Genomic DNA, 231,596 nt, shown 5'->3' on the forward strand with positions numbered 1-231,596 from the left:
CACAGATGTCTATCTTTAAAGCTGTTTATGACACAAGTGGCACCTCTCATTAATATTCAGCACTTTATCTATTTAAAAATAAACTTCAATCCTTGTTAAAAAGGTTATGATGGATAACTGTAATTCATCTAAATGTGTTACTGAAATTACTGTAAACAAGAACTAAGGTTCATAAACAACAGTGTCTGTTTGTCAATGTTTTTAGTTTTATTATGAAAATATGAATTAACAGAGTAAAATACTGCTTTTAAGCAACCTTAAATGTGTGTGTATGTGTGAATGAACCACACTAAATATTTTTAGACAAATCTTATCCTTGGTTTTCAACAACTGTACATACAAGTGTCTTTAAGCAAACTGTCATACTTGATGTCTTATTCTCACTTTACACTTGCTGTAAATCACAGGCATAACACTAATTTTGATGTACAATGCTTTCATTTCAGATAGATTTGACATGCCATTTTTACACAAATCTGCTTGAAATCTGTAACTAATACATTAAGACTAATGTATTAAAAACATTTATTGTCTAATATGGTTTTTAAAATAAATATTAAATCTCTTGGTTACCAATACTTTGCCACTTTCAACAATGAAACTAACTAAAAATAGATTTTGATGGAAAAATTAAATCACAAAATGTATTGAAAAGAAAACCTCCATAAAATTTTTTATCAAGGTTTCCTGTATGAATAGGAAATCAACAACAATTTAGCAGATGTGGCCTTTTAAAGAATAAGACTAACATAGCATGGTTTCTTATGACTAAACTTTTCTCGTTGTGGCTGTAACAATGGGTAACTACCTACTGTAAAGCATTTTCAATGAAAGGAGATAACTTCTCAATGGAAAAAACTATATATTTGATTCAAAGGCTGTACTAGGCTTACTCAGAATGCTAGGAGAAGAACAATAATAGCTTTGCCGTTTTAAAATTATATAGCATAAAACAATATTGTTCTTATAGTTACACAAACTAAAACATTAACAAAATCTAGCAAATCAAATGTAAACACTTTTTAACATGACTTAAGATATAAAAACAAGTTAACTGCGTGTTACCAAATGAGGTTGTAGAGCTAAAACATAAGGCACTTAAAGATCAATTGAGAAACCACATGAATAACAAATATTCATAGTCATACACCAAGTTATTCAACTGAAATGGTTATATGCCTAATTACTTCTGCAACTTATGAAAGAATAATGTGAGATTCACATGCCCCACTGAAGAACAAATTGATGATAAATAATGATCTTGAAGTTAAAACAGTTGAATCGATAGTTACTTATATTTTTCAATTGAAAGATTGTGACTTGAATATGAAAATAACAAAGTACAACTTCTTCTGGGTCACATTTCTTATTAACATTAGAGTGCAGTGGTTAATTTGAATACACACATTGGCTACACCAATCACTGTCATGTAAAATAATTAATTAATCAAAATTATAATTAAAATCATTAAATATGCAAAACTAACCAACTAAACAAAAGCGGTGTTTTAATTACTACTGTTTTTTTATTATTCCAACTCTACAGTGACCAAAATATTTCTATTATAATTTTTCATTATTCTACCTTATTAAATTTGTTCATTTTAATCAATTAGTGTCACGATTAACGAACATATTCAGTTTAAATTAGAGTGTTTTATTATTACCGTTTCTAACTAATCAAATTATCAAAATAATTAGAATACTGTTATTGTGGTTTTTGTTGTTAAACAAAAAAATTCCCCATTGGGATCTCTGTGTTATGCCTACGCCTCGTGTATCTAAAAATGTTGAGAGTTGTTTTATTTCAGCCACCTCACACAAATAAGCGATTAATTGATAGGCCTAACATTCGATTAGCATATTCCACTAACTGTCCAGCTCACACGGAACATCTTTAACAATTATATAATACTATTTATATGTATTCTATTACTAACATGCATCGCTTTTGGTTATGACAGACTTAATTTACTCTCACTCTCACGCTTAACGTTTAACTTTATAATCAATGAATAGTTCTTACTTAACTGTATTTTACTTATATGTGTAACTTTATAATCAATGCACAGTTCCTATTTAAATCGATTTCACTTACATATACGCATCCTGTTATTTTTATCCCAAATTTTCACTAAGGAACGTATGGAATTATTTCGTTAAACCAGTTTTACTTACGGATGTCTGTCCTGCATGTGCCATTTGGTGTTATTTTTTTCCCATGCGGTCTTCCAATAGTCCAAAGAGTCTTGAGAAGCCATAATTATGTGAATTTTTTTTTTTTTTTTAATTTTATACTTACTCGGACGAGAGGGAAGACAGCTGATAAACAGCAGATATCATTAACTCTTGCGCTTTGAGCATTACTTTTACAATACGATCACTCCCCTCGGTGGGCTGAGCAGATAGCCCTTTGTGGCTTTGTTATAAGAAAAACAAACAAACAAACAATACGATCACAGCCTCAATGTGTCAAACAACTTTTTTTTTTTTTTCAGTAACAGAACACAAACTGTGGATAGTTGAACCCAGTTAGCATGCTAACCATCTGGCATTTTTTTGAAAAGTAAACATAAGTTGATAGCTCAAAATTTAAGTTTTTGCCCCATATTTCATTGTTAATATAATATTTATACGTTCATTTTGGTTTAGTTTTTGTTTCTTTTCTTCAAGATTGTATTCTATCCTTACATGACTGAAACTTACAATCTGGTACTTAGCCGTTGACCATCATTACCACATCGTTACGTATGTGGACTTATAATGCTGGAAAACAGGTTTCAATAGCCGTGGTGAGTAGAGCACAGAAAACCCATTGTGTAACTTTATGCGCAACTTCAAACAAACAAATGTAGCAGGTAATAAATGAAAAATTTATGCCTGCATATCACACATACATTGCTTTTGTGGGTGAAATATCCCGCTCACGCTTCTAATTATTCAAAATAAGAATAACATGATAAGTTAAAACTGACAAAGTTGTAAAAATGAATTTATTTACACAAAGTAGCATTTCCTCTGGATGAAAGCTAACTCGAATCATATAACAAATAAATTAAAAGTTGAACATTCAGAAAAAATATATACGTAGTAGAGACAGATGACTGGTATGAGTATTGAAACTTTTATTTAAAACAAAACAAGTATTAATGTTTCAATCTCTTTGGGTTATCATCAAGTTAATCATGACTTTTTAAAAGGTAACTCTCATTGGCCATATGCCGTGGGGACGTTGGAGTTCACAGAAATGATAGAATACAATGATAGGGTAGGTTGTGGACTGCTTTGTTTGTTTGTTTTGAATTTCGCGCAAAGCTACTCGAGGGCTATCTGCGCTAGCCGTCCTTACTTTAGCAGTGTAAGACCAGAGGGAAGGCAGTTAGTCATCACCACCCACCGCCAACTCTTGGGCTACTCTTTTACCCACGAATAGTGGGATTTACCGTCACATTATAACGCTCCCACGGCTGAAAGAGCAAACATGTTTGGTGCGACCGGGATTTGAACCCGCGACCCTCGGATTACGAGTCGCACGCCTTAACACGCTTGGCCATGCCGGGCCGATTGTGGACTACAGTTTCGTCCATTCAAAGCACCTCAGTACAGCTCGGGTCAACAAATTAAAAAATACAATTAGATCTCTTAAAACGGTGGAGAGTGTATAGTATTTATGGGGTTTAAGTCCTTTTTAATTCACCATTAAATTAAATTGTTAATTCAAGGTGTGCTAATCAAGGAATTCATTGGGCTCTACGTCACAGATTCTCTTCAATTTTACCTTCAGTGAAAAAGAAGAGAAATCGTTATTGCATATACTTTATATACAATGATTACATAGTTTGTCACCCCATAAAGGCACAGCGATATGTCTGCGAGTTACACTGCTGCAAACTGAATTTTTATACTTGTGGTGGGCATAGCGCGGATAGCCTATTGTGGAGCTTTGTACTTAAATAATAATGAATAAATTAAATAGTTGGTTCGCTGTATAACAGAGAATAATAAATAAGGCGCAATATCATAACACCATTCACATACCTGAAACAGCTTTGGTTACTCTATAGAGAATTAAAAAGTACACAAAGCCCTATAAACAGTTTATGTAATTCACAATAAAAACAATGTGTTCTTATAAATCAGTGGTTTTTTAACCTTGTTAGAGGTACTGAATCCCGAAAGTTCCGTACTTGCTTTCACTGAACCCTTTGTAATTGGAAAAATAAAATATGATTTTTTTCAAATTCAAAACATTAGTAGATATTTTATTAGTGCACAAAATAAACCATGCATCAGTTGCACACAATATCACCGTGTTCAAAGAACAAAACCAACAAAACATGAATTTCACACAAAAACAAAAAACATAACTCAATGAATATTTACTGCAAATCAATGTGACTTTTGCTGTTGCCTTTCAGAGACAAGTTCAGAAATGCGCGGCTTCACCTTGGCAAGTGCCACTCTCATATCATTTTCGGAACAAAGTTTGTTCCTTTTCTTCGTTTTTATGTCTACCATCCTCGAAAAGGATTGCTCGCAAAGATACGTTGTAACAAACGGTATGAGTATCTCAAAGGTTTTCTTAGCAATAAGAGGGTACGCTACGATTTGGTGACACCAAAACGTTGAGAGCGTTGTTGTTCTGAAAAGTTGCTGTTGAACCTGGCTCTGCTGAAGTTCAATGATTTCGTCGAGGTATTCATCATTGAGATCTGCTGTTGCAACACTAAACGTGAACGGCTGTCTCACCCATGCTGGATATGACTCTGATGGGGAAGTATCCGTCGAGAGACTTTGGAAGCTCATCTAAGTGCATGGCAATTGCTTGCTTCAGTTTCCCGGGTTCAGAAATGTCTCCGATTTCAGACACATCTTCGATCTTACTTACACAGTCGTCCAGCAGGGGAAAGTTTGCGAAAGTTATTCAGGTTTTCTTCCGCTTTGATGATGTTGACTCCACCGCCCTGCATCTGTTGATTGAGATGGTTGAGAGCATTAAAGATATCGGCCATGTACGTCAAAATGAAAATGAACTCAGATTTTTCGAAGCAATCTGCATGACAACCACCGAACGTTAGAATGGTACAAAAGTACCTCGAATTCAGAGCCCATTTCATTACACAGCTCTTTGAAGATTGTTAAATATTCATATTTAACAAAAATCTAAAAATAAATTGTAAAGGTAATTATAATGATATATTTATATACATTTTTCTTTTATAAAAGAAATAAAGTGGATGTTATTCAAACGTCTGAAAACACATACATAAATCAACCATTTAATATGATAAACCTCTACCCCTGTTAATTTCTCAGAAAACCACCCATTGGCACAGTGAACTTACAACGCTAGAAACTGGATTTCAACTCCCGTGATGGACAGTTTTTGTGTGTTTTTTTTAATTCGCGCAAAGCTACGCAAGGGCTATCTGCGCTAGCAGTCCCTAATTTAGCAGTGTAAGACTAGAGGGAAGGCAGCTAGTCATCATCACTCACCGCCAACTCTTGGGCTACTCTTTTACCCACGAATAGTGAGATTGACCGTCACATTATAACGCCCCAAGGCTGAAAGGGCGAGCATGTTTGGTGTGACGGGAATTCAAACCCGCGACCCTCAGGTTATAAATCGAGTGTCTTAACCACCGGGCCATGCCAGGCTATAAAAAAGAAAGAATAGCAGCGGTGGTGGACAGAGCACAAATAGCTCATTATAGTTTTGTGCTTAACTTGAAACACAAACCAACTTCTCAGAGAAAATTAAGAAAACGTGACTTTTTCTCGCCATCCAATATTAATATTTTTCTTCTGTATTATCAATGTTATATTTGTAATACAGAAGGAAAAGACAGAGGCAAATCTATGAAAACGTGTGATATTTAATTGTAGCACGGAATATTAAATAGTCCAATATCTATAACATAAATATTTCACACCTGTTACAACAATACATCACACTCTATCAGAAATCATTTATTTTCTCTGCTACAACCTCTAAAAGTTTCAAAATGTATTGTTCAATTAAAACATATCATTTATAACCATTTCAACAACTTTTAAAATCAATTTAAAACACTAATAACTAATGTATTAAATGCCAGAAGTTATTGTAAAAGAAACCTGCGATTGTAGTAAATAGTCGAAAGCATTGAACATTTTACCACCGACAGGTCAATAGAGTTTTGTATGTTTTATGAAACCAGTTATTCAGTTTCATTCAATTTCATGCATATTACTTTCTAGTAAAAGAGAACTTGACATATACTATTTATATATTAGAAAACTGTTTAATCTAAAGGTTAGCGGTGAGATAATGTTTTATCACTTCCACAGAGTTCTTCATACCTTAAGTATAAGTATTAAAAATAAAGACATCTGTGTGTGTGTTTTCCTTATAGCAAAGGCACATCGGACTATCTGCTGAGCCCACTGAGGGGAGCCGAACCCCTGATTTTAGCGTTATAAATCCGTAGACTTACCGCTGTACTAGCGGGGGCAAAAGGAGACTTTCCTAAGAAATAATATTACATTACAGGTTTTTTATCCGGAAATAAGACAAAATGTTTACTATTCAACAAGAGAAATATTAGAGGATAGGCTACAACAAAATTGTGTAGCTATTTGTTAAAACCAATAAGTTTAGCACGATATGATCATACAATTTGTGTAAGTACAATTTGTGCTGTGTGTTGTATGTCCGGTCAATGTAAAAACTTTGCATGGTGTGAATTGGAACGGAGGCTTATCAGGTTCATGCGGGGTTACATACAAATTTTCAATAGTGCGTTTCGCGGAATTTGTGGGCGTTTTTTAACACTACTTTGAGCCCTTTTGGTATCAAGGCTCATTGAATCTATGGAGAGATACAACTAAATTTTGTATAGAGGTTCGTTGGATCCATGAGAAGAGGCATACAAATTTTCCGTTTTTGTAGTTTGTTTGAAGTTTTTGCGTTGTGTTTTTTTACAGTGACATATAAGGGTAGAAACGTTTTACGTCCTAAGTTTGTTTTTGTTTGTTTTTTGGAATTTCGCGCAAAGCTACTCGAGAGCTATCTGTGCTAGCCGTCCCTAATTTAGCAGTATAAGACTAGAGGGAACGCAGCTAATCATCAACACCCACCGTCAACTCTTGGGCTACTCTTTTACCAACGAATAGTGGGATTGACCTAACATTATAACGCCCCCAAGGCTGAAAAGTTTTAGATCAAGAGAAAAACAGCAATTGCATTAGCAAATGTATTATATTACACTCGCATTAAACAACAAACAATGTAAGTTTAATATAACTGTACTAGAATTTTATACAATGGATTACAGGTGTAAGTGTTAAGCCTTAGACGAATACAGAATAATAAAGCATTAAAAATATTTAACAACTCCTAGACTGCCGTCTAGTTGTAGAATTCAAAACGAATGACAGAATTTCGAGTTTACACGCATGGGTAAGTAATGCATACAGAAAACAAAGAGATCGGGTAAAAAAATATTTATGCAATGCAGGAAAAAGACATAGACAAGGACCGTTGTGTGAATTATACCGATGTTGCATATGGAGTGATACATACAGTGTGTGTGTTTTCTTATAGGAAAGCCACATTGGGCTATCTGCTGTGTCTACCAGGAGGGAATCGAACCCCTGATTTTAGCGTTGTAGAAGACAACACGTACAGCCAAACACATTTATTGATGATTTTTGAGGCATGTCTAAGCACATTAACTTAGTACATCTTGATTATGTGAAGGTACACATCTGAATGCATGCAGCAATTGCTCGTGAATTACAAACATTTTTGCAGTTAAACTCAGCTGACGATGCATAAGTGCATAACTAAAAACGTGATGCTGATTAATTGTTGATGGTGTGCAAGTGCGCAGTTAAATGTGTGCAATTAAATAGTTGTAGACGTGTAGCATGCTTATTAATAATTGTTGGGGTGTAAAGGGACATTTGGGTAAGAGCAACAAAATTATTGTTCATATCGTATAATATACAGTTGAATATAAGTAGTTAAACAGTGTTAAAAATATGTTTATACTTATCTCCTTAGGCATTGCCAGGTGGTTAAGGCACTCGACTCGTACTGTCAGGGTCGCTAGTTCGAAACCCGGTCACACCCAACATGCTCCCCCTTTTAGCCCTGGAGGCGTTATAATATGACGGTCAATCCCACTATTCGTTGGTAAAAGAGTAGCCAAAGAGTTGACAGTGGGTGGTGATGACTAGCTGCCTTCCTTCTAGTCTTACACTGCTAAATTAGGGACAGTTAGCGCAGAGTTAGCTTATATACCTTTGCGCGAAATTCAAATCAAGCATATTTTTTAGCGCAGATAGTCTAGTTGCTTTGCTCTTTAAAGCACCAAACCAACCAACCATATCTTCTTACATCCGATTACTCACTTGTTGACTTGTTGATGTACAGCTGATGTCTTTCTAATACATAGTTGATTGTTATCAACAATTTTCAGAGAAAGTACAAACTGGAAAATTCTCTAAAATATCTTGTAATAACATATGCATTTATACATGTTTTTATTATAAATGTAATAAGTATAAGCTGTCTGCAATATACATTTTCTCTATATATCCGTGTATACATCAGCGAGTGTGTGTTTGTGTGTGTTTTAAGTATAGCAAAGCCACAAAGGGCTATCTGCTCAGCCCACCGAGGGGAATCGAACCCCTGATTTTAGCGTTGTAAATCCGAAGACATACCGTTGTACTAGCGGGGGGCTACATCAGCGAATAACAAATTATTATCGTCAGTGCATGTACTGCACGAAATTTTTTATTGCGTACTTTTATTCATAAGTTACTTAATAATTTTTGTTTGTTTGTTTGTTTTTGAATTTCGCACAAAGCTACTCGAGAGCTATCTGTGCTAGCCGTCCCTAATTTAGCAGTGTAAGACTAGAGGGAAGGCAGTTAGTCATCACCATCCACCGCCAACTCTTGGGCTACTCTTTTACCAACGAATAGTGGGATTGACCATAACATTATAACGGCCCCACGGCTGGGAGGGCGAGCATGTTTGGCGCGACGCGGATGCGAACCCGCGACCCTCAGATTACGAATCGCACGCCTTAACGCACTTGATCATGCCGGGCCTACTTAACAATAAGTTAAGGAATTGATTATATTTTTAAATTTCTGTAGCGCATACTGATGTAAAGAGGAAATATTAATATTAGGAATAAACGTTTTTTTTTGTTGTTTTTTTGGAATTTCGCACAAAGCTACTCGAGGGCTATCTGTGCTGGCCGTCCCTAATTTAGCAGTGTAAGACTAGAGGGAAGGCAGTTAGTCATCACCACCCACCGCCAACTCTTGGGCTACTCTTTTACCAACGAATAGTGGGATTGACCGTCACATTATACGCCCTCACGGCTGGGAGGGCGAGCATGTTTGGCGCGACTCGGGCGCGAACCCGCGACCCTCAGATTACGAAGCGCACGCCTTAAAGCGCTAGGCCATGCCAGGCCATACGAAACTTCCTCCCGTGAGTTTTAGTTTGTAGTTTGGTGAACGATCCTGAAGAAGTTGTAAAGCAAAACGTTGAGTGTCTATTTAAATAAAAATATTTTAGTGTTATAAGGTCGTTTATTTCTAATATAAGAATGAATTACATTATCAAAAACTCACAACTGTTATTATTAAGAGAGATATAAAAACTTTCGAATATTTTACTTTTTTTATCTTCACAGTTTACATAGACTGGAAATAAAAGTAATAATAATGTCCAAATGTCTCTATAAAATAGAGTGACCAACTTCGTATAAACATTCTAAAAATCACACGCAGAAATAAAATGAGAGTTTGTTTGTTTGTTTTTTTTGGGATTTCGCACAAAGCTACTCGAGGGCTATCTGTGCTAGCCGTCCCTAATTTAGCAGTGTAAGACTAGAGGGAAGGCAGCTAGTCATCACCACCCACCGCCAACTCTTGGGCTACTCTTTTACCAACGAATAGTGGGATTGACCGTCACATTATAACGCCCCCTTGACTGGGAGGGCGAGCATGTTTGGCGAGAACCCGCGACCCTCAGATTACAAAGCGCACGCCTTAACGCGCTAGGCCATGCCGGGCCATAAAATGAGAGAGGAGCTAAAATATTACTTGTAGATTTCATAAAAACTGAATAGATCAAATATAAAACGGAAATTTGTCAGTGAATAAACTTGAATTTGGTAAAACGGAAATAATCAAACAACTATATCCGATATACTACTACATATAAACACTATATAAAAATCATAAATCCTATTTATCACTTGTTTCTTTATTTTTCACAAATATAAATGCGTTTTAAAATGATTCATACTGTTAACATTGTAAGAATATAGTAGTGTACCCTTTACATACTATACTTTTAAAATTTAATTAAACTTTAAATTTTAAAGGAGCTGAACTGTGTGTTGTAAGGTACAAAATAAGTTAAATTGTGTTTTCCTGAATTCAAAATGTTAATCTTAAACTAAACTGAAGGGTAAAATTTCTCTCTTATATTGTTCGGAACATGGCTCGTGCCTTGCTAAAAAGCATTTCGGACATTACGCGGTTGCTCTATTATTTTTACTAAGTAAACTCACAATGTGTATAAGTTTTAGAACCCATCCTCCTTTGGACAAGTATTGTAAATTAACTATATAAACTTCTACATAGATTATCATGTCCTAGAAGATGGTTCAAAAAATAAGTTATAAGAACAACAATCGTAATTATTTTAAAATGTTTTGTCTTATTTTAATTCCTATTTAATAAAAGCATTCTGAATAATATTTAAAACTTTATCATTTTATGAGACTTAATTAAATTTTAATTCAAATAAATAAAATAAAAAGAATTATTTCCGTATAAATACATTAACATAACAGAAATATTTTACATACTAAATATTTGAAGTATTTCATTACCTTTTTAGGGATACATTTTTCAAATGCCTTCATTCTATTACAATATCTGTGTTATCCAAAATCTCTTAAACATTTCAAAGAAAAATAAATGTGATATACTCTTTAAAGCTACTGAAAAAGGAAAAAACAATAAGAAATAAATAAAAATTTAGTAAAACGAAGTAGCATATGTATTTTCCTGTTTATCTTAGTGCATTCCGGTAATTTTGATCGTTAATAAGAAAGTCTGTAACTCTTAGCCGGACTTCTATCGTTCTTTTCATCTGTGCGGTGTAAATCTGATAGCGAGATTATCTATTTTAATATTACTAGGTTAATTTAAAACTGAGAGACTACGCTCTTTTTACATTATAATATACCGAAATTCTTATAAGATTGATAGAAAAATGAGGAAGTACTTGTTTTAATAATAAATTGATTTTTATCGTTTCGTCATAAATAATTACTTTTGACTTCTCAGAATCTACACTCAATAACATACATTTCATTAGAAAGGTACAATATATTTATGGTATATTTACATATGATTAATTTCTAAAATATAGTATCAAGTTTTAAAGCTTAACAAAAACGTCCTAGCACAGCAAAATAACCTGAAAAATATAGACATTCACTCAAGTGATATAAAACACTGTATTCCTTGAGTACTGTCTTGTTTCATAAAGCTCAGGAAATATAATACACAAATGGCCATCTACTTGATTTAATCTTTCGTAATGTTTATACAGTTATACCGCAATAAGTATACAATGTTCATTCAATATATGTATTGATATTCCTGGTAAAAAATTTAGATATACAGTAAAATTAAACTGAATATCAAATACCGTTCAACTTATGTTCGCCATGAAGGACGTATGTTTTGTATCTCACCAGGTCAACAGAAATGCTGAATGGGATTGGAAGATTTTAGTAAGAACGTTTCCTTCTATTATAACTGCTTTAAATTAAAATAAATAAAGTTAACACAAACTTATATCATATATGGAAGATTATTGAGATCCACGTATCAATTATAACAGTTATGCATGAAGCACACAATATTGAGCATTATATTTGGAGGGGTGATACACGGAATAGCCGCATGCGCAGAGAACCGTTAAGCAAGGAAATTCTGTTTACTACGAAAACTCCTAATTTGATGGCGGATACTTTGATAAAAAGGTATGACTATCATCGCATTTCTCTCGTTTTTTAACAAATATATCAACTACTAAGACTAAAAAACACTTTTATTGGAGTTAACTATCTTTGTTCAAGCGAGTTTGATAGTAATTTTATAATTTTATACCTATAATAAACTTAGAAACAACATTTTATTTACTCATCGCTCGACAAATAGTCAGTGTTATTGGTATTATACGGTAACTATGTATATGTACAAGCAACCGTGTGGCGAGTTTTAGTCGTGAAATGTTGAATTGAAATTATGAGTGAAAATATAAAATTTGAAATATATATTTTAAATATTTTAAAAGTGTTTATGGATGGTTAGAGTAAAACCACAAAAAGTTATACAACTGTTGTTTTTACGGTGATTTTCGGCATGTGACAACTATCACAGATTTAGAGGTATTCCAGAGGATAAGTAATATGTTATTTTGAAAAAAAACAACAACATACATACATATATATATATATATATATATATATATATATATAGGCTGCGTACATACATCTAGACTTTTGTCTGTAGTTACTTGCTTAACTTTGTTGTTGCTTCATCTGTAATTTTAAATTAAAATTTAGTTGTACTTACAGCTCTTTCGTTCTATTTTTCTCTTTTCTGTCGAATCGTAAAGCAGGGTGAACTTTTTTCGACATTAAAATATTATTTTTTGAAGAGAGATAAGCTTTGGTAAAGTTTCACGATTCACTTATATTTTTATTTGAGCAATGATATTGTATATTAATATGCGTTTTGATATTACTGTGTTATATGTTGAACGCAAAATTAAGATAAAGTCTTTTATGCTAAAATGTGTTGAACATTACAACATGTTTGCCACAGTAAGAAAACTACAATTAAGAGTTCTTCGGCGTTGTAATCACGTCATGAAGAAAGCGGTTATCGTAACAAAAAATAACAAGTTGCAGTTTATTAGTTTTTTGTTTAGTTTAAAAAATATAATGTAAATAGTGTTTCTTGACGAAAATCATATGCCTTCGCATGTGTGTCAAACAAATTAGAATATTTTATCATAGCTTAAAAGGAAAAGATAAGTATTACAATCACTACCAGGCCTAAAACTAACAGAAACTAAAAGTTAATTACGGTTTTCGTATGAGTTTAACATAATTCTTTTTTAACAAAAGAGCGTAATTAGCAGTTAGATTTGTGTAATTTGCTTTGTTTTTAAATTAAATTACAGATGTGAACAAATTTTTATGCTTGATAACATAAAATACTCATTACTTTTTTTAGAAGACTGATATATGAAGTAATATATGATATTGAAAATAGTGTCATTTTTCAAAGGCAAATGACTAATAAAAACTTTTATAAGAGATATATTAATTTCTTAAAATTTATTTGTTAGAATTATTTTAATAATTTTTTTTGTTATGAGAAATTTAATGCTGCAAATATAGGAATATTAGATACTTCAGTTACTGTTTTATTAGTCATTTGCCTTAATGATTATCAGAAGTTTTTTGTTAGAGGATGTGCATAATCTCTCTGGAAAAAGTCAGCCCCATACTTCCTCACAAGTGAAAGTTAATTTTCCAGGTATATGATTTTATTCAATTCTTATGAGTTTCTGTTTCAGTTGTCAACTTTGAAGATGGTAGTTATAAATTTATCTGTATAAAATATACATGTATATTGATAAAATTCAGAGTGTATTTAATTTGTGATTTTGTGTAAACATGGTAACAAATTGTTTATTTTTTTTGTGAATGCATGTATAGCATAAGGTCCTATGAGGGTTAATGAAGGAGAAAATACCTACTTTATAAAGTTATAGAAACAATTTTTAAATCAACACTAAGAGAATTCTACATTCATGCATTTACATCAAAAATCTATACAGAAATTGTAACTCATGGCCCTAGTAATACATGCTATTAGTATTTTTAAATTATCATATTTTTAATCTATATTGTATTTTGGATTAATTATGATTTTAATTATTTATTTTCTTTACTTGGATTATACTTTACTTGAAATAAATTCTCTTTTCTTCATATGGCATGCTTTTCTCAAACAACCAGTTGTAGCTTTTCTTTAGTTGACATTATCTTTTATTTCTCCTTAATGATGTATGTGAATGGACAAATTTTACATTAAAAATAATTGCAAGATTAACTGTATTATTTATGTTTTTGCATACTTTGAAAATACTGAGTATTCACATATATGGGCATAAAAGAAAGAGAATTTTCATACACCTTTAAAAATCTTATTATAATAAACTAGAGTTTTGAAGCATTTTTCATGAAATGTAATTACATGTCAACATACAGCTTGATTTCATATTTGGTATTGAGTGCTGAAATTTCATGATAATTGCACTAAGCATCTCTGAAAATCTGATTGCTGTGAGTTGTACATTTACATACATTTAAATTTAATGCTATTTAACATATTCATTTAAGTGAGTAAATAATAAATTGTGTTGTACTCCTGGTATATAGATTTCCAATTATGTAATATTTTTGTGATAGGAATTTAACACAAAACTTCATTTATTTTTTTGTCCAATGTGTCAGTCACACAAGTCTTTCATATGTAAGTTTATAGCTAACTTTCTCATAGTTGCATAATATTTATTTCAATTCAAGTATGGATGTATCAAATATCAAATGGTTTAAACTGGTGTACAAGGCTATACTCGAAGAATTTATAAATATTTTTTTATTTATTATACAATTTGTGTATATTTTTAGCAAATATGTAAATTTTTTAAAATTTGATACTTATTTGATACGAGATTATCATATATTTCTTGATCAGTAAATGGTTAATTTTAGTTATTTGTAATTTGTAACTTTTCTAATTCTGTGAGTGTTTATATATATATATGAAGAGAGATATGTGTTTTAATTTGAAAAGTTTGTAAATAGCTATGTATTTCATTTTTGCAAATAGTTACTTGGGTAAATAAAAATTTGGTTACACACTTCATTAGTACCTGTATTTTACAAATAGTAAACAGATATACTAATATACTACAAATTATTGTGATGAAGTTGGTCTAAAACAGCTTCTTTCCATTTAAACAGAAAAACTGAGTCCGTTTATTTTAGGGGAGAGGTTAAAAGAATCAACTAAGGCTATAATGTACTTCACGTAATTTAATAAAAAATGTGTAAATTATCAACAAAATTGTTACATAACAAGTGCTTATCTACATTTTTTTTAGTAAACCTTACTTTCATCAGAAAATACATGTAACATTCATATAGAAAAATAAACATAAATAACATGAATCAGTTGAATTTATTGTTTCATTCAAGAATTGCTTCACTTTTTTTAAAGCTTTTAGAATTATTTTTGTTGATATATTTAAAGTATGAAAGACAACTTTCTTTCAGATTTTCACAAGCAAGGTTTTCTTCCTTGTTTTGTTACTGATTTCTGAACATAAAACAATGACGAAAAGATGTTTGAAAATAAAATTCAAGCTACAAAATAATACATCAAAATTGGGCATTTAAGCATTTGTAAAATTTGTGTGCAATAATAAATGATAATCACTCATTTCAGTTAAATCAACAGTCTAAAAAGAATTTCTTTAAGTTAGCAGAAATATTTCCAATACTTGTAAATTATAATGTACTTTGTTCAAGGGTAAATATTGAAGAATGTTTTTAGTATAGAAATGTGAATACCTACCTGGATTTTATATTGACCAATGAATGTGCAATGCAGTCTTGTTTTTATGAAAATGTAATCTCAAACTATTAAAACTTTACTTGAAATTGTCATTTGAAACTTAGTTTGGTGGAATACAGTTTTTAATAGCATCAAGAATATTATAACAGTAAGATTCACATTCATTAAGAAAGTAAAACTGACACATTAAAAAGTTGCTGTTTTAAAATATCAATTAATACCCACTTGATTTATTTTGAAATCTTTTCTTGAAGACTTAATCATATTTTGACAAGTAATAGAAGTTACAGTGAATGTACTGTTACTGTCTGTATTTCATGATTGTAAGTTTTAAGGTTTTTTGAAAACTTCTATATAAAAATGGAAATTGGTTAATGTGTTTCAAAGTCATATACTTTGTGTAATTTACCAGCCCCCAAATGTTTCCTGTGTTTATTGTAGTTGAGCATGTACAGTCTTCTCGTTGTACGTTTTTAATGATGTTACCAAAATGTAAACGAATTTTTCATAAATTTTATTATATGACAGTTGAACACAATGTAAACAATTTCATGGAACTGTCACAAAACGAAGCTCGGATCGGCCATATAAATGTAGCGTAGTAACAAAAGCGCATAATAAATATTGGTTGTATTATGCTGAAACAACCTGAAAGTTGTTTTTCCAGAATTGGTGCACGTGCGGCTCTATGTACAAGTGCAAACGGGTAAGTTTGAGAATTTATTTATTAAATAATATAAATACAAGTACTTCTGGATAGAAAAAACGACTTTGTAGTGTACTCTAGTATAATAATTAAATATATTTTACTTTATTTTTAAAGGTAGTAAATTTTGCTAATACCAAAGAATCGCTGAGGGCAAAGTTCAAACATATCAGTTATAATCAGCAGAATGGCTGCCCGAACAGCGATTTATCTCAATCAACTGTTTTCATAAAACTTTGAAATTCACATATGGAATTTAATTCTGCTTTAAACCAGTTACAGTTATTCATAAGTAACAGATTAATAACCAACGCATTACAAATGATTTCTATACAATCGTGTAGCTTTTCAAGGAAAAAAAAAAAGCTTCAGCTGTTGTGATGTTCGTACGCACAAAAATAATTGTAGCACGTTTATGATCAGAATTTGCAACTTTGTTTTAGGTGTGTCTGTGTTTTTCATTTAATACTTGACAAATGTAATTACGAGTTTTGTACATGTTATTTCGATAAACAATTATGAATAAAATAAAGGTTTGTTTTGCGAGTTTTATAGTCATACATATTTAGTGATTTCATTGGCACCTATAGGTGAGGCACTAAGTGGGAGGAGTTTCCACCAATGGCGGGAAAGAATATCGGTACTCTCTAGTCGTAAGCCGAAGGATTTTTTTTTTTTAATATTTGTTTCATTGTATACAATTTAAGAATAAAGATTTTGTTTTCTAAATAATTAGAGATATAGAACAGTTAGTCAGAAATTATTATTTTCTTGTTCGATCCGCCATTGTTTTTTTTTTAAACATTTCCAAATTTTACCTTTAGTTTAACGTTATAAGCAAATTCAGAACTATATATTTGTAAATTTTATTCTCAAAAAGCTAGTATACATTACTAAAATAGTTATTAGGTGTTAGAAGTTTAGCCACATAATTTCCATGATTTTCTAATGAAACATCCAAGTTTGATATATAAATTCATGATATTAATCTCCACGCTACGCTGTTTCGAATATCCATTTGTTATGTGTGCTTTCTTTATAGTTTTTGCATTATTTCAACTTTTGAATTACAGGAAAGTTAGTTATTTTTCCTAGTTTTTATTAAACTATATGAAAGGAATAATGAAATACTTGACAGTGGAGTAAATAACAAAAGTGGTGCTTGAAATTCAATCATATTTGTCTGCAATGCAGACAGTTGGTGGGTATAGAGATAATAGATGGCGCTGTAGTAGATAAAGTTACAAGATTTTTTTTATGTTTACTGGATAGAATTATTGAAACGTTTTTATCACCTTTTATAATGAATAAATATCATAAAAAATGCTTCCTAAAATCTGTCATTATTAAAAGCTTTTCATACATTGTTCTATTAATATACTTTAGCATGGCTACTTTAATTTCACAAGGATGATCGCGCATTTTTTCAGGGTTCTGTAAAAAATTAAAATGTTAAAATGTAGATAAAAGATTTTTAATTATGCAGATGTGTTTCGCACATTCAAGCAATATATTCTTTATATATTATCATGGTGACATCAGTATTTCTTTATTAAGTTTCTATTTTGTATAGTAGAACTTTTGTAGTTCTGTATAAACATGGAATTGAACTTTAATACCAGATAACATTAGTTCTGTATGACCTCTGATGCCATTGTGTAATTTTATTTAATGCAAGCTAAAAAGTATATATTTTATTTAATCAAATCTATATTACATTATAACTATAAGTCTACACTACAGTATATGTTATTTAAATTACACTGTTGTGTGGAGTTTGAAAATATGCCTTCATTAGTAACTTTAATAAAATTAGCTTCTCTTGGAAGCAAATTTTCTTTTTAAACTATTGGTAAAGTAATACAATAACTTGTTCTAGAGTGTTACTATTTAATGTTGTGCCGAAACAGTTTGAGTTTGTCCTGTTACTGAAGTGGGATAAGCATTGTCAGTGACATGCATAAGTAAGGGGAGGGAGGATCAAACCCATGCCTTTCTTAACTTATGCTGCAAAAGTGCCATTTCTTTTTTCTGTCATGCACGGTGTTCACAACCACAAAAACATATGCCTGATTCGACACCTTGCTTGTTGTGAACTAGTAGGGGTGTGTGTGTGTGAGATTTCAGCTGTAAAATAAATGAAACACAAAATTTGGTAGAACTTTACAGTAAAAAAAAAAATATCTGTAATATTCTTTTAAGTGTTAATAAACAAAAAGTACTGTGTAGTTTTATATTTTAAAGTGATTATGAGATCAATTAAATATAAATAAAAGAGGATTTATTTGCTTTGTATAGATTTTTACTGTTTGTACACCTGAGGCGGTTTTATTTTTATGAATGCAGTGGATGTGTTTTCTTTTTTTTTAGTGTTTTACTTAAAAAAGATTGAGTGTTAATGATTAAGTTGCTGTAACATTTGATCAGTAAGGTTAAGAATAAAGGTTTTATTGAGCTAATTTCATTAGGAAAGTTTAAAATTTGTAGTACACTGGAAAGTTATTAATTGTTAAAGGCAGAAATTAAATGCAATCTGTTACTCTAGAAAACATAACTGGTTTTATTTAAGCTGGTGTTTGCCATTACTGCTTCATCAATAATTGATATTGATTGTCTCACAACAGCAAACATTTTTACTCACTGCCATAGGATTTTAGATAGAAATGCAAAGAATCCCTGTTAACTTCAGTAATAAGTCTCAGTTAACTAATTACACTGTTTGTATTTAATGTAATGAAACATGTTTCTTTAAATTGTATAACCTTGTTTGTTTGCATCTAGTTTCAGTTTGCTTATATATTCTCAGGTGAAGTCCACTTTATGTGCAGACTTGAAATATTTTGAACTATTTTGTGCAAGCCTAAATTAGTTGGTGTCTTTATTTTCTCCAGTAAAGCTGTTATGGCAAAACAATGACAAATAAAAGCAATAATATTTTGTGCAGTAATAGGTTATGTTTTATTTTTACCTTCATTAGATGAAATCATTTGATATTTATGTGGTTTATCAGTGAGTTTTAACTTACAAAGTGTTGTTGGTTTATCTGATGTTTGACATACAGCAGCTAAATAGTTTTCATGATTAAAAATTATAAACTGTATGTTAAATAACTTTATGATTAATCCTGAGAAGCTTTTAGAAAAATATTGTAGTTTTTTACTTTTCTTTGCACAAGTTTAATTGGGGTATTAAAAGAATATCATTTTTATGAAAACTGCGAAAAGAGAATACAGACACAACAAATATTCCAGTGTAAACACTATTGTGAACCAAAGGAACATGGTCAAAGATAAAAAATAAGGTTCTTGGTGATTTTATTATTTATTTTATTATTATTTTATTAATAAGAAGAAAAAATAATTCGTATATTTTATTCAGATTGAAGTGAAAATTGTTAAAATCAAAAACTTTGGAGGTTGTTTGAGTGATGGACTACTTTTCTGTTAAACGTATAATTTACATGATGATTTATTTAACCAAACTTGTGTGTATTAAAAAGTAAGGGGGTGTCTATGATAAGCAGAATCTTCTGTTGATTTGGATGTTTTTGTATTTTGCATGAGTAATATTTTTGAATCTTTAGAATACTTACAAAATATTAAGTCCAAAAAATAATGTTGTCTGAAAAGTTTGTTTCTGTAAGTATATTATTTTATAGCGTAGTATAAAGAAATATTTTTCAGTAACACTTATTGTGTCTTCATTAGTTTTATGATTTACCAGAAATAGTAACATATATACTTGCAATGAATTATTCTACATTTTAGTTTAAGGAATCTTAAAATAATTTTCTTTCTCACTGGATTGCATTATTTTAAATATAATAGTTATTTGTATTCAGAATAGAAAGATATAGTCTACATGTCAAATTAATGTATTTCTTAATGGCATTTTTATGTTTTATTTTTTAAAAATATATTTATTGAGTTGCCACAACTCTTGTCTGTGTAGAAATGTCATAATTTTAATTTAAATATGTATTACTTGATGCAGCTGTTGTGACTCCCTACATTCTGCGTAGAAATCATGTTTTCATGCTATATTATGTATAAATGGAGTATCACCTGTGTTACATGTCAATGCTACTATACATGAAATATAAGAATAATGTACATGTGCTAATGTAGTAGTGTGCCACTGCATGGTGCTACAGGTAAAATTATGTATTTCTTCACAACAAACCTCCAACCATCCACAGATACAATGTCACCAGAATAGACATATGGCTGAATGTATGTATGATTGTTCAATGATATAGAAACAAAGAACACAACACTTTAAGAAAGAGAGTTTTCAGAGGTTTTTGTTGGAATATGAAAACTTGCATAGCAATGGTTCTGAAACCACACATCAAGCCATTTGGAGTAATGGAGATTTTAAAAAGAAAGGTCTTTTTTATTCTAAAGGCCATTATATAAAATTAATGTATTTTCTGGTGTTATTAACAAGATAGTAAACAAGGATTTGAAATTGAAAAAGGGTCACAAGTTTCTAGCCACACTTAAAAAATCAATGGTTGTTTTCAGGAGGAAGTTGCTCAAAGAAAGTGAAATCATAGTAATCCCATACAGCCACATCCAATATATATATATAATAACTTTTCTGGTGCAACTTCAGTGGCATTTTAAGACTTTGGTCTATGTAAATGTGGCATTGGAAGTTGATGATCACGTACTAAGGAAGATCTCTGAAAGTTGGCCAAAAACTGTGGTTTAAAATTGGCTTTCTGTCCTTTACAGAAGTTTATTTATTGCAATGGAAATCATGGCATTAGTAAATGTATAGAATTAAGTATATATTATTATAAATTATAAAAGGAAGTATTTTCAAGGACATTAGATAACTTGGAACTATATATATATATATATATTTTTTTTTTTAAAGTGTGAGGAACCTTGAATACACAAAATTTAAGTTTCTAAATTACATCAACTGTGAAAAAAAATAATAGGTATGTTACTTCCTAGATATAAAATATACATTGATAGGCTACAAAACTTTCTGTAAAATTATCACATTTCCTTGTTTCAAAGTTCTATAGTTATAGATCCAACTGATAAAGCCAGTTTCACATGAAAATATTAACATGTTAAGGGTAGTTTGTTTTTTACATGTTTAGTTTGCTTAATTTTATAATATAAGCTTCCTTTTGAACACCTACCAGTTAAGTGATTCAACTGATAAAACTGTGTTTGACAGTTTTCCCTTGTTTCTTTTGAAGCACAGTAGACAATGTCCTTACCTAAAAGCAGTTCAACAGTACCAATATCCCAAGCTACTACAGTGAAGAAACCAGTTGTTCTTAACTCTGCTATATCACTAGTTCCAACGACGCCTTCAGGTTTAACTCGTTCAAGTCACACATCAACACAAGCCTCGAACAGTACTGTTATCAATTTAACTTTCACCAATGGTGAGTAGTTTAGAGAAACATTTCCTTGGATATTTTAAGCAGATTTTTCTCTATCAATAACATTATTGTGCAAGTACAAGCAAGGAAAAATAACTAGCTAGTCACAGAAAGTTTCACAGGCTGACTAAGACATTGACTGGAAATAAAAATTAACCCTCGCTCATTTTTTTGTCAATAACAGTATTTGCAACAGATTTTATTGAGAAGCTGGAAAGATGTGAACATACATAAATACAAAACAAAGAACAATTAACCATGTATTTCTACATGCATATGAATTCCTAAATCTTGTTTTTTGTTGGTTTTTTTTTTTTTAGCTAAGCAAGGCCTACTTATATTTTAGTTTCTTAAATATAAACACAGAATTTTGGGCTAACTGTCAATATGTCCTTTGTTCTTAATCACATAGTTCACAAACAAAACTTGGAAACATTTCTGAACTCTAATGAAGCTTTTTCAAATTATCTTTCTGATATCAATATTGTGAATTTGTTTTAAAAGCTCTTTAGCTGCTCAGTTCTGTTAAATTATTTGTTAAAAATAATGTGAAGTCAAGTCCAAATAACAATAACAAATGTTTGCAGCAGTTGAAGGTCCTAGTTCATAAGTGATGTTTTCACTTTCTACGGGTATTACTTGTTAATGGTGTTACTGCTAATATACATATAAATTTACTTCTATAATTTCACAGCTAATTAATCAAATAATTTAACACATATCATATCTAACACTGATCTGAATACTTCATTAGTTTTAAAATCACAATATTAAACGAAAACAGACTCAATGCTTCATTGAATCTCGCATTCACAATACATACTTGTTTCAAGATACTTTTCAAAGTTTCTTGAACAGTGACATTCACACATATTTTGTGTATTTTACAACTTTCAAGGTGATACTTCCACTCTACACACAGAATAGTTTGTAATCTCTCCATACTCTTGTGACTGACTGAAACTAATGTTTGAGCCTCCTGTTCTTTATATTATCTTTCTTTGAAGACATACTTCCTTCTCACGTATGTTGCTGTTGTTCAAATATATATTCTATGAATGTTTTATGCACTTTCTTTCATTATACTTATTTATACCTCTATCCAAACCTAAATTTTCTACCTAAGATTTCAACTGCTAGGGAAAATGATTGTTCTTTCTCTATTACCTCCCTCCTACTGTCTCTCACCTCTGCGATTGTTTGAACCTATGTTGTTTTCTTTGTCCAGATCCAGCTATTTCATGTTATCTTAGTTTTATGAAAATTAATCATTATAGTATTTCATAAAAGTATTCTGGAACTAAATTTAAGTATTGAACTAGTGGTGCTACCCTAGTTTTTTGGATCTATCCCAAACATATTTTGATAAAGTTTTCTCTCAAATGAGGAGAATCTTGATTTAAGATAAGTCTGCACACTAAGAATGACTGTAATTCTTAGTTTGTCTATAGTTTAATGGTTCATTGACCGTAGTTAGCATTGATGACAGTGAATTCCCTGCTTGTTGTTTTCTGCTGCCTTGCCTTAAGCAAAGTGATCTTAAGGTAGCAGAAACCCAGTTTCCTTTCCAATTCAAGTTTGAACTTTTTGAAAAGATTTTCACATTGCACACCTGAAGTTTCTTCCTTGTTCATGTAAAGTATCCCTTGCTTTTTCTACCATAGACATTATCTGATAGTGTGAAATATTTTCTTTTTCAAACTGCATAGACAAAATAGAACATGCATTCAGCACATCTTTGTAAAAGCAACATTTTGACAGAAAAGTGAAGTCTTTCATATTTTAAGAATCTGTGAAATTTAGCTAATGCTACTCTTCTTGCAACTGACAAGAAAATTCTCTATTGCTAGATTAAGAATTGCTAAGTACTCAGTACATGATTTATCCATGTCTTATGTGTGCAACAAATCATGTACTATGCACTTTGGGAAAATTAAAATGCTTCACACCAAATGCACTGGCAGTTGTTTCCCAGTGTCTTTTGAACATTCCAGATTGTTTGAATAAGTAATATATAGTTGTCATTGAAGTCTTTCACATCACCACATAATTTAGATACACTATAATTCAGTGGCAATTCAACTCTCTAGGAAATGCACTGAATGCCTAGAAGCCAAAGGCAATTGTCATTTTTTCAGTTTGATTACCAGTTCAGGTAAATTTCAGTATTAACAGTCTCCATCAGCTATAGCTGAAACTAGCACTTAAGTGAATTTCTCCATTGGAATTGAAACCTTTCTATCACCTTTGAATACAATATCAATTCTCCTATTTAGATTACTTGTGTTTGCAACTCCAAAACTATTTATGTTCTGTAAAGTAGTACAAAAATAAACTGGTATGTCTTGCTTGACTGTTTTAATGAAAATCAGTTGTACCCCATTTTATTTTTGCATTTTAACCACAGTTATGAATGCCAACAGAAGCTATCCATCCATAGAAAGCAAGTAATTTATTTTAAGAAGCTTTCTTAATGTCTTCTTAGCTTATGCATGCAGAGCTATATTTATATTATCTTAAAAAGGAATGCTAGAAGTAGTAAAACCATCACCAGAAATACCACTGATGCCAAGAAGAGTCTTTTAGTCATCTTCAAACAAATATTTAGCCTTAAAAGTACAAATGTATGAACATATACATTTTACATAACATATATTGTAATAAAAACATCAGTTTGAATTAATAAAATAAATTAACAGTATAATCTATGTAAGAGATAATCCTAGTGACTAATAGCACAAAAATAACATAGCCCTAACACTTTATAAAAAATAAAAGCATTGAATAGATAATACCATACATAAAGTATAAATGTTTCATTATACTTAAAGTGATATGTAAATTCCACAAAATCAGTTTTCTAATTGCTTTAGTATATACTCACTTTACAATAAGTTAATAAATAACCAAATCTAAAGTTCATAAGTAACTTGAAAATTAGTTTGAGTACTTGTCATCAAGTTAGTGTTTGTCCAGTAACTTATAAATGTATACAAAGTTGATGACAACTTTAATGGGAAAAAAACCAACTTATCAATCACTGAATGTGTCTAACACACCAACAACTGTTTTCAAAACAACATTTTTTCTTTGCTTTGTATAGATGCTTGCAATTTACATACAAACATAGATCAATACAGTCAACATTTGTATTTAGTTTTGAATCAAATATGATAGTTTACTGATTGTAAAATGTATATGGTTGATGATATAGGCTGTATGAGTAATGACGAAAAATGAAGAGATGTTGCTATAAATGTGAGTAATGAGTACTAAAATAAGACATGTACATACCTAAAGCAATTATGTGTTTTTATGTGTTGAAATGGTGAGTGACTGTATTTTGGTATGAATTTAGCACTGTATATATATATTTGTTACACTCTTAATGAGTGTACTTTCACTTCTTTTTTAATCTTCTCGTTGTTTATAATGTTTATAATTGAAAGTGAAGCTAGAACTGAACTATAATGATTTTCAATCAGTATAACAGTCTTGAAGCCTTTTTTCCTGCAGAAAATCAAAGTAGTTTGTCAAATGCAGTATATAATACATAAAATTTGTTAAAGGTCTTCCTGCTGTGCTGAATCATTAATAAATTATGTAATTTAAATTTGAACACATTGGCCTGATGTTTCAGTTACAGATAATGGGTATCTATATAATACAACAATATAGTTTGAAAATATCCTATTAATGTGCATATAACATTACTAGTCTAGGTTAAGCCTCACTAAAAGCAAGATTTAAGAATTTAATCTTATTGAAAGAGCACTTATTTCATTTGAGCTTACTCTTTTCTGGTATCTTAAGTTTTTTGCATTGTGGTCATGTTTTTTTTAAGTATTTCTTGTTTCTTACACATGAGCCATTCAGTGTTCTGTATAATAATAGAAATTTGAAAGTATTTGAAACACCAGTATCTGGTAAATACTAATTTTTACACAGTCTTAAGAAATAAATCCAACTCAATTTTCAAATATACATTAGCATCAGACTTAATACTGTACATAACAAGTGACATTTTGAACTAATTTTTTTTCTTATAGACATACATTTCTTTGTTGTTATTAGAATATGACTCATGAAGTGAAGCACTTTTATATATATTATTTTTAATAAGAAACCACCTGATATATTACTCAATATGTATTAAAAATTTAATAGGGAAAATGTCATAGGACATAATTTAATTATTGTATATGTTAAAAGATCATAATATATTATGTATTTTATTGAATTACCAGTAGATGCACAAAATAAAGATTTATTTCAGTCATTATATAGAATAGGTAACAGGGATGAGGTCTGAGTAGTGTTGTTTTTTTGAACTATAATTTTAAGAAAATTGATTATTCAGAGTTATATATTTCTTTATAAAGAATATCACTTTCTCCATGTTTCTACATTTTCTTATATTTAGTAACTCGTGACTTTAGAAGTGAAACACCAGGGAATCCTCTTCAGAAACCAATTATTGTAACTGTTTCAGGTATTCCAGGAACACCTGGAACCAAATCTCAGGCGAGTGCTGTTGTGTAACTATTTAAGATCAGAATTTCTAACTAGAGCTGCTCATGTGAATTTCTTGGATCAAAACTTCTAGCTAGTGTTTGTATAATTGTATATGTAACATTACCATTGACTGCATTTATTATTTTATTTATAACAAGCTTAACAGTTTTTGCATATTAAAATTAGTAGGGTTGTATGCAATCGCATTGTTTGTTCCATTAATAATATGAAATAATATAAAAAAAGAATACAGATCTCAAACAGTGTTCCTTATTTGGAGGTTATGAAATAGGAAGAGGATTTTTTTCACCTTTGTTGTGGTATAGTTATTTTATGATGTCTATACACACAGATATATTCTCTGAGGTAAGCCATCAAAAAAGGTAACACTGTATCAAGGTCTTGCTTAAAGTATACTTTTATTTTTGTTGATTTTTACTAATGTAACCTGTTTTAATTATCTTACATAAAATTATTTTATTTTGAAAAGAAACTGGACTTCAGTGCAAAACTAATAAATATTTTGTTTTCTCTAGTCTGCTACAACGGTAGTCAGTGACTGCGGTTCTAGTGTACAAGAGAAACCATCAACCAAAACATTTAGTTTCATCCCAAGCAATTTGAGTGCTGCCTCTACTGGTCCTACAGTCACGATGGCTGGAGCCACCATCTCAATACCTGTACATATCACCAAAACCTCACTCCCTTCATCTAGTAGCATTCCACCTCTTACTCCAACTTCAGGAAATATCAGTTGGCTAGCAGCTGGACCTTCATTTCCCCAGCCTCCTCTAGCTGTTGTTAACTCCCTTCGTCCTTCTATTAGCTCACCACAGCTTTTAGTTCCATCTGCTTCCCCAAACCGAATGATAGGCTCAGTAACATTGTCCAATGCTGCCACAATTACACCTTGCTCTATATCATCTGTGTCATGCTTCTCATCTCAGCATCCAATGGGAACAATCTCAAAAATCATTGGAACAACAGCATCTTCATGTTCAGTGCCAGTCAGTAATGTAAATCTTCCAGGCAAAATTACACATGGTCATGCTGAAATTACAGCTAGCTCTAAACTAAACTCTGAGATCCCAGTTACTACAGTTCCTATGATAGGGGATAGGAAAAGGCTAACTGAAATATTTCCTTCTTGTATAAAACCTACAGAACCTCTGTTGACAACCATATCATCAACAAATACATCAAATTTACCAGTGTTGGCTCCAAAGAACCTTGCATCAGGTTTAACAGTGCTAACTCCACCAACTCTTGGTCTGCCATGTGCATCTGTAGCCCTTCCCCTTTTACCCTCTGGAGTCTCTTCCGTACCTCTTCTTGCTTCTTGCTCTTTAGCTTCTGGTCCTCCAGGGACAGGTGGACTCATCAAAGTTGTACAGAGTATCCAACCTCCTATTTCACTAGCATGTGTTTCTGGTGTTGAGACTTCTGTTCCTCCTCTTCTCACATTATCTCCCCGTCCACTTGAGTCTTCTGTTCAGTCCTCCAGTTCAGCAGCCCTACCTCTATTGGTGTCTGCTTCATCAGTAGCATCATCTTTGACTTTGAACTCTGCCCCAAATTTAACTGTGGGAGCATCATCAGGATTTTCATCACCAGTTCTAACTCCTTTGGTACATACAAGTGTTCAAAATAATTCAAGTAATGGCTCTAAGACAGATCCTAATAATCCTGACTTTGATCCTATTGAAGCAATGGATTGGAAAGATGGAATAGCAACTCTTCCAGGCAGTAATATCAAGGTATAAAACAGCATCATATTAAGAAGTCTAGATTAATTATTCTAAATAAATAATCACAACATAACAAAAAAAATTAATTATAAATTAATCCCATGACATTATAATGAATGCAAACACAACTAAAATTATATTAATATAATTTGACCAACAGAAAACATTTTTTTCATAAAAAGAAATCAAGTGAAAATAATTCATAGACAATATTGTGAAAGTAAATGGTAATTATATACTATGAAAAACAGCCAATAATGATTTTTTGTTTATGACATTGGGCCATAATTTAAATAATATTGAATTCACCTGGTTAGATATTGTTATGCATAGATACTTTTTTGTATTATATTTTCAAAGTTTTAGGGATAAGGAATTAGTTTTACTGACAGAATGAAACTGAAAAGGAAACACAACCTTTTATTTGATTGTAATTTTTAATATTAGAAAGAGATACACCATCAAAATATTTTTTTCCTCTGGCAGTTTAAACTTAATGAATTTGGGATCCTTGAGATGGTGACAGAAAATGATAATACAGGAAGTGACACACAAGTTAATTTGGAGGGTACTGAAGGTGAAAACTTCAAAATTAGCAGTGCAGCTGAAATTTGGGAAAAAGATAAAGAGAAAAATGGTATTTCTTTTATGGATAATAAAGAAAAAGAATCAACTCAATGCTTGTCACCTGTTAATCACAAAGAAAATTCTGAACAATCTTCTTGTGATGTGAAAAGTGAAAAAGGTAGAAAATAGCTATGTTTTCTTATTTTAATTTCTTATTATTGGTTAGGAAATGCATGTTTTTCACACATTGAAATATTATACAAAATATATTAGAGATAATGTACATTTAATGATGTCTTTAAACTTTGAAACACTCAAATATTATGGCATTTTATATGGGAGAATTCATATTTATTCTAAATCAACATGTTTAACCCTCTCACTATGAACATCTTTTTCTGCACAGTGTGACAAAGTTTTAGTGAGTTACATTGAAAATTTAACTACTCGATTATCATGGTGTATAAATAAGCTTGGCAACAAAAAGTAGCTAATAATCCAGACTTTAATATTTATTATTTAAGTTTTTAATTTTATAGGACAAGATGGGAAAAATTCCTGAGTTTTCCTGCTATAAAAATTGTGATATTTATTTACTAGGTATCCTCTTTTCTCTAATTTATTTACCAACCTTAGGAGAAATTAAAAATTTGACAGAAACTACTCATCATAATATCTTCATTGCTCAGGCAAAGCATAGGTTTTATAGTCTTTAATCTTATTTGGTGACAGAGTAATAAAATAGAAAATGAGAATCCTGTTACCATTCCTACCTATCATAATCTCTCTTTCATAAATTGTCAGCTAAGTACTATATTATTTATAACCTATATAAAGCCAAAAATCACATTTTTTAAATGACATATTATATTACATTGTTTTCTGTACAAAGAATTGTCTGTTTCTCTTCCATTTCAAACCTTATTCCTACAGGGAACACATCAACAAACTTAGTTGAATTTTTAATGGCTTTTTTCACATACCTTAAAGGGCAGAAAGTTTTTGATAGTTATAGGAGATTGTCTGTTTCTTCTTTTATTTGAAGCCTTATTTAACTGAATAAAAAATAGTTAGTACAGTATTAACATTAGTATAAAAAGTAGGGTTAAGTTTCATTGACATATGACAGCAAAAGCAAAGAGAACCCATATAAGTACTATATTTCTTGTTTTTCATGAGTATTCTCTATTTATTATTGTAAAAGTAACTCAGATGTGAAGCTTAGAAACTTTTTGTGTTAGATAAGTTTAAATTAGGTAAAATAAAGAATAAAGATGTTACATATTTTCATAACAAATGCTTGTGAGCAACTCACAAGTAGCCCATGCATTATATAATTTGATAGGGTTATGTGAACAACACTTTTGCCAATTGAGTTACAACTCCTGTGGTGGGAATACTCAATTTTGTTATTAGTTAGGTATGGTTCAAAGAACAATAAAACAATAAAATTCAAGTATAAAAAGAGATATAGTAGTACAAGTTTAAAGCTATTTAGGATAAACAAATGTAGTTTCATATTGCAATTTGAAGTCATTCTAGATAGAAAAAAAATAGTAATTTAGGTTTATTTCAATTTTTTTTCTAAGGTTTGTGAAATTGACTGACCTATTTAGGGTTGGGAAATAAAGAAGGTTAAATATAAAGTTTTATTGAAGGAAAACATTTTACATTTATTAAGAAGGTTTTATGGATTATACAAATACAATTTGAGTTATTTTAGATTAAATAAAATATTTTTCATTTTTGTATGAAAATCACTTTGCACACAGAGCAGTTAACACTTTGACTCCACATATTTGTGGAGAAATTTTTAGTGTAAATACTTCCTTAAAAATACAATTTTTTGATTTATAAATGATTCCTAAAGCTTACTGAAAGTTTGCAATATTTCATGAATATACATGAAACATGTTAGAATTTATAAAAGTCATTTAGGGATCAGTTTTTAGATTGAATTGACTGAGCCCCTTATGAGAGAGTTAATCATAATAATTTCTTATGGATTAATTTGTTTATGTTTCATAGTTTTTGTAGTAGAATTATGATAAACAAAATAAAACATTTTGTAACCAGTAATATGCTATAAAAATATTTCTTACCTAATTGTTGAGGGAATAATATTTTATTAATAATTTGATCTTAATTGTGGTTTGTTCAGGAATGCTAACTTATTCTTATGGCATTCAATTCAGAATAAATCTTACATACTTCTTTTTTATAACTTGCAACTTAAAATCTTCAATTTTTTTAATTAAACTGTTTCTTTTGTTATTCTCTGTATTCATTACATATCAATTAATGTTTTATTACAGATTCTCATTCTGTGAACATTGGTGAAACTACAAATACTGAGGGACATTCTGAAGATATATTTCAATGCGAAAACTGTGGCTGTTATGGATTACAAAATGAATTCTATAAAAATGGAAAGTTTTGCAGTCAAGAATGTGCTACAGTTTGGCAGTAAGTTCTTCTAATGATTAAAAAACCAGTTGCACATGAAATTCTAGTTCATTCTGTTTGTTACTATGTGTTTTTTTCCTACTCCACAAAAAATGCACTTTTTCTATTATTTTTTACATTTGGTAGAATACCTTAATATTGTACAAAACAACTGTAGCACAGTTTTGGACAGAGAACTTATATAAATACGCATTATAAATTAACTAATACCAAAAGCAAGGGTGAAATTCTCAAAACAAAAACAAAGAGAGAGAGAGATATTCAACTAGGTGAAGTAGACCTGTTTTTGAAAAAGAAAAAAAAACAACTGATGTGTAAATATAAAAAAAACAATGAGGTAGCTCAAATTGGTCTCTGTACCAATACCACTTTTAAAAAAAATTCTGGTACTCGGTACTGGCAGAAGTTTACCCTTGATCAAAATGGAGCTATGATAGTAATAGGTCAAAGGACTATTTCCAACAGTTAAGCAACGTCTCAGTCAATATCTTTTACATTATTGAGTTACATTTGTACACCCTATTTATTGAGTGAGTATCTTCAAAGATAAAATCATCCCAGTTTCTCATGGATTAATATCTGTAGGACTAATGCCTTATTGAAAAGAAACTGCTCTATATATATGTGAAATTTTTGCTTGTGTAACTTGGTGGAAGCTGAATAATGAAACTGAAAGCATAATATTTGTGTTCAAGATCTCCTTCAGTAATTATTATTGAAAATTCATTTTTTGGGACAAATAAAATTCTAGAAATTTACCTTATTAATCCTTTCACTATGGGAAGGTCAAAGTGTGCATGCTGTGACTTTTTAGAGAGCTACATTTAAAATATAATTAAACTATTTTGTTATTATATTACACAAATAAACTTCACACAATGATGTAGGTAATAAATCAACTTTTAATATTATTTAAGTTTTAAGTTCTTACTTTTATAAGAAAATATTTTAAAAATTCTCAATCTCACCTTAGTTTGAAAATTGTGGAATTTGCTCTTTAGGTATCCAAAATTCTTCAATTTATTTACCATCTCTTTAAGAAATAATGAATTTAATGTAAATTATTCATTATAATATTGTTATTTCTTAGGCAAAGCATAATTATAGCTTTCAATCTTATTTGGATGCACAGTCATAAAATAGAAAATCAGAGCCCTCCTACCATGCCAACCTGTCACATCTTTTTCATGAATTATCGATATGTTTAATACTGTATTATTTATAAGCAGTGGAAAGCTGAGGTTTTACATTATGAAACAACATATTATGTTGTTTTCTGAATAGATAATTGTCTATTTAACTTTTAGTTCAAACTTTTTTCCCAATAGAAACATATCAACAAGCATAGATGAATTTTTAACCACTGTTATTGCATAGTTAGAAAGCCAGAAAAATTGTAACAGTAATTGGATATTGTCTGCTTTTTACATGTTGTTATTCTGTGTTATTTGATGCATTATCTAATAAAATAAGTTTAGTGCAGTAGTACCATTATTATAAAAAAATATGGTTAAGTTTCATCGATAATCGATAACAAAAAGGAAAACATCCACATAAGTATTATATTTCTTTTTTTAACGTGTATTCTTTATTTATTATTATAAAAGTAACTAAAAGTAAATAAAAGAAAATTAGAAAAAATATATTAAATAAGGTTAGATTCTGTAACGTAAATAAAAAGAATAATAAAATTTTAGGAAGTATGCTTCTTAAAGTATGTGCCTTACATAATTTTATAAGGTAAAATGAGTTACATATTTGACAAGTGACTTGCAACTTCTATGTTGGGATTAGTAGTTAAATATGGTTCAAAAGGCAATAAAATAGTAAAATTTAAATATAAACAGATGTCAACTGTTACAAGATTTATATATATATATATATATAAACAGTTGGTTTGTGTTGAGAAAATTTTTTTATGTAGAGGAGCAAGCAACGTTTCGACCTTCTTTGGTCATCGTCAGGTTCACAAAGAAAGAAAGAGGTAATTGACTGATAGCTCACCATATGTTTGAAGGGGGTTGTGTAACTGAGTGTAGGAATGCAGAGGGGGTGCTTAGATGTTTGATTATATTTATTAATATAGGTATAAAGGTGTTCCTTCGTATTGGTCTATTTTGGGCTTAAGTTGTTGTATAAGTAAGGCTTCTTTAATTTTGCTTTTGTTTATGTTTGTTTCTTTATTTAGTATTTGGATGTTTTCTATGGTTATGTTGTGTTTATTTGATTTGCAGTGTTTGAAAACATGTGAAGGTGACTTTTTGTGTTCTTTGAATCTGGTTTCCATTTTTCTACTTGTTTCTATACATTCCTACACTTAGTTACACAATCCCCTCAAACATGTGGTCAGCTACCTCTTTCTTTCTTTGTGAACCTGACGATGACCGAAGAAGGTTGAAATGTTGTTTGCTCCTCTATATAAAAAATTTTCTCAATCTAAACTAGCCGTTTTTACATATATGTATTTTTCTTTACAAGTGGGTTTTCTCATCATCACTGATTATTGTTACAAGAATTAAGTTATTTAGAATAAACAAAAGTAGTTTCATGTTAAAGTTTGAAATAACTTTGGACAGAAATAAAAGAGTAATTAGATTTATTACATATGTTTTTATGATGGTTATGAGGTTACTCAAATTTGCTAATCTTATGTAGAGCTAAAACAAAGCAAATTGTGGATGAAATCAGTTTTGCTGAAAAACGTTTGAAATTTGTTTTGGAGGTTTTAGATATTTTGCAAATAACATTTTACAATTTTTAGATGAATAGAAGCATTTTTAATTATAACATGAAAATCACTTTGCTGTTGAAGCAATTAACACTTTGATTTCATATATTCATAGAGAATTTTTTAGAAGAAATATGTCATTAAAAATTTCATTTTTTTTGTGTACTTACTGAAAGCTTGTGAACTTTTGTGGAGATACACTAAAGGTATTAGAAGTTACAGTATTAAAACTATAAAGGTCAGTTTGGGTTCTTGAATGTGATTTATTTGACTGAGCCCAAGCAAAAGAGTTAATAGCACACAACATCATTTAAAGAAGCTTCAAGTATTTTATAAAATAAAAGTAGAAAAAGCAAGAAAAACCTTTTAATGCATAGTTTCACCCATATTGATACAGAAAACTTGATTTAAACTGATGTGATCTATAAAAAGTTTGAATGTTATTGTCATCAGTTACAGAGGATCAATAAAGAAGTAAAATACGGATTTGTATACATTTAGTGTATAGTACAGAAATAAAATAATAAAATACAACAGTAGTGTCTTTTGTTGTTTTAATTGCATAGTAAGAAACCTAGTAGTATTTCTAGTTTAGTGGTATATTTGTGTTTTAATGATGCAATACTGCATTCAGGATGATGTTTATCACAATAGTCTGATATATTCAAATTTCTCATCAGATTTTGAAATAATGTGTGTAATTTCAAAATTTTAATGAGTGTGATGATTTATTTTGAGCTATTGTTATGTTTTTCTATTTTAGTTTGTATGTGGATATTTATTTCACAGATCATAGTTTTTTACAAACATAGTTAGACAACTCTTAGATATTTTCAGGAAAACAAAAATTCGAAAACAAAAAATGTCCATTTTTCATCGGAAGAATAGGAAACGATTTATTCAACCATCAAATAATCCTCCTGGTTGTGAGGAAGATGAGGTATGTGTTGTTGATATCTCTTTCAGTGAATATTGAAATGAAAACTTTCTCCTTCGTAGTTTATTTATATATGGTGAACAAGTGCTGCTTCCATTAATGAACTCCATTTTGTGTGTGTGTGTGTGTATCTTACTTTTGTATTTGATCTGTTTCAACCAAGACCCTAACTTATTTAATTTAATTTTAATTTGATATTGGAAGCTATATTAGCCATAAGTATACTTCAGGCCAGAATATGTCATTATCCATAAAAGCATTTTCATGTTTACCTGTTGATGAAATGCAATAACTTCATCAGTAGTTAATACACATGTTTATTATATGTTTTTTATTATACACAAATAATAAAAAGCTTGTTTTTTTTTTCTTTCTGTTAATCATTTTCTTTTATTTAGGAGCTGTAGTTTGAAAGCATTATTTGTGGTTTCAAGCTATTGCTTGCTAACAGTGGTTTGATCTTATATAATCTGTTGCTTAACAGTAATGTTCTGACTAACATAAAAATGTTTTGAGACAACATTGGACCTATTGGACCATCTCAACTGTCCTATCCTCTAAACTAAACTAAAGCTATTTAAAAAAAGAAGTTTAAAGCCAGACCTTGTCATTAATTTACTTATCAAACTTTCTCTTAAACTCACTTTAATTTACTGCTTTCATAACATTCATAGGCAACCCATTCCAAAAGTTAATGACTGTGTTAGAAAATGAAACTGCCTTAGTTGAAGATGACCACAACCCTGTCAGAATTTATATTTGTGTCCCTTAGTTCTACTATTATTACTGTTAAATGTGAAAAAAAATGTTGCATCAACACTGTCAATTCCTATTACAACATTTAACACCTCATATTCCCTCTAACTTTTCTTTTTTTAGAAGAAAACAATCTGAGAGATTTCAACCTCTCTTTGTATGACAACTCTTTTATCCCAGGCGCCATTCTAGTAACCCCTCTTTGAACCCATTCTGATACTTCAGTGTCCTTCCTAAGGTAAGGAGCCCAAGACTGAATACAGTACACCAAATGTGGCCAAACAAGTGACTTATACAATGAAATTACAATATATTAATTATCTATGGTATACATATAATTCAAATTGTGATAATCCATAGGCATTACCTTACATTTATTATAATTAAAACCCTCTGCCATTTATTTGATCAACACATTAACCGATCTAAATCCTTTTGTAAATTAGCAGTATCCTCTTCATAGCTAGCAACACCCAAGACCTTAATATCATCAGAAAATTTAAGTAATTTATTGACCATTCTCTTATCTTTGTTATTGATGTAGATCAAAGAGAGCACAAGTCCGAAGACTGAGCCCTGAGATATTCCACTTGTAACATTAATCCAGTTTGAGTGAATTTCATTTGTAACAACCCTCTGCTTTCTTCCATCTAGCCACTCTTCTATCCAGTTTGCTAACTTATCTCCCACACCTACAGAGATAAATTTTTTATCTGTCATTTATGAAGCATGTAGTCAAATGCTTTCTGAAAATCTGCATACACCAAATCTACACCATTACTATCATATCCAGAAGCAGTGACCTTTTCAAAAAATGTCAAAATGATTTGTAAGGCAAGATTTTCCCTCAGTGAAACTATGTTGACTATCCAGTAATATTCCAAACATTGTTAAATGGCTTTTGCAAACCATCTTTTCCCAAACTTTCCAAACTTAATGGGCCTATAATTACTTGAACAATTTTTACCACTTCCCTTGAAAAGAGGAGTGACATTAACTAACTTCCAATTCTTTGGTACCAGCCCATTATTTAAGGACTTACAAGTAAAAGTAGCAAGTGGCTGACATAAGCCTTGGGGAAATATTATCTGTTCCAGGAGCCTTATCATTCATTAAACTTGCAAGTTTTTTGTTAACAAGCTCGGAATTAATGCATTCATCTTGTTTGATCTTTTTTCCACCTGTCAACACTTCAAGATCTGGGATATTACTTTAATCTTCATTAGTAAAAACAGAAGAAAAAGCAATAATCATCAGGTATCATCCCTCAAAGGTCCTATCCCCATCCCAACATTTTGCTTACCTACCTTTATTCCTATGTTAGTGTCACAATTTTTTAACCCCTTCTGTATGTTTGCTGAGTTACATTCAAAATTTAATTAAAATACTTTAATATGAATGTATTTTAATGAAATTACTATTATCATGTACATTATAACTTAAAGTTTTATATTATCTAAGTTTTATTCCTTTATTTTAAAAGGAAAGATTTAAAACAGCAATTGAAACTGCAGATTTTGCTGTCATGTGATTCACTTATGGTTACAAGTCTAAACTTAATAAGCTATTATATATGATACTGTGAGCATAGAATAAAGGCTGTTGGCATACAAGATGAATTTAAAGTTCCACCCATCTTTCCTTAGCATTTGAAAAAATTACAAAAATTTCTCAATAGGGTTTTATATTCTAATATTTCTAAGCTTAAGGTCAGCCATTCTTGCTTCCATTCTCATATATTGCTGGGTGACATGCTTACTACCAAAAAAAAAGTTTTTTTGACTATTCAGTTATAGCTTAAAGAAATCTCTACAAGTGAATAGATTTGTAGCATGAGATAGAAGATATTTGTCCATTGTTCTTTTGAAGTGTACCAGTATTTGACAAGTATTATATGTATTAGCTTGCTAAACAGTTAGATTACATTTAGCTTTTACATGTATATTTTAATTAGTTGTGTATTTTTTGTGTTTATAAATGTATATTTGAAAATTTTATAGTTGTATACATTTAACTCAGTGTAGTTTGACCTGTAGAAATGTCTGTGCAAGATGGTGTGATTCACTTGTGTGTTAGTGAAAGAATTTATGGATGAACTTCACCCTGTAATAACTATTACAAACTCAGGGTCATGTTGGCAGGAACAGGTTTGCATACCTGAATCAAGAATAAAAAACAAAGAATTGGAAAGAAAAATTAAAAATCAACATAAATTGTAAAAATAAAGACATGAAATTATGTATATGAGAAAAAAAAAGATTACAGACAATCTATAATTATTTAAAAAATGTGTACATATTTCCATTTCTTAAATTTAATCATTTCATTGCACTGTGCATTGATGATAATATCTTGAGTTAATAATATAATTGAAAAAAAATGGAATATAAAATATATTACTTTAAGAATCATTTGATATTTAGTTACGAGGTTCAAGAGATTGTGCAAATGAAATTTGAAAATTATAAGATAATAAATAGTTTTTATACTTGAAATTAAAATCACATTGCCTGTGAACTATTCTAACTCTGAGTGCATGCAACTACATTAAATAATTATTGATTTCTTACAAATAGTACAAAAATCAAAATTAAATATCTTATTTTTCTAAAACTACATAATCTTAAGATTGTGAGTACAAGACAAATTTTAAACTATTTCATCAACTGGTTTCACTTTTATAAAGAACTTTCATGAGAGTTGCATAACTATAATGTAAGTATGTCATAGTCACATGGTTAATGTATTTTAAAAATTCCTTACTATTATTTCTTATATTTCAACCACTCTTTTCTCTTATATCCTTTCTGATATCCTAGTTTTTTTGCTTCACTGACATTTAGTCTCCTTTAATCTTCTAAAATCTTCTATCATACTACTGAATTTAAATTTCTTAAATTTATGATAATTTACTTTAATTTTACCTGTTTTATTTTTTATGTGCGAAATGTTCAAGGTAAAAAATATTCCACATCTAACCACTGTTTCCAAATAACTCAATTGCCCAATTCACAAACTGATAATTTTTGTTGCATCCTTTAAAATTTGCTTTTTGAAGTTTATACCTAAAATATCATTATTCTTTGTCTCCATATACAGCAAAACATTGAATTTAATAGAGCAGTGATGTTCCCCAACTTTCTCCTTCTGCCATTTCTATATTTGAAGTTAACAGTAAATCTAAATAGCGTTGTTTCTGGTAGGTTCCTTGACTAACTGGTGAAGAAAACCATCTTTAACAGTTTTAATAACCTTTCTCCCTCACAGTTTGACTCCAGCATGTCCCAATCTATAAGCCTGAAATTAAAATTGACCATAATTATGACTTCATTCACAGCTGAAATCTTAATCTCATTGTAAAGTTTTTCACTAATTTCATCAGAATCATCTGGTTGTCTGTAACAAATTCCCTTTTACTTTTATATCCAGTAATAGAAACTCAAGTGGATTAGATCTCCTTGATATTTGATATCATAAACTCCAACAAGATGTAACTCACATTTTACATACAAAGCCACTCATTCACTCTCTTTAGTATTCTGTCCTATTAAATAACCTTTAAATCTGTATTTCAAATACTTTGCTGTAATAAAAGTCATCTATCTTTAACCACATATTGCTTATTCTTATTACACCAAAATCTTTCATTGCTACCATTGCTCTAAAGTCATCTATAATATTTTTTATGACTTTTAAAGGTTCAGACATGAATTTTTTTTCCTGATTTTATGGAATTCCTTTAATTTTAGTTTGTTTAGAAAGATATTCTCAAGTCAAGAAGCCATTCTAACAATTTTGTGATTCAGTTTATGTCAGACATACAAATTTTGCTTATAAAAACATTATTTTGTTCTTGTTGCTGGAAGTGTATTTGTACCATAAATAGGTTTAGCTCACATGATAAATGTTAGTATAGTTGGAACCAAGATTTGGAATCTTCATTCTTCACGCATTTTTATGTGCTTATGATGATTGACTTATAAGCGCTTTGCAAATTTTTGGAAACTGGTTTCTGCAAATGAGCCAACTGAAACAAACATCTCAACTGGGAATGCATTCTGTCAACTATTCAGCTATACTACATGGGTAAACGTATGTGAACACCTGACCATCACACCCATATATGCTTTTTCAACATTTCATTCCAAAACTGTGTTGTTCCCCCTTTGCTGCCTCCACTCTTCTGGGAAGGCTTTTTGCTAGATTTTGGAACATGGGTGTGGGGATTCACTCCTATTCAGCCACAAGAGCATTAGTGAGGTTGGACGCTTATGTCGGGCGACAAGGCTTGGCTCACAGTCAGAATTACAATTCATCCCAAAGGTGTTTGATGCAGTTGAGGTCAGAGCTCTTTGCAGGCCAGTCAAGTTCTTCCACACCAATCTCAGCAAACCATGTCTTTATGGACCTCGCTTTGTACACAGAGGCATTGTCTTGCTGAAACAAAAAGGGCCTTCTCCAAACTGTTGCTACAAAGTTGGAAGCACACAATTCTCAAGAATATTGTATGCTGTGGCATTAAGATTTCCCTACACTGGAACTAAAGAACCTAGCCCAAACCATGAGAAACAGCCACAGGCCATTATTCCTCCTCCACAAAACTTTACAGTTGGCACTATGCATTCAAGCAGGTAGCATTCTCCTGGTATCCTGAATTTGGTATCCCAAATTCATCCATCAGACTGCCAGATAATGAAGCATGATTCATCACTCCAGAGAACACATTTCCACTGCTCCAGAGTCCAATGGCAGTGAGCTTTACACCACTCCAGCTGGCACTTGGCATTGTATATGGCTATCTTAGGCTTGTGTGCCCCAGATTATTATTTCTCCTCCACAAAACTTTACAGTTGGTACTATGCATTAGAACACATTTCCACTGCTCCAGAGTCCAATGGCAGTATGCTTTACACTACTCCACCCAATGCTTGGCATTGCGCATGGCAATCTTAGGCTTGTGTGTGGCTGCTCAGCCATGGAAACCAATTTTATGAAGCTCCCAACAATTGGTTCTTGTGCTGACTTTGCTTCCAATGGTAGTTTGGATCTTAGCAGTGTGTGTTGCAACTGTGGACAGACAATTTTTACGAGCTTCAGCACTTGGTGGTCCTGTCCTGTGAGCTTGTGTGTTCTACTGCTTCATGGCTGAGCTGTTGTTGCTCCTAGACATTTCCCCTTCACAATAACAGCACTTACAGTTGACTGGGGCAGCTCTAGCAAGGCAGACATTTGACAAACTTACTTGTTGGAAAGGTGGCATTCTATGACAGTGCCACGTTGATAGTCACTGAGCTCTTCAATATACCCATTCTACTGCCATTGTTTGTTGCATGGCTGTATACTTGCTTTTATGCACCTGTTAGCAATGGATGTTAGCAATCCACTAATTAGAAGAAGTGTCACATACTTTTGGCCATGTAGTGTATTCAGTGGATGTGTTCTTAACACTGATTGACAGAATGCCAAGAATGTTTGCCATGTGATGGGTTTCTCAAACTAACATTACTGTTGTTTTTCTGAACATGTAAGCTGGACCACTGGTTCCAAAAGTTAACTGTTAAAAGTTTTATTGCAAGTACTGAATGGCAATAAGGTTCTGAAGAGGAAAGATGTATGGTTCAAGAAATAGATTTGTTAAAACAAATGTAATTGAACCTGGATTGAGAAAAGTTGTTATTGTTATAGACGAAATAGTGCCTAAAACCCAATGAAAGGGCAGTTTCATTGAGGGCATTCCGGTTGACATTATCAGAAAGGTACATATCAAAAGTAAAAGATTACAATGTATGAAAATAAAAGTTTCCATATTGGTACTAAATCCAGATTTACTGCATGCTTAGGTGCAATACTACATAATGTATTACTAGTATTATTTAGTATTTTATTAAGATAGCCCCCAATATCAATGACATTTCTTAATAGGTATCCCTAAGTAGTGTCTCTTGTACTTGTATTAAGTCTTAAATTTGGAGGGGAGATTTTAAATATGTTTCACATTTTTGTATTAGTTTTGCAAGATTCATGTGAATTTCAGATAAACCAGCCTGGGAAAGACCTTTATATATGGTGCAAAGTTAAGGTTCTAAACTATGGTGGAAGAGGATGCATGTCTTTAGAGGATCTTGCAAGAAGGAAGAAGCATGTGCAAAACCACATTACACTCACAAATATTCCCACAGTACAACAACAGTTTGAAAGAAAAACATTATGTATGGGTTGGCCCTAACCTTCAAGGTTACAGCAAAAGAATTTGGATGTACTAGTCATTTTCCTTCTCCAGTGTGTATAATATGGAAGCTATAATTTTGAGTTTTATAACCAAATATTCCCCTCCATTTTCTAAAGCACTTGTTATGATAAGTATGGCAAGAGAGTTGTTCAAGGACTCACATTCACTAAACATACTCTTCCTGTCATGCACAGAAGCATTTACAAGATGAGATTAGGTGTAAGCAAGACTTTTGAGGACAAATATTAGATAGTTTAAGAACCCCATTATTTTCTTTGATTGTTGACAAGTACAAATCACACAAAAATTGTTGGCTGTATTAGTCACTTACTATTATAAAGAGCATCAGATTCAGCATTTAAGTTCATCTGATTTTACAGTTGTTACTACAGACAGTCTTTTTTTTTGTTTAAAGATACTATGTTTAAGGCAGAGCACATTCTGTGAAATAATTTAGTTCATGTGTTGATTGGTAACTGTGAAGATCGAAATGTGGTTTCTAGAATCAAACTAAAGAAAAGAAAGACAGATAGTTGATTCATATTGATGGGGATTCATGTCGTCACATCGACAATGTTGCGATTAAATATTTTAACCTTTTCAGGACTGTTTTTGGAGCCTGTTCACACAAATTTATAGCAATCACTTGAATGTCCATTGTTGAAATTGATATTCTTGATAAGATGTAAACTTGCATGCTTGTAATTTTCTGTTATGCTTTCTGTTGTACTTTTGGTTATACCAGGGATCTTGTACCGTTTGGATCATTTCACAATCCAAAACTACCTATGTTATTAACCAGTCTCATGATGCAGTTCAGACAAGATAAATTTCCTACGTGTGCTAACCTGTACAGACTTGTGCATCATTTTTCCACTTGGTCATGTCTTGCACGAGAGATGGAAATAAAGAAGTTAAGCATGCTATATTAAAATTATTTTGAACTTCAACACATTGTTACAGTTTGTCACTGAGTCCTGTTATGATCAGTCTGTGACTGTGAAACTTGACAATAGAAAATAACCCAGTAATGTAGTTTTTATTGCAGAGAATCTGTGTTGTCCAAAGCACTTCACTCCTGCTTGATTGATTTTGACAGTCCCCTTAAGGTACAAGGACAGTAGTTTCGTGGTACCTTTTTTGAACAATTAGATCACATGGAAGCCCACAGATACTGTATCTAGCAACATTTCTGGTTTATGTTGTTATGCAATAATATGAATATCTCTTTTATTCTCCATCTGCTTTGTTTGTGCTGTGGTTGAACAGGAGGTATGATGGGAAACATTATCTTGATAAACTATTACCCCATTGTCTACATTTTAAGGTAAAGATTCTTCTTGGTTATTTTGTATACTGTTGCCTGGAGTATGTGTACAGCTTTTGCCTCTAACCTTTGTGGATTCTTACCTGTACAAGGTACAGCATTTTGCTAACCACAAATGGATTATGACTTGTTACAGTTCTTATTCTGGGTAGTCATGATGTCCCAAGTTAATCCATATTCCTTTGTTTTCCACTGCTCTTAAGCATAAGAGATATTCCTGGCTTAAAAATTCTAAATCAGTCTCATCTTGGTGATCTTAGCACATGTATATGTGCATATGTAATTCTTGTTTGGGAAAGGACCATTACATACTCTTTCCATAAGTGATCAGATTTTGGTGGCATCACACTAGATACAAAACACCAAACAATGTCAAAATGTAGTTTTAATTTTATACTTACTGTTGTTATCTCATAACTTTTAATTATACATTCAAAATCTTCTTAACCTAACATGCTCATATTTCTGTACAACACAGAAGCTTAGTTGAATGAGTTTTTGAATTACCATACAGTTAGCCGATGAGTAGTTTTATGCAAATTTCAATAAACAAACTTGTGTGACTGCTGTAGTATGTATAACATTTGTCTGAGGTAATGATTCAAGAAATTGTATGGTTATCTATTTTCCTTTTCTGAGACTCGCTGAATGTAATACATCTGTGTGAAATTCTCTGAAACATTTATGAATAAATCTGAATAACAAGATATCTTTGTTCTAATTATGAAGGAGTAAAATCTTGTTGCTATCAACTTTTGTAACTTGAATGCTTCTCCATTTTTACATCTCAGGTTTTTCCTAGGCCTGAAGTTTTAAAATTGTCTAGATATTCTGATATAATATCTTACCTTCTCTCATGTAATAGCTTTTCTCATTCATTGCTGTCCTCTATATGCAAAATATTTTTCACATGCCATTAGCCTTGAAAATCTTGTCTATCCAACGATAAATTTGGTTCACTGTTTCTTCACATGTAAATTATCATGCATCAGCCTTTCACCAGTAGGAGTACAACACACCCTTTTGACGTACATTACCCCTTCTATTCAATTCCATATAACCATCATTTCTTATTAAGTTGTCTTCACATTCAGGTGTTCTACATTTTTGTGTGAATTTCCCAGGTGTGCTACCTTTTCTCTGTATCCCCAGTATCATGACCTGTCCTATCCTTTCCTTGTTTCTTGCTGTAACCTCATCCAATTTCCTTGTTTCTCCTTCTTCTCCAGATAATCTGGGTCTATGCTTATCATTTTCTGTTATAATTGAGGACATAGACTAGCATATCTCATCCCCACAGGCATCAGATAGTTATGAAATATTTACTTCTTTCCTGTGGATGTCATCTGTCTGAGGTATTTATAATCAAAGTTGCATGTGCTATTTTCCATTTCATGTATGTTCTTCTTTATCTGGATCAATCATACCTCATGTAGCCCATGAGGGAAATTCTTCGTTTCTGCCAAGTTCTCACCTCTATTTCTTGTAAGATATGGGTAGACTTTTTGACAGATGTTAAAATAGATCCACCACTTTGCAATTCACCCCTCCATTTTGGAAGCCTAACCTTACCACTGACTGAATGTTGATTCAGAGCAAGTGGTTTTGGATTAGCACAATACCAACCAACATAAGACCTCATGTATGTTGAGTTTCAGTCCCTTATTCTGCCACAGTCATGAGGTTTTGCTTCATGCATTCTTCTTCTATGTAATGGGTCCAAGAAGGTGCTGCACAGACCCATCTTAGTTTGTTTTGGACTATGGTTGCTTGGTAAATTGGCTGGTCATCCATGCACTTCAGCTTCTGTGAGATCCAGTCCAGAGGATGATGTATGTGGAATGCATGTATTCTTTCATGGTGTTCCTCTTCTGTGATGCTCAGACCCAGAGACAGATAATGTACAGTCTTATTGGTTGTGGATTTAAAGTGAACTGCCTCACTGATATGCCCCTTCTTACCATCATTCAATTGTAGAGTTCCAAGATGGCTGGTGTTGGTTGTGGATTTGTGCATGTTTCCTATTTAGTTAAATGTTACAGAATTTTCTCTTCCTGGTCTACCCAACTTGAGGTGAAGACAGTGTAGATCCTCCTCTTACCACTGGTTGGAAGTTGTATGGCCAACATTGTCTGGTTTTGGATTGAAGTTGGCCTATCAAGTAGAATATGTTGCACTCTAACCGTTGTACACCAAGGAACATGTCCATTTTCTCTCATTTATTGGATGTGCTTCTGACAAATTATGCCTGTTTATGTGACACTTACAACCATACTGGATGAAGAGTATACCTGGTGCAGTCTCCCACTTGTGTGCCTCTCCCATTGGGGGTTTGCACTGCTTGGGTGTGAATATATTTATATCCCTTGCACTGGTCCCCTCCATCTTTTCAAGATGGGATTCTAGCTGTTACACGAGAGAAAGTAAGATATTGTATCATAAATTATTATTTTCCTACACTAAAATATATTTCTGATGTTTATTTACCTCCTCTGACACTTTCCACTCTTACTCCACACTACTAGTGTTTACATTCTGCCTAATCTCTGAAGTATTCTTAGGTAGAATCAAATAGAGAGAGTAATATGCATCAGGAGAGTGTGTTGCATTCTTATTCTTGGAGGGTTGTTGCATGATAATTTACATATGAAGATGCAGTGAACCATTTTAATCATAGTGTAGTTAGAGTTTCAAGGGTAATGGCATGTGAAAAAAATTTGCATATAGAGGTCAGCACTGAACAAGAAAGGCAATTGTGTAAGCAGAGGTAAATATATTTTCAGTGAAGGAAAATAATAACTTTTGTATCTGCTAATGGCTGCTATGGGTATTAACACTTTTATTGACAAGGAGAGAACAACGTTTTAACCTTTGTAGGTCATCTTCAGGTTAACCCTGAATGTTACAGAATTTTCTTTTCCTGATCTACCCAACTTGAGGTGAAGACAGTGTGGACCCTCCTCCTCTCACTACACTGTCTTCACCTCAAGTTGGGTAGATCAGAAAGAGAAAATTCTGTAATATTCATGGTTAACCTGAAGATGGCCAACGAAGGTCAAAACGTTCTTTCCTTATCAATAAATGTGTTAATGCCAACACCAGTGGGTTTCTCGTCATTAAGTAATAACTTTTGTAGTTCTTTTTTCCATAATTGTTCCCTTAAACATTACAGAAGATGCTTTGACACTTTACGCATGTGACAAACAGAGGAAAATTTTAATGTACTTGCTAAATAAATAAAAGAACAAAAACTGAAAATTGGGATAAACTCCAATTCTCATTACAGTAAAGAAATTCAGTTAAACTTGTAGTTAGTTAACATAACAGAAGTCAAATTAAAATTGTGCATAAACTCGCAATATGATCAGAATTATGTAAAATATATGTGCATCTAAACTTACAATTAAAGCAACTGATTTAGGTATTTCAGTTTAAACTAATTTAGAGTACAAAACAAAAGTAAAACTCATAATAATGTAAAATTCAGGATCCTCATAATTTCAGAATGAAGTCAAAACAAGATGCTGGTCAGTTAAATGCAATCAACAAATAAAAATTGTAATGCAATAATAGCTTGTAAACATGACATAATTCAACTAACCCTAACAATACAATCAAATAGAAAGAACTCAAAGTGAGATATAACCAAAACATAGAATGTAGCATATACAGAAGGGAAGAAGAACAAACCAAATTACAAAAACTTATTAGGTAATAAAATGTAGTAAACTCATTACGTTTAAACTTGTTATAATAAGTCTAGTAACAAAATAATATAAAATAACACATAATGATAGTTAGTCAAAGGTTCTCATGTTTAGAAGTCAGTAGAGTTTTAAATAAGTTGAAAGCAAAGATAGTGTGAACACTCAATTTTTATATCTATTCCTGTAATTTTCAGCTATGTAGATCATCATGATGCAGTACATATATTCCCTTTCTTTACTTTCTTAGGTCTAAAGTTTTCTTGGCCAGTGCTTATGGTGTCTATGTGGGTAGCTGGAGCTCTATTTTCATGGCCAGAGCAATGAATTTAGAATCTTGGATAGCATTTATATTAGTAGGTTTGCAGCAAGGAAACCTTCTGTTTGCATTAACTTTGTGTCTTGAAGGTTTACATCCTATCCTGTAGTAACAGACATACCAACAATTCCTTGTAGATGAGATTAGGTAGCAAGTAGTATTTCTTGTTTGCCAGAGAAGGTTTCAGTTCAGAAATAAAATACAATAAGCAAAAATCATAGCTTACTGTATGTAGTTATATGAGTATTGTGTGTTATATCAAATATGTACAAGTAAACAATGTGCATGTTCAACAACCATAACTATATACAAACAAATGGCCTAAGCATGGGCAATCCAGTATCACCAGTTCTAGCCAATATTTTTATGACACAGGTTAAAAACAAGCAATTAACACAGCATTACATCCACCACTATATTGGTACAGATATGTAGACAACCCCATTGCGGAATTCACATCTACAGAACACATACTTAATTTTTTCAACCACATTGACTCTATTCATCCCAACATTAACTTCACATGTGAACAGGAAGAAAGCAATTAAATATTATTTCTTAACCTCAAAATAACAAGAACCGACACAAAATTTAAAACAGAAATCCACCAAAAAATCACCCATACTGGACTATACATTTCTTGGGACTCAGCACATGAAAGGAAACAAAAACTCAACATACTAAGAAACCAAATAAACACAGCCAAAAACTATGCTCACCAGATAAAATTAACAATGAATTAGAGAAAATAAAATAATACTTCATCAACATCAATAAGTTTCCTCCACAAACAGTAGAAAACATTGTATGCACACATCTAGACAAAAAGCAAAATCAACTAATAAAAGTAAATATACCCCACTATTTAAAAAAATCATGAAGCCATGTACGGCTGCATACCATATATTCCCGACATCAGTAGAAAAATAATCAGCATTTGGCAAAAACTAGCAACAAAATGTAACATTCCAGTTTATACCAAATTTATTCAAACACCAGGCACAAAACTAAGGTCTATACTATGTAAAAACTACACTGACAAATACCACACCAACATTATTTATAAAATACAATGTGATAACTGCCACGACTTCTATGTTGAAGAAACAAGTAGAAAAATGGAAACCAGATTCAAAGAATGCAAAAAGTCAGCTTTACACATTTTCAAACACTGCAAATCAAACACAACATAACCATAGAAAACACCAAAATACTAAATAAAGAAACAAACATAAATGTAAAATTAAAGAAGCCTTACTTATACCACAACTCCTGCCCAAAATAAGCCAATACAAAGGAACACCTATATACCTGTATTAATAAATATAATCAAACATCTAAGCACACCCTCTACATTCCTGCACTCAATTACACAACCACCTTCAAACATGTGGTTAGCTACCAGTCAGTAACCCTTTCTTTCTTTGTGAACCTGACGATGACAGAAGAAGGTCAAAACGTTGTTTGCTCTTCTATTAGTGCTTTCTCTACCCATACCAACCATTTTTATATATATAATGTGAATTTTTGAGTTTTTATTTAAGCTATAACAATGTAATTACTATTGTGTATAACATTTTTAACATGCATATGAATGTTTTATTTAATTGAAAAGGAGTATATGGAAAATAAAAAAGTTTTCAATCATACATAATATAGTAGTTATGGGAATATCATTAGTAAATTATAAAAATTAGTACTGTTGAAGTTTGGACTTTAATTTTGTTATGTGTTCTAAACCATTGAAGGTCAAGATACATTCTCCATTGCAACCTCTCTTTCATATAGTTTATTATTAATGCTGCTGCAAACGCTTTGATCACTGCTATTGCCCAAGATCATTACATTTAGTAAACAAACACACTTGCACTGATAGATGGAATAATTTCATTGTGTTTCTGTGTAAGTTATCCAGTTGGAGTTGTTGAGGTAGGTTGTATTAGGTTTGTTTTTTTCTTCAACCAAAATACAGTCATATCTTTTGGATTTCTAAAGCTAATCAATCATTTGAGTTTCATTGATGCATGATCTACTCAGTTGGTGATCTCTGTACTATACAAATATTAACAATAACATCTGACATATCTACAACTGTAAGCAGTTCCGATTGTATAATATAGTATCAGCATTTTGAAGCTATTAGCTTACATTTCACATGTGATTCTATACTACTGTTTGTTTTCTACTTTTACTATAACTGATATCAGTTCCAATATATCAATTAAAGTATACTGTATGGAATGAAATGGCTGCTAACCTTCATCTGTCTACATATAATGCATGTCAAAATCACTCAGTGCAGAGAGTGATGCAGTTATCTTTGAGAAAGTTACCAAAAATTATTATTAGCATGATTCATAAACCTAGAAACTGTGGATTTTAGTTTCAGACTGGGGCCAGTTCCTGATATCTGTAATTTTTTTAATGCCAGTGAATTTTCTGTTCCTGCCTACTATATCACAAACAGTTTTTATTTCTGTACAATATACTAACACAATTTTTTTTTGTTTCAGTTTTAGTCTACATTTTGAATATACTCAAACACTATTTTCAGGTTCCCAGTAGCAATTAGAGAAATGCAACCATAAACCACGGAGATGAAAATTTTGTTATAGTCTTTTTCACCATAAGTGGCAGGTACCTTAAACAAATTGAATGACATGGTGTTGAGTTAATAGTGTTTCCTTTGTGCCATAGGTAGTCTTAGATCTATTTTCATTATCTAATTTAAAGTCTTAGTAGCAGAAAACCATGTCTAGTTTATTGAAGTAATAAACACATTTCTGCATGTCCAGAGAATCATCTATCTGTGGTAAGAAAAGGCATTAATGTGTATTTCCTACCTGCCTCAACTCCTCATAGAATCTTAGCATTCCTTCCTTTTTCTTAATAACTTTAATAAATGAATATAGCCAAGAACTTTCTAAAGGTTATATTGTCCTGTACCTGCTTAATTTTAGAACTAGCTTCATCATTTTTACTACAAGACAGCCTCTGTGGCAGTAATTTCATTAGACATGCATCACTTAAGTATTTTTATGTTGTTATGGTACTGAAGTAATACCAAGATAGTCATCTGGTCCCACTAAACTGTATCAATAATTCATTGATTTCTTGCTGCTCTGAGTTTACACTGTCAGCACAACCCTGAACAGTAATGCTATGTTTTAGAAGCCATGAATTTTCAGATACACCATCATTACAGTGACTCCAATGATGTGGCTGTTCTGAGTGATGTTTTTATTTGTTACAAGGCCAATAATCATTCCAGCTACTGCATTTCTGGTTGTCCTGAATTACAGATAAGCATTGTCAAGTGCCAGTAGATTTATGAACAGAAAACTGTTTTCTGCACCAGTTATTTCATCTCAGCATACAGCAACAATGTATTATATTGCACTTTTAGTGTACCTTGTAATGTAACTTGCATATTCAGAGGTACCCAACTTCTTTATCATTTAACATGCATGCAATTCACTGTTCTTTAGTCTTGTTTGGTCTCTATGTTAGATAGCCATACTGTAGAGCTGCAGTTTACTTTAGCACAAGGGAAATTAGCTAACAACTTATGTGATTGATTCATTCAACTGCTTACTCCAAAATCAGAGGCATCTACCATTGTTCAGCTAGTAATAGTGAATTAAGCTGCTTAACATTCTTTTGAAATACTGATACTGTTACCTCTCTACCATATCTGAAGCAGGATCTCTGGAAACAAGTTTTTGTGGTTCAGTGTTCTACACTTTTAGAGAGCTTCAGTAATCTTTCTCATGTCACACTTTAAACAAGATAACCTCCTCATCAGAGTAACTGGTCAAACTTTTGTTTTACGCCTCCTTTAATATATAGCCAGGTATACAAGCAGACAATTTTTTCCTTCATTATGGATTGTCGCTTTGTGGTAATGTTTGTGTTTTTATGGTGTTAGTTTGAAGTATTTTTTCTGTATAGATGCCATTGCTTTGCAGTAATTTTATAAATATATTTTTTTATTTTTCTATAGACCTCTTCAGATAAGGAGCATTTGCTCAACAGTAATGTGTATTGCTTAAGAACAGTTTCTTTATGGTGATGTTCTGTTTAGAAGCTGTTTCTTGATGATAATGTCCTGTTTAGGAGTTGCTCTGTTCTGCAGATGTTATTTGATAATGTTTTTCTTATCTGTAAAAGCTTTTGATTAACAATGATATTCTAACAAGGAATATTTGTTTAAAGATAACTTTAAAATATACCAAAATTTAAGAGTTTTGTTATTAGTAACTAAATTTTTTTTAAATACTAATTTCAAGAGATATTTGACTTTCAGTAATTGAGAGCCTACCAGTTTCAAAAATTAGTCTTCAATGAGAAATACAGTTACAAGAAATAGTATTGAGAAATACAGTTACAAGAAATAGTATACAGTATATTTTGACTCTTATGAAGTAGAAGACAAATTGTATTAGTTTTGAGAAGTTTATGAATTTCAGTAATTAGAATAATTTCAATGCCTAGAATTTTCTATTTGTGAATAGTTAAAACAATCAGCATTGCAAAAGTGCTACTGTTCTTGACCAAAATCGTACCACTGTTCTGGAATAATTGTATTGGCTACAGTTGTTTATTAATGTTTTAGGACTGTCTTTTATTAGTTAAAAAAGCATAAGAAAGGATGAGTGCATTATATTAAAAATAGTTTTGGATATCCAAATCAACAAATCTCATGACAAGCAGAGCTAATATGAAGTCATGTTGAAAGTGAGATGAAATGTATTAGACTGTATGTTGACAGTGTTTGTTATTAATAAAATATGTGCTGCTACTGAAAATTGATTACTTTTAGGAATGGTATAGAACAGTTTTTATCACACAAAATATATATACACTCAGGTCATAAAAATGTTTTCAGATAAGGTATTTGGAATTTCTAAGACAAGAATGTATCATGTACTGAATGACATTAGAAAATGAATATGAATCAACTTGCCAAAACCATCTAAAAAGATACCTCCAATAAGTTATATCCCAGCTGTGATAAATAAAGTGCAGCATTTTTTAACAGGCAGGTGAGAATCCACAAGCATGAAAGTTGGTGGGAAAACACCATAAAGACACCTCAGTCAACAGTTGTAATCAAGAAAACTCTCAATGTGAAAAATCTACACAAGTTTCTTTTACAATGTATAGCCATTTAACTATAGCATTGCTTAAGCAGCTGAAAAATGAAATCTATATTTTTGCTTTTCCATGTGAACACATACTTGATGAGTAGCCACATACAACCTCTGAATTTCTATGTGATCAGAGTGTTGAAATAGGCTCTGGTAAACTATTGTTTACTATTGTACATTAGGTATATTATAAAAAGCATAAGTTGAACAGTGGTGACTTTTTGACAAGATAGACTTACATTGGAGCTTCTTGCTAATGGAAACTGTGTTATAGATCTATTAACAAAATGATTCTCAATATTTATACTGCCATGGAACTTTTATTCGCAGTGGAACCCTGTCGTACACACACACACACATGTACGTGTGTGTGTATATTATATGAGAAACATATTACATATATTATTATTGAAGATGGAATTGAAACACAACATTAGATTAAGTTTGAAGTTCATAATTTTATAAAAAAGTATTTACAAACAACCTCTGTGTACCCTAATCTGAGAATTGTGGTATCTTGTTCTCTAGTCATCACTTTTTCTTTAATTTATTTACCTCCCTTCCTAGAACTAAAATATTTGATACAAAATAGTCTCAATTATATCATTTAGCTTACTTGATAGAAAATGCAATAAAAATTCAGATTCCTCCTGTTACGTTCTCTCTTTTATAATTTCCTAATAGGTTTCGTTGATGTCCAGCCTTATTATATTTGTAATCAATAGGTAGCCTAAATTCCAACAAATTGATTTCCTGTTTTTTTATCATTTAATAAGTCAGAAAAATTTGTAATAATTACAGATCAGTCTCAGTTTTTTAATATAACTACCATTACTGATTTTTGTTTCTTGTGGAATCCCTGGAACCAGTCCATGGAGTTATTTTAATATGATGAACTCAGCCTATGTTATCAAGTTGAAGTGGCTACTTATTATTAACATGAAGAATCAGTTACTGTTATGGACTAGAAAAGTATAGGGTGTTCGGAAAGTCACTGTGCAGTTTTGTCTGTTAATAAATATATAAGAGCACAGTGACTTTCCGAACACTCTGTGTATTACTATTTTATTTTTGCTGTTTCTCAGTTGGCAGCTCAGTAGCTAAAATAGTATTCTAATGTTTAAGAATAACCGGTTATCCCTAATTATATAACTATGTTAGTCTAGTAGAGCTGTTGTACAACAGTGGCTACAGTAATATTTCACTGTTTTGGAACTCTTGTTTATCATGGACTGAAAATGTAGGTGTGTAACTTTCAAGTACTTACCACCAGTTAACACCAAAGTTAGCTTTAGCACATCATTATTCAAAAAACAACCCAAAAAACACTGAAATTGTATCCAAAAGTTTGTATCACTAGATTCTTGGGTATTTATCAAATTTTCAATGTGTTTTACTTTAGCCAGAAGCTAAAGAATTAAAGTTATCTACTTCTGATAAAGAAGATTCCAATTCAAGGTCACTTTCTCCTGGAAGAATTGCAAAAAAAATTAAGCCTTTCAGTTGGTCTGCATACTTGGATCAAGAAAAGTCTAAAGCTGTTCCAGCAAAAGTGTTTCGAGATGTAAGGAATTATTTATTCTTATTGTCATAAAAGATGGTATACTGTAAGTTAATAAGCATTATTAGCAAATTGAAAGCATGCTGACATTAGTAATTAATGTTTAATTGTTTTGAAGTTTTTCTTGAGCATTAGCAATAAGTTTAAGCTGATTAGTTTAAAAGTTTAAGGATTATGAAAGTTTTCCCTTAAAATTACACATGAATATTTTATAGTAATTCTTAAAAATAATACCAGATGTGTTCATTGATGAAAGGGTTTTATAAAAAAATCATTAAATGTTTAAAGATATTTGAAAATTACAAATTATATGTTTTGTTGTTCTGTTATGGTAAAGAGAGTGACAAAACTAACTGATTTTATTTTTAAACATACATACAGTTTTTCAAATTATTTAACTCTAGTTCATGATTGATTTCTGGCTCCATTTTGTTTGTCAGAACTCAAAATATCTGCCTTTTATCATTACTATGGTGTTTTATGTAACCTTCCCATGAACAGATAGGAAACATGTACTTGTGTAAAATGTTCTTTAGTGTTCTTTCTCATGAGACAGAAATTGTTTCCCAAATTGTAATTTTTGAAACTTCCATATGTTTTTACATGATTTAAAATATTTTATAAATTTTGTATTGCATCCATCCAATATACTATACGTGTGGCTAGATCAAAATGCACATGTAACAACCTTATTATAGGATTAAATTTAAAATTTACTTTAAAAACTTTATTATTATTACATGTCAATAATAATGTATAATTCAAACTTTGGTATTAACTATGTTTTTATTTTTTAATTTCAAAGGGAAATATTTAAATAAATTCTCATTCTTCACTATTCTGTGTCACATCGTTTGTCTTGCTCACTGAATTATCCCATTTATTTTCATTCTCTCTTTTATAAGTTTCAGATTGTCCAACCAATTAGAAATAAACACTACAGTTAGTGATAGGCCAGTATATAAAATATGAATCATTTTACCTTCATGGTTTGCTGAGATATCAATAAATTTGTCAAAGTCACAAGAGACTCCTCCTGTGTTAGGATAGTTGGTTAAACCAGATTATGTGTATTGATAGAAAAGATTATTACTAACAGAAAGAACATTTTCATTTGTACAGAATTCTTGCATTCCTTTGTTTATTTTTGGCATTCAAAGTTAGTAGTTTACAACAAAATCTCATTGAGTTTTGACTAAAATCATAGCTTAGACTAGTAATGAAATTTTTTAAACCATTTTATGGCTTAGTTAGAAAAACATTAGCTTTGGAATATTCTATTCTAATGACTTAAATTTTGTTCTAAAATGCATTTATGAAATATACAGGAATTATGTTTTGAACAACTATCACAGAAATAGGTTAATAAAGCATGGCATCTAAGAGCAAAAGACATAGATAACTAAAGTAAAAGTAAACCTGTCTTGCCTCAACCACTTCACATTGCTGTTCAAATTCACTATGGATTCTTCTCAAGCCTTGAGATGAGAATTTTCTCCAGGGTTGTTGATGACATAAATAGATGTCTGCAACGCTTACCTACAAATAGTGATATCTCCCCAGTTGTTGTCCTTATTTTAGTTTCTTTATTTAGAGATGGCTTAACTGCTTCAGGTCCTGCTCTTTAGACTTGCCTCAGCACTTTATGTACTTTGTTGAATTGTCCATGTTTTTGCATGTAATCTGCATGCTCATGGACTGTAATTTTATTATTACATTAATGTCTGGCTTTTTTTGTCTCATTTCAAACAGGAATTGCTTATTTTTACTTGGCAGCGACTTCTGCTGAAGTTTGGGTAATCTGACTTGTCAGTTTGAGAATTTCTTCCTCAGTCCCACTCAATATCCATTTAGGTGTCTGTTGTGACAAGACCATCAGTCAAGCGCACCCTTCTCCTTCACAACTTAGTTCAGTGGTACTTTTGGTTCACCACACCCTCTTGGCTCCTGTCACCTACTGCTCACGAGGTTCTATCACTTTTGGAGATGTGGTCTTTTATGGCATCTCTGGTCCTGTCATGCCCATGTGAGATTCCTTTCATTGGGCACTTGTGTGGTGGAATCTTGATTGGGATACTTTTTCTGCTCCAATTCTCTTCTTCATTCCCTCCAAGATGATCTGCATTGGTAGCTGGACAAAGCCAGTACTCTGGTATATATATCTTTTCATTTTTCATGTACAGATCTATATCTTTTTCCTAAATGTATCCCCTCAACGATGGGGAGTGTGGGGCACTCACTAGGTAAGTTCAAGCCAGTGATATTTGACAATAATGTTTTGTGTATCATTGTTTGAGAATTTCTGTCAGTTCATTGGGCATTAAATTACTTCATTCTTCTTGTCTGACATTGTCTAGGGATACTTCCTTCAGACAGTTCTATCATGGTGATACATATCATTCACCAAGGAGGCACCTTGATTTATGGTTTGGTAGTTGGATTTCTTATACTAAGGCCATGTGCATCACACTTGCCTTATTGCATGTCATGTGCTGGATGATTTCAGTCTCGTTATGGATTGTTTCTTGCACCCAAATCATACATATCCCATGGAGTGGGTATTAAATCCCCTTGTTTTTATGGATCTTTGTCATTGGTGGAGTTCTCCACAGAGATGCCACTGCTAAAGACATCAACACCAAGTTGCTTCTATTTTGATTGCCTGTACCCTATCCACTGGCTCTGGCAGTCAATGCCTTCAGCTTCAATTGGTCACTCAAGTATCTTTATGTGTACCCATCCATCCAATTACTTCATCAAGAGATTTCACTTGTCAATTCCACCTGATTCCTCCCTTTCGGTCAACTAAGCCTTGATTTCCAAAGTTACAACAATGGCTCCTTCCTTTCTTTTTAATTTACTTTGGTCACATAACCTGGAACCCAACCTTTGAGTTTTCCTTTTTCATACCTTGTCTTCATATGGTTCATGGTGAGAAGATTTGGTTTCACAGTTTCTTGTTAGCTTGTGCCATCCATTCATCTTCTATGGAGGTGTACATGTGCCAGTGGAATGTATTCCACAGTTGGTCTACTACCAGATGATTTCTTGTTGACAAGCCTAATATGGTTTGTGTGATGGAAATTTTTCACCTGACTTTTTGACCTTGTGTCTTTAGTCTTTACCTTTTCTGGATATCAGATGCCCTTTATTTCAATACCTTTTGTTTCCAATCCTTTAAATGTTTTACTTACCTTATGCTTACCCTTCTTGTGCATTCCTTCCAGATACATTTCCATACCTGGTGTGTCCTACCCTTTGGGATGGGGATATTCATATGGTCCAACATTCCCTCGATTTACCTCTGTTTGAACCACTTTCTCATGTTCCATGTTTCATCTTTCCTGTAAAACATATTTCATTCTCTTAGCCTATGGATGTCATAAGTCATATTTGTTTGCTATTGACATTTCATATGCATTTTAACTCTTTTCCCCTCAGTGAAATCTACAGATAGCCTGATGTGGCTTTGCTATAAGAAAACACATACTTTATCTCTCTACCTGTCTTCCTTTATCTGGATTATTCTTTTCTCCTGGAGATCTTAGCAGCTTGGAATGGCTGTTCCTTCTTTCTCCTGTATCCTGTGTTTACCTTTACTGGATGTTTATAGACTTCTGTGTCTGATTGGGGCTCTTTGTTCTTATATAATCAGTATTGCTCACTTTGGGAGTACATGTTAACAGCTATTATTTACATGGAAATCCACTTCTCATCATGATCTTTCATTTTCTACCCTTACCATTTGGGTCTGCCTTGTGATTCAGTTGGCCTATTCTTCCCTCCCTTCATCCTCCTGGTCTTTGTTCTAGTTGTCCTCTTACAGATCCAACACCTTGCTTTTTTCCTTGCTTTTGTCTTCATTGTCCAATGGATGAGACTCTGAAATTTGGTATGTAGACCATTCCCAATATGTTCACCTCCTACTATCTAGACCATATCATGGTTTCTTCTTTGGTCATGCTTCATTACTTTGGTGTGCTTCTTACTGTAGAGTTTTTATTCATACTTTTTTCAGGGTCATAGGGTCATTTATTTACTTTGTATCACATGGGTCCTGCTCTGTGGGGAGTGGTGCCTGATCAAATATTCCTTAACTCTAACACCATTGTACAGCCATAATGACTCATGATTTATCTTTCATTGCTTCACAATGCTCAACATTGAGATAGGGTGTTTTGCATTATTGCTTGTAGGTGAAGAACCTCATTATGTATGCTTTATAAATTAGCTTGTTCTGGATCATACCACCTTTGGACTTCATGGGTAAAGCAGAAAGGGATATCTTCCCTACCTTAATTGAATAAATCAGTGTGGTCTGTTTTTCAGAATAGGGTTTCATAATCACCCATTGCATTGTCTCTTGTGATGACATTTGTCCAGATTCTGCAATGCATTCTCATGACCCCTTTCTTCTAGTGGATTATGGGATCCATACTATTTAACAGTTTCTAGCCACTGGAATGGCCAACCTTGGAGCTACCATCCTCAATGGGTTTTACACAAAGATGGTTATAACCATTCAGTGCAGAGTAAGACAGTGATGTTCAGCAGGGGAAAATAATTTCCAATAATCAATACAGTGGAGTGAGATATCAGTATGCAGTTCAACTCTTCAGTTGGGAGCCCTTATCCTGCCTTTGAGTTGATGCTGTACTTCCATGAACAGGTTTTAGATTTAGTTTGAACCAATCAATATAGGTTGTGATACAGGTTTCTGGTTGTCTATTTTTCATCCTCAATTTCTGTTGTCAGTGTTGTGGGTCACAGTCGTGATGTGTGGAATTGCTCTGGTTCTGTCCTTGGCTGTTACTTGTTCTTTCTTTTTCCAGAGATGTTATTACCATTTGGATAGTCCTAGCCTATTTCAGAGTTGGGGGAGTTGGTTGCATGAGACAGACATCCTTTTCATACCAGAATCAGTAGGTCATAGGTAATCCTTGTGTCTTACCTCTGTATTGGAGTGATTCTCAATTCTCCTATTCTTGGTTTGATGTGAGGACAGTATGATTCTCATCCTACCCTCATATGGATGCCAGTACTTGGTGAGAAGGGTTTTGATTTAGCTGATATACCAAGTACAGTTCCATTGCATCCTAGCCATTCTACATTCAGAAGTCCTTCATTTTTTACTTTTTTTTTATTGTGGGATTGAGTTACAATATCTTCTGGTTAGGAATACATTCCTACCTCATTCTCTCCCACTCAGATGTTCTCCTCTCATTTTACATACTGATATCTTACACATTTTACACATGGGTGAAGAGTATACCTTAGAATTTTCCTATATTGAAAATGTATTTCTGATAGGTACTTCTCTCCTTTCACACTTCCAATCCTTCCTACCCACATATTTCAGGTGCTTCTGTTTTCTGTCAAACTTCGAAGTGATAGCATGGTAGAGGAATTGCATGGGTCACATGAGCATGCTATGCTTCTGCTGGTGGATAGGTGATTCCATAATGACTTACATGAAGGACTTATTGAAATCACTTGATTCCACTAGGGGGTGCAAAAGGCTTGTGGCATACATAAAGTAAAAAAGTTTGTATATAGAGAGCATCACTGAATTAGAATAGTTAATCTTGTGAGTGGAAGGAAGTTTCAATTGGAAGTAAATTTTCACTATAAGAGAATTAAAATTTTTATATTCGTAGATACAGTAACATGAATGCATGTGGACCACATCATTACCATTTCTGTATTGTTAGCTAGGCACAGCTGAAAGGGTCAATATAAAAAAAACTAATAAATATATGTATAAGTGTATAATTATGATAATTAAGCTATTTATACTAAACATTTGTGTTCATGTTATAATTTGTAATCCTTCTATAACGAGAAAAGCATAATTTATATTTATTACCAAACATTTTATAGTGGTTTTGAGGTTGGTCAAATTGATAAACTCTGTGTAGAGATAAAATAGAGAAAATAACAGATAAAATATAGTTTTATTGAAAACAAACAATTGGAATGTATTTAGGAGGTTGTATAGATAACACTAACAATATTTGAGATTTCTGAGATAAAGAATAATTTTTAATCATAATGTGAAAATCACTTTGCACTTGGACTAGTAATGAAACAAATTCAAAATATTCACAAACAGATGTTAAGTAAAACTTCTTCATTAAAAATTCTGATTTTTTGTTTACAAAAGATATGTAATGCTTACTAAAAGTTTACCAAATATTGTGAAGGTGCACAAACTGTAGAATTCATATAATCGTATGTGTACAATTATTTATTTTTAGGCACTTTTCCACCCTATATGAAACTTATTTGGGATTGTACAATTATTAAATTCTGGCCAACAAGGCAAGGAAATCTGTCGGTATTGCTTAATTGAGAGAAATCTTGGTCACCTCACTTTCCTAGCAAATCCGCAAGCATCACTCACATTAGTAACCTCAAGTCAAGCAAATGCAGGCTAGGCCATATAGCTATAACATTCTGTGACCTGTCAAAAGCCATGTTGTAAAGCAGCATAATATAGGCTTTAGCCTATTCAAAACTCAAATTTCCATTGAATGTAAGGGAAATTTGCAGGATACCAGTTCATAATTAGCCAGTTTACTTAGATGATTGATAAAATTAACATCACATCTCATTTAATTTGTTATCAGTAAAGATTCAACTTAAGAATGTGTATGTACGTTTTTACTCCCTTGCTTTTCAATAGCTAACTGCCTAGATCACGTGACATGAAGTATGAAGTGGAAAAAAAACTTCTCATTCCAATCTGTAATATTATTTGTAACTATATAGTACTGCATTAAAAGTTTTAGTATGAATTCTCAATGTGCAGATGTGTAAATGAACATGTATTATATACAGAACCCATTGTGAAACTATTAAATGAAAAAAAAACAGAAATGGTAAAAATAAATTAAATTTTACAAGATCAGCTCATGCTACATGCATTGTGTATTTATTACTTGATTGTTTGTTTACACTTCAGTTGTAATTAATTACTCTTCACCTAATGAGGTAGAGTCTGAAATATACTGCAAAACAATAAAATGTTAGGAGTTGAGGCTGTTAGGACAAATATTGATTTTATTTCTTTTTTAACTTTACATTTCACTTTGGTCGTTAAGAAATGAAATTCTTATATCTTTTATATGATCTTTTTGTGAAGGAAATTTATATTGTATCATTCCATCAAATGAAATAACAAATAAAAACATAAACTAATTTTTAAAGTTAACTTTATTTGCTGTTAAAAGAACTCTCAGTTTTTAGATTTTCAAGCCTTTCTTGGCATTAAAGTTGAAATATGTAATTTTTCATCTTCTAAATTTAAACAATTGCAGATGCTTGTTTTTGTGGTCCAATATTTATTCATGTTGCTTTGTCCAGAATAATTAGATTAGATTTAGACATATAATTCATGAACTTGTTATAATGTAAATGGTTTTTATTGTCAGGTAAGTCATGTTGCTGGATAAAGAAAATCAAAAGCAATTTATGTTCAAGTAATAATCTCCTACAGAAATATGTTGGGAGTGAAACCTAGAAACATTTGTATTTAAATTTAGTTGAAAGTGTATTGGAAAAACTTGTATATATATTATTAAATCATAAGAGTGGAAAACCACATTGGTGAGCATAGGTTATTCATGATGTTAATCCTACTTTAATATACTTTCATGCTTACAGTTTATTGATATGGAAATCTCCCTATTGGTTCATTACGGGTTAAGTAATGAAGTGGTAGAAAAATAGGGCATAGTAATGTGTTTAAGTTTTTTTGTTTTTTTTTAATAGTTTCAAAGTTTTCCTCTCACAAAAAATGGTTTTAAAGTTGGGATGAAGTTGGAAGGAATAGATCCTCGTCACCCTTCAATGTTCTGTGTTCTTACCATTGCTGAGATATGTGGTTTTCGGCTGAGATTGCATTTTGATGGTTACTCTGACTGCTATGACTTCTGGGTGAATGCTGATTCACCAGATATATTCCCAGTTGGATGGTGTGAGAAAACAGGTCACAGGTTGCACCCTCCAAAAGGTAAAAAAAAAGATTATTCAAATTACTATCTAAATCCTCTTAAAAGTAAGAAAATAAGGTAATTAATATATAATTAATTTTATACAACAGGATATTGTTTAATTCTTCTGCATATAAAGTACGTACAGAAAATGTCAACCTTCCTGCATCTAAGATAATACAACACTTAACTTTCTTACATGTAAAAGTATAGAAGGCTGTTGGTTAAACCTCCAGTATCTTATGTGTTGATTTTCTTGTTTGCAAAGTTAACACAATAAATTACTGATTAATTCCTCTGCTTGTACAATAAATAAAGCAGGCTTGTAAGTTAAAAATAAATTTTGAAATTCAATCTGTAGTTCAGTTTACAACTCATCATTGAATTATTTATACCACTTTGGGAGTGTCCCATTTTTCATCGGTGACCCTGACTAAGGGCAAATAAAAAGAACAAGACTTCATGTTTTTGTGAAGTGTATATTATATGTGTGGTATTCCCAGATACCTGTTTGACCAGTATAACTCAATGGCAAGTTGTAACTTAAATAACAGATTGGACTTCATAGACATTTTTGGCATTTTAAGCAGTTGTTGGTTGAATAACTGCAAAAATAAATTAGTAGCATCAGTGCTGCAAATGTTTGGAATTTTGTGTGAGTATCAGATCAGAATGGTAAATGAAAGAAATTCCAACTTTCCATACTTTTGCATATTAAGCAACAGAATAAGCTATTAATTAACCCTTCTATAAGTAAAGTTAATACAGTAGGCTACTGATAAACCCTTCTGTATACACATTTAATACAGCAGGCTGTTGATTAACCCTTTTACTAGAGATGGGGGATTCCACCTAACCCATATCCCTCAAAGTAACCATAAAGCAATTTTTAAAATGTACATGTTTACACAAAATCTTGCAAATTATTAGTAAACAGTACAAAGGCATTTGTATACAAAATATCAGAATTTTTAAATTTAATTTTAAGATTTTTTCATTCTTTATTTGCTTGTGTATTTTTCTTTTTGGATGTTGACAATCAAACATGTAAATAAGTTTTGATTTTAAAGTTAAAAATACTTTATGCATCAACAAATCATTGGATTTCACATGTAAGATCTCTGTAACTTCCTAATAACCTCCAGACAATTTTTTTAAAGAAACTCTATTATGTCTTTTATTTTCACTATTGTATCTTTGTATGGGTTTGGTCAATTTGACTGATCTCATAACCACCATAAAAAGTTATGAAGTGGATATAAATTATGCATTTTCCAAGGCATTCTTACCTTTTGCTGACACTATTGCTATTTCTTGATGTTGGTTTTGTTTGTCTAAGCATTGGTCTTGCATGCTTCAGTCTTTCATACTGCACTTAAATGCCCTTGGCAGTACCTAATTTGCAATCTCTCTACCCACATCAGTGCATCCTATATCCTGGCACTGTATATGAGTATCTTACTCAGATAATGTAATCATTCTTTCTCACAAAGCACTGGTCACACTTTTCTCTGATGAAGTGCTGCACCTAGTTCCATTATGGATTGTGATATTTGAGTCCCCTTGTGGATTTCTTTGTAATAATAAAGATGTAATAGATGCTGGTATGAATTCCTGTATTACTGTTGTCAGCATGTTGGTGGATCCAATCTCCCCTATTCCTTCTTTGTTATCTAGCATCTGTTTACAATTTGGGGAGGGGGTCAATTTCAGTTGAAGCTGTCTGTGTTTTGATCTTCTGAGAGATGGAGACATACATTTTGCCTGAGGATGTTTTTTCCTGAGGCTTCTGACATTGCCTTTCTTTGATTTTGATTATTCTGGAAATAATTGGATTCTGTTTTTCTAATGCCTTTCTTTACTAAGTTGGCTTCTTCTGAGTCCAGTTTAGATCAAAAACTCCTTTTCTTTAATTAACCACTTAAGTTTGGGAAATGTTGTGGCTTTCCTCTGGGCATTTGGAATCTATTCCTCCCTTGTTGGTGGAAAGGTCAGGGGGACTACAAACAGTTCTTCGTGGATGTGTGTGGTTCCACTATGGTACATGTAATCACTTTCAACCAGTCACATTTCCTTGACCATCAATCTTGTTCCATGACGTCCTCCCCCCAAATTATTGGCAGCCTATCAGTAGTCCCCACATAGATTTACAGATGAATGGATTCTTCTACTAACTTCTGTCTTGGTCAGATTGAATACTTCTGTTTCTTCTATAGAGATACCTTTATGGAGTGAGTTTGTCTACCTGTTGTAGACTCTGCATGCTATATGTGGCTCCTTTTTTTGTCACTTGATGGTCATGGGTGTCTCAGAGGTGTTTGTACATTGAATTGATTTCAGTTGTTTGCTTTTCATTACTGTAGACCTCTAGATCGTTTTGGGCTTTGGAAACTGACTATATTCAAACCTTAGTTTCAGAGCTGCTCCATTTGAACTGATTTATGTCAATAGTAATGTTAGTTAAGAGTGAGTTACTACTACTGATGTACACCTGGAATTCCTTCTTTGAAGATTTACGAGTACTTCAGGTTCTAGTATTGAAGTTGGTTTTTCATTCAAGTCTCCACCACCATTATCCTCCCAACCTGTGGGGTTTCATTTCACAGCTGTCAGAGTTACTTGTCACTGATGGTTGTGACAGTTGATCCCATTCTTCTAGGATGTTGTTCCTGTTTCACTGCTATACCTGGGATGCAGGAAAATTGATAGACCATTGTTGTTGTTTTTTCTTATCTCAACCAACTCTGTGGTTCTCCCATCTCCTCAGTGGGGTCTTTTCTCACCCTCTGTTGGCATTCTTCACCAGGTTTCTGAATGTCCAAGTTTGAAATTGCTAAGGTATTTCTCAATATTCTCATAGTGAATTCATTTTGCCTTCAGCTTTGTTTCATGTGCAAGGATCAGGTTCTATAGTTCTTGTCTTTGGTCTAGTATCAGCACCACATGTTTTCTGCTGGGCTGTAGAAGTTTTCACCATGTCTTCACCTTCCATCCAACTTCAGGATATAGGAATGGACAGTCAAACTCTTACTTACAGGAGTGGTTGTATATCTCTGCATTTATGGGCATCTCTCAAATCTGTGTTTTGGATGAGGACATGTGCTATCCTTTCAGTAGTCCCAGGGCAGCTAATGAATCTGGAACTTCAATCCACTGGATCTTCAGGTTTCTTTCATCAAAAACAACATCTTAGTTTTTGAGTGAAGGTTGGTTTGGGTCAACTTTACCATTCAAGTGTATCTATATATGTAGGTGTGTGTAGAAATGTCTACCGATCCTCTGTCCCAAGTTTTATGTCTTCATATTTACTTTCCTTCAGGGGTCACAATCAGGTAATTCAGGATATATCAATGAAGGACATATCTTTATTTTGCATCAATAATTTGATCCTGCTATCCAAGAGGAAATAGTGCAGGATCTAGATCTCTTCCATGGAAATATTCTTATAAGACATTTCATCAATTTCACAGTGGATTTTTCAATTTACTGAATGGAGAGATGCATTCTTGGGGATGTTGCTTTTAAAATGTGGTTCTTTCTCTGGGCCCAGCATGGCCAAGCGTGTTAAGGTGTTCAACTAGTAATCCGAGGGTCACGTGTTTGAATCCCGGTTGCACCAAACATGTTCGCCCTTTCAGCCATGGGGGCGTTATAATGTGTGGTCAATCCCACTATTTGTTGGTAAAAGAGTAGCCCAAGAGTTGGTGGTGATTGGTGATGACTAGCTGCCTTCCCTCTAGTCTTACACTGCTAAATTAGGGATGGCTAGCGCAGATAGCCCTGGAGTAGCTTTGCATGAAATGTAAAAAACAAAAAACAAACAATTCTTTCTCTGTGGGGCTTATTTCAATCAAATCAGCCTCCTGGCTTGCCATTTTTCTGGGGTGATGAATTTCTTAGCAAATTGTCAATCTCAGTCCTAATTTTCTCCTGACTATATAGATTGTCTGTAGTGAGGTTTTCCAATGAATTTATTCTTAGTTCAGGTCTTCAGTGACTGCTTTTTTTTCTCATTGATACTCTTAACTACAAGTTTTGGAGTCTCTGGTACCTCATCCTTAGACTTGGATGGGATTGCACATCTGTGCCTTTTTCCCAATTCATCTGTTACTCAGAGTTCTGGCAATGTTTCTGCCCTCTATTTGTGAGCTGTTGTTAGCCCTAGATTGGTTAGCCTAATCATGATTTTTTCTTCTACAATATCATCAAGTGAGTCCACTTCTGCATCTTCCTTTTAAGCTAATCTTATTGAAGCATACCCAATCCCAAATCTTACATCAAGACTTTTCTGAGCTCATAGAAATTAACATCTAAAATTGTCTGAGGGGTGGGCACCTCACTAGGTGTTTCTACCCACTTTACCTAATGTATCCACCATATTTAGTTTTCACCTGGTTTTCACTCTGCTCTAGCTTTGTGTCCTGTTATTTATGCAAACAACTTTTTCATTTACTCTTAATTATTCTAAACATCTGAAAGTTTTGGACTCTTCAAACAACATTTTGAATTACTTAACCAGAATATTAAAGTGGTGTTATATGCCTTGTCTATCAGTCTTAACTTCCATTCACCAGTCTCACATAAGAAATAAAAAAGTAGCAGTTGATATAGAAATAGAAATTAGGATAGCGAGATGTGGGTGCTCAAGCCCACAATGTCCCACATCTATATCACCCTTCACTGCCTGCAGACAGTTGTGGGAAGGTGACTGCTCTCCAAAGTAAAGAAGAAAAATTAATTGAAATAAAAATAAGAAAATAAGGTACTACCATCTGGAGGTAATTTGAAAACGTACCTCTTGAAGTTAGCATTCCAGCCCTCAATTTGGTAGAAAGGCACTAATTGATAAGACAGAAGATGAATTATACTAGTATGAAGTGTCCCATCCAGCTATCTAAACAAATTGGTATAGCTCCCAATCACCACTCATTTAATAAGTCTACTGTGACCAACATACTCTAAATAAGTCTTTATATCCAGCAAGATGTACATCCACATAAAGTAGTACCAAGTTGTTAAATGACCTTATTCATAACTAAAAATAGTTATTAGAAATTTTAAGTAAAATTTCTCTCATTTTTATTTACTTAAATTTATTTAATACATTCTTATATTTGTTACAGAATAGTTTAATAATTTTATTTAAAATTTCTTTATTAAATCCATTAACTATTAATTTTTGAATCAGTATTTCAGTATTACTGATTAAATATTCTAATTTATTTTATTTTATGTATTTTATTTCTTATATGAGACTGGCAAATGGCAGTTAAGACTGACAGACAATGTATCCCCACTGCAATGTGGGTCCAACTTCTGCAGTCACCTTCAAATCCAAGGGTATATTTTATAATCCAACATTATAGTTTGACCCTGGGATCTTTTTAATTAGTGCAGCTTTTTTTTGTTTATTTTTGTTTCAGCTTGTTTTTTAAGGTATAACAAACTAATATCTGTTTTTAAATATAAGCAAGTTTCATTCAATGGTATACTGTCATTCTTGGACTTCATGAGTTAAGCAGAAGAGGATTTCTGTCCATTGGAAATAGGGAATCATGATTACTGCTTGCACTGTCTCCAATGTGACATTTTTCTGGAGTCCCCATTTTATTTACTTTTCCCCTTTTTTCTTCCAGTGGAGCACAGGGAATCCTTACCACTTTTTGATTTCTTGTTGCTGGAATTGTGGACTATGGAGGCTTCATTCTGAGTGAGTTTTGAAATTTATTTTATGGTTCATACTCATGATTATCCACTCAATGAGAAGAGGATGAAGCTGGTTTCCTACCTTCCTTTTTCTCCTCAGTGCTTTTTCCCAGGTAGAGAGCAATAGAAAGAAAAGTAAAATAGTAGATTGGAGCAAGTCCAGCCTATTGCAGGATCCTACTTGTAATACTGGGTGTTTGGAATCGTATCACTCTTTTCCTACAATTGTAAACAGTAGAGGGCCCCTCTTATCATTAATTCTAGTTGCCAGAGGTTCTTTACCTGTTCCTGTGGTTGAGTTTGAAGGATTTCATCTGCCTTCATAATATCAGCCTACAGGACATATGTACAGTGTTCCTACAGTTGAATGTATATTTTGTATTCTCCTCATAATTCTGGGTGCAAGGTGTCTTCCCTGTATTTACGGTTGGGTGAGTTCTGGTTTCTGCTCATAATATTAGTTACAGATTCTATCCTTTTCTTACTTACAGTTGAGTTGAGGCAACTTCACAACCCTGTAATAACATGTTTAGTTTATTATACTTCTAGCTCCTACAGTGTTTCTCTGGTTTTGACTAAAAGCTAACTTTCTTTTCACATTTCCAGCTGCTTGACATATATCACATGGTTTACTAATGGTAGGGGTTGCTAAGTCTGTATAGCATGGTCCACATGCCCTCTCCACTATATTTATGCTACATTATGTTACAGTATATCTTTTTTTCATCCACAACCTTCTAATTTTGAGAACAAGTTAGGGAATCTTGTCTGTCCAATTGAGGTTCTGTACATAAATAGTTAATTTTGTTTATATTTTACTATGTATTGCATCTCTTGTAATGAATAGCATTTGTGCATATCTTTCTAATGCTGAGGACAAGTTATGAAACCTCATCTGTACGGTTAAGGTTGCATATTTAGCTGCATATCCCAGGTTCTTTTCTTACTTCAAGGGTGAAGAGCATACCTTTTCTTTTAGTAGTGCAATTATCCCACTTGTGTGTCTTGGTGAATACCTGTAATCCTGTTATGTGTAAGAGGCAATACTGCATGTTAACATTTTTTTTATGCTGAAAATGTGTTTCTGATAGGTACTTGCATCCATTCACATACTTCTCATCTTCCTCCTCATGGCTGGAATTCTTATAAAACTTGCCTATTCTTGAAAGCAAGCATTGAGCAGAAGTAACGGAAGTAATAATAATCTATATGTACCAATATAGATTACACAATACTATCAGTGAAGTGTAATCACATGATATGTACATGTTACAAAATGGTGAGAAATTTAAGGGATATAAAGAATGATGTGCTAGTTACAAAAAAAATGTTTTAGCAATGCTTAGGGGTCAAAAAAGTATCGAGATGGCTATGTAAGAAAGGGAAGTACCTCTCAGAAATACGTTTTCAGTGTAAGAAAATTTTACATTTTTAGACCCAAGTACAGCTTAGTCTGATAGATTATAATGGAGTGCTATAATATTGATATAGTAATTTATGATTTTTTGTTATTTCCATGTGGGTAATTTAACAAGACTCAACAAATTATGACAAGCATCAAACAAATATAAAATTTGTAAATTTCTTTGTTACACATTTAACCCATCTCTACACTGTATAAGCTAATCTCTAGTTATCTGATGTTTTCTCACTAAAGAAAATTTTTGAAGCTTTCAAACAAATAAATTAACATAAAAAATACTTTCAAAATTTGCAAACAAATGGAGCTGAAAGGACAAGTTACAGAATCTGTAGAAAAAAAAAATCATTTAAATCTGTTTATTCTTTTATATGACTACCTAATTCTAGCTGTATCCAATCTATTTAAGCTTTCATTATAGCTGCTATCAAAGTTGTTTTTCATTAATGAATAATCAAACTGCTTGATGCAGCAACATAAAAAGATTTAAATCAAGGATCACACAAAAACTTGGTGGAAAGTTTTAAAAATAAAGAAATGGATAATGCATAATCAAAGGGTAAAAGAATCATAGCAAAAATAGTTTTTTTTTGGAATGAGCAGAAAATATATAAAAATAAAAATTGACAAATTGTTTTGTTTGAGGCAAAACTCTATGCAGCTGTGCAAAATGAAAGTATGCACTTTCTTCTTCATGAATTACTCTAAATAAATGTAAGAAAATGAAAAAATATTAATTTCAAAATATCTTACTTAAAGTTAAACTTGTTGAAATATATTAGAAATAACTCATAAAGTTGATATTGACCCTTAACAGTGGGAATGTTATAGTAGCAGCTCACCACAGATGTAAAATATTAGGGAAAAATTTTTCTTAAACATAACCTTTAGCATTTTTATTGTGAATTTTGAACAAAATATATAAGAAAAAAGAAAAGCATAATAAAGACTTATTTATTACAAGTTCAAATGTTTCTTAGGTTATGAAAATCATGAAAACACTCTCCAGTGTGTAGTACTATTCTACATTCTTTACACCAGGTAGTTGTCATCCTTTGTTTCTTTTCTTGTTGTAAGCATTCATTCACAACATTGTCTTTGTTCACTTTTTCTAACTTCTGAGGATGGAATGCTTTCTAAAAAGTGCTGAGAAAATGCTTCTTTTCCAACAAGTCTATTGGAAACAGTAAGAATTCCTGGGACAGGTCTTGTCATTCTTCCATACCTTTTCAATAATTGGTAAATTACATTGTATCTAAACTGCATCAGTGGTGGCTCCTTGACAGTTTTTGCTAGATGCATATTATAAGAATTCAAAATTGAAATATCAATTAGGTGAAAAAAGAGCTTCTTGTACCACTTTATGCATTTACAAAGGCAATCAATTTGTCCAATTTGTATGTCACTTTTGTCAACTAGCCTTATGTTCATAATATAATCTAAAACCACATCGTGCTTGGTTATTGGTTGTTTAGTCTTATAATCATCCTTTCCACTGTATTTCATCTCACCTTTATGTACTGTACTAGGCAAAGTAACAGGACATTTGTTTTATTACTGAAGTGCTAAAATATTCCCTTGCTTCTTGGTCTCATTATCTTCCTTCTTCGGAGGTGCAAATTTAGACATGTTTTTCTAATTAGTTCTAACTGTTCCACAAAAACCAGTCTTATTTTCAAAGAGAAAGTTGCATATTTCCAGACTTGTATAATAATTATCAGTATATAATATATAACCTTTTCCAAGATAGTTTATCATCAATTGCTTGACAACTTATTCTGAAAACCCTAAACAGGGATATTTGGGGACATCTACATCACTTGCAGAATAGATAATCATATCTATTACAATTCTGTCTTACAATCTTGTAATACAAAGATTTTTATTCCAAATATATGATGCTTGCTTGAAAACAATGCTACCCTTAAAAATAATCAATGATTCATCAATAACTACTTATTGAAATGTAGAAAAAGATTCCTTAGTTTTTTCTTCACCATTGTAATCACTATTCGAACTTTCCATAATTGATCATTTATATTCATTTCTTTATTATTTGCAAAGTACAAATATCTAAGAATCTCCCTGAATCAATCTTGAGTAATGTTCTTTGGTAAAATTTAAGTTCCTATAAGGGGATCATTCTTCCAATAATCAGACAACACACACTTTATTTACATGTGACATAAGCATCATCAGATCAAAAAAAGTATACATCATTTTCTTAAAAGTTGAATCTTCCCATTTCTTACTTTGTAAAGTAAAGGGAGTGCTACTGTCGCTTTCTTTGGATTTCAAGGATTTACAAAACTCATAATATCATAATTTTTATTGTCTTCAAATTTGTTTGGTACAGAGCCATCAAATACAAAATCAGACTCCTCTTGGCACACCCACATGTCACATACTCTCATTCAGGATTTGTTATATTAGGTTGAGGAATAATTTGTGAGCGTTTTTAAATAATTTCATTCAAGCATTACATGCAAGACTATACAATACTTCAATGCATGAACACATTACACCCAAAACATTTATTATGATACTTTATTTCATGTAATACCTAGGTATATAGTATGCATTGTTTTAAACGAAATTGCAAGAAATTAAATGCGAAAAGCAGATGGTGTCGAAAATGCTCGATTTTGTTCACTTGACATTCTATTTAATGAGCTGAAAATGAAAGCAAAAATTAAAGACATATGAAAATCAAACACACCATCTATTAGAGCAAAAAATTATCTACCAAATGACATGAAATATTTTGCGAAAGCGTTTCATTTATGAATATATTTTTTTAACTTGAAAAAACGCTCACGAATTATTCCTCAACCCAATACTTCCCTCTTACTCCTGATGCTATATTATGAAGAGAAGGTTTGTCCACTTTGATGTTGCTTACCTTTTCACCACAGTTCTGGTCACTTGAAGCACATTACTGTATGGCTACATATTGGGATCCATTCATAAGTGTGTAAAAATATATATACCTTGCAGTCCATTTCCCCTAACCACCAATGTGAGATATAAAGATCATGGACTTATAATTCCAACCCCAAACAATGACAGATCATGCAAAATTCCACCTACAGTGCATGAAATAAATTCTGGATGAAGAGCATACTTGTTCTGGATATAATGTAATTCCCCACGTTAGAATGCCAATCTTCTGTTGGCACACTCATGATCTATGCAGACACTTTCACACCAGCCCTTCCACCTTCTCAATGTGAGAGGAAGCAAGTATGTTTTGGGAAGTTAACATTTCCTTAAATTAAAAATTTATTTTCAATAATACCTATATCCTTTTACACTTTTCCATCTTTCCTCTTCTCTAAGAGCTGGTTTTAGAGATTGCAGATTAGTCAGTCTCAAAAAAAGTGATAACATTATCTGAGTGTGGTGCTTATTTACAGTACCAGGATAAAATGTGCATTGATGTAGGTGGAAAGTATCATGAGACAAATATTACACTTTAAATCAAGTGGAGCATAAAACTCTGGAGCAAGTGAGAGAAAATCAGACCAATGCTTCGATGGACAAAGGAAAAACCCTGCAGGCAACTAATAGCTGTAATGTGAGAGGAAATAAGCATTATTTGAAATACATTTCCGGTTAGAGAAAATAAAAATGTTAACTTCTGATTAGTTGATTATTTGTGTGCAAGTCAGTTTACTCACAGTTTTAATTAACTTATTGTTGGAATTATTGGAAACACTATTTAAATTATTTGATTATTTTTGTGATAATAATCAATTTATTGTAATTTTGATTGGTTTACGACCCACTAAATGATGTAATAATCTTTCACAATTAATCAAATTACAGTTAAATCATTTAATGTCATGAAAATAATTTTTGGTTATTCCAGTTATTCAGTAATCAAACTATTGTCATTATGATTTGTCTCTGTTATTTCTGATTAATTCATGTCTGTGCAGTCAGATTGATTTGTGTCATTACTCATGTAAGTAATAAACAAATCAAAATTAGTGATTCAAATTACTACTGTTTCCAATTATTTTAACTGAGTATTCAGAATATCATCTTTATGCTGTTTTATAATTAAACACAGTTGCACAGTAGAGTGTATGTGTTTTGCTTGTCATAAGTATTGAAACCTGGTTTTTATTTTTAGGTTATTTTTATGTCATTTTCTAAGGATAATCTCTGTTTTGTTTGTTTATTTTTAGAAACTCACTCATATTAGATCTAAAGTGTTTTATCAATTTTGTTGCAACCTTGTATTAATCTTTTTTATGTAACTGGGATTAGCTATAAATAACTAGTTTCACTTATTTGAAACTTCAGTGCATAATTGTAGAATGAAATACGAAAACCTACAGTTTTACAGCAATATAAATGATAGTACTTTATATAATTAAAGATATTAAATACTTGCTGACTGTGCTCTGGATGGAAGTTACCTAAATTTATGATTAGCAAAAGGTTATTTTAGGATGTGAAATGTTGCATCTCATATATGTTATAAAACCAATGCACAGAAAAACTGTAAAACACAAAATGTGAAACTGCAAGTTTGCATGTATTTCCACATGGACCCAACAAATCTTCATGCCAAATTTGTTGAAGACCCATCAACAGAAAGCAAAGTAGTGGTAAAAAACACCCATAAAAATGCAAAACTAAAAATTTGTATCTTCCTATGGACCCAATGAATGTCCATACCAAATATGGTGAAGATCCATCCACATAGGTGAAGTAGTGGTAATAAACACAAAATTTCCCATATAAAGTGGCAAAACACAAAGCTCAGTATCAGTTTTGATAAATATCCATCCACATCTTGTGAAGTAGTTGCATAGATGTACAACAGATGGTACTATTATATTTATTATAAATGTATGTATTTAGTCCTAATGAGTTGTAATTTAAAAAAAAATCCTTGTTAGCTAGCTTTTATTTTATTTTACTTTTCAAGTTGTGTACATTTATTGAAATACTTGCATATATAATATTATGATACCAAACACTAGAAGTAAAATTAAGAACCACAACTCATAAAGTGCAGTAAAGTTTACATATTGTTTGTTTTTATACTTACTACATCCAGGATGGAACCTGAAAGACTTTGTTTGGAACCAGTATCTGAGACTCAGTAAAGCTCAAGCTGCCCCAAAAAATTTATTTTCTTGTAAAAACTCTCAGGTATGATTTCACTGTGATAGCATTGTTGATGTTTTCATAACTTGCAATGTTTTCAGATATTTAGTGATCAAGAAAATGTTTAGTTGCCTTGTGTGTTTATTTTACTTTTTGTTGTTGTTAAATTTATAACATATTGTGAAACACAGGTGAATAATAATAGGCTTATTCATTAACATTGTTATAAAAAATAATTTCAACTCTGTATTTGTAAGTTCTGAAATAAACATTTAATATAAATATCTGATATATATATGACAATAAAACTGCTTTTGGGGCAGGCTATGGCCTAGTAGTTAATATGCTCAACTGAGGATCCAAGGATCCATAAGTTGTACTCCACTGCCACAAAAAAAAAATGTCTGCTCTCTCAAGCCATGGGTGTAATATAACTATTTGATTAGAATAGTCAAAGAATTGACAGTAGGTACTGTTAATCCTTTCATAACAGGCAGGAATGACACATTTTAGAGAGCTATTTTCAAAATTATTATTTTCAATATTACTAAATATATTTGCTATTACTTATGTCAAAAATGAATATTTCAAATTTTAATATTATTTGTTTCAAATTCTTAATTTAAAAAGAAAATTGAAGAAAAAAGTAGTAAATATTATTTTATGCATATTACATAACACTTCCTGCTTATTTATTTTTTAAATTGTTTAATTTGTAATTACTTATGCCTACCACACAATGTGTGCAGTATTTAATAAATTAGAAACTCAAATTGGTGATTTCAGCGAATTATAGTTAAAAATAAGGTCCTCCTGCCTCTTTGATTTGCTAAGATATATGTATAATTAGTCAATCCTAGTAGTTTGGCTCCCTCTACTACTACATTCTTTCAAAACCTTTTTTCTGGTCCCACCTACTTTTATTTTTTTAAGAATTAATGACCATTAGAAAGAGCAATTGCTTGTTTACATAAATCTTATAGCTGTATGTAAACAGCTTGAAGAATAAAACTGTAATTTTACCAAAACTGTTGAAGTGTGATGGTTGTTGTTGCTCTGAAGTGAAATGGGAATTTTTAAAACTCGCGTAAAGTTTGTTTAGACACCCAAGTAACATATTAGTGTTTTGTGTGCACTAATATAGTAAGTTGATATTTTTTTATTATTTTATAACAAAACTAATAGTACTACACCTGCCACTTGCTATAATAAATGAGTCTTTTGGCAAGTCTTAGCACATTCACTGCTTGAGCACAAAGTCTCATAATCACCACAAGTATTCAAAATCCTTGTTTTTGAAGTATATTTTCTTTATTCATGTAGGCTTTAAAAAAATAACTAAAATTTAAGCATTTATTTATAAATACACGTTATGTGTGGTAGCTGAAATTCCCCATATTTAGCAAAATATCAGTATTATAGTTAGAGGTTTGTACTTTGACTTTGTAGGTCCAAAAAGTTAGTCCTGCTGAATTTGTATAACTCTTATAATCGTCTAAATTGAAGTAAGATAAAAGGAAATGATGAAACTCTAGCAGCTAGAAAACTTTTCAAAAATTTTAGAAAGATAAAATACTCTACAAATATCTGCAGAATAAAGTTGTTCATAAGTAATATACATCTGTAAAATGAGTAATGCACATACAAATTGCATGAATTAATATCAAGTTATACATATTCTAATGTAAAATGAATACAAATGTTGATGCATAATAAAAGGAACAACCAGAATGAAAGGATAAAAAACAACAACATACCTAATGTTATACACAAGCAAAACTGAACTATATCAGTGAATGTAAGTTTGCATAGGTATTTTACTATAAACATTTTAGACATTGTAAACTGATTTTAATGCATGAAAAGGAGCATCACTACTGTATGAATAGGAAAAGAAAACTTTACAAAATATTTCAGTAAAAATTTAATATACAAAGTAACCACTGATGAACTTTGAAATACAAACATTAAAATATTTAAAGAAAAAATATAAACAAAGGAAGAGAGCAGATATAGATAAAGAATTAACTTCTTTGAAGAGTAACACCAGTGTTGTACTTTTTTAAATGTTTAATACATAGAAATTCAATACATCTGTTTGTTACTTTAATTTCTGGGTGGGGTGGACTGCATATCCTCCTGTGACTTCTATCAACAGTTGTTGGGAAATGCTTGCCAGGAGTGAGTCTCAGAGGTGATGAGTTCTGCACAGTTCTTGAAAGTGACATACCAGAAGGATTTAGGACTTGGTCTGCTTTGAAGTTGAGGCTTAAAGATAGGTCTATCCTTAAAACATTTATCACAGTTAGGGTCAGCTCTAGGAAAAGCATTAGTATTGTTATTGAAATGTAAGTGTGAATAGCAAAAAACCTGTTTCTAAAGAAGATATTAACAATCTAAGGATTATAGGAAGCAAAATAGGTAGACCAATAGTCAGAAAGAGAAGGATAAGGCTTTAGTTCCATTGTTAAAGTTAAACCAATTATGCTAAAATCTCAGAGTATGTAACATCACTCTATTTGAACTTTTTTTGTTGTTATTGGTCCACCTTCTAGCTGGTGTCTGTGATTTGCAAACTGGTTACTTCACAGTTATACTTAAAGTTGCTACAGTGAATAAAAGTTGAAATATATCAATAATTATATTCAAAGAGGTGACCTGTCTGAACACAGGTACAGAGGTATGTTTATTTTCTCCTCCTTGGTTAGCTGCTGCCAGGTTCAGGTATCATTAGTCCTAGTACACACAGCATCTCTACTCTTTCCCCTACTCTTCCTAGCCCTGCCTTTTTTTTATGTGGTGGTGGTAGTGTAGCTGGCCTGGGTGGTTCCTTTACATCAACATCTAATGAAAACCATCTAGCTACTTCTTCATCTGTCCATAGAACAGAATCAAGAGTCTGTTCTGTCTGAGGTTATCAAGTTTTATAGACTTATTCTATTAAAGGCATAACAGTTGATTTATCAGCTTCCTCATCTGATAATTCCCCTGACAAACTGCTGCTTTCATCTGAAGAGAAAGTTGCACAGCGTAAAAACTGCTTCTCTTTTTTATTGAGAATATTTTTTCTCAATTCATATAACTTTGCTTTCAGTTCTCTTTTAGCTCCCATTTGTGAAAAAAAAAAATGTATATATTAGATTTGACATCATGTATTCTCTGTTGTATAACATTATTATGTGTTACATGATGTGTAATAGTTCTTTACATGTGTATATTATGCTAAAATATAGAAACAGCTAAAATGCATTTTAATCAACAACTATATACTAAAACTATTGAACAAAGGTTCCAGATGTATTATAAATACTAATTACTTATTTCCAGGAAAAAAAGTCAGTAGCAAGAAATATGCTTCAAGTAGAATGTGTTTGCTTGATAATAATTCATCTACATTTTTCAACAAAGTGTAAAGAAACAACCAAAGCCACAGTGTTTGTCTGAATTTGAATTCTAGCAAACAATAACTGGATTTGAAACCTGAATGTTTATTGGTTATTGAATAAGTTTGCTGAAAAGGAAGTACGATTTCACAAGCATGTGTACTAATAAGACTTTTGTACACCTCTACAGTATACCACTAAACTTCTCTAACATTCCAGAAAGATTACCAGTATTCCAAGAATTGCTATGTTTATTGTATGGGCACTGAACCATGTAATAAACATTTTGACAGATTCTTGTTGCTGCAATGAATACTTGATATAAGATACTAAATTTAAGATACATGCATAAGCCAATAAATTCAACATTCTATTGTTGGCATAAAAGTTTTTTGTATACTGTGTAAGTGCAGTGTGATTATTAATGTTAAATATCATGGAAAACACTGTAAGATATATAATACAATACATCAAACATCCTGTTCTCAGAATGGGATTCAAGTCAACTGTCCCTTCACATGTGCATTGTTGCCTTTGATGGTATCATATTACATTGTGACATAAAAACTCCACTGACACAAGCTGTGGTTTGTTGCTTTATTTTCTACTTCAGTCATAGACAGTAAAATACAGATGGAAAATAAATGTTGAATGCTTAGCAGTTGAAACTCTCAAGAGAAGCATTTTGATATCTTATGAATAATAATCAAGAAAACAGGGAAAAGCTTTTAATTTTGCTTTTGATTTTACAACTTTTCATTATACTTTGACAATTTGTCTACTGATTGAAGAATAAAATATATTGTTAGGATAGAGGTAATAGCAGATAAAATGTAAAGTTTTATTATAATAAAATCTTTCATGTTTAGGATGTTTTAATGTAGATGTTGAATATATTTATTAATGTAGATATAAAGGTGTTCCTACACTCAGTTACACAACCACCTTCAAACATGTGGTCAACTATTGGTCACTAAACCTTTCTTTCTTTGTAAGCTTGACCATGACAGAAGAAGGTTTAAACGATGTTCACTCCTCTACATAGTGCTTTCTCTACCCATACCAGCCATTTTTACATATATAATTTTCTATACAAGTGGGTTTTCTCGTCATTATTAAAAAAAATATTTAATGGCATAATGTTTACTATAAGTCTGCCAAATGTGAAAGTACACATACTGCTTCAAAAGTTATAGTATTAAAGCTATATACAAGTAATAATGATCACATGGTTGGTCTCTGGGACTGAGCTCATGATAAAAGAGTTAATTAATTAACTACCTGTCTTCTCTTTAGTTTCTCAGCTCATAATTGGAGTTGGCTAGTACAGAGTGCCCTTGTGTAGCTATGCATAAAGCTATGAAATTAGCCAAACTAAATTGTATTGCTTTTGATAATAATTGTGCACATTAAAATGAAATATGACATGACAGAAAAGAAAATTTATTCAACAACACATTGTTTAGCTTTTAAAAATAAAGAATTCAACTTATGCCTTCATTTTTTCTGTCTATTAAAAATGAGTACATTACATAGTTTAATTCTAAAATATACAAATTAAACAAAAGCCAAAAGATACATTTTAAACAAAAATTGTAGTAATTTTCTCTCTTTTTCAAGTCACTCCAAGAAACAAGTTGGTATGTCAGTTGCTTTATGTTTCTTATTTCAGTTCTTTCTTTGTTTGTTTGTTTGTTTTTTTATACAAGAATGCATGAACTATGCTGTCTCTAAAAGCACATAGGAATTGGTTTTATTACCATCAGTCTGTAATAGATGCCATGCTATATTCACCATTTTTCAATGGCTTACATCTGAACACGAATTTGTCAACTTGATCTCATAATATTTTATATATATATATTAAAATTATAGTCATTTATACCTACTTATGAAATAATTGTTACTACTGGATTTAGATTTTGGTGAGATGTTATTACACATTTTTATGAAAAGCTCTTTTCTGTTTCACAGCAAGTCACTCCTCACGGGTTTCGTGTGGGAATGAAACTGGAAGCTGTCGACAAGAAAAACACAACTCTTGTGTGTGTGGCAACTGTGACTGATGTGCTAGATACCCGGTTTCTGGTCCATTTTGATGGTTGGGATGATATTTATGATTACTGGGCTGACCCAACTTCACCATATATTCATCCAATCAACTGGTGTAGAGATACAGGGCATGTCTTAACACCTCCAAATAGTATGTGTGTTTGTTTTTCAAAATGTGCATATTTTCTCACTGCTGAATATTACCTGGGCTCTAATACCTGGGCCTTCTGTGTTAATAGTGGTTTTTGGAAATGTACAGTTTCTGTCTTGTGTTTCAGAGTTGGTTTCTGAGATATTGAAGATATAAAGTTAACGTCTACCCAAAATGCTTTTTGTTATGGTGTAAAAATTTGTTTAGCACAATTATTCTTTAGTTTCATTGTATTTATTCAATTTAATTCTTGAATAAAATGTTGTTATTATAGACTGCAGTGATCCTGAAAATTTTACTTGGGAGCAGTACTTGACAGAAACAAAATCACAAGCTGTGCCTGCTCGAGCTTTCAAGCAACGACAATCTCATAGTTTTAAAGTCAACTGGAAGCTAGAGGTAGTTGATGGAAGAAATCCTATGTTAGTTAGGGTATCAACAATCGTTGAGACTTCAGCTCATGCTGTTAAGATACATTTTGATGGATGGTCTGATGCCTATGACTACTGGATGGATGATGATTCTCCTGACCTCCACCCTGCTGGGTGGTGTTTTCGAACTGGTCATCCCTTACAACCCCCTATAGGTTTGTATTTTTCCCAATGAAAAATTAAAGGTTATGTTAACTTTCTATTGTGATTACATTTTTTTTCTTGTTTCAATTATTTTAATACCATGAACTGATTTATTGACTGATTTTTTAACATAATACCAAAGTAAAGATTAACCCTATGGGCATGGGAGGGTCTAAGTGCACATCATGACAATCTTTACAGGGGTCTGCAGTAAATTTAATGGTTTATAATGCTAAAATCCATGTTTAGCTTCCCATGGTGAGCATAGCATAGATAGCCTATTGTTTAGCATTGTGTTTAACAAAAAAAAAACTACTTTTTACAGAGTTATATTCAAAATTTCATTGTACTACTTTATTATTCAACACATTATAGATGCTTACAAGAGAGAATATAGAATGTCAACCCCTTTATGCTTTCATAAGATATTACCATATATGTTCAACTAACATTGACATTTTCCTCCCATATCCTCTGTCTTTTAGAAAGTTTTTATAATTCTCTCTGACAATTGTTATAATACATGTTTGCAACCAATAGAAAAAGCAAATTCTAAACTACATTAAACAGCTTTCAGTTATTTGCGTGGTAAAAGTCGACAGTTTGCTGTGAGGACTAAAGACATTGTTCTAAGTAGTAATGGAATTTTTTAAATATGTATATATAATGTAGTAAGAAAGCCAGATAAATTACTTATTTCTGGACATTCTATTCTAGTGTATGTTATGTTTGTGTGCTGAAATTGATATTTGCAAGTTACATGAATCATATTTGGACAGCCAACAGTGTGAACAAAAATAGGGTTACTAAATAATGCATCCAAGTGCAAAAAGCTTTGTGGCTAAAGTAAATGCTAAATTACTTAGTTTTTATGTATATTTTTATTTTTATGTATGTTTTAAAAATGTAACTAAAATGTAAAAATTGGAAACTTATTACATTAGATAGTAAAATATAAGTTAAAAGAAAGAAAGAAAAACTTCATTCTGAAAAATAGATGTGGTCTACTTTATTTAACAGTTTACATTAATCTGCCCTATCTCTTGATGGGTGACTTATTGCTTTATGTTAGTTGGACTTGGTTCAAAGAGCAATAAAATTTAGTTATATGGTTATAAGATTTGTCAAATTGACTTAGCCCACCTCCATAGGATTAAAAAATAAGAAGAATATGCAAGGGAAGTATGAACAATGTGCTTACACATTTGAGAAGGTGGATGACATTTCCAATCATGTGCATATTTTTTCATAAGGTTACAAAATTCCAAGTGTCTGATGTTAAGTGATTTTGCATACTCTCATGAAAGAGGGCTTTTTTACTCAACTTGCTTTCATTGGTAGAAAAACTTTGTTATCTTATTGTTGTGTTATGTCTAGCTTCTTGAATCAGTGAAGATGTTAGTTGGTTACTTCAATAACAGCCACAGTTAATGGCTGGTGTTTGGATTTTAATCTCTTGGACTCTTTTTTTTTTTAAACTCTTCAGTTTCTTTCTTTCTTCCTTTTTCTTTTCTCTTAGAATTTCTGTTATTTTTCCACCCTGTTGCTTGTTCTGCACTGGCAGAAGAGATGGATTTCATTCACTGGATATAATCTATTTGTTCTTTTAGTCATATTTTCAGATATACTGCCTCTTCTTCTTGTTTGTCTTCATAGTTGTACAGTTTTGTAAATCATTTCTTTAGTTTTAAATTTATCTGTTGTTTTTTACATGAGTTATGAAATCTTTGGCTAAATAGTAATTGAACTTACACTTGAAAGGTTCCTTCAACTTTTCTGAACAGTGTTGCTGATTCAGAATATTTGTACATGACATTACATTTTTAGAGACTTTGTTTTGCCTGTTTTCAGGATATCCATTAGTCTTTAATGTTATCTTGGCGTGTCATATTTCTAATGCATTTCACTGTAAACTTTAGGTGTTTGTTGAGAAGAAAACCAGTTATGCTTTTTTTATAGCTTTAGGATAGTTTTTGATGTTAAGATATCCATCTATATATTTGTTGGCTAGTTGTAAGATGATTTTCTTGGCATTCTGGAAAGGAAAGGTTTTGTTTCTTTAAAGAGTATGAAATTAATTTTATGTTGGAATTTCAGAATTTAGGTGTTGTGAAAAGTATTCTACAGTAGAAAAAATATGGTGTTTATACAAAGATTTATAAGAAAGTGTTTGTGTAGATAATGTAGTACAGGAACTTCTGTGTTTAATTTTCTTTTACATCTTCAAAATTATATGGAGATGTGGAAGATCTCTTCATATGGAATGTTGGAGCACATGTGTTACATTTCAAAATTGGCAAGTATATCACTGGTTTCTACATGTATACTCTTTATTAAGTTACAAAACGTTTGTGTTTTATCTAATCTTCTCCTTTTGGTTTCAAGAGGGGATATGATTGAAGCTAATAACTTGATAGTGTGGAGACCTTATTTCTGTATATCACTGGCTATATGTAGGTTATAGTAATACCTCAAGTTTATAGATTTTTGGAAAAGTGTAGATTTGGGGAGAGTGAGGTGTTATTCTCTAATCTTCTTTGTTTACTTTAGTTTGTTGGTTTTATCTATTAAAATATTGTATTTAGATTTTTTTTCTGTATTTTTAAGTGTAAATGAGGTTTTTAAATTTGTTTTAGTAATATAATTTGTCTAGTACTACAGCTGCATTGCATTTGTAAGCTGGTAAATGATGATCTTTACCAGAGTAGTAGCTGAATATTCAAAATCTTTGGGGCACTGACTCCAAACCCTCTATAAATTTGAAGACTTTAGGGGTGGGGTGGCAGCACAGTGATTTACAGAAAGAAAACACATCTCTGTTGGAACATAGAAGTTTTATGTATATGCATGTCTGTAGAATCTTCAGAACACACACACTTTTAACCTTTGGACTCTACTCACTAAGGGTAGGAAACTTACCCCTTTCTTTATCTTACATAAAACAAATTTTATTTTAATTTGGTGGTTGAAATATCCACACAAACGTTAGTACATAAAATAATGGAGATAACTTTGACTTGCTTGTATATACCACACCACATAATGAAGCTGGGACTTTGTAAATCTAGTATTGTCATGTTTCTCTACCAGAGTATTACAGATGTACTGTTGTATAAAGGTTTGTGTCTGTTTAACTAATTTTTTTAATGTGCTAAATAAATATAAAATACAATAAATTTCCACTTAGCTTTAAAAGTGAGGAGATGTAACAAAATAAAGTTTAAGAAATATTCTTTTCACCAAGGAGTAACAGTGTATGAGCAGTTGTGATGTTTTCTGTAAAATATCTCATTTCTAGTAGGTAGCACAATTTGGCAAAGCCTGTCACGTAATTAAGTTTGAATTTTATTTAATTTTATTAAATAACATTTTTGTTTTGAGGGAAGTCTCCGTTTAACAACTATGTTTTTTAGTGCACATTGTGTGTATGTTTGTGATTTTGCCATGGCATTTGATTTTTTTTCTCTCACTTTTTCAATTGTCTAACATTCTTCTGTTTTTATGTTAAGTTCATTATTTGTGATTATTATGAATAGGGAAGAGCTTGGTAAACTCTGACAAAAAAGGTCAGGCACAACTATGTATAGTTTCTTGACAGTATCTTTAATAGGGGCTATGGAGTATAAGACTGGAATAGTATGAGAGATTACAGGAAATTTCAAACTTTTTTAAAACAAAGTATTTTTATTGAATTTTGTTCTCTTGAGCTGATATGTTATAGGTTTGGATTGGTGTTTCTCTGTTAAGGAGAACATTTGTACTTAACATGTTTACATCGGTTAGGAATTATATACCTGGGATAGAGTAGTTGTCGTATGAGGAGAGGTTAAGATTATTAAATTTTTCTCTTTTATAAAAAGAAGGGTTAGAAAAGGATTTGATAATGTTGATGAATCAGTATTTTTAATACCTAACAATAAGGATTATAGAACTAGGTGACAGAAGCAAAGTAGAAGCTGTATTCAGCTAAGACAATTTTATGTTTCAAATAGGGTGGTTGGCTTGTGGAATGGGTTTTCTTTGGATGTTGTGAAGGCAGTAGATTTGAGTGAGTTTAAAAGAAGGCTTGATAGATGATAAGGGCTGGCTTTGATATTTTTTATTTAATAGTTTTAGTTTTGCTAAGATGGTGGAAGTGTCAAGATTGGGTCAACAGATCCTTTGTTTTCCCTAAATATTATGTTACATTTTGGTTTTTCTGCTGGTTATTAGAATCTGTAGACTGCTTATTTTAGTTTTTTGATGCTAATTGAGTGATGTTTGTTTTTGTTTTATACTTGGGTGCTCCAGTTTCTTGTGTTTGATTATTAATTATGTAAACTTTCCCATCAATGGCATAGCCAGTGTCAGTTTTAACAGATATGCTTTTACATCATGGTCAAATCAATTTTCAGATCAGTGTTTATTGTTTTAGTATAAGCAGGATCAAGTTGTTACTATTTGTGATAGTATATATGTTAAGACTTGATTAAACTTTTCTTTTTCAGTTAGTGAAAACTTGAGTGCACCCGGTCAGGGAGGATGCCCTACTCCAGGGTGTAGCGGTACTGGACACGTCAAAGGTCCCAAGTATACCACTCATCACAGGTAAGTATTAAAATATATGTATATGTATGTATGTTTTTTGAACAAATAACATTTTCAAGACCAACCCAGAAAATTGCTTCATTCCTGCATTAGCTGTATCTTACCTAGGTTCCTGTTTTTGTTTAGGTGTGGGATATTTTCAAAAGCTGTAATATGTACAAAGGTGTTAGAAAATATTTTTATCTGTCTCATCATAATAAATGATTAGTTTAATAAGTGTTGACTAAATTGAATATCTAGCTCAAAGCATTCAGTGCTATGAAGTTTATTTGCAGACGACTAAAAATGGACGTAATTCATATCGGAAATTATTTAAATTTGTTCTCATTAATATCTAGAAAATATATCCTTAAAAACAATACTTTTTAGATTTTTATTGACTAACATTTCTTACAAAACATAAAATTTTATTCATTCTGTTTTTTTCTTGTATAAATTGACTAAAATAATAAAACATCTGAATGAGATCATATTGTACTGTTTGTCAGGCTGTCACTTTTTCTTGCAGATTATTACATATCTTATATTATAAATTTTTGTTTTCCTCTAACAACTGTTTTAATCTTTATCTGTTTCAGTTTATTACTAGTTATTTTATTCTTTTAGAGATGTTTCTGAGACAGTTCTTACATCAGTTAGGTATATCAGTAAGAGATTATGGTATATTTTGTAACAACTGAGCCTGTATTTCTCAATTAATTTATATCAAATTAATCTAGAACCTGTAATAACTTAATGTTAAAATGATGTTTAACAAGTTATATATAAGCAAATATGAAGATGTAATTCTATTTTTAAAAAATATTTTTTTTCCTTATTTCATAATTTGAAAAATTCCATACAGATGTTATATCAAATTAGAGTTGCAAAAAATAATCAGTAACTCAGCTCATTTGATGATAATAAAAATCATACATATATTTAAATGACCGTTTTATCTAAATTTTTGTTTTATAATAACACTTAAAGTGATAAGTATACTTTTCATTGTAGATGGGTCGGCATGTCTAACTTTAGGATGTTTGATTATTTGCTAAGATGACACACCATGTTTGATACTGCTACTGTGTTTATTTTATATTGTTATCTTTATTTTGTGCTAGTGCCTTTGGCTGTCCATACTCTCAGTTAAATATGAATAAGTTTGACTCAGCCTTACCAGATCGTCTTGGAAGTCGGCTAAATGATGGTGTTATGGAAGTTGCAGTGCCATTGAAATACAGTAATTCAGGTGCTACCGAGGGTCTCAGGTTAGCAATGAAACTTATTAACTATCTGTATTTAGAGTATAACAGTAAATGATTTTAATTAAAAATTACATTAGCAGTTTATAGTCTAAACTATAAGCATATTTTACATATCCAATAATAGATGTGTTAAACCTAATTAGAAGCAACCAACCAATTGATTAAAGTCCTTTAAACTAGAATGTTTTTTTTTTTTGCAAACTGCAATAACAAAAAGTGTGTCAGCAATAGATTGTTTTTAGTTTATTTTAGTTTATTTAGAGTTTACTACTGTTTTGTAGTTTTAATTATTCTAAAGCAAGTATGGTACTACATGAATAAAAAAAATTCTGATATGATATCTTACTCTCCCTCTCATAAAAAACACTTTCTTAACTTATACTGCCCACTGTAAGTGCAAATTTTCACTCACCACTAGCCTTGATATCTCTATATTTATTTCCTTTGGTGTGGATTCCTGTAAGTGGTGAGGGGACCTCCCAGGGAAGGTTCTGCTCTTTCAGTTTACCTCCTCTGGGATCTAAACATCCACCCACATGTTTGCCGTGCATGGTGACCCGTGAAGGGGAGGAGAGGATCCTGGTGGTTGAGGGGTCCAATCCTAACACACCACTTTGTCCTTGAATTCCTGTAGACGGGCAGCCTTTGGGTGGCCCCCCTTGGGTCAATTGGCTGGTTCACTTGGGCTAGAGTCAACCAAGTACCAGTGTTGAAGTACCAGTCGACCCAGGGCAGGATCTATGGAGGTCGATAGACCTCCTCCAAATAAGGACAGTAAGGAAAAAAGATGTGATCATAAACAGAAGGGTTCTCCAGCCACTTTGCCTACTCGTCATTAAAAATGGCCACCTTGATACAATGAAACTGTTGAGGTTTACATTCTAATCTGGATGATATCAAAACACTGATTGCTTCCTACCATCCTGTATGTCTTTCCTTACAAGAAACATTTCTAAAACCTGCTGATACAGTCACCATTTGGCAGTTTTCTCTGTACAGAAATGGCAGGCTGTGTGATAGACGAGTACATGAAGGGGATAGCACTATTGGTTGATCAGCATGTGCCCTCCCTGTATTTGTCACTCAACACACCCTTGTAGGCCATAGCCATCCATGTTTCCTTGGGTCCTACCATCACTGTTTGTTCTCTCTACCTGTCCCTTGGAGAGACATATGACCAGTCAGACCTTGATGCTCTCGTTGAACAGTTGCCGTCTCCCTTTCTAATCCTGAGGGACTTTAATGGACATCATCCCCTCTGAGGAAGTGCTGTTATTGATAGGAGGGATTGCTCTGTAGAGCATATGCTCTCTGATCACAATCTTTCTCTTTTCAATACTGGTTCTTCCACTTATTTTTATGCACCTAGTCAATCCTTTACCGCTATTGATCTCTTGGTTTGCTCCCCTTCATTATTTTCCCATTTCTCATGGAGGGTTGACAATAATCCACTAAGCAGTGATAATTTTCCTATACTTTTGAGACTGGCCGTGGTCGATGCCACCCTACCCGTGTGCCCCGGTGGAAGCTGAATCAGGCAGACTTGTCCGCTTTCACTGCTCTCGCAGAACTTGATCCTCCCATCATGAATCAGCCATCAATAGACAACTGTGTGGCAGCAGTAACTGACTGTATTATACTAGCAGCTGCTCAGTGCATTCCTAAAATCTCGACACGTTTTCCACGATATCCTCATCTGTGGTGGAATCCTGCTTATCACTTGGCATGGAAGGCTCAAAAACGGGCCTGGGATACATTCCGTAGATATCTCACACTTTCGAACCGCATCGCTTTTCAACGGGCCCGTGCACATGCTAGGTGGGTAAGACGTCAAAGCCAGAAGGAATCTTGGATTAAGTTCATAACTAGCATATCTTCCACCACCAGTTCCAAGGTCATATGGGACAGGATTCGAAAGGTCAGTGGGCACTACAATTCTGTCCCCCTCTCTATCTTACTCTCTGATGGCCAAGAGGTAGCTGATGTCCCGAGCATCGCCGATACTCTAGGTGAAAGCTTTTGCCGGGTATCTAGCACTTCTGCTTGTTCCTCCACCTTCTTGGCCATCAAGACTTGGGCAGAGCGTTCATCTTTTTTCTTTTCGAACTGACTGTCTCTTTGACTATACTTGTTCCTTTACACTGGTGGAACTGAAAATGGCTCTTCATCGGTCTGGCAGTACATCTGTTGGACCTGATGATGTACACTATGACATGCTGTGCTATCTCTCTCCTGCTTCTCTTGTTATTCTCCTAATTGTTTTTAACCAGATCTGGCAGGACAATGTTTTTCCTGGTGCCTGGCACCAGGCTATTATCTTACCTTTCTCTAAACCTGGGAATGATCCCAAGATTCCTTCAAACTACCGTCCAATTGCTTTGACGAGCTGTCTCTGTAAAACCTTAGAGAGGATGGTTAATGCTCATCTTGTTTGGTTCCTTGAATCAAACAATCTCCTCTTGCCCACCCAGTGTGGGTTTTGACGACAGCACTCCACCATGGACTACCTAATTCGACTTGAAACATCAATCATAGAAGCCTTTCTCAAATGCCAACATCTTGTTTCAATATTCTTTGACATTGAGAAGGCTTATGACACAACATGGAGGTATGGCATTTTGTGAGACATCCATATTTATGGGTTACGTGGCCATTTACCTATGTTTATCAAAAATTTTTAACAGACAGGAAATTCCAAGTTCATGTGGGTTCGGGCACTTTCTCATTCTTTTTTACAGGAGTTTCTTTTGTTTTGAGTGTCACACTTTTCAGTATAAAGATAAATGTCATCACAGAACAACTCCCTCTCACTGTTGCAAACGGGCTCTATGTCGACAACTCTCACATCTCGTGTTAGTCGTCGAACATGAGATATATTGAGCGGCAACTACAAACTGCCCTCAATCGTGTACTGAAGTGGACTATGGCAAACAGCTTTAATTTTTCTCTCTCTAAAACCATTTGCATGCACTTTTGCTGCCAATGGGGTATCAACCCTGATCCTGAACTTCGTATCGGTGAAGTTTCGCTGCCAGCGGTCCCTGAGACCAAGTTCTTGGGGCTTATCTTTGACTGTAAGCTGACCTTTATACCACACTTAAAGCAGCTACGGGTCAAATGCACAAGAGCACTGAACATCCTTCGTGTCCTCTCTACCGCCAGTTGGGGAGCAGATTGATGGTTCTGTGTTAAAGATATATCGTGCTCTTATTCATTCAAAACTTGACTATGGATCAATGGTCTATGGCTCTGCCAGACCCTCGGCCTTAAAGATGCTGGACCCCATTCATCATCAAGGAATTCGACTCTGTACTGGGGCTTTCCGCACCTCCCCTGTTCAGAGCTAATACATGAAATCTCACGTACCTTCTCTGCACCTTTGTTGTTTGTAACTGTCTATACTGTATTCTTCGAAACTTCATTTCTTACCAAAGCATCCTACTTGGGGATGTGTTTTTCTTCCTCAGTGGGCCTTACTTTCTCAAAACAGACGATCTGCCATTGCTCCTTTTGGCCTTCGCATCCAGGCGCAATTGGATGAATTGGGTCTGTCCTTGGATAACATTGCAGAATCCACTGGTCAACCCATCCCCCCATGGCTTATTACAGCCCCCAAATGTGACCTTTTTTAAGTCATCTGAAAAAGGCAGATTCTTCCAATTGAAAGTACTGTCTTTTATTTACTGAACATCTTTCGAACAATCATTCCATTCCAATTTATACGGATGTTTCCAAATCAGGTAATTCTGTGGGCTCTACCATGGTTTGTTGCAGTTCGGTGGTTGCGCGCAGAATCCCCTCTACAGCTTCTGTGTTCACTGCTGAACTGTACGCCATATCTCTTGCCCTGAATCATATTGAAGCTGAGCAGTACTCTGACTGCACTATTTATACTGACTTGCTTAGTTCTCTACTGGCCTTGGAATCACTTCACGTTGGCTCACACCCTGTTCTCTCTAATATTCAAAACTGACTGGCCCATTTCTCATTAACATCTACTTCTATCCAGTTTTTCTGGATACCAGGCCACGTTGGTATTTGTGGGAATGCGCTTGTAGACACTGCAGCTAAATCTATCTGCTCTGGCACTATCACCACTGTGCCTATTCCGTACATGGACTATGGCCCTGTATTCAAGGCTCGGGGTCCGTGCCAGCTGGCAGTCTACTTGGAGTGAGCAATGTGACAACAAGCGTTTTCAAATAAAACCCTATATTGATCTTTGGCCGTCTAGCTTCTATAAGGTTTGGAAGGAGGAAGTTGTTCTAACTAGACTACGCATTGGTCAGAGTTTTTTAACTCATTGTTTTCTTTTATCTGGAACTGATGCACCAGCGTGTAGTTTGTGTAACATTTGTGTAATCACTATAAGCGACATTTTACTTTCTTGCCATTGTTACGACTCTCAACGACGGCACTATTTTAAACATTTTCTCTCCCAGGGTTTGTCTGTGGCATTGGACAGTGTTATTGGTGATGGTGACATTGTCGACCTTGATAAAGTTTTTAGTTTTTTAATGGCCATTAATCTTTTTAACCTCATTTAAGTGTTTGATATTTATTCATTACACCTTTTTAATTGTGGTTCCCTTTCCAGAATCTCAATCTCTTTAGTTCAATTTGACATTGGAAAATGACCAGAACATTAAATAACTCGACACCAGGACTGGAAAGGCCAACTTCAGGTGACTAATGCTGCTTTTTTGAACTACCCGTTAGTCTTCCTGGCGAGTTGTTATTACAATTTTGCTACATGTCTTTTAACACTTTTATTACTTTACCTTTTGGTACTGGCCATAATGACACATAACCCAGAACCAGGACTGGAAAGACCAACTTCAGGTGACTGACGGTGGTTCTTGTACTTACCTGTTAGTCTTCCTGGCGGGTTGTGATCATTACCATTCTGCTACAGGAAGTTCTTTACAACTTTGTAGACTGGATGTCAACATTGGTTTTACGCCATTTTATGTTTTAATTGCTGTTTTGTTTATACCTTTGTTTCCTTTTACAAATTTTACTACATTTACTTTACTTTTACCTTTTTACAGAACATTTGGCTAATTTTTATTTCGATTTTGCTATATGTCTTTTAACACTTTTCTTATTTTACCTTTTGATAATGGCTGTTATGACAACATAACCTGGAACCAGGACTGGAAAAGCCAACTTCAGGTGACTGATGGTGGTTCTTGTACTTACCTGTTAGTATTCCTGGCAGGTTATGATCATTACCATTTTGCTGGAGAAAGTCCTTTACAACTTCTCTTACTCTGCTTTCTCTCTTAACATTGTTGACCAGGTGTCAACATTGGTTTTATGCTTTTTCTGTTTTTCAATGATGTTTTGTTTTACCTTCATTTCCTTTTATACATTTTACTACATTTAATTTATTTTTACATTTTTACTGGACGTTTGGCACAGATAGCCTAGCTGCTTTGTGTGATAAAACACTAAATCAATCAATCAATCTCCATATTTATATGCAAATGACTATGTAGTAATCCTCCACCAATAGGATCATGACACTAACCCTCTCTAGCACCCTCTCTGATCTTGGAGCTTCTAACTGCTTCTTGGTTGGTAGTCCTACTGATCAGATGTGTTTTTGCTTGCTGTTAATTCACTGATAGACAAATTTTTATTTTCTCGATTTTTCTACTGTATTTTTTTTTTTTTTTTGAGTTTCAAGCTATTTTATTCACCTTCTCTCCTTTTTCAATTTAATGAGTTATGCATTCAGAATGGAATTATTGACTAATTCCTACATGTTGGAACTGCAATTCTTGGCTCATGACGTGATGGCTTTGGTCCATCAGAAGTTGATCAATTTCATACAACAAACATAACATATTGATGATTGTCCTATCACAGTTTTTAATGGTTGGAAAGTTTTGGATTTAGACAGTCATTTTTCCCTTCCCGAATATGCCTATTAATTGTATGTCAGTTTGGGTGGCTTGTCCACATCTTTTCCTCCTTTGATGAATTTTATTATTGAGGTATGTTGTGTTCAGTCTTTATTTCCCATATTTTATGTTCCACCCCTTCTGTACTGTCTTTGGGTCATTATGTTGGTGTTTCCTCCTTCCCTGGATATTGGGGTTCATGTGAGTCATTTTGAGGAGCACTTCCATTTAAGGGTCAGTATGTCTCAACCCCCACATGAGGTGATGATCATGCTTTTAATTCTCATTGTTTCAACTTTCCTTATTTTGACTTAAAGCATTGGTGTTTTTTCTCTCTTCATGGGTGTTCTACTCCAATAATTTTCTTATTTTCCTGTATTTGGCTTACTCTGGCCACTCTTCATGGGTCAGGGCTGGTTGGCACCAAATTCATTTAATTGGTGTTTGGTTTTTGATAGTCTGTCCATTGGTTCTTAAAGTTTCAGCTAGTCTGGTCTTTTAATTTTATTCATCTCACCCATTGTTTCACAATCCCCTTTTCCCTTCTTTATAGACCAACTTTAATTGGTGGTTGGATTTAAACAGTACTACCATGGGTGCTCCTCTTCTTTCTTCTCATCCTAAGTGTCACCTTTTATAGTTCAATCAACAGACCTCTGTTTTCTCACCCTGGATCTTTTGTGTTAGGCCCATTGCTATTCCATCACTTTGTTGGTGTTTAATAATTTGGGTGCTCTGAATCTAATTGCAAATCTGTTATCCTGACAAGATTCTTCATGTGGTTCAGAGTTTGAGATCTGTTTTTTGAGTTTTGTGTGCTTAGTGGGGTGTCACAGATTTGGACATTTTTGCCACTTCTTAATACACCACTTACCTGACTTACACCTGGCAGTATGAGTTGAGAAGGCTTTTGTGTGTGGAGGTGAGTATGAATCAGAAATGTATTTTCAGTTTAGGAAAATATTAACATTAATTTTATACCATTTGCCATATATTTGACATGAAGTTTGTTGATTTACACTATATTTATTGTTCTAATGATAATTACTGTTTTGAGTAGAAGTATATTTGGATGATTGATTTCATGCTTTTTTATTTTTTCTTGAAGGCAAAATTAATTATTTGGAACTTAATTATTTTTAATAATTGGCTTGAAATTATTTATTACAGAAAAAAGTTATAGATCAACAGTTAAAGTTACCATATTGTAGTCATTCACCAGTTCCACCTAATCAACATTTGAATTCTGCTTGATTTTTCTTATGTGTGTAGAAGGTGCCCAACTCCTGGATGTGATGGTTCTGGTCACCTGAATTCAAAATATTCAGTTCATCACAGAGTGGCTGGATGCCCTCTTGCAGAAAGAAATGCAGTCAAAGATTTAGAAGTTGATCTAAACACATCAATGCAACGTTCTATCATAAAACGAGGAGGAAGAGGTCGTAAAAAGTAAGTCTTTTAACAGTTTTTTTGGGTTTTTTTCAGCAGTTATGGATTAGTGTTACCTTTCCAACTCAGTGTTAAAGTATATCTGTTTTTATATTTATGTTCAACAAAATTAATAATTCATAAACTTCAACATACCAAAAACCATACACAAAATTCAAACATAAAGCTAAATAAACATGGACCTTTTTGAACCTAAGTTTAATTTTTTTTTGTACATTTACAATTTATAATGGAATAAAAACTTGTATGTCATGTCATTATGCACTACGTCAGTAACCATCCACCAAAATGTCAGAATTCACATTATTACAGAAGTAGTAATGTTATGAATTAGCTATCTTTGTAAAAAAGAATTCCAATAAAATATCTTATGAATTGCTAAAACTAATATAAATAAATATTATTTGTTTTGCAATATCCTGTTTGTAAAAGTTACGTCTATTAGATATTCCTATCAGATTTTATGTACACCTGTCTCAGTCAGACCCTATCTAATGTCAGTCGCACTGGGTCAAAATTAAAAATAAAACTTCTCAAAATAACTACTTCAATAAAGTAAACAAACAAGCAGGGAATCAAATTAAATTAATTCATCACCTCTTACCAAGCATACAAAAAATGTATATTTAAGAAACCATTCTGATATAAAAATTGGCATTCAATATAAGAAAGAAAATAATCAAGCTTTAGAGACTTGAGAATTACAAAAATAAAGGTACAGTTATTTGAATTTTACAGTTATAACTGACAAACATTTTTAATTTAAGTGTAAAGAGACTTCAGGACTGGGACTTGAACCCAAGACCTAAGATTTTTCTGCAGCAAATCATACTTGATTAGGCTATATTTCTCAAATTTGGTTTCTCAGGAGGTCAGATGGAAATTGTGGACAGTGATAGAACTAATGGGTGGACCAGTGCATGGAGACTGTGTCACCCTCCTATTAGTAGAGGGTATAAACATAATGATATTTCGTCATATGCTAGTGCAGATAACCTGTAGGGATGTAAGTTGACTTTAGGTTTGTGGCAGCATAGGAATTTAATTAGCAAACTGCACTACTTAGTGATGCAGATATGAAAGAGCTGTGAAAATAATTGTGAATTTGTAAACTATTTACATAACTAATATTCAGACAAAACACCAACTATGATCATTAACTATAGTCTCATTCTACTAGACCCTCTTTTGTGTATGTCTCGTTTAATGAGACTACGTAAATAATACATGTGTATGAATTGGATTGTTAATGTGAAATGCTGCAGGAAACATTCATTTTAAAAATTAAGATGTTTTTTGTGACATTTTAAACAAAATTGTAATTATGATTAACAGGAAATTATCAGCAGGAAAGCAAATGTCCTGTGATAATAAATTTAACACGACCAGTTGGGCTACCTCGGCATATATTCAGCACTACCAGACTCAACTTGAACTAGACTGGATCAGTCATACATGCATTAACGTCAAACCACACAATGCATAGTAAAAAGTACAGATTTCAAATTTACTGTCTTAAAATAAGTGCATTTTGTCTCGCCAACCTTGGTGGCCTTCTGTGCTGCTTTAAAACTGTAACTTCTGCATATACCTAATAAAGGGTGTTTAAGCACTGCTCTCCCTGCAAGTAAATATTCTTAATGAAAATAGCACCTGTGTCAATCTTGGAGACATGAAGAAATAAAACAGTTACTGTTATAATCTTGCAGCTGACAGGTTACAGTTGAATTGCTGCAGCAGCAAAGTGCTTGAATATTCTGATATCACCTTTAGTGTCACCTGATTTGTTAGCAGCTACAAGTGTCATCAACTTTTCTGTTGACCCCCAGTCACACATAAGTAACTGTGCTCTAGTTGAAAGAGAAAGTCAGAACATTTGACTCTTTTAAACTCTGCATCTTTTTTCATACAGCATGAGAAAATAACTTATTTTTTCTGTCTTGAATTATTCCTAACTTTTCTAACTTACAAAATAGTGAAATACGAATACTGCTTTCAAACTTTGTGTTTCTCATCACTGTATATTTTAACCGTCAAAGTTTGCTTTTCATCAAAACTTTCACCATACAGAAAATGCAGCTATGGAAACAACATTGTTGCCTTTATCCTTGGAAAAGAAATAAAAAGATTTTGTTTTGTAAGAGATTTAAGCACAGTCAAGAACAGCTGCAATGTTACACATTTTCATTGCCATAGTTAAAGAAATCAAACTTTTCACCATGATTTATCACTATCTTTGGTATTTGCATCTAAAACTACTAACACAAAATACATTTAAATAACTAAAACTAAATACACTAGAAATTTTGAAAGAATAAAAACAGCAAATAGGTACTGTCATTCTTTACTTCTCTCTTTCCAGTGGACAATCATAGTTAGTTTATGATACAATTACAGTAGTCAAGGATAGTATTTCATATTTTCTCTTATGGTTTTTTGTCTTCATTGCATGTACATGATAATTTTTTACATACAACTTATTCCTTTTGAATCCACATACTTGATGTTTTATACACACATATGACCATTTTACCATATGTATGACTATTTCATTCTTACTTCAGAGTACAATGTTAGGTGTTTCACATGTAAAATCATAACATAAGTTCTCCTTTAGTATACACACATGTAGATGCTGAAGGTATATTCATTAACATTTATGGAGACAGAATTCATTCATTTACACCTCAGTGAAAGTAGTGTTGTAAGCATCCTTATTATTGTCAGCAACTTACCAGCTGTTATTTAACATTCTTTAATTCATTAATTGTCACCATAAAACAAAAGTAAAGCAAACAAATCTCTTTCAGCTTTAACTCTTTCATTACAAGATAAGTGGATTACACTAATCTTGTAACCACCAAGTAATCATGAGATTATCCATTCTATAAATTTTAGTTTGGTATATGTACCTTCATGAAATCTGGCAAGCTTTCAGTAAACATTACAAGTGTTTTGTACACAAAAAATTAGGTTTTTAATTAAGTAATCAGAGTGTTGATTAGTTCAATTTCAAAGTTATTTTTATGTTAAATTTAAAATTACTTTTATCCAACTGAAAATTTCAAATTTCATTTAGTTAACTTTTGAAACCTCCTAAATAAGTATCAGTTTTTCAATAAAACACAGTATTTCACCTGTTATTTGCTATACCTTCTCTATATGGGCTCAGTCAATTTTAACAGTCTTGTAACTACCATAAAAAGTATGAAATAAATCTAAATCACTCTCTTGTTATTGTAAAATGTGTGCATGTTATAATTTACAAGTATACACAACTTACTTTTAGAGCCTAAGTTAATAGATTTTTAAATTTATTCTTTTATTTACAGCTGTGCTTTGATTTTCTTAAACTATGGCAATAATTATTTATTACACTGGGCAGTTTTGTATGAACTAAATACACAATTACAAGCATGTTCATTGTTGAAATACACAACTGTGCTTGAGCTTGACATATGTTATCATTGATCACGAGTGTTTTGTTTAAATCACTTAAAACTACTTATGATGAGTGTCTAATTTTATAACAATAAATGAAAAAATATAGTAAATAAGAAATTTAGTAGTAATATCTGAAATCTTATCTTCAAGATTGTTCACGCACATAATAACTTTAAAATATAACCCTAATTCAATGTAATGATTATTTAGTCTCAGAATTTTTTAAAAATTAAATCATCCAGTTCAGAACATGAAATATTTCCATGCACTTAAAATAGAATGCCCTAAAAATTGTATAATTTGTCTGGCTTTCCAACTAATATACTTGGTCAAGCGCAGTTCCAAATGGAGTGTTTAAAATAAAATGACACCAAAATGTTCAAATCTGGTTAGTCAAAGGCCTGTATATCTCATAGCTGTCAGTTAAGTGAAATCCTTGCCTTCTGTTGGTTACAAATAATACAATAGCAGATATCAGAGAGAATTTATGACATGTTTTGAAAGCAGGCATGGCAATTGACCAATATATTATATACAAGTAAAAATGGCTGGTATGGATTGAGAAAAATATTTATGTAGAGGAGCGAACAATGTTTTAATCTTCTTCGGTCATTGTCAGGTTCACAAAGAAAGAAAAAGGTGACTGACCGATAGCTGACCACATGTTTGAAGGCGGTTGTGTAATTGAATGTAGGAATGTATAGATCGTGCTTAGATGTTTGATTATATTTATTAATATAGGTATAAAGGTGTTCCTTTGTATTGGTTTATTTTGAGCTTAAGTTGTTGTATAAGTAAGGCTTCTTTAATTTTGCTTTTGTTTATGTTTGTTTCTTTATTTAGTATTTGGGTTTTTTTATGGTTATGTTGTGTTTATTTGATTTGCAGTGTTTGAAAACATGTGAAGGTGACTTTTTGTGTTCTTTGAATCTGGAGAAACAAGTAGAAAAATGGAAACCAGATTCAAAGAACACAAAAAGTCACCTTCACACGTTTTCAAGAAACAAGTAGAAAAATGGAAAACAGATTTGAAGAACACAAAAAGTTACCTGTTTACACTATTACTACATATTTGTAAGAATGTGACCAGTAAAACTCTCCATAAGTTAGCTGTAGGGTGAGTTACTCTCTGATACCAGAAATATGTGTACTATGTAAATTTCAGGTAATTTTGGCTCTCACAGTTCTATGGGCTACTACCTGCTTCACAAATCAGGCACCTCAATTACAAGAAATGTAGTAATAATTTAGCACTTCCCTGTGTACCTCTAGTTAATCAAATAATTTCTAGAGCTTGTGCACTTTTAGACTAGCTGTTAGTGAGAAAGTCTACCCGCATTTCTACACTGTCCGTCTCGCACAGAGAAATTATATTCCTACAACACTGTGGTACAACCTACCACTTCTCTAAAATTCATTTACCATCTTAATGATGCATGACCTACTTATGCAGTAAATTCACAGTAATACAAATATGTAGTAGCAAAACTGGTTAATGAATACTACTACTACAAGTCATTTGTTCTTTGTTGCATTCAGGGAGCATGAGTGTACAACTTGTATCCAATATAATATGCTCTAATTCTGTTATCACTGGCATCCATATCCATGGTGAATGAAATATCTCTTTGGATAAGCTGACACAGTAGCATTAACTAAGACACATTTTAGAAACTGAAATGACTATGCAAAGTCTTCAGTCCATCTAAAAGTGGAGTTTGACATAAGTAATGGCTGATAAGGTCTCAGGCTTCTTTCTTTGTTTGCTTATAGATATGGGCCAAGTGGTGGTGGTTGCTCCCATAAGGTTATGTAGCTAGAAATACTTTGAGCAGTACAACAGTCTCTTGGGCAAGCTGCTTGACCAACAAATACTTAGGAGAAAACAACTTGTCATTGAAAAAAAAAAAGCTTTAGTCACATGTATAACATCTCTTCACACTTATGTGATGTTTTATAGACTCATCTTCTTGGGGCACATCCCAGTTGGTCTTTTAAAAAACACTATTGGCCACACCTTTGAGCTCAATTGGTTTGACCAGTGTTACCTGATGGAACAGGCTGTTTTTAAGCCATCTCAATTAGTAGTTAGAATGTATGTTGCATTGAAGGAAAGCACTTATGATTCAACAAAGGAATTCTTCCACTGCATCAAGATTTCTCTTCCCTCTGCTAATGTTCTTTCCATAGTCTGGAAGTATCTGTTGGATATTATCTTCTAAAGGGCACAAGAGAGAAAACATAACATGGAGGAATTCAAGACAGAAATCAACCACTATTTCCAAAATAACTAAAAACAAAATTTGTTTAATTGAAGTTATCTGTCATAATTCAAAGTTACATGCAACAATCACTCAGTATCTTCAAAACAAAATTCATGGATCTAATATGCAGGCTTAACAGTTTGTTACAGGCAAAATGAAATAGACAAGACACCACGTTCAAAACAAAATTCTCTGTTATACTGTAAACAGGTTGACAAATTGCAGCTGATTGTTATCGCAGTAGGATTGTTGATCTGCAAATAAGAATAAATATAAATAACTAACAGGTGGTTTACCTGTACAAAAATAACTGTGGATAGCACTGTTTAGCTGAGAATGGAATAAAGCAACACAATCAGTTAGCATAAAAGACTTAACAAAAATAATGACTAGACTTTGCCAGCAAGTCTTGGCACCTCATACCCAAAACAAACAGTCTTTCTCAAAACTAGATAAAAACCCTAAAACTATAAATATTCTCTATATAACTGACTGATCAAGAAAAGAACACTGGAATGTAGAAATATTTCTGTTTTATGCAACAGTCACAAAGTATCATACAGACACAAGTTACAGAAAGTAACACCTCAGGCTGAATTTTATGTGACCTCAACCAAATGTATATTTTAATCAAATCATAACTTCAAAAACAGTTAAAACATTTTGTAGGTAAGAAAGTCTGTAGTATACTGTAGAGTAAGATATTTAGTTTATGTTGTACCACTACTTAAGTAAACAAAAATAAAGTATTAAATGAAATACATTAATTAATAATAGATACTTTAAAATGGATTTAAAATATAAAATTTAACTTTCATATTAGCAATAAGATTTTTTAAAGCAGAAACTATGGATTATATACAGTAAAACCTGTCTAAGACAGAATTGCACAGGATTGAGTAAAATTTCCTCCTTAGACAGTAAACATGTATTTTCTCAATTATGTATAATTTTTGAGCAGAATGTTATACTTGCTTGACTCAAGGGAAGTAAGACATTTGTGAATAGAGTTATTATACTGTTTATTCTATATTTATTAGTATAAGTACAGAAATCTTTACCACATTTATTTGAAGAAAGTATCCAGTTTCAACTGTTTCATTTTTTTAATGGGCTTTCTCATGTGATTAAAAGAGAATGCCAATTCTACGGCCTTTTCATGAAGTTCCTTTTCTCCCTTCATTTTTGCATACAGTTTGATAGAGTTAATATAACTTAACACTTGCAATGAAGTAGGAATTTCTATTTCCTCACTATCTTTTCCATTTTGTTCATCTTCTGAATCTCTTGTACCATCCTGTGATTCTATTATAGATTTTAAATCAGTTTCTGTTAAATTATTCTTGTCATCAGCATCAATCTTCTCAATCAGAGTTTGGGTTTCACTAGAATCGTCATAACAAACAACTTCTCCACAATCTCCGCCATTATCAAGAATAAATCCACAGTTTCAAAAGCACTTTATTATGCATTCATCTTTTATGCATTTCATTGAATGACTTAAAAATACAATTGCATTTTAACACATCAATTTTCATGGTCATTTCAGATGCTCTCCTACTGTCTTCCATGTTTGCAGTAATATGCTGAAGCATCAGTTTTCTGTATTTCAATTTTATGCTGTGTACAATTCCATTATCTAGTGGCTGTAGAACTGATGTTGTACATAAAGGTAGAAAGACTAAACGAACATTTGAAAGATGAACTTTCGGGTGACAAGTTGCATTATCTAGGAAAAATAGAATATTCCTATTTTCTTGTTCCATTCTTTTGTTTAACTTGTTCAAAACTTCCTTCAATATAGCACTTGTCATCCATGCTTTATAATTCACTTTCCATTCCACAGGAAGTTGATTCTTCCTTAAATTTTTGAAACAGTGCAGATTTTTACTTTTACCTATTACCCATGGTTTCTCTTGTTTTCCATCAGCAAATGCAACCAAAAGTACAGTCAGTTGTTTTTTCGAATAGCGACCTCTGGAATAATGACAGCAAAAAAAAGAACATAATATATTTAACCAATACTTTCTGTAACAAAATGTCCGAGAATTTATTAATATTTAAACAAATTATTAATTAAGCAAGAATTTATTAATATTTGAAGAAATTATTAATTAAATAAGAAATTAATATTTAATCAAAAACATTTTTTCTGCCTTACTCAGGTTCTAATCCTACTTGTTAATAGATGAGGTAGGTGAAAAATAGTTTCCTGTTCATGTTACGTGTACTGCCATATAGAGGGTCTTTTATAAGAGAAATCTTAAGATAATACTGCAAAATTTTTTATATTTCTGGCTTGTCCAGATTTCTGCCCTGTGCAGTTTCCAGCTTAGACATGTTTTACTGTACAGAGTTTGATGTAAGTTTCATTTGACTATTTCTATTTTGAAAAGAAAAAAGTCAAGGAATATAAGTGGCACTCCCTTCAGCCCAAGAAAGGTTAAGTTTCTGATTGAAAACAAATTTTTTTGGACATACATAGTTAAAACAAAACTAAAGTTTTCTGTTTTTTTTCCAGGCACAATTTTAAACCTAAAGATATGGACAGAAAACCAGAAGTACATCAAGGTAACTTTCTTTTCCCTTTTTTATAATAGCAAGAGTAAACATAGATTTGAAAATATAGATATAAGTAGGAAACATTGTATGATGCTTGGTCTAGACATTTACATGTAACATATATATTTTCTGAATAACAATACAACATATATGTATTCAAAACAAAGATAAATACTTTTGTTGTGAAATTGTATAGAGGTTGAGTGCATTATAATAAAATTATTTTGGAGCCTTACCACATTGTTACAGTCCATATATACATGTCCATTTTCAATCTATGTGCATTTTGACAATAGTTCTGTAGAAAACTTTCCAAAAGCATGTACTTCCTTCCTGCAGACTTTCTATAAGTCATTTAATGTGCAAGGACAAAGGTTTTGCAATGCCTGATTCAATAACCCAATCACACAGAAATGCATGGGCAACTTGACTTGTGTGTCTTCATGTGGAATAACCTCTATGCCTATTTCATTCTTCAGCTGCTTGAAGCATGCAACATTGATTGGATATGTCCTGAAAGCAGCTTATTTATATATGGCATATATCTTTTTCCAGATGGAGATCTTTCTTTGTTATGTTGTGTACTGGTGTCCAAAGTTGATCCATATTAATTTGTTTTTCAATGCTATTAAGTACAAGGGATATCCCTGTTTGTAAAATTCTAAATCTCTTATCTAAACATACCTTTACGATTTAATGTATGAATATTTTGTGTTAGATAGGGCTGTTAAATAACTTCTTAAAAACAGTCAGTATTTGGTAGCATCACACAACCTGTAAAAAACTAAAAAAATGTCAGAAAGTAGTGCTAAAGCATTCTCTTCCACTACTTTATATCGACTGTGTTTGTCACAAGACTTGCTGATATACAATGCCTATTTCAACAGTCCAAGCACACAGACATTCATAGGCAACCTGACTAGTACATCCTCAAGTAGTATATCACAAATGAATACCTAGTTCATTCTCAAGCTGCTTTTGAAGAGATATGTTGCCTGGAACATATGGAGTTCTTTTGGTACTGACCTCTATGTTTGTAGATTCTTACCATGACTGGTAAGTGCTTAGAATTCAATGGAGAAATTTGTTCCAATGAATCAAGATTTCTCTATTCTCATTTTCTTGTTTTAAGTCTCTTTTGGGATGGTATTGGTGCTTAAAGTTGACCCAGGTTCATTTATTTCCCAATGACATTAAGTACAAGGGATGTCCCCATTTTGGAAATTATAAATCCCTCATATGAACACATTTATATTATCTGAGAGTAGGAATATTTTGCATCCAAAAGGATTGCAACATACCTTTCCTAAAAGCAGTAAATTTTTAATGGCATTACACTACTCAAAAACCCCAAATAATCTCAAATTGTAATTCTTATACATACCATTCCACTACAACTTTATGTTGTCTGTGGTTGCAATGTGACCTGCTGATTTACATATTCAAAATATTTTCAATATAAAGTGTTCAGCCCTCTGAATTTGTTATTACTTGCAGTTAGTTTTCTGTTACTAGTGAATTCTGATTTATTACTTAATGCAGTATTCATTGTTCTTGTGTGTGAGGGAAAAAAAAGGAAAAAAGGAACATCATTTTTTTTTATGCTCCTTATGATTTTTATGATTGTTTCAGGATGTCACCATTATACAAGTAAGTATCAGGTGTTGATGAGAAGACAATGTTATAAAGATACGTAGGCTTTTGAAACATCATTAGGTTTGCACCCACATATTCAATGTCTAAACATGTCATACCTTAATGATAATTAGTGTGTGTGTGTGTTTGTAGACACCTAAGAACTACATTAAGTAATGATTTTTTTTAACACTAGATTTGACTTGGCCCTATTGTTATATCTTCCTACAGAGTATTAGCAAATTTCCTGTTAAGTAACTACACCATCAGTTTTTGTTGCAATCTGTGATTAATGCAAAAATAAAAGGAATATTTTACACTGCACAAGAAGTGACGTATCAATGTCAAACCATTCCGATCCATAAGACTTTGTTAATTAGTCTGTGTTTGATGCCACACCTGTTTTAACTCTCAGTATGAGGGTTTGTTACTGAATGTAAGATGTATGTTTTCATGTTAGGAAAACAAACTGCTTTTCAAAAGGTCATCATTAAAAATACAAATAATCTGTGATTAACATTAAAACATGATATCTACAGGAGATGAAGAATCAAAGTCCAGCCATTCCTCTCTTCAAGACTTTGTTCACCAGTCTGTGTTTGATGCTCCACCTGTTCCAGTTCCTTCACATGAGATGCCTTTGCAATGGGAGCATCATTCTCAGCTCTTACCAAACATTCAAAACATTTCTCGAGATACAGTAGCAAATTGGTCAATAAGCGAAGTTGGTGACTTTGTCAAATCTCTACCTGGCTGTGAGGAACAAGCCAAAGTTTTCAGAGAGGAGGTTAGAGATACCATTTTTTTTATTAATTAATTAATATTGTTATAATCCTTTATAGAGAATTTTGAAGGAAAAACTGTTATAAATAGATAAATCAAAAAATAGATAAAACTTTAGTTTTCATTATAGCTGTTTATATATATATATATACAGTACTGTGCAAAAGTTTTGAGCAACCCCTAAATAGTGTTTTTATAGTCATGTGTTTAATGGAATAAAATATAGTATTGAATAAAATGTTAAATTTGAAAGTATAGGCAGTAATAAAAAAGAGTTGCTGGAATATAAAAATCCTAGTTTGTATATTAGTGAAATATTTAGGAGTTTACATCTGTCTGTCCAAAATTGTTATACACTACAAAACCAATAATTTCAACAGATGAACAACTTAATACTTTTTAACCATTTAATCCAAGTTAACAAACATAAAAGAGACTGGTTCAAAAGCAGACAGAAAAAGCTGTGGTTGGATCATAACCTGTGAACAACATAAGTGGTACCTGAAATAACTTCCTTACAGAACAGAAAAAGTTAGATCGGAATTAACATTAGAACTAGTTATCAAAAACTGATAAATATAACAAAGCAGTAAGTAAAGAGAAGAGCTGGAGAAGAATATGTGTGTTTAAAGCTAAAGTGAAGCATTGAGATAAATCTATTTTGGTATGGGACTGCATCTCAGCATGTGGTGTGGGAGATCAGGTGAGGACTGATGAGGAAAAATGGATGCTACAAGATGTAAGCAGATACTAATACAATTTGCTTTACCTTCTGGAAGATAACTGGTAGAACATGAGTTCAGATTTCAGTATAATAATGATTCTAAATGTATGGCCAATGCAGTGAAACTGTACTTGCAATGCAAGAAAAAAAATGGAGTGCTCAGTGTTATGGGATGTATCTACAAAGTTAAGATCTCATCATTAATTAACTAATATCAGATCATTTGTACAGTGAAAGTAATAAAAATCAACCAACGTCTTAAAAATGTGTATATAAAGTTCTACCAGCCCAAATCCTTGAGAGAATGTTAACAGTAAACTAGGGGATAGTTATTAAATATAGAATCAATTCATACTATTATGAAGCGACAAAGAGCAGTTTCTACGTAAATGGAATATAATCATGGTTCTTGTTTTCTTCCTCGAATATATGAAATAATAAACATATGTAATTTTTTAAAGATTTGTTTTAAATTTTTAGTAAGATGTGTAGGCAATAATACTATAGTTTTCAAAAGTTTTACTGAACATACCAATTAGAGCATATGTTTAATAGCAAACTGATGATAATATTTTGTGTGCATCAATTTAGTAAATAATACAGATATCTAAGAAGAAACATAATTACTAATATTCCAATTTTAAAATCATAGGCTATAAGTATCCTGAACAATGTTCCATAATCAGTAGAAAAGTTTATGAAGAACCTACTGTTTAGTATTAACCAGATAAATAATGTAAGGATTTATTATCATATGTAGTAATTAACTTTAAGCTCATAAAATATGAGTTTAGTAATTAAAATATCTTTATTTAACAGCAAATTGATGGAGAAGCATTTCTTCTCATGAACCAAGTAGATATTGTGAAGATCTTATGTATGAAGCTTGGACCAGCCATCAAGATTTACAACACTATCCTAATGTTAAGAAATTCTACAGAGAGCTGAAATTCATGTTTTTTTTATGTTAAATTTAATCAGAGGTCTTTATACACTGTGATTTCTTACTACTATTATCTCTAGTTATTGTCACTCTCAAATCATGGAACTGAACTTCAACAGTTAAAAAAAATGTTATAACTATCATAAGACCAGGGTATAATGACTCACAGCTTTTGCAAATAAAAGGTTAGATTATCATAACTTGCCATTTAAAAAAAAAGAAAAAAAAGTTCTTGGTATTGTACCTAGTTAACAAAGATTCTTAGACAAATTAAGGTCTTATCATCCTTATCTGTTAAAAGTAATGGAAACTCTAAGTTTATGGTAATATATCTGATTAAACAGAGTTTATATGAAGAATACTTCTAATATGAGATGAATGATAACCTGCTATAAGAAGCTGTAATTTCATGGTACTTACTAACTGTACGTTGTTAATAGTTTCATAGACAGTTGTAATATCAGAGTATCATGAATTGTCAGAAGTCAGGGTAGCTATAATTTCATGGTACTTTACCTTGTTAACCAATTTTCTTGAATAACTGTAATATCAGAGTGTGATAGCCAACCAGTAATTTCAGCATTAAGTAATATTGCAAATTGCCTTTCACTTGGATATTTAAAGTAGATTTAGTAAAGAAAGGAAATTACTACTAACTAAACTAACAGAAAACATTTAGTGTACATAAATCTGTTGCACATATAACTTCTTGAACTATAGTTATTTGTTGCTGTTTTTTTTATCATCCCTTAACCCTCCAGTGCTTTGTATCCTTGTCAGTTAAAGCATCAGAGGTAAACAGGCAGTTACAGCAACATAATCTATAAACATTAAAGCTTTTTTTACTTTATATGTGATTGTAACTCTACCTATTTAACTGTATTATTACAGAGTCACTTGTCTTAAAGAAGTATAAAGTCATATTGATTTCTGTACAAGGATTTTATAGACAGCTTGTTACGTATTTGCAGTAACTGATCAAAAACTGGAAAGTAGGAGACCAGTTACATAATAATTGTATAATCAAAAATTGTCAGCCTTGATAATGTACTTGTAATGACGTATGTATGTTAAACTTTCATTACAAAATTAGATGGACATAAAAAGATTTTTGTTCTGACTTTCATTGCACTATTTCTATGTTATCTCTTCTTAAAGACTGGTGGACTGTAATGTTAATGAGCATGTAATTTGAATTTCCTCATTCTGACTATTTTGGAAGTATATTGAAAGCTGACTGTTTGACAGATAGCTGATCTACTGTATGTGAAATTTCAGCTCTATATAAAGGTTAAAAACCATTATGAAATAATTAAATATTGTGATTCACTGATATTCTGTGAATTGGAAAAAAATTGTACAATATGAAAGTGTTAACATATATGTAAGATATTATGGTAGTTATAGGAATTATGGTTTTATAGGTGCACACAAAAACATATTTAATTATGTGATTTAATAATGTAAAGGAAAACCTTTAGTCCAAAATAAATAGAATAAGGTAGGATCAAATCAGTATTTTGTTTAAAACATGAGTCTTAATTTTATAAACTAAAACTTTCTTAAATTTTGGTATTCATATGGGCAGAAAAAATTCATTTCTAGCTTGTAGCTCCTGAAAATGACTTGTAAGTGGAACTGGTTGTTATTTGTACACAATTTGTATTTTGTGTAAACCCTTTACTACAACTTAGGTTGACAGAGAAAGTTTACTTGCTAATTTTCAGACGTTAACCTTGAGAAAAACTTAAAGTAAGAAAATTAGTGAAAGCGTATGGCTTATTGTTTTTAAGTAGGCAAGATGGCCTTCTCTGACATACTTTATTCTGGGAAACATTTTGAGCTATGAAATATTGTAATATAGAGAAGAAGATGCTGTGTGTGTGTGTTCTGTGTCTCTGAAAGCTTGTATTGTTTTCTGAATGTTAGCATTTGTTAGAAGAAACTAGTAATGCGTTGTGTAATTGTTTAATTATTTTAGTTTTCTGGATTGCTTTGAAATAAGTAAAAGAACAACATATGACAAGTGCTAGTTTGTTGATGTGAAAAGATACTTATCTATATAATTGTTCACGATGATTTTGTACTAGGTATATGTAACACTAGATTGTGAGTACTTTATAAGTACATAAAACATGTTTGTGAATGTACTATGCCATAATATGTTTTGACATTATAATTCACAAACTCCTTTACTGTCTTTGTTTTTCTTGTTCCTACTTATCCATTTACTTTCTTATAATTTGTCTTTGTCATACTCTTTGCTCAAGTTTTTTCAGTCATTCCAAAAACTTGAAATAAATGACTATTCCATCAAAACGTTCTATTTTTATTGAATAAAAAGACTCATTAAATATTGATCAAATATTTAAATGGATTGTAATTATATTACAAGATTATCAGTGCTTTTGTTCCACCCTCACTAATATCATATGTAATATTCCTATATATTACTGGTTACTTTAGAAATCAGCTTAGTTATTTGCTTAAAATTTTGATTTACACAAGTACACATTACATTGTTTATGATTACTTCTCACAATGTGCTGAATAGGTAAATGATTATGGAATACCCTTTGTTAAAAGAGATTTAAAGCTAGAAGAATGGTTATTCCATCTGGTTAGTGCTAAGCTTTGACAACTAATGAACAAACATCAACTACAGGTAATGTTCAAAAAAGAACTTTCACAGTTATTGAAACCAGTTGAGGGAACGTATTAAGGAAGCAACAACCATATAAAGAACAATATTAGGTAATGTTTCTTTTCTCTGTTTCTTCCCTCATTAATTTTTAACAACCTCATTAGATGCTAAATATGTACCCTTCTTCATGGAAAGTAATAATTGATTTATTTAACTAATTAAGCATTTATGTCTTTACATTCAAAACTAAATGTATATAAAATAGAAGTAAACAAGTTGGGACTTTTTTTTAATCACTTTTCTTGGAACAAAATGTTAAAATAGTCTACACTGTTGAACAGTTTTCATTTGTTGTTCCGCAAATTGCAGTAACTAAGCCCACCAACTTTGGATGATGATTGCTAACACACACATTTTTACTATAAAATACATTTTATATCAAATTTCATATTTAGTTTTATGTTTGGCTTTACTAAGTATCTATAGTATATCATTGCAAGTAAGAACTATTAAGAATATTGAGATAAGTGCTGTTAGGTTTTTTTGTTGTTTTTTTGTATATGTGCACTTGATTAATAAACACATATAAACAGGTTATGGGCCCAGGAATGCTCTAATAGTGCTTAAACAGATGAAACTGTTTTAAAATTGTTAGTACAAGTAATCCAGGAGATACTGAGGATTACTGTAGAACAGTTTTGGATGACAATTTTTTGTTGGCACAGGATTTACATGGATACTTTATCACAAGTGCTGGGTGATTTGTTTCCTTTCTCTGGAAGCCATTGTGAAATACCAAGATAAACTGGAAGTAAAATATTGATTGACACTCTATTTTCTCAACTCATATAAAGGGATAAATAGATCTAAATCAAAGAAAGGAATATTAGAGTTGTGGTTGAAATAGTTTGACAATGGAAGATAAAATATCAATTGATAAGTTGGGAGAAAATAATTGGGCCACATGAAAATTTCAAATGGAACATTTATTGAGAGGAAAAGGCCTATGGGGCCATGTGACTGAAACAGAGGTATTGGCAGAGACAGCCAATGATCAAACAAGGGCAGATTTCAACAGGAAAAGGGAAAGAACATTTTCAACAATTGTTCTGAATATTCAAGGTGCACAACTCCTAAGGAAGCATGGAATGTACTGCGTGCTCACTTTGATTGGAACACATTAACCAATAAAGTATTCCTGAAAAAGAAGTATTTTCGATGTGAGATGAAAGAAAGCATGATGGTCCAGGAACATTTGAAACAAATGAAGGAATTAATGGATCAGCTTGCTGCGGTTGGGGCAGAAATAGCAGAAGAAGATCATATTGTTACCTTACTTGGTAGTCTGCCAGCTAGCTATGATACAATTGTAACAGTCTTGGAAACCAAAATTGATGATATCTCATTAGAATTTATGCAACAGGCACTGATTAATGAAGAACAAAAGAAGAAAAAGACCATATCAAATGAAACATCATCAACTGCATTAGCCACTCGCAGCAACTTCAAACCACATGGAACACAAAAAAACAAAGAAAAGGGGTAACAGCTACAAGTGTTGCAGAGAAGGACATATAAAATGCAATTGTCCAACACTGAAGGAAATATCCACATAGCTAAGAATGTGGATATTAATGTGGTGGAAGATTATACTGATGAAAACAATGGTGTTGCCTTTGTAACAAACCAGGATAAAGGAATAGGAAATGGGGAATGGTTGGTGGATTCTGGTACATCTAGGCATATGACACACCAGAGGAACATATTATCAAATTATCGCAAGTTTAACACACCTCAGCAAGTTAGAATTGGTGATGGAAGAACTGTTGAAGCTCTTGGAGTTGGAAACTGTAAACTAGAAATGACATTTAAAGTCAGTAATTCAAAGTATGTCACATTGCAGAGTCTCCTTTATATACCAAAATTAGCTGGTAATCTATTTTCAGTAGGAGGTGCTACTAAAAAAGGAAATACTGTGCAGTTTGGAGTTAATCGCTGTTACATCCGAGGTAAATCAGGACATCTCCATGGCATGGGTACAAGAAAGAATGATGGTCTATACCAACTGGACTATAAGACCAATGTTATTGAGAATGCCTCAGTAGCCTCAAACAGCAGCATGAATGGTTTGGATATATGGCATCAACAACTTGGGCATATCAGTGTTTCACAGTTACAGAAGCTTGTCAGGAGTGGAAATGTAACTGGAATCAAATTCCAGAAGTCTGATGAAGCCAGTTTCTGTGAGGGATGCACTTAAGGTAAAATGCACAGGAAGCCATTTAAGTCAGTGGGAGAAATCAGATCAAAGGGAAGACTGCAACTGGTACACAGTGATGTCTGTGGTCCTATGCAAACTCCATCTATTGGAGGTAGCTAGTACTTTGTTACATTTATTGATGATTACTCAAGATGCTGCAGAATGTATTTCTTGAAACAGAAGTCTGAGAAATTCAAGGAATTTGAGAAGTTGTACTTGAATCTGGAGAGTGTATAAAAACCCTGCACACAGATAATTGCGGAGAATATACGTCAAATGAGTTCCAGCAATATTTGAAGTCAAGAGGCATTCATCATGAGATGTCAGTAGCATACTGTTCAGAACAAAATGGTGTTGCTGAGAGAAGGAACAGAACTCTTGTGGAATCAGCAAGAAGTATGCTGTCACATGCTAAGTTACCAAGAATGTACTGGGAAGAAGCTGTAGCTTCTGCAGCGAATGTGGGTAACAGAGTATCCACTTTGGCAATAAAAGATGGTATGGGAAGAAACCAGATGTAGAACACATGAAAGTGTTCAGATGTCTTGCATATGCACATGTACCAGATGCGTCAAGACAGAAAGTAGACATGAAGTCTATGAAGGTACGTTTCATTGGATATGATAACTGCACCAAGGGATATCGACTGTATGATGAAAATCCAGGAAGATTTTCATACGGCGAGATGTTATCTTTAATGAGACAGAATTTGGTCAAGAGCCTGTGACAAATGAGCATATCTCATCAAGTGAACGGATAGTGAACCAAGAAACAGAAGATAAAGCTGAACGACCAGCAAGAAACAGGAAATCCCATCCTCTATGGATATGATGAGTATGCCGATATTGCAGCGGCAAATGAATCAGTTTGTCACACTGCAAACTTATGCAGTATGTTAGAGCCAAGCACATTAAGTGAAGCAATGCCAAGCGACAATGCAAAGGAGTGGAAGTCAGTCACAGATCTGAAATTTGAATTTTTACAAGAAAATGACACCTGGGATCTGGTGGAATTACCAGTTGGAAGAAAACCTATAGGTTGTAAGTGGGTATTCAAAGTTAAGTATGGAAATACTGGAAATGTAGAGAAGTTTATGTTTGGCGGTCAAAGGTTACTCGCAGAATTATGGTCTGGATTACGAGGAAACCTTCTCCCCAGTGGTGCACTATGCATCAATGTGCTCCTTGATTGCATTTGCTGTGCAGAACAACTTGAAAATTTTTTCAGATGGATGTCATAACTGCATTTTTGAATGGACATCTGGAAGAAGAGATATACATGGAACAACCAGAAGGCTACGCTGTTCCAGGGAAGGAAAACCTTGTGTGTAAACTGAAAAAAATCACTGTGTGGATTAAAACAGTCACCACACTGTTGGAACAAATTTCATGTACAGATGATGGAACTGGAATTTGTTCAGAGTTCAGCAGATCCACGTGTTTACATACGGAAGGGTGAAAATCTAGCAATAGTTGGAGTATATGTGGATGATATTATTTTGGTTGCTGATAGTGATGATGAAATAATTACTATAAAGAAAGCACTGAAGGAAAAATTCTGCATGAAAGACCTTGGAAAGCTCCATTACATTCTTGGACTCAGTGTTGTTCAGGATGAAAATAATGGCTGTGTACGGTTAAACCAAAGACAGTATATCCAAACTATGCTGGTGAAATTTGGAATGACTGAGTGTAAGGCAGTTGCAACTCCATCAGATGTAAACGTGAAACTGCAAAAAGATGATGGTGTTAGCACTCAGGTTGACATCAGTTTGTACCAGTCGTTGGTAGGCAGCCTTCTGTATGCTGCAATGGGAACAAGACCAGATATTGTATATGCAGTGGGAGCAATATCGAAATATCATGCTCAGTCCAACACAGCACATTTGACAGCAGCAAAGAGAATCCTACGTAACTTGAAAGGAACAGCTGATCTTAGTCTTAAGTTTGAAAAGGTACCAGGAGACGTCATTAGTGGTTACTCAGATGCAGATTTTGTTGGAGACCTGGATGATAGGAAGTCCACATCAGGAAATATCTTCATTCAAGCAGGAGCAGCTGTAAGTTGGATTAGCAAAAAGCAATCTACGATGGCCCTGTTCACCTTGAGTCTTTTAGCACAGAAAACAGTATGGTTAAGAAGACTGTTTGTTTTGGAATTTCGCATAAAGCTACTCGAGGGCTATCTGTGCTAGCCGTCCCTAATTTAGCAGTGTAAGACTAGAGGGAAGGGCTACTCTTGTACCAACGAATAGTTGGATTGACCGTCACATTATAACGCCCCCACGGCTGGGAGGGCGAGCATGTTTGGCGCGACCGGGATGCGAACCCGCGACCCTCAGCTTACGAGTCGCACGCCTTAACACGCTTGGTTCGTTAAGAAGACTACTGCAAGAAATAGGTTCTGAAGTTGATGACCCTGTTCGTATCATGGAAGATAACCAAGGAACAATCGCCATGGCACAGAATCCAGTGGGTCATGCAAGAATAAAACACATTGATATTCGTTACCACTTCATTCGCCAATGTGTGCAGAACGGATCAGTAAAACTGAAATATTGTCCCACAAACAGTATTACTGCTAACATTCTTACAAAGTCACTTGCTAGAAATGCATTTGAAAGGTTCAGAGATAATGTTGGACTGGCACCAATGGATAAATGAACCAGATAAAGTGACAATTATAATAATAGATTGAAGGTAATTGTAAAACATTTAGAATAACTGTAAGATTATTGACAGTAATTGTAAGTTTATGTAAAACTTAAAATTAAGTGGGAGTGTTAAGAATATTGAGATAAGTGCTGTGACCTGTAGTTAGGTTTTTTTTGTACATGTGTACTCTATTAATACATACATATCAACAAGAACAATCCTCAGAGGCCCCCTGCTAGTACAGCGGTATGTCTAAGGATTTACAACGCTAAAATCAGGGGTTTGATTCCCCTCGATGGGCTCAGCAGATAGCCTGATGTGGCTTTGCTATAAGAAAACACACGCATACATACAACCCTTAGAGGTTTATCTAAACAGGTATTCTGCTTTTAAAGATAAAATATATGAGCTGTGTTCTAACAATGAATTTAATTAACATAATTTTCTTTTTTGAAAGAAAGAAAATCTGAGGTTCAGAACTTTATCAATCATAAAGTAAAAATCATCTAAGGTTCTAAACAAGACTGCCAAAATACAAACAAGAAAAAGGTTCATAGCTCAAATTATGATCACTTAAATCATGGCGTTAACAAAATTACACTTCAAAACCTAATCAGTGAAATTAAAATAATAATATTCAAGATACAAAAACTAATTAAAAATGCTAGCAGAAATAAAAACCAAACCTAGATAATCATAACCAGAAATAATGCAAGTTTTGAAACCTGATTACTAACATAATAAAAAAATGTTAAAAATTGATATAATAGATAACAACTGACCAAGACTTGATACTTGTAACGATAAGAAGCCTGGCATGGCCTAGCGCGTTAAGGCGTGCGCTTCGTAATCTGAGGGTCGCGGGTTCGCGCCCGAGTCGCGCCAAAATATGCTCGCTCTCCCAGCCGTGGGGGCGTGATAATGTGACGGTCAATCCCACTATTCGTTGGTAAAAGAGTAGTCCAAGAGTTGGTGGTGGGTGGTGATGACTAGCTGCCTTCCCTCTAGTCTTACACTGCTAAATTAGGGACGGCTAGCACAGATAGCCCTCGAGTTGCTTTGTGCGAAATTCCAAAAAAAAAATAAAAAAAAATATAACGATAAAGGGTGTGAAAGCTAGGAACCAAAATAGAGGTTTTGTGAGGACTAAAAGAACTGCATAAAAATAATTGAAATAATATATTTTTCTTAAATTCCCACCTAAAAATTAGAAATTGCCAAATCTGCACAAAAATAAAGGCAAGTGCTACAATGAACATATAACTTATAAAACATATGGAAGAAACTGCGTAGTATAAGGAGATATAAACTAGGTTTTGAAACCAATATCATTTAGCACTTAATTTCACATACATCCCATATGTTGTTTTTACTTAAATTTAAAAATATACAGTAATTTTAAAAATGTATGGGCTTCACTATACTTTTTTGGAGCTACTAAACATAGTTATAGTAATGTGCGTTCTCTTATTAGACTTATCACCGGAGCAAAGAAAGTTTCTGAATATAATTCCCAACATGGTTTTACTGAATGCCTTATTATTCTTGGTAGTTTAAAGATGCAAGTTCTACTAACACTAACGGATGCATGATTTGTTTCCGTTTATAAATTACTTAAAACTATAAATTCTGATTAGTTTTAAAGAAACAAAAGAGAAAAATTGTGAGCTACTATTAAAAACTATGAGAAAAAGCACTACTTAGAAGTTACAATTTCGTTTTGCTTCATAACTATTTTCTAATGCGTTATTTCAAACCCATCAACTTGTGTAAATAAATTTTTTATACTTGCTTCTGAGAGGAAAAAACGTGTTCAGATTTATGGTAGGTAGTGTATTTATTTAATGATATTTTGTCATTGTAGTTTTGATCTCATTTCGTGCAGAACCAATATTTTGAAATTACTGAAAATTAATAAAGCATACATTTATTTTAAAATATATTTTAATAATTAATATTGAAATTTCAAGTAGTTTATGCTTAATATATTGTATTTGTACTTAATTTACAGTGTGTTATTCTGTATTGATACATACACTGCTGGCCAAAATCTTAAAGCCAATGAACATAAAGAAAAATATGCATTTTGCGTTGTTAGATTCAACCATTTATTTGAGTAGAACTTCGAAAGATGAAAATAAGAAAAGGGAAAATAAAAATAAAAATCTTTTTTAGCATTTAATAGGGAAAATGTGAACACTGTGAAATTAGCCTAAATACTATCTGGTCAAAAGTTTAAAACCATACCAAAAAGAAGTCCTAAACAGGGTAGGAAATGCCCAACAAGAGGTCTCAGTAGTGAGTTGCACGGCTGTCATTGTCAATAACTTCAAACATTCTCTTTGACATTGTCGATATAAGCGATTGCAGAAGCTGGCTGGAATGTTATTCCGAGTGGTGAAGATGGCTTTATGAAGATCATGCACTGTTTGGAGTTGACGTCCATTTCTATAGACTTCCCTTGCCATCCACCCTCAAACATTTTCAATGGGGCTCAGTTCGGGCGAACACGCTGGATGGTCCAAAAGAATCACGTTATTCGCCATGAAAAAGTCCTTTGTGCTTTTGCATTGTGGATTGCAGCATTGTCCTGCTGAAAGATCCAGTCATTTCCACACAAGCATGGGCTTTCAGTCAATAAGGATGCTCTTTCCAACATGCCAATGTAGCCAGTTGCTGTTTGACGCCCCTGTATAACCTGAAGCTCTATTGTTCCATGGAAGGAAAAAGCACCTCATATCATGATGGAACCTCCTCCACTGTGTCGTGTAAAAAATGTCTCCGGTGGGATATCCTTATCGTGCCAGTAACGTTGGAAGCCATCTCGACCACCAGGTTAACTTTTTCTTATCAGAAAACAAAAACTTCGTCCACTTTTCTACGTCCCGTGTTTGGTGCTTCTCAACAAAGTTTAACCGAGTTGTTTCGTGATGTGAAAGGAGTCGTGGCCTTTGAAGACGTTTACGGTTTTAAAAGCCTTTTTCTCGTAGATGCCGTCTTATTGTTCTTGAGCTGCATTCTGCATGGGTTATTTCCTTCAGCTCAATGATTTTGGTGTCGTCGTTTGCCGTGGCCGTTACGGGTGTTTGTGTTGTTTCTTACCATGTGCTGTATCGTGTGTCGGCTTTGTCCGTGAATCTTGGTCGTGTCGTGTGTTGTGGGGTTTCCATGCTGTATAGCAGTCTTGTCGTGTGTGTGTACGTACCGTGTAGGTCAGTATGACTACGGTCATCCGGCCGTACTCTGTTCGGCCGCGATCTATTCGCTTTGTGGTGCCTGCGGCCACGCTACCCTCGGTGGTCATAGACGCCGTGAACGCCGCTGTCGGGGGTAGCCACACTGATTGTCTGCAGCATTTTGGTAACGGGCGTTATGTGGCGACTCTAGCGTCGGCCGCTCACGCCCGTCGCCTACTGGACAAGGGGCCTTTCCCTTGGTCGACCAGCGTGTGCCTGTGGAGCCGGCTTTTCAGACCATTAAGTGGGTGACTCTCCAGTCGGTTCCCTTCGAGTTGTTCCATGACGTTGTCAAGGGCGGATTGTCAGCGTATGAGACTGTGCAAAAACTTGAACATGAGGCGCACCAGACGTGCTCGACTGTGTGCACCGGGAACCGACGTGTGTGTTTGAACATGAAGACGCCGGCTGCAATTCACCGGGTTGGGGTGTCTCGTTTCATGAGTCTGACCATCGGGCACTTCTTACCACATTCCGAGATTTTGTCCCCGTTTGTCAGGGTCCTGGTGTGTGGAGGCTCAACGTCTCCCTCCTTGCCTAGGATGAGGTTGGAGACGATTTGCTTGCCCTTGTTCGAGAGCTCTGTTCTGTCGAGTCTATCACCGAGTCTTGGTGGGTGGGTCTCAAGGAAGCCTGTGCCTACTTGCTGTAGCAAGCTGGCATGTGGCTTTTGCGGGCCCGCCGCCTGGCCTTGCAGGGCAAGCAGGACACCTTGGCTGCCTTGCCCCGTGGAGGACCAATGGATCGCTGGGTCCTCTCGAACATTGAGACACTCCAAATCTCTAGTCTGATCGAATTGCTCGATCCCAGAACTGGCACCAGGGTTCCACTGTGCAAGGCACGGGAGATGGCTGAGATCAGACACATCTCGAGTCTGGTGTTGGAGAATGGTCATTCGTCATCTGACATATCCAACATTCTGGATGCGTGCCTCGGCTATTACCGCCGTTTCGTTTTGGCTTCACCCGTGGACGAAGGGTTGTGGGATGACATTTCTCGGTTTTTGCCCTCCATCGACCCTTCCTTTCACGACCAGCTGATGAAACCAATCAGCTTGGGTGAGTGTTGGTCAGCCATTCGGTCCATGCTGCTTGGAAAGTGTCCTCGGCCGGATGGACTGCCAGTGGAATTTTACAGCCACGTGTAGCATGTTGTTGGAACCTCTTTCATCGGACTTTTAACGACTGTCTGGCTACGGTGTCTGAACCACCAGGAACGCTGGATGGGCTAATTACACTTATTTGTAAGGATCCCAGTCACTCTGAAGACCATTTTACTCGTGGTGTCCAATTTCTCCCCTGAACGTGGATGCAAAGATTGTTTCTAAGGTCCTGTGTGCCTGTTTGGGTGCAGTTATGCTTTCCTTGGTTCACTGCACTCAGACGCGCGGCGTGCAGGGCAGAAGTATCCAGCAAACTCTGGTGCTTCTCAGGGACCTGTTCCACTACATCACAGATCGGAATATCCCTGCTGTCTTTATGTCCCTCGATCAGAGCAAAGCTTTTGATCGAGTTCACCATAGATTTCTGTGGTTCGTTCTGGGGAGGTGTGGCCTTCCTCCAGTTTTTGTCTGGTATGTGCAAGCCTTGTACCCCACTGCTTCGAGCAGGATCTTGGTTTACAGTTACCTGACGTCTTCCTTTCCCATGTTACAGGGGGTCCATCAGGGCTGTATGTTGTCCCCAATGCTTTACGTATTGGTTATCAAGTGCCTGCTCTTTCATCTGTACCACTCGGTCTCGTTGCGTGGCCTCCAGATGCCAGGGGGTTCGTGCGTGACTTGAGAACTTCACATCATTAGGTTAAGCACTGGCCATCGTCCATCGATACTCTCGGGCCAGTACTGCCCAGCTGAATATTTCCAAGTCTCGTGCGCGGGGATTTGGCAAATGGGCCTCGTCTGCCGACTCCCCAATTAGTCTGGATTGGACCCCTCCCCGATCACTTGCTTCGGGGTTCGTTTTCTCGCGGGCCCTGGGACTGCTTGGGAGGGGGTGGTTCAGCGTGTTGGTATGGCAGTGCACGATTATTGCTACTGTCCTGTTAACTTGTTTGACAGGGTGAAGGTGGTGAGGAGGAGGATCCTCTCCTTGGTCTGGTACCTGAGGATTGCCCTTTCTCTGGATGACTGCGCTGTGCGAGCAATCGAGCGTCATGTCTTTGCCTTCCTGTGGGGTGGCAAGCTGGAGGCAGTGTCTCAGCTCTCCTTGACGCTGCCACCTCGCAGGGGTGGTTCAGGTATCCCATCTGTCTGGACCCAGTGTCTTTCCCTTCTTCTGTCTGTTACCTTTCGCTGTCTGTCTTTGGAGGGTCATCCCTGTTGCCACCTTGCGAGATACTTGGTTGGCACGAATGTTCCTTTGGGCCTGCAGACACCTATGTGTTTATACCCTCCTTCCTGGTACGTTGACGCTGCTGCGGCGATCCGGCGGTGTCGTACCGTGTCTGCCGATGTACCGAAGGGCTCCCGTTCCCTCTACCACCTGCTAGTTCCCGAATGTACCCACAGGATTGAGTGACACTACCCTGTTCTGCCGTGGGACGTTGTTTGGTGCCACGTTGCACTGCATCATGTTGATAGCTACCTCCAGGCTTTTACCTGGCGTGTTGTGCATAACATCCTGCCAGTGAGGGAGCGTTCGTACCTGTGGAATTCTTGTGCGACTAAGTTGTGTCCAGTGTGTCACACTCAGGTGGAGTCTATCTTGCACAGGTTGGTCGTCTGTTCGACGTCGGCAAAGATCTGGAAAAGGTTGCTCGCCTTTTCCGGGTCCTGCCACTCTCGGCGGAGACCATACTGTACCATATACCTGTTCAGTATACCATCTTTTAGTACGTCATCTGGCTTGCTCGAAACAAATTGGTTTTTGAGCAGGCACCAGTGTGGTACTTTTCGATGATGAGAAGGGCCAGACATCGGCCGTTATTTTGCCTTGAGGCGGAGTTTTGGCGGCTGGGTTCTTGGGAATTTTTTCGTCTCTGGCGGTCGGACGTCTTGCCACTTTGTGCGTTGGTGGGGGTAGGGTGGAGATTGGATTCTAAGCTGCCCTCCCTCCACCCTCGCTTCATGGTTTTTATTGTTTTCTTTTTTATCTATTTAATGTTTTTTTGTATATATTTAATGTTTTTTCTTTGTATATATTCCATGTTGTTTATTTTTCAATTGTATATATTTCATGTTATTTGTTTTGGGTCTATTTAATGTTTTTTGTATATATTTAATGTTTTTTCTCTTGTCATGCCTTTTGTATTGTTCCATTTGTTGTAAATAAATTGAAAATTTAATCTGGTTCGACAATCCGCTGGTGTCTTGCCGGACAAATCGTTGAATCCTCCTGCTCAACGCCGGCGAAATCTTCTTGGGCCGACCACTTAAAATTCTCCTTCCGTATCCCTCAGGGTCTTTTAAGAAATTTGTAAGACCAATTTTACTACGCCCAATCTCACTAGCAATGGTACGTTGAGAAAGACCTTGCTTTTGCAGTTCAACAATTCTGCCGCGTTCAAACTCTGTCAACTTTTTAGCCTTTGCCATGTTTTTACCCAACACAGGAGATGTCAGTGGGAGATGTTGACAACGCTAATGCTTGAACACAAATGACTAACTTTCGTTACGTGTTTACCGATTAACGCTTCGTCTTAGTATGGTCTTAAACTTTTGACCAGCTAGTATTTAAGCGAATTTCATAGTGTTCGCATTTTCCCTATTAAATGCTAAAACGTTTTTTTTTTTTGTTTTTTTTTTTTCCTTTTTCTTATTTTCATATTTCGAAGCTCTACTCAAATAAGTGGTTGAGTCTAAGAACGCCAAATGCATATTTTTTCTTTATGTTCATTGGCCTTGAGATTTTGGCCAGCAGTATATGAAATGAAATAAGTGAAATCATCGTGTTGTGTGTTTCAACTTTGCACAGTATTAATTAGCATACTTTGCCAAACTGAAGTCATGGCCCTAAAGTTTAATTCTCGTTAATGAAGCCTACTGAGCCAAATTTAATTTTATGTATCTGAAATGTACAGACCAAAAATTAAATCACGGTAAATTTAAAGATATAATATTGTGTGTTACAAGTAACCTTTATTTTATAAATAATGCTTTTCAGAGAACAAGCTTTTGATCGTAAAGTAAATTAAAGAAATTTTAAGTTCCAGTTTAAATTGCTATTATGCATTTTTACTTATGTCTTAAATATTTTCAGTCATGTTCCAAGAGTCATTATAGAAGTTTACATTTGAAAGAGTAAAATATTGGCAAGAAGTTTGAACGAAAGTTTTAAAGTAAAATTGAAAGCGTTAGAAATTGATATTATTTTTCATCAGTTGTAGAGTTAGTATTTAAAATGAGTGTTTATTATACCTAAATGCGTTTAATTATAGATTTGTAATGATTAATGTGTATTAAACTTGTTTAAATTGGGGTAATAAACGTAAAACTCTCTCTCCTTATAAAAGCTGCATCACTTTCGTGAAACCTAAACTTAACATTAGATGCAATTCACAACAAACAAACGTTTCCCATGTTTAGCACAATACTTGTGCAAGCCCATTGTAAAAAAAAAAAAAAAAAAAAAGGTCATCTATTACATTTTGTAATGTAGACGTGTAATTAAAAGTGTCTGAAAATTCCTACATTCGATCTTGTGTTTGTAATTTTTATTTCCATATTAATTAATTTGTATTGTGTGTAAATAATTTGACGAATGAAACCCTGTAGAAGTTTAAATATACATGTACTAGAGGTCCGGGAAGTTACGTGTACTTACTTATGGCCTATGCTTTGACAGGGGGATTGTGGAATGAAACTAAATATTATTTTTAATCCTTCAACAACAAAAACCTTTTTTAATATTATCGAGTTTAAAACGATCCATAATTGATTTATCTCTCATTTAGAATGTTATTGTTAGTTCAACAGTTTTGCAAATGTCTTCATTATAGGGAATGAATAGAAGAAACCGATCTGATTCTTTCTGTATCTCAAACACAATTACCTCAAGTTGAATGGGCATAGGCTTCTTTGTTCGAGCTTTATTTACTACAAGCAGAAATACTCGTCACGGGGAATATTTAAACTTAATTAAAACAATGTAAATTTAACAGCAATAATACATTTTAAAAGAATAACTTGTATTGAAAGTTTATCTCAAAATTTGTAAATTATAACAAAAGTTCTTCAAAACAATATTTGCAATTTACTTTCCATATACCGATAGATAGAGATTTTAAGGTGATCCCATCCTTAAACACCCTACATCTCACTGGCCATGAAAAAAGTACAGTTGTTTGAAAAACTATCCAACAACTTTTATACTTTGATCTTGAAAGTCTTTTGGACATTTAAAGTTGTCTAAAGCGTCATCCTGCCAAGATTGTTTCATATTGACTCAGTAGGTTTTACAAATTAGAAATAGGGTTAAGCTCAATTTTGACCCGCTTAGAGAATTCCCGATAGTTAACAGTGTTTACGTACAAATTTTGGTTGAGGTTGGCCCAAAGGTTCGGAGGAGTTAAGGCGCAAACATGTATTCTCAAGACAGTTGGTATGATTATTAAAACTTTAATTAAAATAAATTATGGAACAAAGTTTCGACCTTCTTCGGTCATCTTCAGGTTAATAAAGAGAGTGTGCAACTGCAGATGACTTAAGAAGGTCGAACGTTGTTCTGTATTCTAAAGTTTTAATACCCATACTAATCATCTTGAAAACACATTTTTTACTTCCAAGTGGGTTTCTCTATATCACAAATAAGGTGCAAACAAACACACATTTCGTCTTTAGATATGTATATGTATGTATATAGCAGAGGCGTAGCTAGGATTTTCAGCCCCCGGGGACAAAGTCAGTTTTCGCGCTCCCTCGTGACAAAATATCCATAATTCCCAATCATATAACATCAATTTGGCGCCCCACCCACACCCCCGATGCTGCGCCCGGAGACAGATGTACCCCCTTCCCCCCCCCTAGCTACGCCACTGGTATATAGATAGATAACAGCATTTTTTTTTTTTTTAAAGAGGCATTATATTGATCAGCTAGAACTGTTGAATACAAAGGCTTGTTTGACTCACGTTTGATACCGGGTTTTTTAGCTTTGAGGACCTAGGAGAGTCGAGTACATTTTCGACCGCTTCTTTCAAAGCTTGTTTGTTTGTTTATTTGCTTTTTTGAATTTCGCACAAAGCTACTCGAGGGCTATCTGTGCTAGCCGTCCCTAATTTAGCAGTGTAAGACTAGAGGGAAGGCAGCTAGTCATCACCACCCACCGCCAACTCTTGGGCTACTCTTTTACCAACGAATAGTGGGATTGACCGTCACATTATACGCCCCCACGGCTTGGAGGGTGAGCATGTTTAGTGCGACGCGGGCGCGAACCCGCGACCCTCGGATTAGGAGTCGCACGCCTGACGCGCTTGGCCATGCCAGGCCCATCTTTCAAAGCAGATAGCCTAGTTGCTTTGCGCCATAAAATGCCAAACCAACCAACCATTCAAAGCCTGTTTACTATATTTTCTCATATATTTTTTAAATTGCATATAATCTTAAAATTAATATTACTATTAACATTACGCTATGCCTATGTAAAGTTGCAGTTCAGGTTTGTATTATTTATTCAAAACAGGTGACCTTCGTTACGTCAAATTAATGAACATAGGAGTGATGCGGTGCTATCGTTTTTTATTTTTATAGTCACCAAAACATCCCTATCCCAAGAAGTTGAAACTGGTAAATGTTGTTTATATTTCCATTAGCATTCCAATTTTTCATTTGGAAGATTTCATTAACATACACATTTGTAAAAACAGCTGTTTGTACGTAGACTAATTATCGAGGCGGAGTATTTGTGCGTTTGGCTTGGTTTGTTTTGAATTTCACGAGGGCTATCTGCGTTGGCCTGGCATGGCCAAGCGTGTTAAGGCGTGCGACTCGTAATCTGAGGGTCGCGGGTTCACATCCCCGTCGCGCTAAACATGCTCGCCCTCCCAGCTGTGGGGGCGTATAATGTGACGGTCAATCCCACTATTCGTTGGTAAAAGAGTAGCCCAAGAGTTGGTGGTGGGTGGTGATGACTAGCTGCCTTCCCTCTAATCTTACACTGCTAAATTAGGGACGGCTAGCACAGATAGCCCTCGAGTAGCTTTGTGCGAAATTCCAAAACAAACAAACAAACTATCTGCGTTAGTCGTCCCTAATTTAGCAGTGCAAGACTAGAGGGAAGGCAACTAGTCATCACCACCCACCGCCAACTGTTAGGCTACTCTTTTACCAATGAATAGTGAGATTTGTCGTTACATTATAACACCCCCACGGCTGAAAGGGCGAGCATGTTTGGTGTGAGGAGGATTCGAACCCGCAACTCTCGGATTATGAATCGAGCGCCTTAATCACTTGGTCATGCCAGGCTGATGCATTTGACAACTTCGTAGATACACTGAATACAAATTATGATGTAAGAATAACTTGTAATATATGTATTTCAACAACTTTTTCAGCTTACGTATTAATTTATTACAAAGTTAAAAATGTATATATGTTTTTACCGTTTTGTAAAGTATATGATTAGTATTGTAATTTGTTTTCAGTTGGAGGGAACTGCGAATCGTAGTGATAACGCTGAGATAGAAAGTTTTAAAAATATAGTTCCAAATATTTGGAGTCAAGTTTTCAATAAACCCGAGGGTAGATTATAAATATTCGGAGAAGACTGTTAGAGGATAGCAAGTTTTCTTATTATAAAGCGAATCATTCACTGCGTTTTTGGTGAAGTATTTAGAACTGTATTAGCATATCGCACATACTGAATAACTTTGTACAAGTGAGTTTATTTTTATGTAAGAAAAAAACCCCGATGAGGTTGAAAACAATTTCATTTACTCAAAGTTTCGATATGTTTACTGCATAATCTTAGAACTGCCTACAATAAATCGTTGTTTATTGAAAGTTAAATTTTAGTTTTAAGTATGTAAATACTTAACTGTGTGATTGACGAGACTGCTGATTACAGAAACAGACCAGCAGTTTGATAGACCCTGTTTGGCAAGTAGTCAGTTTTCTGTGTTTTGTTATGAGTAGTTGCACACTTCTCTTTCATATAATTCATGTTTCAAGGAAGTTTCTCTCTCTCTGGTAGTTATTGATCATTATATGTTTTTGAAATGGAGGTTTAGTGTGAAGAAGCTTGGTAATTAGCATAATGTGTTTGGTGTTGGTTTTGATAGGGATGATACCTCATTTGACAACATGAATTAGAAAGTTGTTTTGAATGTTTGTATTTGGTAGTTGTTTCAAGTTATCAGATACTGTAAATTGATCAGATCTCAGTAGCTGATTGTATGGAGTCTGTTTACAGCTTTGTTCTAATGGTGGTAAAAAGTAGTTATAACTGGCTTTTATTTTTTCTTGGCCTGTAGGCATCATGTTTTGGTGTAGCACCATACAAGAATACTGTAAGTCATGTGGTACAGGAAAAGAACATGATGAAGAATAAGTTTTTTGTTTCTTTAAAACATCTTTGTTAGGAGGATATTTTTCTTGTGAGTTTAATAATGAAGGAGCATAACAGTTATCTGATGCTAACTGAAGAAATTTGTCATTTTCTGGGTATGTAGTTCTTGGACATAAGTAAGCTGAACTAACATCAGGTGACTGTTGATACAAGGTGTATGCATGTAATTTTGTTCTTGTTTTTGACTTGTGATATGAAATATTTTGAGCTGACATAGCTTTCCTTTGAGACTGCTTACATAAGTTCTGTTTACGTGGTAGTAGATGTTTTTCTAACCTTTGATGTGAATTGTTTTCATGTGATACAGTTCTTGTTTGTAACTTATGATATGAAGAGTCTGCAAGTGATATATACCTTTTTTGTGTGTTTTGGTACATAATGTCTTTATCTAACATAGCTCTTGTTTGTGTCTGATAATGCAATGGTGTCTTTACATATGGAGTTAATAAGCCATCATGTGGACAAGAAAAAAACGATTGTGTGTAAGATGAAGCTGTGTTGCATGAAGGTTTACTTGGTTTATACAATCCCAGAGTATTAATGGACATGCTTGATTGAGTTTGAGATAGTTTATGTTTCCTTGTTGTATGAGAATTTGCTTGTATTGGTGCATTCTGATAAGACAGTGAAGATAGAGAACATAAAGGTATTGATAAAGAAGATGCAGCTGTTGTCACGGTTGATAATAATGCAGGGTAAGCAGAAACAAGGTCTCCATGAAGTCTAGCCTTCATCCAGTTTTTATGGATCTGCTTAGCTTTGATGGCTATTTCTGATAAGGAGTTTTTCTGTTCAAAATAATTAAAGCCTTGTTAATGAACCAGATACAGTATCTTCATGAACAACAAAAGAAGATTTTAAATATATTTATACAGAAATTCTATTTTCAACCAAAAAATTGGAAGTTGGAGTTTTGTATAACTCTAAAGAGAAATGTTAACAATGCTTATGTAGCACTGTCTAGCTAGTTAAGAGTTCTGTTTCAAGTAACACTTTCAGGATTTAAATTGTGCATGGTTATTCCTCTCTTTAAATTAAGTATTTATTTTATCTTTAAATTTTTCCATAAAATAAGGAAATTAAATAATTAAGAAATCAAATATAATGAATTCCTCTAAATTCCTACTGGAATTGTCATAAAGACTAGATTGCTGGTTCACCAGTTCTTCTGAATAAGAAGAAAGTTAATTCAAGAAAGTAATATATAGTGTTAAAAAGTCTGTATCACCTGAAGAATTGTCACTCCAGCCAACAATTAATATAAGTTCTATAATTATGCTAACAAAATGCAAAAAAACAAATATTGTATTTTATATATCTTTTTTAATAGGTTTACAGAAATTCAAAGTTCATGTACACAGTAACAAAAATAATATTGAAAATATTGTAAAATACACTATATATTGTATTCACCTGGACAATCATCACCCCAGATTATCCATTTTAAGAACCACCACCCCAGCCTACTTCACCTGAAGATTCATCACCATGTCAAAGTCTGGGGTGACATACAGAAATTTGATAAAAATTGCACCAATTCTACCACAACAGTTGCCATCAACTAACTTGCTATTATAAATAAAAACCAAAAATACACAACCCCAGTGATGGGAAAAGTTTGAGTTAATTTATCAGTCTAAATTATTTCACAGAGTTTAAAAAGATTAGTTGTGTTTCTCTCTTGGTTTCACTCAAAGTTCTGAGCTACTTACACTGCCCACCATGAAAAGTAATTGTTGAGCACTACAGTCTTGCTAAGAGCCACTCAACAATAACATATGGTAAATCTACATTTTTTATTATTTAATTTGCATCACGTTTTGGAATAGGAATGATGATATGAATAATTCTTAATAATTTGCTGTAGAATATACTGCTTGCAAAATAAAATTTGGCATCAGTTATTCATGCCTGTTCTCTTATCATTTAAAAAAAAGTGAACATTGATCTTTGCCTATGTGCTTAGCTTTTCAAATGGGCAAATGTAGTAGATGTGAAGTGTTTGACATATTATACACTCTTCTTTACTGCCACTCAGAAGTTCTTATTGATAGTATAACATTAGGCTTAGTATAAATTTTATCAAGTTGTGTGTTTTCAGGTAAACTCCTGTACATACCCCAGGTGGTATAATTCGTGTTGCACCTTTCAGCCTCTTCTTAATTTCCTTCTCTGTCAACCTACTATGTGATGAAGATGTAAAGTGGGTATTTCTCTTATGTTTTGGAATTTCCTTCTCAATTCTTGAGGTTTTTCTCTCTTTTAGCAACTTTTCTTGTTCTTGCATAATAAAAGAGGCCATTCTTCCCAGTGAAGTAATTGATTCAGACATGCCAGTGCTTTGCTTTTTTTTACTTCTTTCATTACAGCATTTCAGAAGGTTACACTTCCACACTGTCCAGCTGGTAAAAAAAGGATATATCAGTATGAGGAAAAAATATTTTTCCCTGATGCTGCATTTTCATCTTTTTTTCTTTTTAAAAGTCTTGTTTAACATTAACATTTCACAACTATCAGACTTTATATATTAAATTACACTTATATGTTGTTATACATTTGGAAATGTATCATGGTGTTCAAATATATCACTTATTTAACTATTTTTTGTAAACTAAATGTTCAAATAATGTCTTGTAAAGTAACTATAGTGTGCAGATACATATGTATTTCTGTGATTTAAAATACCACTTTTTTCTTAGTTGTTATACCAACTTGCATGTTGATTTCTGTAATTTAAAATGCCTGTTATTTCTTAGTTATTCACTTGAGAGCAGTTTTTGTTATATAAAAGAGCCATAAAACATATGTAGTACAGTTGTGGTAGCTGCATGTACAATGTGGAAGAGGTCACAGATTTTGGAAAAGGTAACCAAAATCACTTCCTATTCAATACTTTTACATGTCACTGTGCATTAATTTAATAAATCATATTACTATAAATAACTCAAGAATGTAGTTTTCCCAGATTTTGTTTTTAAATTATTTGTTTTATTACAAAGGAATTAGAAAATTTTATCTCTGAGCTACATTACTACTATTACGTTCAGCTTCAATTGCATTTTAGAATAGAGTTTGATATGTATGGTCATGGATGTTTTATATCAATTTAGAATCTGAAACTAGGGGCACTAGATCTAAACTGTATGGACAACACCTTATAATGTCCTTCCCACAGTGGTACAAGCTCTGATGTTTTAGTACTTGCAAAGTTTTCTGGAGTGAAGAGAGTATAGAGAAGTTTTTTGGAGTGAAGAGAGTATGGAGAGAATTCTTACAATTTAGCCCTAGGATTCACACAAAAATTATAACAGAATTGTTTGTATTGTCTATTTGGTGAATTTTGTGCAGTATTTAAAATTTTACTATTAATGTTTAAGATGTGAAAAATCCGTAAAGGTAATTCTAGTTTTTCTGCTAAAATTTCGTCATGTATTTGCCTTTTTCAAAATCAGATAAATATTCCATCCAGTGCTTTTCATAGAGGATCTACTGTTTGTTCTAAAAAAATGTGTTAAATTTTTCCTTGTAACTTTTCTAGATGTTTCTTCACAAAATCAATATTTTTCCTTGTAGTTTTTTCAGATACTTTATACATTTTACCTACTATATGTTTCTACCAGTAAAGTATACTAGGTTTTATAACATCTTACAACACCAGGTGTAGTCACAGCTAACTCAATTTCATTTTTTGAATCTAAATCCTAAGAATTTCCGAGTTTTATGCCCTTCAAAACGAATCCAGTTTGATCCGGATTGGGGAACAATCCAGAAACCCAGTCACACACATGTTCATCCCCATAGACAATTAGTTCTCTCATGTACAATACTTTAATATATGAAAATTGATATTTACCCTTGAGATAACAAATGCATTTGTATATTTGAGTGTTTTGTTATATTGCCTTCATACATGTTATATGTCATCACAATTTTGTTACATTATAACTATGCCATCATTGTCAACCAAGCATGTAAGAATACCTGACTAAGAATACCTATAAATAGATTCACTCTGAAGTTAGCATGGTCACAACCACGTGGAATTTCTTACAATAAACACTGGAGGCTTTGGAATTTGAATTAGGGACTCCCCATGTACCTGTTGGTCGAACGAGGAATTGATTTGTTTATCTTTTAGAAACTTTCAAAGATTGCCTTGATTTTGATAATGTAAGAGTTGGAATGTATAAGATATTTAGTATAGGTCTTAATTCATTGTTTCTATGTTAAGCTGTAATTTCATGCTCGTACCAGTTACAATATGGCTTTGTGTACAGTTGTCTTCAGTGGGCTTGTAATTTGAATACGTGTGTGTTTGCTTATATGAACTTTGGCAATGTCATTAAACTTGTTAATTCTTTATTGTTACAGTTTCACGGTGTGGATGGTATGAATGTAGTTCGTCACATTAAATTTCATTTAAACATCAGTGATCGTTGTGTGGGTTCATATGGGGCAACACCCAGTAAATCTTATTTTTGCTATAGAATCTTTTCATTATACCTTTGAAATTCTCTGCTGACACAATGTAATAGTAGAATGAGCATAAGCTAATTATTAGCCTGTAATTTGCTACTGAGCATGCATGCTATGCACTTTCACCTGTTTTATTAGAAAAGTGACAGTCAATCCTATTATTCAGTTAAGAATATATGTAGTAAGTGCTTCTGCATAGCTACTTTCCCTCTAAACAGCAGTTCTAAATATTCTAAGTTAGAGACAGCTATGTGTGAACCTTTAGGTTTTTGACATGACTTGTTCATCCAGGTGTTATGTAAGGAATCATTCTAGTTAGAGTGTAATGTACTAATTGCATAAATCTGTTGATCTGTTATTCCACTAACTAGGAATGCTGTGTAATCTGTAATAAGAATACCAGTGATAACTTATTTTATATTGAAAAGAGAGGTTACTTAAAACCCCCTTAACTGTCAAAAAGAGTATTCCAGTGTATTACTGATAGAAGGAATTCAAAGTAACCTAATAACCTAGCATGAGAGCACACCATGAATTTTCTGGTTTCTTATTTTAATACTTAGTAGTCCAGAGTATTACTGATAGAAGGAATTCAAAGTAACCTAATACCTTGGCATGAGAGCACACCATGAATTTTCTGGTTTCTTATTTTAATACTTAGTAGTCCAGAGTATTACTGATAGAAGGAATTCAAAGTAACCTAATACCTCGGCATGAGAGCACACCATGAATTTTCTGGTTTTTATTTTAATACTTAGTAGTCCAGAGTATTACTGATAGAAGGAATTCAAAGTAACCTAATACCTCGGCATGAGAGCACACCATGAATTTTCTGGTTTCTTATTTTAATACTTAGTAGTCCAGAGTATTACTGATAGAAGGAATTCAAAGTAACCTAATACCTCGGCATGAGAGCACACCATGAATTTTCTGGTTTTTTATTTTAATACTTAGTAGTCCAGAGTATTACTGATAGAAGGAATTCAAAGTAACCTAATACCTCGGCATGAGAGCACACCATGAATTTTCTGGTTTTTTATTTTAATACTTAGTAGTCCAGAGTATTACTGATAGAAGGAATTCAAAGTAACCTAATACCTCGGCATGAGAGCACACCATGAATTTTCTGGTTTCTTATTTTAATACTTAGTAGTCCAGAGTATTACTGATAGAAGGAATTCAAAGTAACCTAATACCTCGGCATGAGAGCACACCATGAATTTTCTGGTTTCTTATTTTAATACTTAGTAGTCCAGAGTATTACTGATAGAAGGAATTCAAAGTAACCTAATACCTCGGCATGAGAGCACACCATGAATTTTCTGGTTTCTTACTTTAATGCTTAGACTTCAAAAAAAAAAAAAAAAAGTCTTAAGTCTATACAGTTTTCATATATCACATGGTCCATAAAATCAGTAAGTTGACTTTGATCTAGCTGCTTCTATTCCTTTGTTGTTCTATAGTGATAATACCTGTTCCACCTGTGAAGGATATTGCTGCAACACTGTGTGTTATGCAAGAATGTCAAAGATAGCAGTGACCTTCACTGGTACAGCAAACTGTATCTAGAGGTTACAGCCTCCACTATGTTGAATTAGATTGACCACACATTTGTGTAACACTATTTGTTATTAGTAAACACAACATTTCAGTTAAGTAAGAAATGTTAAATAGTCTTGAGAGAAGAATCTAGCTAATAAATTCATTAATCCAATTACAGGCAACTACCCAGTAACCTAGTTCCAGTATACACACAGTGTTTTAACTTATGGAAGAAGTAGCATTATTTTAATTTTGTGTTAGATATTGTGACCAGTATTTTTATTTCCTAGCTTGAAGTTAGTTGTTAAATTCAGATTTAATTTGTAATACATTCTGTTAATCTTTCCATAAAAAATTGGGCTTATCAAACAGTTTGTGGAAGTCACTTTAACCAGAGAATACCAAGAAGCATTTCTATTTATGTCATTTACCATTTTTGGTGGTACTGTCTGCAATATGATTTTTTGCATGACAAAAAGCAGGGAATCATTAATTGTTCACACACGTTATATAGAATTTCTTAAACATTGGCTGAAATCCTATTTTCTCATAACTTGTATTACAAGTGATACTTTTTCATATATCAATTCAATATTTTTTTAGTATCTGCAACACATAGGAATAAAAATTATTTGTAGCTAAGAAGAGATAATTTAAAAAACAACAACCATGCAACTGCATTCTAATAAATTTTGGCTGACAAATGGCTTTCAGAGTGTTGTTAGCATTTCCTGTTTGAAATTAAAATAACATAAAATAAAAAAAATGTATCATAAAACACAATCAAGATGGATGACTTAAAATGAAATTTTTGAATTAACTCAAGAAATACATTGTTAGAGTTTTCAAATCATAATAAAAGTATTTTGATGAAATTAGTGTTTTTACAACTGAGATAAATCTGCAATGGTGTCATACACATAGTAAAGAATGATTGAAGGGGAGAATCCTAACAGTTCTTAAAAATAAGTGGATGAAATTCCTCCTAAATTGTTCATGCTCTGATAAAGTATCAACACAAAGTACAATGCTGATACAAAGTATAGTTGAAATACTACATATTCCATAGGATCCACCTGAGCATGCTAATACTAAGTGTAAAGAATCATAAGACCAAAATGTTGTTTTTATGCTCTGATAAAGTATCAGCACAAAGTACAATGCTGATACAAAGTATAGTTGAAATACTACAAATTCAGTAGGATCCATCTGAGCATGCTAATACTAAGTATAAAGAATCTTATAACATTAAAATGTTGTTTTTATTTAATTAGACACTCAATGTTTCACTTTACAGCTACTTCAGGACTGTTCCACTAAAACACAAGCTGTAACTGACAGTAACAAAGTTTTAAACCATTTGCTGTTATAAGATACTTTATTTCTAGTATGTCTTCTATACACCAGTATGCACTATAAGAATTAAATATGCATGCTGTGGTAAAATGATTAGTTGTAGTATATAGGTTTCCAGTAAAAAGAATTTGTAATTTTATTTTTATTGCACACTTTGCATGTTGCAGTAAATCTCTTTGTACACACAAAATCTTTAATGTTATCACACAAACTACCAATCAATAGATCATGTTTTGAAAGTCTAAGTATTATATATCCAAGGCTAGATTAAGGTTTAGTGAGGTTCTAAACCAAGGTAATATTTGGAATAATAATAACTCACTTTTGCCTTTATTCTGCTAGTTTCATGAACCATAATGTTTTTTTACTTGATTGACCAGCAAACCCTATCTTTGTACTGCCCAGGCCTAGGTGACCTTTGTGTTAATTCAGTACTGAATATACTGTAAGATCTAATGTCATATTATAATATCTCATCACACAGACTACCAAAGAATATTTCCCTGAAAGCATATTGTAACATTAATGAATAATTTGACATTTAGCAAACTGATATATAAGTAGCTCTGTTTAGATGGATGTATATTATCTTTCAGTAGATTTGAAAATTTAACTTCTAAGTTTGCACTTGTTTTGTAGAACTTTTTACTAATGTCTTATGACCTAATTTTGCTTAGGAGTCAAAGCACAAACAATTTTTCATTAATTAACTGTTACTTTATGGTAAAGTTAAATCTTACCCATCTCATCTTTGAAAATTTTAAAAAAAGCATGTGATGAAAGTAGCCCAAGGCAATACCAATACTTACATCAACACTGAGGTTATAATAATAATAATTCCACCAGTGATGGGGATTATGACAGGTATTGTCGTCAAAACATTATATGCTGTATCTGAAAAAAACAAAAATAAAAGCAAAACAAATTGCTATTAAAGCATAGTATTTGTTAAAAGAATCTTTTCATAATGTATCAAGCTTGCAAAAGTTAAAACTAGAGCATTTGTGAACCTTCTCTTAGCTATTGTCAACAGTATAGACAGTAGCATTGTTTTTACCTGACAAAGTTATTCATTTATTTATATGTACAGAGGCTTAACATTTGTATAATGATTTTTCATTTCAAAGCTTTTAACTGTAATAGCTCCAACATACATATTCCTAAACAGTGGTTTTGGTGTTAAATGATACTACTGGAAGTTAACATTTTCTTTATCTGAAATGTAGTTCTGATAGATACTCACTTCTTGATACACACAGACTAGCTTAATTCTTTGTGTATCTGCCTATGAGAATTGCATGCTACTAACCTTGAGCTAACTCCCACCTAAAAATTGCATACTTAATGTGAAATGTGTTAATGAATGATGACATCATAATGTGATTATTGCTTCCATCAAAAGGAAAGCAACACAAAACACCTTGCTTATTAACTCCTCCTAAGCATTTACACTCAAAATAATTCTTATACAAGGCATGATGAAAGTGCTCTGGAAGTAGGAGGGATGGGTAAGAAGGTGTGAGGAGGTATCTATCAGAAATACATCATGAGGCAAAGAAAATATTAACTTTCAAAAGGATAACTTACCTTTTAAGGCAGCATAGCTAGAACTCGACATTGAAATGGTGGAGAGGCCAGTACAAGTATTAAACGTGGATGAATTCCTTTCAAAAGGTGACTAAAGAGAAGATCCATAGAGTGTGACATCTGATGAAAGATACTTTGTAGAGACATATGCACCCATGGGAGACTGCATCTCATCTTGCCCAGAAGGAAAGTGAGGAAAGGCTGAAAGAGCCCCAAATGTTGCAGGGATGGGCAAAATTTGTTACATAACCAACCAAGCACCTGCCCACAAGTGGTCAGCCAACCAAGAAGCATAGTGTGGTTCAATGAAACTGTATTGTATGTGTCTGGCCTTTTCTCAAATGGACACACAAGGATGGGAGTGATGAACCCAACTGCTGTAGGAGGAGGCCACACTTGTTGTTTGAAGGGTGACTCATACTACACAGAAAATGCAGTCACTGCCTTACTTTCTGTTGTATTCTACTGTACACAATCGATAAGGGATTCTCCAAAATCTACCAAGTGACGAGAGTCTCCACTTGAAAAATGGAGGAAAAAAGACTTAGAAAAGTTCTGAGATTTCCACTGGATGACAAGTTTAAAGGTCTTTTACTGGAGACATGTAATGAGTGATCAAAAAACCTTATTTTTAAGAGCTGTCAACTATAAGCCTAAAAGGTGGGCAGACACTTTTCCCACCCTGGCTTTTTCCATAATATGCTAGGGAGTGGTACTGTTGGGATCACACAATTGAGTAATTTTAATACAACCGGGACACCTCTAGTGGTCTACAAAACATCCAGTCTAGCCAGTGAGCACTGGTAGATCAAGGACAGATGGATTTAGTGCTTTATATTATCCCCCTGATGTGGATTTTGGGAATAAGAACATCTTGAAAGGCAACAAATGTCATATAGTAGAGTCCTATAAGTAATAAGGGAATGATGCAAAAGGAAATATTTGCCCTTTTCAAATATGATGTGTAGTTTTAATGAAAAACAGTGACTGGAGGGAGTCAGAAACACTGGAGTCAAAATAGCCAGCATATGAGAATAATGAAAGATGAACACATGGAGTTGCCTACATGCCAGCCTGTAAGATCTCATGCAAGGTTTGATTAAAATGAGATGTACAATTGAGACAGTTGGTGAATGTGAAGTAATAAAATGTGAAAGAACAATCACACACCTAAGCAGCCAAAGTCTTAAGAAGAAAGTACAATGAAGAAGAATGAGGAAAGCACTGATGGCATATATTTCTAAATAACAGCAGCCACAGGTAAGAAGGAGAGGGAAGTACATCTTCAGAGAATGAACACAAAGCCAATGGCTGAATATGTAAAACCACATCAAGGGCCTTGTCAGACATAGGAGTACGATGAGAAAGTTGGTGAAAAAGGAAGAACCCAAACAATATTAAGAGGATGGTGAAAGGAAAAAAAAAAGCATGATGGGAATAAGAAAGGTGAAACTAGTGGAAACCAATACTTCATGGCTAAACAAGTGTGTGAGAAATACTGAAAGGTGAGCCAGAGGTTTGCCTGAGGGGGAAGTAGCTGATGAAACAATGTTAGAAACTTGCCACTTCCACTGATAAATGAACAGAGTTAAAGGACAACAGGAATGAAATAAAAGAAAAAGTTACACATTCAGAGAGCCCAGCTTTGTAAGCAGTGGGCCAGAAAAATCTCACAAATGAAGATAAGAGCAACACCCTTGTGTAACAGAGAGATGTGTGAGGTTGGAGTAAGAGATAGTGGGAATGGACTAACTGATAAAGCACAGAATGTGACTAAGAACATTGGCTTCCAGAACCAGAGGATAAGGAACTAGGGACCAGAAGAGAGAAATGGAGAAAGCAGTTTGCCCAGTTCAGAGCAAACCAACCAAAAAGCCTGAGGCTGAAGAGACCACTGTGGATAGAACCTTGCCCAGCTGAAAGAAACAAATCCAGTGGGAATGAGCTCTAAATATCAGGTCCAATGCAAAGTGTCCTAAAATGGATATCAGTACCCCCAACAGTTAATATAAGAAATGACCAAGAAGATTTCATAGTGAGTCATGACAAACTAATCCCCGAGAAGAGGAAAGAAATGGAAATATGCCTAAGGATTGGTAAGAACTTAAGGGGTGGTGAGGTGGTGAAGTGAATGCTCTTCTGGTGTCTGCATGGCTGAAGTCATTCAGAGACATGCCACTGCCCAACAGGGAATCATCTGTAAAGAGTTTATGATCCAGTCAAGGGGTGGCAATGGGATGCTTACTATGATGTTGGCATGGTCAAGCCACCAAGATAAGCCCTTGAGAAGAGGGGAGGCACACAATCAAAGATAACTAATCTCAAGAAAGGTTTCATAGTTCCCATAATTTCAACTGGAGGAAGTACATGTTTGTGTGGCTTAAAGAAAATTCAAATGAGTTGGGAGTTCAAAAACAAGCCAAGTTTCATCAAATATAGGATGGGCTGAAGAAATGACCTAGAAAATTTGAAAAAAAAAACAGCCCAGAATATAGGTTTGAGAGAAGAAGCCCTCTGAAAAAGAGGCAAGTAGATGCCAATCATCCATGTAACAGTGGAATCTCAACCCCAATCTGTGAACATATATATGGAGTAGATACAGTGTCTGAATGAAGATCCCAGAACTAGAAGACTTAATCATTATGGATGAAACAAAGAAAACATCTGAGGGACAAAGTGATTGGAATGAATAAAATGACATCCAAAACATTCATCTTGGTCATCTATAGGTAGGGTGAAAATAATCACTTTGGAGAAAAATTTACTGGTATTCATCTACTTATTTATTTTGCATGATAGAGGTGTTTAGCACTGGATAAATTCATTCAGATTCATTACTGAGTAGCTGATGGAAATTTTTCAAGAACTTTCTAAACGTTGTTGAACTTACGAGAATTATCAAGTACTTTCCATAATAATATATATACAGGGGCTCACCACTCACCACTTCAGTTTAGTTCTAGCTGCCTAAGTGAACACATAGACCTATCTGATTTTATCAGAGGTGGCATCAAAAAGCTGAAAGCATTCTCCAGATGCATTCCGCTATGTATGTGCCAATTTATCAAGACAAGAGCAAAAACATACTGTGTGACAGCATCTGCTAAAATGCATATTTCAGCATGCGTGTCGGGAATCAAGACTAACCCTGGGCACCTCATTTTACCTGCGAGCACTGCAGAAACACTCCAGAAGGTAAGACGGACAATTTTTGTTTGCTTGAATAGTAAGATTTTATATTATACAAATTTTAGACCTTTTACAATTTGAATATTTTTTTTAAATTTCCAATAGTATAGAAAAAATGTCACATATAAAATATTTTGCATGAATTTCTTACACATTAGTTGTGGATGAAACAAATTTATTCTTACTAATTTTATTTTGCTTTTTTGCAGGATGGCACAGAGGGAAAAAGAGAGCCATGAAGTTTACTATTCCAGGAATTTGGCATGAACTCACTGACCACTCAAGTAATTGCTACTTCTGCATTGGGCTGGCAAGAATGCATCTGTTATCACGTATCCAGACCTTCCATCATTCATCACCTATGCACCACATTGCCCTAAGCTCCCTGTACCCACTCTGCTAGAGAGAAAGCAGCCATCCTCAGAATGCTCAGAATGGAGCAGGATATCAGAAGAGGAGGTAAACATTGAAGATCCAGATTACAATTTCAGAGGTGCAGCTGGTGAGAGAAACCCATACTACCCCATTCAAAGAAACCTCAATGATTTGATCAGAGATCTTGGTTTAACAATGTTGAATGCTGAGCGTTTGACATCTAGGTTCAAGGAGTGGGAGTTGTTAGATGAAAGTGTGCAAGTCACAAGTCAGAGGAAGCGTCATTGACATCTTTCAAGCTTCTTCACTTGTCAAGATGGCCTCTGCTTCTGCCACAATGTATCCAGTCTGTGTGAGGCAGTTGGAATTGCCTGTAACCTGAACGAATGGCACCTCTTCATTGATAGCTCATCCAGAAGCCTCGAAGCTGTGCTGCTCCATAACGGGAATTCCTCAAAGAAGAATACAACAGCGTCAAGATCTTTCTAAGAAGCCTTGAAGTATGATGAGTAGGGCTGGGAGGTTATCTGAGACTTCAAAATGGTGGCATTCCTTATGGGTCTCCAAGGAGGCTTTACCAAGTTTCCCTGTTATCTTTGCCTTTGGGATGGCAGGGACACTGCAGCATACTACAACAGGAATCACTGGCCACAACAGACCGAGTTCTCTGTGGGGAGGAACAATGTCAAGTGTGAGCCACTAATGGACCTCCAGAAGGTGTTGTTCCCACCATTGCACATAAAATTAGGTCTTATGAAACAATTTGTCACAGCTCTTGATAAGGAGTCTGCAGCCTTAAAGTACCTTCGAGACTTCTTCCCTAAGCTGTCTGAGGCAAAGGTCAAAGGTGGTGTCTTCGTTGGACCACAAATAAAAAAGATCCCAGAGTGCACAGAGTCCCCAAGCTCAGTAGGAAGGAAAGAAAAGCTTGGGGCAGTTTTGTTGCAGTGGTTTGGGGATTCTTGGGCAATCACAAAGCTGATAATTATGTGGAACTGGTTGAAGCTCTGGTGAAGAACTATGGCAAAATGGGCTGCAGAATGTCCCTGAAAGTCCATATCCTTGACGCTCATCTTGATAAATTCAAGGAGAACATGGTAGCATACTCAGAGGAGCAAGGCGAGCGCTTCCTCCAAGACATACTGGACTTTGAATGCCGCTACCAAGGAGTGTACAACGAAAACATGATGGGAGACTATATTTTGGAGCTGATATGTGAAAGTGACTTATATTAGAGTCGCATGTGTCAAAAAACTACTCGTTTCTAAACATTTTTGTATAACTCTAGTATAAATCCATGTAAATTTTGATTCATATGTTGATTTATTCAGACCTTATGTAAATGAAAATGTGCAAATTTGCCCGTTTTTAGATAGAAAATATGTTAATTTCTAAATTTCTTTATCCAGGTCACAAAAGCAAAGTTTGAAGGGAGTAATGGCCATTTTCTGTACTTTTACAACATAAGCAATTAAGAAATAATGCATACTATCCAGGAACAAAATTTGTGTTACATAGTATAATTCATTAAGCGTAAGTAAAAATTAAGAAAATAAACATTCCTTACTTTGAATATTATCTGTTATAGTTGTAAGTGATCTGGTAACTCGATGTAGTTTCTGTGAATGACAAGTGTGCCTAACACTCTCATACTTGGTATTTTTGGGACATGGCCTGTAGTAACCATCACTTGGCCCTTGAAAACTTTTAGGCACACATGGATCTATATATATAAATGTTATAGATAAATTATTTATACTTATGTACTGAAAACCAGTAAATCAAGTAAACCATATTTTAGAAATCATTGTTATCAATACGATTATATTCTAAACTGTACCAATTAACAATATCTGTCACCATGAAATTTTTTACCAATTACATGTATTAGTTTAAATGTACTCACATATATTTACAAGCTAAATGTGATTAGCACTTGCAAAAGTACAGGCTCTTCTCTCTCTAACTATGAAGTTCCTTTGAAATACATCTGTCAGTGCACATACCACACAACATTTCATTACCAATAATTCTGAACCACCAACTACTAAAAAGTAAACAATTTTACTTTATATTTTCTTGTTTTTTGGGGTGTTTGGCACAGACTTTTCTTCCTCCAATAATCTCCTTAAGGTTCTTCTAGATATAATTCTTGATTCAATTTCACATAAGTAACATCTGTCTTTACAAAAAACTTATCTGTTCACTTCTATACTTCCATCCTCTTTCCTTCAGTCTTTCAAGTTACTGATGTGAACTTTGTACCATCTTTTCTTGTTCCCTAATTATACAGGCTATTTCTCTGATGACATCATTTAGAAATCTTAAAAGGTTGCCAAATGGCTGTGTCTTACCCTTAGGTGGTCCACTATCTCATAGAATGATGATGTGCTGCTATGGTCTGGAATATAGATTATTATCAGATGAACTTTCCAGTCTGTCAAAGGTTCTAATTATGTCCTTTAGACAACACCAGTCTCTACTTTTGTGACGAGGTTTAAGGAGTCTGTCAGGATTGTGATTCTGTTATGATTTTTATTTTACTTTGTCAACAAAACAAGGGCATCCTTGTGTATTTTTAATACTGATCTGAATAAAGTAGACCACCCAGTTTTTGCAATTCAAATTTGAGAAATCAGTCTCTCCACATGGCTTCTTTCCATGAATTCATATATTCCCTTACTGATCCATCCATTAATGTGATAAGTTTTGATATCTGCTCATATATTCATGCCATTTTGCAAATGTGTGGATCAGTTTTAACCTTTCCATGGACATCCTGCTACCAGTCGTCACTGCATTTAACTTAGTGCTCTCTGTTGAACATGCATGATGTTTTCCAGTGGACATATCTCCTTTACATCTTTTTTGGCCTTGCTAAACCATTACTTGATCAATTTCATTCTCTGTAATACCACTTCATTTGGCTTCTGTTTCAAGTGCCAATATAATTGATGAGATATGATTGTGGTTGTTCAGAGTAGTGCTTTGTCTGGTATTACTTCTGCTGAAACCAACTCAAAAACTCTATTGTTATGCAAATGAGTGTATTCTGAATCCTCTAAACTTTGGCATTGCTAAGATTTTTTATCCCCTTCTGGTCATTACTGTTTTTATCATTAGACTGAAAGTACTCCTTTACTACATTTTGGGGATAGAGTGCAACTCATGACTGATTTCATTTTCAAGTGATCAGACTTTGTAACTCAATGATTCATCCAAACATCCAAAGAAGTGACAGAGTTTTTGCGTAGAGGTATTCTGTTTGTATATATCAGTGTGAATAAAGAGAGAGAGAGAGATATCTGTGTGAGATCTGGTAGCCAACATCCAATAGACTTTATTTGGTGGGATGGATATTTTGTTATATATAGTTCACTTGTAGAGAATTTTACTAGCATCTCAAAAACCTTCTGCTGTTTCCAATGGTAAATGTGAAATATATATATATCCTTAAAATTATTTGCATATGTATGTGGTGTCACCAAAGAGCCTTCCACTGTATTTATCAGTTCAACTATATATACATTGAAAAGAACCAGGTTCATCAGCAATACTTGTGGTAAACAGGAACTGACCTCAATGTTGTAGGATCTCCATTTGCCAAAAATAATATTGCGAGCTGACAGCAATTACTATCCAGCCTAGTCAGAACTCATCATATGAAAATTATCTATATTCCTTGCCTTTAGTTGCACTGAGAAAATGCCAATATTTACTCTACTGAAAGTCATATAATTCATTAATACATTGTTGTGACTGCCCCAATATTTGCTCCTCCCATACTGGTAGTTAGGAAGATGACTTTCCTTCCTCAGGTTTCACAAAAATATTTTTGCTGCTACCTTTTTCTATGAGTTCTTATACATTTGGCATTTCTATTAGTCTATATACTTTCAGTGTGATATTGAACAGCTTCTAAGGTCCATCTACTTCCATTTCTAATTTTAAACCACTGACCCAAGGTTAAACAGCTAGTCAGTAGCAGTCTAACACCTTGTGAAGAGAATGATACTGCCATACAAAAAGAAAGAAGTATTTTGTTTGTTTGTTTTTGTAACTGGTTCATATACCTCACAAGAAGACACTGCCTTTTTTATTCATTAGTTATAAGACATTCACCATTTGGTCCTTTGATCTGCTGTAGCTTTACCACACATTAGCTTGATATTAATTTAATAATTTTTGCTTTTTGAAAATTGGTTTGGTGTATTTTGGTCTGCTGGATCAGATTTATGACATGAAATGCCACATATTATTTACTAAGAAAGTATATTTTATTACAATTTACAACTTTTACAATGAGATTAGTTTTTAGAATAGGTATGACATTTTGAACATTATCAAACACATAAGTATTATTGAATTTCACTTGACCTCAGCTACACCTCTTTCTCCAATTCTGCTCCTTTCTATTTATGTTTATTGTGATTTATATGTTTACCTTTTTCTCACCACTCTACTGTTTTTACTCATGATGGTTTTGGAACTTGTTTTGTATTGTACTATTTACTAAGATACTCAAGCATCACTAATAAACACCTGACAGATTTTTTTTACATTTTTTATTGATAATTGATGAAGGATTTGTATTCTGTATTAACATCAAAGACACTAAGATTATCTGCTTCCAACTCTAATTTTAAACTACTGACCCACAAGAAAGCTGCTAGTCAGTCGCAATCCAACACCTACACTAAGAACTGATTATTATGCATAAAATGCATCCACAGCTTAAGTTACATGAAATATTTTGTGGTATCATATTGATCAAAACCAAGTTTGTAAGCCTTGGAATCCAGAGCTCCTTTACATGACCAACTCGTGCTTGTTTGAAGAAAGAAAGAAAGGAGTTTTATTTATTTATAGCTAAGCACAAAGCTACACAGTCAGTTTTTTGTGCTTGGTGCACCATGAAACTCGGTTTGTAACGTTACAAGTCCGTATATAGGAACAAGGCTACCACAATCAGTGAAGTAATGAGTCAATTTTCAGTTCACTCTGCATTTGAAACATTAGTGAAGTATTCAGATAATTGTTAGTTGTCATGTATATTTTATTTAAGTGGTACTAAACAGAAATAAATATTAAATAAGGTCATATAAAAACACTGGTAAATTTATAAAATGATAAAACACTTGGACCTGTGATATTTATTGAAGGATTTGAAATAAGTCAAGGATTGGATATAAGAATCACCAGCTATTTTTTCTAACTTCTTGAATGTGGTCAGGTACCAGAAAATTGGGAGTTGGCTAGTAGTGCTTCTGTTTTCAAAAAATATGATAAAAATTGTCCTAATAATAAAACCTATTTAGTGTTACACTAGTGGTGGAAAACGTTTTTGAAAGTATGATAAAAGATCTTGAAAAGTAGTTCAATAAAGTTAAAATTTTTAATAGAGTCAGCATAGTTTGATTACTATAGAACCTTGTCTCACTAAACTTTTACATTTCTAAAGCGATTATTGCTTGTGTTCATGTTGTGTATCTGAATTGTTATAAAGCATTTAACAAGATGTCACATAAAAAGCTTGTTAAACAGTATTTTCTGTATATGTGAGGGAATATTAGCTCATTGGATACAAAACTGGTTTGATGAAGGAAATCAGAGGATTGTTATAAAATGGAGTTCAGTCTAACTGGATTAATGGCACGAATGGGGTACCTCAGGGCTCATTGTTAAGGCCTTTACTACTTTTGATTTACATCAATGGCACAGATGAAGCAATTGTCAATACTTTATTTAAATTTACTGGTATTAAATTTTTGAATATTGCTGTTTGTGAAGAGGAGGATATTGCTATACAAAAATAAATGATTTTTAATGTTATTGGTTATGCCACATTGGAGCAGTTTGTTCAGTTTTGAGCTTTTTACCTGAGAAAGGACACAGAATTATTGGAAAGTGTTCAGAGGAGAGCTATTATAATGATATATGGATGGAAATATTACCATATAAGAACACGTTAAGATCTCTAAACTTATTTTCTCTTAGAGGGGGTCAGATTGAAGTGTTCAATATTATTCAAAGAATTGACAGTTTATTCATACTCCATGGTGAGAATGGAAAGACTAGGGCAGGGTAAAAGTCATTATCAGTTAAGACAGTTTTATTTTTAATAGAGTGGTTAGCCTCTGAAATGGGTGTTCTTCAGATGTGGTGGATGCAGTTAATTTAAGAGAGTTTAAGGCACAGCTTGACAAATATTTGAATGATAAAGACATGCTTAGAGGTGTTTTTTATAGGGTTTAATTTAATTTAATGGTTAGGACAACCTAGACAGGCTATAAAATCTACAGGGTGGTTCGTAAGTCCCTACCCATCCACATTGTGTCTAAACAACGTTGTAATCTAATGATGAGTTAAAGGCAGCTGTTACCGCAGCATTTGGAACAATAACCCCTGCTATATTGAGGAAAATGTCTCACAGAACATGGTGTCGCATAATATTATGCAGCGAGAATGAGGGACAGCACACAGATACACAGGATACATAAGATATATGGATGGGTAGGAACTTACGGGAAGTTTGTCACTTAATGTTATGCTGTGTTTTATGTTATATTTAGTTACTCTGCCTGTTAACCGAGATATTATGTACATAAGTTTATTTATCTGTTAGTAGTTGTATCATTAAGTAGTATCTTTCTATTTAAAGTAAAAAGATTATTTGTGAATGTAGGGCTATAATTGTGTACAAGTGACATTAGCCTATAGTAAATGTTAAAGAAGGGCAAGCTAATTATGTTAATGTTACGTGGATTAGATCTCGCATTATTTTCAGTATATAATCTTTAAAAATTCGCCCAACAACAGGAATAATAGAACACAGCACAACAGTGCTGACAGAAATATTTATATACAAACACATAAACAGATCTAACTTACGACATCGGCCTCCTTCTAATAAGTATCCTTTGGAACATGAGTTGTTTTTTGGAATTATAAACGCTGTAAAAAATTACATAAGTATTTTATTTTCATTTTCACGCATCATTTACGTTTAGAAGAATGTTTCAAAGAGTTAATTGTTTGTTTGCTTTGTTGTTAAAAAGAAGGCTAAGCAATGGCTGTGTTCTCTCACAGGTATCGAAACCCTGTTTTTAACGTTATAAGCCTACCCGCAACCTTCAGATTACGAATTGAACGCCTTAATCCACCTGGCCATGCCGAACCTTATAAGCCTACACACTTGCCACTGAGCCACTTGGGAGCACACACCTCACAAGTAAGCCATTGCTTCATGCAACGCTTTCTTATATCCAACCTAGTGTGTATTTTTTTATTTCATATGTTATTGGGAACCTTATAACCACTACTATGACTGGGGTAGGATAGACTGTACTAGGGCCTTTTATCACGATACAGGTGGGCAAAAACTTCACATTTCGTACTTTTGTACAAGTGTTGTTTTTCATCAGTTACACACTTCATTTCTTCAGTGTATTGGTATTTTTATAACATTGAAATAAAATGTTTAAGGGTCATAATTTGCGTGCTTGTTCGGAACTAACAAAACATGGAACAGAAATCACTTTGTCTCCCCGGTAATTTTACAGACTGATGACGCTAAAATTCGACAGTCACAGTAAATAACTCTATGAGACTTTGCTCTAAACCAAGCTGAAATAAAGTTGAACAATCTTTTGGTGCATAACTACTTTAGAAATATATTTTAAAACCCGATAGCATTCATATGGTTTATTGTTAAGTTAAGCGTAGATCTACATAATGGAATACGTATAATGTACCCATCGCGTTAATTGAACCTCAACTATTAATGTTTTTAGCCCTCAAGTTTACCTCCGATCCACTGGGGACGTTTCTATATGAACCGTTTTGTAAATTGTGGTGTTAAGTAACTAGAAAAGTTTGTTGTTGTTTTTAAAATAAATACTGAAATACACTCACTTCCTGTTTTATGAACAAAAGTAACGAATACTGAAATGTACTTTCCAGCAACATTTTTCAAATATTCTGCATTACAGATGTACACACTTTGATCTTTTGGTTGAGAGAGTTGTAAACTTAGTTTTACGATGTTTTTCTGCATCCATATGTTTTCATTGGTTGTCTCAATATTTGCAGGACTTATCCATTTATATCTGTTAGCGATCAATTTACTGTTATTTTTATACTTTTCAGGTACGCAGTACACAACATGTTGAGTGCCTCTTTCAACTAACACTAGTCCATTTTCAAAGGTTTCGAAAAATAAAGTGGTTTCAGTCTGAATAAAACTAAGTTGAGTAATCAAAGTCAAGACCCAAAATTTAATAACGTTCATTACATGCATATCATAGCTACCCAAATTATGAATGGAAAAAAAGGCAAACTTATATGACGGTAAAACGCTAGGTGCAATTAGCATTTACCGTCAAAGATGTTACTAAGTCACTTGTGCTGCAACCTGACATTGTTGGTTACTGGCTTTTTTTACTCTGTGAACACTATATTGCAGTTCTTATTGTTGTAATACGTATTTAGTAATGAACTGCGTAGTGATTATTAAGCAATCAAAAACATAAATAAAAACAAAGCTATATTAAGAACTGTATTCTCAAGACGGCTGGTATGTGTATTAGCACTTTGATTAAAATAAAGTACAGAAAACGTTTCGACCTTCTAAGGCCATCTTCAGGTTGACAAAGAAAGGTATATCAAGAACTATAAAAAGGGTAAAATTTAAACCTAAAACAAATAACTGAACATTTTCATCAGTACAAGTATATGAAAAAATCATCTGCTAAGTACCTTCTTTCACTAAGATTTCGAATGAATAATACAAAATGTAACAGTGAAACGTAAATATAGGATAATAAAAGATATTTAATGATACTTGGGAATAATACAGTTGTTCGATATTTGTAAGTAAATAGTTCAAATATTGATTTTTTTTTTTCACAAAGGCGATAATATTTTAAAATATTCAAGGATATATTTTCACCAAAATTATTTGGAAATATTTATACATCAGTAACCGGGAGACAAAAAAATGTAATGTTAACAGGTGTATTTGATAACTGATGGAAAAATAACAAAGAATAAAGTTAACCTGTAACGAATTCAGTACGATTGTTAACCTTAAATAATTGTTTCTAGAATGGCACAACTGAAAATAATCTGAACAATTTCGGTAATTTTTAGCCCACGTCTGTAATATTTATAACTATTAGAAATAGAGTGTGAGTATTTACAAATACAACTCTACGCAACGTTGTCGTGTTCTACAGTCTGCATTTTATTTGTTCGTAATTAAGCACAAAGCTACAAAATAGGTTATCTGTGCTGTGCCCACCACACGTATTGAAACACGGTTTCTAGCTGTGTGAGTCTACAGATATACCGCTGTGCTACTGGAGTACACGGTAAACATTTTATATTAATACGTTTTGTTCCAATAAAAGCATCAGCAGCAAAAAAACAAAAAAAAACAATCATACAACTGTATTAACTGTGTATAATTCAACAACTCATTCATAAATATATACGATACTTTGAAAGCTGATCAACATTAAATAAACTGAATGAATGATATAATGTGTGTTTGTTTTTTAGTTTCGCGCATACCTACACGAGGGCTATCTGCGCTAGGTGTACCTAATTTAGCAGTGTAAGACTAGAGGGAAAGCAGCTAGTCATCATTACCCACTGCCAACTCTTGGGCTACTATTTTACCAACGAATAGTGGGATTGACTGTGAAATTATAACGTCCCAACAGTTAAAACGACGACCATGTTTGGTATGACGTGGATGATATAACGAGGCTCAGCATGGCCAGGTAGTTAATGTACTCGACTCGTAATCCGAGTGGTACGGGTTCGAATCCTAGTCACACAAAACATGCTCGCCCTTTCAGCTGTGGGGATGTTATAATGTGACGGTCAATCCCACTATTCGTTGGTAAAAGAGTGGTCCAAGAGTTGGCGGTGGGTGGTGATGACTAGCTGTCTTACACTGCTAAAGTAGGGACGGCTAGCGCAGATAGCCCTCAAGTAGCTTTGCGCGAAATTCAAACCAAACCCATAACAAATACACTATAGGAAAACGAACATTATAAGATCATATCAGGTAACAGTGTGATTTAAAATCAGTACCAATGTTGCGAGTATATGGGTTGTGAATTTTGTGTACCTGGATTGTTAGAAAGCATTTGACAAGATGTCACGTAAAAGTTTGTTAAACATTTTTTGTCGTTTTTTTCCTGTGGATATGGGAAAACGTTAGCCCATTGGATAAAAAACAGCTGGCTTGATGGAAAAAACAGAGGATGTTATAAATGGAGTTCAGTCGAAATGAATTAATGCTACGAATGGGGAACTCAGGTTGCAGTGTTAGGGCCTTTGCTTATATAGTTGTAGCGTATCTGTTTATGGTATTTAACGTTTTCTACATAGTTTACATTTTTTTTTTTTGATGAAGCATTAGCACTTTTGGCTTGAATTAGTGACATGCAATGGCTTCTGTTGATACTTTGTAATTAGAATACCAAAGCCATATTGATATTGTCAGATTTTTTAGGCCGGATTCTTTACAGTAGGTGTCTGTGCCTTGTTGGCGATAAATTTCAACAGTAAAGCAAATAGCAACAAAGTACGTAATATAGCGAATTCTATATATGTAAAGCGGCTCGTTTGGGTTGAGAAAATTTTTTACGTTGTTAGCTCCTCTACGTAAAAAAGTTTCTCAACCCAAACGAGCCGTTTTACATATATAGAATTCGCTATATTACGTACTTTGTTGCTATTTGCTTTACTGTTGAAATTTATCGCCAACAACGTAGGAGCTAACAACGTAAAAAATTTTCTCAACCCAAACGAGTAATTTTTACATGTATATTTTTCTCAACAAGTGGGTTTTCTCGACATCACTAATAGCGAATTCTATTTGTATTCGGTTATGTTTTTGTTTATTGTTCATTTAACTTTCTTCAATCGTTTACTTTGTCTATAAGTTTTACTTACATTTAAAATGTTCACACATATTCTGGATAACCATGCTTATTTTGAGTATATTGCATGTATTATGAGACTGACATCACTTTCCCTTATCGATGATGTGCAGATATCATTCATGATGTTCTAAAAACACGTAGGTCCAAGAAGTCTTAATAAAAATGAAATATAAACCATGTAACCCGAGCACTTTCGAAAACTGGACCTTTCTTCTTCAGGGGCAAATTGGGAGTGGTGAATTCTGATGGGTTAGAGAGGTTTAATGTGGACTTTAGAGTTTCTAGTCCTTCATCATGTGAGATGCTGATGTAAAGGGAAAAAAACATCCATCATGCAAAGAAGACTATTTGATGCTGTCTGTCAGTATTAATATTTTTTATGATGTTGAAAAAGTAGGTAAGTATCCTCTATGAAAGGGGGGAGGGTAGAGGGAATACATTTTGTGTGTTGGTCAACAAAAGCGGACAGCTTTTCAGTAGCCATGTTTGTATTAGAAATTATGGGTAGGCCAGGGTTGTTTGATTTGTGTATTTTGGCTTATCTGGGTATCAAGTACTGGAAGGTTTATTTGTTAATTTTATTGTTTTTGAGAAGTTATAGTTTTGATAAAACGAGTTGTAGGATCATGTGATTTTTAAAAAATATATATATCGGTGTCCTCTAGTTGCCAGTTGGCTTCCGTGGTATAGTCATCTTTGTTAAAGAATAGCAATGGCTCCACCCTTGTCTGCTGGTTTAATTATGATATTGTTGTTCGAGTTAAGGTTGTTTAAAGCATTTATTTCGTTTTGGTTAGTGTTATTAGGACATTGCTTGGAAGATTTTAAAGTCTGTACGAAATAAATGCGTTCCTAAACAATTAGGATATACGAGGGCTGTTTGAATTGCGCGTATCCAGGGGAGTCCGCTTGGTGTTGCTAGGTTCGCACAGATCAGCTGATTACGACGCCATTTCCCGATTGCAGATATCTTCATTTGTGTATTAGCTACGCGGTTTTAAGTGAAGTGCGATTTTTTCGTTTGGCGGATTTCAGAATGAATGACCTGAAGGAGCAACGACTTGCTGTGAAATTTTGTGTTAAACTTGGAAAATCTGCGACTGAAACTTTTGCTATGCTTAACACGGCTTATGGTGAAGTTACTATGAATCGTACGGCATGTTTCAAGTGGCATGAACGTTTTAAGGATGGTCGACAGTCCATTGAAGATGATGAGCGTCCTGGACGTTCTTCCACGTCAACTGACGACCCACACGTCGACAAAATCAACACCCTGGTGCGGGCAAATCGACGTCTGACTGTCAGGGAGCTTGCTGAAGAGTGTGGGATATTAGTTGGATCTTGTTACGAGATTTTGACCGAAAAATTGAAGATGCACCGCGTTACTGCGAAATTCAGCCCTCAGAACTCGTGAGTTTTTGTCCAAACACTCGATCACTGTTCTTCCCCACCCCCCTACTCACCTGACCTTGCTCCTTGCGATTTTTCTTGTTCCCCAAACTCAAAAGACCCTTTTAAGGAAGAAGATTTGAGACGATTCCCGAGATTAAGGCAAATGCGACGAAGGAGCTGGAGGACATTACAAAAGAAGCGTACCAGGACTGTTTCAACAAGTGGAAACACCGTTGGGATAAGTGTGTGCGTTGGGGAGGAGAGTACTTTGAAGGGGTCCCAGACCTGTAACTTCTAAATAAAGTACATTTTGTTTTATGACGTCAGTCCGCGTATTTTTTGAACAGACCTCGTAATCACACCATCATTCACTTGTGAAAACGTGACATAACTTAAAGAATACAAATGTAGATTTATCGAATGTTACTGTTGAGCGGCTCTTAGCATGACTGAAATGCTCATCAATTACTTTTCATGGAAGTTGGTATAATAAGGGCGGAGATTTGGCTTTTAGTGAAACCAAGAGTGCAACACAATTAACTGTATTAAAGCCCATAAAATAATTTAAATTGATAGAGTAACGTAAACTTTATCTGTCACTGGTGCTTTTATTTGTATACAACTTATAATAATATTGTGAGAAAACGTTCCTAGCCTGCGTCTTACCATTTCATGACATAAACACTTCATAATTTACCATTCGTATTGTAAACAAAGACGGTTTATTTGAAAATATTACACAATACCGAAAACTGACAAATGTTTGAAACATAATGCACTGTCATCATAGCTAAGTTCGGGACTGAGGAAATCTGAAGTTTATATTTTGGGAGAGCTGGATCCTTCGATGATGGTGATGGACCAGGTTGAGGCACTCTTTCGTCCACTGGTAAGAAGGAGTGTGCGTTTTTCTTATAGCAAAGCCACATCGGACTATCTGCTTAACCCACCGAGGGGAATCGAACCCCTGATTTTAGCGTTGTAAATCCGGAGACATACCGCTGTACTCTGGTAAGAAGGAACAGTTTTTAGGTGACGGAATGAAGTGTGAACTTTTTTTGCCTTCTTCACTAAACTAAGTTTAGTTTATAAAGTTTGTAAGGAATTCTACCCAACACATCAAACCTGTTAGCCGAGATGAATGTTAATAAACAACATATGACCATCTCGATGCGGAACGTTTAAGAATCCATATCTTATACTTTTATTCTTATTTACATCGTAGCATAAACCAACAAATTTACATATTCATTTCGGTGTACTTATTTGTTAATCTACTTTATTTTTGGCTTTCTGCGTAAAATAATAGCGAATAATACAAAGTTATACCGAAACTGTTTATCGAATATACGCATATCGAGGTATTACTGTAGTACACTGAAACAAATCAAACGTGTATACAAACTTTCGCTACACTGCTGGTATCTTAATTGTATTCAGAACTTTTAAATATTTCTCGTTTTCGTCAAAGTGTGCGTCAGAGTACCAAATATTTTTATGTCACTGAAACGTTTTGCCACACTGTTAATAAGTTAATATTGATGTGAACGTTCGGCATCAGTTATCCCGAGGTGTAACAAACTAAGACAATGATATCTAACTTTAATACATAATCATTATGTCAGCATTGAAACTTTAAGTTATTTATGAAAAAGCACCCTAAAAGGATGGAGAATGCTTACATGTTATTTCAGTAGTGCATACATGTACTATGTGTGATTGTATTAATATGGAAATGTGACGTTCAATCTGATAATTTTATCGTTCACTTCACCCAATCAAATACTTAACAAACACACATACACACTGGTTTTATAAATTTAACGAAACATTCACGAAAATTTACCTTTGCAAGGGTACTTACTGTTTTGGAAAAAAAAGGATACAAATATGAATACGGTTCCCTCAAAACCTTGTATTGATAAAATTCTTGTTTGTTATGAATGAAAGAAAAAATATATTAAGGAATATCACAAGACTAATAACATTATAGTACCATATTTAAATCCATATTTAAAAACTATAGGCATATGTAGTTCTTGAATATAATTTCCGCTATCAAAAATATTTATTTACAGATTAGATAAAATCACTACTATAAGAAAAAAAATCAGAGGAAATTTATTTTCACAGATTATAATAGATTATATTTACATAGATGTCTAACAAAAATACGGATAACTTTAATTTTTAGTAACAATGCAAAAAAAGGAAAAGACAATATCAAATTAATACAACTCTTCTGATTGGACACAAAAGTCAATACAAAGTCCAACACTTTATTTCATTCAGTATATTTAACCACAAAACTTTAAAAGAATTTGGACTTGTACATCTCTAGAAATCTAACCAAATATATTATCATCAGCTTTGAACTGAATGTGTGGAATGGTTGGTTGGATAATGTAATGTCACTAGTTTACAAAATTATTCACTCATAATCCTTCCAAATTTAGAACCTGTATTTTATGAAACACGTTTTTTACTATTACAAAATTTCTTGTATACAAATTATGAACTCATCATCCTTCTATTTTGTTAATCACTTCTTTTACTATATACTAAATTTCCTGTATACAAGTCTTTTTTACAAAGCTTAATTGTAATATAAACATTTTCTTAAACACCAAAATTGGAGAAAAAATATTCAGATATTGTCTTTACATCTGTAAATACTGTCTTTGATACACAAGTAAACAAGCATAATGGTGGAAGAAACTGCGTGATGACATTACGTACTTAATTTTAACAGAACTTTTATATAATCAGTTTTATCTGTTATTTTGATTGCAGATTTGAAACAACTGTGTTGGATAGTATACAAGTAATTAACATTTGCAAGAAATGTTTTTTTTCTTACTATGTTTTTTGTTTTTCCATGTAACCTATATTTCTTGTTTGTGAATTTAAGATGGCAGGATGAAGTATAGTCTAAATGTTGGACTAGATTATGTTTTTTTTACTATTTGAAACTTTAATACTATGACAAGATATCTGGGACATACTAGTACAGATAAGTAAGATTACTCGTATTTTATTTCAACATAGATTAACAAAAGTATATGAATTTTTGTAGGGTAAATATCAGCTAACAAATTATACAAAGTTGCATGTTGAAATAAATGAATTTCAGTAATATTTTCAACTGGACATTATATAATGATAGATAGACTGGAGTCTACTAAAGAAGTTTAGAAGAATTTCTACCTTCAATGCTTCATTATTAAATACTGAGTACGGTACATTTTTCTTAGGCCTAATTTATGATTGAACACTTAAGACAATTTATATTATAACAGAGTGATTGCATGTATATATATCATTTTTATACATTAATGTATTTCACCATCATGTGATGACACTGATGCCATTGCCATAGCTATGACCTTCTACTGCTGCTTTGATCGTTTTTTTGTTTGTTTAGAACAATACAGTCCTAAAGCAAACTCTCATCAGAGCAAAACAACTAGCACTAATACTTCAAACTTCTCCATTACTCCCTGAATTTGGAATTATGGTGATTACAGGTAAAAAAATATATAAAAGTGTTCCCCATCTACAAAATATGGCTACTTTACATTATCTAAACTTTTTAAAACATGCATTATTAAATTCATGATACTGCTATAAAAATAAAGAAATAAAAACATGATAATTTTAAAAAGCTGCCAATTTTTTCAAAATAAGTGAATCAGAAACCTAATACAAACTACCACTTCAAGTCTTTGGAGGTGTAGCTTGTGAGACCTTTCCATGAATATTCTCTATCAAAATGAAATTGTTTTGAATTGTTTTAAATGACACCCACAAAAGTAGTTGAGACCTTCTGTATATATTGAGGCCATTCCATTTCACAAAAATTATGTTCCAGCAATCAACATATTTACCAAATAAATACAACAGAAAACTTGGTAGCCATTACATTTAATAATACTTTTCTGATTCACAGGAGGCTAGATCTTATATATTAAGCTTCAAATTCTAAATCAAAATAAAATAAATTACATGAAGAACCTTTCACTAAAGTCTCTTTGACTAGGAGAACTAATAAAGTGAAAAATCTATATAGTACAAAAGTGATAGATTTCCTGTAATTCAAATTTATCACTTCCTTTAAAGCTCTATTTTCTATTAAAAAAAAAAATTACAAGAGAACAACAAATGTACACTATAATGCTAGTGAACATGTGCAGTTACCATTAAAATAAAATAAAACTATATATTGCACTATGATAAAACAAGACCATTCATGGAGAGGGAAGCATAATCTAGTGTGGTCAGAGATAAAGAGGGGCTTGCTTTAAGTGATGTGGGAAAGTGATATGCTGGCTATTCCCCTTGCCAATCTGCCTGTGATTAAGTGAATGTAAATTTTAACACATAGCAAGGACCATACAAGGCATAAAAGATATTCTGTACTTATATGTTATCTAATGTGTGCATTACATGCTAATTAATTAACTGGTTGTTGTTTTTTTTGTATACACATCAAAAAAGATGATCTTATGTTATTGTTGAGCAGTTATATTGATTCATATCAAGCCTTAAAGTATGGTACTTTGAGTTGTTAGATAGGGTTCCATTAGTGAAGAGCTATTACAGTTAATCTTTTAAGTAAGCAGGTAGAAAATTCCTCTGGTATGTTAAAAGGTCTCATATTTGATATCAAGCCAAATCAATCTGATTACTATACAAAAACTGCAACCCAACACAAGGCCTCACTTTTAACAACAAAAAAAGAAAGAATAATTTAGTTTAAGTTGTTAAAAAAGTGCCTTACTAATATTTGATAGTGGGTTAGCTATTTTAGTTAACTCTGACAAGCAAGAGGTCCTGGGTTCTATCTTGTCTGCAGGAAACAAAAAACAATTTACTACATTTTTAATGTCTGATTTAAAATGTTCTTTACCTGAAAAATAAGGTATAAATGAGCTTCAAGTCTTGTAACAGATAAATGTAACGTGAATCTGGCCCATAAATAAAATGTTATTGAATTATTCATGCATTTAAAATAATCTTCAAAACAAATATTAATAATGTAATTTTGATAAAAATATTCTTTTCTGCAACAAGAATACAATAACACCTTTTTCTTAATAAAAACTGCTAAATGGCTGGGATATGCAAAATACTATTCCCACATCAGTGTCAGTATTCTAAAAGATGAAATGTATACAAACATAACAAAATTGTTAAAGTGAAGTTTTAATTAAGTAATTTAAAGTTAGCTGATGTACATATAATGTTCACAGAAGATGGCAGTATTAACTTGGTCCTTCTTTTACTCTAAAATTACATATGTCTAAAAATGCTTGCTTTGAAAATATAACTTCAAAACAAGGTAAACCTCAAAATTTCATAATCTGTTTTAATTATGAGTTTTTGATTTTTCTTGTCAGTGCCTTTAAAATTGATACCTAGTAGGAAATAAATGGATTATGGGCTTTATAATTTGATTGTCACAGCACAAGAGTTCTACCAAAACTGAGAGATGTGTAGATTCAATTGGTCACTTGGTTAACACTTCTGCCTAGTGATCAACCCAAAAATGTTCCTATTTCTTCAAAACCATTGAAACAGTAACATTGGGTTTGGTTATCACACCTCAAAACAAGCAGATTCTGAATAATAACAATTTTATAAATTCTTTAGTGAGAGCAGTGTTATCAAGTGAATCATTAAGCAATGAATATGAGCCTTAATCTTAAATTATAAAAGTGCTATATGCCAAGGAGAAACTGTGTACTATGTTTACTAACCACTGATGATCTTATAAAGCTAATCAGGAAAAGTTAGCAAGTGTGAAACTAAATAATATGGGCTCTATATATTCATTTAACCTTTTAATACTTGTTACTTTGACTAGAACATTTATAGATATTTATTTGATAATTAAATCATTAGAATTTTTAAGTGCACTAAATAATGCTCATGATCTCAGTTAAAGAAGTAATTTTTCATGGCTAATGATAAATGACATTTGTACAAAACTTTGTCGTTGCTACCCTATTCACAACCTGCTACCTTTGGTAAGCTCTCCATTTTCAGGTTATCACACAACAGAACAATCAATTATAGAGAATACCAGCTCCCAGTACACTTTCTCCTGATGTATATCAATACAGTTTACCTACTTTTCTGTAAAGTTGCACATTAGCCCTTTATGATAGAGTTTTACATTTACTTGCTTACAATTACCTAAGACATCAGTTGAGGCTGTCCATGGTAATAACAACTAGAACAATAAGTAAATGGACATACTTAAGACTGAATCAATGGGAACAAGTCTCTAAAGATTTTTCTAATCAAGTGATAGCTATGGAATATTTACTACCTGTAAAGCTGACCATCTATGTGCAATGTATTATTATACTTGGTCAAACACAATAATGCTACAAATTGAACTGTGAAAGTGATGTAGACATGGCACTTATATGCATACAACATAAATCTTCAATTTATAATCTACAATTCAGCAAATTTTCTTTTTTAATAAAATAAGTTTGATTCTTATCAGAACATTTTAAAGTATTTGACATTAACAAAGAGACCCTTTTCCTGGGTGAAAAAAAGTAAGTAATTTTAAACCAGAGTTCATACGATGACAAAGCATAAAACGAAATCTAACACATATAACAAAGCAAACTGTATTTCATGACTATGTGATATTAATTCCTGTAACAATCAGAATACATTCTTTATCTTGTATAACCCTCAATGCTTTTAATGGTCACAACTTATTTAATTATGCAATGTTGTTGTTAGCTTTCTTCTGTATATAGCTACACAATGCCAATGTGTACTATGTCCACTACTGAGAATCGAATCCTGGATTTTAGTGTTATAAATTGGGTATTTTAACACTGATCCACCAATAGACAACCATTACAATATTTTAATGTATTTCTAACCTATGTTCCAAACTAATAAACCCAACCCAGTGCATTAAATGTATTTCACAAGCAATCAGCTACAATTTCTTACACCAAACTAAAAAGCTGCAAGTATCATTTACCCCAAGGGTTTGTACTTTTTGGCTGCAGTGAGGCACAAGAGGATATGTAGAAGATTATGGGCAATTTTACATACTTTAACAACCAATACACGAACACACATAGAATCAGACTTTGAATAGGCCAATACATTTTCCCTTGGTTTCTTTAAACAAATATAACAAACCTCTCCATTCTTCAAAATGGCTAATATTTTAAGCCTGTTCATTAAATTAGTATATAGGTAAAAGGGAGGCAACAGTCTCTTAAAGATATATCCTAAAACCATTATAAATTTAACCTGTACTTTAAATTATATATTATTTTCTTTTGTATATCATCATTGTAAAGTGTGATTGACTTCAAGAACACTTTTCACATTTTCAAAAAAATCACCATCACAGAAACGTTCCAAATTTCTACACTAACTTTCAAATAATACTAAATTCAATAAAAAAAACAACAACAAACAAATTACTAAACTTTCTACACTACATCTGGATTCATAATATTATCTTTTTAAGTGTCACAACTATAGAAATAGATAGTAAAACAAACACACATACATACACACATGCACATATACCAAACATATATGATGTAATGATGGCTGCATGAAGAGAGTGATTACTAGATAAAGTACAAATTAGTGAAGTAGACAAATGAATATTTGAAAAATGTAAGTCTTTGCAAAACTGATAACTATAATAATGATAACTATAATGACTACTTAGTATTATACAGAAGTAAAGTGGATAACCTAAGAACTCTTCAGAAAGTGAGTCATCTTTTCTCTTCTCTAATGAAGATAGATCTATCTTGTATGTATTATTGGCTTTCTTAATAGGTCATGACAACTTCTGTGGTCCTACATGCTCTCAACGTCTCATATCTTGCACCTTTAGTATGTACTGTATACACTTTGAAAGGCAAACAAATGTAGTTTTGTAACAAGTTGTAATGAGAAGTAGTTCAAAGAACAAGACACTCTTTCTACTAGTGGATACCAAACCATAACCAGTTGTTTTGTTCATTTACATCAAAACGAAAATGGAAAAGTTGCAAGTTTAAAAATTGTCACATTGACAATTAAAATTTCAGTTAGTGACTACATAATATATGAAAACATTTAGCAAAAGATACACAATATACCATTTATGACATGATAAACTTTAGGAAACGTTTCTGTATAACCTTACAAATAACAAACATATAATTAATAGGCCTAGTGACTAGTATGCCTGTTTAATTTGATTAAATATAAGGCTACAATTAATGAAAAACATGATGTCATAAAGGATTAATTAATAATTATGTAAGCTAATAAAACCTTACATTTCTATCCAAAAGCATCTATTAATAAAGTAATAATCTATAATATTCAAACAGAAGGTCTGTATTAGCTACTATGTGTAAGTGGGTACATACCAGTTAACCTCTAATAAGTAATAACTAAATAAAATATTCATGCATGAGAAAAAAACAGGTAGATCAAAGTTTTAAAAGCACCATCATGGCATAAAAGATTAAAAACTTTTTTTCCCAAACAAGTTCATTTAATAGCTGTAATATCTTAACATTTTTCTTTATATAACTCAAAGAACTTGACTGGAGAAACAGCAACTAAATATATCAGAATTCAGGTTAACTTCCACCCTTGAATAAAAATAATTACTAAGATTCCCTATTATCAAAGAAGAAATCAAAACAACAAAGCTATTAAGAACTTGAGATGACAGTTTTTCCAATGTAGTATAAACTTTAGCATATATTTCAACCATAACCAACCAATTACAATTTTCTAATTTATTACTTTAAAGCTACAAATGTAACTTTCATCATCTGTGGTAAGCAATGCATTGCAATGGAAGTGGGCAAGGTCCTGAGGTCTGAAGAAAGAAACTCGTTTAAAGCCACTACACTACGTGATTAGATGTACAGCTCGGCTAGATCTGGCAGGAACAGACTGGAAAAACCATAAACTCAAAAAGAGAAGAACCAAAAAAATGACATGCTCCTGCATGGGTGTTCATAATTTCTTACAATACTTTTTCTTTCCCAATTTACTGTAAATTTTAGCATATTTCAATTATAGTTACATGACGCAAACATAATAAAAAACATCCTTTAAAGGCAAAGTAGCAGCTACTTTCTCAATAATAAGCATTACACTTACAATATGCCTTATACACTACTACTGTTGCAGGTTTTGTTTGATTTTTCATTTTGAAATTTTGTTGTTTTCATCACATACAGGTAACAAATTGCTAATACCTATCAAGTAACACGAACAGCATTTCAAGAAATTTCAAACAAGAACCAGAGGTTTCTTAACATTGAGCTTGCAACATCCATGGCATTTGACATTGTCTCAAACATAAAACTTTTCTTAATATCACACTAAGAGCATGAAAAACTATTCAATGTTGTCTCACCAAATAAAGATAAGAACTCTAACAACACCAAACTTAAAACAAACAACATTTTCTCATACGTACAGAGCAAAACTTTACAAAACTAATTAATTTCTTCACACAAATATTTCTAATTTAAGAACATACATTGAAAATAAGCATGGCAGAAATAATGTTTTAAGAGAGTATACACTAGTACAAACCCTGATATGTTCATACATTTTCATACATTCTGATTCCTTCTTCCTTTTTATTGACTTGAGTATATATGTAGGCATTTCTGCATATAAACATACAGTGATGCATATTATTTGTTTTCAACCAGGAAAAGCAGACTAAAATACTCTATCTTATAATAACTTATAATAAGCCTTTCAGCAATACAGAAGACTATAGAGCATAAATATATTTTCAGGTAAACATGAATCTTAAGAAACCCAAAAATACTTGGTATTGCAAAGTAACATGAAGTTTGTTTACATTTCCAAGGAACAGTAAGACAATTACAATGGAGCACTGACTGAATGATGAAACTCCTGATGAATAAGTAGTGTTGTTTTCTTAGCGATTCACCCATCTTCTCATGGTCTCTTCCCAATCAGTGCTTCCTCCTTCTTCATCATCTGTACGGACATAACTTTCATCATCTGTAGTAAGTGATCCATGATGATGGAAGTAGGCAAGATCCTGAGGTTTGAAGAAAGAAGCTTGTCTAAAGCCACTACGCTATGTGATTAGATGTACAGCTCAACTACATCTGGCAGGAACAGACTGGAAACACAAATAAACTCAAAAACAGAAGAAAATAAACTTAAAAAAATCAGAAGAAACTTAAAAATGACATGCTTCTACATGGGTGTTAAGAATGAAATCGAAGTACTTACTACAAAAAATGTTCTTGTTATAAGATTTTATGAATATATAAAAGGATTGTGTGAACGTATATGTCTTATATGCATACAAGTTTTTCAAATGTTAGCATTTTTATTTCACACTATTTGAACTTTACAAAGATGTAACAATCCTTTTTGTTTTTACTATTATGTACACATGTTGACTAAAATTTATATTCTAAGTTGTGAAACAAGTTTACACCTGGTACACTAAAAGAATTAGATGCATAACAGTCATAATAACAAGAACTGTAATGAACTTTTATCATACTGGTTTGAATATCTTTGATGAGCTAAGTTAAATTATATATAATATGAAAATTAGACTATTCCGATACAAAAATTAAACAAAGAAGAAACCATAAAGCAATAGGTCATAACATTCAACATAAAAAAAAACTGCACAAAAAATGATAAAAAAACACAGAATGTTACTCCAAGGAATTTTAACATTCAAGTGATTAAAACATGTTACTATGTCACATAAACACAACACTGACATATCAATCAGTGGCGTAGCTAGGGGGAACAAGGGGTACATCTATCCCTGGGCACAGCATTGGGGCAAATTGATGTTACATAATTAGAAATAATGGCTTACGTTTTGTCACGAGAGGGCGCAAAAACTTTGTCCCTGGGCGCTGAAAACCCTAGCTACACCACTGATATCGGTTTCTATAACAAAAACATCACAATAATAAATTCACTATTCACCATTCAAAAGGATATAAAAATATAATGTTACAATTCCTTCATTTTTGATGTTCCAAAGATTCATTAACAAATTTAAAAACAAATCACATTAACGTACTGGTTAGATGCATAAGAATCTAATGAAATACACATCACTACAAATGGCTAATTTGTGAAAAATATTTAGGTTCTTCAAAATAAGTGTGACTGTAACACCACAAGAAGACCTTCTAATACATACTTTATAACAGAGGAGTTTATCTCCTACATTGCACTGATTTTAGGATGAGAAAAAGGTTCACATTGATTGCCTTTATTAAATTGTATTGAAGTACAAAAATAAACTTAATTACTATATGAGTACTTCTGTTAAGTTTATTTTAATTAAGCTATATTGAAGAAGAAAGGCATGCTCTCTAAAACAGTATCCTAAACATTTAGTTATGTAAAGTAGATTAGCACACTTAATAACAATAATTTAGTTTTGTTTAATAACAGAAGCATACACACTGAAAATATGTTAACTTAGCCATGTTTAAATAGAGAAGCATGCTTACTAACAATATTATAACTTAGTTGTTACGTAGAGAAGCATACTTACTGATAGTACTTTGTATATTTAATTAGAAGTTTATAATGCTTACATTAAACACATATAGATGCAAGAAAACTATTTTAATAGAAAAATGGAATTTTATAAACCTGTTACTGTCTTGTTTTCACCAACAAAACTTCTCACTGTATATGGAGCTCACAAAAGTTTTGTTTTTATTAAAAGCTTAAAAGCTACTTTTAAAAAACTGATGATAAATGTTAGTAAAAACAATAGTTATTCATAGAAATTTTTTCTGCTGTACAAACAATAAAAATCTTGCACAGAAACTTAAATTTTTGTTTGAAAAGAATAATTATCCTACCCTTGGATCATTGTCATTGTCAGTTCCTGGATCTAAACTCAGGTGACTGCTTTTTTCATTACCTGTGTGCAACTTTCTAGATTCTAATTCAACAAGAAAATGGCTTTCCTGTTCCAGCTGTCTTTCTTCCCTCCACAGTGTTCCACCCACTTTAAAACTGTCTGTGGCACATTCTGATCCTTCAGTTTCAAAACCTTTCCAAAAAAAAGGCTTTCAAATCTAAGGTTTCTCTGTATCAGGTTAAAATAAAATGTCTTCCCACTTTCTTTTTCTTTGTGTGTGTTTTTTACCCTGAATTAGTTAAGAAAGAGTCATAAGAAAATATATCACATCTTCTCAGCATCGTAAGTTGTCCCTTTGTAACTTTATGTGCCAAATAGTTCTACTGTAAATTTAGTAGTTGGCACACATTTGTACAGAAAATGTTAATAACTTTAATATAATCCAGATGCCAATAATAAAATGCTACAACAATGCTTGATTTTTAAAGTTAATCTAGTGCCTGCTTAAACAATGAAGTACTCAAATATCGGATGCTTACCTATAAGAGGGGAAAATAACCCATAAAATGTTTTAAAACTGTAAGGGATCATTTCAAAATCTTTTTCAGACTTGTGCCAGTGACTTTAATGAAGGTATGGAAACGTTACATTATTTAAGTTGGAAAATTATTCCATTATAATCTTGATGATTGTAAGACAGTTTTAGTCACCTCATAAATTAAATTTCTTAAAAAGCAAAAAAAATTATATTTTTAACTTAGTATAATTTTTAACACAGTATAGGTTTATAAATGACTCTTACAAGTTTTGATGCAATTGCTTCAAGGTAATTGACTTCCAATAACAATTAAGAAATTAAACAAAGAAAATCAGTATTTCAAGACTTTTTCAAGGAAGAGTACACAAGTTTTATGCAACAAACTCTTCTCTAATGTGCAGCACCAAAGCTTAATGGTAAAAAAAAACTTTCCTCAATGAAAACTAAACAGCATGAAAGATTTGCAGAAAAAAATCCCCTCATGGGTACAATAAAAAAGTTTTACAGAAATCTCTCCTCAAAATACAGCAAGGAAAACAATTTTCTAACGGCACAGAAGATATTCAAAATGGTGATTAAGCAAAGATACAGGGAGAAATTTTTAAACTTTAGAAATATTCATTCAGAAGAACTTACCCCTGCCATTACTAATCACTTTTCTACTCCCATTTTCTTCTTCATCTTCAGAGCCTGTTTAATATTAAGCATTTTTTAACTTGTTAATATTTTTATTTTAGATGAGAAATTTAAATAAGAATACTCAAGTCTGTATCTTTAAACTAATGACTAATTAAGAATTATTTTATTTTCTAATGTTAGTAAATATAAGGTAATGGGCAAAGTACTCTCATCATGTGTGATAAGCATTTATTAGCCACCACAAGGCCTTAAATGTCAAGTACTGGAGTTCTCCAGGAACATGAATTTCAGTGTTTCAATGTGGTCCTCCTTTTTTATATCTTTCACTCTTGCTCTGAATTTTTGTGCCTAAACTGATTCTTCAGTGTGGTCCTCTTTTTTGCTTCACTCTTGCTTCGAACTTTGGAAATGTTTTACACATTTTTCTCTCTGACATTTACCTTTTTCTCTGGATTTTTGCAATCTTCTGTTGAATCCTCTGCTCAAACTTTAAAGTGGTTACAGTCTACAGTTTCAAACAATATTTAATTATAACAGAATTTTTATACTGATATTTTTTTAATATAAGCTTTTTAAATGGATTTTCTTTTCATAAGACTGAAAGACAAAGGTTGCTAAAAAAAACAACAGAGAATATATAATGTTGATGGCAAAGTTAATGTTTCTAATTATTATTTCTACAGACTCAGATTATCTGCAATAAAAGGTTCTAATAGGGAAAGCAAAAGGCTGTTAACAAGCACCATAACATGCTTCAGACCTAATATTTACAGCATCAAAAGGAAGGGCATTTTTTGGTCCTCAGAAACTAAGAGCTGAGAGATAATGGTTGTTGTGGCCTTCTGTTACATACCAACTGGAGTTGATCCAGTTCAATCCTTTTGATTGAAAATTACAACTTTAAGGTGATGGATCAATTTCACAGTATTGTAAATGGCATAAGGATGCCACATCATTTTGTAAGGAAGTGGATCAACTCCAGTGGTAGCAGATATTGTTGAATGTGTAAATGAAATAAGGAGGCCACGTTATCTAATGAGGGGATGGATAAACTCCTGCCAAAGCCACATCACACCTACATCAGCAGAAACCCACTGGCCTACTCTCAACTGAATGATTGTAAGCAACCTTTTTAGGGAATCCAATCAGGAAGGTGTCTTCATGGTCAACCACACCAGTAGCTTGGAACTATAAAGTGGTAAGAACTCCCAAACTCCACTCAAAGAAGGGTAATAATGCAATGGATAGTCTAGAGGAATATCACCACCAAAAACAGTGCAATGGATAACTATAAAACCTTATTTTCTGAAAAGCCAACCATACTGAGTTATTCACTTAAAGCACCTCTTCATCCTCTTCAACTTTACCCAAGCAGTTCATAGGTGCTATGGTCTGGAATGGACATGTTGATGGCAATTATCACGACACAGATAACTTTCTAGCAATCTTGTGGAACATCACATTTCTATACCACCAAGAAATATTGGGATTGACCACCACATTATAATGCCCCCATGGCTGAAAGGGTGAGCATGTTTCGTATAATGGGGATTTGAACCCATGACCATCAGATTATGAGTCGAGCACCTTAACCACCTGGGAATGTCAGGTCAAATTTCTTTGGGACCTGTTTTTCGTGCTGGTGTAATAAAAAAAAACAAACCCTCAGATGAACATGTATTTGACTACAGATGCCATTTCTCAATAGTGTCATGCCAAGAGAAAGATTCCTTATGATTGATAAGTTTCTACATTTAAATAACAATGATGCATGGCCCAACCTATGTAATGATAGACTATACAAAGTATACCCAGTTTATAATCACATCATATGAAGGTCCAAACATTGTACATGCCTTACAAAGAGCATTTGCTATTAGATGAGGGGATGTTGAAATGAAAAGAGGAAGGCTTATATTTAGAGCCTATTATCCTGAGAAACTAGACAAATACAGTATGAAGAATTATATAGTTTGTGGATCAGGTTTGGGGTAAACTTGGAACTACAACCTTTACTGTGGTATGGGATGCTCTGTGATTCAAATTTGTGATGATGATCTTATATCTTTGTATAATCAGAATTACAGGGTGTAAATGGATACCTTTTACAATGGGGCACTAGTATAGTCATTTGCTTACAAACCAGATACAAACTTGTGGAACTGTTTGAGTCAATGATGGATTCATCATCCTTGAAACTGGAAAGTGCCATGGCAACAGAAAGACAACTTACTACTCCTCATGTGGATTGATAAGAGTTTAGTTATGATGATGTATACCATGCATAATTCCTCAGTTGCTGATAGCAGAAAGAAATATAAAAAGATGGTGAGCCAAAAATGAAACTGAAGTGTATTATCCAATACAACAAAAGATGAACTGCAAAGTGGACTAAGAAACTTGCATTCCATCTGATGGATTTGTCAGTATTAACTCTCAAGTGCTCTGTAACAAACAGAAGTAGCAGAAGGAAATGTTATTTCATTTTCTCATGAACTGCATAAATCGATGTTTGAACTGGATAGTGCAGCTGCAAAGGACTCTGCATCTGAGAATGATGACCTCCAGGAACCAGTTGTCATAATAACATTAAAATCTGATCCACCCATCAGGGCTCTCCAAAGGAATAAAGAGGCATTTATTGAAAACATATTAAAAAACTGCAAATAAATCTAGATCAACTAGGTGATGTCTTGTTGGCATTTTAGGCTTAATGTCAAACAAAGTTGAGATACACTAGGGATTGTAAAACACTTTAACTAAATCTCTTTCACAAAGAAACAACTTATTAGTTGCATCAGAGATGTGCTAATTAGTAAAAGACACATGGAAGAATTATATTACTTGGCTTCAATACTCTCATGTTCTTACCATCTAAAATAAAGTCTTCATGCTGTAACTACTTCTGGTGTAGGTTTCTTCATTCTGTATTATAGACCTTCTAACATTTACATTAATATTAAAAATAGCCAATCATTCAAGCTTTGAAAAAAATCTATTCCTTTTTAAACAAATGCAGTTTTAGTTGCACACTTCCTTAATATATTAAAACATGTCAGACATGAATTCTTAGAACAAGTTTTATCACTGTTTAATATTAAGACTCAGCTTACTATAAAACACTATCATCATTACATGTTGTAATATTATCCTTTTTTTGTATATGCCTTTAAATTATCTACTGATATTCCTGTTACCACTGGGCTTTCTACTCATATTCAATGAAAATAAGAGACGGGAACTTCTCCCAAATGTTGGTAATATTTTTAATAGGGCAGCTCCATCAACACTGACTATATATTTTTTAATAAATATTAAAAGAATAATTTGATACATTTTTCTAATCAGTACTTTCTACACACCTACCAGATAGTGCTTATGTTTAACGGACACCATCACATTGATGCTAAAAAGCAACTGTAAAATAAGTATTGCAATGGCTTGTAACAGTTCCCATCAAGTCTTTCATGACATCTGTTATTTTGGGCCTACTACTAGTCCTTTTCTTACCAAGAAAAAATACTTTTGAATTCATATCCTGCTATTATTTTTCATGGCACTGGATATGTAATCAGCTGCTATTTGTATAAATGGACAAGCTCATAGATAACTTTGTACATGTGTTGGCTGCTATGATTCTGATATATTTTAATTTTAACTTGCCTAGACTAGCAGTGTTACATGTGCAGTAATACAACATTTTCACACAATACAATATAGGATCACAAATTTGTAACTGAAAAACTAGGTCAATGTTTTAACACTTGAATTACAAAGTTGGAAATAAATAATTTGAAATTCAAGCTAAAACAGAGAGTATTACAAATTTTATTATGATCTAAACTATATCTGATGAACTATTTTCTGCATAACACAAAACCACAATAACTGCCATGCCAACTGGAGGTCATCTTAGATCAGTGTCATGCTGTGAACATGCATCAGTTTAGTTATCAAAACATTTCTTTTGCCATTAAACATATCCACTGCAACTAAACTTGCTCTTCTTGTTTTTATTAATGTAGAACTACTAAAGCTATCTGCCACTGTCATAAATTTTGAACTGCAAACAAGGGGAAAAGCAACTGGATGGCAACACCCAATGCTGAAGTTCAAGCCATTTAAGTGTTAAATAAAGTATAAGCATTCACATTTTCCTGTACCAAATATATATTTCCTATAATAATTACCTCATCTCACACTTTAGCTTTTTCCTAATGAAAGTTTCTCTTCTGTGTCCATCTAAGCATTTTTATGAATTATACTTTGCTTTCTTCAGTTGTTCCATTGCACTGTATAGCCCCAAAGCAATTTTAATCTTGTGACTCTTTCCACCTACATCAATACACCCTCTATACCAGATTTGTATACAAGCTTCCTGTTATTACTTGTTATTCACTTTTTCAACACTGGCAAATATATCAGATCAAAACACCAGTCACCTGGGAGAGGAAAAGGGTAGGAAAGTGTGAAATAAGTATTAAGAAATACATTTTCAGTATAGGAAAATGTAAACTTCCAAAACACTCTTCTCACACTTTAGCTAGAATACTGATAAGGTGAAGGGGCTAGTGAGGGTAAGATCCAGACAGAAAGCATTCATGTAAAAAATGCATGCAAATAGATAGTGATGTAGCACACCAGTGGGGTCCATACTGATTCTGGGAAAGAAGCATGTAAGGAGGGACCACCTATTCCAGAACTGACTGCTCCTACAATATCAATTACATCTTGTCTGGAAATATTGTTCATGCTCATGAGAGTCATTCAAACCCCAGCCATGCAGATGAGGTTCAATGTTTTATCTTTGGAATTATATGGAAGGCTCTCATGTAGGCTGATGCTACTCCAGACATACTGAAAAGCCATCCCAGGTTATGGGTAGGAGGGTATCTAGCTTTGCTCTATGCTTCTTGAATAGAACAAAATGTTCAAGCATCACTCAAGAGAAACTGTGATGAAAAGGGGTGGGAGAATTTGCAGTGTGGAGTCCCAAGAAATGACACACTGAGAATGGTACAATTGGTGAACCATGTTCCCTATTCTAAGAAGCAAAACAACCCTGATTTATTCAATCCAAGAGTCAGCAGGGATGGAAGAAAATCCTTTCTGCTTTATTCATGATAGCCCATGATTGTGTATGGCACTGAATAATTTTGTACCACCTGGAAAATGCCAAGATGGTCTTATGGAACACTATTTCAATAGATCTTACTGCTACTAGGAATTTTATTTATTAGTCTACTGGTAGTTACTGCAGATTTGAAAAAGCATACTTGATCAGGCAACTCTTACCACTAAGTGAGATTCAAATGATGATAATGAAATGTTTCTTGAAAAGTAATAGAATAACACCAGAAAGAAATAAAGTCACTCACCTTTGTCACAAGCAAGCCAGGGCAAGATGAGTCACCACAGTGCAGTAAAAGGGTGTTAGGTGTGAACCAGACTGTAAAATTTCTTCCAGTAGACAATGCAATTTATATGTTTGGGTCATTGAAATATGTCAAAATTGATGAGATGAGACCCACAGAAGTCTTTGTTCCTCCAACAAAAGCCCAGAATAAGCTACATGAACCAAATGACACATGAAACCTGATAGGGGATAAGTCATGGAACACAGTAGAATCACAATGGGTAAAAAAATGATGACAGAAGTCCTGAAACACTTCAATGTGTGCCACATAACATTTAAGAGTCTGAATCAGGAATAAAAGGTGACCTGGATTCAAACTGTCACACAAGTGTGAAATGGAGTAAAAATGAATATGAGAGAAAGTCTTATCTTCTCCTTCAGTTAGTGAAGTTTGAGGTATAAATTACCTGTTTGGATACAACAGAACATATGTGGAATGGTAAAAAGGCCCATGAACATGAAAGGTGAACACTCCAAATGTTGATAGATGCCCCACTAGCCAATAACAGAAGAAAATAAGTCTTAAGTGAAAGATACAGTGAGCTTAACCTCAAAGTATCAAAAGGTGGATGAGATAAGGCACGGAGTACCACTGTGATATCCCAATTAATAAGAACCTGGAAAGGCAGGAAGATGGAGAATCTGAAAAGATTTCACAAGTTATGACAAAACTGGAGGCTCAAAAAATTTTATTCCTTTAGAAAAATGAAAACTAGTCATTAAAGAAATACAGGCAATAAACCTTTGTCAAATAACCACACCAGAAACTGAAGGACACATTACACAGTAGAATGAGAAAGGCTCAAGTCATATCCAAGAAACTAGCAATGATAAAGTAAACCATTTATGCTGATAAACTTCCAAAGTAGAATGGACCTTGAGAAGTCAATCATTAATGTTGTGCCATGGACCACATAAAAGTTAGGTGTGAAGTTAAAGAATGTCCACTGCTGGATAAAAATGTTCAACTGAGGCCGACATAAGAGAACTGGCCAGAGAAAGGGGAAGAAGTTGACACTTGTTAAGATACCAGAGGAATGGAAATCAAAGCTGGATCCACCATTGTGGTGCTACCAAAAAAAAACTATATGAACAAGTGAATCAGTGCAAGGACAGAAGAACTGGAGAGAATATATAAAGATTAAGACCTAGCAGAGAGCATGTATGCTAAAAGTCAGATGGTAAAGTACAGGAGACCAGAAGGATAGAAGTTAAACATTCCAGTATGTGGCAAAACCATTGATCTGAGGCATCCTTTGGAATGAGAAAACTGGTTGGTCAGTAACTTAATTACACCTGTGACATGAAAAGAAAGAAGAATGATTTGATGTTTGTGTGCTGAAGACACCAGTAAGACTATCTGTGGTAGGAGGATACTCACTGGTAAAATAAAAATCACCCGTGTTCCATTGGATTGTAGTATCAAAGCCAGAGTATGAAAATTTGAATGGGAAATGGAAAAACTATCCTGTAGAAAATCTTTGGAATATTTAAGAAGCTAGGAAACAAAAGGGAAAAGTGGAGACAGGCCATATCCACTCAAGAGTCCAAATAATTGGGAATAATAACAAAAACTGACTGTCAGAGAAAAGAAGCTTTTCTGACATCTTTAAGGTCTTTAAGGGCCAAAAAGCAGGAAGGCAAACTCCTTCCAGCAAGACATCTCTCTATAAAAAATCCCAACATTAAAAACTAGATGTACTAATTGGAAAATGGTGGAGGCTGAAATGGCTGAAACTCCTGATTAACTGTCTGAGCAAAGGAAGATGCCCAATATATAATGACAAAATTATTTCTCACCAATCTGCTTTTGATCCCCCACAAAACTCAGCCTCAAGGCCAACAGGAGAAAAAAAATATCAGACCATATGTGCAACTCTACCTCTCCATATATGAACTATATGTTCTCTGTTATGTTATTCGACTTTAAACCTAAGCTACTTGAAGAATATTACAAAATACAAGATATTTTTTTCAATAAGTACTTGTTCATTTAATATGTAAAATGAAATATGATTATCAATTTCCTTTGACTGGTTATAAAGTATTTGAATAACTGTGTAGTTACAGACAAAACACTCAAGTCTCAGCACTGTTGTAAACAAGAATATGTACATATAAAATAATGCATAATTGTCCAGAATAACAAGAAGGAAAAATAATGATATTACAGATTTCTCTTTACCAACGGTAAAAATGAAAATATAATCAGTCAGATAGAGGCCTAGTGAACTTTTTTTAAAAATCACTGTAACCTTTGTTATGAGCTACAGTTTGACTACTCAAGGCTTATCAAAATCACTTGGGATAGCAAATTAAAGACATAGTAAGTTTTCTTATAATTATTCTGTGTATATAATAATTTATAATATAAGAAAAGACAAGAAATCTGTAATATCAAACAACTGGTCAACTTCATAATACTGAATAATAAATGTTTTGTAAAGTTACAAATTTATTCACATACCTAGCTTAATTTATGCTATTAAATATTGAAAATAAAGGTTTAAAAACACCATTAACAATTTTAATCTGAAAAAGTATGCACAGTATAATTGCACAGGTAGCTGAAAAGTTAATAAATATTTCATCATTTCTGAATATTAAACAATGCACATCACTACATGTATGACATGTTTATACATGTCCCTCCCCACCATTCCTTATGCCATTCTGTATCACTGTATCAAGTTTGGTGTTTATTGATCAAAAAATGTAGAAACAGATAAGGAATAGATACACACATGCATATTGGCATTCATTTATATAGAGTGGCTAAGTGGTTATTTAATTGTTTACAATGCAATTGTAACAAGTTTCATATAAAAATATTATTACCCCTATTGATATTAGTAAAATATATTTTCTTTTCTGATTATCAATTTATTTGATTAGCAAAAATCAGTGTGGTATTACTGCATATTTTCAAAACAAACATAATAGCAACCATGTGGTGATAGTCAACAATGCTAGAATAATGCAGTGGTTGAAAAATACATATACAACACTCATCAATTTTTATTTTACTGTTTTTATAGGTGTTGTAAGAGGCATGTACTACTTGATTAGCAACTATCACTAATTACTTTCCTTCTGTAATAATACTGCTCATCTTAATTAAAAATTTATTCAGATTCCAGAATTTACTAAGATATTTTTATGTATTTTTTTTTTTTTTAAATATAGTAAACAAAGTGATACAATTTTTCTGTAAACCTTACATACACAGATGAACTTACCTGAGTTAAGTTCCTTTACAAGAGAGGACATAGCATTTGTCACTGAGTCTGCTGCTACCAGGAGATCATTTGGAAGACATCGAGAACTTCCTGACTGGCCAAATGCTAACCGTACATCTCCTCCAACACCAGTAAGACTATCTGTTGTAGGAGCCCCACTACCTGGGGTAGTAGGTGCACTCCGTGAGGAAGACAATGGATATACTGTAGACAATGGAGGAGATTTAGAAGTGCCAGAATGTGGAGAACTGTTAGGAGTGGAGCGAGGAGAAGACTGGTGGTTCTGAAATTCCCATAACATTTATCAAAGTAATTACACATGTGTAATCAACATATGTATAAAAATTCTAAACATCTAGGTTAATAACATGCTTATTTTGAAACACCTATAAAATTTACTGATATATATATTATAATGTAAGCTTAAACATTTTCAGAAAATATTATTCTTACCTATGGATGTTATACAAGTCTGAAGAAAATTCTGTAGAAAGTTTAACATCTTTAGCTTTTGGGAGCTCCTATACATCCATTAAAACCAAATTTTTCATAATTTTGAGAATATCACAATTACTACTACTATTTATAATCAGTATGAACAGAGCATAGAGGTAGAAAGTTTTGTAACAACCACTGTAAACTGAAATAGCAATTAGTTACTTGCAATGGAAATTCCAATTTCAAAAATATTAATGCCAAAGATGAGTTAAAACAAATTTAAGGCAGGAGACCAAACCAGACATCAGCAGATGTGATGACATAATAAATAGGTAAATAGACCTTTTAATGAGAGCAGGGTGTTAAAACAAAGTTCTTTCAATATTTACCAATGAAACAATCATTTAATAAGCAAATGTTTTCATTTTTCTGTAAAATTTATTGGTAATAACTATATCAAAGTGAACATAATAGGCAATTATAGTGTGTGTTAGGTAAACAAATAGGAAAAAGAGGAATTTCAGTGTAAACAGTAACAAATGTATTAGATGACCCAATACAACAAAGCATTTCAGATCAATAACAAGGAGACATGTTTAATTAGAAGTAAAATTTCAAGACTGATATATTAGGTAGTAAAACTCATGGTTCACTTCATCATTATAAAACAGATGTTATGAAATCAATAAGACAGCAAGATGTTTACAAAGTATAAGATACAGCTGTCAAGAAGTGGATGAAAATTGCATGTCACACCCAGGAAAAGTGTTCAGAAGTGAAGAAATAATGGAATCATGAAGAGAAATTCAAACCTAGAAAGTAGTTGTTTATATTAGAAAAACACAAACAGACTAGAGGTACCGTGGGCTGGAATCTAGGCATGTCTGGGAAATACATTCATTATACTAAGATGTATGAAAAATAAGAATTTTAATGATGTGTTCAGAACAAGAAAGATGTTACAGTAACATGTGGAAAACAACTGAGCCAAGGATGGAATCATGTGTTCCAGTTACCATTTTACTTCTGCTTAGAACAGTCCCAATATCCTGTCTGCTGACTATAAAGATTGAAGTCTAGAGATATTGAGAGTGGTGCAGTTCAGACCTCTAACTGACAGTTGAAGTTGAAGAGTTGAAATTTACTACCAAAATGCTCACCTGAAGATTTCCATATTAGTTGCTGTATAAAACACCCATCATCCAAGCTTTGTATAAGCTGTATTAACACTCTACCAATGTAGTAATTCTAATATGTCAGTAGAATTGGCACAAATTGAGTTACTTGATAAACTGCTAAATGTGCTTGAGATTATGGTGAGTATTTTAGAAGACTTGTTAAAGGAGTACCCAATTTGTTGCAAAAGAAACATGCATGTATGATATATGTTTTCATATTACTTCACTTTCTGAGAGTATTGTTTACATAAAAGTTCCCAAATTGATGACTTGTGAGCCCAAAACATGACAGCATAAATATCTTAGAAATAAACAATTTCATTTGCAACAAGTGAAATTCACACCCACAGTGAAACTGCCCTTTATAGCAAGATTTAAAGCAAAAAAGATAAATAAGTCTTTACAATGTTTAGAAAAATATTAAAACACAGAAAAGGATGAGTCCTTTTAATGTTAGCAAGATGCTAAAACATGGTAGGTAATTATTATGATTACAAAGAAACCTCTATATTTAAAATTATATTTCAAAATATACATTTTGTCATAGTCATACTGGCAATCAGAAGTTTTGTTCAGGAAAGTCTTGACACAGTACAATTTTGAAACTGTCACAGAAGTTCAGTAAGCTTTTCATTGTTCTCACTCTGCATTTAAAGCTTATCCCGAAATAAAGTAACAACAAGAATCATTTACTTTGGACAACAGTTACTGATCCTCACTATGTATTTCACATTGACAAATATTTTATACAAAACACCAATCCCATATTGGTGAAAGAGAGAAAGAAGTGAAATACAGGCAAGTAATAGTTTGCAAGAAAACCAATATAAATATGCAGCACAATAACATTTCAGGACATCTTAGGCCTTGTTAAAACCTTCCTGAATAAAACTTACTCTCCATAAGTCATCAATAAAATATATTACTCTAGAGAAAATAATTCCTAAAATGTAATAAACTAGCAGATATTAAACTTAGTAGGAAACTTGATCTTTGATATTGGCAGATGATAAAACACAATAAGTAGTCTTTTTATATTATCAGCAGGTAAAATAGAAAATAAATATTTTTATGTTAGCTGATATTCAAAAAGATACTTTAAAAAATTTTTACTGGCCAAATTATTGGCAGGGCAAATCAGTTCCTGTACTCTTGTAGTAGAAAGTAAACAGGTGTAACTATTAACTTCTCATTGTGCTGAGTTTTAATAATTATTAAACTGTGCTAAAGTCTATGGGCCATATTAATTAATATGTACAATATAGAGCAATCTTATTGACTGACCTCTGCAATTTATAAGATCATTAACAAAGTCAATTAAAAACTGTTAAAAAAATAAAGGAACAAGTACATATTTCAGTATATTTTTGTCTTACCTAAATTTATGTATGAAAAGCATATCCGTTCATCTAAAAGTGTATTTTTTTAATCTTGCAAATGAAGTTTGAGGTAAATCAAATGAAACTCACCTTACTCAAGAATACAACTCAAGGTACCTTGTATAAGGCTGTTATGCGAGGCTATACATTCCTCATTAATTCTCAAAATAAACAGCAACATGGATCTTTTGCAGCTCATTTTGTCAGCACAAACCTAAGCAGTCAGGCCCCATCTGATGGAGAATGGCCAAACCCAAAGGAGGGTGGCACAGCGCGTCATCAAGCGTCATATGTCAACTTTGGCAATGCTACCAGGAGACGAACTCTTATGGCAGGAGACAAGGTCAAAGCCGTCATCAATGCACAACAGCCAGAGAGAACAGCTACATCATGACTACCGCTCTGTGGAGCAGGTTAACTAAGGCTCAGTCACTGTGAAATGACCTTCAGCATTCCACTGGAACCCGTGTGTTGACCCAAACAGTTCGCAATCGTCTGCATAAAGGATGCCTTCAACCTGCAAGAAGCATTATTCTGACAGTGCGACACGATGCACCCAAGTTGGAGTTTGCTTGTCAGCACCTGGACTGGGAACTTTGTCAATGGGCCACCATGCTGTGGACAGATGAGAGCAGGTTCACTGTCTCATGATGATAAATGTGCGAGAGTGTGGAGATGCCAAAGAGAGCGATTTTCTGCTTATAACACTGTGCAAGTTGACACTTATGGAGGAGGTTCTGTGATAGCCTGGGCAGGCATATGTTTGGATGGTCACACGGACTTACTCATACTCAACAGGGGTGCTCTGAATACACAACAATATAGAGACGAAATTCTGGAATCCATTATGAGGCCTTTTGCCAAAGCTGTCGGGAATGTGTTCGTTCTCATGCAGGTTAATGCATGAGCCCATGTCAGACTTTGTATGGACTTCCTTGACAAGGAAGGAATAAAGACTTTTGAGTGGCCCACCATATCTCCAGATTTAAATCCGAACAAACATAGTAAGGATATGCTGTCAAGGCGTGTTAGTGAACTCCAGCACCCTCCTCAGAATGTGCAGGAACCCTGACAAGCCTTGGTAGACAAGTGGGCTGTCATACCCCAAGATAACATCGACATACTGATTTAAAGTGTGCCAAATCGGGGTCAGGAGTGTGTCGCAATCTGTGGAAGTCACACTAGATATTGAATGTTTCAAACATTTCTTGGATAAACGCATGAAAACTGTTTAAACTATTGGTTCATATTGGATATCAGTTTAGATGATATTGGTCATTTTTTAAAATATTATTTCTCCATGTTTTACTGTTTATCACACATTAAAAAATGGATACAGATGGAAATGAAATGAGGCAAATTACTTAAAAAATAAAAATATTATCACATTTGGAACACTGAGATAAAATAAATAATTATATATAATTACATTGATCTGTTATATGGAATAAGAATCATATTTGTAAATATAAAAGATACTTCCTTTTTGATCTGTGGTAGCCAGGAATTGTTGGACTAATTAGTCAATTTAGAGCACATTATCATAATGTCTCATTACTGGTCATCAACTGGTGTGGTTTTTGACCTTATGATGGTAAAAAAAAAAGTTTCAAATTTAGTTGTGGCTCAAAAATTAGTTGTAACTCGTACTAACTTATAAATGAGACCAAGATTAGTGACATCCTTGGAAAATATACAGGTAGTAGCTGAATCATTTATTTCATATAAAACCATTAACAGTAAATGATTCACTTCATAACTATTGCAGTATACTCTAATGTTACTATTTGCAACTAACAGCATGAAGTAACCAACTAAAAGTAGAAGACAGACAGAACCTACTAAATATTAATGGTCAGCATTAGTGGAATGATCAATGTTAACACTTGACTAACCTTTAGTAGCTTCATCAGACCCTCTAACTGCACCATAAGTTCACGTCGACTTTCTTGAAGGTTAGATAAATGAGTCTCCAGTTCAGCTTTACGCTGCCTCAGAGCTCTTAGTTCAGCTAATAAGATGGGGTTTTGTTCTGATTTCAGAGCTGCATCTTCTTGTTCTTGCTGCTTGCGTAGTCTCATAATCTCACGCATTATTTCCCTATTTACAAAATAGCACTTATGTTACTTTACAATTCTCAACAAATGAGTTTAGACACTTAAACCAACATTTTTAGTTAATTTTACACTACAACAAAAGGAACTCCATGTGCCATAACCTTGTAATTCTGTGGGTTTTACTTGTTTAGTTATAGGCTCAAAATCCTATATTATATATTTTTCAAACTTAACACTACCTGTTCTTGGCTTCTAATTGAGATATTAGTTCTCGTTGTTTCAAAGTGTCTAGGTTAAGGCTCAGGTCTGATGGGCTTCTTTTCTATTGAAGATATAACCAAAATACTTCTCTAAGTTTTCAACCACATGCAAAATCTATCAAATATGTAAAACAAGATGGAAAAATACAGGGATACTATTGGTGGATTTGGAAGCATACCAAAAGAATAAGTTGCAAATATCTATTGCCAATTCTGAGATCTTAACATTCACAAAGTTCAGAAATACACAAATCTTATAACTTAAACACTTTATGCCTCAAACTTACAGTGGGCTGAGTACCAGCAAGTTGAGCAGCATATCTGGCTATGAGACGATGTTCATCATCAACTTGGGAAGACTCTAGACTTAGTGTGTGTTGCAAAGAGCTGTCAAAATGTTAAGATAAACAGTAAAAAGTTAAAACCCTGTGCAATTGGGCTTAAAAAAAGATGAGGTCAAAAAAAGTGCAAAATGAGAAAAGTACAAACTTCAATTAATTGTGCAGTTTCAATGGGCATGAAAATGTAAATTAAAAAACAAAAGTAAAGGGTAACAACTGCATACAAAATTTAGAATTATGTGGTTTGTAAAGAGCTTTCAAAATGTAAAAGCAAAAAAAAACTGTTCTTTATTGTTAAACACAAAACTGTACAATGTTCTATACGTGCTGTGCCCACTACAGATATCAAAACCCAATTTTTAGTGTTATAAGCCCTCCGACTTATTGATGAGCCACTGGGATACTGGGCAAAAAAGTGCAAAGTATTCCAGAACAAGTTGCAAAAACTAGAATATTTCAGTAATATTTGACAAATTACAGTGTCAGAAAAAGCAAAAGTATAAATTATATCTTAATCTCACCATTTTCTCAACAGATCAACCCAATGTGTATATGATGTAGTTATAACTCAATAAGATTTTTAAAAAATGTAGAAGATTAATAATTTATATACACCGCTGACTCATGAAGTCCACAATCAGTCAAATTACTTACAAGTACAGAGGAAGCAGATATAATATTTCTGTAAACAATCAATGGTATACTAAAAATCAGAAACATAAAAGCTTAAAAATTACATAACTACCAACCTTTTAGTGACTGAATGACTGTCCAGAGAGGAAAGATCATAAGAATTATTTATGTCAAATAGTCCATTACGGCTTGGTATAGGAGAAGGTGGCCTAGAGAACAACAGTACCACACAACACTTAACATTATACATTATATTTCTCTTCAAGGTACAGAATTTAACTTTTTCAATAATGCTACATTATATTTGTCCTAACATATGTTTGAGCAGAATCCCATAAAAAATATTTTGGACATGGCATTCTAATCCTTTTGGATTATTCTAGATCATTTACATTTTGTAAAGTTTCCATTTCAAGAATAAAAAAATCATACTAAAAGGGTTAAGTACTACAAAACATGTCAAATATCTGTTGAAAATCTAATATTTAAGTAGAGTAAAGAACACATAAATCTTCTGTTGAAGATTTAATTTTTAATTTCTTGTTTGTTTGCTTTTCTTGAGTAAAGTTACATTGAGTTATCTACTGTGTGCATGTTTCTAGAATCATATTCAACATTTAAGTAACCTACTTTATTAGCAACTTGTAACTAAGTTTTAATTTCTTGATTTCAAAAGAAAATGTTTAACACCTGCCATGTGAGCCAGCCCAGAATCTTTTAGTACTAAGCCTAAAATGCTCAATATGGAGGCCATTCCTAAAACTGGTGATATAAGGTAATTTCAATAGTTTTCAAAAAATGAAACTTGGAACAAGTTTTTTTAACAACTAAATATTAACAAAGATATGGCATGATAAAATCTATAGGGATTATACAATAGTGATACTATACTTAGCATTATGGCATCCTTCTTATACTTACTCTATCACTGCATAAATAACATTTTTAATTTGAGAATTCCTAGAAACATTATCTTGTAATGCATCATATATCAAGACTATCTTTGAGCTTTACTGTGCCATTAATTTCATAAAATATTGAAACTAATGATTTCATACAAAAAATTCCAGTTCCTCTTTTTTTTTTTTCAAACAATGATACTACTGTGCCTATTGTTTTATGTTTCAGTGTCAATGCAATAATCAATCAATAATTTTAAATTCAACTACTATGTTAAACTAACTGATACCTTCAAATAAGTTCTTCCCTCATCCAACCTGCAACCAGAGATTGGTTTAATTGCTACATTTAAACCATCATATTCACAACTACATCTAGCACATTTCCAAGTATGTTTCACTGCTACACTGTTTTACCATACATTTACAATTTAACTTCTCCATGTTAGATTTCACAGTCTCGGGTCAGGTCTAAAACCTAACCTCGAAAATAGTGCCAAACTTTGTTTTGTCTAATTAAAACAACTCAAACCTCACTGGAATAACTCATTGTTTTGAATCTTCATCCAGATTTCAGGCTGACTTCTGACACGTTTTGATAAGTTCTCATTCTTTACTTTCCTGCATCATGTGTGTTTGTGAAACTCAAATTCTCCTTTCATGTTTCAGAGTTTCTCCAAATGAGATACCTAAACTACTGATGCTGACAGGCCAGTAAATAAGAATATCTTACCTTCTTCACTCTAATCTATCAATAAATTTAACCACACTCCCCACAGCAGCTCTTCACAACTCACACTTTTGAAATTACTTACTTCCTTGCACCAACTTGTCAACAGAAAACACTCTGTGAACAATATTATTCTAATAATATCCTGTTTTGTATTTGCAATGAACTACACTATTTTGCAAGTAGATCTTCATGTATGTAGACTGAAGTCAACATTACGAAGACTAATGGAAATTTTTAAACCTATTTATAGCTTAGCTTAGTTTATTTGTTTATAGTGAAGTATAATGCTATACAATGGGCTATCTGTGCTGTGCCCATCACAGGTATCAAAAGCCAGTTTTTAGCATTAGAAACCCCGTGTTGATGGGAAGCTTATATCTTAGAAAGGCTGATAACTTATATAGGCCTGTAATGATTGTCTTGAAGTGTTTCCATGTTCTACACTAATTTCTGAATGTTGAATACAAAAATGACATCCATTTCTCTCCATCATGTACAGCTTTTTCACATCATATGCACTTTTTCATAAGTGAACCATTTGCACTGATATTGGGTCACATTTTGTTATTAAAATGCTGGCAACCACTGGCTATAGATTTTTCTAGACTAATTGTAACATGATAGTCTTATCAATCATTCAAGAACCCAAACGTAGTAATATGTTCATTGCTGTAAGTGAAATAATTATTTGACTTTAGTAAGTTTGTTTCCAATTATTAAAATATTCTAACATAACAGAAAAAAAAGAATATTATTTTTGAAATGTGCATATTATTAAAACCAGAACATCTTCAATGAAGTTTAAATTTGCAAACTTGTGTTATAAAAGTTTTGTAGGCACTATTTCAGTGCCTGACATTTTCCCCCCTAAAATGCAATATTTAAAGTACAAGAGTTAGTTTTGGACAATGAACATAGGTACAAGAAAGATTATGAAAGCTCGTAGTTGAGCGCAAACCATCTTAGGGCTAAGGTGAGTGCTGGATTGCTTTTTTTTTTTATGTATACATTTTATTTATTGGTATATGTATTATTAAAAAGTAATTAAATGTAAAACCCTCCTAATGAATATCAAATGTTTTTCCACTGACTCTCCTTACAGTTTCAGCTGATCTGATAGGGTTCATGACCTCAAACTGACTTTTAGACTTTCCATACTGTAACTATAATCATCAAGAAATTTTACAAAAGTTCAGCAAACATTAGCAGTCTTTATTAGACAAAACTTCAGAACTTTAATGAAGAATCATTCTATGCTTAACTGCTCCAAGTGTAAAGTGTTAAGATTAAAATGATTTTTCTTCTGGAAATTGTCAAATTTCATGTGTAATTTGTAAAACCTCTTAAATATCAAACGTTTTTTTCAAATAAATAGTTTTACTCTTAATTCTCTCTACCCTATCACTGAACATATTTGGTCAATTTGACCAAAGTTCACAGCCACCATTAAAAAAACACAAAAGAACTTAATCTTCTCTTTTTTTGAGTATGACTAAAAATTGCAACAGGAAACTACAGTTCTTTATGCTGAACAACTTAAAGCTTGTAACGTTATACATCTGCTTGTACTTATCATTTTCCTTATCTGAAAATGTATTACAAAGACATATAATGCAGCAAAACCATCCAACAACAGGAGTGAAACACACCTTGTGAATATGCTCCCTCTGCATTTGTGCATTAAAGTCCTCATTCTTAAACAAGACAAACAACAAAAATGCACTTGGATGTTGGGAGGAAGGGTGGAAATGTGCAAGGAAGTAAATATCTATTGGAACCACATTTTTAGATAAAGAAAATGTTAACTTGTGAAACAATGACTCACCTCTGTGCACAGATTAGCAAGAACCCCATGTTGAGATGGTGGAGGGACTGATAGAGAAATGATTAAGAGAAGCTGCATTTCAAGAGTGTCAAAAGGAAGCCCATGAAGACCAACACCTAATGGAAAAACTCTATAGGGGCATACCTGTAAGACCTCCTTACACCTTAACCAGGTGCCTAAGTGAAAGATAATGAGAGGCAAGAAGCCTGAATGTATCACAAGAACAACAGAATAGACACATGACCAGATGCCAATACTTGTGGTAAAAGCTGGGACACATTCAGACTGTACCAACTGTGCTTACCCTCTCAACCATCAGTTTCTATGAGTCAATACTAGTTGTAAGAAAAAGGCACATGTGAACAGTATCCATGCACAGCTTCTCAACTATCATACACTGAACACAAAGATATAGATACTTATGAAACCACCACTCAATCATTAGACACGGTGGTCCAGACACCATCTGTGAGAATAGAATTAACGACTGATACATCACACTTGGGTATTATAAAGCATCAATAACTCCACAAGCAAATGCAGTGGGGTCATTTCCTTTTAAACAGTGATAGGAGCAATGAGTATGTGAAATGTGTCTTAAAATCAACTTGGAAATTCTGATGTATTTAAACATTTTGCAGTATAGATGACTGTATTTTTAGCATCCACTTTAAGGTACAAATTGGTAAAGATTATCAACAGTTATCACCTAAACAGTTGGAAGCTGGTAGGTGTCAAGAGTCTCCCATGCTCCATTCAAAATGGGAGACCTAGAGAATGTGACCAGATCCCCATCAGTCCAAAAAGGCCTTTTAATGGACTGAAGCATGTGTTAGCCACAGAAGTAGACAGAAACCCAACTCTTGTGCTGTTTTTCTGTACGATAATCCATGAAATGGGTACGGCCAGGATCAGGCAGGAAAAAGTTATGTATAAATACCAAAAGTAGAGCTATAGTGGCCTTATGGAACACTCGATCTCACAGTAGACATTGGCTGGGTCATGGTGGATGACCTGAACACTTCCCATAATCTTGGCCTGATGCAAAATTTTGGGTAAGTATAACCTGCAAGGTAACACAAGATGCTTAGTGAGATCCAAAATTAAAAGAAGAGTAACAAGGAAATAAGTAAACAAATACTCATACTCAAAGGAGCATAAACAATTCATATGAGCTAGCAGATCTGTCTCAGTTACAAAATATAACAAGAGAAATCACAATAACAAAATGTGTGACAAAGCATTGAATGGCTTTGGCAGGACAAGCACCTTTTTCTGGAAGAAAAATACCAAAAAGAAAAATTGAAAGATAGAATATGGGAGAAAATAGTGACCACTTTCTGTTTCTACAGGAAATGAGGAAATGAAAGACCAACCATAAGAAAATAGAAAGAAAGAGCAGTAAAAGAAAGGGGGAGGAAACAACAACATGGATATATACAGAGCAACTATCAACTGGAATAAGGAATAGGACTCGTGACTTCATTGGAAGTAAAACATCTGCAAGGGATTTGAAAGGAACTTGGAAAGGCATGGAAAACTACAATGACAATCCAATCACTAATGGAATGGGAAGGAGGGCAGTATATAAGGAAATAATGAAAAAGTGTAAAAAGAGGCAGTGAAAACAGAGGAATTGGAAAAGGCAAATGGTGGAGTATAGACTAAATACCACCCTAAAACCCAAGAGAGAAGAGACTTACAGTTCAGAGGAAAATCATCCAATGAAATATAATAAATATGTTAGAACATAATGAAGTCAAATGAAATGGAGACAAACAAGAACAAGATCATAAGTATGTCCCAAAGGTAAGCACATGAAACAGGAAGAAGAGTAACAGAAGCAGGGCAAAGGGAGAGCAATATAATCAGGGAGGTTAACAGATAATGAGAAAGAGATGCCACATCCTGAGAAATGAGCAATGTATGAAAATGGACCAGAAGGGATAGAAGGTAGGAAAGGATAAGACAAGGCTACTTAGTAGTACCTGCTAAGAATTAACAAACTATGATGAAACATTTATTTCTAGGTGACATAAGAAGCAACAAACTAGAAATAAACATAAACATTTAAGTATTAATATTAAAAATAAGCAACAATTTCTAAACATCAACTGGAGTATGGGTATAAAATTAACAATATTTAAACATCACTACTTAGGAGTACATGTAAAGAAATAATGAACATTAAAAATACATAAATCCCAATGAGTTACATGTTAAGTAGTAGTAAACAATGTAACTACAGTATCTTCCATGTTAACGTGGAGTAAGAATCAGAACTAAACCTTAAAAAGGCTGTGTTCAGGGCAAAGAATAACTTACAAAGACTATGCTTAACTTCTACATATAAAATATAATGGATACAAACAGGAATAAAAGATCTTACAATAAAGAACACAGAAGTGTATGTCAATGTCTATGTATGTAAGCAAAACTGCTATGACACCATAAACAAACAAAAATAAATTAACATTTTGGGTGTTCAAGATTCAAGCAATTAGAAAATAACTTTTATAAGAGTTTTATAACAACAAATAACACACATGAAAAGCAAAAGATACAGCACTTACATGTTTTTTCTTATGATGACGACTGTCAATGAAACTTAAGCCCACTTTTTTACACTAATAAATAATTTTAACTAAATTTTTATTTTGTTAAATAATGCTCTTAAGAATATCAAATACTAACAACCAAAATGTAAAGAACATCCTATAACTATCATAATTTTTCCAGCTTTCTAACTACACAATAAGTCTTTAAAAATCCATCCAATATAGTGAGATTGATTTCTGTGAAAGTAAATTTGACACTCAACCATGAAATCGACAATTCATTATAAAGAAAACAATGTAATATAATATGTAACTTCATAAATTAATCTAGCTTTCTATTGGTTATAAAAAAAAAACGTATTACAAAACATTTGAGAAAACTCCTGGCAATTTGTGAAAGAAAGGATGTTGCATGCGGGTGTGATGCGTCTGATTTTCTAGTTCTTGGTTCCGTAAAACAAATATATTTAATGGGTATAAAAATTGTGCTTTGTCTGAACAATATTTATATTATAACAATTTATTTTATAAGCTAATTCTCAGAAGAGTGGAAAAGAAATTAGAAAAGAGGGTAAACCTAGAAAATATTTCTCAAACTAGGAGAGATTGAAATTTTTTCAAATTTCTTTATAAATTAAGTTATATTTTTACTGTAATTCTCTAAAATCACAACACATGCAATTTGACCTATCCACAGCAAGAAGGTTAAAACTTTAAATTATTTTCTCTACCCTAACACTAAACGGACTCAGTTAATTTGATAAACCTTGTAACCATCAACTGCCATAATAAAATCAAAGACAAAATATATCTAAATTATTCTTTCTTCTTTCTAGAAAGACTGCAGATAACAGAAAAATACATTTATCTATCCTAACCTGATTCAGGCTCATAGCAATATGTATTTGTTTTTATTTAATATTATTAATCTTTGAATTGTGTCTAACTAACAAACCCAACTGAGAAGCCATAAAAAGTTAAAACACAGTAAACAAGTAACTCAAGTTGCAGTATTGACTTATGTAATATTCTTGCACTGGCATGAAGATCTCACCAAGAAATTGTTTTTATATCTAACCTAATATTATAAATTTTACATTTTATTTACTTTTACAATGGTGACTGAAAAACATAAAGAACAAAAAAATTTAACATCTATATCTGGCCTCACCTTTGCTCTCAACCTCAGACAAAACTTAACCCTACTTTTCTTTAACAAATGGTCAGAGTCTATAAAATAATTTTTATTTTGTATAACTAAGAATGCAAAATAATATTCACATATCATGCAATCTCCTATAAGTGTTATAATTTAGCAACTTTCTAACTTAGTTATATGTGCCTTAAAATAATTCACTTACATGGTCAATGTGAATTATTCAGTATCTAAAAGGTGGGTGTAGCAAATGGGTTTTACTTTTCTAATGGATTTACTGTTATATGTTTACTTTAATACTTACGCTTGTTTCAGTACAGTTTTATTTTTTGATGTGACATACATTCTTGATTTTGTACTGAGCATGTCCCACCTGTTCTCAAAATTTGTAGAAGATTATTTAAAGTAAGAATCAACAATATTTCTTTTATGAAAATGCTGGTATGTTTACAACCATTGTTTAAACCTCTAGAAACTAACATAAATCTATCAAAAGTTGTTAGCCAAGAGACATAAGAATATTATTAGGCAGCTATAGTCAGTATGCTATAGGTTTCGTAAGATAATATTGTGATTAACACCTATCAAGCAGAAAACTACAGAATGGACCAGGAATGTTTATAGATTTCAAGCATTACAAACTGTTCAACTTAAGTGAATTGTCACTAGACATAGTACTTCTTGTATCAAATATCTTCCTTGTAACCAATATCAGCTTGTAACCAATGGAAGGTCAATCAAGCTTAAGCCAAGTGTAAGAGTATCAACTCAGAATTAATTAACATCTCAAGAACTTGGATTGTAGACAAAATATTCAGTTCTTGACTGAATATAAAACTCAGTAAATTTTGTAAAACATTTGTAATAACTATTAGTAATGACTTATTATAAATTGTATTGTGTTTTTGTTTCTATATTAAAATATACTTGTGTTAAAAAAGAAAGTTGAGGTAACCAATCTTGTTAGCAAATATTATAAATTTACTGCATATTAACATTTAATTAACTTCTAAATTAAAATTGAAATTTCTGGCTATTTGAAATCTTAATCACTGGAATACATAACAATAAATCGGAGACTTGTCCGAGATAAATTATAATGTGAAACACTTTCTTGTTTACACCTCCATAAACTAAGAAGACTGCAGGATATAAAATTTTACTATGCCTTAATTGTAACTATACTATAAATATGCAATATATTTTAAATTCAGGACATCATATTAAGGTGATGAAAAAATTTATAATGGACAATTTGGAGAAATAAATGTAATGATACAAACAGCTGAAAACTGAAAATTTATTTAATTATTTCCTTTTACAAATAAGAAATTAAAACCTATATTGTTTTAAATTTAAAGTTGATTTATTACTTATGTTCTGATGCAGTTTATGTTGTTCTTACACAATGTCAAGAAGGTAGACGGTAAGTTTGATATGAATTACAGTTTACACTGTACTTACAGAATGGCAGAATTACTGATGCTATGTTTGACACAAACTACATCTTACTCTACATTTATGCAATGTCAGGAAGACTGATGACATATTTGATGCAAACTACAGTTTATTCTATAGTAACACAGTGTCAGGAATACTGATGGTATGTTTCACAGAAATTACAGTTTATTTTATTACTTACAAAGTGCAAAAAGATTGATGGCATGTTTGACACATACAGTTTACTCTATACTTACACAATGTGAGAAAGGTTAAGTGTGGGCTCTGGTTCATCTGGGAACCTTGGGATTCCTTGTCCATGTTTTTCTGGTACACATCTGAAAGATTTTCTTAGTGAATGACTTAGTTGTTTTGTAGGAGACTTCTATAAAAAGAAAAACAAGCTTATCACTGTATGGTTTTTTATACTAGCTCTATTTTGAAAACTTCTGTGAACGTTATGGCAAAGAATAAATCCTTTAGAATGACTGAAATAACAAACATATTCATTCCAAAGCTTTAACCTTGCACTGACAGGTAGCAAAAAGTTAATTCAGGAGTTTTAATGTTTTACAAATATAATAAGAACAACCTAAATTGATTATGGTTGTTAGAACATTGCCACATTTTGAATTATTTCTGTTACTTGTCAAGCCAATATAAAACATAAGGCATACAAGTACTGTTGCTATGTTACACAATATACTGTAGGTGCATCTATGAACATAAACTCCAATGTGTGTGTGTGTGTGTCATTGCATTTGCTTTATCTTTAACAATGAAGTCTATAAAATAAAATATGATTCCCAAACACCTGATTAGTTTGATGCAGCTACTAATGGATTATACTTTTAACTATTCTAATAAAGAAAAACAAAAGTGAGGTGTGAATAAACTCTAATAAGAAGTTAAAGACCATTAAATTCCAAACTGAATGTAAAACTTTTCAAATCACTCATCTATGTTAACCAATCTTTTATTTAGAGATTAAAACCTGCGTTCATAATATTTGTACACTGTAAAAATATCTTATATTTTGCAAAATACCATTCTATAAAAATACGTATATTATGATTTATCTAATCTCTACCTGTTCAATCCCAACTTATACTTAAATGCAGTGTTGCTGTTCTGACTTGTTTATTATTTTCTTTAGTCCATTTCATTCATTCATATGTAAAATGAACTTATATTGTTTTAATTACACACTACAATCATTAATATTTCTTTTCACAAATGCAACTCTACTGCGTAGTACAACTAGTAAAATAAACATAATATTTGCTTTATGCTTTCCAGTCAGAAAAGAATTTTTGGGAACAAACTAAAGGCAATTGGGAAGGCTTAAAAAACATTCAGAAATAATCTTAAAAAGTCACTTCACATATGATAATTGATAATCATATAATAACAGTTTTAAATTCACATGAAAAAATTAAAGTTACTCATAATAGGTCAAAACCAACACCATTATCATGTCAGCATCCAAAAATCCCTAAAATTTAATTTTTTGTTTTAGATAACTGTGAAAGTAGGAAATTTTGTGAAGATTTAAAATATGAGAATTTTAGGGTTATTGAAGATGATACATACTAATAATAATAGGCTTATACAACTTGGTGACTTTTTAAGCTCTAAGTTTTTAAATAAAAATGACAAATTCTAGACTTACGTAGACTGTGTATTCTTTCATCTCGTGTTGACTTGTATGACTACCAGACACTCTACCCCTCCAGAAACAATCCTGACACAACTGGTAGCTGTAACATCGTTGACACTTATACCGAAACCCGAGAAAAGATTCTCTATTGCATCCATCACACTGAACAGGGTGAAGAACTGTGAAAAAAAAGAGAGAGAGAGAGAGATTTCAACACACTATCTTAACACTGGAACCACATCTTATATCATAGAAATTTAATCACATTAATGTACTATTAGTGATTCTCTTCTACAACTTATGTTTAATACACTATTTCAATAAATACAAAAACTGTTTAGTGCTCCTCTTCCATTTTTAACCTACTTTACACTTAAAAGTTACTTTAAAAACAATGATAGACAGTAACATATTTTGATCTAGCTCTATGTGTTATTTTTCGTTCAAAAATGTACCATGATATACAGTTTTTAGTTTACTGATATAGTGTCATATTTGTTGTGCATCATTATTTTCAATTTTGATAACTTAGAGTCATTTATTCCAATATGAAAATATTTTGTACACAAACCTTGCATTTAGAATAAATTACTTATCTAACTAAGTTTTGATGTTTTGTCAGAACAACCATAGAACACTAGAATGAAATGAGAGATTTGGTTTGACCCCACTTTCTGATTTTTTGTAAAACATACAAAAGCTTTTGTGATTTCACAACATCAGAAAGCTATTTATAGTTTTAAATGTTATAAACTAAGATAAAAATAATTAAAATGTTTAAAAAAATGTATTTCTTTTGTTGAATTGATTTCTCTTACCTATACTTGGGCTAAGAAATATCTTTGAAAATGTAATTTAATCAATAAGTTGTACAGTGTTAGCATATTTCTTATTTAACTTTTCTACTAATGTGAGACAAACACACCCACAAAACTGAGTTAATGAAGTATGGCTTTGATACTGAACAGCAATCATTATTTTTTTTTGAAATAAATCTCACTGCTTTGTTTAAGTAAATTTTAATAAGATAAATATATATTTTTTCCTTTTAACTCTTGTAATGATCAAATGGCTCATGACAATAAAATTATCTCGAGTAAAGGATATATTATGATGCTAAAAATATTACTTTAATAAAACTTCTGCAACAATAAAAAACTCACCATTTTCTACACTAGCCATTCGATGAAGCAGAGGAAGCCAAATCAAACACTGCGGTCCAGGATCAGACATCAAGTTATGTAGGAAATCATTTACTGTTACTTTTGACTAAATAAGAGAGAGAATAATTAAATCTGAACAAAGAAATTAGATCTAAGAAACTGATTAACACATCTGAAAGATAACAAATTCACATATTTTGTAAATTCAAAACTATACTTGTATTTATGCATGTACTCACATGCATATAATTTTAGGTTTAAATTTACAATATTATTGATTTTCTTGCAAACATCATGCACTGTACCAATAGAAAAACATGCCAAGCAGTGCAAAATGTATTTCCAACTTAACATTTTCTATCAAAGTGTCAGTGCCTAAATACTTTGTTTTAAGCAGATTATATAATTGGTACAATCTACCAAATATATTTTAATAACATAAGTAGCTTATTTTGGTTCAGTCATGAGTACTACACATTTTTGTTCCCCATCATGAATACACTTTAGATGACTTATATACAAACAACTACATCCTATTAAACTACAAATTAATCTTCTGTCTCTATTACATAAATTTTATGGGTAACTAATAATTTGCTAATTACATATTTTGTTTATATTCAGTATTTAAAACAAATTTGCTCATTGAATTAAGTTCCTTGTATAGCCATGTTATAATTTCTTTAAAAAATGACACTGAAAGAAGTATTTGAGATGGGGACTAAATTTCATGAATTAAACCCAAAATATTCATGTTGCTGGATAGTTCTTGGATTATTTATCATACAATAATTTTTTATTATGCAACTTGTGTTGCTTTCATACTTCTGTCACATTTTTATACTTAAAGAAGAATAAACTTTTGTCTAATCTCAATCACCTTACCCCATCAAATATAGTTCCAGGTAAACTATCATTGTATGCAAAAGTTGGAGATTCTAAAACTGATGATGGCAGTGCCAAGGCTACTTTCAAAAAATCAACAAACTTGCTGTACATCAAATATCCACTGGCATCACATACAAGGGAAAATACATCTATGAATGGAACAAAAATACTAAACCATCATTATACAAGTAACTTGATTCATATGTCTGGAAACTTTTAAATTACTGTGGTAGAACAATGACACACCTTTCAAACAGCTTAAAATAAATGGGTCAAATCCAACACTTTTATATTGATAAAAATTCTTTTAAACCATATGTTAACCTACAATGAAAACAAATCAAGTTTAAACATTAAACAACCAATGTATCAAGTTTTGAATGTATTACTGTTTTACATCAGAAGTAAAGTAATCAAGTCATACACAAATTCAGAGTTGTTAAAGTAGGCTTTAAAGTTTTCCAAGAAAAACAAAACCAAAAAAATGAAATACTTAAAATAATGAAATAAAATCACAAAATTAAAATGGATTAACAGATTTATATTTCAGCCTACAGATAAATACATACAACAAACTATGTCACTTACATCGCAGCTTATCCATTAACTTCCCCGAACACATGATACTTAAAGCAATTTTCACAGAAAAAACGCTTACTTTTCCAGTATCTTCCCTGAAAGCAAAAAATGTAATAAATTCATCATCTGAAAATTATATCTTGTCCTTTAAATTGATACTTGGCATTAATACACTTGTACAGTATGTAAAGATTTTGCTGAAGAAACAATAAGGGTAGGGAGAAGAAGCATCACATTATAAGTCATTTTATAATGACTGAAATACACTACATTGTATTTAAAGTAGGCATACAGTATGATTTTAATAACAATTTTACATGCATAATATGATACTGACTATAACTTGATGCATAATAAAATGTTAAGTTCATAAGCATAAATATTTACCATCCTTACCGATCATACATTATCAGAATCCAGTTCATTAACAATGAAGTGCATTGGTTAATGTCTACTTGATGGCTAGCAGGCAGTCGTTTGTTAAGCTGGTAAAAGAGGGAGGATAATAATGTTTCGAGTCTAGATATATTTATTTCCATCCGAGGCTCCAAAGTATTCAAGCTATTTTCTCTGAAGGCTTCAATGATGTTCCAGATATCAAGTAAACTGACTATAAAAGGATTAGGTTTTCTTTTTAATACTAAACACCAAATACATTTCAATAGAAACTTAATTTATTTCACATGCAATGCATTTCATTCTGTCAGGAAAACACATAAATTACTATTGTCAGAACTGAAAAAAAGTATTTTTAATTTCAAAACTTATTTTATTATAATCAAAATCTAATGGTATTCAATCAAAATCTAATGGTATAGCCTTCACATAAATACTCTGGGTATTTATCTTTCAAGAAACTCATTTCACAATAAAATTATTTGAATATGTCCACTGAATAATATTTTATCGAGGAAATAAAAAATTTCTAAGGCCTTCTAAAGTAACTACAAACCTTGAAAACATAGCATGTTTCTGCCTTTCTTATTAATAACAAAACTATTAAAAACTCGCAATGAAAGTACAAAAATTTTTATTATTCAGTAATAACAAAAGCTTGGCTTTACATGTGATAAATACATTTAGTCCAATTAATGAGTTTCCTACTTACGGTTTGTTTTCTTTTGAATAAATCGCAACTTGCTTGCTGTGCGGTAAGTTGCAAATCTGATGACATCAAAATTTTGAGATTCTGGAATTTTAAAGAAGTGAAAAACACCATGATAAAAATGTAGCTGTCTTTCATTATATGAATGCATGTCATGATACTATTAGTGTCACAAAAAATTGACAAGAAGAAATTCCATTCCCTCACTGTTTTATCATACCTTTGTTGCTAAGAAAGGTTATTTACATACATAGTCTATGAATAAATTCCTTTTTATATTTGAAGTTCTTTGCTTTATATAACAAAAATGTAGCTCAATAATATCCATAATTTCTAATAAAACAACTGTCATGTAACTAAGTCTTAAATGTAATTAATGCCATAAAAAATGAATACATGAAAGATTACTGAATAACATTCTTTCTGGGTTTAAAAGAATCCAATATTATACAAAATCAAACACTAATTTTTTTATACTCTTACAAATATGCTTAATTTTATAAAGATTGGACTCAATTTATTTAATTATGATTGATCAAAAAGAATTATTGTAAAAAAAAATTGAAACACAATTCTATTTTTTCAACAATTATAACATAGACAGCTTAAGGACTAATACTTATTATCCAGTTTATTACAATACTCTAGACAACTTTTCATACAGTATTATTAAAGTTAAATAAAATACCTACTCATATCAGCTAACAGGCTTGGGAAATCAACACACCGGGACCCAGCAATTACATCATCTGAGAAATTCCTTTTCATCATAGTTACCGATTATGAACAACTTCACCGTCTAAGAAATTAAGATATATTAAAATAACTTCAAAACAATAAATTTTAAAATTTTATTACACACTGATAGTTTTGCTATACTGAAACTAAATTTCTTTATATTTTTAAGACTAACTACACTTTTAAGGCTGGTTTTACAAATTAAATGTAGGATAAATGCTTTAAACCTTGTAGCTTATTAATTTCCCAGAGACCATTCTTGCCTACTTAGGCTACTCCCTCCTTTTTGTATTACAACCCATATACAAAACTTTTCTATTATCTAATCGTGATCTTAAATGTTTGTCAGTTTTCCTCTTAAACATCATTGTCACTGTTGCAGTGTCTAATACAATGAAAAACAAACTATTCCAAAGGCTGACCAACCTATTAGGATAGTTACAGTAACACTGCCTTAACTAGCTAGGTTTAAGTCTTACTATCCATTCCTTATGAAAGCATTATCCAAATGTTAACACTTTCTTCAATCGAGTATTTATTTCCAATAATACTCATCTCTTCTCATGCTTGATTTTTCTCACTTGATCCAGTGCTTTATCCACCACTAATCTGCCATCTGGCAATATCTATTTTGTGACACTCTCCACATACATCAACAGACCCTCTATCCTGATACAATAATATAATCACCTTTTTCAGATAATACTGTCATATTTTTTAGACTGATCCAATTCACTGTTTCTAACACCAGCTTTTAGCAGGTAGGACAGGCATGAAAGTCTGAAGGCAAGAATTATTGAAAATACATATTCAATTCAAGAAAATATTAACTTCCAAAATATACTTAACTCATATTATACTTCAGCTAGAATTTCACACTGATAAGGTAGAGGGGTCAGTGAGAGCATTATCCATAGAGAATGCATCTGGATAGATTATGGGCATATCAAGAGAATATTACCACCCTAGTGGGGAAAACTGCACGACATCTTAATCACATAATGTGGGTGGATAGGTAGGTATTTCATGTTTATTGGCACAAAGCTACAAGGCTATCTGTACCAAACAAAATGTAGTACATGATAATGGTACATGGAAATGATGGTAAAAGTACGTAAAAATGTAAAATTAAGACCTACCAGGAAGACTGATGTATTAAGTTCAAACTTGCTGTCAGTCACCTGAAGTTGGTCTTTCCAGTCCTGGGTTCAGATCAAAATAAAATTAAAATGTGTAAAAGAAATCATGCTAAAACAGTGTATAGTCCAATAAAAACCTTAAGTTAAAAAGACCAATGTCTCTTAAAAATGTAAAAACGTGAGTAAGGCAGCCAGTATCACCTATGACATTGGCTAATGTCAAGGGCAAGCATACCTTAAAAATATGTTTAAAATGGCATTGTCGTTCTTGGTTGTAATGGCGGCATGATAATAAAATATGTACAATTTTGACCTGAGTACCACACAGACCACATATTGGTGCATCAGTACCATATAAAAGGAAGTGGTGAGTTAAAAAACTGTGACCAATAAATAGCCTAGCCAAAACAACTTCCTCCCTTCAATCTTTACAGAAACAAGATGACCAAAGAGCTAAAGAAGTCTTGATTTGAAAAAGCTTATTATTTCGTTGCTCACTCCAGGTGGACCACCAATTGGTGTATAGTCGAGTTTTGATAACTGGACCATAGTCCAGGTATGGAACAGGGACGGTGGTGATTGAGCAAGAGCATATGGACTTTGCCACTCTGTCAGCTAGCTCATTCCCACGAATACCAACATGACCTGGTAATCAAAAAATCTGGACAGAGATAGCTGATAGAGATGGGCCAGTTTGTTTTGGATATTGATAAGAATAGGATGGTAACTAACATGGAATGATCTCAGGGCCAAGAGACAGCTGAATGAATCAGTACAGATGGTACGATTTGTATATTGCATACTTTCAAGATGATTCAGGACAAGAGAAATGGCATACAATTCGGCAGTGAACACAGGAACTGTAGAGGGGATTCTGTGTGCTACAACCAACCTGTAACAAACCATGGCAGAACCAATAGAGTCACCTGATTTTGAACCATCCGTATATATGGGAATGGATGGATTGTTTGAAAGATGTTTAGCAAATAAAGAGCAATATTTCCAATCGGGAGTACCGGTCTTCCTCAGATGACTCAAAGATAGGTCATAGCTGGGGATTGTAATTAGCCGTGGTGGAAGAGGCCAAACTGTTGATATCACTATGCTTTCAAAGATATATTCAATTTTTCTGATTGTGCCCAAATACGAAGGCTAAAAGGAACAATGGCAGATTTTCTATTATAGAAAAGCGTGGTCTACCAAGGATGGAATACACAACCCCAAGTAGGGTGCTGTGGTAAAGAGCGAAGTTTGGAAGCATACATAAGAGATAGTTGCAAATGGCAAATATACAGAGGGGGGTTCATGGGACTCCACATACAAACTTTGGACTGAAGAAGTATGAAAGGCCCCATTGCAAAGCCAAAGCCCCTGATAGTGGATAGGATCCAGCATTTTCAGTGCTAAGGTTCTGGCAGAACCATAAACCCATAGTCAAGCTCGGATCTGATGATGGCACAATAAATTTTAAGCATGGAGTACCGATATGCTCCCCAAGAGGTGGAAGAGAGGACATGAAGGATGTTCAGTGTTCTTATACATTTGACACGAAGTTGCTTGATATGGGAAATAAAGTTTAATTTACAGTCAAATATAAGACCTAAGAACTTTGCCTCAGGAACAACAGGAAGTGAATTAAGTGATCTATCATGAAGGGTTATTTTCAGACCCCACACTGAGTGGGTGAGAGAAGGTTGTTTATTTCAAGGAACCAAACAAGATGAGCATTAATCATCCTCTCCAAGGTCTTACTAAGGCAACTTGTCAAAGCAATAGGGCAGTAATTCAAAGAAATCTTTGTATCCTTCCCAGGTTTAAGAACAGGGAGTACAACAGCTTGGCACCAAGCATCAGTATAAACATTCTCCTGCCATATCCGGTTAAAGACAGCCAGGAGAAAGGTAACATAGCATCTCATAACATATGTCATCAGGTCCAACTGATGTATTGTGAGACCGATGATGCACAAGTTTGAGTTCCACCAGCGTAAGAGGGCTATTGTAGTCATAGGGATGATCAGTCAAAAAGGAAAGAGGCAGATGTTCAACCTAAGTTTTAATAGCTAATAAGGAAGGGGATGAGTTTGAAGAGCTAGATACATGAGAGAAACATTCACCAAAAGTACAGGTAATGCTCTGAGCATCAGCAACTTCATGGCCATTAGATATTAAGACAGAGACGGGGGGCAGCAGTATACCGTCCACTCACCTTCTGGACCTTGTCCCATATGACTTTTGAATTGGTGGCTGAAGAAATGCTGGAGGTGTATCTAATCCAAGATTCCTTCCGGCTTTGACGTCTAACTCGCCAAGCATGTGCACGGGCTTGCTGAAATACAATGCAGTTTGAAAGTGTGAGAAATTACAGAACAAGCAGAATACCACCAAGGATGGGAATGCCGTAGAAAAGATGTCGAGGTTTTGAGGATGCACTGAGCAGCTGCTTGGACAATACAGTTAATTACTGCTGCTACACAATCCTAAGAACCACACATTCATCTCTTACACTATGTAATAAAATTTTTACTTTTTCTTGTTCCTGGGTAGAAAGTGTTATTTCCCAATTGCTTATGCCTAACATAAATGGAATCATCTAGCAATGATTTACATAAGATGGAAGGATCAAGTTCTGAGAGAGAAGTGAAAGAAGGCCAGTTGGCCTGGTCCAACTTCCACCGAGGTACATGGATCAGGTGGCACTGACCACGGCCAATCTCTCTTAATATGATAGGGAAATGATTACTAACCTGAGGAATGATGTCAACCTCCCAAGAAAAGCAAATGAAAAGTGAAGGTGAGCAGATAGAAAGATCTATAGCAGTAAATGACTGCTATAGATGTTGAAGAGAAACAGGTTGTGATTCAGGAGCATATGCTCTATAGCACAACCCTTCATATCAATACTAGAACCACTCCAGATGGGATTATGCTCATTAAGATCCCACAAAATTAAAAATGGGGTTGGCAGGTGCTCAATAAGGACATCAAGGTCTAAGGGATGATAATGTTTTCCAGGGGTAAGGTACAGAGAGCAACCAGTGATGGTACAACTAGAGGAGATACGGATGGCTACAGTCTCTAAGGGCATATTCAATGACAAGGATCTGGTGGGTACATGTTGATCAACCAGCAGTGCTACTTCCCCATGTCCTTGTCCTACATATAACCTGCCACTGCTGTATAAGGAGTGTTGTTGAATTTTGACTTTATTAGTAGGTTTTAAAAATGTTTCCTGTAAAGAAAGGCATTTGGGACGATAAAAGTCAATCAAATCCTTGATGTCATTCACATTTGATTGAAAACCTCGACAGTTCCATAGGATTAGCATGGCCATTTTTCTTTTATGGTAGGAGAATACAGCATGGAGACCTTCTTCTTGCAACTATGCTCTTTATCCTTACTGGATGTGGGTCAGTCACTCTCTAGTGATCCTGCTCTGGATCGAGTAGGCAGGTTGGCGTTTGTAGACATACTTTCCAGTGATTGAGAAAATTAATGAATGGGCTGTTTAATTTTTGGGGTGTCATGAGAGGAAAACCCCATGGAAACACCTGGGCTTGAACAAGGTGAAGTTGGGCAAGGACAGAGATAGAAGTAGATCATGATTCTTAACTTTGTTGATTTTGGAGGGTACTAGATTAAGATGCACTGTTAAGGATTCTATAGGAGGCACGGAAAGGTCTGTCTGGACTCCTACTCTCGTAGTGGAATGGATTATAGAAGCACAAGTCCGAAATGGTACTGGGAATAGTAATTTCTGAGCCTCTGGAAAAGTATTATTATGAACTGTCTTGAGATATAGTAATGCTTTCTCTTCCACCCATTTAGGGCAATAAGTACAATAGGAAGTATGTGAGTCATTACAGTTAACACAATGCAGTTCTAGTTGGCATTCAAAAGAATCCTAGTCTTTACCAGCACAACAAGCACATGTTAAAGAACCATGGCAAGATGTTTTCAAGTGACCAAACTGTTGACAATGAAAACACCTAATAGAGTTAGAAATACAAGGCCATACCTTACAATTCAGATATCCTACCTTGATTGTGGTAGGAGGACACAATGTTGTAAATGTTAATATTAGAACATTTCTCAGCTCCATAATCCCATATCTACGAGTTAAAATTCAGTGCACGACTGTATAACGTTGGCTGGTGAAACCTGCGAGGATCTCCGATTCTGGAATGGTCTTTAAATCCCTCTCAACTATAACTCCTCTGGAAGAATTCAAAGCAGAATGAGGATTAACCTCAATGGGTATATCCCCAATGGCCTTCGGCTTTAAGAGGAATGTTATGATGAAGCTGTTTCCACTAAAATGTCTCCAGACCATAATATTTTTATCAATTTAGGTGAGCCAGCAAGCCCTTCTGAATAAAAAATGAAGACATCTGTCCTAAGGGTTTTTCAGTTAAAGAATGTATAATTAAAAATCGTGGGACAGATTCAAGTTGTGAGTTTGACTGTACAGAGTAATCAATGAGTAGTTGTTTGCCAGTAATTGGATTTTTCTCTATGCTGTCATATTTATCTTTATTTTAAAGTTATCCATAATAAAAAAGAATATTTCAGTGCCAACTGACCCTACCCACCATGAAGCCCTATGAGGGGACGCACTATAGTGCCATATAAGGTCACTGCAGTGACGCCAGGGTTTCATGAGCACTATACCCGAACACCAGTATCAGACATAATGCCCACTACACCTGTTGAGGACGTCCTACACTGGCAGTCAGTTGATCCTGGCCCAAATGGACTAGCCAATTGATCTTGGGGAGCCACCTCAAGAAGATCCATCTACAGGAATTCAAGGCCAAAGTGGTGTGTTGGAGTTGGACCCTTCAACCACCAGGATCCTCTTTTCCATACATGGGTCACCATGTATGGCAAACACACAGGTGAATCTTTAGATCCCAGAGGAGGTAAACTGAAAGTACAGAACCTTCTCTGGGATGTCCCCTCACCACGTACAGGAATCCATAATGTGGGTGTAATTTGATGTGATCCATCATCATCATCACTGGCCAGGCCCTCAAATCCCACACTTGTTACTAGGCATTTGAACTGCAATATATACCTATAGAGTAATGCATTTTGAGCCACTTAAATCAAGACAAGAAGGTAAGCAACCCTGAAGTGAACAAATCTTCCCTTCAACCACAGGAAACATATCTTATTCAGTATAGAATTTTTTAAAAATTATCCTCACTCACAACCATGGAGTTAAGGAGAATTTCATCTTCCCCATGAATTATGGAGAGGGCATGGAACAAAAAAAGGACACAGGATGGAACAACTTTGCATTCAGAATTACGAGGAGACAATGGACCCTCTGTCAAAAACAATTTACTGAATGAATATTTATAAAAGAGATGGGCCACCCTCAACCAAAAACACATAGTCAATCATTAAATCTAAACTGGTACTGTAAGTAGGCTTCCACAAAGACTGGGTCTGCTCCACTGATATCTGAGAAATGAAGAATAAGAGGCAATGTTGTTGAAGCCTCCAATATTATATGAGGGTCTAATAGGATAACTACTCTGATTTCTTAGTGTCATATTCTGAAGACAGTATGACAAGAAGGCACAAGTTTAACAGTCTACAATCCAATTAAAACAGTTTTATTCTTCAACCAGGGTGACTAGCTAATGGCATGAATTAAAGTTTGCAGTAACAAAGAGAAATTGATGATTTCCTGGAGAAAAGAGTAGATTTAATTAAATTTTCATTTTTCTCACGGATAAATGCATATAACAGCCTTGAAGGAAGAAATGGCTTAATATTATTCATGTTGTGTTTAAACCAAAGAAACACAAGTTTCATATATCAATACCAAAATATATAAAAAATGTTCATTATACTTATGTCTACAATTTTCAATCATCCTTTAATAACCAAAAACATGTTTATTTTATTCATCTCTATAAATTACATGAGAAAACTACATGAAAGAAAGTTATCAGAATCATCAAATCAACCATCCAATAAATAAAATTGTCCTTTTCAATTTTAACTCACTTAAAATAAGATTTGTGTGTATATACATCCAACAAGTACAACTCTCAACCAAATACAAATATGTAAAAGAAAGACTCCAGCTAGGTTTCCAAAGCTTAAACTAGTTACATTTATAGTAATTCAACTTTGTATTTCCAACATTATACCACTACTAAAATGCAAAACTTCATAAAATTCATCTAGTAACCTAACATTTTTTAACACCAGAATGAAGTCTCTCTAAATATTCTTTGCTACAGTATTTCAGGTAAGAATTGGCTTGACCACTACATAATAATTCAAATAAATTTGTTGTTTTTGAATTCAAAATTCTTAAAAACAAAACCAGGAACCCTATACTTTTCATTACAGTTAAAGGTTTCATCAGCAATAGGTTCTTAAATCAAAATGTATCTTATTTTTCACAACACTAATGAGGCTGTCACAAATTTCCATAACTGAGTTCAATAATTTTATACTACTCTATGTAAAAACTTGTTTTCAACATTATGCTTTAAGAATGCTGGTTTTGCTGGATGAATGAAAACACATTCGGAAAATGTAGGGTTTTCCCAGCAAATTTAAACATATTAGTGCACAAAACTCCATCCAAATCATTAACAAAAAAACAAATGTCCTCAATAATAAATACCAGCAGGACTCTCTGGTCATATTTTCCCACTCTGAAAAATTTTCATTAATTTTTATAGCTATTTGTTGAATAGTAACAGACATAAAAGAATCACTTTTTTCGTTACTTTCACTTAGAAATTCTTAGAAACGTTATCATTTTGACACATAAAAACTCCTAGGCAGAAAATGATAAAGTCTGTGCCATCATTCATCTTGTCACACCGTGTTGCAGTGTACGTACATTGTAGACTGCAGTTTCTTTTCACCACTAAATGGGTATTAATGGGATCTAGATCAGCTCTGTGCTTAGCTAATGTTTTCCTGTGTTATCATTAAAAATTATAGTTACACCTATCTTGATCATTTCAAATCAGTTCTTTATAGAAAATGTAAATAGATATTTTTCTACCCTTCAAAAATAAATGACACAAAATTTATCATTTCTGAATTAAAGACAACAAAATATAAAGTTCAATACTGAAGAAGGAACAGACTCTCATTACCTTTACTAGATCCACCAGTTTTGAGAAGAGAAAGACATTACCTGTATCACATTATCATAAAACAAGTTTTATCAGTTTTATATTTCAACTACTGCAGCTTTATTACTCATGTTTTCAACAATCATATAGTGTTTGTGCTGGTTCAGAGAGCTGATTCCATTTGAAAGCTCATTAACAAAGTATTGAACAAATACTTGCTAATAGTGCACAACTTTATATTACAGTTCACTGGAAGTGATATTTAATTCTCATGTGCATACACAGAACTTCTACATGAAAGACACAATTTTAACACTGGGAATTGCACGTTTACAAATTCATTTGTACTCATTGTAAACAGGTCTAGACTGGATCTATAACATTTCAACTAGAGACACAAATTAAAGAACATCTTAATGTAAATGAAAAAAATGGTTTAGCATTTACCCATACATGTACTATTACAATGTGATCGAACAGACTTCAACATTCTTTGTGAAATCACCCTTTGGATAGAGGATCTGATTTTCATCATAAAACAGATGAATAAAAAAAACCCTTAATATTTGAATACATATACCAAAAATGCTAACCTCAGCCAATTTTAATTTTTAACACGATTTTATAAAACTAATCTCAATTAAATCTCGAAGCTATGCTGATGCTAGCAAAAATTAGTTGTGAAGTGTGATTGGACCATTTCTGTTTCACATAAGTATACTAAATCATGGTTTATACATACCTTCTTCCGCGCTTTTATGAAACTTTATTTCACCAAATAGTTCTTAAATTTTACAATTACAAATACAATTCATTACTACTAGAAGTTACAATACATACCGAAAACCCTAAATTACGCTAACAATCTTCAAACTCCTCATTAAATGAGGCCGAAACGCCACCACATAACACAAAACAAAAATACAGACGATCGATTTATATTATTACAATTTACAGTAAAAACAACAACAACAAAAACTCATTTGTCTGTAATTATACTTCAAGAATAATTTTTGTTTGTTTGAAATTAAACACAAAGCTACACAACGGGCTATCTGTTTTCTTCCCACTGCGGGTATCGAAACCCAATTTTTAGCGGTATGAGACCGCAGATATGTCGCCGTGACACTGGGGGCTTCAGAAATAAAATAATATTTATTTATTTCTATTTAAATTTGTATATTGTTACTCGCGCAACAGAACATTTCTACGTTTACTCTTCCCTTTTTTTTTCTTACAAGTTTTCATAGACAAAACATATTCGTTATACAATGCTCTTATACTAGTTATAGTTATAAACGGATGTCTTTGTGCGGTCGCCACTGGACTTCGAAAAGCAAAACAATACAAAAACTGTCACCAGTCATATTCCGCGAACTATCCAGATTTGAAAAAAAACCTCTAACAGGCGCCGAGGATTTATAATTACCGTGCGCTAAACCAACTGCGCAAAATCAACCAAACTTCAAAAAGTTCAACCTCAGATCTACATGAACGGAGAGCTTCTCCAAACTGCTACATCTGCAAAATTTTTAGGGTTAACATATGATTCGAAACGTACATGAATAAAACATGTAAATAACATAAAAACTAAAATTTGGCGAAGAATAAACTATGCTAGGAGTCTAACTGGTAAAAACTACGGAACAACACCAGAAAGCATCATTAAAATATACAAGACATACATTAGACCTGTAGTAGACTATGCAGCTCCTGCATGGGTCAATGTAAGTGAAAAACAAATACAAACCAAACTCCAAACATTACAGAATACACTAATTACATCAGCATACAGAGTACCTAAAACCACTTCCTCAAAGTTCATGCACAATTACTCAAATGCACAAACAATACCAGATAGACTTCTATATAGTACAATAAAATATTTTGATAAAAATTGGCGAAAAATGAGTTGTTATGCGAACTAGACAGATATTGCATATATAAAAAAGAGAGACCTAAACACTTCTTCTTGTTAAATTTGTACATCAGATCATTAAGATAAAATCTTTTAAATAATAGTAATAATAAAATAAAGCTGAAATAAAACAGGCCACTTACGTTCTAGACTTATTTTAAAAAATGAAAGAACAATATAAATGGACATTGCCCTGAAAAGGACCAGACTAAAGTTATAATATTACTCCAGCCATTCAGTACTTACTCGAAATATATTAATCAGACCATTCCAACAAAGTAATGGAAGGAGGAAGAGGTCTAGTGTACCTGACCCTCCTGGGTATACAAATATATATACCCAAACACCAGAGAGAGAGAGAGACCGAGGAGTTAAGCCCAAACTGGGCATTTGTTGTATTCTATTTTAAATTATAAAACTGTTTATTTGATTGTTATTGTGGGTTGAATCCTATGAGTATGATATAAATCAATAACATTTGTTAGGTTCAATCAGATTTTGTGTTTATTTCCAAAACGACTCTGTAATAACTTTTCGCATTTATTTATAATAGAACAGTAGCTGATAAATCTTAATGGTGTCAAAAACAGCACATACTGGAAGTACAACAACTGATTTTTTCTTTATTTTACATTGGTTCACGGTTAAGAAAAGACATACCACTTTAATAAAAATAATTTAAATTGAAATGAAATATGACGGTGGTAGGGATTTTCATTTTTCAAAAGTATCTGGGTAAAATAAATTTAAACGTTCACAGCCCCGACAGTAACATATATTGTAAAAAAACTACATTTGTAAGAAAAAGAAAGAATATAATGTTTTCTTAACACTGCGCACTCATTTCAGTATAAAAATGACAACAAATGAAAATCCATTTAATTTCTGTGATCAGCTAAGGCAGTGTTCTTCCAAATCACGGTGCTAGAGTCTGCACCAAAAGTTCTTATGAACCTTTCTCATTAAAATTAATTTATCCAACCCACCCCCTTCTATAAAAAGTATGCTTATTTTCTTGTATTAATAGGTTATAAATCACTATAGCAAACCTGATGAAAATTATGAAAATATACATATATTTGTCTGTTTATTGATTAAGTGGTTATATTTATATTATGATTTTAATTAAAGAACATATAGACCTATATTTCTTTCAGCCAAAAAAGCAGGAACATGTCAGAAAGTGGTATATCTAGCGTCCTTGGGTTTAATTTAACCACTGTACATTTTCCTTACGTAACTACAACTGCTAGAGCAGTGAGCAAGATATTTTCCAACTAATAGTTTTCTACATAACTGTGATGATAATCAAAATTACAAAAAATGTTCCGGACGCAGTGAATCTAGTCTTAGTTTCGAACCTCTAGTACTTCTGTTATTACGAACTAATTTTCCCACTTTACGTTGCAAAAACTATATTTTGTGCCTGGTAGTGACAATCCATATCACATGGTAGTAACAAACATTTCTTTGCAGTTTCCAAAATACTCCTAATCAATGATTTTCACGTTGAACTTGTTATCTAGAGATAACATTGGCAGACTCATTCCCCCCCCCTTTATTCAATCATAACATCTTTCAGAAAATTTAAAAACTTACAGGCTTGTTGGCTGAAAATCTCAAAAAATGCTTCGTAGATCATTTAACATAGATAATGAAATATTAACTGGTTTACTTAAAAATCAACACCCTCTACTTTGGGATTTCGTGATATCTTTTCTTCTTCATTTGAGCATTTCGAAGACCGTTTACTTCGTGCAAAAAACATTTCTCTTTTCCTTGAAATCTTGAACTGGATGCGTACAACTTTTTCTTTCTTTTTTAATGCATACACTGGCGAAGAGTGATCTGTACATCGTTAGTTTTTGCGATTTTCCATAATAATAAGATTGATAATATTTGTTACCAAAATTTTCCTTACTAATTATATATAGGTTTAATGTAAGTATAATTAATTTTTCGCATACCTTGAGTGCTGCATATGATGTTTTTGCTTTCTAGCAAAACTTGTCAAGGCAAATGGATTTACAGAATACAAAACCTTTGTTAAAACGTTCTATAGTAATTTAAAATATACAAATTGTTGTGTTATATAGCGGATATTTATACGAGCTCTGGAACAGAACGAAAGGCATTGTCTGCTGCAGTGTGTGGCACGCAAAGTGTACAGATTAAATGCTCTATATAGTTCTCATTAGAGACCTGAATAGGGCCAGTAAAGATATACTTGATGAAAATTATCATTTTTATTGTGCGTATTACTTTTTATATTGGTTCTCTTCTATCTACTAAAGCCTCGGTCCTGCATGACCAAACGGTTAAGGTGCTCCACATGTACGAGTTCAAATCCCCGTCACATTAGCCATGCTTTCAACAATGAGGTCATTATTATGTTAGGGTAAATCCCACTACGTGTTGGTAAAAGAATAGCTCAAGAGTTGGCGGTGGGAGGTGATAATTAACTGCCTTCCCTCTAGTCTTAAACTTATAAATCAGGAATGGCTAGCGCAGATAGGCCTCATGTAGGTTTGTACGAAATTCAAACAAATCTCAATTACGTTTTTTTTTTTTTTTCTCATGTCACAATATAAATGTTAAAGTATCTATTGCAACCTTTATGTTTCTGACAGCTTATAAAATACGTCATTCGTCAAGATTAAATTAAGAAATTGAAAAAAATCATCTCAATAATATTCAAAAATTTACAATATTTCATTAGCACTCAGGATGAGACTTTGGAGTTAAACATGCACTATCGAGGCCATAAGGATCATTGAACTCATAAGTCTTCCAGGGCATAAGAGATGGAACAGTTAATTGCGTTAAATCATTATATATGAATATTATTTAATCCAATTTGCATATCACTTACACATTAATCATCCATTTAATTAACCTTTAATTATTAAAATATTAAGAGGTACAAATAATATCAAACCCTTAAGCTCTCTGTAGGGTATAAAGGTTTGGTTTGTTTTGAATTCAGAAGTCTTCCAGAGCATAAGAGATGGAACAGTTAATTACGTCAAACCATTATATACGAATATTATTTAATCCGATATGCATATCACTTACACATTAATTTAGCAGTGTAAGACTAATGGGAAGACAGCTAGTTATCCCCATCCACTGCCAACTCTTGGGCTACTCTTTTACCAACGAAAAGTTGGATTGATCGTCACGTTATTACGCCACCACAGCTGAAAGGGCAACCATGTTTGGTGTAATGGGGATTCGAACCGTTGACACTCGGATTACGAGTCGAGCGCCTAAACCACCTGGCCATACCGGGGCTAGAGTATAAGGGAACGGAACAGTTAATTAACTGTTTGCATTAATTAATTATGTTTGCATATTAATTAATTCAATCTATATATCACATATATATTAATATATTATTTAAAATGCGTTAATTATATATAGTTATTACTTTCCATGGTATGTAATGACAGATAATTACAGGAAACTATGTCAATTATTGACAATAATTATAGCATGGTTCCAGTTTTACGTGAATCAATCACATCTAATTATAATACGTAATAACATATTCTCATGGCGTGACACCAATTATTGGCAATAATTACAGAAAAATTCGAGTTTTGCATTAATCAATCATATTTAACGTAGATTTTGAAAAAAAAAAAGTATTATTTCTCATAGTTATACAAAACAACATTAAATTTTATAATTTATTTTTTTCAGTTGCAATTCGTGTTGAATATTAGATGTAACAGATTTTCAAGACTCAAAACCTGACTAAAGATCAAAGGTCAGACAATTATTTGTGTAGCTTAAACAATGAACCGTTGCAGGTTGATGTCGCAGATTTATCTAACTTAAGTCACTATAACAATTAGTTGAATATTTGCTCATGTGTATCGACGTATTTTTTAAAAATATGTAAGGATTATTCTGTTCAGAAACAAGAAATGAGAGACACTAGTAAAATCTTCAAGTAAAATTCAAAACAAGGTCGAAAACACTGTGGACTTGTAAGTGATGCTGGAACAAACAAGAAATCTGCTACTTAACTATACATAAAATAAAGAGTCTGTAGTTGAACGTTTTAAGAACACTCTTGAAATTAAAATATGCTGCTGTGTTACTCATTACGAAATATACATCACAGTATTAAATAAATGCAGTCGGTCCCCTTTCGCCTCCGTTTCTTGTTACAGAGAACTTTATATACGTGTAAATACTTCACAAAGTTTGGATATTCGAGTGTTTTTGCGTTGTTGTTGTTTTTTACCACTACTTCGCCTCTGTTGATGGGTCACCACCAAAATTGCTATGAAGTTTTGTTGGAGGAGATACGTGCTAGTTTACGGTTTCACATTTTTGTTTTGCTTTTTTTTATGGGCGTTTTGATTTTTTTAAAATATAAATAAAGGGAACAACTTTTCGTGTACGAAGATAACCTTTCATTAATCATGAATTTACATAACACCCATCCAGCTAGTTTTAACAAATGGGTAGATCGGTACGTTGTTTTGAATTTCACGTAAAGCTACACGAGGGCTATCTGCGCTGGTCAGTCCTAATTTAACGTTGTAAGACAAGAAGAAAGGTAGCTAGTCATCACCAACTCTTGGAATACTATTTAAAAAAACGAATAGTTAGATGGAATTTTCATTATAACTCGCTCACGGCTGAAAGAGCGAGCACGTTTGGTGTGATGGAGATTCGATTCCGCGACCCTCAGATTACGAGTCTAATGCCCTAAATATCTGGCTGTGCTGGGCCGATTATTGTTTTGATTTTTGTGTTGTGTATTTTGTAGGGTGTGTTGGAAATGATGAATTAAATCACACGGATGTATGGGAGATTTGACAACACGATTGCAAAGCATTAATTTGTAGAAAATTTAACATGATTATATATTAAGCCTCATTCTTTAACAATTATAAGATTAATAATTTTCCTGAAATTAATAATATCACGTAAACTTAACGCATAAAAGAGCGCATATGTAGTGCATTGTATTTTGCACGTGAAATCTACTGTTGTTCGGTTGCCAATGTGTTTAATATGTGGATACTTTTAACACCATAAAACAGGGGTTCTTAACCAGGGGTGCCCGCACCCCTAGGGGGTGCGAAGATGATTCCCAAGGGGTGCGAGGATGCCCATGAATAATTAAAGCAAATCTATATTTTTACATAAGAGTATGCTTTATATTTCTCCTAAGAAGAAACATTTTTGCTTCAGCAGTGTTCCGAGATAAAGTTAAACCTAAACCTGATTTCCTAATGAAGTGGTAAAGTTGCATTAGATTCCAATACAGGGTAAACAAACGGGTATGTCATTTGGATAGACGAGGAAGGGACGCGTACAGGACACGTGCGCAACACGGAGAGAGAGGGAGGTTATCATCACGTCTCAGTCCACACCACCCATCCGTGCCATCAACACGTGAGTTATGGTCTCCCTGTTTCAATGTTATTTTTTTTTCTGATGCATAACAGTAGGGTGGAAGATTGGTTATGTATTATTTCAGATTTTGCTTTCTACACATTTATTTAAATGAGCGATGGGTTGTTTACATAACACACATCATCACTGTAGCAGTGTAGCCGTTACAATATTTTCATAGAATGTATTGTCATGCCTACAAATCTACTGATTAAACCAGGTATTTCAGTCTCTCCATCACATATTTTAGAGATAATTCATAAAAAAAGAAAACACCTACACATGAATGTGTTTCTTTTCCAGATTTGTCTGCAGTATGTCGAAGAAACGAAAGTGGAATGACGAATATGTCAAGTTTGGTTTCACCTGTACTACAGAGAAGGATGGGACACAACGTCCACAGTGTATCCTGTGCAGCACACTCTTCTCCAATGCGAACTTGAAGCCATCAAAGCTTGATGAACATTTCAAGAACAAACATGGTGGCAGGGATGCAGAAAATGACATTGTGACATTAAGGGTCAAAAGAGCTAGGTTTGATCAGGTTGGCACATTGCCGACTTATGGATTTTCGCCAACAGAGAAACCTTTACTGCGTGCTTCTTATGAAGTTGCATACCAGATTGCTAAATCAAAGAAACCCCATACAATTGGTGAGGAACTGATCAAGCCATGTGCCCTTGAAATGGCAAAGATTGTTCTCGGCAAGGAAGCTGAGAAGAAACTCCAACAAGTGTCTTTGTCAAATGACGTAATCCATAACCGAATCATCGACATGAGTGTTGACATCCTGGAACAAGTTGTAGCTGACATCAAGGCTAGTCCAGTTAAGATTAGCCTACAAGTGGATGAATCAACAGATGTATCTAACTGTTGTCAGCTATTGGCAGTAGTTCGTTACGTGAAGGAGAAAAAAGTGGAAGAAAGTTTCCTTTTCTGTCAGTCCTTAAAGACAACTGCACAAGCTATAGATGTGCTTAACAAAATACAAGAATTTTTCTCAAGAAACGAACTTCACCTTGACAAAATTGGTTCAATATGTACAGATGGTGCACCAGCAATGCTGGGCAATCGTTCTGGGTTTGCTGCATTAATGAGGAAAGAAGTTCCTAATCTGAAAATCACTCACTGCTTTCTTCATCGTCACTCTCTTGCAGCAAAGACATTGCCCCCAGATCTCAAGAAAACTCTGGATATTTGTGTCAAGGTTGTAAACTTTATTCGCAGCCGAGCTTTGAATCATCGATTGTGTCAGTCACTTTGTGAGGAAATGGGTCAGGAACACACTGTTCTTTTGTACCACACTGAAGTGAGGTGGTTGTCACGTGGTCGTGTGCTGTTTCGTGTGTTTGAACTGAGAGGAGAAATTCATCAGTTTCTCCGTGAAAGGGTACAAGAACTGGCTATATATTTCAAAGAACCTAGTTTTGTTCAGATGCTTGCCTATTTGACTGATGTGTTTTTAGCTCTCAATGAACTCAATCTCTCTCTGCAAGGAAGGGGACTCAACATTGTGACTGCAAGCGCGAAATTGGCTGCATTCAAAGAAAAACTTGTCTTGTGGATAAAGCGTGTGAAGATGGGGAATTTGGCAAATTTCCCCTGCCTGGAAGAGACAGTCACAGAAAATTCTACCCTGCATCCAGACTTTGTTGCAAAGTTGTTGAACATATGCAGATGCTGCGTACTTCATTTGAGGGTTACTTCTCGTGTGGAGAGCTGCAAACCTATGACAACTGGATCCTGAATCCTTTCATGCAGAATTTGGAAGATGTCAGCGGCATCAAGGAAGATCTCATCGACCTTAGACACAATCGTGAAATCCAAATGGAGTTCACCAATAGTCAGCTGGAACACTTCTGGGCTTCTCAGCTGGAAGCATACCCTGCATTAGCGAAGAAAGCTCTTGAAGTGCTGGTACCATTTGCAACTACTTACTTGTGTGAACAAGGATTTTCTTGTCTACTTCACATCCAAACAAAATGCAGAAATCGGCTGAATTCTGAACATGACATGCGAGTGACACTCAGTACAAAGACGCCAAGATTTGATGCCATCACAGAGAAAAAACAGCAGCAACGAAGTCACTAAGTTTACTGTGCATTACAGGCTAAATAAAAACATCATTAACAAAATTGAAATTAATTTTTCATTATGTACCCTGAATTTTGTCTTGAAAAGGTATGCTGTATGTATGAAGATTAAAAAAAAATTTTGATTACATCAACTTTGTATTTTTAGCTTTTTTTATATTTAAGTTTCCAGGGGGTGCGAGAAATGATTACTGATTTGAAAGGGGTGCAAACACTGAAAAAGGTTAAGAACCACTGCCATAAAACAAAAAGATTAACATCAAACATATATACTTAAATACACACGCATTCGCATAAATAAATAATTCTAAAAGATAGTTTGTGTTTGTTATTGAGCACAAAATTTCACGGCTGTCAAAACACGGTTTTCAGTAGTTAAGTTCACGGACATGCCGCTGTGCCACTGAGGTACATTCTGATAGGAAAAGAATTAGAGCTTCACTTACTTTAAGGAGTGAACAGTGTTCTTGTATCTCCTAAATTCAAGAATGTCTTTGTAAGGAAGTTTGTCAGGAAACTTGACGAAGAAACTCTTCAAGTTGTTCATACCTTCTAAAGTTGTGACAACAAAATAAAAACAAGAATAATATTTGTTTTTGTAGTGGGAAAATATGTGCATTGATATTTAGTAAAAGAAATGCTCACAGGAAATAAATTTTTAATAGTTTTACAATTTATCAGGTGCAACAGAGAAAATAGGAAAGAAATCTAATCACATCTTGTTTTGTCAGAGGATTTCACCATTCAAAACCAAAACCAAGGAAGACTTTCCTAGGACTGAAGCTTCATTACAGAACATTGAAGAAACCTATGCACATCGGGCAATCACTGTGCTGTATGCGACCATAACCCTAGATGTTATTATAAATTGTATTGTTTTTTGTTCGTGTGTTAAAATACATGTTTTAAAAAGAAGTTGTGTGAATTAGTGTTGTTGGCAAATATCATAAATGTGATACATATTAACATTTAACTAACTTTAAAATTAATCAGTGATGTCGAGAAACCCACTTGTTGAGAAATTTATATGCAAAAACGGCTCGTTTGGGTTGAGAAAATATTTTACATAGAAGAGCGAACGTTTCGACCTTCTATGTAAAATATTTTCTCAACCCAAACGAGCCGTTTTTGCATATAAATAACTTTAAAATTAAAATTACAATTTCCCATTATTTCAAATTATAGTAAGTAACAATATGTTCCATGTCAGTGTAGCTATATACTTAGTATACATATGCTTTAATATTAGAATAATACTAGTAACTTATACATTGTTAGATGCACGTTACCTCAGACTCGAGAGAAATAGAACATCACAAAGTAACGAATATTCTATTATCAAACAGTTGTGTATATTAATCCTAACGAAGCAGTAACGCGATACGTTTGTTAAATTTTAAAATAATTTCGTATGCATATAAATATACAGTTACATCTGTAATATAAATGCCGATTTTTCTAAAGTTCAATTAGTTTAAGGTTGATGCTGTTCGTTTATTTTAAATTGGTAAACATCAGTAAACTAATATTGTTTAGGTATGAAAGCAGTGTCATAGCATATTATTGCAATAAATATTGTCTACCCAATAACAATACTCTAATTATCTCTAAACAACAGATTTGTGTAGTGAGTTCAATTTGAGATATTTCGGAAGCTAGCGAGTAAAACTTTAACATGATCACAAACGTTGCTACCAACTCCAACATCTTTTTCGGAGTTATTCTGGTGTGTCTGTTTGTCGCCGTTAAAACAGACATCCAGGACACTATATTACTGAAAAATGTTTTATCAGAAGCAAGTACATATGATTTGGATGAGAAGAACAATAATTCAACAATTGCAAATACCCTAATGTATAATTCTCGACGGTGCGTCTTTATATGGAAATTGGCCAATACAGGTAAAAAACAATCAAAATCAATAATGATAATCTTCTGACAATCTCACATGATCTTAGTTTGGTCTGTTTATAATACACATATATAACTGTCCCAGTGGAACACAGGTGTCTTTGAAGACTTAACACTAGAAATCGGCTATTTATAAAAGTATTTATGCGAATAAATCGTAAAGTTTGGTGATACAATTATTAAGCTTCCCCATATATGTACATATCATCAAAGTAATTCATGTAGCACGTCAATGTTACTGTTTCGTTGGCGATAGCATGATCTTTCAGTATTTTTGTTCGTGAATTCAAAAATATTAACTTATAAGACTTTAAAATATCATTACACTGATCGTTGTTTGAGCGTTTTAATTATATATCGATATACTGAATAACTCAACTTTCATTCGTACTAAATTCGGTAATTCATAACCAAAGAGTGCATTATTATGGCTTCTAACGAAGTTGGTTTATCACTCAAACATTCTACTAAGCATGATGCGATACCTTCCAACTGTAGATGTAGAATAAATTATGATACGAGAACTAATACATATTCTTGTTTTGATCTGTTTCCAGAAAAATTTGAATGTGACAGCGGAAAGACAGTTAACTGGTCAAAGCTGTATTTCTGGAATGATAAGGACTGGAAGTTCTGCATTTTTGGAAAATGTGTCAACAAGAAAGTTAGTAGACATAAGGACAACTCTATATTTTTAAAAGTATACTTTTGTATATACTTTCATGTATATACATGTGATCTCTTTATACATATATTAATTTTTTAAGAGTAAAAAATGGCAACGGCGCATTTTGATATATTTACAGACAAAATCTTTAATAGATATTTCAAACGACTATTTACCACTTGAACTTGTGTTATTTTTGGAATGAACAAACTATTGTTTTCTTTTCATGTGTGGGTGTACAAAACGTTCAATGTTAGTAAGTCAAATTGTATTACAAATACACCACACTATTGATTAACAAATAGAAGTTATAGCTTGATGTTATTACAAGAAAATAACGTCTTTTTTTTCTCACTCAGTGTGTATGTCAAGGTGATAATACTGGGAACATCTGTTAAAATGTACCTGGGAAGTGTTGGTTATCCTACTGTTTTGTTGGGCTTCCACATAAGGGGCACATTTCAGTGTTATTGTTACCCACAGCTATACAGCATGAATGTATCAAATTGATGAAGTTAATATTCGCAATTAAGTTGAAAACCACAGTAAATGGAATAAACTGTCAAAAGTCTTTAAGCTCTGCAAGATCTACAATTATGACATTTTTTCTATTTACTCTAGTTTTTCACTAATTGCTACAAACTACATTGTGTTATTTTATTAGAACAATATTGACACATTTTAATCAACATTGAATTTTACAATGGATTGTAATATCGAATTGCCACAAAAAACTGTACACATTTATGCAACTCTACAGCACCATTTTTCCATTACAAAGCTTCAGATGAGACACCAGTAGGGAATGACCCATAATAAAAATAACCAAAGATAACATAGGTTATTTGCATTCTGGAATCAATGTCTAATTTCAAACCAAAACATGAGTTTTGTCAGTTTGAAAATTTTTGGTGGACAATACATGCTGAAACTGAAAGGTAAAGTAGCATCTAGATCAGCGGATAGCCAAATGTGTCTATTTGCACTTAAACACAAACAAATATAGTTATCTATGAACTTCTTGTTCCAAAGTCGAAATATCGAGACTTGTTTGTAATATGTTATGACATTGAGCAAGGCACTTTATCTCATAGATTTTAGTATACTCAGCTGTGGATATCACTGCTGTTTCTTATGTCTCACACTGGTACAGGATGACTCTTTGTTAAATTTTTCTTGGGCTGAAAAAAACCCTCCAAAATGTCTCTAAAGCTTTCTCCAGCATGACATTTCCCAAAAAAAATTTACATGTGGAAGTATCTCAAGGCATTCTACATAAATACTCAAATAAGGTCTTTTCTTTAATCTTGTGCTATTTAAAAACAATTATCCAATAATCTTGATTTAACGAAGTGGGTTATTGTTGCATCGACATGAGGCGCCACTTAAATAGGGCACATAGTTACACATTTTACCTGTAAGTGGATAATAGAGTTTGTGATATTTGAATGACCAATAAATAATGCACGAAATAATAAGTGAAAATTCTTTGAAAAAAAAATTATTTTCAGATCTTAACTTTGAAATGAAAAGCCGGGGGACTAATGTGGAACTTCAATAACAATGATTGTGAGAAATAAATCAGTATTGATAGGAGGTTGGCCAATAAACTGTGCAAAAAGAAAAAAAAGAAGAAAGTTTAATAATCTTCAAATATACTGTCATTAAACGTTTTCTTGTCTCCATTATAATAAACCTTTAACTCATTTATTTTCACCAACAATTATTAGTACAAAAAAGCTTTGCACACCGTTACATACCTCGTCCAAAAGTATAAGTTGACAATATTCATCCACCTTTGGAATATGGAGGAAACTTAATTTGTATGTATGCAAGAACTATTCAGTTTTAAGTGTTTAGAAAGAAGCTGTGTAGACAGTAGATACACAAACTCTATGACATTCGTGCAGTAGTTTATTCAGCTGATTTGTATACAATATAGCTTAGATGCTTTTCTGGATATGGTTAAATCATTCAAGTGGAAAAGTCTAGGTGATTTCAACAGTACAAAACTAACTTTTTAAAGATAAAGATATTTTTTATAATAGCATTCACATATACTTTCTATTTCGGTAATTCGTTGCGTTTTTTTTACAGAACGTGGCAGTTTCTCTTTGCGATTATACCTTTTTTTTCAAGGACTATCTGTAACCATCCTTTATAAGAGTTCAGTCTTTATATATAACATTATTTAATTAATTTGCTTGTATTAAAACTGAACATATTTTTATGTTAAAAATATTATTCTCATAAATCACAGAAAAACCTTCAGCAGTAACACCCCTTGAAACAGGAGTTGATGAAGCCAAGCATAAGAAAAAATTATTCTCGAAAGAAGAAAGTAGAGATATCATGATAAAAAACCCTTAAACTCGTATAAATACATTTATTCTGCAATAAAAAATATTAAACTGTTATCTCCTGGAAGATAAATTAACATGACTACACATGAAAAGGAACTACCAATGGAAAAAGAAGATCAGATGATCATTACAGAAAAACCTTTAAACTTAAATAAAACCAGTTACTTCGAAGTAAAAGATGTTAAAATGATTGTATGTAATAACAGCGAAGACGAAATAGCGAATTATACGTTCAACAATATCACAAATAAAACAAGCAGCATACTTGATATATTTGGAAATGCATCCTTCGTTAAATTTCTAATCCTTTTAGTTGCTTTTCTGTTTTTCCTGGTTATTGTAATATGTGTTTAAAGTATTATCACTCAGTATTTTAAATGTTGTTGTATTCTTTTTATTACAATAAACGTTTGTGAAAATCATTATACAGTTTAGGAGCGCGAAAATTGTATATAATGTAAAAAAACATCACAAAGTGAATGGTCTTTCACACACACACATATATCAAGATATAATAATTTATACTAAAGAATGAACCATCTAATCATGTCCTTTAAATATTAAATACAACAATATTGTTAGTCTAAAATGAACCACAAATAAAATCCGACATCTAATGATGCAGTGAATTTTAAATATAAAATTATTTTTCACTGTATTATATTTAGTTGCTTGTTTTTCATTTTTTAAATTATATACTTTAACAATTTTCAAAGTTTCATATATATATATATATACACTCTAACAAAACCAAAATATTTTTGATATGAGCAGAAAAGCTATGTCTGTTCAAATTGGGGGGTCGAACTTTACCCCTTAGGCAGCAGTTTTCAAAATTATGTAACCTTCAGATGTCAGTATAACTCACAGATCAGGTAACCATTGTGTAACTCTTTAATTTCTGCTCATCTGGTTTCCTATTACTCATGCGACATACCTTGGGCACAATAACTACTGTTGTGTCCTTGAACATAACATTTTACCCAAATTGTTTCTGTTTATCCAGCTGAAATTTCAGCACTGACTTCTGTGAACGGTATGGGCAAACAATGATGTATATTTCACATGTAGCATATATCCCAAACTGGAATACAAACCTGCATACATTACAAGAGTGATCTATACCCCAAATTAATATACAAGCTTATGTAAATTGAATACACATTTACTAAATGTTTTCAGATTCGAAAATTTCAGGTCAACGTGAAAAGCACACTCGCCAAAAGTATGAAGAATAGAGAAAACTGACCTACTCTAGATACTACATTAATAAAACTTGGTAATAAATTGTAATAACCCTTACTCTTGAACACATGTGCCTCAGTAGTAAACTCTGGGGCTTAAAATGTTACAAACTGCAGCTTTGGTAAAGGAAAGGTTACTCACAGTGAAGATCTGTGCTTCAACATGAACACGCAAACTTATGTGGGACCAGTGTGATCTAGTTCTTCCCACTCAACTACATAATAGGTCCTCTGAATGTAAAATTCAGTTAAAGTATTCCATCAACAGTAACAGTGATTCATTAAGTTCTACATCTGAATCTGACATATTTAGTTTGATAGTGAACATAGAAATAGAGTATGTAAAGCTTGCAGGCAGCATTAGGAGGCAGATAAAGTGTCTCCAAACTCAACAATACAAGCAGGTAAAGATACTCCAGCAACAGAAATTAACGAGAAGCGAGATATCTACTATACACAACTATAGTTGTTGGCAAGCTTTTCCAAATCCAAAAGAATATCAAACATATTTTGGTAAGAAAAGAGTGAGCCACAATTAAAAAAACATAAAAACAGGAATGTGAGAAAAAGAGACTGTAAAGCATATAAACTGCCAAGAAACTGGAAAACATTAAAAAGTTACAAATAAATAGAAATTCAACATATCACTGTAAGTGGAGTTGAATAATGATAATCTATGGATGTCCAAAGACCTTGTGAAGGATTAGGGAACATTGGCTCTGGCAGAGTGAAAAACGGTTTTTGGTTATTAACCAAAGAGTTATTGATTGAAGATTATGTAGCAGTATAGTGTCAATGTTTGTTCTATATCAATGACATTGGTTATTTGTTCTTAACTTCAAACATATATATTATTGTGTTTTTAATCTTTGCAATAACAAAGTATCTTCAAATTTACATGAGCAGTTCCATTTTCAAAAGTATGTTACAACGTGAATAAATTACTTTTTCAACTATTTTGTATAACAATTTTAAATCTAAGCAGCTTTCTCAACGAAAAATAATTTTATTCCAAATACCTAGTGAACAACAAGCCAATCAAAAACTATACCACACTGTATTCTTGGATTTCTGTTTCATTGCACAAAAATGTAAATTAACATAAACTTACTATTTTATCATATGTATTCTATGAAAGACTTTTCCTGTATTTGTTGTTAAGAGTATCAACTGTTAAGGTGGAAAAACACATTTTGATCATGGGTAAATTTTGCGTAAATGGATTAAAAATTTTATGTAAACATGAAATATATCCCAAACATAATTTCTAATAAAACTTAAATATAATATAATGGTTTGGAACAACATGGGACCTATCTATCCATCTTGCTTGGACTAAACTAAAAGTATTAACAGATAAATCATTATCATTAAGTCTTTACCATTAAGACATTAAGTCTTTATGATAAGTCTTTATCATTCATATACTTATTAGGATTTATCTAAATTCACTTTAAATTACTGCTTTCACAATATACACAGGCAATTCTTCCAATTAACTACACCATTAAGAAAGTGAAAACGACTTCATACCCTGCAGAAATTTACATTTACGTCTCTTAGTCCTACCATTCTCACCATTAAGTACGAAAAAATATGTTGCATCAACACCATGAATGTCGTTAGTAGTCTTGAACATTTTAATCATATTCCTTCTTACTCTTCTCTTTTTCAAGAGAAAATCAATTTCAGAAATCCTAACCTAATCCCTTAAAACGATGACTATAACCAGCAGACTTCCAATCATCTGGTATCTACCTAATTTGCATATACTGATCGAAAATAGTATCAAGTAGCTCACATATTCAATTTCTAACCTCCATCAAATTCTTTGGCTAAATATTATGTGGTATATTAAGATCAAGAAAGTTGGTGAAACAGGAAATTAAGACCTCAAAAAGGATGAAAGTGGAAAAGTTGGCTGAAAATATAAAAATAATAGTAAGGATTTCTTTAAATACATTATTTGCAAACAAAATGTTAGGATGCAGTAGGGTCTTCAAGAGATCATGAAGAAAGGCTCGTATATGATGATTAGGATATGACAGGGTTATTAAATTTTGCACTTTATTCAGTTTTTACTAATGAAGACTTAAGCGGTGTCCTACATTTTGAAGGTGGTTAAAGGTTGGATATGTAAGCCATTTGGTACTGTTTTGCGTCAGTCCTTGAATATTGAGCATGTATCAGAAGATTGGAAGTTAGCTAATGATACTCCTCTTTTTAAGGGAAGTAAAGAATACTGTGTCAGTAATTACAGGCCTATTAGTCTAGAAACTGTTTGGAAAGTCTCATGAAAGAAGCTTTGCAAAACCGGTTGATAAAGTTTAGAGGTTTGTTGGATAGTCAGCATGACTCCACTAAAGGAAAATATTGATTTACAAATCTTTTCACATTCTTTAAAAAGTTTACTGTTGTAGAAGGGGACTGCTAACTATTCTTGGAAATAAATATTGTGCAAATAATTTTCAATCCCTCAGGAAATCTTACAGCCATCTGTGGATAATAATGCTCTTATGGATTTCGACAGAAAACTCTTATAGTTTCAAATATTACAATATCATTTCCGTGGCAGTCAACATAGATGGGAAGTAGATTCACAAATGCCCTTAAAATCAGATACTGATGACTATTTGTTCGCACAAAGCTATGAAGCATTATTTAAATGACCGGCAAAACAATATTAAGATCAAGGAATTGATATAAAGCACAATGAATACTCATGAGGATACGTATTTGTTTGTTTTTGATCTTGCACTGAATCTATCCATTGATTTATTCTTTAACTTGTTGAAACAGGAAAATTTATGGTTTGTTGTTATATTAGGTAAAACATTACATAACACTATAAACATCCTTGCCTATGCAGATTTTAGTCCATTTTAAAAATTGATCAATCTAGTAACATCATCACTGATATATGAAAAGCAATGAACAGATTTATTCTCTACTCTCACAAGATTTCTGTATGCCAAATATGCTGGATCCAAATTATAAATGTGGAAGTCACTGGATTTGTATCTACTTTATCGAAATAAAAAGGAGAATATTCTGAATATTTCACCTGAACACAAAAATTAACCAAAAAGAACTATCTAACATAGACTTGCGGTAAGAATGTTGAAGACCTTATTGGACAGTGTGTAGCTAATATTGTATGTAATGGGGTTGTTATTGAAATTTAGATCTCATAAAGATGTTAATGAAACGTTTGTTCACAATTTTGTTACAAGGCGATTTAATGTAAAAATGTCTTTACTAGATATGCCTTTTTATGCAGATCAAATATAAAATTGATTATTATACGAAGATTAATAAAGGCTTTTAAAATTGAAAATACTATCAGAAAGCGTTACATTAATCAGTTTTATATTGGAGATATTAATCCTAAACCGCAATAGCCTTGTAAATCAATTATCTACAGTTATTTCTGGTAAATTGCATCACATCATGAAAAGCTGTCACTACATAATATAATTAGATATGATTTATTCATGCGAACCAATAATTATTGTCAATGATTTGTATCACTTCTTGTAATTATCCCTCATTACCTACTAGCAAGTTAAAATTAATATCTAACTAATGCTTAATTAATTTAAGATTAATTACCTGGATTATTAGTTAATATCTAATTGACCAAGTAAATAACTGTTCCGCCCATTATGCCTTAGTGGAACTTCAGAGTTCAATGCCTCTTATGCATAATTAATGATTTATTAATTATAGGTTGACTAAGTAATTGAATGATTAATGTATATGAGATATGCAAATTGTATTAAATAACTGTTCCACTCTTTACACCCTAGAGTATAATGACCTTTACGCCATCGGATGGTGCATGTTTACTTCTAGTTCCAGAGTCCCATCATAACCATTCCCATTTAATTCACTGAAAATGCACAATTAAAGTTTTTAAAAATATTTTGTTCTATAAATGTAGTGTATTTTAAGGCAATTTAGTAAAGATACGCAGTATTGTGTATTTCGTTCTGTATTGTCCTGCATCAAGTAAATTTAATGTTATTTCTGTTACTCATGCTGCTCTTCTGCAACTGTTACTATAACTATCTTTCCTTTAAGTGGCTTGGCCAGTATTTGTTTCCAATGCTAAGCAGAAATTATCACAAAAAGCAATGATGACTGGGCCTGCCACAGTACTACTTTTGCATACATTAGTGGTGTATACAATTTCGTAAAAGGGAACTACGAAACTCACTACTATCAAAGTAATTTGTATAACATTAAAAGAATTCCTCGTTGTATGATGATAGGAGCACAATCTACTCAGACAACTCATAAAAATAGTGATCACTGCAACCTTATCTCTCATTTTTGAGTATTACGTTTCTGTTATCTTATCTCCATCTTGGTATGCTGGTCGGAAGGAAGTCCTTTACCATCATGCTCCCCCTAATACCTTACTTTGGATGCCACCAGTGCATCAACAGACTTTATTGTTGCAGTATATTAAAGCAACTTTTACAAACTAACAACATGGGATTACAGCAGTATTCTATCCTTTGAGGAACTCCAGAAACACCAGCAATATTTTTCAGTTGCAAAATCTCTGTGTAGGATTTACTCTATGTAGATCCTATTCCATGGACATTTCTCAGACAATATCCTAACACCAGAGATGAGTTGTGTAACAAAGTTTATAAATTGTTTGATATTTTCTCGAAATACAGCAATACCCTGTTGGTTGCATATATGTTATTTCCTAGCTCTTTCAGCCCAGTCATGTGGGAAAGAAATTTTTCAGTATAAATACCAGAAACAGAGACATACACCTTTGCTTCACTCGTCGAGGTTTCTTCAGCCATCTTTATCTATATAACTTGCATAAAAAAATACATAGAAAATGGTCTCTATTCATGATTTACAAAGGAGAGTACTGAAATGTTTTGCATAGAATCAACTGATCAAAAATATCTCCCGGTGGCACAGCGGTATGTCTTTAGACTCACACCGCTAGAAAGCTGGTTTCAACAACTGTGATGAGCAGAGTACACATAGCCTCTTTTGAGCTTTGTGCTTAACTTCAAACATTCAAAGAGTCACAGACTAGGTATTAAACTATTGTTGAGATTATAGCCCCATTATAATGTGAAATAAAAAACAACGAAAGTTATTGATGCTTTTTCTATTTTGAAGTGTGGAACTTGACTGAAAGATGAAGCTCAGAGGCATGGAGATTACAGACATTGAATAACTTATATTAAAACAATTTTGGATTGTCACCTCAATGTTACAGTACACGTCACTATGTCTGATCATACTATGTATGAAAACCGCGCATCTTAATGATAGCCCTGCAATATACGGTGCATTAAAAAAAACTCCATAATAAACCTTGAATGTTTAAAGCCTACCATCCATTATCTCTTAGGATTTCCATAATTCATCAGATGTACCAGGACAACAACTTTCTAACCCCCATTTCTATAGGCGACTTTACCAGTGTGTCCTCATATGGAGTAGCGTGAATATCCGTTTAATTTTCCAGCTGCTTCAGGTGTAAGAGTGTTGAAATGATATATTGTGGAATCAGCTTGTGTACATGTGACTTGTGTCTCTTTACTAGGGGGCCATCATTCTCTATTATGTTAAATGTGACTGGGATACGTGGACAGATTTTGCCACCGATCTTTATGTTTGCGGATTTTCCTTATCACCGCATTTTCTTACCATGGTTGAGGCACAACTTATTGCAGGTTCCTTTCTGAATGATTCTGGATACCTAATTTGATCTATATCCCCCTGTTTTCCGTGTTGTTCAATACTATAAAGTATAAGATGGATTTTGGCCTTGGAAATTCTAAATTCTTGATCTGAATAAAGTTTACGATTTGAAGTGGGAATATACTGTGCAGGATAAGGCCGTTACATACTTTTCTCAAAACTGATCACTTTCAGTGGCATCACACTACTTACATACTACCAAGCGATATTAAAAAGTAGCTGTGATGCATCCGTTCCGCCGCAAATTGTCACATGGCTTGCTGAGTTACACATTCTAAATTGTTTTAATATAATGTACTCAACCTTATATTCTGACTCTTACCCGATATTATGAAGTATATGTACAAAAATTACTATTTACAGGCAAAGCAATGGACTTGACAAGAATAATTATTACACTCTCATACATTTCTGGTAAAAAGTGTGTCATAACAAATCGTAGTGCCTTATTCACTTACGCGTACTATGGTTAATTGCACCTTGCAAGTATGATAGATATTAGATTATGTTTTGCTCTTGAAATTACTTCCTTTATTATTTACTGTGCCCACTATAATACCAATAATTAACCACTAATGTAACAACTTTATATAAAAGGCTTGAAGTTGATTTCAGACCTCATATGTTAACAAATTTAACCCAAACTCGGTCTTCACTGCATATGGAAAACAACATAAAAATCCGTTGAAATTACATAGGGGGACTTAAAAGGTATGTGGACAAATGAAATAGCTTTGATTGTTTCATATTTCACGTTCTTTCTCATGAAAACTGCTGTTTATATGGAGGTGTGACAAGAAACTTGTGATGTTTCATCCACTTCCAATCATTCACTTCCAGAAGATGAAACCAGATGAGACATCGCAGCAGCTTTTCATGTCATGAAGTTATATTTTGAAACTTTACCTTCTTTGTGTTGTTCCGTATTAGCTCGACTGACATTTTGTGATATTTTATTGTTCTTAACATTATATTGTACAAGTTTTTCTTCTTCCGTGTAGAGCATTGCAACCTCTAGTTTTTAGACTGTTGTGGTTTGGCTCGATATAATTTATCAATCTCTCAATGCTCGTATCTTTCTTTGGAAATGATTGTCACATATTTCTCTAGCCATAATGATACCAGTGGCATTATATTAATAATGATTGTGATAATTTGCCGTAAACCAAACACAGACATATGATCTAAATATATTGCTCATAGAGTATCGGTTCCTGTCTTTTGGAAAATGTCAATGTATTAATGCATGCAAATCGTTCTCATAAATTGCAGTTAACTTTCTGTATCATTGTCATAAATGAGCTTAATTTATACATTAAGGTTTTTATTTCTATGAATTATTGTAGGTAATGTTTGAAAGCAGACCAAAACTTGCATTATCAAAATACATTAACTTCTTTCCGCAGCAATGAGAAGTTTTGCTGCAGAACATAATCATTATTCATACAACTATTTTGAGTAATTCGAAAACAAAAACACGTAATACAATCCTGCATATTTTATTTGGGTAATTACTTTAACTGCAACCAGGAGACGATGAGATAAAAATAGCGTGGGAAAATGTAGTAAATTTATTTGTTTGTTTGTTTTGGAATTTCGCACAAAGCTACTCGAGGGCTATCTGTGCTAGCCGTCCCTAATTTAGCAGTGTAAGACTAGAGGGAAGGCAACTAATCATCACCACCCACCGCCAACTCTTGGGCTACTCTTTTACCAACGAATAGTGGGATTTAACGTCACATTATAACGCCCCCACGGCTGAAAGGGCGAGCCTGTTTGGCGCGACTGGGATGCGAACCCGCGACCCTCAGATTACGAGTCGCACGCCTTAACACGCTTAATGTAATAAAGAACTACATTGTTCATATAGGGGGATCTAGGCAGTAGGTTTGTATGTTTGGTTAGTTTGCTTGATATTAAGTACGAAGTGTTATAATGGGCTACTGTGCTCTGCCCACCACGGGTATCGAAATCCGAATTCTAGCGTTTTAAGTCCGCAAACATACCGCTGTGCCACTGGAGGGCCTAGGTAGTAGGAAAACAATAAAACTGAGAGAAAGAACATACATTATTGCTACGGAAATGGAAAAATATTCGTATATATTTAGTCGGATGTCACTTAAATAGCCTGAGTAAAGACACTGAAGAAGTATAAACAGGAATGAATTCCAATTTTGGTTTTTGGACAAATTTTAATGAATAAATTTGGCTTGAATGTTAATGAATTCTTTGTTTCCCACTTTTTCGACTAATATTTGACTCCTGATTTGCCTGCTCTAGGATAGTTTCTTTTGAACTTTCATGTCTCGGGACAATTGTTTCTTTTACACCAATCCTTTCTCGTCAGTAAAAAGGGCAATAGTTGTTTATGCCGGTAAAAACAATAGGCGAAAATAATCAGAACAAAAACCGATAAAGTATGAAATCAGTGGGATGTTAGGGGAAAGGATCAGACACAAGAAAGAACGTTTTTGATTTAATGTAACAGTCAACGAAAGTTTGTTTCGAAACAAGGGAGAGAGATAAAGGTATTTTAGCAGTTGTAACAGCACAGAATGAACAATAGTCTTTATAATACTTTTTATAACGTATCAAAATGTACATTGGTGGTAATAAGATGTTTCTAGAGGCAAACTACTTCATAAAAAGTGTTCAGCTCGTCAAGCTTGGGTATTTACATCAGACGTGAACGTGAGAAACGCTTAAAACTTTTTTTTCTGCATCTTTGATACATGAAATGTTTACTTAGGATAAGGTTAAGAAAAACGATCAACTGTTTACAAACAGAAGCTTTTAGTTGTCTTTAAATTGTGATGTGGCACGAGCCACAAGTTGTCTCTTCTGTAGACGACGTGTACTGGCAAAAATCCGTTTTAACACATGATTATAGCAATAACGTCAATAGTGATAGGTGATATATGGAGTGAAGTGCAAGCATTTTGTTATCTTTTTGCTACACATTGAATTTCCAAATCTTACAGAAAAACGTAGACTCTTTTATTATGTTCAATGGAACAGGGAACAAAAGTTGTCACCGTATTACTCCTTTTTTTTTCAGTATACAAATGGTCGCACGTCTGTTTTATAATAAGGCCAACATGAAACATTAAGTCTTAATGATTAAAAACATGCTAAGAAATTATTAATTTATCCTTATTTATTCATTATTCACGAAATAAGGATAAATGAATAATTTCTTAGCAAGACTGAAGAAGCATGAAATATTTCGACTACAGCTAATGATTGAACATGACATTAACAAATTTGTTCCATATGAGAACTATAATATCTGTTCATAAATCAAATTCCGCGAGGTATTTACGTTGATTGACTTTGTCAGGCATTTCATAACCATGATGCGGAAATGGAAAAAGAATATAGTCCTGCACTGACATCAAAGACAACCTTGAACTGCACATTATTCAGCAGGACTGTTTCGGTGAAGTTCTGAACATCAAACGGCTTATGAAAGAACATACGTTCACAACTTCTCAGTCATTTCCACTTATGAAGCTTATTTAAAAAAATATATCGTTTTATTTTTTGTTTGTAATATGTATTTTTGTTGGATATAGTTAGTTACAGTGTAGGAATTACTGAGGCACGTATTTACCAAGACCAGTAGAAACAGTTGGATAACTGAGAACTCACCCAATGAAACATCACCACACACCCCGGAAAAATTGTTAATAACTACATAAAACAGTATTCAAATAACGAGCATGGATACGTAAGTGACTACTCAAGAGTCAAGCACAACATATACGCCTTAAAAGGAAAATAGTACAAACATATCATTGCAATAAATATATTATAATACCAGTAACGTACCTGCGTCAACAATCGTAAAATAGATATACAAAATATATATGAAAATCTACGACCTGTGAATAGCACACGCTTCGTTGCTATGACAATATAAAGTTAATGTTGTCTGTTTTATGCAGTTGTTTGTTTTTCGATATTCGCGCAAAGCTATTTGGGAGTTATTTGTGCTAACCGTCTAACAACAGCTCATGAATCCAACAGTCGTCAAAAACAGCAAGTAATATCTTGGAAGTGTAACAACTGATTTTTTCTTTATTTTACATTGATTCACGGATAAAAAAAGACAAGCTTCTTCAATAAGAAACGTCAATCAAAACGGAATGTGGCGGTGGTGGAAATTTTCATTTTTCGAAAGTATCTGTAAAGATAAATTAAAACGTTCCCAGGTACGACAGTAATATACATAGTAAAATATTAAAATCGTAAAAACAAATATCATGCTTTTAAATACTGTCCACTCATTTCCGGAGAAAAACGCTGGCAATTCAAAATCCATTCAGTTTCTGTGATCAGCTAACAGATTAAGTTATTCGAAATTACGATCCTACAGTCAGCACCAAAAGTTCTTATGAAACTTTCTCACTAAAATTAATTGCATCCAGCCCTAACCTCTTTCTATAATCAAGTATGCTCCGATTATTGTGCTAATGGGTTATAAATCACTATAGTGAACTAATATATGCATATATTTATCTGTGTATCGATTCAGCGGTTATACTTATATTAATATTCTAATTAAAGAACGCATAGATCTATATTTGTTTCAAGCAAGAGCTAACCGTCCCTAATTTCGAACTAATAGACTAGATGACTCACCGCCAACTTTTCGGCTACTTTGTCCTAATTGAATGGGATTTGACCATCACCCTTAAAACGTATATATTACCCCAAGATACGGAACACAATTTTTGTTTGTTTTGTGGTAATGAGACGTGAATGGACTGATGAACCTTCTGATCCACAACCAGACACGCTAACCACTGGGCAACGCTCGGCCCCTAATGTTGTTAACTCTAGTTATTTGGTAATAAACACTACGTGCACTACAATTCAATTCAATTTAATTCAAAATACACCCAAAACAAAAAATATAAATAACATATAACACAAAAGAGAAAAACCCACAAGATTTCCCGGGTTTGGACCCTCAATAAACATATTATTAAACCATAAATAAATCATTAATATTTTCTTTACAAAATTATTTACATTTTGACTTATTTTTATATGATGCCTCAACTTTAAATAATACTTACTGGTTCTTTTACATTAGCTATATATTTTTTTAATGCTAACTTAATGTTGTTTTACTTAACAGTTATCTCGTTTCATTTGGAATATTACTGTATAATTTTGGTGCTTGATATAAATAATTGTTTCTAGATACATTTACTTCAGGAAGTTTTAAGTTTCCGCGTACTTCAGCTCTTGTTTCGAATACTGACTGTATGTTTTTCAAGTTTTGAGAACATTTACTGAACCTTTTTAGTATTTTATACATATATAATTTGCGCAATGTTAGTATATTTAAATTAAAAAAAATATAATTTAGTATGGTCATATTGTGATAATATGCATCTCATTATATTCTTTTGTAACTATATTATAACTCTTACGTTTGTTAGATAGGTACGTCCCTATCATGTGATACCATTATTGTACAATTGAATCAAACCAAATATAATATGTATTTTTCATTTCATTTTTAGATAAATATTTTTATGCAATGAAAACTTACTGCTGATATCTTTAATTTTCTTACATAATTTTTTTTCGTTCTTACCGATTTAATTTATGATCTAATGTTACTCCAAGATATTTGACACTTTTTGACTTTTGTATAACTGAATTATTATCTATATTATTTTCAACAGATAAATGTTTGCAAGTACAATTCGCAAGAGTTATTCGCTTGTTTAAAATTATTCTACAAGATAAATTTTCGTTAAACCATATTCTTACGTATTTTAAGTTATTATTAATATTTTTATTCAGAATTTCCATTATAAATTAATATCAATTCATCTGCAAGACGTGTTATTCCTCCATTAAACCCACTTTCAAAGAAATAAATTAAATATATTAAAAATACTAATGGCCCAAGAATGATTCCTGAACTACTCCAGAGATTAAATTAATTTTATCACTTATAACATTATGTATTTAAACCACTTGTTTTCTATTCAATATATATGATTTAAACTAATTTAAAACAACACCTTTTATTCCAATTTTATTAAGTTTGTAGTAAAAGTACTTCCGAAATTGCGTCAAATGCTTTTGATATGTCTAGAGGAAAAACAGTATATGTTATTTTATTATTATTAATCGATTAATTTATTTTATTAACCACTGTAGTAAGTACATCTTCTATATGCTTATTATCCTATTTAAATAATAACCTTTTATTATTCTCTGTTTTTTAACAATCTTCTAAAAATATTTGACGTAGCTGATAATAAAGCACTTGGTCTGTAATACTTTAAATCGTCTTTATTTGTTCCTTTTAATTATGGCATGATGATAGCAATTTCTCAAATATCTGGATAAATTCGTTTTTCCATTGATATATTAAATACACACGTTACTACCGGTGCCAGTTTTTCAGTATTATTCTCAATCACCTCTGCTGTAACCGTACCTTTTCTGCATAGTTTTTAGATGCTGACATTATGTTAAGCAAAATTTCCTGATCCAGCGTCGAACTTGGAGAGTGTGTAATCAAAGAAGGGAACCTTAAATTTGAACTACCCCAGGAAAGTGTTACCTCCAGCATCGCAGTATACACGGGACCTCAAAAGTTATAAATTTGGCTCTTTTGAGATGTACGTTTATATACAACTAAGGTTGTATTATTATGATTATTTAATATCAACGATTACCCGTGGTGCCAGTGCATTAGATTTACATGTGACGTTTTCATGACAACATATCTGCATCCTGAGAATTGAGAAAAAAAGAGTTTCCGTGATAGGAAATGGAGGAGAAACGGGAAATCGTAACTCTTATTATAAATTTACATACACACAGGATAAAAGTTTGGTGAAGTTGGAGGTTGCAGATCGCGTAATAAAAAAGTGTTTCCAGTATCATATAAGCAAAAGTTCCAATACAGTATGATGAAGATACTCCTGCACAACACGTCTGTCATTTGTTTATCATATCTCATAAAATAATTGTAGGCAACATGACAAGAAATGGAGATATGAGAACTTCTTTTGCACAAAAACGTTTTTATTCTACTAAATATGGTTTGATCGTAAACAAGACCTTTGTTTATTACAGAAAAAATCAACAATTTCCGTTTATATACGTGCACTTTTAATATGTAAGTTAAATATCACTTGCTAAAACAGAAAGTGAGTCGACAGCTCAACATGAACACTTTTATATTTCTACTAGTCTTAAAGCTGTTTTATTGGAAAATTAACTGTATACCTTTGGTCATCATAAAGACAGACCGCTACAAACATAACATTATCTTGTTGCGCCTGGCATAGCCCGGAACTTAGGATGTTCGACCCAGAATTTCAAGGTAGTGGGATTGAATCCCGTCAGCAAATATGCTCATCATTTCAGACATGGGGATGTAATAATGTGACGATCAATCAAATTACACGTTGGTAAATAGTAATCCCAGTGTTAGGGATGGACACTATTGGCTAGCTGCCTTCCTTCTATTTTATCACTTCAAATTAGTGACGGCTAGCGCAGATAGACGGCGAGTAACTTTGTGCAAAATGGAACAAACAATAAAAAATAATTTTATTTAATATTTTAATTTATCTGTCAAGAGCTAAAATCATTTTGACAAGATCCATTTAATAAATTACTTCTTTGGAAAAACCAAACATGAAATTGTGAACATTCTCTGAGTGAATCAATTGCTATAACTATTACCCCAATAAACATCTAAAGTAATTCTCGAATGTCCATCGTGTGATCACATATTGTTTATACTGTTTGAGTCAGAAAATAATGTGCGCCATTAAATTTTGAAATTGTCTGTGTGATGTATTGTTACAAGTGTCATAATTCTATTTTCATAGTTATAGGCAATATCAACTAAGGAAACCAAGTTGAATTTGCATAGCGCTAGAAAAAGATCCCCTGTAAAACTGTTTATTGTGCATGATTACCTTTTAAAACGGGGAAACGTCATAAGTGTGTCTGAATGTGTGGCAAAAACAAGATTTACACAGCTTCTTTCTTTTCACATTACTTCCCACGTTATAGAAACACAGTGAAATGAAGACACACATACTATATGTAAAGACCAATTGAAGCCGTTTAAAGTTTTAACATTCCAATTACTTCACTAATGCGTCATAAATTAACAGGTGATACCTATTTCATTATGTTAATTGACACATTTATGGTGCTGACACTTCTGACAGATCAATTGCTTTAAAGGTTATAAGAAAACTGTTCATTTGGTTTCGCGCTCTGTTGTTGATTCTTTCAAGTGACATTTGAATATACTTTAACTATATTTTCAATAGTAATCACTCCTTGTAACAAAAGCATGAATGCTAAAATCCAGTGTTTGATTCTCTGCGATGTATCAAGTAAATACCTTCTAAAACATAGAAACAAACAAAATACAAGTTCAGAATAAAAATCACGAGGAGTTCCAAATCATTTAATGTTTAAAGAACATGAAAAATTGGTATCATTATAAAGTTTCTGAATTCATCTAATTTAAATAATCAACATATATTTAGAACAAGCTACAAGCGTATTACAGTACGACATTTTTGGACAATTTTAAAATAATTTGACAGTTTAAAGTTTGATCGATTCCAGTTCTTAAGCTGTTGTTTTAAGCTAAATTTATGATTTAACTAATTACATTGTGAAGGATGAGCTTTATCGAATGTGACTTCTGACAAATGATTCGTCACCTCAAATAATTTTAATCAGTTGCAGCCTATTAAACTTGTCTGGTTTTCAGAATTCAAAAATATAAACTTGTCCTGAATATCTAACCCATAGGGCCCGGCATGGCCAAGCGTGTTAAGGCGTGCAACTCGTAATCTGAGGGTCGCGAGTTCGCATCCCGGTCGCGCCAAACATGCTCGCCCTTTCAGCCGTGAGGGCATTATAATGTGCGGTCAATCCCACTATTCGTTGGTAAAAGAGTAGCCCAAGAGTTGGCGGTGGGTGGTGATGACTAGCTGCCTTCCCTCTAGTCTTACACTGCTAAATTAGGGACGGCTAGCACAGATAGCCCTCAAGTAGCTTTGTGCGAAATTCCAAAAAACAAACAAACAATCTAACCCATAGACTTTAACTTTCCAATTAATTTAAAAAGACTATTTAAAATTTATCAGTGCTATAAGTTATGTAATATTAATAAACTACAGAATGCTCTATTTAAGTACT

General features: G+C 33.0%; 5 protein-coding genes and 1 long non-coding RNA gene across 27 annotated transcripts in view; 3 read left to right on the plus strand and 3 right to left on the minus strand.

The window, feature by feature from the left end:
* The window catches only part of LOC143230369 (thiopurine S-methyltransferase-like), a 24,167-nt gene extending 21,527 nt beyond the window's left edge, over positions 1–2,640 (minus strand). The window contains exon 1 of one of the 2 annotated variants that reach the window (XM_076463830.1): positions 2,179–2,640. In XM_076463830.1, coding sequence (XP_076319945.1) covers positions 2,179–2,261 — 83 coding nt within the window. In that variant the 5' untranslated portion in view covers positions 2,262–2,640. Of the gene's footprint in view, positions 1–2,098 lie in introns of both variants that reach the window. The other variant, XM_076463831.1, reaches the window with a different exon arrangement.
* Positions 2,641–11,794: 9,154 nt separating this feature from the next.
* Positions 11,795–108,144, plus strand: l(3)mbt (lethal (3) malignant brain tumor). Of its 12 annotated transcripts, none has more exons than XM_076463836.1 (20): positions 12,839–13,641; positions 16,418–16,456; positions 17,047–17,109; positions 21,678–21,869; positions 26,290–26,390; positions 26,918–28,138; positions 28,616–28,874; positions 31,012–31,162; positions 34,728–34,830; positions 53,715–53,876; positions 61,647–61,887; positions 74,068–74,162; positions 79,475–79,703; positions 79,978–80,289; positions 84,766–84,865; positions 85,969–86,115; positions 93,294–93,470; positions 101,700–101,749; positions 103,915–104,162; positions 105,702–108,144. In XM_076463836.1, exons 4-20 carry the CDS (start codon positions 21,689–21,691, stop codon positions 105,828–105,830), a joined length of 3,906 nt encoding a protein of 1,301 aa, XP_076319951.1. In that variant the 5' UTR covers positions 12,839–13,641; positions 16,418–16,456; positions 17,047–17,109; positions 21,678–21,688; the 3' UTR covers positions 105,831–108,144. The 12 variants fall into 12 exon arrangements, with proteins under 12 accessions (XP_076319955.1, XP_076319954.1, XP_076319959.1 ...); XM_076463832.1 differs by having other exon boundaries at positions 21,683–21,869; XM_076463841.1 differs by having other exon boundaries at positions 17,047–17,096; positions 21,683–21,869.
* A 15,104-nt stretch (positions 108,145–123,248) lies between these two features.
* Positions 123,249–146,460, plus strand: LOC143230373 (uncharacterized). Of its 2 annotated transcripts, none has more exons than XR_013016417.1 (3): positions 123,249–123,343; positions 144,738–144,879; positions 145,797–146,460. It is a non-coding gene; the product is annotated as an uncharacterized LOC143230373 (long non-coding RNA). The 2 variants fall into 2 exon arrangements; XR_013016416.1 differs by lacking the exon at positions 123,249–123,343 and adding an exon at positions 123,936–124,067.
* Positions 124,647–144,742, minus strand: LOC143230372 (uncharacterized). Of its 2 annotated transcripts, XM_076463845.1 has the most exons (5): positions 144,540–144,742; positions 139,216–139,371; positions 133,307–133,391; positions 127,243–127,525; positions 124,647–125,911 (listed from the first exon to the last, which is right to left on the minus strand). In XM_076463845.1, the coding sequence occupies exons 4-5, from the start codon at positions 127,453–127,455 to the stop codon at positions 124,847–124,849; spliced, it is 1,278 nt and encodes a 425-aa protein (XP_076319960.1). In that variant the 5' UTR covers positions 127,456–127,525; positions 133,307–133,391; positions 139,216–139,371; positions 144,540–144,742; the 3' UTR covers positions 124,647–124,846. The 2 variants fall into 2 exon arrangements, with proteins under 2 accessions (XP_076319960.1, XP_076319961.1); XM_076463846.1 differs by lacking the exon at positions 139,216–139,371.
* A 5,644-nt stretch (positions 146,461–152,104) lies between the features above and the next one.
* LOC143230374 (dystrobrevin alpha-like) lies at positions 152,105–202,076 on the minus strand. Of its 8 annotated transcripts, XR_013016418.1 has the most exons (19): positions 201,767–202,075; positions 193,911–193,973; positions 192,726–192,832; positions 192,037–192,117; positions 191,325–191,538; positions 190,938–191,023; positions 190,347–190,498; positions 189,462–189,567; positions 188,311–188,477; positions 186,896–187,023; positions 178,144–178,236; positions 177,341–177,440; positions 177,033–177,115; positions 176,632–176,836; positions 171,742–172,024; positions 163,084–163,137; positions 161,908–162,101; positions 160,899–160,972; positions 152,105–160,175 (listed from the first exon to the last, which is right to left on the minus strand). XR_013016418.1 is itself a non-coding variant. In XM_076463852.1 (18 exons), exons 3-17 carry the CDS (start codon positions 192,802–192,804, stop codon positions 160,905–160,907), a joined length of 1,899 nt encoding a protein of 632 aa, XP_076319967.1. In that variant the 5' UTR covers positions 192,805–192,832; positions 193,911–193,973; positions 201,767–202,076; the 3' UTR covers positions 152,105–160,175; positions 160,899–160,904. The 8 variants fall into 8 exon arrangements, 7 of the variants coding, with proteins under 7 accessions (XP_076319967.1, XP_076319964.1, XP_076319963.1 ...); XM_076463852.1 differs by lacking the exon at positions 161,908–162,101 and having other exon boundaries at positions 201,767–202,076; XM_076463849.1 differs by lacking the exon at positions 160,899–160,972 and having other exon boundaries at positions 201,865–202,075.
* Positions 202,077–208,676: 6,600 nt separating this feature from the next.
* On the plus strand, positions 208,677–210,107 carry LOC143228512 (protein FAM200C-like). Its single transcript, XM_076459758.1, has 2 exons — positions 208,677–209,222; positions 209,304–210,107. Exons 1-2 carry the CDS (start codon positions 208,677–208,679, stop codon positions 210,105–210,107), a joined length of 1,350 nt encoding a protein of 449 aa, XP_076315873.1.
* The last annotated feature ends 21,489 nt before the right edge of the window (positions 210,108–231,596 follow it).

The sequence above is a fragment of the Tachypleus tridentatus genome, chromosome 10 (genome assembly GCF_004210375.1).
Source record: "Tachypleus tridentatus isolate NWPU-2018 chromosome 10, ASM421037v1, whole genome shotgun sequence".
In the NCBI taxonomy this organism is placed as follows: Eukaryota; Metazoa; Arthropoda; class Merostomata; order Xiphosura; family Limulidae; genus Tachypleus; species Tachypleus tridentatus.

Excerpts from the sequence above, each read along its gene's own strand:
- LOC143230372 (XM_076463846.1), bottom strand. The coding sequence starts at position 127,455 with ATGTCTGAATCAATTACTTCACTGGGAAGAATGGCCTCTTTTATTATG. Across the intron at positions 125,912-127,242 it reads CACGAATTATACCACCTGGG|AAAAACTCCTTATCAGAAAT; the intron begins GTATGTACAGGA and ends TATTTTGAACAG.
- LOC143230374 (XM_076463851.1), bottom strand. The coding sequence starts at position 192,804 with ATGATGAAAAGGAATTTCTCAGATGATGTAATTGCTGGGTCCCGGTGT. Across the intron at positions 191,024-191,324 it reads ATTCTGATAATGTATGATCG|GGAAGATACTGGAAAAGTAA; the intron begins GTAAGGATGGTA and ends TTTTGCTTTCAG. Across the intron at positions 162,102-163,083 it reads AGTGATTAGTAATGGCAGGG|GTTTTGAAACTGAAGGATCA; the intron begins GTAAGTTCTTCT and ends TTTTTTGGAAAG.
- LOC143228512 (XM_076459758.1), top strand. The coding sequence starts at position 208,677 with ATGTCGAAGAAACGAAAGTGGAATGACGAATATGTCAAGTTTGGTTTC. Across the intron at positions 209,223-209,303 it reads AAGTGGATGAATCAACAGAT|TCCTTAAAGACAACTGCACA; the intron begins GTATCTAACTGT and ends CTTTTCTGTCAG.